The 264,943-nt window shown below is 44.0% G+C and overlaps 4 protein-coding genes across 10 annotated transcripts; 2 read left to right on the top strand and 2 right to left on the bottom strand.

Moving 5' to 3' along the window:
• Positions 1-4,852: 4,852 nt before the first annotated feature.
• On the bottom strand, positions 4,853-53,964 carry SFPQ (splicing factor proline and glutamine rich). Of its 3 annotated transcripts, none has more exons than XM_030220169.1 (12): positions 53,167-53,964; positions 50,783-50,971; positions 50,388-50,689; positions 50,094-50,189; positions 43,508-43,704; positions 35,462-35,546; positions 35,233-35,347; positions 24,155-24,194; positions 23,932-24,068; positions 9,646-15,696; positions 6,531-6,596; positions 4,853-4,942 (listed from the first exon to the last, which is right to left on the bottom strand). In XM_030220169.1, the coding sequence occupies exons 1-10, from the start codon at positions 53,833-53,835 to the stop codon at positions 15,535-15,537; spliced, it is 1,992 nt and encodes a 663-aa protein (XP_030076029.1). In that variant the 5' UTR covers positions 53,836-53,964; the 3' UTR covers positions 4,853-4,942; positions 6,531-6,596; positions 9,646-15,534. The 3 variants fall into 3 exon arrangements, with proteins under 3 accessions (XP_030076029.1, XP_030076031.1, XP_030076030.1); XM_030220171.1 differs by having other exon boundaries at positions 9,646-9,693; positions 53,167-53,963; XM_030220170.1 differs by lacking the exons at positions 4,853-4,942; positions 6,531-6,596; positions 9,646-15,696 and having other exon boundaries at positions 20,279-24,068.
• Positions 53,965-69,796: 15,832 nt separating this feature from the next.
• On the top strand, positions 69,797-199,289 carry LOC115480035 (zinc finger MYM-type protein 4-like). 2 transcript variants are annotated; one of them, XM_030218428.1, is made up of 28 exons: positions 69,797-70,201; positions 87,890-87,923; positions 94,259-94,750; positions 99,209-99,270; positions 108,318-108,488; positions 108,595-108,673; positions 111,846-112,107; positions 112,666-112,840; positions 114,773-114,985; positions 115,362-115,512; positions 119,416-119,531; positions 120,011-120,289; positions 120,667-120,817; positions 146,321-146,493; positions 149,132-149,282; positions 149,548-149,691; positions 150,343-150,380; positions 155,672-155,816; positions 161,053-161,180; positions 175,792-175,963; positions 182,232-182,411; positions 182,679-182,773; positions 182,861-183,032; positions 184,258-184,409; positions 189,518-189,629; positions 189,947-190,195; positions 196,672-196,801; positions 197,777-199,289. In XM_030218428.1, exons 1-28 carry the CDS (start codon positions 70,160-70,162, stop codon positions 197,982-197,984), a joined length of 4,476 nt encoding a protein of 1,491 aa, XP_030074288.1. In that variant the 5' UTR covers positions 69,797-70,159; the 3' UTR covers positions 197,985-199,289. The 2 variants fall into 2 exon arrangements, with proteins under 2 accessions (XP_030074288.1, XP_030074287.1); XM_030218427.1 differs by having other exon boundaries at positions 87,890-87,935.
• Positions 199,290-201,961: 2,672 nt separating this feature from the next.
• On the bottom strand, positions 201,962-264,548 carry LOC115480038 (interferon alpha-inducible protein 27-like protein 2A). 3 transcript variants are annotated; one of them, XM_030218440.1, is made up of 5 exons: positions 264,342-264,548; positions 219,478-219,579; positions 217,830-217,856; positions 212,475-212,636; positions 201,962-203,164 (listed from the first exon to the last, which is right to left on the bottom strand). In XM_030218440.1, the coding sequence occupies exons 1-5, from the start codon at positions 264,382-264,384 to the stop codon at positions 203,067-203,069; spliced, it is 432 nt and encodes a 143-aa protein (XP_030074300.1). In that variant the 5' UTR covers positions 264,385-264,548; the 3' UTR covers positions 201,962-203,066. The 3 variants fall into 3 exon arrangements, with proteins under 3 accessions (XP_030074300.1, XP_030074299.1, XP_030074298.1); XM_030218439.1 differs by lacking the exon at positions 264,342-264,548 and adding an exon at positions 221,008-221,179; XM_030218438.1 differs by lacking the exon at positions 264,342-264,548 and adding an exon at positions 220,575-220,671.
• On the top strand, positions 221,567-236,360 carry LOC115480039 (zinc finger protein 706-like). Of its 2 annotated transcripts, none has more exons than XM_030218441.1 (4): positions 221,567-221,682; positions 225,549-225,689; positions 233,584-233,704; positions 233,980-236,360. In XM_030218441.1, the coding sequence occupies exons 2-3, from the start codon at positions 225,558-225,560 to the stop codon at positions 233,677-233,679; spliced, it is 228 nt and encodes a 75-aa protein (XP_030074301.1). In that variant the 5' UTR covers positions 221,567-221,682; positions 225,549-225,557; the 3' UTR covers positions 233,680-233,704; positions 233,980-236,360. The 2 variants fall into 2 exon arrangements, with proteins under 2 accessions (XP_030074301.1, XP_030074302.1); XM_030218442.1 differs by having other exon boundaries at positions 221,572-221,668.
• Positions 264,549-264,943: the final 395 nt, after the last annotated feature.

Genomic DNA, 264,943 nt, shown 5'->3' with positions numbered 1-264,943 from the left:
GAGACTTGTAGGTTGTCCCTCTACCAGCAGGTGGAGATAGAACTTCAGAGGTTTACTATATGTGGTCATGTGCAGTCACTGTAACTTCAGTATTGTCAATACCAAAGCAGTGGAAGACAAAAGAGGAAGTCCTCTCCTACCTGCATAAAGCCTATGTAAGCTCCTCAACCGCTCCTGCGGGAGGGTAACAAAGTTTCATTTATGTTTTGATTTGTTTTGCCCTTTTTTTAAGCCAAAAATCAAATGAAAGAATCTGATTTAACTGAAGCAACTAGAAGAAACCACTCAACCAAGAACAAAGGGTGGGCCTCTGGATTGATCTGTTGGGATTAATGGAAAGAAAATTATCAGATAAGGACTAATTTTACCTTCCATAGCATCCCACAGATCAATCCAGAGACTTGTGGGATGTACCAAAGCAATCCTCAAGTGGGGCACAGTACTACAACCTCAGCAGACTGGAGCAATGCTCCACAGGCCACAGTTACATGCGCTGCCACATCAAATCTGGATTGCCTAGTATTGCCATGCCAAGCCTGCAAAGTCCAGTAAGGGAAGGACAGCAGATCAAATAGGCGATCTGCAAAAGCAATCCGTGGCAGGACAGAGGACCGACCAAGTGGCAAAACTGCAAAAGGCAGCCACGGAAGCCAGTCTGGACTCGGAAAAGGAAGTCAACAGCACTCTAGAAGAAAGCGCTGCCACCCTCAACGGGAGAGATTAGCCCATACAGAGGCCAGCTGGAAAAATTGCCTTTCGCAGTAAACGGCCACTGCGGCTCTTGAAGCCAGATCCCCTTTCTTGTGACCAGCCAGAGGACAGCACGAGGGTATGCCGGGAGGTATTTCTGCTCAGCAGGTCAGGAATCTGATGATCCTACTGCAGTGTGGGTGTTTCATAAGGGGTCGCCACCTTCCTAAATACCTAAGGCTCTCTAGTTTCTGAATATGTCCGCTTCTGATCCTGCCACTGCTGCATCTGCTAATCCTAAAATGGTGAGCACTAGAACTGCTACAGTCTTTAGCAGTGAATAAGGCTATCTAGGAAGTCACTTAGAGGCCTAGCTAGGTGGGGAGCAGAAATCCAGAGGATCTCAAACGGATGAAGTTGGGAGTTCAAACCTGCCTGGACTGGATTGCTAAAGAAAACTTGGAGTGGAGGAGTGGCCTAGTGGTCAGGGTGGTGGACTTTGGTCCTGGGGAACAGTTTGATTCCCACTTCAGGCACAGGCAGCTCCTTGTGACTCTGGGCAAGTCACTTAATTCTCCATTGCACTGAGCCTGCCATGAGAGGAAAAGCACGGGGTACAAATGGAACAAAAAAAAACAAAACTAGGCTGCCCTTGGTGACAAGTCCTGGTGTCGTAAAGACCGGAAAAAAAAACCCCTTGTAGATATGTCCTCAGGAAGACACTGAGTCTATAAGTCACCCAGATTTTCCACCAACTTCATGGAGTCCTCAAATAGGTGCCCTGAAAAGGGAGCTGAACCAGTCACCATTAGAAGATGCATTCACCACCCAGCAGCGCAACCACATGAAATGACAGGCTGTGACCAAAAATGTCTGCTTAGACAACTGAAACAAATCATAGAAGAAAACTGGCAACTAAGCCGGCCTTGACTCTACATTTGGCAAGTGAGGCAGTCGACTGTCTGCCTTCTGGAAGGAATACGGAATCTGTTGCCGCCAGCTATGGCACACCCTAGCCACCTCCATTGAGAGAACTTCTGAAATATCAGCAGAAAGCTGTGTTGAAATCACCCATTGAGACTAAGTTGGCTTGAAGGGAACCATAGAGATGGGGACCAAAGCAGAAAAGGAACCCCTGAAGTGGTCTGATACAGAATCAGGCCCAAGGGGGAATGTCCAAGAAAGAGAACCTTTTGTCTATAACTTGAACCTATTCCCAGATCCTGGACCTGGTAGGGGAAGTATAACCTGACTTGGGTTGGCACCTGTTGCTGATGAACAAAAGGAGGAAAGGATTTCCCAAGCCTATCTGAAACAGCACTCCCCGATAAGCCAAGATTTGTGCTGGAAACAACCGACTCTTGGCAACACTGATTACCAATCTGAAGGGCTGAAGACAAGTAGGTATCTTGGATGAAATTTGCAGTCTCTTGTCAGAGAGAGCCGCAAATCAGCCAGTTACAAGGTATGGATGAACCTGCAATCCATCCTCATGAAGGAAAGCTGCCATAACCCCCATGACCTTGCAAAAATGTCTTCGGCATAACATGGTCATAAATCACTAAGATCCCTCTGCAGCAAGGAGCACTGGGAATAAAAAAAAAAAAAAAAGAATGTTTCCTTGAGGTACAGGGAGGCTAGAAGCTCTCCCCACCAGGCAGAACTATTACACACTGCAAGGTTCCCATTGTGAAAAGTTGAACTGTAAACACCCTAGACTTGTGATGTCCAAACTCAGCTGGAAGCTACCTGGTTGGAACTACAAAGCAAAGGGAACAACTTCTCATTCCCCAATTGCAACTGGGGATAGACTTGACTGTGCTTGAAGGAAGAAACGTTAGCAAGGTGGCCCTACCCCACAGTGATTGAGCTTGGCATATGGACTCCCAAGAAAATTCTGTAGTGAAGTCCAGGTTGTAACCATGCAATAGAAAAACAGACATTTGAGCTGAGATAATCTTGGTCCACTCCTCCTGAAACCAGTACAGGAGTCCTGCCTGCAGAGTGAACTGAGACTCCATCATTGAAAGATGCAACAGGCATAGGTAGACCTGGAGTTGAAACAGAGCTCATTCTACCAGCAGACAGGTGGTTTGTTGTAGTGGAAGTGGATCCCATGAAAGTGGTTCTCCTGGCCCCACAAAACCTACGACAAAACCAAGAGGATTAAAAATCATCCTTAAACTTGGCCCTTGGCAATCTCAGATTTGGAAGTCCCTCAGGTCTTTACCAACTGTCCTAGATCTTCTCCAGTCCCAAGATTACTCCCAAAAGGCAGGCTGCCAAATGTGACTTGGAAGCAACATCAGTGGTCTGATGCCTAAGCCAGCACTAACTTCTTGCAGATAGGGACAAGAATTGGCTGGTGTGACTGTGCACTATAACTGCTACGCATTGGAGCTAACAAGTGCGGCTGAGAACCAGAGCCAGATGGCTTAGATATGGCTGTTGCACCATTGCGCACTACAGCTAGCAAGCTGCAGTGGGTAATGAAGCAGCACTCCTAGAGCTCTGTGCTTACTCTCAGCTGATTGCAACAACTATTAAGCTACCTCTACGCTTAAGTAGCTCCTGGACCACACTTCATGAAATTTAGGTACCCCATACCATGAAAAAATACCAAAGTACCATAGAAGCAATTAGAGGTACCGGGGTAGCTGAGGCTAGTATCAAGTGTGCAAAGTGAGAGAGAAGGGAAATCTTTAGTACAGTAGAGGCATCTCTACCAGAAGACTTTCAGATAGTCAGTACTTTCCAAGCTGCAGCTTAAGGCTCTCACTGCCACAGAACAGCTTCAGGGGTCTAATAGGTCTCTGACCTCACCCCTGGAAAGTTGCGGGAGACAAAGCTGTGGGAGAGCCGAGGGCTCCCACAGGAGTCTGCAAATGGCCCCAGGCCTCCTTTCTCAGAAGCCCTTAAAGACCAAGAAAATAGGAATGATCCACCCCAGTTTCCCAGTCACATCTCTGAAAAGCCTACATATAAAACTGACTGAATCGCAAGCAAATCAGGCTCCAGGGCTTCAGCATTACCATGTGGAGCGGCAAGAAAGATGGTGCCCTCAAGCGCACACCCAACAACTGCCCTGCGCCCACCAAAACGAGCTGGGAGGGAAGGGGCACACTGCTCCAGAGAGTTGGGCTGTACAGTGGATCTCCAGCACAGGAAACTGCAGCAGCCCAGTGGCTGTCACACTGGGAGCCGCTTTTGCTCTAGCCCACCGGCACAGATAAGATAATCACTATTCACCCCCTCGGGAACCGCTGTCGCATACCAAGTCGGTCCTCACACCATTCAGCCAGTACTACAAACCAGCATGAGCCTGCCACGCTGGACAAATCAGAGATTTTTTTTTTTTTTTTTTTTAACAGTGCTCAAACAGCTTCCCCCCCCCCCCCCTTTTTTTTTTTTTAAAGGCAGGAGAGGATGCCGGAGCGAAGAAGTCCCACAAATTCCAGTCAGGCAGAGAGGAGGTGTTGATGGGGAAGGGAGGGACCTGTCACCACCAGGAGGGCACCCAAGTCCCAGGACACCTCAGACCCCAGAAGCTCAAGTAGACCCAGGGGACCAGGCCAGGAGCCAATCAATCCAGAGCTGCACAGATATGACCATTCACCTGCTAGATAGAGAGAATACTGAAGTTACGGTGACTACACATGACCACATATAGCAAACCTCTGAAGTTCTATCTCCACCTACTGGTTGAGGGACATAACCCACAAGTCTCTGGATTGATCTGTGGGACGCTATGGAATTGGCAGTTGCAGCTTAAGCAAAAATTTTTAAAAGACCCACAAGTGGTACAAATGAAGTCCTTATCTAGACTTGACTAACTGAACTGATTTATGCCACTACATTAAAGACATATGTGCCATAAGTACACCCACAGCAGTGATCTCGAGGCTACAGTCCTGGTATTAGCTATTCAATTTCCATAAAGAAAGTAATAAACAGGGAAATTACCTATACTACACCAAGAGAATTGCAGTACTTTTAAAGCAACAGTGAGCTTTTATCTTTCTACTCCTAAAAATGACTTAGTGCTTAATCTACACCTTTTATTATTTTAAGCATACATATTCCACACACTGGGATTAGTAGTAGTACAAAGTGATAAAGGAGTTTTGTAATAGGAAATGTTATCTAAATAAATCACACCATGTCTAACAACAATTTTATTAAAATGCCTGCATTAACATTTTTATAAAAAATGTCTTCATTTCTTCCATATCAATACCACCACTTCTGGCTCCTGTTAACACAAGAAAGAACAAATTAGTCAAGGGAAGTTTACAGCCTGTGCCTGCCTGGTTTAACAAATACCTTGATAATGTATACAATTACATTTAACCTGCAGGAAAGCCAAGAAATTGAAATCACAATACTCCAATCTACTTTAATAGAAGCTCTTAAATATAAAAGTCAGAAACTGTTGCCATGTAATATTGCAGGACACCCCTGAGGCAAAACTGAAATTCTAACAAGCCTCCAAAGAATTCCTGTGGCACAGAATAAAGTACCAACTAGACAAAAAATTCAGACAAGTCAGAAAATAAAGAGAGACTAATGGGCTCACTTCCTACCTGCTGGGAGACTGAGAAAATACTGAGGCTAGGGTCACATGACCAGGGCTCCTATTGGCTCGCTAGAGTCAGAGTTTTTTTTCTCAGTCTCCAACCTGCTGGAAGGCGAGCACAACCCATCAGTCCAATCCTGGGCCGGTCTGGAGGGATGCTAAGGAAGGTGGTTTTGTCAACTTTAGAAATTAAGTATCCCTCCAAGTTTTTCCTACAAAGTTTCTATCCTTGGGCCCCCAAAATGAAACTATAAAAAAATGTTCCACAAGAGGAGGTATAAAGTGAAACATTTAAAAGGATTACATTTCTAACCAACAGCAATATTTATTAAAGCAGCAGGATGAAAACAACAGGGAAGACAAGGCATTGAAATTGCACCAGATGTGATATTACTTCACTTCTACCTTCATTCTCATGTGCTTACAGTAGGTTTAGTGCCTAATCTAGCAAAGCTCACTGCAAGCAGATTAACTCCAACTGTTTCTGTACCAAAATAAAATCTGAAAGTCAGGATGCTGCTTAACTTCAAATTACACTAACATCCAGATTAATCAAAACACAGACATACAGAGTTGGACATTTCAGCCAGGGTAAGGTATATGGGTGGGATCTCAACAGCACAGCTGCACGCCACCACTCACCACCTGTTCAGACTACTCCAAGCTCAGTGAGTGCATAGTTTGCTGAAGCAGGAATTTCACTGCTGCCAGTCAGTTGTTTGTAACAAGAGGACACTGCACCATTGCAGCTGGATGTGAACTTGTGTGATCAACTTATCCTGCCATCTACATAGATAATTCAGACTATAGAAAAGCAAGAAAGTGTGGGTAAGCTGACCAGAGTCAGCCAGTTAACTCCAAAGCTCAGGTCTGTATGAGAAGAGAGCTCATCAACTTGAAGGCAATTTTCTAGTTCACATCTGACCCGGGGACCTAGGAAAGCAAAGTCTGAGATTCAGTGCCATCAGATGATGTCATTCGAGTGGCCAAGATCCTTCATGTCTTTGGAAGAGACTCAGTTTAAAATTCCAGGGCTTCATTTTTCCACTCACCATACCAGCCATGGCTGGAGATGCTACAAGAGTCCCAGGCATTACTCAACTGTAATGACCACTGGTTGGACTCAGGCTCCAAATGTATCCAACACAAGGAAATCACTGGCTATAATCACTGCTGTAATGGTAGCACCACAGAAAGTTGTAAGACTAGGGAAAACATCAACAATCTGCAGGGTGAAATGTTAAATGCAGTTATGTTTACTCACTTTTGTAAAGAGGTCCAAAACATGCCATCCACATCAAAGTAGAGAGGAATCATTTACCCATTACAGCTGTAAAGAAATAAATTAGTAAAAATCATTGCAATAAAACAATGTACTTTGCATAGGGTGACAGACAAATTTGGCCTTGGAGCAGTAGGCCAACATGGATGTTCCCGCCAAGAAGTTTCTCATTGGATTCTAAAACTACCAGTGGTGGGGATGATAACCTCAACTTTGTAGCTGGATACATTTTTTTTTTTTTTTTTTTTACATGAAGCAGCTTCACTTAAGCCAAGAAGAGTAAAGGCTGACTAGCCTGCTCCTACTGCACACACACAATCTATACCCTGGAAAGCAGATTTGCTTACTTCTAGCTGGGGTTCTCCATAGACAGCAGGGGAATGAAGTCACATTCCATGGTGACATCACCAATGGACCTCTCCAACTTTTGGAATTCTGAGCTTGTACAGAGGTTTATATGCTGTCTCTTAACCCTTCCTCCAATCAACATAGTAATCCTTTGGAAATGTATTTATTTTTAAATTTTAAGGAGGGAATGGAGAGAGGGTCTGGCTACATTCTCCCACTGTCCCTGTTAGGAAGTAAGCAACTCCATTCGCTGCAGACAAGCAGGGGATAAAGACAAACTCCATGGCTATTCCACAGCCGAGAGCCACCCTATGTCTAATACTGAAATTGGTGACCCAAAAGTTAAAGGGGCCAAGTACTCATACTCAAACAAAACTGCTTGCAAAGGCTGCTTTGACTCAGAGTAGATGGATTCCTATCCATTCCAGAGTTTGAATTCCTGATGGAAGGTAGTCAGGTAAAAAGGGTAAGTTTGGAGACCAGTTTTGTAGGTAATGACAAGTTGACATGTTAGGTGTTTTGAACTTTTTTAAGGTCCTAGGCTGGCGTTAAGAGGAGGTTTTATATTCACGAGGCCTCTCATGGAACATGACTAGCAGGTTGGTGGTGATGATTTCCCCTGGACCTGATAAGTTGTGATGGCCACCAAGTGAATATGCACTGAAGACTTTTTGGGCCTCAGTGATAGGTGATAGTTAATATCTAACAGTTCTACTAAAAACTTTCCCATGGAATCTAAGATTTTATATTCTTTCCCTGAGTGGCCATACACTTCTTGGAAGTTTTGAACATCTTGGACCAGCTTCATCAGTACCTCAGTTCAAGAAGGATTTGAAAACTTTCCTTTATACTAGTGTTTATGATTGAGTTTATTACTGCAATACCTGCCGGATCCTTGTCTAACAAATGCTGCCCATCGCTTGTCATCCTCCCCCCACCTTTCAATTTCCTATCAGAAATATAGTTCTACCCTCTGTTCTCCTGACAACTCCCTCTTCTAATTTTTAGAACTGACTGGGCAGGAAATAAGTCACTGTAAAATAACTAATTTGATGGGGTTGGAGCAAAGCCACAGTCCCAATGTTACAGTCATGGACTCATATACAATCCCATTACAAGTAAACTACTTCCAGCATCACAGCTAAAGTAGATGGTCTCAGTTCTCCCTGGGGACACAGGCTCTATTGATAACATCCCCATGGAATGTGCCTGTATTCCCCCCCCCCCCCCCCCCCTGGTTGTCTGCAAAAGGCTGTTCTTGGCAGCAGTGAAGGACACTTGGCCCAGAAGAGCCTGTACCCTGGGAATCAGGCTGGAAGCACCACTTCAAACTTCAATCTTGCTACAAGACACATGCCACTGTCTGCTGGAAATTAATGCCACCTATGCACTTATAGGGGACGTAACTCTATAAGGCAGTGGTTCCCAAACCTGATCCTAGAGTCACCCTAGTCGGTCAGATTTTCAAGATACCCACAATGAATATTCATTGCAGATATCCTGAAAACCTGACTGGCCAGGGTGCTCCAGGTTTGGAAATCACTGCTATTAAGGAACTGCCTAGTCTTAGGCAGCAGTAACACACATGCATAAATACCTAGAAAACTGCCATTTAATGGCTTCTTATAGATCATTTATGAATAGTACTTTGCCAGTGCATATGTACAAGAGTGGAGAACACAAACGATAGTATTTCTGGCCAGCATCTAGGTAATGCTACTGAGAACTGCAGAACCTCAAGGCAGTCTGGGGAAGGAGTAGCAGATTATCTACATACTGGTCACAAATACCTGGCAAGGTCCCAAAAAAGTTCAATACATTTTATGCTGCTTATCCCAGAAATAAGCAGTGGATTTTCCCCAAGTCCATTTTAATAATGGTCCATGGACTTAATAGGAAGCCGTCCAGACCTTTTTTAAACCCCGCTAAGCTAACCGCCTTTACCACATTCTCTGGCAATGAATTCCAGAGTTTAATTACATGTTGAGTGAAAAAAAATGTTTTGTTTCATTTTAAATTTACTTTGTAACTTCATCGCATGCCCCCTTGTCCTAGTATTTTTGGAAACCGTAAAACTATTCATGTCAACCCATTCCACTCCACTCGTTTTATAGACCTCTATCATACCTCTCCTCAGCTGTCTTTTCTCCAAGCTGAAAAGCCCTAGTTGCTTCCTCTTAGGGAAGTCATCCCACCCCCTTTATCTTTTTCGTCGCCCTTCTCTGTACCTTTTCTAATTCCACTATATATTTTTTGAGATGCAGTGACCAGAATGAACACAATATTCGAGGTGCAGTCGCACCATGGACAGATACCTAACATTCTATTTGCTTTCTTAGTTGCTGCAGCACACTGGGTCAGACCAATGGTCCAGCTAGCCCAGTATTCTGTTTCCAACACTGGCCATGCAACATTCAATGCTACCAATCTCAGGGCATATACAGGTGCACTAAATAGCTTTCAGTCTCCCTCTGCTGTTAGGAGTACATATTACCCACTTGTCGGGAATGGTCTAGAGCAGACGATAAGGAAAGTCTTGACATTGCTGACATTCCTTTGGAGCTTTGTATCAGACTTCTACTTTTACAAATTTTACCATCAAAAACAGCTTGACTATATGAAGGTACTTCAAATATATTTCCATCATCTGTAATTCAGATACTTCAGTATATTAAGTTGTAACTTCTCCAAAACTGAGCAGGAATCACAAGCTGTGAGCAACATTTCACAGTACCACACGAATGCTTACCTTACATGGACAAACATTTGGCTTTCAACCAACACCCAGCCGCCTGACCTAAAGGATAACATTTTAAAATTAGTAAACTGCATAGAGGTAGTTATAATTGCTCTGTAAAAAGGCAATTCTTTTTTAAGAGCAGCTTAATATCACAATTTAATTATAGATTAATTAACGTGATGGGACTTGTTACAAATTTTAATTAAAAATAGGGGAGCAGATTTTAAGCTATTTGTGTAGAAAAATGCCAAGACTAATCACAATTAGACTTTAAATGAGGCAACATTATTCAAGTATTCATATTTGACTTGTGGCCAGACAGTATGCTAATGCAATGAACTATTCCTAAAAGAACTTGCACTGAAGTTGTACCTCAGTTAAGTTGGAAAAGGTTTTGACTATTCTATGACAAGATGAGCACTTCAACCCATGGAACATAATCCATGCTTTCTAAATGGATGAAGCTCATATGGATGGGGCAAATCCCCATTTGGACAACCTACTGTGGGAGTCCCACGGCATAGTCCATCTAACTGAACAATGCTCAAGGATTGCTTCTCCTGAAGAGCAGGGGCTTTAAGCTGTTTAACAACCCTCCCCCTACCGGCTTAGGTCAAGTGTAACTTCTAACTTTACCTCGGCAACCTAGCAAAAGCCAATATGTCCCCATCTATCCCACCTATATAAATTAAAAACAGGAGCTCATGGTGCAATTCTTTTAGTTGCATCGGTGCAACTGACATGCAGCTCCATTAACACAAAATATCACATCTTCGCATTATGGGAAAATCAACTGCAAAATAAAAATTCATTACAAAACTCCATGCTGGTCAATTACTTTAAGCAGCACCAGTATTCTGACTAGACTACACATTCTGGCATCACACTTCTGAATTGTTTTATGTATTAGCCAAAGTGTTCTATAAAAATTTAAGATTGCCAAAAATGGAACACAATGCAAGCACTTTAAAGTATTCTGGTTTCATATGCAGTTACTAGATAAGTTTGCTTTTCCAGGTTTTAACTTCAGTATTTCATATTGAGCACAGGTACCTTATTGATAAGGTATAAGATGAATCTAATTCCCATATGCCAACAGAACTGCTCCATAGTTTGTTACAATTCCCAACTACCTATTACACAGCACAACTAAAATTATATCTCTTGTGACAGCATGAACTGCTGGAGTTCAGGACTCTAGCAGACTAATGGTGACCCTACTCTATTACACTAAGCAGACGTACCCTACAGTACTGACTGTTCAAGTGTAATAGAACAAGTTCTTAGCAACCTGATGACAACACGTGATACCTGCAGAGCTGATCTAGAATTAGCTCAGAGGAACCCAGGGCAGGTTACCCTGTTTTCTTTTGTTAGAAGTACGATCACATTACAGCCCCATACCCAACCCCACTTGACTGTAAAAAGTAAGAAACATACCACTAAGTAACGATGAGTATGATCTCATACAGGTCTAAGACATGACATTCAACAAGCTGAAAGTGACTGCCATCTTCCCCCTTCCCATACATTCCCTTCCTTCACTAAATCAGGCAGCTTATGCATTAGCCAAGAGCCAGATCTAGTGTTGAAACTTATGAGCATCAGACAGTATAGCAGTAAGTCTGACAAGCAGCACGACGATACCAATCTCTAAACCTCAAGCCAGTTCATATTTGGATCCAGTTTAATACGCTCCTAACAAAATTCATTTTAGTACTCCTGTATCAAGCAGAAACTAGAAGTATAAGTGGAGGAACGTCATCAAGTAAAATGAACCATGCCAAATGGCTTTACTAATACTTGATGAGGTTATGTGCTGGTGAGCATCCCAACAGAGCAACCGTTGGTTGGTGCCAAGGTAGGGAATAAACTTGGGGAAGCAAGCCATACTTTGGTACAAATGTGTTCATAATCTCAGTAAAAAGTGCTATATTTGCAGACCCTTTTGTAAGTTCAGTATACATTGTTTCACCTCAAATTAAGACTTTACAAGTAGTAAATATTCTAGTCTATTGTATCACATGAAGGCAGTTTCCTATAGCAATGTTCAGGTGCAAAAAAGCACCCAAACTGCACTGTACAGCTTCCTCTAACCCTCCCCTTGCACGCCCATTGTACTAAAATATAAAGCCAAGCCCTCAATGTTACAATGGATGATATATTCAGTTTACATAAACTACCATCACACCTCATCCATAACGAGTACTGCATTGTAGTTCCATATTCAGAAGTGTGATGTCAGAATCACCACAGAATAAAATGACAATTCACCGAGTTATAGGATATTGCTTGGTACCTACCTGCATGCAGTCAGCACTGAGAATCTTGGAGCAAGCGGGATTACTACATCCGGGTCCTACTGTCCACTGCCATTTGTAGTACTACGTTCCTCACAGTTAAGCACTGTAGAATGCTGGCTAAAGTGCAGTTATGTAGCAGGCCTCTACATTTAGTGTGTAATTGCAGTCTCCTAGTGCTCCAGTAAAACAAATTTGCTGCCACAATTGGTTGCCAAGGATCTGAATGTTCTCTACCACAACATACCACAAGGAAAAGAGCAGCTCACAAAATGCATTACAATTTCTTCTGAATTGTAATAGTTACACTTCAAGGTACAAGATGCATCTAAAACATGGTATGGACATCACTGCAACCTTCTTCCTTGTAGAACAATTTATCAAGCAATCTAAAGGACTACAATTTTAACATTGTAGTACATTAAAACTCCCTACACCAGGAATGCAAACAGGGAGGGCCTGAAAAAAGCCAAAATGTCTCAAAATACTATTTGGCAATATTTATCAACAAAAGTGAGTCTCAGCAAGAGGCAATTTATATCTTCACTGCGTCACCTGTAAATATGCCATTTAAGAGGTCAAACGCTATTGATTACATTTCCTATTTCAGTTCCCTTTGTCAAAGTTTGCATTTCAAAAAGATATTGTACTAGTGCTGCCTCTTGACATCTAATTTGATCCAACTTTTCATGTAGACGTTTTGGTGCATAGGCATACTCCCTGGCAATTTAGAATTTCAGAAAAGCTGAAATTTAGGGCACATGCCGAGGACAGCTTAGTAAGGATTAGGCCATACAGCTCATGTTTATCCTAATACACAGCAAACTGACTTGCAGGTGGTCTTACTGGAGCAACAGCATTCTGCCCTTGTTGTGCTCTTCATTCACTGTTCTGATAAAAAGAAAAGTGGCCAGGAAATGCAATTCCCCAGACATTAACACATATGTACAGTGCCTGTCCTAAAAAGATTTCCCTATAGAGACGCAACAGGAAAAGCTTTGAGACAGAATGGCTAAGATGTTGGAAATCAAATCTCAACCCACAAATCCACCCCTTAAGAGATCTGCTCTGGGCAGTTTATTCCATGCATCTTTAACGGTTCAGTTATCAAGTAGGGTTTGACAATTTATGCAGTGCACCTTAACATACATGTGCTTAAATATGAAAGCTAGAGTCATTAAGGCTCAGGTTGCTGTTTATGGGTAAAAACATTATGGGACTGAATTATGTAAGTCAATGCTGCCCTCATCCCGAGCTAACCTAAAACCAGATACTTTTGCAAGATGCAGCCACCTACATTACTATTAATTCTGACAGAAGAACTAGTATCTGAGGCCCAGAATTTTAGTCAATGAGTAAACATGGGTTACACCACTCTCTAGTTTGCGTTTCAAATTACAATTGCATTCTAAAGCAGGTGGTTGAAGGAGACATGTATCTCCTGTTTAAACTGTCAATATGGCTATTTAAATCATGAAACGTTCTGCCACTCATTCAGAAGGAAACTGCCCAAGAAAAGCAGATTTAACTTTGTCTACGTATACATGGGTGTCTTATGTTTAATATTAAAACACTTGTTTGATCTGGAACTCTTCCCTTCCCCATATATTATATATTTAATTCTTTTGTAGACATGTATTTCTATATTCCTTGAGATCTGCTCTGTTCCCATTATAGATTAAACTGGCAGGTACATATTAACTGTTGAATCTGCAATATTCGGGGGGGGGGGGGGGGGGTTATTTTTAAGGCAGAAACCCATTTTTCACATTGAGACTCTGCAACAGTACGCTTAACATGCATGTGCAGAATCACCAAGTCTAGGGCCAAAGCTCACCCACCCCAAGGTCTAATTGTTATTGCCATTTCAGCAGAAATGAAGTACTTCTAAAGGCAAACATACAATGACTTAAGTTGATCTGATGAAAATGCACCATTATAAAATGTACAGTTTTGCCACTGTGTGCTTACCTTAACAGGTGTACTTAACATATCACGTGTGCCTCTTGGCCATCTTCCCATATTCATCTGCCCATTGTTTGAGAGGTCAGAGGAAAACTCCATTTTCACTTGCCAGTTTGGCAGTGAAATATGGGTCTAGTATGTTTTCTTGATACTAGAATTTTGTTCTCATTAACAAACTAAGGAGACTAACACCGTATTTGGAGGATAGACGACAGACCTACTAAAGTCCAATCAGTTGGTGTGGTAGGTCAAAGGTTTCCAAAGTGTGAACACAATCTGACCATACACAGTACTAACACCCCTACCTTTTCCCAGCACTTTAGGTGTCAGTGTTAAAAAAGCAACCTAAATCCCACTGCTGCAAAAGAGAAGAGGAGGAACATTTAAGGACACACATTACAAGTGCCAAGTTTCCTTCAACTTCACATAGAATTATGCAGTAGTGTTTCTCTGCCACAAAATGTCCTAAGTCTTAGCTGCCAGACTAATGTGAAACAGCTCGTTTACTGTAGAATACAAAACAGCTATATGATCATAAAATTTGACTGCTTGTATGATCAATTTTCACATCAATAGTCCTGCCAAAAATATTTAGTGAGGGGGAGAGTACCCAATCTCCAGACAAGGAGCACGCATTCTAGAAGAAATTAAATGTTTGGGTCCATTTGAATTATGTGAATATAATTTCACGCTTCTGAGGCCATATCAGGTTGCATGACTTGTTTTGCATTCTACAGAGAAGCAATTTCAACTGCCTTTATTCTGGGTATTCAAAAGCATAGACAGATTTGGACACTAAGGACTTCAGCAAAAATCAAGCAGCTTTGCTGAAGTAGGTCCAATTCAGATTAAAAAGAATCACTTTAGGAAACATATGGATTATCCAGCCCAACTAAGAAGACTTCCCCCAACACAGTTTCCACATTTAACAATCCTTTTATTTAGAAGTTGCTTAACTCATTACAGGGGGAATAGCATTAAAAGTGAATTAAAAGAAAATAGCTTCCACTTCAAAGGTCTGCAGATGCTCACATGTACAAAGAAAAGAAAGGAAACACCCAGCCTGAAATAGCTTGCAGTTTCTGTGGCCAGGTGGCTATGACATCCATATTTATTGAAAACTGCCACACGTTTCATACTGTAACGTTTGAATTACTTGCAAATGGCTTCCATTTGCTTCCTGCTGTACTTTCTATATCCTGTGCCTAACAAGTGGCTACAAGCAGCCAGTTTAGCAGTACAAGGTTGTATGCTCTAGAGGATGTCACCAATATTCAGCGACTGGACCTTGGCCTCAATGTAGAACTGATGCTAAGATTTGGATACTGTTTAAAAGGTGCTACTGCCTAACCTAATATTAGGATCATGACTGAAAAAAAAAAAAAAAAAAAAAACTAGCTTCTATTAAAGCTCAGCAATGTACACAATGTAATGGAGATTTCAATGGCACAAAGTACACTGCCAAAAGAGAATATACACAAAAAAACGGCTATAGCTTTGTAAGACTGCAGTACACAACCTAATGCTCCCAACAGACCACGTACAAATGTTAGGCTAAGTATCTAAACATCCATAAAAATGTAAGAATTAAAAAGGTGGCTGTTAAAAGGCTGGAATGAATTTAGAGGAATGTTTAAAATCTGGGCTTTTTGTTTGGACCTTCATATTCTTCTCTCCCTCTCCCATATCCTCCGCCTGCTCCCACACTTGCAGGACCAGGTCCTGATCCAATTCCCCTAGAACCTGGAGTAGTACTTGCAGGCCCTGCACTTCCCTGCCCAAAGCGTTCATTACGCTATTGGAACACAATCAGTTCGTTACAGGTAGTTGATGTCCGTGTGTGTAAAATATGTATTTTTTAGAAGGTTCCGCAGTCAACGTTCGTCGATACAACCACCATTGAGCCGATCCACAGGTACCAGGAACATAGAAAGGAAAAAAGGGTAATTTAATAATTAGTTTAGTATAATACATGCCTTTTGGTATGATCCCACTTCAGCTACTCATATCTGTTTCAAAGGACAGATTTTCCCTGTAATGCTATAATTAAAGCATTAGTTCAGATATTAACACCCTGTTACAAAACAGCATTTCTTGCCACTGACAACAGCTCTCGGCCTACTGTGTGTGCAGTCGATCAGATCTTAAAAATGTTTTAAAATCCCACAGGTGATTAACTGTCAAAACAGCTCTCATGCAATTTCTCAGACTCCAACCCTTATGCTGTATGGCAGCAAAAGCATATTCATAAGCAGTACTTCAACCAATGGGCTTAATCAAATATGTAATATAAAATGAACAACCGTATTGTTTCTAACACCCAAGCTATTAGAAACTGGGTTTTCTGAAGAGAGCTATTAACAGAGGCACCATCTCACCCCTTTTACTCTACCCCCCCCCCCCCTCAACATCTGATCTCTTCTTACCTCTCCTCCCAGTTATGGCGCTACCCTTTTGTTGAGCCTTAAGCATCTGCAAATGATCAAGGCCCCATACCAAACAAAAAAGGAGAGATCCAGTCATTGAAGGAGAGCAATGCCTGTTACTGCTAATTCCCGGGGGGGGGGGGGGGGGGGGGCGGGCCTATTATTTGAGTACTATTGGTTTTGCATTGTCATCCATACGAGAGTCCACCTTCTGTTACCTTGGCCACAAACTTTGGAGAACACCTATGGCCCTTCCTTTTTACCTTAGCTTTTGATTCCTCCTCCCAGTAGCTCCTTTTCCCTGTCTCCTTGCTCCCCCACCCCGCCCTCCCTCTGTCTTGATGCTCCTATTTTGCCCCGACACCAGCTGCTTTCGAGGTTTTTCATTTTGGGGGTTGTAAACCACTTAGCTGCCTGCATAGGCTTAATCTGCGGTACACCAAAACCCTGAAATCTAAATTTGGCTTGTAAGAATCAGTGGGGGTGGACCATTAGAAACAATACGGTACATTAGTAGTAGAAACTATATTGGATGAAAAAAAAAAGGGGGGATGGACAATTGAAGCAACTGCTGAACAACGCAAAGAATATAGCACTGGATGAATATGAAATGTCATGGTAATTTACAAATTATGGCACCATGTAAGGATTCATTCAATAGATAAAATTAGAATCTTCAGAAGATTAAAGACTGATGTGATATTTATCCTTGGATGTGACATTTTGATGCTATTAAAAGAAAATAACTTGTAAATTAGAAGGTATCAGATTAGTACAGAAAATTCAAGTGAGAGAACTATCCCTAACCCGAGAGATCTTTCTAAGGAAATCTGAGGGCTCACTAATGCATATTCATTGTGGATATCCTGAAAACATGACTGGCTGGGTGTGTCCCAAGGACTGGGTTGAGGAATGACTATCCTAAAATATCAGTAAGCTGTATGCTTCTAAAAGAAACTTCTCTCAACCACACTGCATCCACCAGGGGTCAGTGTTGGAACTTTTTTCCTAATTTGATGAACTCTGAATTGGAGGCTAGTCAAACCTTATATTTGAGACATGTCATATGTTGGTTAATTTACAGTACTGGATTGTTTTCTCTTTGGAAGAACTAGTGTAAGAATTTTCCCTCATACCAAAAATCAGCAATGTCATGATACTGCAACGGAGGCTTCTCTAGCCCCATCTGAAGATTTTTTATTTTTTTGGAAAAAACTGACTTTATATAAACACAAGAACACTAGGATGAAACATGCTCAATTCATCTGATGTCCATTTAAAATTTATCATGCACTGTCATGATGATATTTTTTGGATATCTTGATCACATTTTGCAAATATCACAAACCAGAAGAACAAAAATTTACTATTTAACAGCTTTCACCCACTGGAGAAATATCCCCACGACACTCACCTTTCCAGAGTATGAAAGTTACATTCATCTCTACCCAATTTTAAAAGCTCAAGCTATAGATTTGATAAGCAGATGTTTTAGTAAGAGGTTATCCAAGATATTTTATAGAGGGGGATTACAAAACAATCAAGATCAGCTCAGAATTGTTTCAATACAAAATTACCATAATTTATGGGCTCAAAAATATTGGTTAAATAGTAGTTAACCTAAAACTATATACAACTGGGTGAGAGTGTAGCACAGAACAGAATAAAACAGGCACAGGAGGGTGGAATTGGATTCTAGACTTCAAATACTGCAGAACAGCCTGTCCAAACAGACTATCACGTATCCTACTCAAGGCAGTAGTGTAATGTGAATAGGTGGACTGAAGACCGTGTTGCAGCCTTGCTAATTTCTTCAATGGAGGCCGATCTCGTGGGCTACCAACACTGCCATGGCTCCTACTTTGTGAGCCTTGACACGTCCCTCAAGAGTTGACCCAGCCTGTGCATAAGTGAATGAAATGTAATCTGCCAGCCAATTGGAGATTATGTTTCCGATGGCAACCCCCATCTTGTTGGGATCAAATGAAACAAAAAGCTGGGTGGTCTGTAAAGTCTGCTCCAAGAAAAAGGCCAATGCTTGCCTGCCGTCCAAAATGTGCAGTGCGCTCTCACCAGGATGGGCATGAGGTTTGGGAAAGAACGTTGGAACAATGATCAACTGGTTCAGTTGGAACTCAGACAACCTTAGGCAGGAATTTAATGTGCATGCAGAGAACTAGTAGTAACTAATATCATGAAATTTAGTATAAAGTGGATTCATCACTAGGGCCTGAAGCTCACTAACCCTGCAAACTGAACAGCCACCAAAAACAGGACCTTCCACGTCAAGTACTTCAGATGACATGAATCCAGCAGCTCAAAAGCTTTCATCAGATGGTTGAGGAGAATGTACCATGACACAGATACACTGGTTTGACAGGGGGCTTTGTCAGAAGCAAACCTCTCAAGCTGTCCAGAGATGGGCGAGCCTACCCTTTACACAGCAATAAACACTTGGGTGAATCCTTACAGAGTTGGTCTTGAGACCAGAATCAGAAAGGTGTAGAAGGTTTAACAGGGGGCTTTGTCAGAACTCTAGTGTTACTCAGATAACTTCCACTAGGCTCCCGAGGTTTGCCACCACTGGGCAGTTCTCATATGAAGACGTGCCATGGATGTGACATGGACGGTGGAAGCTATTGGCTTGACAACCTCAACATCTTCTGAGCTGTGACCTGCAGCTCAGACCTGAATGGCATGAGCAACAAGAGTATCCACCCTCGGCACAGGGAGAAAAGTCTGTGCCTGCTGCCTGTCTAGTAAGGCTCTATGAACTCCAATTGCTGAACGGGATGGAGATGGAACTTGGGTAAGTTAAAAAAAAAAAAAAAAAACCCCGATAGCACTAGCACCCGAAAAGTTCTCTGCATGGACTCCTGAGCCCCATCCTTCGACATGCTCTTCACCAGCCAATCGTCCAGATAGGGAACACATGGACTGCGTAGCAATGCTGCAACTACTGCAAGACACTTGGTGAAAATCCCAGGAGCCAACACAAAGCCAAAAGGCAACATGTGGTACTGGAAGTTATGCAAGTGTAAGCATCCTTCAAGCCCACAGAGCATAGCTCATCGGGTTCCTGAATGATGGGGAGAAGGGTGCCCAGGGAAGCCATTCTGAACTTTTATTTGACCAGGCATTTGTTCAGGGGCACATCCCCCCCCCCCTCTCCGTTTTCTTGGGCACATGGAAGTACCTGAAATAGAATCCCAAGCCCTTCTTCCCCTGATAGAGCAGGCTCAACCGCATGAATCTTCAAAACAGCGGAGAATTCCTCTGCAAAGAACCTGCTTGCACAGAGAGCTGAAGTGAGACACTCGTGCTGGGTAATTTGGTGAACAGACACCAACACAAGACATAACTGAGATGGACTATTTGGAGAACCCACCGGTTGAGGTTACAAGGGATCACCTTGCCTGGGGGGGAAAAAAAATTCGATCTCTCCCCCCCCCCCCCCCCCAACCGGCAGATCATCCAGGACACATCCCTCCATAAAAAAAGATCTTTTGTCATGTCTATTGGATTTATCAACAGAAGATGTGAGGACACTGCGCATGCTCAAAAAACAACAAAAAAAACCCAAACCTATTTTTAGCAGTTTAAGCTCCACATCGGGTGATGTGGATGACCATCCACATACAAGAATATGGCCTGCTTGTCCTCAGAAAAACTATATCTACCCAACTTACTTTATATATTTTTTTTTTAAAACACCATAAATTGGAACACAACTCTCCAAAGAATCATGTACCAAATGACTGCTGTGGAGGAAACAGCCAACTGAATAAAAGGGAACACATTTGGATTTTCTCATTAGGTTCTACACAATCTGGAAGACTGAATTTGGAAACAATGTCTGATATTAGTAAAGCTCGTTTTTAATTCCTCTAGATATGCTAGAACGATAGATGTCATTAACAAATGATTAATGCCATTTCTGTGTTTTTTTTAAATGAAAAATGGAGCACAGGTTGAGGACCTATTGACAGAGATGATTTTTCAGATATAAACTATTTGTCCCTGAAGCAGAGCTTGAAACATGAATTAAAGTTGGAGAATGTTACATATTTTGATATGGACTGTATTTATAGTTGGAATTTAAAGACCAATTATTTTGCCCATTGTTTTAAAGATAGTAAATATTCTCTATTATGAAGGTCCTAGATTAAATATAGATGTAACCATTCAGAATAAAGGACAGAGCCTAAGAAATTGGAAACGAGAGCTGTTTTGAAGGAGTCTGATCTAGGCATCAAAATTTGTTCGCCTATCTAAGCATAGCCATGTCTGAGTTGACTAAGCCCAACATCAGTCAACAGAATGTACAGCTGTACATATGGACTGAAGACCAGAATCACAGTACACTTGCCCACCTAAATGAGCTACAGTAGAGAAGACCTTTCTATAGCATTCTCACTGCCATTTTGTATACAACAGAGACTTCCACATTTATACCACATTACTGAACACCAGATTCTTTGAAGAATCTGTCTATTAGGAAAATTAAAGACTAAGGCTCTAAAGCTATAAGCCTTAGAGTACTAGTCAAAAACCTACCTTCAAATACAAACTGTACATTAAACAAACTTGTCTATCTGGTAAATGAAATGATGCATGTATAGAACAGATTGTAAAGAGAATGTATTCATAGGTCAACTATAAAGTTCTTCAGAATGAAATTCAATAGTTATTGTTAATATCTTAAATTCTCAGAGGCACAAAGTTTTGACACCTTTGAACTCGAGCCTCAATACTTCCCTTTGAATTCAGCAGATTATAAAAAATTCATTTTAGTAAAAGAATTCCATAGCTTGACTGATTCACTCCTATTCCAATAGGAAGAGATTATCTTGTTTCATCAGGCACTGGCTTCTCTAGAGATGCCCACAACCTGACTGCTGGAAACTCTCATCAGGAGGGCTCATCTCAGAGGCTATAAGTACTACCTTAGTAGCACCAACAATGAGATAAGTAGAGCTAGCTACAATTATACACTGACCCCCTCTGCTGTGAAAGTGATTCTACTGTAGGAGACAACCCTCAAATTGATAATTAGTGAAGCTATTCATGTTGAAAATCAAGCCCCAAACTAATTATCTCACTTTTCAGAGTATTTAGCTAGCATGTCAGAATGTGGACAGGCTATATAAGCCTGTCCCAAGATATATAGAACATGTGGCAAATGTAGATGTTATGTTATGAATACTGCTTTCCAGGGATAGGAAGCCAAATATCAGAAGTCTACCTTTAAGTACTATTACAACTTTCTGGCACCACCATATCCCAAATTATGGCAGTCTTTGCTATAAAAAAAAAAGAATCAACTCTATGGTATGTTTTCTTAACCTGTAAAACTCAATTTATTAGAAAAAAAAAAAATATGAGAGCCAATTCACTCGAGATACACATTAAGGAATCTTTTACTGGTCTACTTTGAGCAACATCCAGAATTTCAACACACACTGCTACGTACATGTAAACACACCTTGATGGCTTCTTGAAACGTTAATATACTGATTTATTGGTACTTCCAAAGGATCAACTATACTGATTTTTACACTGCTGAAGTAAAAAAGTACCATTTACTTATTTGGACACTTAAATACTCAAAATTCATAGGTTTACAATTTAGCACTTCAAAGATTTTTAGTGGCATATGACCCCCATCTTGTTGATAGCTGGTTTTCCAGATTTGAAATTACTCGACTACTACACAAATCAGTAAGGATCTGAGCTCAATTATTTAATTCAACTGTTAGACCCATCAGCCTTACCCCAATACATGAGGGAACTGCAAAAGAACCACATCAACACTGAAGTCCTGTTCCTGCAGCCACAGATAGCCCTATTCACAGAAGTCCACTTCTGGATTTCAGTATAGTCATATACCCTTCACAGCAGCTTGTGCTTTTGGGAAATACTATAAACAATTCTTTATAGTATCAAACAAGTCATCTTCCCTATTATTATATACATGTGTGAAATGAACAGTTTAAGGGGATAGTTAGGTAGCAAAAACATGTATCACTAAGGAACATCCAAAACTAGTAATTAGGATATGCACTTATATGGCCAATATATTTATTGAGGAAGATGCAGATTTAAAATCTGGCCCCGTGTTAGAATGCCTGAAACTCTTGAGTCTCGAGCGGTTCTCAATAGAACATTCTTTAAACAAAAGGTACTACAAAGTATTCCTACCATGTATGACCATTTTTATTCATTGTTTTCCATTTAGCTTTAAAAAAAAAAAAAAAGTGTACCTAGCAAAGCCTCAAGACCACAAGCATACCTGAATATCCTCTTAACTGGTACAATTCACACTTATAGCTCAAGATCAAGGCTTGGTGCATCCAAGGAAAGGTCAATATCTACTAATAAGGACAAGGATGCTCTCCAATACACAGAACAGACCAAGGAGCAACAGTTTGCTCAGCAGTCATCAAAAGGAACCTTAGCTTAGTGCAAGTCAATCTTCCACTAAACCAGTTTTGTTATATTTCTTTATGGAGAGCAAATACTTGAAACATTATGCTTTGAAAATATGAGCACCATTGAGCTTGTGATTTAAATGGCTGTGGAGTTCACATAAAACTATCAGAAAATAGAAGCAGATTTTCAAGTCCGAATGAAGGAAAATCCAGAAGGAATTCCCTTTTGGTCAGGATGGCATGTAAAAGAGCTAGATCCAAAGAGACATTGAAGCACTTATTCTCAAAGCCCTCTTCTGCCTTCTACATGTGGTGAAACCCTCCTTGTAGAGGTGGCTACCTGTGGGCAGACTTAAGCATGCAACACTTCTGATGATATCTGAATACGATATCTGGACTAAAATGCCAGAATTGCAATCTTTGGTGCATCCTTTATTAGAGTGCTATGAGGAAAGATGCTTTAAAGTATACCAGTGGTTTGCTATAGCATAAATATATGCTACACCATTCAAAAGCATCATGTAAATATCCATGTTCATATTGGTTTTCATGTTACCATTCAGTACTTCAATGCATAGTAGCAGCTTAGACCAGACAACCTCCATTTCAGATACAGACAAGAAAGCTTCCCAAAACAGGAAGTGATGCTATCTAGAAAGTTGGATAAACTAAGGCACAATGAGACTTAATTTGTCATGCAAACCCTCCAAGCATTAGCTCTAACCACCATACTTTTAGTTCTTATGCTATAGTAGCAGCTTCTGGACCCACCTCCCCCATGTAGAGTACAAAAGCATGACTGTCCAAACAAACCAAATACATACGAATAGAACTCAGGACTGAACTGACATTTAAGGATTCACATGCTAAACTATAGCTCAATCCCTCCAACAACCATATACTACATTACAGCAAGTTTGTGAAATGTACACAAAGAATATTCTAACAGCATAAGTTTCTGTAAAGCCTGGCTTAATCTTAAGAACTAAAAATTTATTTTCAGGTAGGAGTGTCCTTATACCTTAGTTTTTAAGGACAGGTCTCTGGAACCTGTTTGGGATCCCTGATTTATTACTCAACTCAGTAAAAACCAGATAGAATCCATCAGGTAGGGAGAACCATTCAAGAAAAATTCTGGGTGGGTGTAATCCAGATATCCTCTGGATACGTTACCATGTCACTCCCCATCATGGCTGCACCAATTGCTCCCTGCCCCACTCCAGGGCTGTTTTCATAGCTTATTCCACTTGCTGCTGTTGCTGTCCCTGCTCCCAGAGGTGGATATTTCTGGCTTCCAGTACTATAGGGATCTAGAAAGAGGGAGGCATAAAGTTTATGCACATGAAAGTTCCAATTTTTGGAAAACAAACATTTTAAGAGCTGCAAAATTTGTTACCTCCCATACTCATGGAACTGCCACCCATTCTCATGTCCCTCTGAAAATAAAGAATTCAGTTGTTACATGGCACATCCAAACCATCATATTCAATCGTATGTCACAAAGCTATCATATACTGAAACATTCTGTGATTTATATATATGCATGCACCCACAAAGCCCCATTGTAAATGCAGACAACCTGGCAATATCAAGTAGAAAAAGGTTTGCTGATAATTTCCTACATGCATTTCAGAAAAGGCTCTACGTGTTATGTGAGACGGGAGCACCAATTTAACAACAGTTAACATCAATGGAAGCAACAAAGTATCGGCACAAACACATCCAATGCCTTTACGAGAAAGTTTATATAGGACAAACTATACCCACCATAAAACAAACAGCACACCTGAGCTGCTTACATACTAGGAGAAAGCGAAGATACATACCTGTGGCAGGTATTCTCCGAGAAGCGTCCACGGCAGCCCAGGAAACGGCAAATTTTTTCAGAGCAAAAATAAAAAAATGTTTTGCCAGAGCCTTCTGGAGTGCAAACCGTGCATGCGCGGACGACTTCCCGCTCACTTTAATCAAAAAGCAAATAAACAACTCCAAAGGGGAGGTGGGCAGGTTTGTGAGGACAATCAGCCTGCTGTCCTCTGAGAATACCTGCTACAGGTATGTATCTTCGCTTTCTCCGAGGACAAGCAGGCTGCTTGTTCTCACATGTGGGGTATCCCTAGCAACCAGGCTCACTCAAAACAATGACATTGGTCAATTGGGCCTTGCAGCAGCGAGGACAGAACAGAGATTGACCTGAAACCATAAACAACTAACAGAATGCAGCCTGGAACAGAACAAAAATGGGTCTAGGTGGGTGGAGTTGGATTCTAAACCCCGGACAGATTCTGCAGCACCAACTGCCCAAACAGACTGTCGCGTCGGGTATCCTGCTGAAGGCAGTAGTGAGATGTGAACGTGTGGACTGAAGACCACGTTGCAGCCCTGCAAATCTCCTCACTGGAGGCTAAGTGAGCCACTGACGCAGCCACGGCTCTAACATTGTGAGCCGTGACATGGCCCTCCAGAGTCAGCCCATCTTGGGCGTAAGTGAAGGAAATGCAATCTGCTAGCCAATTCCAGTTGTGCGTTTTCCGATGGCGACTCCCCTCCTGTTGGGATCAAAAGAAAAACAACTGGGCAGACTGTCTAAAGGGCTTTGTCCGCTCCACGTAAAAGGCCAATGCTCTCTTGTAGCCCAAAGTGTGCAAACTGCTTTCGCCAGTTAAGATTTTATCTGTTACATTTGCATCCCACATTTCCCCACCTATTTGCAGGCTCAATGTGGCTTACATAGTAGCGTAGAGGCATTCGCCAGTCCAGTAAAGAAACAAATACAGGTGGTATTATGGTTGAATAAGGAACATATGTTTCAGTTACAATGGGAATCAAGGAGAGGAAAAATTATTTAGTGCCCAGTACAAGCTTTGGTTATGTTGTGTTGCAGAGAGCAGGCATTTATGTTGGGTCGTCGGAGTATGCCTTTTTGAACAGGTACCTGAAGTTTAGGTGGTCGTAGGTTGTCTTCACAACTTTTGGCAGTGCGTTCCAAAATTGTGTGCTTGTATAGAAGCTGGACGCATAAGTTTTGTACTTAATTTTTTTTTTTTTTGCAGTTTGGATAGTGGAGGTTTAGGTATGTTCAAGATGATCTGGTTATGTTTCTGAGTGGTTAGGTCTATAAGTTCTGTCATATATCCTGGGACTTGGCCATAGATAATTTTGTGGACCAGGGTGCAGATTTTGAAAGTAATATGTTCTTTGATTGATAGCCAATGCAGTTTTCCCACAGAGGGGCTTGGCACTGTCGAATCGCAATTTGCCAAATATTAGTCTGGCTGCTGTATTCTGAGCGGTCTGGAGTTTCTTTGTAAGTTGTTCTTTGCATCCAGTGCAAATTCCGTTGCAATAGTCTGCGAGACTTAGCACCATTGATTGTTTTAGGCTACGAAATATTTCTCTCAGGAAGAAAGGTTTTAAGCGTTTAAGTTACCACATTTTCTTTGTTGTGGAGTTCACTTGGCTCTCGAGAGTGAGGATGCGGTCGATTGTCATGCCGAGTATTTTCAGGCTGTTTGAAATAGGGAGGGTGTGTTCTGGGGTGATTAAGGTTGTTGGTTTGTATGTATTGTGTTGAGATGAGAGGATGAGAATGTGTTTTTTCGGTATTCAGTTTCAATTGAAAGGAGTTTGCCCATGAATCCATGGTATTCAAGCAGAGTTTAATTTCGTTGTTGATTTCTGTTAGATCATGTCTGAAGGGAAGGTAAATTGTGACATCTACGTAGATGAACGGGTTGCGGCCTTGCTTTGATAATGCCTTGGCTAGTGGATCATCATTATGTTGAAGAGTATTGGTGATAGTGGTGATCCTTGAGGTACTCCGCAGTCTGCTTTCCGTGGTGGTGATATGTTTGATTTTGATTTTACTTGGTATGTTCTGGTGGTTAGGAAACCATTGATCCAGTTGAGTATGTTTCCTCCGATTCCAAAATAGACTAGGAGTCTCAGTAGTATTTTGTGGTTTACCATGCCGAATGCGCGCAACATGTCAAATTGTAGGAGAAGTATACTTTTACCTATGGCTATTTCCCGCTTGAATATGGCCAGGAGTGACTAGTACAGATTCGGTGCTATGGAGGGGGCGGAAACCCTATTGTGATTCGTGGAGTATTGAGAACTTGTCCAAGTAGTCTGTAATCTGTTTGGTCACCATGCTCGCCATCAATTTAATTGCTAGTGGTATAGATGCAACTGGGCGGTAGTTGGTAATTTCGGTTGCTTTTTTCTTAGTATCTTTTGGGATTGGGGTGAGTAGGATGTTGCTGTGTTCCTCAGGGAAAAGACCTTGTTGGAGCATGTAGTTAAGGTGGGATGTGAGGTCATAAGTACATAAGTAATGCCATACTGGGAAAAGACCAAGGGTCCATCGAGCCCAGCATCTTGTCCACGACAGCGGCCAATCCAGGCCAAGGGCACCTGGCAAGCTTCCCAAACGAATAAACATTCTATACATGTTATTCCTTGGATTTTGGATTTTTCCAAGTCCGTTTAGTAGCAGTTTATGGACTTGTCCTTTAGGAAACCGTCCAACCCCTTTTTAAACTCTGCTAAGCTAACTGCCTTCACCACATTTTCCGGCAATGAATTCCAGAGTTTAATTACACGTTGGGTGAAGAAACATTTTCTCCGATTTGTTTTAAATTTACTACACTGTAGTTTAATCGCATGCCCCCTAGTCCTAGTATTTTTGGAAAGCGTGAACAGACGCTTCACATCCACCTGTTCCACTCCACTCATTATTTTATATACCTCTATCATGTCTCCCCTCAGCCGTCTCTTCTCCAAGCTGAATAGCCCTAGCCTCCTTAGTCTTTCTTCATAGGGAAGTCGTCCCACCCCCGCTATCATTTTAGTCGCCCTTCGCTGCACCTTTTCCAATTCTACTATATCTTTCTTGAGATGCGACGACCAGAATTGAACACAATACTCAAGGTGCGGTCGCACCATGGAGTGATACAACGGCATTATAACATCCTCACACCTGTTTTCCATACCTTTCCTAATACCCAACATTCTATTCGCTTTCCTAGCCGCAGCAGCACACTGAGCAGAAGGTTTCAGTGTGTTATCGACGAAGACACCCAGATCCCTTTCTTGGTCCGTAACTCCTAACGTGGATCCTTGCATGACGTACCTATAATTCGGGTTCTTTTTTCCCACATGCATCACCTTGCACTTGCTCACATTAAACGTCATCTGCCATTTAGCCGCCCAGTCTCCCAGTCTCGTAAGGTCCTCTTGTAATTTTTCACAATCCTGTCGCGAGTTAACGACTTTGAATAACTGTGTCATCAGCAAATTTAATTACCTCTCTAGTTACTCCCATCTCTAAATCATTTATAAATATATTAAAAAGCAGCAGTCCTAGCACAGACCCCTGAGGAACCCCACTAACTACCCTTCTCCATTGTGAATACTGCCCATTTAACACCACTCTCTGTTTCCTATCCTTCAACCAGTTTTTAATCCACAATAGGACATTTCCTCCTATCCCATGACCCTCCAATTTCCTCTGTAGCCTTTCATGAGGTACCTTGTCAAACGCCTTTTGAAAATCCAGATACACAATATCAACCGGCTCCCCTTTGTCCACGTTTGTTTACTCCTTCAAAGAATTGAAGTAAATTGGTCAGGCAAGATTTCCCCACACAAAAGCCGTGCTGACTCGGTCTCAGTAATCCATGTCCTCGGATGTGCTCTGTAATTTTGTTTTTAATAATAGCCTCTACCATTTTCCCCGGCACCAACGTCAGACTCACCGGTTCTATAATTTCCCGGATCTCCCCTGGAGCCTTTTTTAAAAATGGGCGTTACATTGGCCACCCTCCAATCTTCCGGTACCACGCTCGATTTTAAGGATAAGTTGCATATCACTAGCAGTAGCTCTGCAAGCTCATTTTTCAGTTCTATCAGTACTCTAGGATGAATACCATCCTGTCCAGATTTGCTACTCTTCAATTTGCCGAACTGCCCCATTACGTCCTCCAGGTTTACCGTGAAGTAAGTAAGTTTCTCCGACTCGTCCGCTTGAAATACCATTTCCGACACCGGTATCCCACCCAAATCTTCCTCGGTGAAGACCGAAGCAAAGAATTCAGTCTCTCCGCTACGTCTTTGTCTTCCTTGATCGCCCCTTTTACCCCTCGGTCATCCAGCGGCCCAACCGATTCTTTTGCCAGCTTCCTGCTTTTAATATACCGAAAAAATTTTTTACTATGTTTTTTTTGCCTCTAATGCTATCTTTTTTTCGTAATCCCTCTTGGCCTTCTTTATCTGCGCCTTGCATTTGCTTTGACACTCCTTATGCTGCTTCTTGTTATTTTCAGACAGTTCCTTCTTCCATTTTCTGAAGGCGTTTCTTTTAGCCCTAATAGCTTCCTTCACCTCACTTTTAGGTCTGTTGTGAAGCGGTCAGGGGCGGATTTTAGTAGGTAGCTGGGGCAGGTATTCAGTTTGCAATGGGTGATGGAGAACTTTTGATTGCCTGGGTTACTGTTTCGACGGTGAGGAGTGTGAAGTTTGACCAGGTTCGGTCGGTTGGGTATTCTCCAGGGTTTGGGTCCAGATTATTGATGAAGTTTTCGGTGTTAGTATTGTTCTGAGGTAGTGTTTTTCGTAGGTCGGTAATTTTTTCATTGTAGTAGTTAGCGAGTTTGTCAGCAGATGGAATGTAGTTCACAATTTGGTATAATTTCTTCATATCTTTGTAGTCCGGCCCTATTTTAGTTTTGTAGTATGTCCTTTTGGTTTGTCTTATTGCGTATTTGTATTTTCTGTGTATCTGTTTCCATGCATTGAGTGTGTGTTCATCTTTTAATTTTTTCCATGCTCGCTCGAGTTTCCTTGTTTGCTTTTAATTTTTTTCAGATCATCATTAAACCATGGTATGGTGTTATGCCTGCGTGAGGTTCTTGTTCATAAGGGCGCTATTTTGTCTAGTATGTTTCTGCATCTTTCATCCCATTCTGTGAGGTAGTGTGCAGAATCCATTTGTGCAGTCCATCCACCATTGTAAATCTGTAGCCAGAATATTTCCGGATCTATTTGGCCTCTGTTCCTGTAGGATGCTGTGTATGGTAAGAGCCTTCCGCCATTTTAGTGTTGGTTTAGTTTGTGGTGGTCGGACCATGGTGTTTGACCATTTTAATAACTGTTATTTTAAGGTTCTGGTCTGATGGTAGTTTGTATGAGATGAGGTCCAACGTGTGTCCTTTGACATGGGTTGGTTGTGTTTGTGGCCATGTGAGGTCCCATGAATGGAGGAAATTCTTACATTCTCGTGTGTTAGTGGAGTTTGGGTCTTCTAGGTGGTTGATGTCTCCTAGTATTAGTATGTTGGAGTTGGTCGCACATGTGTTTGAAATGAAGTCAGTGAAGGTAGTCTGGCACTCATTCCAGTTTCCTGGTGGTCTATAAAACAGGACGGAGTTGAGATGGTCGTGGAAGGTTTTGTTATGGATTCTAAGTGAGGCAATTTCAAGTTGGTTTCGACAGTGAACTGGGATTGGTAGATTAAATGCTATGCCTCCACCTCTCTTTTCCTTTCTGGTCCTGTGAACGATTTTATATCCTGGGGGGCAAAGATCTAAGATCATGGGGTCTTTATCATCATGGAGCCAGGTTTCATTGATGAAGAGTAAGTCGAGGTTGTCTGACATGATCCAGTCTTTTAGTAGTGTTTTGTTTACTACAGATCTGGCGTTGATGTAGCCGATTTGAATTTTTTGGAATGGGTCCGTTATGTTTGGTGTTATGTGGATTTTTGTCGTCATTCTTTTGTTATTGTGGATTTGTTGTGGGGGGTTCTTTCCCTTCTGCTGGGGTTGTCTGCGTATTGGTGGTCTTCCTTTGGTATGATTGTTAGTGGTCTGATGAGGTAGTGTGTCTGGTCGGTCATTTGGGGTGGTGTAATATGGGGATGATGTTGCTTCCTGCAAGTGGGGTAGTTAGTGTTAGGTGGTTTAGTGATAATGAGTAAATTACTAGGAACAGCTTGAAGATATTCATTTTGGTGGTGGATCAGTTTGGGCACCTAGTGACTGCGTGTTGTAGGCTACTTGATAGATGGAACTCCAATACCACCGTTGGCAGGAACTTAGGGTGCGTGCGGAGAACTACTTTGTTGTGATGAAACTTGATATAAGGTGCATGCACTACCAAGGCCTGAAGCTCACTGACTCTACGAGTTAAAGCAACAGCCACCAAGAAAACGACATTCCATGCCAAGTACTTCAAATGGCAGGAATTCACTGGCTCAAAAGGAGCTTTCATCAGCTGGGTAAGAACGACGTTGAGATCCCATGACACTGGTGGAGGTTTGACAGGGGGCTTTGACAAAAGCAAACCTCTCATGAAGCGAACTAAAGGCTGTCCAGAAATAGGCTTACCCTTTACATGGTGATAAGCACTAATTACACTGAGGTGAACCCATACGGAGTTAATCTTGAGACCAGACTCTGACAAGTGTAGAAGGTATTCAAGCAGGGTCTGCGTAGGCTTACCCTCTACACGGCGATAAGCATTACTCGCACTGAGGTGAGCCCTTACGAGTGTTCAACAGGGCTCCAATGAATTCCAATTTTTGGACTGTGATGAGATTGGACTTGGAATAATTTATGACGAACCCCAGTAACTCCAGCACCCGAATAGTCATTCGCACGGACTCCAGAGCACCCTCCTTCAAGGTGCTCTTCACCAGCTAATCGCTGAGATAAGGAAACACATGCACTTCCAGTCTGCGTAGCGACGCTGTGACTACAGCTAGGCATTTTGTAAACACTCTGGGCGCAGACGCAGGCCAAAAGGGAGTACACAGCCAAAAACGAAGATACTTCCTGTGAGCTGGGAGTATCGAGATGCGAGTGTAGGCATCCTTTAAGTCCAGACAGCATAATCATGTTCCTGAACCATGGAAGAAGGGTGCCCAAGGAAACCATCCTGAACTTTTCTTGGACAAGGGCCCTTAGGTCTAGGATGGGACGCACCCCCCCCCCCCCCCCCCCGTTTTCTTTTGCAAAAGGAAGTACCTGGAATACAATCCCAGCCCTTCTTCCCCTGGTGGAACGGGTTCGACCACTTGGGCCTGTAAAAAGGTGGCGAGTTCCTCTGCAAGTACCTGCCTGTGCTGGGAGCTGTAGGACTGAGCTCCCCGGTGGGCAATTTGGAGGTTTGGTTCCGGATTGAGGGTGTATCCTAACTGGACAATTTGAAGAACCCACTGGCCGGAGGTTATAAGAGGCCACCTTTGGTGAAAAAACATTAACCTCCAACCCAACCAGCAAGTCATCCGGTATGGACACGTTTACTGAGGCTATGCTGAACTGAAGCCAGTCAAAAGCCAGTCCCTTGCTTTTGCTGGGGAGCCGCAGTGGCCTTAGGCACACGCTGTTGACAAGAATGAGTGTGTGCTGGGACTGAGCCTGGGCAGGCTGACGAGAAGCATGCGTGTACCTACGCCTAGCATAGGAATAGGGAGCACCCCTCTTCCCTCCAAAAAACCTCCTAGATGAGGAGGTAGTAGCAGAAGATGCCCGACGGGAGACAGAATCCATAGCATCATTGTGCTTCTTGATCTGGTCAACTAGATCCTCTACTTTCTCACCAAAAAGGTTATCCCCCTGGCAAGGAACATCTGCCATCCGCTGCTGGACCAAATGATCCAGGTCAGAGACACGCAGCCATGAGAGTCTGCGCATCACTATACCTTGGGCAGCAATCCTGGATACTACATCAAAAGTGTCGAACGTACCCCTGGCCAGGAATTTTTGACACCTTCTGCTGCCTGACCACCTGGCGATAAGGCTCGGCCTGCTCCTGAGGAAGTGCTTCAACCAAGCAAGACCCGAGTTCCGCAAGTGGATGCTCGTAAAGAGCTGGTATGTTTGGATTTTGGCAGTGAGCATAGCGGCCTAATATGCCTTCCTCCCAAAAGAGTAAAAGGTTCTAAATTTTCTGTCTCCTTTCTAGTGGAGGGGAAGGTTCAGAAGGAATCCTCTTCCTCCCACGAACGCTCATCTTCAGTATCGGACAAGACATCCCTCAGAGCAGTCCGAAATCGAGCATGCCTTGACGCCGAACAACATCCTCAATAGCGGTGCAGAGAAGTCAACGCCTGCCTGGACTCCGGTGAAGCTTCCTCCAGACGTCGGAAAGTCGACCTAGGTGACAGCCGACACCGATGCCGCAGGAGGCACCGAGGTTGGGGATCTCACCACAGGCGAAGGGCCAGATGCCACTGCAGCAGACGGTACGGAAGGCACAAGCACCCCCGACACCAAAGCAGACAGGCACAGCAACCCTTCCAGAAACTCTGGAAGCAGGGCCCTGATGTGCTCGTCGAAAGCCGCCGGACAAGGCTGCGGGGTTGGTAAAAGAGCCAATGGCAGAATCTGTCGAGGATCAAGAGCAGGTACCGGGCTGCTAGACCGATGCATCAGCACCTCCTGAATAGAGGGGAGAACGATCCTCTTGGCGCCGATGCTTCTTCGGTGCCGAATCCCTCAACACCCTGGCGCTCCCGGCACCGTGTGTCAAAGGAGAAGAATGACTGTGCTTCTTTGCCTTCGCTCAACGCCCGTCATTGAAACTCCTCGGTACCGATGAGGAAGACGTGGAATTCTCACATCTTCTCTGGGCCGGGTCCGACAAGGGTCGGTCCCGAGGGAGGCCTGCATAACAGGAGGCCTCGAGAAAGGTGGAGACCCATTCGATGCCTCACTGCTCCAAGCACGAGTTGGTCGTTCCGCAGCCATTACACCTTCGCTCCCGATGTGTCACTCGGTACCGATGTCTAAGGACTGGACTGAGCCCCAAAAACCTTCTCTCGTTGGGCTTCTCGAGACGCTTGGGTCCGAAGACACACTGTAAGCAGCTGGGCTATGGTCAGGCCAAAGCCACTGGATACACCAAGTGTGGGTATCGGTAGCCAAGATGGTCCAGTTGCACTGAGTACGTCGTTTGAAGCCATTGGGTGTCTTCAATGGCATGGAAGAAAAAATGGCTTCGGCGAAATCAAAAGATACAATTTAAAAAGAAGAAAGGCACAAAAGAAAAAGGGGTAAGACCCGACCAACCAAGCGGCCTAAAGCACGGCCGCTTCGAACAAGAAAACTTATAAAAGAGGTCAAAACACTAAGAAAAAAAATACGGGATGGTAAATTTTTTTTTTTTTTAAAGAAATGACGCAAATCGAAAGACACTTCCTGGGCCAAAAAAAAGAGACGAACCGAAGTACGCTGTTTCTCCGCCACGGGACGTCATCCACACATGCGCGGTTCGTGTGCCAGAAGGCTCTGGCAAAATTAATTTTTGCTCTGAAAAAATTTGCCGTTCCCTGGGCCGCCGACCCACATGTGAACAAGCAGCCTGCTTGTCCTCAGAGAATGGAGGCTCCAATTGTAGAACACTAGCGCAAGACTGGCCATGGTTTCTATGAATGGAAGTTTGTGGTGCTTTTGCCAGGATCTAAACCCTTGAGGGAGTGATGTATCCACAATATATATTTTTGTATACACCATGATTCCAAAGGGGTCCCTGTTTGTTAGGTATTGGAAACATAGATCTGTTCTCTGGCCTATCAGTGGCTTGGAGTCATTGCTGATGTTTGTGTCGCCCTGACTATATACTGACGTCAGTTACACAAATACTCCACAGTGGAGTCTTTAAACAGCTGCTTACAGGTTCTGGTGAGTTGACCGTCTTAAATTGATTCTTTTTGAGGTTTTATTTAGTTTTTCTTTTGGTGATTTTGCTTGAGCGTCTAACTTAAACAAAGATGTACATTTCAATAGCAAATATACACACGTCCATATGCTCTCAAACAGACACAGCATTGAGAGGGGGAGGCGATGCACAAAACGAGCATTTATAAAACCTAAACTTGCCTGGAAACAGGTGTTAAATCCCAACGTTGGTCTTGATGCTCAGACATGAATTGCCCCTGGCTCTTTCTGAAACAGGGAATGCACTTGTATACTGTGGCCCCAGCCTAGCCACAGCCAAACACTACCACCTTGCAAGTCACAAATATGCATACGGCATTGCAGAATCTAATCAGGTTTTGCACATTTATTCAATATGCACACATTAACTAACTCTCTGGTTTGTGCTGTGTATTAAACAACCCAAGTACACTTAAAAATGTAACCTGCTTTAATTTAATTAAAAACCTTGTGAAAAAAATGGAAAAAAATATAAAAGCTCCAGCAGATCAGAGGAAAAGCCAATGTACATATCCAATACTAATTATATACCCAACTATTCAAGAGGGTGAGCATTTGATTTTATACGCCTAACAATTTTATATACACCACTTAAACTATGAAACATTTACATAAAAATCATGCAAGTGAACATTGCATTTACACATAAACCCCTTCTCTGCATACGCCTATAAACCAACTACAAGTAACTGAAAGATTCACCCATTTGGACTGGGTTTGGTTTTGCAGGCACAATAAGGAAGATGCTACTTACTGGATCCATGTAACCCATGCGATAGCTTTCTTCTCTTTGACGTCTCATCTGTTCTTCCATTTCACGTTGGCGGAGCAGCATTTCCTCCTCTCGTCTTCGGCGTTCTTCTTCCTGTCTGAGTTTACAAAAACATTTTGACATTTACATATAAAGGCTTACAGAATAAGTCTGAAAAATTCCACCTTATCTAAATTCAGATTTATGGTGGTAAAGTTTTTATATAACTTACCTCATCTGTATTTCCTTGCGTTTCTGCATTTCTTGGTTATGAAGCTCCTCCATGCGCCTCAATTCCTCTTGACGCCTCATCAGATCTATAGAAAAACAAAACAAAAATCACATTTGTACTTCTGAGCACATGCTGTCTTGGATTCTTAAGAATGTTAGAACATAAGTGGAGGAGTGGCCTAGTGGTTAGGGTGGTGGACTTTGGTCCTGAGGAACTGAGTTCAATTCCCACTTCAGGCACAGGCAGCTCCTTGTGACTCTGGGCAAGTCACTTAACCCTTCATTGCCCCATGTAACCGCATTGAGCCTGCCATGAGTGGGAAAGCGCAGGGTACAAAAGTAACAAAAATAAAATAGATACTATTGGAGATTCTACATGGAAAGTTGCTACTATTGGAGATTCTACATGGAATGTTGCTATTCCACTAGCAATATTCCATGTAGAAGGCTGCGCAGGCTTCTGTTTCTGTGAGTCTGACATCCTGCACGTACGTGTAGGACGTCAGACTCATAGAAGCAGAAGCCTGCGTGGCCACATTGGTGATCTGCAAGGGCCTGCCATGAGTGGGAAAGTGTGGGGTACAAATGTAACAAAAATAAAAGATACTTTTTTATACTGACCAAGAAATTTATGAATACCCTTCCATTTAAACTGTTCTTTGATAAACAAAATGGCTATTCCCAGTGTAAAATTACGATTTTCATGGGTTCCTACTGGACTAAAGAGTTCAATTGCTTACATTTAAAAATCTATAATTTCACATTTGGCTTCCCAAAATCAAAGGTTTAATTCAAAAACTTAAATGACAGAAATAGCTTGTTATAATTGAGACCTCAGAACACAATTGTCATCAAGAGCTAAAAAAGGGCTGATCTGGTTCTCCAGTCAGGGGAATGCAGGCACACCAAGACCGTTCTCAACCCAGCCCTCAGGACACATCTAGCCAGGTGGGATCCAGGATACCTTCAATGAATATGTACAAGATAGATTTGTATACAATAAGATAATGCATGCAAACCTCTCAGGCATAATCATTGAGGATAGACTGAAAATGTGTCCCGAGACTGAATTGAGAACCCCTTAGCTCAGAATTAGATTTCTCTGTGGATGTACAGGTATTCCTGTGAGGCATCTTGTGCCCTTCCCCCTTCCATTTTTTTCTCTCTGTAGACTGTTTGGCTGCTTCCCTTTTTCTGAACCTAAGGAGAAATTAGACCTTCCTTTCTAATTTGCTTTCCTTTTGCCCAAAAAGGAACTAATGTGCATGCAGGTGGAGACCGACTCGCAAGAGCGCTAATAAGAGCCCTGGCTAGCTAGAGTTAGATTCTGTATTATCCTAACAAAGCAGAAGTAAAAGAACAATTTTCTGTGCAACTATCCCATACTTTGTATTATTTGAATATTTTTACTGAATTGTCTATTGCTTATGTTTGATTTGTTCTTACCATACACCACCTTGAGTGAATTCCTTCAAGAAGAGGGTAAATAAATCCTAATAAAATAAACAAACCTCTTGTCAACCGTGCCCTTCCAAGGGCCAAGCCGTAAGAAAATAAATCAAGCCGGATCTGGAAGAACTACTGGACCCTGGATCAGGTGGCCAGGAGACTCTGGAAGCTTCAGCAGTGTCCACTAGAAGATGCACGACAGCGGCATACCAAGGTCTGTCGGGCCAATCCGGTGCTGCCAAGATTATGAGGCCCCCCTCCCTGTGTGCATCACTAGAAGAGGCCACTGAGGAAAAGCATAAAGTTCTGACAGCCAAAGCTGAAGAGTCATCTATGCTCTCCGATTTGTGATCCTTCCATGACCAGAAGCCCCCACTATCGATGATAGCTAGAAACGCTGTCGCACTGAGCATCCATTCTCCTGGGTCTAGAGTGTAGCAACTGACAAAGTCCACCTGAACATTCGCTGTTCCCACTACGAGACGCCAAGAAAGCTAAAAGGTAACGTTCTGCCCAATCCATGAGAACTGCAGATTCCTGTTCCAACAACTCCTCATCCCTCCTTGTCAACTGACATAAGCTACCACAACCACTATGGTTCTGTCCGAGAGAATGTGCACCGGATTTCCATTGAGAAGGGTCCAAAATGCCTCTAATGCCAACCGGATTGCTCTGGTTTCCAAGAGATTGATCAAGCAGTCCGACTCCTGCTGAGACCAAAGGCCCAGTGAGCTTCCCAGCACCCGAGGCTGGCATCAGTTGTGACTATTATCCACTGAAGTAGATCCAGAGGAACTCCATTGATCAGATTGGCTGTCCACAGCCACCAACGGAGGCTGCCGCTCACCAGAGCTCTGAGTGGTAATCTTACAGTCAGGGAATCCGTCTGTAGGGACCACTGGGACGAGTGACTTGAGGCTTCATATGTGCCCTGGAACAAGGTACCACTATCGCCGCTGCCATGGATCCCAGGAACCTGAATCTTTCACAAACACTACCTATTTCCACAGAAGTGTTCGAATTTGATCCTGAATCTTGAGAACTCTACTCTGGGGAAGTTAACATTCGACCCTGAAGCGTACTGAAAGACACCCTAAGATAGTACTAAGCAGCTCAAGAGAGTTGACTACCCAACTGAGGGGCTGAAGGAACTAAACTACCTGAGCAGTGACCTGCAGACTCTCCTGATACAACTTTGCTCTGATCAACCAATCATCCATCCAGGTAAGGATGCACTAAAATGCCCTCTTTCCTGAGAGCTGCCATCGCCACCACGATTTTCATGAAGGTACGAGGAGCTGTAGTGAGGACGGAAGGCTTGGACGAAATCTGAATGTGCAGACAGGCTTCTGTTAAGTCCAAAGCAGCCAAAACTCCCAGGTCTGCAAAGCTACTATGACCAAGTGAAGAGTTTTCATATGAAAGATGGTTACCTTAAGGACCCAATTGAATGCATTGAGGTCCAAAATTGGTTGGAAAGAACACTTTTTCTTCAGAACCACAAAGTAAATGGAATAACGACCTTGTCTGATCTCTGATGGAGGAACTGGACAAAATATGAAATTTGAGAAGCCTTTCCAGACTATCTCTGACTGTGCCTGCTTTGAGGTGAAAACGCCAGGGAGATTCCAGGAAAGTATCCAAAGATACTGTGCAAACTCTGTACCCTTAGCAAATAACATTGAGAACCCACTGACTGGAGGTCATCTGGGCCCACCTCCAACAGATCTGTGTTAAGCGAGCTCCCACAGGAATTAAGAGGTTGAACCCGGAAACCTTCCTTGGGACGGATGGGCTGGGGACTGGAAGGAGGATCCTGCATCACTGCCTCCACACCGGGCACCATGAAAGGACTGAAACCTCAAACAATAAACTGTTGAGCCAAAGAGCACTGGGCAGCGACTTCCACGTCTATAGAGACTAAATCATCTGAAGTCTGATCTAACACTCTCTCAGACCAGCGAAAACAAGCCCTGGCCACCAACTACAAATGGCTGCCTGAACTGCCAGAGCAGACCCATCAAAATTACTCGAGTCTCCATACAGCAATCTTGAACATCCTTAAGAACAATGCCTCCAACCATGGGTACAGTATCGGAGACAACCGCATCAACAACCGGAGGCCTGAGGAGAAATTTGTCCCAATCGGGAACCGGATAGAAATAGATCATGGACCCTGAGAGACTGAATGGAGAATCTGGCACATCCCACTGTGCCTGAATGGCATTCTCTAGATGTCCTGACGCATAGGAAAGGTCTTCTCAGGCTAATACCCTTCACCAGAAGATCCTTACAGCCCTCCACGACCATGGATTCTTCCTCAAAACTAAGATAAAAGAAACCAAAGAGATGAGCTCTTGCAAATTTTCCTTCCGAAAAATTCTTACCATTGAAGGGTTTCCCCATGGAGCAGGATCTCCGTGCCCTGGTCCACTGTACCGGTGCACTCAGAAAACGGTGAGCCTCCCATATAATCATCCTCTTGAAAAGACAGCATCTCTGGATCTGTGTCTGAAATATGGTCCTCCTCCAGATCCCAGGACAACTGTTGCTCTGACAACCCATAAGATGCAAAGACAAGGCCCAACTTATGCAAAAACAAAAACTTTATACATCTGCAGAAAAAATTGAGGGAGGGAGGGAAGGAATCCCGCCTCAGAAATTCCTGTATGCTCATTCACAGATCAGAAGGATCAGTCAAGCACAGAAGAGGAGAACTGGGCCCAGGCTCGAGATGGACTGTTCTAAAATGGCACAGTTTCCCGCCAAAACGGGAGCCTGCGACTTATGGACACCTGATTCCTGAGCAGATCGGACAAAACTGCAAACAATGGTGTTTCTGCAGTGGTGCAGTATACACACATACCCAGCTGCCGTGAGCCCCCAGCGCTGACATACAGTACAGCACTGTAGCTTTTTTATCATAGCGCTTTTATTTCCTCAAACGAGCATCCATTTAAAGCAGCAAAGATCACGATCCCTCCTTTTTGGGGACGACTAAATAAATGGAATAACGACCCTGCCTGATCTCCGCGGAGGGAAATGGACAAATAGCCTGCAAATTGAGAAACTTTTCTAAAGTATCCCAAATCGCACCCATCTCGAGCCAGGATTGGTATATATGTGGGAGTTCTCTCACCTGATGTCCCCCCTCTCTCAGTCTGTTCAGTTTTGTCATCTAGATGTTTAAATTGATGAACTGTAGAGGGGATGGAAAGTGGATATGTATGGTTCCATTCTATTTATGGGGAACCCCTGCTACAGGTAAGCAATTCTACTTTTTCCAGAGGCAAGCAGGGGAGATGGAAGCATTCTTACAGTCAATTTCCCACCTGCAGCAGTGTTTTCTCAGTCTCCCTCTGTTGGTAGGAGTACATAACTCACGCGTCTTGACCAGTCTGGAGGGTCGACGAGGAAAGCTCAAGTCAGCCTGCACCTGCCACTTGTGCTCTACACTAGTACCCTTTGGTTGACAACAGGCCATTTTGTCTTTTTTTTTTTTTTTTAAACCTCTTACATAAAGGTCACGAAACGCCTAGCCACTAGCCTGCTTAGAGGGTCTATCCCCAGAACAGGTCAGGTCCGCCTGCACCTGGCCGCTCATGACCTACACTAGCACCCTCCTCCCACCAACTGGGTCACAACTGTCTCTGGGCAAGTCTCCCGCTCTCCAATCATCCCCCAGTGATTTCTAGGTTACTGAAGCCACACTCCCAGTGGTCCCACAGTTTCCAGAAAAACACTCACAGACCCAATACACAAACCACCAGGATTCTTTATAGGTCCAGACAGGCAGAACAAACAATTGTGTTTATTCTCATAACTTGGGACAAAAATGTGTAATTGGCAAACAGGTAACTGACATATGGATCAATTATAAAAATAAACATCTATATATACTGTCTAAACAGTACCTGGGAAGATCAGAACATATAATTTACTGAGCCTCAGCAAAGAGATCAGTCTCTTTCTTCCTGGCTAAGACAGAACTCAAAACCAGTAAAATCCAAATGAGATCAGTTCCTGGGCCAATCAGAACCAATCAACAAGATTTCAAATGTATACTGCTTCTAACTTTCTGTTTGTGTTAAACAACAAAAAAAAAAAAAAAAACAACAACAAAAAGTATACACACACTCTGGTCTCTAACAGCTTTAAACATAAACATGCATCATCTGCTGGCCAAACAGGAGAAAAACTTCAGTTTACAAGCTTAAAACAGGTACCATGTCCCCTGAAGCTGGGTTAAGTCCCAAGCACTGGGTGATGTCTAGTCATAAGCACTGGAAGTTGGGCCTGAAGCTTCAATATCCTGGTCTGTTATATACTTTTCTCATAACAGTATCAAAAGCAAGCTCCTAGGTACGCCAAAAAAAAATAATGGAAAACTGATTTTCTTTTGGCACGTTGACCATCCAAGTCCATATGCAAGAGGAATTCCATCTTGGACAGAGGCACAATAGTCTTGCTGACTTTGCTCAGATTAGCAAGTTGTCCAGGTACAGACACATCAGGACCCCCTCCTGCATGACAACAGCTCCCAGAAAATCATAAGATATGTTTTCTCTTTAGGCCTTGGTCTTCATAAGAGCAAATGCACTGGAGCCCCATTCCCTCTGGTTGCTGAGGAAATCTTTGCAGGGCAGGAGAGAATGAGTTGCCAGAGGTCCATACAAGGAGTGCTCCCATTGATAAGCACACTACCTCAAGAATCATTAATGCACTTCCTATTGCCTATTAACATATGCTACGTCTGTAGTACTGTTTGATTGGCACAGCCAGGAGGCTCCTGGAGCCAAAGAATTCTGCAGGTGCCCTCATATACTAAAGACAATCTTTATTTGTAGCATTTGTATCCCACATTTTCCCACCAATTTGCAGGCTCAATGTGGCTTACATTTGCCGTAATGGCGGTTGCCATTTCCCGGTAACATAATTACAAGTGGTATTGCGTTAAGGTGCATACATACATTTGCCGTTATGGCGATTGTCATTTCCGGGTAACAGAGTTACAAATGGTATTGCGTTAAGGTGCATACATAGCATACATGGAACATAATGTATATGGAACAGATCATGGTGTATGTATATATACATACATATATACATACACCATGTGTATACATACATAGTAAAGAAGAATAATTTGGCATTGCATGAAGGTTCCTGAGTAATAAATTGGATTGTGACATACATTAGGTCGTCAACTATAGAGAGACCCTGTTCAACGTGAGGTTTAAAGTGGTATTGCTTGATCATTAATATCAAAGAGGTTGTTCAGTCATGGGATAAGAGTTCGGTTTTGTATAGATCGTGTATGGCATTATATCGTATTTAAGATGGATGTTTATGGTAAGCCTTCGTGAAAAGATCTGTTTTCAGTACCCTTCGGAAGACGGTTATGTCTTGCATTTTTTTTATGGCCTTCGGTAGTGCGTTCCATAGCTGCATGCTGATGTATGAGAAACTGGTCACATATGTGGATTTATATTTTAGCCCTTTACAGTTAGGATAATGGAGCTTGAGGAATGTGCGTGATGATCTTTTTGCGTTCCTAATAGGCAAGGTCTATATAAGGTCTGACAAATAGGCCAGAATTTCCCCGTGAATGATTTTGTGGACCGGGGTGCAAACTTTGAATATAATTCGTTCTTTTAGTGGGAGCCAGTGTATAAATGGCATTGCAGTAGTCTACCATTGATTGTACCAGGCTGCGTAATACTTCCCTTAGGAAAAAAGGTTTAATTCAAAGTTTCCACATTGAGTAGAACATTTTCTTTGCTGTATTTTTCGCATGGTCTTCGAATGTGAGATTTCGGTCAATTGTGACTCCCAGAATTTTCAGGCTGTCTGAGACCGAAAGGGTGTAGTCTGGGGTGTTTATGGTATTGGGTTTGTTTGTTGTATTGTGAGGACAAGATGAGACATTGTGTTTTTTCTGCGTTTAGCTTTAGTTGGAATGTGTCCACCCATGAGTTCATTATTTGGAGGCTGTGTGTGATTTCAGTAATGTCTTGTTTGAACGGGATGTATATCGTGGCATCGCCTGCATAGATGTTCGTGTTGAGTCCTTTAAAGTACATAAGAATGTAAGCATTGCTACACTGGGACAGACCGTAGGTCCATGAAGCTCAGCCTCGTTTCCAACAGTAGCCAATCCATGTTACCTGGCAAGATATTAAGTGTCACTGAAAAGCTGTGATCTCATCTCCATCTGCCTGCCAAGTAGCCCAAGCCCATACCATCCCTATTCTGCTACAGCAAATGGAGAAATTAGGTCTTGCCTGCTAATTTGCTTTCCTTTAGACCCTCTAGACTGGCACATAAGGGTTATGCAATAACTCCCCCCCACCACCACCACCAGAACTCTCCAAGGGAGCACCTACTGCTGAAGGCAGACCCCTTTAATTCAAGACTGCCTGCCCCAAGGCAGAAGAGGCCAACTGAGCTTAACACCAAAGGGCACACAGACTGAATTCCTACACAGCCCACATATACAGTGTCTTGCAGTTCACTGTGTTCTCAGTGCATAAGTTATCTGTGCCAGTCTAGAAGAACACTGGGGAAGTAATGTTTTAGAGCGTACGAAGTTCATTACCTTGACGCAAGAGATTTGCTTGATGTTCATGATATGCATCTTCCATTTCACTTTCAAGTTTATCTTTGGCCTCTTTCATGTTCTTTTCCACCTGATCTCTCTGCTGTTTTTCCATTTCATCCAATGACTTCCATCTTTTGGAATACTCAAATTCAAAAGTGCCATGCTGAGCAAAGCGTGGTGGATGTTCCCTCTCCCTAAAAATGGAAGAATTTAGTAGTAAGCTTGCAGAACATGCTCATTTGTGAAGAAATGGAATAAAAGTTGGAAAAACAATGTCTTACCTGATAAATTTTCTATCCTTCAGTCACAGCAGATGAATCTAGCAACTAGTGGGTTGTGTGTCTACCAAAGGGTGGAGGAGGAGATCACTGACAAACAGTGATATAGGACGGATAGATCCTCAGAAAACGTATGTCACCTACCAAAGCAGTGCTCCGAGACAGGACCCAACAGACCCCCCCTCCCCCAACGGGATGGGCTTGGTCGGTCTGAGCCATGCGGTAAGTCCTCTATTCCAGCCACACCACTTATGTCCTGGACTCAAACACCAAAGCTGAATGTGACAATTGTCCACTCAGTTGTCCAGTTTTCTGGTTTTGATATTTTTGTAGTACATAGTTGTCGACATACGTCCGCGCCCCCCCTCCCATGAGAAAGGGATGCTGTATTCGTCTGCTGTGACTAAAGGAAAGAAAATTATCAGGTAAGATACAGTTGTTCCTTCCTTAGCATTAGAAGCAGATAAATCCAGTAACTAATGGAATGTAGCAAAGCAGTCCCTATGTGTGGGTGTGTGTTTGGGTGCAGATCAGACACTGCAGAAAGCGCCACCACGCTGCTGCATTTGATAATGCTTTGAGAAAGAATGCAGAGGCCCAAGTGGCTACTTCACACTCTTGACAAAGAATGCAGAGTCCCAAATGACCACTTGAAAAAGCCCCCCCCCCCCCCATGGAGAAAAAAAAAAAACCTCAACTCTACCCAGGTGGTGACCATGGTGCATGTAGAATGTACCCACAATGCTCCTGAGACCTGACAACACCCAACAGCACATAAGCTGACAATTATGTCCTTGATCCATTGTGTCAGCCACCTTAGAAACCACAAAGCCCTTGCGGCACCCTATCAGCACAGATGATCTGACCTGCAAAAGTAATTTGTAACTTGGAGATACGGGAGAAGTACCCAACTATGCCCAAGCTGTGAAGGACAGAAGAAACAGTGGTTTACCGAGTTGAAATGCAAACAGCACCTTAGGAAGGAAAGGAAGGAACCAACCGTCCCGATCGTAACCTCTGAATCTGAAAACTGGAGAAAAGGATCCCAATAAGACAGTTTGCAAATCCAACACCTTACATGCTGAGGCCATAGCTACGAGAAACACTGCCTTCGAAGACGCTTTCCTCAAGGGCTCAAAAGGGAGCATGTTGCATGGTGTGGAGCACCAAATTAAGATGCCAATCCAGGTGCAACTAACCCCCTTCAAAACAATGCACTACATCCGGAAAAGCGGCTAGCAAGGAATGCTCCATGCGCACCCCATGCACCCTGAACAAGTCAGGGCTGCCACCTGCACACAGCGCAAATTAAAACGCCAGCTCTTTTGCAGTCCCTTCTGCAAAAACACCAGAATCCATGGCAAGATAGCTGTCACTGGCAACACGCTGTCTGGAGCACCATGCCTGCAGCAAGGAGATGATCACTCCCTCAGCATACCCTTTCATTCAAGCGCAACCGTTCCAACAGCCAGGCTGTAAGACCAGGAGGGCTCCTCCATGGACACTGAACCCTGACATCGGAGATCTGGAACCAGTGGCAGATGAAATGGGTCGGCAGACAGACAGACTACATTCACATACCAGCCACCTGGGACAGTCTGAAGCCATCAGAATCACCAGGACCTGATGTAGATATGTTCCTCCGCCAGCAAGGGCTGCAGCAGCACATCCAGCCCCTCGAACCTGGGCTCGTCCTGTGTTGAAAAACCGCAACACCTTGTTTCTGGCTTGAGTTACCATCAGATCTATCACCAACATGCCCCACCGTGCCGTGATGTAGTGGAACACTAGCTCCCATTCAGACATCATTCTGAGAAAGTCCGCTTGCATGTTGACGCCCCACGATGTGAGCTGCTGATATAAGCAGGAGACACTCCATTCATGCTCAAGGACGGTGCACCTCCACTGCCACAGCAGTGCTGCCCATGTCTCCGTCAACTGAGATACACTGTCGTGTTGTCAGAGAGCACCTGGATCGGCTTGCCATGAACCAGACCCCAGAACTCCTCCAACGCCCAGGCCACAGCCCAGAGCTCCAAGCAATTGGTGGGCACTGCACTCCCCAGCCTGCCAGTCTGACGTCCATCACCATCAGAATCCACTTCACAGATGCCAAAGCATCCCCTTCTCCAAATTGCTCTCCTGAAGCCACCATCGCATTCTGAGCTGGGTCTGCAGTGTCCAGAGCCTCACCCAATAATCCTGCAACATCTGCACCCTCACCAGGGTATATGTGCACCCTCACCAGGGTACATGTGCACCCTCACCAGGAAACTATGTCCATGGCCACCAGTATGGACCCCAGGACCTGCACAAAATCCCACATCCACGGACATGGCACCCTGAGCAGGGCCCAAACTTGACTCCGCAGCTTGTCCACCTGAGAAGTCAGCAAAAACACTCAGCCCTAGACCATACTGAACCTCACACTCCCAGATGGCTCTGGGTAAAAGTGACAACCCGAGAGACTGCAACAATTCTACCACTCTGGCGGTGGACTCCCGGCCTTCGCACTCCAAAGACGCCTGCATCACAGTCTAGATATGGGTGAACTCGAATTCCACCTTCAGGAGTAACACAGCTACTACCACAACTTCAGAAAATGTGCTGGTGAAGTCACCAGGCCGAAGGAGAGGGCCTGAAATTGATAGTGGCGGCACAGACCTGCAAACTGGAGAAAACATTGGTATGGGAATATGCAGATACACATCCTTGAGATCCAGGGCAGTTAAGAACTCTCCTGGCTGCACTGGCGCCAGGAAGGAGCACAAAGTTTCCGTGCAAAAATGCTGGACTTTGAGAAAATGGTCCAAAACCCGTCAGCAGGACCTTCTCTTTTTGGAAGCGCCTGGCACAGGAATTCTAAGGAAGAAAATCTCCTATGGGAGAGAATTCTCATTTCTACCCTTCTCTGATGTCAAGAACTCACTGTTTGAAGAACAGGACCAGCAGACACCTCTATATGCAGTGCCGAGCAGCAGACTGGCATCCCATCAATGGGCATACCTCACTGGGGACGAAGGCCAGGACACGGATCCTGAGCCCCGCTTGTCAATGCGTAAGGTTCCATAGCTGGAACCAGGACCTCAAAGCCTGAAGGAGCAGCCACTGCCACCCCCGGATGATATTTCCTGGCCTCATAAAAATGAGGAAACACTGTGCTCGTCCTGAACGTTAGCTTCCGCCGATCCTCAAGTAACCATTGTGTCTTGAATCCCCCAAATCCTTGACCCTGGAAAGTGACCTTGGTAAGCTGCTGCTTTGAAGTCAAGTATGTCACCCAATGCCAAAGCCACAAAAGTCACTAGGCCATAACTGCCAATGCAATCTGCTTAGCAAACGCACAAGGTTGTACAGCGAGCCTGCTTATTGACAGCTGATCGTCCCCTGATGCCTGTTGAGCCTAGGAGAGGCAAGTTCTTGCTGCATAGGAGTTGCAGATGCCAATCCAGAGAGTGCCAAGACCTTGAAGGTGTGTTTCAACAACGCCTCATGCTTCCTGTTCTGTACATTCTTTTCCACCAGATACAGGCAAGACACTGCCTTCACTACCTGCAGCTTGGCATCTGAGTGGGCCACTGCGCCAAGATAAGTTCCTCTATAGTCTTCATGCATGGAAAAGACCAGGCAGGTCTCCTAGTACTAGCCATCTCAGAATGAGTCACGGCCGGTGCTGGGGGTTTGCATTGCATGATCAAGGAGGGGTTGTCAGGCTCCAAGGCAAGGCGTATCCCCTCAAGTGCTCCTCCAGCAGAGACTTGGAAGGGTGGGGAGCACCCAGATGCCCCCTTTTCAGAAGCACAAGTTGGGAGGGAACCACCAGGGTGTCCAGCAACAAACCCCAAGACTGCTGCTGTCTCATCAGGTATGCCTGATAAAGTAAAAAGACAACATCGGGGGAAAACGAGCCCCCCCCCCCCCAGAAGATCCTGCCCCTCCCCCCTCCAAATGGGACCGATAAGATGGCCACAGGAACAGCCAGGTCGGACTGCAAATAAAGTGCGCGAATGGGAAGGTGCCATGTTGTCCGCCAACACTGAGGTGGAATCAGAGCAGCCCCCACTTCTACTGCTACTACTATTTAGCATTTTGATAGCGCTACAAAGCGTGCGCAGCGCTGCACAGAGATAAAATGCTGTCCGCTGCTTTCCATAGTATCTGCCGATAAGGCAAACACACTCAACTTTAAGTTGCACACCACAGCCCCTAGAAAAAGGCAACGCTGCGTGAAAACGGGATTCTGATTATCCTCTGCTCAACTCTCCCTAAGCTACTGCACACTGAAAACAAAACTGGGAAATACCAAAGATTCATGAAGCCCAGCATCTTGTTTCCAACAGTGGCCAATCCAGGTCACAAATACCTGGCAAGATCCCAAAAAAGTATAAAACATTCTATACTGCTTATCCCAGAAATAGTGGATTTTTCCCAAGTCCATTTAATAATGGTCTATGGACTTTTTCTTTAGGAAACCATCCAAACCTTTTTTAAACTCCTTTACCACATTCTCTGGCAAAGAATTCCAGGGTTTAATTACATGTTGAGTGAAGAAACTTTTTCTCTGATTTGTTTTAAATGTACTACATTGTAGATTCATCGCATGCCCCCTAGTCCTAGTACCATAGTAGATGACGGCAGAAAAAGACCTGCGCGGTCCATCCAGTCTGCCCAAGGTAAGTACTTTTGGAAAGCGTAAACAGACGCTTCACATCTACCAGTTCAACTCCACTCATTATTTTATAAACCTTTATCATATCTTCCCTCAGCCGCCTTTTCTCCAAGCTGAAGAGCCCTAGCTGCTTTAGCCTTTCCTCATAGGGAAGTCGTCCCATCCCCTTTATCATTTCGTTGCTCTTTTCTCTGTACCTCTTCTAATTCCACTAAATCTTTCAGATGGAGAATAATAAATCACAAGTGATGAAGTGTTTTATTATTCGCCATTATTGGTTTATCGTTCATTATTGTTTTTTCATCATTTTATTGTTGATATTTTGTCATTATTATGGTTCTTTTATTTATTTTCATTTTATATGGTTTATAATTTTTTAATTTTATTTTTTCACTAGTAAAAAAGCTGTTTGATGCAAATGAAACGGGAGCTAGCAAGGTTTTCTTCTGTGTGCATGTGGGAGTGTGTGTGTCCCTTCCCTCTCTATTTTGAGCTGCTCATGCTGATTTTTTATCCTTGTCCTGTTATGTTATTTGATAGTAAGTATCATATCTATTTGATTGGTATTTATTTTTTTTCTATTTAATTACCTTTTGAGCTCCCACTAGGTAAGTGTCCTGTATTTTTGGGTTTGTTCATTGATTTACATTTTTGATTTTCCAATGGTTTTATAACCCATTTTATGGACCATTTTTTTGATTGTGCCCTTCTTTTGCTGGTATTTTATTTCATTTTATAATTTCAGTGCAATATATATGGAATATATGTGATGTTATATTATAGTTCATATTGATGTTTTACATATTTTTTAGACATATTCACGATTCATGTCTGTTTCACATGTATATTATAATTTATATGGATGTCATATTTTATACATATATATACTTTTAAGAATTTTCATGTTTTATTATAGCCCCTGACGCAGCCCTATCGTTGGGCAAAACATGGCCTGTGTCGGGCATGTCTTATACACAGTATCGTCAATAAAGTTTTTTTTTGGATATTATACTGATCTGCTTGTTTGTTTTCCATGTTGGATTTTGCAGATCAGTTGCCTTACTGTTTTCTGGGACCACTCGAGAAGTAGCCACCTCGCTTTCCGTCCTGGATTTGGCCCGAATCAGCCAATCGTCCAGATACGGGTGCACCAAAATATAGCCAGACCACCCCATGCTCAAATGCCCAGGATACCTAAACTGGGAGCACCCATTACAGAGATCTGTCCTTAAGCCTGCAGGATATAGAAATATACTTCACTGAGGAGCTATCTGTCCCACATCACTGTGAACTCTATCTTCACATGACAGTAGATGGATACAACCCACTAGTTGCTAGATTCATCTGCTTGCAACGCTAAGGAGATTGCTGAATAGAATCCTAGCCTCCTCCATAAGAAATGAGACTCAATAATATTTGTTACCATTCTCCTGGTACCTCTTAGAAGTTTTGGGTGGACCCAATCCTTAAGGGGGTCCACAAATACTTTTTTAAGAAGTGGGATTACAACCCAGTAAAGCAGCTGTACACGTTTTTGTGGGTTGCACATATTTGTCTTGAAAACTACAGTACTTGAATCTAAAGACTATATAGACACACAGGAAAAAAACAGAGAGGAAAAACACCCAGCACTTACTTTTGATATAAGGGATGCTTCTGAGCAAGTTTTTCGGGCAGACCATCCTCATCATCAAACTGTTCAAGAGGCTCCACAATAACTGGTCTTGGAGTTCTTAAAAAGAGCCCACACACAAAATAGCAAATTTGAGTGTTATGCAGAATAATGCAGAACGTGATAATTAGCGTTGATCATTAAGTTCAGTAATCCCTTAACTATTAACAGTGTGTACTAGCCATGAAGTGCATAACATGCTGCAGGAGACCAGATATAAGTTTCCCCAATACAAATACATACAAAGGAACCACTTACGTTGTGAGCAGGAATACTCCTTCATTGCACCTTTCAAATGCTTTTCTGGCAGCTGGCTTAGATGCAAACTCAATAATTCCTTTTCCTATAGACCTTCCACGATCATCTACAATTACTATAGCTCTCTCAACTGGGCCAAACTGGCCAAATGCTTCGTCCAAAAGCTCATTTGATACAAAAGGAGAAAGATTGCGCACAGACAATGCGGCAGCATGCGTGGCAAATCGAACACGAAGTTGTCGACCTCTCATTGGGGTATCATCAAGCTCCGCCTTTGCAATTTCTGCCAAAGCTCTGGACTCCTACAAATTAAGAAAACAAATTGGGCATACAATATTAAGATTAAAACAGAAATGCCACAGAGTCAAGTTAACTAGTGCTGAGAATATATTTACCAATTTAATGAATCCAAAGCCTTTGCCTTTGTTGATGAAGACTTCACCCGGCTCTCCATATTTAGCAAACAAACTCTTGAACTCATCATCTGTAATATCAGCCGGAAGATTTCCTACGAAGAGACGGCACCTCTGGGTGTAGGTCTTCTCTCCTGGTTTCCTTAGGAGAGACAATTTAGCTTTCACACCCTGGAAAAAGAAATCAAGCTTGTATAAGGCAGTCATATTAAAAGACTATGTAAGCTTTACTTATTGCAATTGTATCCCACATTTACCGTATGGCAGGTTCAATGTGGCTTATATATTGCTAAAAAGGCGGTTACAAAATTTAGAAGTCTAGTTCATAATACAGAAGTACAATAAACGCTTAGGTTGATATATTAGCATATTAAGAGGTTAATATTATTGTTTTCCATTTCTGAACTTTTTGTGACGTATGGTTGTGTAAATATATTGGCCTGAGGGACGCTAAGGAAGCCGTGGTTTTAGCTTAATCTAAAACAAGTTTATTAGTGGATATCCACTAGGATAATGCAGAGAGATTTATTAAGAGGATGAATGTCAATAGCACAATGGGATGTAGGAAAGTACGTCAAAGGCATAAATGAAAAATTAAAATCTTGAATAATGAAGACAGTAATGAACCCTTGGGAATCCCACACGAAAGAAGATAATAGGAGCAAGAAAGGTGGGCTTTGACAGAAAAGGATTGGCCACTGAGATGAGCAAAACCAAGCCAGAAGAGTACTGATAAGCCCAGGGACTGCAGCGCAGAATCAAAGTGAGATTGTAACGCACTAACCAAAGCCACAACCAGTTTCTGTGCTGTGAATGGCCCTAAAACCTGTTTGATGGGGGTGGAGAATAGATTAAAAAAAAATTCCACTATTAGAAAAGGTGCAGAGAAAGGCGACGCAAATGATAAAGGGGATGAGGAAAGGCTAAAGTGGCTAACTTCTTATTCTTACCTATATGTTAACCCTCTGTGATCTCATGTGTAACTTTCTTTAGTCACTTCCTAATCTCTTACTATAAAGTTCCATCTTTGCGTATATCCTTCACTGTCAATTAAAATGTTTTATTACATATTGTATTAAGTAGTACACTATACCATACTTTGTATCTGAATATTTTTACTGCTGTAATAGTCTACTCATGTTTGATTTATTCCTACTGTTTGCACCACCTTTAGTGAATTCCTTCAAAAAGACAGTAAATAAATACAAACAAATGTTCCTATCAGTAGACCCTGGGGCATTGTCTTGGAACCCCCCTCTATTTGTTCCCTTAGTACTGACTGCCTCACATGGTGTTCAGTATCTTTATACTCAAGTCTCCTACATCAGCTCCTTCAGTCATAACACGCCAATGCCCTGGGTACAAACTTGTGATTGTGAGCCCACTAAGGACAGAATAATATCTGCTTAGAATATATATAAAACACATTGTTCACACCCACAGCAAAGCAGTATATCAAATCCATAACCTCCCTTTCTACATCAGAAATTTCACCAACAATTCAGGAACAAGTTTATATGAATGTCTAATTAAATTCCTCACACAGAATAAATCTATACTACTGAACATTTATTAAAGAGAGAAAAAATGAGACACACAGAATACCAATTGAAAAGAAATTAAACAAAAATCCGAAGAGTTAAACAGCAAAAAGTTTGATTAATCAAACCAACTACTAGATACTTTCACAACGGCTCTATTAAAAGTGTAGAAAAAAATCCAGTCTCGAGTCTTATGTCCAATAGCTGCAAAAGTCTGACTCAGAAGTTACAAAACTAAACAATAGTGACAAAAAAATCGATGGCAAATTTACGCTCCAGCATCAAACAAAGGCGATTCGGCCAAGCTGAACGACTACGTTCATAACAGCACTATTCAAGGTCGGAATAAACATTGTTATCCCAGACAACCTTTGCAAATGACAAAAAGCCACATTATGTGGGGAAAGCCCCCGCCGTCAAGACGCAGCGATGACGACAAATGAAAAGAAGCGTCACGAGCCCAAACCACCCCTGTCCCCCCCCCCCCCCCCCCCGGCTTCAAAACGTTACCTCCCTGTCATGGCGGACAACAGAGCACGAAAAAAAAAAAACTATAGATAAAAAAAAAAGAGAAAGAACAAAAAAAAGACATTTTAGAATGCGACACCGGAAACGCCGTCATCGTCACAGAACAAGCGCGAGGGGGCGCCACACACAGGGACCTCTCGTCCCCTCGCGCCAGCCACGTGTCCAAGAGAGGGTTCTCCCCCACCTCCTAACCAACCCCTTTAACGCACGCGCCGATTCAAACGCCCAACGGCCGCGGGAAATGACCCGCTCCTCCGGCCGCCATCTTAGCTCCCCCCTCCCCCCCCCCTCAAATACCTCGGACGGCTTCTCCTCCTCAGCGGTAGCAGGTTCCTCTTGCTGCATGGAACGCGACTGGTGCTGTGGATAGTGCTGCTTCCTCGATCCCTGCTGCTGCTGCTGTTGGTTGCCCGGCTTCGGCTTCTGCGAGGCCTGCGACAGGGGGCCCGATGAGGCCGGTTTGGCCGGCGGGGACTGTATCTTCCCCTGGCCGGCGTTAGGAGCTCCTTTGGACGGTAGCGCCTGGGACCCTCCGGTCCCCGACGTCTGCTGCTGAGGCTGCGAGGCCTGCTGTCCTTGCTGCTGTTGGGCTGCCCCGGCGGCGGCGGCCGATGCCGGTTGCTGTTGCCCCGCCCCGGCAGAGGCGTTGGTGCTGCTGCTGCTGGTACTGCTGCTGTTGGCGGACGAGGCGGGCGGCTGAGACGTTTTCGCCGCTTCCTGCGATTGCGGCGTTTTGGCCGGTTCGTCCCGTTGAGAAGACTGGAGCGGGCTGCTCCGGTTCGGAGTCTGGCTCATGTGCATCGGGCCTCGGAAGCTCGGGTTATGGCCGCCACCGCCTCGGCCGCCGATGCCGACGACGCCGCCGCCACCACCTATTCCGCCGCCTCTCCTGTGGAAGCCGCCGCCGCTACCGCCGAGGCCGCCGCGGCTGCGGAACCTGTCGCGGGACATACTTGGGTCGAACATTTTGGCGGTGGTTGACTTTAGGGCGTACGTGGGAGAGAGAGAGAGAGCGAGCTAGCGTACTTTCCCCGGGACAGTGCGCTGCTCGAAGCTTCTAAAATGGCGGACAAGAGAGAGAGCGCGAGGCTTTGTCCTTTTTGCTTAAACGCTGTGCGCAGAACGGTCCACCCCGGAAGGCGAGGGCGTTGATTGACGCTCCTCCCAACCAATGGCGGCGTAGTGAGTTAGAGAGAATGCTCCTCGTTCATTGGCCAAGAATATGCGCCGCTTTGCTACTATGGCTCCAGAGGAATGAAATGGGGCGGTGGGAGTGGTCGAAGGTGGGGTTGAATTGAATTGATGACTGTACTGGCCAATCGGATTCCGCAGCACTGTTCCTACTCGTGGATTGGTCGGGTTAAGGGATCACACAGTATATCTGCGATTCTGGGGACAAAACAATGGCAGTTTTGTTTGCAATATGTTGAATTTCCGTAATAAAGATATGCGAGAACATTGAAATTAAAAATCAGAATGTCCGATGAGGAGTGATTATAAGCACAATTGTACACTCGTAAAAAATCTGCCTAAAATTAGATACCCAAGGGCATTACATCACCTTCGTGTTTCAAAAAAAATACATGATTTATAGTAAGAAATTATCAAAGCAAAAATATATTGATCTCATGTTTTCTTATCAATAAAAAATGGTACATATAGTTCACATTTAAACAATGTAATTTTCAATATAATTTTTGCACTTAGAAATTATAAAGGATAGTTTTTAATACAAGAGTTTGTGAGGGGGTCTACAGAACACTACCCCCCCCCCCCCTTAAGAAAAGTCCCGCCAATAGCCTGCACCACCTTAACATCACAGAACCCGCCCCAGGAGGAGGTGAGCTGGGAGGGGTGGAGCCCATACCTGGGAGTACAGAAGACAGAGCCAGGGTAAGGTTAAGGAGGCCCAGAGAAGAAAGAATAGTAGCTCATGTTTAGATTCTGCCTAACTCTAGGCATTGTGACTTGCCAACATTGTGTTTTTGTTAAGGCTCCCAAGCTTTGCTGAGCTTTGGTTGGAGCTAGACCTGGATCTCTGAGGAAAAACAATAACTATAAGCACCCTAATATTCCACCAGTGTCGTTATGCTCATATTAGCCCTCTCCTCAAGTCACTTCACTGGCTTCCTATCCGTTTCCGCATACAGTTCAAACTCCTCTTATTGACCTATAAGTGCATTCACTCTGCAGCTCCTCAGTACCTCTCCACTCTCCGTTCACTGGGTAAATCTCTATTATCTGCACCCTTCTCTTCCACCGCTAACTCCAGACTCTGTTCCTTTTATCTTGCTGCACCATATGCCTGGAATAGACTTCCTGAGCTGGTACCTCAAGCTCCATCTCTGGCAGTCTTAAAATCTAAGCTAAAAGCCCACCCTTTTGATGCTGCTCTTAACTCCTAACCCTTATTCAGTTGTTTAGAACCCTTATTTTATCATCCTCACTTTAATATTCCCTTATCTCTTGTTTGTCCTGTTTGTCTGTCCTAATTAGATTGTAAGCTCTGTCAAGCAGGGACAGCTTAGAGTTTGCACAGCATCTTTGGATGCTTTCCTGGAGTCTCCCTGGCGTTTTCACCTCAAAGCAGGCACAGTCAGAGATAGTCTGGGAAGGCTTCTCAAATTTCATATTGTTTGTCCAATTCCTCTATCAGAGATCAGACAAGGTTGTTGGGAGGCGGGGCTAGTGCTGGGGAAGATTTCTACGGTCTGTGCCCTGAAAATGGCAGATACAAATCAAGGTAAGGTATACACAAGAAGTAGCACATATGAGTTTATCTTGTTGGGCAGACTAGATGGAGCGTGCAGGTCTTTTTCTGCCGTCATCTACTATGTTACTATATGTCTCTTCATGTTCAAATGTACAGCATTGCGTACATCTAGTAGCGCTATAGAAATGATAAGTAGTAGTAGTAGTATTTGGGGTGTAGTAACCCCAGCATTCACGTGTGTTAGGCCTGCCACTTTAACTGTATTTCTTAAACTGAAAAGGTTTACCCACACTACATCTCGGAACATGTGAAGGAAGTTCAGCACGGGAAGTTCTTATACTTATTTTATATTCCTCCCTATATTATTTCTCTGGCCCACTCCCAACCTTGCTCACGGTCTCATAGTGTTCCATGTTTCCTTCAAAAACTGCAATCCATACTACTTTTAACCATTCACTCTGAGTGGCTGCCTATATGTTTCTAGTGTTTTGCTATTACACACCTTGCTGACAAATAAAAGGACTGAACTAGGATTTGGCCCCATCCTAATAGTGCCATCTCTATTGCCATGGGAAATTGGGGGTTTATGATTTTTAATATAGCTGTGTGACCTGAGTTCTGAAAGATTTTAATGAATACACAGTCCCATCACATGTGATTAAAAGTTCCTTCACACTGACAACCTTTCTAAAATAAAGGGAATGATTCAGGTACTCCTTTATGAATAATTGGAGGTGCTATATGTGGAGGGGGCATTTTCGATATGATCTCTAAGTCCAATTTTGGACATTTTGTGAAAAACGTCCCAAATCCAAATAGGAAAGGAGGTCATTTTCGAAAGAGAAAAATGTCTATCTTTTGTTTTCGAAAATACAGTTGCGAACAACATTTTGGAAGTTATGTTTTTTTGGCCCATTAAAAAAAAAATCGTCCAAGTGCAAAACGCACCAAATCAAGCTATTGGGATGTGGGAGGAGCCATCATTTTTAGTAGACTGGTCCCCTGACATCCCAGAACAGCAATAGGGCACCCTAGGGGGCACTGCAGTGGACTTCATAAAATGCTCCCAGGTACACATCTCAGCATTGCTCCCTTACCTTGTGTGCTGAGCCCCCCAAAACCCACTACACTCACTGTACACCACTACCATATCCCTTACAGGTGAAGGGGGCACCTATATTTATTTTTTTTGTTATATTTGTACCCCGCGCTTTCCCACTCATGGCAGGCTCAATGCGGCTTACATGGGGCAATGGAGGGTTAAGTGACTTGCCCAGAGTCACAAGGAGCTGCCTGTGCCTGAAGTGGGAATTGAAGTCAGTTCCCCAGGACCAAAGTCCACCACCCTACCACTAGGCCACTCCTCCACTGTTGCTACTATTTGAGATTCTACATGGAATGTTGCTATTCCACTAGCAACATTCCATGTAAATAGCAGCATTCCATGTAGAAGTCGGCCCTTGCAGATCACCAATGTGGCCGCGCAGGCTTCTGACTTGCCCAGAGTCACAAGGAGCTGCCTGTGCCTGAAGTGGGAATTGAACTCAGTTCCTCAGTTCCCCAGGACCAAAGTCCACCACTCTAACCACTAGGCCACGGGTTTCTGGTGAGTTTTGGAGGGCTCACAGTTTCCTCCACAAGTCTAACAGGTAGGGGGAGGTAGAAGCCTGGGTCCACTTGTCTGCAGTGCACTGCACCCACCACTAGACTACTCCAGGGACCTGCATGTTCTAATGGACCTGGGTATAACATCTGAGGCTGGCAAATAATGTTTTTCATCACATTTTTTGGGGGGTGGGATGGGGTTAGTGATCACTGGGGGAATAAGGGGAGGTCATCCCTGATTCCCTCCAGTGGTCATCTGGTTATTTAGGTTTTGTACATTATTTGTTCTAAAAACAGGTCTCGCTCAAAACGTCTTAGTTTTAGTCCTGCACGTTTTTGTTTTGTTCCATTGTGGCTGAACGCCTATGTCCCCCGTCTGAACACGCCCCTGATACACCCCCTTGAGATTTGGACGTACTTCTGACTGACTCCATAGAAAAACATCTCTAAAATGGGTTTTGAAAATACTGATTTGGACGTGTTTTGTGAGAAAAACGTTCAAATGCTGCTTCATTATTATTTGTTAAATTTGTATCCCACATTTTCCCACCTTTTGCAGGCTCAATGTGGTTTACATATAACCGTTAACGATGTTAGCCGATTCCAGTTTGAACAAATACATAGTATGAATGAATACAAAGTGATATTGTGGTTTAATGAGGTATATGTATGGTAGGAAACAGTTGGGGGGCACTGTTTCTGTTTCAAAAATGAGACCGATAGTCACATTAAGATTTTTAGTTGAGAACTTTATTCTACTCAGTGATATAGAACATTTAAAAGAATATAGCCATATGTTTTCCCAGAAGGATTCAGCCATATTTCTGTTTATGCTCTTTTCCCATGTAAACATATAGGTATGCACTATGTTAGTGTGGAGTTTGTATAAAATATTGATATAATTTAGACATCAATTTCTTTTGGTGTAACTTCCCAAAAAGTAATGTATCCCAGTTAGCTGGAGATCTTAATGTTGTGTTTATTTGATTTGAGAGATGAAATTCTTCAGCTGAAAATACTGATGAAAGAAGAGGGAAGTACCAATGCTTTTTTTTTTCAATATCTTTTTGATTCAGTACAGTTAGAAAAACAATGTAGAGAATAGAAACATTTCTCTGATCTTAGCTGTTTTAATATATGTGGGAGGCCGCCTCTCTCCCATAGCGCACCGCAAGTTCGTGGGGAACCCGGTGCTAAATCATTCGTAGACGACCTGATTCTGGGTCAGGGTTTCGTAGGTCGTGGTCGCGCTCAGTGCCAAACAATAAAGAAAAGATCGGACCCCTGAAAAGCTAAGTAGTTTTCAAGCTAAACTCCTTATAGACTTATATTCCGCATGAGAAGCAAAAATTAAAATAGAAAAAAAGAAAAATTAAGTGCATGCAGGATATTGGACTGTTCAACAGCTCAGGGGTGTTTGCCAATGATGAAGCAGCCCAGCCCCCGTGAGCTCTGAATATATAGAGCCGGGGGCTTCTAGAGGCAACACCTCTTTAATTCAATGATTTATTCTGTGGTCAGGATGTATGCCAGTTGTGCGTTTTCATATCTCCTTCATATCTGAGTTTGTTATATTAATATACGTGGTCCCATTTCTCTGACAAATTCAGATATACCAAGAGGGGCATAATCGAACAGAAATGCCTATCTCCATGGGCGTTTATCTCCGAGAACGGGTCCGTGAAGGGGCGGACCGAAACGTATTTTCGAAAAAACATGGACGTTTATCTTTTTTTGAGCTGGGCGTTTTTGTTTTTCAGCGATAATGGAAACCGAAAACGCCCAGCTCAAAAACGAATAACTCCAAGACATTTATTCGTGGGAGGGGCCAGGATTCGTACTGCACCGGTCCACCTCACATGCCAGGACACCAACCGGGCACCCTAGGGGGCACTTTAAAAAAAAAAAAAAAAAAAAGGTAAAACAGCTCCCAGGTGCATAGCACCCTTCCCTTGGGTGTTGAGCCCCCAAAATCCCCCTCAAAACTGACTGCCCACAAGTCTACACCATTACTATAGCCCTAAGGGGTGAAGGGGGGCACCTACATGTGGGTACTGTGGGTTTGGGGGTGGTGTGGAGGGCTCCCATTTACCAGCACAAGTGTAACAGGTGGGAGGGGGGGGGGGGATGAGCCTGGGTCCACCTGCCTGAAGTCCACTGCTCCAGTGACCTGCATACTGCTGCCAGGGAGGTGGGTATCACATTTGAGGGTGAAAATAAAAAGTTGTGAAACGGCATATTTTGTGGTGGGAGGGGGTTCGTGAAATGGCATATTTTGTGGTGGGAGGGGGTTCGTGAAATGGCATATTTTGTGGTGGGAGGGGGTTCGTGAAATGGCATATTTTGTGGTGGGAGGGGGTTCGTGACCACTGGGGGAGTCAGGGGAGGTCATCCCCGACTCCCTCCAGTGGTCATCTGGTCATTTAGGGCACTTTTTGGGGCCTTATTCGTGGAAAAACAGGGTCCAGGAAAAGTGCCCTAAATTCTCGCTAAAAACGCATATTTTTTTTCCATTATCGGCGAAAGGCGCCCATCTCTGATCGGCAGATAACCACGCCCCAGTTCCGCCTTCACCACGCCTTCGACACGCCCCCATCAACGTTGTCCGCATCCGCGACGGAGTGCAGTTGAAAACGTCCAAATTCGGCTTTCGATTATACCGCTTTATTCGTTTTTGGGAGATAAACGTCCATCTCCCCATTTGGGTCACAATATAGGCGTTTTTCTCTTTCGATTATAAGCAGGCAAGTCACTCACATTTGGGCCCCTGTCCTGCAGCTGACATGTCAAAGCCCCCTCCTCTCACGCATTCAGGGAGGACAGAATTTTTTTTTCCAGCTGCACAGATACTCTATTTTTTTCCTGCAAAAGTCTCTGGCTTCCCCCAGAAAAAAAGCTCCCTCCCAAAAGTCTCCCACTGCCTACTCCTCCCCCAACCTACCCAAATTATGCCCTGGTGATAGGTCAGGGAACAACGATTCTGAATGTATATCTGCATACTGCAAAGCTGGAAGATTTGAAAATTTAAGCAAGATCAAATAAAAATGTTACAAACAATAAAGGATGACAACATAGAGCAGCTCATAGATTTGCTTGCTTTGTTTTGGGTGAACGGGGATGACCAACAGCTGCGCGGAAGAGAGGGAAAGGGAGACCAACCTAATTGGCTTCAGCTTTTTGATGCCTCCTGTTCCGGCTCCTTGCACCGCCGCCCTTCAATTTTCTGGGACACTCACTGGCAGCGTCAGTGAAGTATACATACCGTGTTCGGCATCACCGGAAGCTCTCCGTCTGTTGCAGCGTCCTGCCTAGACGGAACAGGAAATTGTAGCAGAAGGAAAGCTTCTGGGCTGCCAAAGGCAGTGTGTTTACCTCACTGATGCTGCCGTCGGTGCAAGGAGCGGTGAATGACAGCGGTGTAGGGAGTGGGAGGGCAGCCAGTAGTGCTTACTTTATTTTTTGTCTATTAGATTGTAAGCTCTTTGAGCAGGGACTGTCTTTCTTCTATGTTTGTGCAGCGCTGCATACGCCTTGTAGCGCTATAGAAATGCTAAATAGTAGTAGTAGTAGGCACTTGACCCATCAGGTTTGGGGAGCCTGGGCTCCCAAGGCCCCCCCCCCCCCCGTAGTTGCGCCATTGAGGTCTAGTATGGTGCCATCCTACATGGGTTCCATTCACCAACTGCTGGAACAGTTCTCCCTGTAAAAAATCCAGGATCTCCCTATTTCTCGATGACCCTGCAACAAGGATGCCCCAATCAATATCTGGCAGAACTCCCCTATGAGAAGAGGCTAGGGCTGTTCAGCATGAAGAAATGAAAACTGAGGGGAGATATAATAGAGATCTATAAAATCATGAGTGGAGTACAACACAGAGATGTGAATTGCTTGTTTACTCTTTCCAAAAGTACAAGGACTAGGGGGGGCATGCAATTAAAACTTAATTGCCAGAAAATGTAGTGAAAGTGGTTAGCATAGCAGAGTTTAAAAAAAGGGTTGGCTATGTTGCTAAAAGAAAAGTCTGGAAACCATTATTAAGGTGGACTTGGGGAAATCCACTGCTTATTCTTGGGTTAAGCAGCATGAAATCTATTTTACCCTTTTGTGAATGCCAGGTTCTCATGACCTAGATCGGCCACTGTTGGAAACAGAACACTGGGCTTGATGGACCTTTGCTTTGTCCCTGTTCAGCAATGCTTATGTACTTATATTGAAATCACCTATTTTTACAATACAATTAGATATTTCTAACCCACGATAGGTTCAATGCAGTTTACAATCGAGAGATTAGGCATACCTAGGAAAAATACATTATCAAAGGAAAAAGGCTATTAATTATCCAGTAACAAACTGCTGACAATAACACTTGCCTATAACAGGTACTCACAGTATACATTTATTTATTTATTTGTGATTGAGTCCCACAATTATCCAAAAAATAAGTTTTGGTTCAATATGGCTTACATTTAACAGTTGTTAGAGTTATTAGATTACATTGATGTTTTTTTAATTACAAGATTGTGTGGTACAGTGTTATTATAGCATGATTAATGAGATATTGATAGATATAATTCCACCAAGAAGTGGCTTGATATGAAAAATTTGCTGCAAATACTTGACCTTTTTGGGATGGAGGTAATGCAACATCATGTAAGACCTTACAGAAACCTCAGAATTTCTAGTTGGTAAATCAATAAGTTGAAACACATAACCTTGGGCTTGCCCTAATACTATTATATGAATCAATGAGCAAAGTTTGAAGATAATGTGAGCTCTGACTGGCAACCAATGAAGTTCTGGGAACATACCCTTTCAAATTTTGAGGATCTATACATCAAATGTACAGCTATTTTTGCAGTGTCTGTAATTTTTTCAGTAGTAGCTCAAGGTGAGTTACATTCAGGTATACTGAGACAATGGAGGGTTAAGTGACTTGCCCAAAATCAGAAGGAACAACAGCAGGATTTGAACTGGCCACCTCTAGATGTCAAGACTGGTGCTCTAACCACAAGGCCATTCCACTTGATTTGCTTCAATAAAGATTGAATTACAATAATCCAGGTGAGAAAACACTATGGCTTGCACTAATAATCTAAAGACATGTTGATCTAGATTTGCTCTAATTCTCCTTATTTTCCACATCAATCAGAAACCTTTAGTAGAAATTGCAGATATCTGTGGTTCCATTGTTTAGTTAGCAGAGGAATGGAGGCTATTGGGTGATAGTTACTAATAACATCCCGTTTCAACGCTGTTTATTTTGGTATGGGAGTTCAGATATTGCCCTGGAGCCTACCCAGACCGGAGTGTGAATATGGGAGGCAGGCACTCCCATGGTCTCCCTACTGGTGACATCACTTTGGGGCTTACAGTCCTACAAAAACTGAGCCTTCCCGTGGTATGTGGGCATGTGACTGAAGGGGTGTGACTAATGGGGCACAACATGCCCCTTCAGAGCAGGATCCATCTTTGTTGGCACGAGAAAGAAGATGAAGGGACAGGACACTAGTAGTGCACTGGGAACAACTGAATGTGGTCCTATGGATCAGCATGTAAAAGTGGATTTTGGCACTGGGAACAACTGGAACTGTGAGTACCTTTTCCCATAGGTGCCTTTTTTTCGTCCCCAGAGCGTACCCCTCCACTACAACCTGCTATCATTTTATCTGGCACTAGCACACCATTGGAAGGTGCAGCTAGTGCTACTTTTTAAATTCATGAAGGGGAAACTGGACTTTCAGGGTTAGAGGGGATCTCTAATACAGCCCCTGTCCCTTTTCAGCTTCCCTTGGAGTTTGGCCTAAATGGGGCAATTGATTACAATAAGTAAATTTCTTTGCATGATATTTAGCCAGCAGGTGGTGCATGTTTATGTTTAAAGCTGTTACAGAAAACTGATTGTTCCTTCTTTAGTTAACACAGATAAGAGTTAACCTGCAGTGATGTGGACAGCTACTTTTAAAACTTGTTGTTCTGGGTTCTAATTGGCCCAGGAGCTCAATTCATCTAGGATGTACTGGCTTTTTCTCCAGTCTTAGCCAGGAAGAAAAGAGAGAAGGATCTCTTTGCTGAGGCCCTGTGAACAGTTAATTTTGACAACCTTTGAGCAATTATATGTCCTAATCTCTCCAGGTACTATTTAGATAGTAAACACATTTTTAGATAGTATTATAATTGATCCATATTTCAGTTACCTATTATTATTTTGCTGATTGCACCTTTTCTGTTCTTTGTTCTAATTTTTCATGACAATAAACATTTTTAGTTTATTGCCTCTGCTTGTCTGGACTGATTAAGAAACCTAGTGGTTTGTGTGTTGGGTCTATGGGTGCTTTCTAGGAACTGTGGGACCACTGAGAGTGTGGCTCCAGTAAATTAGGAATCAATGTGGATAATTTGAGAGTGGGAGACTGACCCAGAGGTGGTTGGGACCCAGTTGGTGGGAGGAGGGTGCTAGTGTAGAGCACAAGCGGCAGGTGCAGGTGGACCTGAGCTATGCTGGGGTAGCCCAAGGCGGGTGGCTAGGTGTTTCGTGACATTGATAAGTTGTCATAAGGATTGAACACACTGTTCAAGGGACTATTTCTTCATTATGTAAATTTTCTCAGGAGTGGCATTATATGCTAAGAATAATATTTAATTGACAGAACTGCAGGACACATGGAGTATGGAAGAAGCACTATGGGTTAAACTGGATAGAGGGAAAGGAAAATGTATTTACATCGCAGTAATACACAGGTCCACCATCACAGCCAGAAGAATTGGACAGACATCCACAAGATAGGTAGGAAAAGAAAAGTACAACTTATTGGTCATTCTAATATGCTGGATGTCAATTGGGGCATCCCTGCTGTGGGGTTGCCCAGAAGCAAAGGGATCTTGGATTCCCTACAGGAAGAATTGTTTCAGCAGTGGGTAACAGAACCAAAGCAGGATGGAGCTATTCTGGACCTGGTGTTTACAAACGGAGAGAATGTTTCTGATGTCACGGTGGGAGACCATTTGGCATCTAGTGATCACCGAATGGTGTGGTTCAATATTAAGACAGAGGAAAGGGTTACTTTGAGATTTAAGGTCCTGGTTTTCAAAAGAACTAACTTTGCTGAAATGAGATGAGTTAGTAGAATGGGAAGTAGAACAGAGGTGGACAAGACTGAAAGGAGCTATTTTAAAGGTAACTAACCTTTATGTTAATAAATTACATAAAGGAAAGAGGAAAAGAAGGCCGCTCTGGTTCTCAAATGTACTAGCCGAAACGTTAAGGGAAAGGAGGATAGCTTTCATATGTTATAAGACGACTCAAGAAAGAAGAAGACACGCAAGAATACCTGGATAAGCTAAGAGAAGCTGGAAAAGCAGGAAACTGAAGAGGCAAATGGAAGAAAAGATAGCTAATATGGTAAAATTGGGTGATAAGACGTTTTTCAGATATGTAAGCGACAGGTGGAAGTGCCATAATAGCATTGTGAGGCTCAAAGCTGATGGGGAGGAATATGTGGAAGCTGATAAGGATAAAGCTGAACTGCTTAACAATTATTTCTGTTCTGTGTTCATGGATGAAAGGCCAAGAGTAGGACCGCAGAAAACAAATGCAAATGGGGATGGATGTATGGTAGACCAAGACCCATTCCCAGAGGACAGTGTTTGTGAGGAGCTAGCTAAAAGTAGATAAAGTGATGGGGCCTGATAGGATACATCTGAGGGTGCTCAAGGAACTAGGAGATGTTCTGGTGGCTCCGCTGACGGACCTCTTCAATGCCTCCTTAGAGTCCGGAGTGGTCCCGGAGGATTGGAGAAGGGTGGATGTGGTCCCTTTGCACAAGAGTGGGAGGAGGAGGTTGGGAATTACAGATCGGTCAGTTTGACCTTGGTGGTGAGTAAACTAATGGAAATGATTTGGAGGATTGTGAGGTTTCACAAATTGAATGAAGGACCCGAGGCAGCATGGCTTCACTAGAGGCAGATCGTGTTAGACGAATCTGATTGATTTCTTTCACTGGGTGACCAAACAGTTGAATTAGGGAAGGGCGCTAGATGTAGCAGCAAAGCCTTTGACACAGTTCCGCACAGGCGACTCATAAATAAACTGAGTACCCTTGGTATGGGACCTAAAGTAACTGATTGGGATAAAGATTGGTTGAATGGAAGGAGACAGAGGGTAGTGGTAAATGGAGCTTACTCTGAAGATAGGGATGTTATCGGTGGAGTACCGCAGGGATCGGTCCTGGGGCCGGCTCTTTTTAATATCTTTGTGAGTGATATTGCGGAAGGGATTACTGGTAAGGTTTGTCTCTTTGTGGATGATACCAACCTCTGCAACAGGGTGGACACCCCAGAAAGTGTGGATGGCTTGAGGAAGGACCTAGTGAAGCTTAAGGAATGGTCCAATATTTGGTAACTAAGATTTAATGCTTAAAAATACAGGGTCATGCACTTGGGTCACAAGAGAATGGTATGGTACAATATAGGGAGTGAGTGCTTCTGTGTACAAATGAAGAGCGGGACTTGGGGGTGATTGTGTCTGATGACCTTAAAGTTTCCAAACGGGTAGAAAAAGCAATGGTCATACACTGAAGGATGCTTGGGTGGATAAGGAGAGGGATGACCAGAAGGAACAAAGAGGTGATAGTGCCCTTGTATAAGTCTCTGGTGAGGCCCCATTTAGAGTACTGTGTGCAATTCTGGAGACCACATCTATGGTGGAGACCGCACCTTTCTAATTGCATACAGCTTGCCTACCTACCATCCCTAAACCATACTCCAATCCCAATAATCTCACAGCCCAATACTACAACTCCACATTTGACAACCTCAAACACCTCCTGTTTTGGCCTACACAACATTTCCAAGTTAGTCATCCCATTAAGCTGTCTAAAGGCTGATCAAGAAATCAAATATGGAAGATGCTGAAATAACTATGAAGTAGTTAAAACAAGAGTAGACTCTGAGGAACTAGGGGGGGGGGCATCTAAATGGCAGATAAAATTTAAAGGGTAAAAGTGGACAAATGTAAATTGATGTACATTAGGAAAGATAAGTCTAATTATCATCTCTATTAACAAAAGTGTGTTACCATTTTAACAAAGAAAACACATATTACTGAATAGGAAATAATTAGATTGGGTTTATTGATTTATTTTTTTTTTTACATACTGCATAAATACCTTAGGTGCTCATTTTCAAAGGAGAAAAATGTTTCTAAAGTGGCAGATGGACATTTTTCTTGTAAAAATTTCTTACGTTAACATTTTTGAAATTCAGAATTGGGATATTTAACTGCGCAGTTTGCCTAAATCACAAGGGGGGGGGGGTGTTAGAGGTATGTTTTGGGCGGGACTTGTAGATGGCCATAATCAACCAAGCACATATAGATGTTTTTCTGGTTCAATTATGGTTGTGAGCTAGACAGTTTTCTGAGATGTCTCAATTTGGATTTAAATGTCATATTAAAAATGACCCTCGTCATATCAAAGCAGAGCCCACAATAAATAAAACTTTATTATTAAAACTTGTAAATAAATAAAACTTTGTAAATAGGGGTGTATATTTTCATAATGTTGGGTTCCATGGTAGGAATTCCATTTAGGGAAAAAGAACACATTGAAATCCTTACTGAATAGTGATGTGCTCATCTTCAGCAGTGGGATTGGAACTAGGGTTCCCTGGTAATCAGCTCGGTGCTCTAACAACTAGGTTACTACTCTACTCCACATTAATGCCTTTTAGCTCCTTTTATATGGTGACCTTTAGAGTGAGGTATTGGGTTTTAGTGTATGTTATTTACAATATTGCATGCTCAAAAACAACTTTATGAAACAAAAGAAGGCAAAAAGAAATTAAACACATGGAAACAAAACTATTTTTCCTACAAACCCTATTTAATTATCCAAGAAAATAAAAGGAGAAGGATCAGACTGCTTAGTGGCTCACTCAAAATGTGTTTGATCCATTGCCATTTGGTCCCTTAAAGTTGCCCTCATTTGTCTAGTCACCCCTCCTCTGGGTTCATTGCTGGCCTGTCTACGGTGATAATGCCCAGTGGTCATCTTGTAATAGGTCCATTTCTTCATCAAACTTTAATAACTGACAATTACCATTATTGTTTGCCTACTGTGAGCCCTCCAAGGACAGGAAACTACCAGTACACCTGAATGTAACTCACCTTGAGCTACTACTGAAAAAGGTGTGAGCAACATCCAAATAAATAAAAATAATAAATAAAAGACTGTGTTCAATGCTGCTGACCATTTTTTTTTTTTACTTAACTTGTATTCACAATGAGTAAGCTTTAGGGAAGTCTTTTAGCAGTGTGTGCTCCTTCCAGGCCTCTGTTTTCTGGGGTGGGCACATAACCTTTTTCTTGCAGGAGCTTACCCTAACACAAGATACATCTGGAAGCTGAAACATATAACTTTGTTCTTACATGAGCTTACCCTAAACACAAGATACAGCTATAAGCTGAAACATAAAGTTGGTATACAAAGCTTTTCATCAGGGCCGGTCTTAGGCAGAGGTGACAGAGGCGACCGCATAGGGCCCCGCGCTCAAGGGGGCCCCGCGGCACTAGTCTCCCCTCCCCTTACCAACTCTCGGCGGCCATTTTGAAATCGCACATCACAGCAACAGGAGGATGCAGGGCAAGGGCATTGCTCCGGGGCAGGAAAGAGGGAGCTGTTTCTTGCCCCGAAGAGGTCACTTGACCACCAGGGCAGATGCAGGTAAGGGGAGGGGAGACTAGCACCGCGGGGAGCCCTGCAGACGTAGAGTAAGGTAAGGGGAGGGGGATTGACGGGGGGGGGGTTGATGGGGAGGGGGGTGACGGGGAAATATGTGACATGGGCGGGGCGAGGTGTGAAAGGGGCGGGGTGTGGGCGTGGCTAGGGCAGGGTATGGGCGTGACTATGGCATGGCAGGGCCCCACCAAATTGGTCTGCACAGGGCCCCGCACTTGCAGAGACCTGCCCTGCTTTTCATATTGTGGCAATTTACAAAATGAAGCCAGTAGTTTCTCCTACAAAATGTATAAACACCAACTGACCAGCAAGCAACTTTATTCTTTCTTACTTGAACCCCTTTAGACATCTTTGAGTGCCATCCAGTGATCATACAATCAATCACAGGCTTTAACTTATTGCTGTTGTATATCTGAGCAACTGCCACAGAGCAGCCATGGTTGTAAAACCAACATCAAGGAATAGGGAATGGCTGAATAGCTGCCTCACCAGTTTTGGTGACTGTTTGGATTATTACAATAGTGGTTCAGAAATGTGTATTAAATTTGGAGCTTTTATAAACCAAAAAATAGTTGGCATTCCTTTCCTTCTTTTGTAGTATGTAAGCTATTTTAATCTGCATGCCATGAAGATCGGTATATCAAGATCCAATAAATATAAACATTGGGAGCATTGTTAAGATTAAGAGGTATCTTAAAAGAAACAAGGCAAATGTAAGGTAGCTGATTTTGATAGGAAAAATGGGGGGAGGGTAAAAGGCATAGCCTGTGGGGAGCACTTGAGGATCCCTGCACTAAAAACAAAAATAAGCATGAGGCCTTCGATTCATTCATTCATATGCTCAAGGCCCTGCTGCATCACAGCCCTGTTGCTGTTTCTGAAATGCAGTAGAGGAGTGTGGTAGCCATGTTAGTCCACTCTTAAGGTTATCAATAGAAATCAAACAAAATAAAACATGGAAAAGAAAATAAGATGATACCTTTTTTATTGGACATAACTTAATACATTTCTTGATTAGCTTTCGAAGGTTGCCCTTCTTCGTCAGATCGGAAATAAGCATCAGGTAGTTTAAACAGCTGATGGCAGCTGTTAATTACTGGGGCAGAAGAGACACAGGCAAGGGGTACCACCAGCTGCACTTCTGCTATGGGCTGGGACTGAATCACCTGGCCTGAAAGCAGGAGGCCACTAGGGGGGTTAAGGGGGGGGGGAGAGAAGAACAGCTCAAATACTGTTCCTTGAGGGCTGCCAGTGCTAACAAAGTACAGTACTGCTAGGGTCAACAGGACAGGCCAACTGGGCCTCCTCTGCCTTTGTCTACTCCTACAGTAATGAATAAACTAGGCAGATAAGTGGGGAAGCAGTAAATCTGAGTACACTGATTAAAGCTACTGCTTTCTCTAGGATTGGTTGCCACAATTTGGGTTTCTGCCAGGAACTTGTGAGCTGGGTTTTGGCCACTTTTGGAAACAGGTTACTAGGGGGTTAGATGTACCCTTACTCTAAACCAGTATATGGCTATTCTTCTGTTCTTTTACCGAGGCCCCTCAGTCTATGCCTAGCACAACACATGTTGATCCATTACACCCTTCCATACTATAACCTGGAGGAGGAGGGAGGGAGGGGAGGGGGAGTAGTGCGCATGCTCCGCAAGATCGGGGCGTGGCAAACGGAACAGGAAAGCCGAACCGCGCCTGCTCTGTGGGGAAAGGAGGGAGGGACGTAGGGGGCGGGGAAAGGACGATAGAGAGAGAGAGAGACGGAGAGAGTGGGGCGCTGGGAAAAAAAAAAAAAAGAGGGGCACGCGGTCATCCGGGAGCCCCGCGCGCATGCGCGCTGCGAGTGAACGCGCGGGGGGAAAGGTTGGGGGGGCCGGGGTTGTCGTTGGTGCTTTAAGAAGCTCGCGCCTGTGTGTGGAGGTGTGAGAGAGAGAGAGAGGCGTGCGCGGGGGGGCGGGAAGGGGGCGCGCGGAATCCCTCGAGGACAGACCGAGGCGGCGCTCGCCCCCGCCATCCCGCCGCCCCACGCTTGTTATTGTGATTTTTTTTCCCTCCTTCCCCCACCCCTCCCCCTCCCCCTCCCCCCACACACACAGTCCAGGGACAACGCGGAGGCCTGGTCCGGCCTTTCTTCTCCCGCCGGCCTCCACCGTCCCTCCCTCCCCCCACCCCAGACGACAAGAGGCGGCGGCGGCGAGTGAAGCGCGCGGGGCCGCTGTGGACTCCGAGCCGGGGCCAATATGGCGGAGCTGAAGGAGCAGGAACCCCAGTGCCGTAAGCGGGTACGTGTGAGTGAGTGAGTGTGTGCTGGGGGGGGGAGGGGAAGGAGGCGGCCTGGACCCGGTTCTGGTTCTACCGCTAACTCGCCCGCTTTCTTTGTGAGGTGGGAGGGAGCCGCTGCAACAAAAACATTCATTCATTGTTAGCGCTTCTTCGCCATCTCCTCCCCATCCCCCCCCCGGGGTAAGGGGGCAAAGCCCTTCCAGGCCAGCTGGGAACAATGCAGTGTCCGGTGCAGACACGAGGTCCTGAGAGGCTCAGGAAGGAGTAAGAATGCTGCAGGCGGGATCCCCCAGGGCTTTTCATCCTTTTGCAGTTGTAGTGGATGCTGGTGTATTCGTGATCTAGTTCACTTTCTTAAGTGAAGTGAGGAAATATTGCCATGGAACTGGAGTGGTTACTGCTCATTGTGCTTGGGAAGTCCAAGCAATTTCCCTTAGCATAACAGTTTTTGTTTCCTATGTCTTTATACTTTTTGGCTTTCAAAGAAGTGCAGACTTTTATTTAGTAGATCTAATGGATCTGGAGTCCTAGTAAGTTGTGCTAACTTCATATTGGCCCCACATAAAATAAATATTGTAGTGTATCAGGTTTCATTTGTAATTATAATACATTTCACACATCCATTAAACTACATCCAGTCTGTCATAACCACCTCTACAAATTAAGATGGTAACTGTTTTAAAATATCATTTGATCACAATACATGCTATTTAAATATTTGGAAAAGATACTAAACTCTGTTGTAAATCATTTTCATCGCTGCTCTTGACAGCTGGAACAGGTCTGGTTTACAAGCTATTTGCATTTGAAAAGCATGTGGTTTAAGGAACAATTTAATTGCATAGTATGGTTTTCACAAAAATAAGAAAAGAGTTAAGACCCATTTTTGTCCTTCAAAGACCAGAGTTCAGAGCCTTGGATCTAGTCCATCAGAGACATTTTTTCTTCAGATGCCTGACAACGGTCCACTAAAAAAAATAACAAAATATATTTGTATGGCATTCTTTTTTGTAAACTGGGTAGTGGATTTCTCTTCAGACATGCTTGTTGAAGGAAGAGTGCCAACTTGTGTTGTCAACACTTGCTGTTAAGGGTGCTTTTATAAAATACTAAGGAGATGTTTTGGTTTTTCCGTCTATGAAGACTTTATATGTTCAAGAGCCAAATTACCTTCGCATTCGCTGTTTTCAGCTTTGAATTAACTTATACACAAGGGTTTTTCTTCCTTTAAGTTAGGCACAAAAATGGGTTGATTGTTAAAGACATGTTAACTGATCACAACTTAGTTGGTCAAGGCTTTAACTGTAATTTCTGTCCATTTCACAACTTTTCACATAAATAAGAAAAACATTGCAAATGAGAAAGCGGAGCTGCTTACTTGTAATGGAGGGTTCTCCGTTAGACAGCAAGAGAATGCAACCACATGGGCCCATTAGAAGATGTCACTTTACTCCCATGTTTTCTAAGGTAGCTCGGCTTAGTAAACGAGGGCAAGTGTGTTTGAGTCTCTCCTGCTTGTCTCCAAAGAATCTGTTTTACATTCATGAAACTCATGACCAGAATCAGAAAGTACAATACATTCTGCAAACTAAAGGAGTTTTTTTGGGAAATTTTAAGTAGCAGTAAGGATAATTGAGGGAGAATGGCTGTCCTTTTGACTTTATTTATGGAAATCTCATTTTTATTGGCCTATTATAATAAGGAATCATTCACAGCAATGTTGACACAACTACACAAACTCATCCCATAGCACCCTTCCACCCCACCCAATCCCACTTCTCTTGTACATCCCCCTCTTAGTACAGTAGTACTTCTGAATCCTCTACAGCCAAGCATTGTGGTAGTTTAAAAAAGGAATTAAAGTAAACTGAATAAACATGCATACTCATATTTAAATAAGGCAACCAGATAGTCAAAAAGTGCTTTTTTTTTTTTTTTAAAGTCCATTCTTTTCTACTGACATATGTTCCATTGTGAGGTGTTCGTGCATTTGATTACACCTTTGAAGTAACATTGGACGCTGGAAGAATACACTGAAGTAAAATGCAGCATTTTGCATGTGGGTTGCTTTTTTAAAAAGACTAGAGGCAGGGGTACCCTGCGCAATCATGGATGTATCATCCAGTGAACAAATTTACAGGGTAGGAACCCAGTCACATTGATAAATGCCATTTAGATGTCGCCATTGACTTTATTTAAAATATGTATTCTACTTTTCTTCTTTTTTATAATTCATGTAAGCCACATTGTGCCTGCATTTGTGGGAAAATGTGGGGTTGAAATGAAATAAATGTGGGATACAAATGCAATAAATAAATCCAGGGGTACTCAGCAGTTTACAAAAAAAACCAAGTAAATCATATCAGTATGTTCAAGGAACATATGTCATCATACAATCCGAACTAAACCAAAGTCTGCCAACCCTTAGGAAAAAGAAGCAAAACTTTCTATACTCCAAATGCCTGCCAAAACAGTAAAGTTTTTAACATTTTTTTTTAAACAGATCGACTTTTTTTTTATTGTTCACAGACTCTGTGGTAAATCGTTCCACAATTTAGGTCCATCAACTTTAAAAATAGAGGAACGATAGATACTCTTCTAACCTAACAACTCTAAAAGTGGGCTCTTCCAGTTGGCTAGTGAAGGAGGATCTCAAAGTTCTTCCTGGCTGATAGATACGCAGGATTAAACCAGACACAGGTGATACCAAATTATTCACATCTTTAAAAACCAATAATAAAATCTTATTTATCCTCTTAATTGGGAGCCAATGAAGCTTCTGCAAAACTGGAATAATATGATCCACTGCATTTTGTGCAATTTGGAGGACCATGAGTGCTGAAGCTAAAATCACAAAAGGTATAGCAGGAATTGGTGGAGTTACCATATGAATTTCAGAGCTTTCCTCATTCAGTTTAAGCTACTAGTGTTTAGTTTAATTGTGAAATACTTTTATGGTGCTCATAATTGAGAGGTGATCACAGCTTCAGGGGATCAGCTTTCCTGGTTCTATAAAGGTTATCTTTGGAGTGTATGGAAAATACCACCTAATGGTAACTTATAAGTGAACATATATTGGATGCTTAATGGACACAAATGGATTAAGGTAGCACAAATTTGAAACTTGTGAGCAGTCATAAATCTGTTGTTCATGTTCCTTTGCAGCCAAAGTGTCTTGAATGAATGGCATATAAGGTAGTATCGCTTTAGGTCATAGGTGCTAACATTTCAAAATTTTAAGGGGTGCCAAACTGATACAAATGACCTCTCTCTGGACAACAATGAAGGAAACTGCTCAATATTGGGGGAGCACAGCACCACTGGCTCCTATGCTTTAGGTTAGGGTTTGTTTGTTTTTTATTTTTTTTAATAGGATTATGAATTGTGCAAATGGACAGTAGTTACAGTTAAATCTTTGTTTTTACCAAATTGATCTGATTTTTGTCTGGTCCCAATTGTCTAATATATATTCATTTCTCCCCTGTCCTCTACCCTACATTCATACTGTTTCAATGAATACACAGAACTGCAGTATCTATGGGGTGGTTACCTTTACAGTTTAATATCACTGACATCCCAGTAGTCTTAGTAATTCCTCCCCCTTTTTTCCATTCACATTTTTTGCAGAGAAGGCAGTGCTGATCAGGTTACTGGTATAATTGTAAACTTCATGAAGAAATTTCCATTATTCTTGCTTTCAGATAAATTAACCCTTTTTTTTTTCTTCTTGTGTGGGAATATTAAGTATTTAAAGAATCTCATAAACATAAATGTACCAGTGAAAGGCAGGATGTAATTATATACAAGTACAGTATGTGTTCTCTCTGTCTCTAGTTGGATTGTCTATTTTGTAGCTGGGGCAAAGGAAGGTTAAGTAATTTGCCCAAAGTCACCAAGAGCCATGGTGGGAATCAAACCCAGTTCCCTTAGTTCCCAGACCATTAAGCAAACTATTGGGCTACTCATTACATTTTTAAACTTTGTTTTTTTTTTATACATTTTGATTTGTCATCTTGACAGAATTCAAGGTCAAAAATGATAAAAGTAGTATTTAGAACTTAGGGCCCTGTTTACTAAGTTGTGCTGTACATGTGCTAACATTTTTAATGCACGCTAATGCTAGACGCTCATGTATTCCCTTGGGTGTCTGTAGTGTTAGCGCGCGCTAAAAATATTAGTGCACCTAAACTGGGCCCATAGTGTTGTTCACTGTCAAATATCGCTTATTTCATCATCTTTTCTAGGTTCAAAGTGACCACCCTGCAGTGTAAAAAGTCCAGACAAATGGGCGAGTTTGTGACAAACAGTAATTCTTTATATACCTTCTGTGGCTCTCTAATATATACATATATTTTTTTTCAATTTCTGGAAGATATTTCCGTCGTTCTGTGTCTAATTGGCTAATTGTGACCATGTAGTTTTTACTTTGAAATGGAGGTAGAGTGGAGATTTTGAAAGGTGGAGTTGTTTTTCTTTTTTTAAGGGAATAGGAGCAGGCTAACTTGTTTATGTTATGGCTTGCCTCGTTATACAGCAAGATATGTTGGAGAGGTTCAACATGATCCATATAGAGGCTTGTAATATATGTCTGGCTGTTTACGGCACCCAAAGGGAAGGTGAAACAACTAGATTTCAAGATAGCTAGTAACATATGCATTCCAGTTTCTTTTGTAAAATGCGTATACATCCCTACAAATGCCTCTGCATTCGTAAATTCATATCCTCTTGTTGGCACATGAATTTGGTGTGCGATTTTATAAGAGCCCTTTCTGTTTGGCATTCTTTATAAAATTACCCCATGCTCGTGTCAAAATAGGACCTTCATAATCTGGCATGGTGATCCATTTAACTTAAGTTTGATATTCAATCTGATTACATCTGATTAGCTTTTTTTAAGCACAGTTCAAAAAGTACATGAAGTGCTTATCCCAATGTGGTCTGTCAAGGGATAGATTTCTTCACTTTCAAACATCTCCTTTCCTCTGTTAATCTGTGAACTAGACAATCAGGTGCTTTATAACACTTTTTAAAAAATTCAATTACACCCAGAAAAAACTCTGTGTCAAGAAGACTTCACATTGCAGTACAACATTATTGTTGCTATTACTCTCCCTTTCAGTGTTTTTTTTTTTTTAACATTCATATCAAGTGGGCTGTTGAGTAATTAAATGAAAAAGCTGTTCCCTCCTGTTTGTTAATTCCCAATTACGCCTTTTGAATGGTGGAATGTAATCTATAATCTAAAGCAGGGGCTTTCAATCCCATCTTCAACATACTTAACCAGTCATGTTTTCAGGATCTCCACAATGAGTAGTTATGAGATTGTATGCACTGGCTCTATTTTATGGAGATACTAGTAAAACAGGCCCGTTTCTGACACAAATGAAACAGGCGCTAGCAAGGTTTTTCTCGGAGTGTGTGTGTGAGAGAGAGTGAATGTGCAAGTGTGTGTGTGTGTGACAGAGAGAGTGAGACCGCTGGGTGCGAGTGTGTCTCCTCTGTTCCCTGCCCCCCCTCGTATCCACCCAACGATTCTCTTCTGTTGCCTGCTCCCCCTTCCAGCCACCCAGCGGTGCTCTTCTTCTCCCCTGCCCCCCCCTTCCAGCCACCCAGCGATTTTTCTCGTTCCCCTGTTTACCTCCGTCGAAGCGGCCGCGTCTTTGAAAGCCCTGCCAGTCTGTAACCTGCCCCCCCCCTCCAGCCACCCATCAATTCTCATTCCCCTGTTTACCTCCGTCGAAGCGGCCGCGTCTTTGAAAGCCCTGCCCGTCTGTAGCCTTCCCTTCAACTTTGTTCCCTCTGAGTCCTGCCTTCTGACGTAATTTCCTCTTTCCGCGAGGGCAGGACTCTGAGGGAATGAACTTGAAGGGAAGGCTATAGATATTGAGGTTGTGCCTCGTGCTGCTATCCTGTGGTTGGTCAGTTCTTTTTGTGATGAACCCGGAAGTACGTGACGTCAATTCAAGAGATGGATACAGCGTTAGAGCCAGCACGAACCCTTCAAACTTTCACTGCCATGGAGTCAGCTTCAGAACGTTGGAGGTGCTTTTTATTATATAGGATGAAGTCTTATGTATATTCATTGTGGAGATCCTGAAAACCTGATTGGCTGGGTGTGTCTCAAGGTCTGGGTTGAGAATTACTTTCTAAGGTAATTAAAATCATATTGCACCATTGGAGTCACCATTTGTTGAAAACTCTGTTGGCTTATGTATGCCTCATATTTAAGGTAAGAACATTAGATTGGTCATGAGCTTTTGGCATCAATGTATGCGTGTGTGTAATATAGTAATTACTTAAGTAGATATTTTTTGTTTTGTGAATATATTGATCCAAAGTATTCCACCTTTGGCCAGTTCACAGAAGAAACAATTATGAGTGACCCCATAACACAATGGCTTGATACAATTCCTTTTTCAGGCAATGTTAATCGTTTCTACAATTTTTGAGTGATGTTGAATAAGTGAACCATGTTTGACAAGTGTGGTGTGTTCTGCTTAATTGCTATTTTCTGATTTTAATAAATTGAGAATAAGATAAATGAAATTGTTTCATTAAGCTAGGAATGTACATAAGTACATAAGTAGTGCCATACTGGGAAAGACCAAAGGTCCATCTAGCCCAGCATCCTGTCACCGACAGTGGCCAATCCAGATCAAGGGCACCTGGCACGCTCCCCAAACGTAAAAACATTCCAGACAAGTTATACCTAAAAATGCGGAATTTTTCCAAGTCCATTTAATAGCGGTCTATGGACTTGTCCTTTAGGAATCTATCTAACCCCTTTTTAAACTCCGTCAAGCTAACCGCCCGTACCACGTTCTCCGGCAACGAATTCCAGAGTCTAATTACACGTTGGGTGAAGAAAAATTTTCTCCGATTCGTTTTAAATTTACCACACTGTAGCTTCAACTCATGCCCTCTAGTCCTATTTTTTTTGGATAGCGTGAACAGTCGCTTCACATCCACCCGATCCATTCCACTCATTAGCCTTTCAGCATGGGATTTTTTTTGTCTTTCAACAGCCATCAGCTTTCTAAACGTCTGTTTTGAATATTTTTGAAAATAAAGATAATCCCCTCTTAAAAAGCAGGGGAAAGGCTGTACTTCAGTTAACACCATTCCTGACAGTTCAACGGCAGTTACATAGAACTGTGAAGTTGAGGCAAGATCTGAAAAACCAGGAACAATCTTTACTAGAATATCCTGGAAACACTGTGGCAGAATGGGGGGGACGGGACAGGGTTTGTTGGCACTGTTTCGAAAAGCATGGCTGTGGTAGAGAAAGCAGAAGCAACTTTCATAGTATTTCTTTATATATATAAATGTGGCAACCCAGCTTTCCTGGCAAGAGGTAGGGTTTCTGTTTTTTTCCAGGAGTAGAATCATATGGTAAATATTTAGGCTAAGTGGAGGATGGTTCCCTTTTTTTGAGCAGGTTTAAAGAGAAATGGGGTATACCAAAGGGAAAGGGGATGGGATTTGATATACCATCTTTGTGGTTACAGTTACAAATGGAAATAGTATGGAGTTAAAGGAAACCCAATATAAGATTTACATAAAGCATATATCACCAAAGGAGGAGGAGCTAGGATGAAAATATGGGCAGATACATTGCCTACCTGTGTTAAGGTAAGAGTGGGAACTCTGCTCCATGTCTTCTTGATTGCCTGTGTAATATGGAAACAAGCTATTGCAGAGGTAGAAGAATTTTGTGGGGCTTGCTGTGGAGTGGTCCTGTGGGGCATTGCTTTTAAGTGACCTGGAAAACCTGACAAAGAAACATCTCCCTAGGGCAACCCCCCCATTTATCTAGTACAACTTCTGGTAAGGGAGTAACTAGTGAGGTAATTAAATTTGCTGATGACACAAAGTTATTCAAAGTCGTTAAATCGCGGGAGGATTGTGAAAAATTACAAGAGGACCTTACGAGACTAGGAGACTGGGCGGCTAAATGGCAGATGACGTTTAATGTGAGCAAGTGCAAAGTGATGCATGTGGGAAAGAGGAACCTGAATTATAGCTACATCATGCAAGGTTCCACGTTAGGAGTCACGGACCAAGAAAGGGATCTAGATGTCGCCGTTGATGATACGTTGAAACCTTTTGCTCAGTGTGCTTCTGCGGCTAAGAAAGCAAATAGAATGTTAGGTATTATTAGGAAAGGAATTGAAAACAAAAATGAGGATGTTATAATGCCTTTGTATCGCTCCATGGTGCGACCGCACCTTGAATATTGTGTTCAATTCTGGTCGCCATTTCTTAAAAAAGATATAGTGGAATTAGAAAAGGTGCAGAGAAGGGTGACTAAAATGATAAAAGGGATGGGACGACTTCCCTATGAGGAAAGGCTAAAGCGGCTAGGGCTCTTCAGCTTGGAGAAAAGGTGGCTGAGAGGAGATATGATAGAGGTCTATAAAATAATGAGTGGAGTTGAACGGGTAGATGTGAAGCGTCTGTTCATGCTTTCCAAAAATACTAGGACTAGGGGGCATGCGATGAAGCTACAATGTAGTAAATTTAAAACGAATCGGAGAAATTGTTTCTTCAGTCAACGTGTAATTAAACTCTGGAATTCATTGCCAGAGAATGTGGTAAAGACGGTTAGCTTAGCAGAGTTTAAAAAAGGTTTGGACGCCTTCCTAAAGGAAAAGTCCATAGACTGTTATTAAATGGACTTGGGGGGAAATCCAGTATTTCTGGGATAAGGCGTATAAAATGTTTTGTACATTTTTGGGATCTTGCCAGGTATTTGTGACCTGGATTGGCCACTGTTGGAAACAGGATGCTGGGCTCGATGGACCTTTGGTCTTTCCCAGTATGGTAATACTTATATACTTATGATATTCTGAAATGTTGGATCAAGAGGCACTGTTTCAGCGATGGAAGTAGTATATGAAGGATGTGACAAATTTCATTCTGTGTTATGAATGTTTTTTTTAAAATGTTTGTAAGCCACCTAGAATTGGAGGTAGTGTGGGGTATAGAGAGCTGATATATTGCCAAGCGTGGAAGCAGGTAGAGACTGAGAGGTCAAATGCAGGGTTAGTGTATGAAGGAAGTGACCAAATTGAGAATTAGAAAGTGTGTGGGGAAGGATCATAAGATAAAAGGATTGTTTGGGGGAGGTACAGGAAATGCAAGGACAGAATGAATGTGTGAATGGAAATGGGGGCGGGGGGGTGGAATACATACAAAGAAAAGAAACAAGGCGTTCATTACTTAATGGAAATGTTTTGTGACTGATTAGGAACTTCTAGAACATATCTCAATCTTCATCTTCCCAATTGCAAAGGCCTCAAATACAAAACATAACTACACATCCAACTTCTCTGTCATAGGCAGCCAACTCTGGAACGCCATACCTCGACACATCCGAAAAACCACTGAACACCTACCCTTCCGAAAACTGCTGAAGACTTACCTCTTCAAACAAGCCTACCCAAATGACCCATTCTAACTCTCAAACATATTTCCACACACAATTCCACAACACTAGTATTACTCACACTTCAACCCCTTTCCCACATCTCTTACTATTGTCTTACTCTATGTAACTGTCATCTCTACGACACTTTGTTCCATACTTTGTATCATCCCTGCGATACTTTGTACCATACTTTGTAAGCTGCACTGAACCTACTCTATATAATTATGTCATCTCGTTGATACATTGTTCCCAAACCTGTATTATCTCTGTGATACGTTGTACCACACTTTGTAACCGCACTGAACCTGCTATTGAGCGGAGTATAAATGCCATAAATAAATTAAATTATAGTGTCTTAATTTATTTATGGTATTTGTACCCCGCTCTTTCCCGCTCAATAGCAGGTTCAGTGTGGTTACAAAGTGTGGTACAACGTATCGCAGAGATAATACAGGTTTGGGAACAATGTATCAACGACATAATTCAAGTAGCAGTTGTATTCGGATTTACCTGGAGCCAACATAACAATCTTCAGGGAGCTCCAGATATCGAGCATTACAGTAATTTAAAGTAGGCAGAATGGATAATTGAACAAAAGATTTTTTTGATAGACATTGTATAGGCCAATACCCTTTTTACTGGGGGGGGGGGGGGGGGAGACAAGCAAACACTGAGCTAATGGTGTGTGTCACTTTAATGTCCCTGTAAAAGATTAGTCCCAATATCAACCCAAATATCTAACATCGGTAGCAATTCTATAACACATCCAACATTGGATGTTTCAAAATGCCTTTGATTTTTTTTTTTTAAGTTGCATCCTCTTCTGATGTATTGTTATAAATAGTGATGGGTGGAATTTAATTTCAGCTGTCTTATCTGTTTGCTGTATTATGCTTTAATTTGTTATAAAGCAACTTACGCATCTAGTTTTTCCTACATAAGCACACAACTATGGAACACATTACCAAAAGCCTTGAAAATGACGTACGACCACCTAAACTTCCGGAAATCACTAAAATCCAACCTATTTAAAAAGGCATACCCTACCAATCCAACTTAAATGCCTAATCTCTGCAACACAACCAAACTAAAGCACGTAATGGACATAACACAACTCTTCTGTTCTCCGATTCCCTAATGTGGCTGTGCCACGTGAACTTGATCTTACCACAACATCACCCTGTATTTGTTCACACCGGAGCCTGCAAAGGCCTCTCCGGTACTATGTAAGCCACATTGAGCCTACAAATAGGTGGGAAAATGTGGGATACAAATGTAACAAATAAAGCTCTTTAAAACTTATGTGATGTATAAGGTGGTATATCGCATTATTAAATCAAATCAAACTAAAATTCAGCTTCTCCATAAGCAATCGCTCATCTGTCTCAAGTACGGTTGCCAACTGAATTTGCCTGACAAGAGTTGATTCAGTTCTGGATTTACCCCGTTGCATGCAGGGACTTGCATTTCTGATTCCCCATTGCACTTCCTAATAAAAGCAAAACGAGTCTCTCAGTGTATTTATTTATTGCATTTGTATCCCACATTTTCCCACCTCTTTGCAGGCTCAATGTGGCTTACAATACATCATGGATAGTGGAAATAAGAAGAGAATAGACATTTGGTAATACAGAAGGATTTTGGGTTACATGGTAATGGAATACATGATAGCAGTTTAACAGAAGGCATTATTAAACGTTGCTGGATATATGTGGGCAGTTTCACATGTGTTGATCTTTGTGTAGTGGGGCAAACCCAGGACTGGATTAACTTTGGTGAATTTAGATCCGGTTGTTCAGATTTTTCTTCCTGGGAAGTGAGGTTGCCATCATATTGGCCGTCATTCTCTCACCCTTCATTCTCTGTGGTGAAATCTTTTCTATTGAAATAGTCATCTTCTAACTGTGTACTGGATTCCTGCCATAGTTTTCTATTAAAAGCTGTTCCTGACCTGTTTTACAGAATCCCTACGATCACATATCTCTCTTTTGCTATCCTTAGGTCATTTCCCTCAGAAAAAGAGTCTATAATGTTAACTCCATCCCTAAAATATCCTTGGATTTAAACTAATTACAGGCCACTGGCCTCTTATCCCTTTACTGGTAAAGGTGATTGAGGGCATGGTTGCTCACTAACTTATGGATTCTCCCTTTCCCTTCTTCACCATACACAATCTTGCTTCACACCCCAGTTTCAGCATGGAAATAGTCCTAACCACATTGATTGCTAACTTCAGGAAAGAAATTAGCCCAGGCAGAAAAATCATGCTTATGCAATTCGATATGTGAAGTGCGTTTGTTCTGGTAAGACCATAATTTTACTATTTGCACTAATGGACAACTTGGGTATAGGAGGATCTGTCCTAAATTGGTTCTAAGGATTTTTAAAATCTAGATTCTAGCAAGTAAACTCTCCTAATTCCATCTCCCCCCAATGGGCTCCAAACTGCAGAGTCCCATAGGGATCCCCCCCCCCCTTCACCCATCCTATTCAATATTATGATGTCCCCCTTAGGAAAGATGCTGGATGCCCATGGTTGTTATAATTTTATACAGATTACATAACCATCTATATCCCTTTGAAAGATTCTATTGAAGAAGTGCTATCATCAAATCTAGTCTAGACCTGATGGAGAATTGGGCCTCCACCTTTAATCTAAAATTGAATAGAGAGAAAACAAAAGTTCTGTTATCTGACCCTCACTGTGTCATAAACTGTCAAAACTTCACAACTGGTAATGTAACTTATCCATTGGAGTCCCAACTAAAGATACTTGGAGGCATATTTTCAAAGCACTTTGGGAGGCTAAGTTCCATAGGTTTCTATGGAACTTTGGGAGGCTAAGTGCTTTGAAAATATGCCTCTTGGTATAATAATTGATTTCTATATGTTAATCGATGTCCAAGTCGAATCTGTTATCACAAAGACCTTTAAAGCAATGTGGAAACTAAAAAGAATCGGACATCTCTTCCCTATGATATGTTTAGAACCTTAGTACAAACAGTATTATCACACTTCCTTAGCGTCTCTCCGGACCAGCCCAGAATGTGATCGATGGGATGTGCACTCTTTCTAGCAGGTGGAGACTGAGAATTTTGACTCTCATGAGAGCCAATAAGAGCCCTGGCTAGCTAGATCATAATTAATTTAAACCCCTAACAATTTCTCAGTTCCATTCTAATTGTTATACATGAATAATTATAAATTACCTTTGTACGTCTAGCATTCTTTTCCGTATTATATTGTAATAATCAATCCTCATTTACCTTATTACTACTTAATGTATACTATTCTGCATCACTTTTTGTACTGTTAATTACAGTGTTAGCCACATTGAACATGATCTATTGGGATAATATGGGATATAAATGAAATCTGTTTTGAAAGTTTGAATTTTGTAGGATTTCTTTTTTGTACTGTTAATTACAGTGCCACATTGAACATGATCTATTGGGATAATGTGGGATATAAATGAGCCACATTGAACATGATCTATTGGGATAATGTGGGATATAAATGAAATCTGTTTTGAAAGTTTGAATTTTGTAGGATTTCTCTATCAGAAACCCTAATGGTCAGGGAAATTTTAAACAAAAGGGGGAGGGGGGACAAACATGATCCCTGTGGCACTCCACATGGCAAAGATGCAAAAATGCTTCTGGCTCCAGACAGTACAACCTGGTGCACCAGTATGAAAGATCCCAACTAGCTTAAAGCTGTGTCTGTAATACCACACTCTCTCTGCAGCGTTGCAGTAACAAAGCCTGGTCAGCTACATCAAATGACTGTCGAGCCAGCAAAATTAGTAACCCATATCCTCCTTGATCTAAACACTTAAGACTTCATCTTGCAAAGCTTCCAGTACTATCTCAGTAATATAATAGTGTTGAAAACCAGACTGAATAAGTCTTCCTCATAGTTTCAAGCAGCTTACATTACAAATACAAAAGCCAGAAAAGAACTACAATTGTGTATACAGGAAAGTATGTGTGTACCTGCAGGCTCCCACTCTCCCCCCTCCCCCTATCAGCCAAACGGAACATTAACAGGTCAAACAGGGTAACATTTTAGAAATATGTTTTCAGAGCTGTCTTACCTCAAGCCAGTGACTGTTCTTTACAAGGTCCAATGGCAAGGCAGTCCATAACGATGGGGCTACCAATGAAAACATTTGAGGATGCTAAGCAGAGAAGACAAGGGAACAGCAAGATGTGCCTGTTGGGAAGAACAAAGCGTACAGGGGGATAATATAAAGAAAAGACGGCTTTCTGGATGAACACATTTTGTAGACCAGTAACAATATCTTAAATGAAATCCTAGATGATACCAGTATCCAATGTTCTTGCTTCATCGGGGGGGGGGGGGGGGGGGAAGAGGTCAAAGGTGAACATGATTCCTATGTGAAGATCCATATAGTAGCTTAATTCTGGAATATGCTGCCGAGACAGCTAAAGGAATTAGTCGACCATCAGCTGTTCAAAAAGTCTTTAAAAACATTCTTATTCGCCAGAGCTTATTCCACTGGCAACTCCTATGTTTAACCTCTCTCCCTTGCTGACTGTACATGGCTATCTGCTGGTTGCTTGCCCCTATCTTTCACCTCGTGTTGTCCCCTGTTCCTTTCCCAGCCTGTCACAGTCTGTAACTGAGGAGTCATCTTTGCATTGTATTGTTACCTCTTGACTTCATGTAAGCCACATTGTGCCTGCTCTTGTGGGACAATGTGGGGTAAAAATGCACTAAATAAATAAATAGCAGTGTTCTGGATCAATTCGGGGTGCCAGAAATGATATTCAAAGCTGAAGAGTCGGAGAAACTAAATGAATCTCTCTATAAACCTGGAAGATGTAATGGTGCAATTGACAAATTGAAGAGTAGCAAATCTCCTAACTGGATGGTATTCATCCCAGAGTACTGATAGAATTGAAAAATGAACTCGCAGAACTATTGTTAGTAATGTAATTTATCTTTAAAATCAAGCTTGGTACCGGAAGATTGGTGGGTGGCCAATGTAACGCTGATTTTTTAAAAAAGATTCCAGAGGTAATCTGGGAAATTATAGACCAGTGAGCCTGACTGTGCTGGGCGAAATACTAGTAACTATTATAAAGAATAAAATTATGGAACACTAGACAAACATGGTTTGATGGGACAGAGTCAGCATGGGTTCAGCCACGGGAACTCTTGCCTCACCAATTTATTTCATTTCTTTGAAAGTGTGAATAAACGTGGATAAAGGTGAGCCCATTGATTGTAGTTTATCTAGGTTTTCAGAAAGCTTTTGATAAAGTTTCTCATGAGAGACTCTGAGAAAATTAAAAAGTCATGAGATAGGAGTTAGTGTTCTGGTGTGCATCAGGAATTAGTTATTGGACAGAAAACAGAGGATAGGGTTAAATGGTCATTTCTCTCAATGGAGGAGGGTAAACAGTGGAGTGCTATATGGATTGGTACTGCGACCGGAGCTACTTAACATATTTATAAATGATATGGAAGTTGGAAAGACGAGTGAGGTGATTAAGTTTACAGATGATACAAAACTATTCAAAGTTGATAAATATGTGCGGACTTTAAAATATTATTGGAAGACTGGGCATCCAAATGGTAGATGAAATTTAATGTGGATAAATGCAAAGTGATGCACATTGGAAAGGATAATCCAAATCATAGTAGTTACCTGATGCTAGGGTCCACTTGGGGGTCAGCACTCAAGAAAAAGAGCTAAGTGTCGTCGTAGATAATACGCTGAAATCTTCCGCTCAGTGTGCGGCGGTGTCCAAAAAAAATAGGATGCTAATAATTATTAGGAAAGGGATGATGAATAAGACCAAAAATACTATAATACTTCTGTATCATTACATGGTGTGACCGCACCTTGAGTATTGCGTTCAGTTCTGGTTGCCATATCTCAAAAAATATATAGTGGAATTAGTAAAGGCTCAAAGAAGAGCGACCAAAATTATAGAGGATGGAAAGCCTCTCGTAGGAGGAAAGGCTAAAGAGGTTAGGACTCTTCAGCTTGGAAAAGAGATGGATGAGGGGAGATATGATTGAGGTTTACAAAATCCTGAGTGGTGTAGTATGAGTAGAAGGATTTTTTACTCATTCCAGAAGTACAAAAAACTAGGGGACACTCAAGGAAGTTACTTGGACATACTTTTAAAACAAATAGGAGGAAATATTTTTTCACTCAACGAATAGTTAAGCTCTAGAACCCATTGCCGGAGGATGTGGTAACAGTAGTTAGCGTATCTGAGTTAAAAAAAAAAAAAAAAAAAAAAAAAAGGTTTGGACAAATTCCTGGAGGGAGCAGTCCATGGTCTGCTATTAAGACAGAAGTGGAGAAGCAGCTGCTTGCCCTGGGATTTGTAGCATGGAATGTTGCCACAATTTGGATTTCTGCCATGTGCTTGTGACCTGACTTGGCCTCTGTTGGAAACAGTCTACTGAGCTAGATGGACCATTGGTCTGAACCAGTATGGCTACTCTTATGTTCTAAGTTGCCAATGGCTTGACAACATGTGCTGATTTGCATGTTAACTTCATGCTGTGTTATGAGGCGGGGTTAGGGTTAGGCAGGTCCTGGGTGGAGAATGGATTTGGACTGCCTATTGCAGTTAACACATACTTGAACCACACATGTATATTGCATGTTAACTACAGGGGACATTCTGGGTCTACCCCAACAGTTAAGTCACAGTCTTTGCACATAGCATGTGTTAATTTATGCTGTTAAAGTGCCTAATGCAGTTTAGTAAAAGGACCCCTTAATTTGGGGCAAGGGTAACACCTTGAAGTTGGTGTGATTACCAGACATTAACTGCTCTTTAGTTATAGATTGAATCTCTCTAAAAACTCAGATGTAAGAATTTATGAAATCACTGCAAATCAAAAACCAATTCCCACCAAATATCAACTGTATTTAAGTACTGTGTGGGATCCTCAGACTGAAGCGTGAAATTGACAGAGTTTTGATAAATAATTGCTTTTGCACAATCCATTGTATTCTTATGAAGTCCTCAATCACACCATGTGAATGTCCTTCAGTCTTCTATTCAATACAAATCATCATCAAAAGTCTAGGACCCAATCCTCTTGAACTATTGGAAGAACAAAATGTGCCTGGTCTTTTTAAAAGCTGTTGATACTCGAATACAGTTGACGTTTTGGAGAGGAATTTGGTTTTTGATTTGCAGTTAATTATGTAGACATAGAGAAAATGATAGAAGATAAAGACCATATGACCTATCCAGGTTTCCCATCATACCAACTGATAAGCTGAACAGTTCTTTCTTTTCCCTCAGAGATCCTTTCCTTGTCCCTTGTTTTCTTGAATTCAGATAGTCTTTGTATTTGCCACCTTAATTGCACCCACCACCCATTCCATAAAGGAAATATTTCCTTAGATTATGCTGGAGTCTATTCTCCTTTTCACCTTCATCCTCGGCCAGAAAAAAAAAAAATGCCAGTTTGCAGTTCTTTCACCACAAACGCACATCTCATCCAGTTCAGTAAAGTCAAGATGGGCATGCCATTTGGTGGTAATGTGTTTTAGTTTGCTGGCTAAGTCTTTTCAGTATGGTATTGACTAAAAAGAAGCGTTCCTCTAACATTTGATTTGTTTTCAACCTCAGGTTATCAATAGAAATCAAACAAAATAAAACATGGAAAAGAAAATAAGATACCTTTTTTATTGGACATAACTTAATACATTTCTTGATTAGCTTTCGAAGGTTGCCCTTCTTCCTCAGATCGGAAATAAGCAAATGTGCTCAGAAACCTGGGTTTATTTTATTTATAACATTTGTATCCCACATTTTCCCACCTATTTGCAGGCTCAATGTGGCTTACATAGTACGTTAAGAGGCTCATTTTCAAAGCACTTAGCCTCCCAAAGTTCCATAGAAACCTATGGAACTTAGCCTCCCAAAGTGCTTTGAAAATATGCCTCTAAGTATACTCCTCCATGCTTCGGTAGGTATATAAATTAGATGCATTTCAGATTTTTGTTTTACATATTTGTGAATGTTATGAGGGAACTGGGGTAATGGTACATTTATGATATAAGAGGAATGAGTGGTGCAGTATATGAGTTTTGGAGATCTCGCAGGCTTCGCGTTCAAATAATCTCCAAAACTACTTATGTATTGAAACTCTTTAAAGGAGCAACAGAAATGTTCTTACAACTTTAAACTGTAGTTTACACATTTACTATTAAGATAATTAAGACTCTCCCTTTTTTTTTTTGTTTTCACAGTTTGAAGAGAAACCTGGTGCAGTTTTTGATGGAGGTGCGGAGAACTGTAGGTGCCTCTTTATTTGTGTTAATGTGTCAAAATTAGTTAACTTTGTCTACCGACTTTGTCATTTATGTTGGTACACCAACTGTTCCCTTATGGGGACTTACGACTGACTGTGTCTATTCTGAATGAAATTTATTCAGTGATCTCCATAGTAGAATAGGTTTCTTATTTGCAGCAGTGGTTCTCCGTGGAGAGCAGCCTAAGCAATCCGCACAGAAAGTTATCTTGGTAACGCTTGGACAGAGTATAGCCAAGAAGTATACAAAATTCTTCCGAGTATATGCGAGACATCTTTGCAAGCCTGTGCTTCACATCTGTCCTGAACTTTTTCTAAAAGAGATCAGAACGTGGACTGTGGATGAGAAATTGATACTGCAGAAGTTTGTATACATTCTGCTCATTCCCTGGAGACCAAACCCTTATCATGTTGTCTATGAAGATCTCCCGTTACGAGAAGGAAACCTAGTTTTCTCCATGGACAGGCAGGAGAGAGTGATATACATAGATGACTGCAAAGCTGAGAATAGTGTGAGAAAGTATCAGTTTGGCATTTGACTGGTTGAAGGCTGAGCACAGCCCGTCATGTGGGGAGGATGAATTCTGGAGGAAACTTCAGGATGGCCTTTTCAAAATGTATGTTTGCATAATTATCTAGGTTAGAGATGAGTAACCACGGTTCTCAAGGGCCACAACCCAGTTGGATTTTAAAGATTTCCACAATGAATATATATGAGATTGGTTTGCACATACTGCATCCATTGTATTCAAATAGATCTTGTGCATATTCGTTGTGGAAATCTTGAAAACTCAAATGGATTGTGGCCCTCAAGCATTGTGGTTTCCTACCTCTGGTCTAGGTAGTAATGGGGATACAAATGCAGCAAATAAATACATGTGAAATGGAAGCGTTGATGATGGCCATATATCCATCCTACAAATTTTGTATAAAGAAGAGAGGGGCTCTTCTAAGGGGGTGGCTGTTGCTTATGAGTGGTGGGCATGTACAAGTTGCAGAATGTCTACTACTACTACTTAACATTTCTAGAGCGCTACTGTGAACTGTGGTAGCAGGAGATGATGCATTTAGCAGCCAAAGCAGAGAGTTCTATTGGTTACTGGTTGACCAGTTTGAGTCTTAGGAAAAATATCATTCTTGTATGTGTCCTGTCTCGGGGAAAAAGGCAGAATAGAAGCACCTGGTAATGGTCCAGCATGTGGCCGTAACTTTCTTTTTAGGGTGATATGCAATGGGGGGAAGAAGTAGAGAGAATGAGTGGATTAATGTGGAATTGCATGATGACCTTTGTCTGGAACTGGGTATATTGGGGGGGGGGGGAGGGGGGGCTTAAGTACACTAGAATGTGAAGCTCACTAATGTGTCATGCTCAAAGCAACAGCAGTGAGGGAGAGTTGAGATCACATGCTGGTAGTAGTCAATGGATGAGTGGCCAAAGGTTGAAAGCACCCTTGATGAACCTTGAGGAATTTGTCCTTTTTTTTTTTTTTGTCAGCAATTCCCACTCACCAATTACCTCCTGGACAATTCCCAACTAGGTCAATTTCCCCCTAATCCCCCCCCCCCCCCCCCCCCAATAACATTTATGTTGCCAAATATACTTCAAAGTGTATATGTAAAGAAAAAAAAAATTATGTGGTAAACCATTAGAAGGAAGAGGGGTAGGATAGTTATAAGGCTGAATTGGATGTATCTCTAGTTTTTCTTTTTAATTCTGATATTTAAAGTGGAACTCAATATTCAGTTTTAATTGTCTGCAGGTTGCGTTATAGGCCCATGGCAGTGAGTTTGCTACAGCACAGCCATTTTCCCAACTCTTCTAGACCCAAGCTTTTGTCTTCCACCCTCTTCCATTGCTTCTGTCTCTTCCCTAATGACTGTCATTGCTCTTACCGTGACATCTTTCTCCTTCTCACGCTAACACCAATGTTGTCATCTGTGCACAGCACATATCATTAAATGCCAGTCATCAGCAGGCTGGGGATAGATGCGCTGGTGACCACAGAGAGGGTTGGGAGGCGTGAAATGCCAGTAACTTTGGTGGGGCAGATCAAGGCGAGAGAGAGTGAAATGCCGGTAACTGCAGAGAAGGAGGAGGGAGAAAGACTCAAAGAGAAGACCAAGGAGTGAGTGAGCACTGACAAGGCAGACTGGGGGGGGGGGGGGGGGGGGGGGTGGAGGGAATTAACCAGTATAGGAAATATCCAGGTGGTAATTGGTGGGTGGGAATTGTCCGGAGGGAACTCACCCTTAATACAACTAGGTGTAGGTTAGTTTATATTCATATTCGGAATGAGAAATGCTCAATGCAGTAACTTCTGAAAACAAAAGCACTTGACATTTTGAGTTCTATATATCAACATGCTTCTTAAGTATGATACTGCAAGCATTAACTAGAGGACGGTGCACATAGTCACTATCAACCCCCTCCAGTACAATTTTAAAATTTACATATCTACTAAATTGTGGCACCATCTCTTAACCCCCTATTGGGGACCAACACAGTTCTGCAACTATCCCACTGCTATTCAACTGTGTTCCTGTACCTTAGATCTTTAAAAAGGAGGAGAGGCTAGCAGATATTTGATGTACACATCACCTAACAGACCCATCAATCTTGACTTAACATACCCTAAATCCCAATGTTAAGGCAGTCTGCCCAGAACAGGGGTTTTCAACCCAGTCCTTTGGGACACACCACATCAGTCAGGTTTTCAGAACACCCACAGTGAATATGCATGAGAGAGATTTGCATATGATGGAGGAAGTACATGCAAATTTATCTCATGCATATTCAGTGGGTATCCTGAAAACTCAACTAGCTAGGCATGTCCTGAGAACTGGATTAAGAGCCCCTGGTGTAGAAGAAACTATTTGTCCATTTTACATACTGCCTCTCCCAAAAAGGCTCCAAAGCACTTTACAACAGTGCCCCATGCACATAAAACAGTACAGTGAAACCTCGGATTTCGTCATTTTCGGTTATCGTCGATTTTTTTCGCGAAATTTTTGTCTCGGTTTTTGTCAGTCGCCTTGGAATTTGTCGGTAAATGCCATGTTAAATGTTCATTTATTGCTAGTGATTTGAGGGCGTGCGCAGGAGGTGGGTGTGTTTTACATCACGTGCGTTAATTGCATTGGTTGGCTGTTGGTGTGGAAGGCGTGGGATATTTCTAGTGCAACTCCCCCCTTCCCCTTGTTCCTGTTTGCATTTGTTTAGCGTTTTTGAAGGGCAGGAGCAGGAGGTGGGTGTGTTTAAGTGTGTGGGATCGTTAGAGAGGGGCTGGTGGAGGAGGTGTGTGTTGGAGATCTATGAGGGCGGGACGGGATAGCGATATGCGGATGTGGTGCGTTGTAAGTAGTTGCTGGTTGGGGACGTGCACTGGGGGGTAGGCGGAGGTAAGCGGGGCAGGGGAATCCAGAGTCCTCTTGATCGGGGCGCTGATTTGCTCTTAGTAGCTTGTTGGCGCTGTTACAGCCTGTTATGATATCTGAAGTGTTGTGTGACGTGCCGCATCATCATTTATATAGTAGGATTAGTCTTTTTATTCATTTAAAAGAATTTAAAATAAATTGCCTCGGTTTTCATCGATTATTTTTGGACGAATTATCGACGAAAACTGAGGTTTCACTGTATAATTATGCTAAACTATATTTGTGATAAGGCAAATGAAACAATACATAAGTACATACATAAGTACATAAGTAATGCCATACTGGGAAAAGACCAAGGGTCCATCGAGCCCAGCATCCTGTCCACGACAGCGGCCAATCCAGGCCAAGGGCACCTGGCAAGCTTCCCAAACGTACAAACATTCTATACATGTTATTCCTGGAATTTTGGATTTTTCCAAGTCCGTTTAGTAGCGGTTTATGGACTTGTCCTTTAGGAAACCGTCCAACCCCTTTTTAAACTCTGCTAAGCTAACCGCCTTCACCACTTTCTCCGGCAACGAATTCCAGAGTTTAATTACACGTTGGGTGAAGAAAAATTTTCTCCGATTTGTTTTAAATTTACTACACTGTAGTTTCATCGCATGCCCCCTAGTCCTAGTATTTTTGGAAAGCGTGAACAAACATTTCACACCCACCTGTTCCACTCCACTCATTATTTTATATACCTCTATCATGTCTCCCCTCAGCCGTCTCTTCTCCAAGCTGAAAAGCCCTAGCCTCCTTAGTCTTTCTTCATAGGGAAGTCGTCCCATCCCCGCTATCATTTTAGTCGCCCTTCGCTGCACCTTTTCCAATTCTACTATATCTTTCTTGAGATGCGGCGACCAGATTTGAACACAATACTCAGGTGCGGTCGCACCATGGAGCGATACAACGGCATTATAACATCCTCACACCTGTTTTCCATACCTTTCCTGATAATACCCAACATTCTATTCGCTTTCTTAGCCGCAGCAGCACACTGAGCAGAAGGTTTCAGTGTGTTATCGACGACGACACCCAGATCCCTTTCTTGGTCCGTAACTCCTAACGTGGAACCTTGCATGACGTAGCTATAATTCGGGTTCTTTTTTCCCACATGCATCACCTTGCACTTGCTCACATTAAACATCATCTGCCATTTAGCCGCCCAGTCTCCCAGTCTCGTAAGGTCCTCTTGTAATTTTTCACAATCCTGTCGCGATTTAATGACTTTGAATAACTTTGTGTCATCAGCAAATTTAATTACCTCGCTAGTTACTCCCATCTCTAAATCATTTATAAATGACTATAGCTATCATAGGACAGACTAGGCAGAGGTACTAAGCACTTTTATCCCCCATGCACACAATGAAGTGGAATAAGCCATTTATTTCATTAGCCCCCAAGACACTTACTATTAATTTAATTCCCTGCTGATCTGAAAGATTCATCAAGCTCAACATTCTATCTCAGAGTGGCCAATCTGGGTCAAAAAAAGTACCTGGCAGATCCTTCATGTTACTCACTCCCAGAAGAGATAGTAAGGTAGACTATAGGGGCTGCCAACTGTTTTAATGGACCTGTCCTCCAGAAATTCAAGTTTTGTTTTAAGGCCAGTTATTTAACTTTGCCCACATCTTCTGACAATGAATTCTATAATTGTGTATTGACTGAACTGAATATCATAAGCTTGCTTTAAACCTGCTACCGGTTAAGACTAGGAAACATGCCATGAAGACTATTTGAAAGGATAAACAATTCCCTATTAACCTACTCCACACCACTCATGATTTGATTTAAAATTCTTATATATTGCCTCCTAGTCTCAAAGAGGCCATTGAAGCAGTTTACATAATAAACACATTTAAGTACAACGTCTAATTATGCATTTCATAAACCTTTACCAAACCTCCATCTCATTTATCTCGTCTCTGAGCTGAGAAACCTAACTTTAGTCTTTCTTCATAATGAAGCTGTTACATTCCCTTCATACATTTGTAATTTATCTGATTATCTGCTTTAACCCACAGAATCCCAGCATGGCATAAAGTTTGTAAATCTTTAGGAGGGCATATGAGGCCTTGCTTGAATAGGGTATTTTGACTTGAACTATTAGTCATGGCAGATTACTCGATATTGCTGCTTTTTATTTTGCATCTATAGTAGTCTGCTGATTGTCTATTTTAGTGTTATGTATTTTATGATTGTGTGGTTCTTTTGTACATTTCCTTGAGCAAAGGTGGAATATAAAAAAATAAACCTATAGTTACATGTCTCTTCCCACTCAATATACTCCTTCACTTTCCAATCCACCAACAAAATTGTTACCCTTTTTGGACCTCGTGTTCAGTCATTATCCACATAAATGTGCTCAACCTGCAGTCTCTGGCACTCAACGCTTGACCGTTGAAACATTTCAACTTTTAGAATCCTAGTAATCTCCCAAATACGGGAATCTTGCTGCTGTTCTGATGCACCCCCACCTGCAAATCCTACAGCATCAAATGGGAATTTGTTACCCTGTGTTTGGCAGTCAGGAACCTTTCACTTGTCCAACTGACCTCCATCTGTAATACTTCCTAAAATGCTCCAATTCAGGTCTTCAGTTGTACTCTCTTAGGCTCCACCTGGTAGCCATCTCTGCTTTCCATTAGATGGAGTGGGAAATTCATGTTTTTGACACGTGTAGGGCCTGTGTCCATTGCAATATTTGTTTTGTGAGGCTGCAGTACATAGAGATGGGGGAGGTGAATCTTGGCATAAGTCTGGGTATGCACAAAATAGCAACAGTAAAATGTATTAGGTGGTTAGAATCTAAAAGACTGTCACATTGTCATGATTAATCAACTGTCTGCATTTGTTGACCTGATGGCATACCTTCTCTCCCCAGGTGATATACGTGTAGAAACTGATCACAGCCTTACACCTGCCATTGGGCCCATTTCATATAGTCTGCGAAATCAGACAGGGTCTGAAAATTCACTACTAGATGAAGAGGACTATTTTGTTAATTCTGGAGATCTTGCTGGAGTTCCTGTTGGAAGCGAAAACGAAGATGAGCAGGATTTTACTGCAAAAGAGAACCTTTCTTCTGTTCTCCATACTGAAAACATGATGGAGGAGGAGAGAACAGTGACGGAACATGAAACGGACAGTGAAAAGGAAATGAGCCTAAAGAACCTTAGACATTTGGACCTTGCTTCCCAACTGGGCCAGGACTCCATGTTGAAATCCATTCGGAAGGATTTTGCCTTAGCACGAGAGAACAGTAGAGAAACCTTTTCCTCAAAAGGCATGTCTTTTCAAGAACGTGATAGACGTTTGGAAAAGATCCCTAAAGAGCTGGATTCAAGACTGAAAAGCAATTTTCTTGATAAACAAGGTAATGTGACGTGCATGAAATCCTAAAAAAAAGTTTCATTGCACCCAGTGGTACTCTCCTTTGCACTTCTGTCGTTGTAGTAGTCAAGGGCAGGGTGTGGATACCTCATTATACAGGTAAGCTTTTATAAAAGGCATGTTCATTTGTTTGGATGTTAGAGAAAATACAGTTGAAATTAAAACCAAACTGTTGTAAGTGATTAAATACAGGATGCATGCAGCAGTAAAAATCCTGCTTTTTATTTTTTTTGTATGTATTTTAATACCATGCAATTTTCCCTCACATATATAAACAGTTGGTCAAAGAAATTAGTTACTCTAAAGGAACTCATCTACATGGCTTATATAAGACATAGTTGAAACCCGTTATATAAATGCATATCAGTTTTATATTGTGAATGCAGTCCTTAAAAATTAGAACGTCTGCTAAGCTCATTGTTGCTTTGACAATGAAGTGTTAACATCTTGTATGGAAGGTTGAACTTTCATATCAAGATTTGGCTAATGTGTAGAAAACCTGTCATAACTGAAACAAAATACTGTGATCTATGAGAAATAGGAAGGGTAATAATCTGAGTCATTAAGCATGTATTTCTTTTTAAGGTAGCTGCTAATGAGAAAAGGGGCTGAGATTTCTAGACCACGCATTCTTGTCTGATTCAGCCTGCTTAAGCCTTGGATATGCCCACTGCTAGCAGAATAGTACTCAGCATGTTTTAGTTTTTGACTTTTGGCCATACCCACTCCATTTGGTTGCTCTTCTGCCCTTTTCTATGCCAACTGGAAGCAAAAAGACCATCCGCAGAAATGTCAGTACAGCAGTTCTACCCTGGGGATTGAGGAAGGAAGGAAAGATAGACTTATGCAGAGACTATAAAAATTTGTGATTTTTGCCTTTTGTATTCTCTGCATAAGTCTACCATCTTTTGGTCCTCAGTCCCCAGGGCGCAGCTACTATACTGACATTTCTATGCAAGTCCTTTTTTCATCCCAAAGAAATGGAAGTCCATGTTCTTCTAGATGTGAACATTTCCAAGGCTTAACTAAATTCTATCCTAGACTAGAAACCAATGCAGTGTTATACACAGGAGGGTAACCCTATCCCATCTTTGTGCCCCCCCCCCCCCCCCCCCATAGTACATTCTGCAGTCATTCTGCATCAGTTGAGTGAGGTCAGAGTTTTGAGGCAAACTCAAGAAAACAATTTTGCAATAATCCAGATTGGATATAGGATTGCCACGTGCATGATCTTTTGTAAATCTACTTGACAAAAGTGCTGCTGGATTATTCTCAACAGCCTCATGTTTAGAAAGACATTTCTAACTACCACATTGACTTGATTTTTTTTTTTTTCATGTTGATAGCGAAATCAACGCCTAGACTATAAATTTTGGTAGATAAATGTACGATGCCATGAATAAACTTGGGGCCCAGCTCTGGAAAGTGTTTTCCTAGGTTATTCAGGATTAATCCTTAGAAAGTTAGTTGCCTTCTTGTGATTGATCATGATGATGCAATTGTCAGTCCTGCCCTGCAGTAGCAGAAGGAAGTAAGTCCACTTCCTGGTGGAAAAGTCCATAGTCTGCTATTGAGACAGATATGGGAAGCAGCTGCTTGCCCTGGGATTTGTAGTATGGAGTGTTGTCACAATTTGGGTTTCTGCCAGGTACTTGTGACCTGGCTTGGCCACTGTTTGGAAAACAGGATACTGGGCTAGATGGACCATTGGTCTGACCCAGGATGGGTACTCTTATAGCCTTATGTACTCAAAAATAAGTTGCTTCCTAGGTTACAGATGTCTCATAATTGATATTGGACTTCTACATAGCTTCTTCAGGATCCCTGATATTTCAGAGGCAAAAAGCAGTAAGTTTATTGCAAGGAAACCAAGCAAACATGTCCTCCCCCCCCCCCCTCCCCAATTTTCCCACATCAGCCAGAATGGACAACTGCCATTGCAGGGCAGAGAAATAGCATAGGTTTACATTAAGGAGGCCTTATAAGGGTCAGTAATTTGGATGTCAGCTCTCTCAAAATGATTCCTAGTGGAACCAGGTAAACAAAATCAGGGAAACCTTTGTGTTTCATGTAACAAAGAGATTGAAATGAGGGATCAGTAATACCTATTAACTTTAAATCTATTTAGCGATATAGTATAATCGCACACTTGAGTCACATTTTCAGTAAATGTGCAGGAATATATTTGAAAAATAAGGCAGTAAAAATACACATTACCACACCCTGATGCTGTTGCCTTATCCTTGTAAAATATAAATATCAAAACATAACAGCTGTCTAGTTTACACTTTTACCAGTCTGTCCAATTTTGGCCGCCTTCTCTGTTGCCAGTACTACTTTGCAAATCTCCTGGACTATCTCAGTAATTATATCCCCTTCTTTCTCAGGAACCCCTCAGATGTGCAAATTGCACCTATTGAGACAAGAAGTGTGATTGATTCTATCAAGGCTAAGAACATTAAAAATAGCCATACTGGTTAAGACCAATAGTCCATTTAGCCCAGTATCCTGCTTCCAGCAGTGGCCAATCAGGTCACAAGTACTGGCAGAGACCCAAGAGTACTATCTTTAACAGGAGTTCTCTATGTTGAGCAGGATAAATCAACCATGCAATCCTTCCTTCCATCTCCTTATGGTTAAAGCTATTTGCCGCTACACAGTACACTGAGGAATGGGACGGTTATACCACCTGGAGACTTCAGTCGGGGGTGGAACTCAATGCCCCGCGGCTCATCGCTCCGCCTGTTTAACTTTATAGATGGAAATGCAGACCTGTTTAGAGACTTGGGAGGGCCATCCTCTGGACTGTTTTGTGTTGGGGGGGGGGGAGTGAGGAAAGGGATAGGGTAGCAGCGCTACTGTTTAGCTTGTTCTATAGCTGTTAGAGTATTGATTGCTTGTTCTATCAAAAAATTTCAATTAAAACAAAAAAAAAAAGAGGAGAGAGAGGCGGGAGCATTCACACTTGCTCAGAAAGACGCCTAGGTTTTTCTGAGTTCTGGGGGAGCATTTCTGGTTTGGCACAGGTGAGTCCAATTTATCCCGCTGTCCATGGCGAACATCTTTTAGAGGTAAATAACCTTGCATTGTATTTTGCTTGTTAACTTTCCAGGAAAAAAATGTCAAACTCCATGAACATTGATGATCTTTTTGATTAAAAAAAAGGGCAACCTGTGCTGTTTTTTGGAACAAGTTCACGTTTCACTTCACTATATAATTAGCAAACTATTAGCCACAATTGTAATCCTCTGGCGTTTATGCCCTCCCGCGGGAGGTGGTGGAGAGGAAAACAGTAACGGAATTCAAGCATGCGTGGGACAGGCATAAAGGAATCCTGTGCAGAAGGAATGGATCCACAGAAGCTTAGCTGAAATTGGGTGGCGGGGGGAAGAGGGGTTGGAGGTTGAGAGGCTAGGATGGGGGAGGGCAGACTTATACGGGGTCTGTGCCGGAGCCGGTGATGGGAGGCGGGACTGGTGGTTGGGAGGCGGGAAATACTGCTGCACAGACTTATACGGTCTGTGCCCTGAAAAAGACAGGTACAAATCAAGGTAAGGTATACACATATGAGTTTATCGTGGGCAGACTAGATGGACCGTGCAGGTCTTTTTCTGCCGTCATCTACTATGTTACTATGTTACTATGTTTGTTCTTTTAGCATTAGTTTAGATGTATTTAGGATTTTAGGTTTTGTGGGTCTCTCATATCCTCTACCAGGGTGCATTTTGCATTTGCTGTACTTTCTTTCCATCAGATTGCTTTCTTGTGCGATCATAGTACACATGTTGGTGGAAGCTTTTCATCTTAACTTTGGGGCTCATTTTCAAAGCACTTATGTAACTGTAAGAGTGCTTTGAAAATGAGCCCCTTTTTCTCTTCAATTATTCTAGTCATAGGCATGTAAAGCCTTCTATAAGATTTACATATATTTACAAATCTATTTCAGGGCCATGGACAAAGCTTCAATGTATAAAATAGTGACGTGCATCCACAAATTTATACCTTCAGAGCAGGTGTAAATGTATGTGCTATCCAGGTAGTTTCTTGGTGCCTAAGTAGTCATACAAATGGTGCCCTTTTTGTTACTTTGACCTAGGAACCCTTTAAAAAAAATTAACCCATAAATGGTACATTGTGAATCTTAGAATGCAGTACCTTGTGGGCTCAGTAGCAGTATTCAGTTGTATAATTTTCCTTTTTTACATTTGATTCTCACTGAATGCTTTTATATGGTGTACACCTCAATTTTGTTCATTTTCCTGTTGGTTACTTTAAATCACATATTTATCTGTTTGCTTTTCTCCTACATCAAGGTCCAAAGTGTAGAAACTGCATAGAAATGGATAATTGAAGTAGTGTTCTGGTAAAGCATTTGGAGTGTTTTTGTGAGCTGAGTGGTTTGTATTGTCCTATTTAATACAATATCAAATCCAATTCACAGGTCAAATGGAAGAAGGTTCTCGGGCGCCGCTCGCAGCACGCGTCCCAGAAACAAATTTCAGGGTAAGGAACTTTTCAGCATCATTTAGAAGGTATGAGATGAGGGGAGATATGATAGAGGTTTATAAAATCAGTGGAGTGGAATGGGTAGATGTGAATCGCTTGTTTACTCTTTCCAAAAATACTAGGACTAGGGGGCACACAATGAAGCTACAAAGCACTAAATTTAAAACGAATCGGAGAAGTATTTTTTCACTCAACTTGTAATTAAACTCTGGAATTCATTGCCAGAGAATGTAGTAAAAGCAGTTAGTGGGGTTTAAAAAGGGTTTGTATAGCTTCCTAAAAGAAAAGTCCATAAACCATTATTAAAATGGACTTGGGGGAGAAATGCACTGCTTATCTCTAGGATAAGCAGCATAAAATGTATTGTAGTGTTTTGGGATCTTGCCAGGTACTTGTAACATGGATTGGCCGCTGTTGGAAACGGGATGCTGGGCTTGATGGACCTTCGGTCTGTCCCAGTATGGCAATACTTACATACATATATGTGTGTGTTCAGGAATAAAGACCTAATTAAAAAACAAAAAAAAAAGAAACCCTCTTTTCCTTTTCATAAAATTTAAGTTCAGTCAATTGTTCACAATATCTGCAGTTCTATCAGATACAGATGCGAATAGAAAATGTGTGACCATGATGATGCCAGCTAGTCCCATTATGCTTGGATGTCATCATGGCTATGACATTGCAGGGACTACTAACTGGAGTGCTCTGCTGCACCTGCTGCAGACCCCAGCTGAAAAGAACTGTTGAAGATGGTGGAGGCAGATGAGAATGCCCAGAGAAGCAGATGCTGCTTTACTTCTGGGGTGAGTCGTCCTGAAAGGACAGGGAATCATACCAAAGAAAGTAGTGCCATGGTATGAATCTACCAAAAAGAGGCGGCTAGCCCCCCTCCCTCCCAGTGCCACCAGTTTGTGCTGGAATTGAAATGTGTGAATGTAGGTGCTGTCACAACAAACGTTTGTAAACATGGGACATTTTGGACTGTTCAGTTGGACCAGCAATGAATTGGATCCTCTTCTATACTCCAGTCGAGTCTGTCGAAATGAAGGCACTTCCAACATGCATTCATCCTTTGAGCGGATGGTCCACAGGGGCGCACAAGCCTAATTTTTTTTACTTTTGAGAGGCTGCAGTCGAGGTACCCGACAGCATAATTTCTGTAGGAAACCAGTAAAGTCGGTCTATTTTCTGTCGTCCATCGTAATACCTCATCAAAGATATTCTGTAACCGAACAACTGCCCCTGGGATGGACATTGTTGCTGACACAAAGATTGGATATCATCTGTATGTCCTTAAAACCTGACACACAGGAGAGAAATATAAATTGAACAATATTCCTGACAAGGCTGATCCTTTCAGTAGTCCAGTAGACACTGATTGCAATGAAGAAAGAGGGTTATCTACCCAAATTTGTTTTCTATTAGCAAGACAAGATTTAAACCAGTCCAATACTGACTGTGCAATGCCACAATCACTCTATTTCTTCAACAAAATCTGATGATCAAGGTATCAAATGCAGCAGAGATATCAAGAAAGACTAGCAAATAACTAACACACTGATCTAACCCCTTCATATATCTCATCAATTATGGCTGCTATTAGTCCTTCAGTATTATCCGTTCGGAATCCATGCTGGAATGGATCCAAACATTTCACTTTAAGCTATTGAAAAACAAATTTCTCAACTTTTGTCAATACTGGAAGTGATGGTACAGGATGAAAATTGCTAAGCACACTGAGGGGTATTTTCAAAGCACTTAGACTTACAAAGTTCCATAGTATCCTATTCATAAGTGCTTTGAAGTGAGCCCCATTGTGTCCTAAGGCAAGATTTTTTTTTTTTTTTTTTTTTTTAACTTTAGGTCAAATCATGACCACTTTTGAATTCATCAGGAAAATACCTATGTTCCAGAATTTTGTTGACCATAATGGGGATCACCGGACTATCCATACATTTCAACAGATATGGACTGCAGACAACCACAACTGATCCTGTAGGACTGCAAGAGTTCAAATTAGCTCTCACCTCCCTCTCGCTCACAGGTAGTCACACAGGCCTCCACCTCCTGACTATTTGGGGAACAAAGTTGCCATATTGGAAATTTTTGAATAAAAATAATTTTGCAAAATCATTTGGGAAGCAAATGTACCAACTTCAGCAGTTTCACCGTCTGGGTCAATGAGCAAACTATCTAAAACAGTTCCTTAGGACAATTCAGAGACTCGCTGATCCAGTTCCGATAGTAACTTCCCCTTTCCATAACTAGAACTACTTTGTATTCCTGCAATTTAAGTAAATAGGTGAACTAATGGTCTTCTTCCTTATTCTTTTTTTCTCCACTCATGCCGTAATTGTTGCATCCCAGAGATAAACCAAGGTAAAGACTTGGCCATATTTTGATCTTAATCGTTTTCACAGGGGCAACTTGATCCAAAGCCTGAGTCTGAGTAGTTTTACAGTGTTCCACAGCAGCATTTACTGGTAGTCTGAGCACATCATCCAGTAACAGAGCCCAAGTATTCTTGACACAGGGTCAATTTTCCCTCTAACCAACTTGGTAGTCACAGCTCTCTGAATATTTGTCTTAAACTCAATCGATGGCAGTTGAAGCAATAGATAATGATCTGTCCACACTAGCGGCAACATATGTACTGCGGTTCGAGGGGGACCATTGGTTAGACATAAAAACAAGGTTCAACACAGGTCCTGCCACATGTGTGACTTGGGTCATAACCTGAGTTAAATTCAAAACAGATAAAAGCATCTAATAATAGATGTGAACACCCTACTCCAGGAATCGTGGGTAAATTAAAATCACCTAATATAAAACTTGATAAATCAGCAGGTAGTGTAATTAAAATGTTCAAAGCTGCAACTCAGTAGGAGGATAGTATATCACATATACAGACCATTGTGATTTCTTCACTAGCACATCAATCAGCCCTATAATATCTGCATATGGGTAAATCCTTTCTAAATATAGAGACTCACGATAGAGTAATACCCCTCTCGCTCGTTTGTGGTCTCTACAAATCCAGTACCAGACATACCTCTTTGGACAGCAACATTTAACCAGCTCTATACCAGATGACTCTAACCACAATTCTGTAGTAGCAAATACATCTAAAGTATGTTGAACAGTAGTATCCTAAATTAACATAGTCTTGTAACACACAGAACACGTTCAAATGTCCCATCTGCACAGATATGGGATCCTTCCCTTTTGACCAACATCAGCAATTTGCCGGGGTGGCGACATACCATACCATCCTTGGCCCATTATTACTGATACGGTCTTTGCCCTGAAAAGGACAGGTACAAATCAAGGTAAGGTATACATAAAAAGTAGCACATATTAGTTTATCTTGTAGGGCAGACTGGATGGACCATGCAGGTCTTTTTCTGCCGTCATTTACTATGTTACTATGATACCTTACATGTGCTGGCAAGAACACCAAAGACACACTGTCATGGCCCCCAAAGTGCCCAAAGGAGAGCCCTAAGGACCTCCTTAGAGCGCTTCTTTGTCGGCATGCTTCCTTTGACGTTGGCCTCCTGCTCTTCACTCCATGCATCCATTGATGTCACCAAGGATGGCGCCAGCAATGTCCCTGCAGGGAAGTTGGACTGTTAACACCAGCGAGGAAGAAGTGCAGCACAGATGGAATACAGCAGAACTTGGGGCACAGCACAAACACCACTCAACCTCCGGCTCTTCACTCTGTGCAGGAATGTTGCTTTTAATAAAAGACCTTATAAATTAAAAAATAAAAGGCTTTTCACCCTGTACATGCTACAGAAATGGCCTTTGCCAAAGTTCCAGTGACCTGCCAAAGTTCCAAGGTTCTTTACTTAATCCTCATCCTTCTTGAACTATCAGCTTCTTTCGACAGTGTTGATCACCACCTATTTCTTAATATGTCCTTGATTACTTTGCATTGTTTGATGGTTATTGTGCTGTTTACATTCCCTTATGTGTTACCATTTTGATATTTTCTTTTTTAGTTTTTCAGTGATCATTTTATTATTATAAACCACTTTGATATACTGCCTTTCAATCCAAAAATATACCAAATTTTATGAGATAAATACCCTGTCTTTACTTGGATTTTGGGGCTCTGTCCTGTCTCTTTTCATCTCTTCTATCGCACTTTTAGCTTATGCTTTTGTGGATCCTCGTTTGCTGATGTCCAGTTATATGTTCCTTTAAGCTGTGCTTGAAGAGATCAGTTAGAGAAATTGTCACGTTTGACTGTCATTAAGAGCTGGATGATTTTGAATAAATTTCAATTGAATACTTCCAAGACAAACTTTTTTTTTTTTTTTTTTGTGGATCAAGAGAAAATTGTCCCTTTATTTGTCCTGCTTTGATGTGGGACAGATCTACTCAGTGTGTTTCTTCTAGCAAAAAAGGTGCCAGTACTCAAATGCCAGGCCACCCTTCAAGGGGTGGGGTGATCACTAAGGGACCCACCCCACAATAGCCAGGCCCCCCTGCAACCAGTCACAGAATCTATGACAAGGCAGAATTGGTGTGTAGAGCCTGAGCTCATTCATTAAAACTTGGGGACCATGGGTCAATTTTAGTAGACAATGGGAAAGGTGCCGGTACTTAGTACCCCCACAAAAAAAGGCCCTGGATCTACTATTCTGGCTAAAGATCAAGTACGTAGTCCAGGGATTGAACTGAATACTGGACTTTTCTTTTGAAGCACATATTTCACAGCTTCATAGGATTCGCTCCTATTTTTCTACACCTGATGCTCAACTGTTTTATGCCATTGATTATTGCAATGCATTATTTGTGGGCCTACCAGCTAAAAGTCGAGACTTCAGCGGGTTCAAAAAGCTGCTGCTTTACTTTTGATAAATGCTAGTATGTTTTGTCTTCTTTGCAGTGGCTCCCTGTTGATAAGTGCTGTTCTTTTAAGCTGCTGGTTTTAGCATTTAAGATTTTCATAGGATGGTGCCTAAGTGTTTCTTTGAGGAAATTGACAGTTTATGCTCTCAAAGTGAGAGTCCTTTTTCTCTTCCTTCTGCTAGATCTTTTTGTCTTGAATGTGCCTGTATTCGTGCATACGCTTGCTCTTTGGCTTTTTTTATGGAATGGTGTTCCTTTGTCCCGCAAACATTGTGATTTATTGGAATTTTGTAAGAATACTAAACCCTTTTTATTCCCTTGATTCATATGAGGTGGCTTGGGATTTATGGTGTTCATAGTATTTTTTTTTTATGTATTAGTTTTGCTTGTTTGTATTTTATTATATTGTGTATATTATGCATATTTTTGTAACCCTTTCTGAGCATCAGCAGGAGAGTGGGCTAAATATTTGAATAAATAAGATAAAACACACAGTTCAGCGCAGTATGGTAAGGATCACTTTTATTCAAATGAGCCTGAAGTTGTGCCTGTATCAAGGGCAACAAAAATTGTCTACAAACAAATCAAATTTAAAATCTTCAATAACAGATACAGTATGCTTTTCTATAGGTTTTGTTTGTATTACACCTGAACCATATTGATTTAGTTATACATAAATATAAACAGTGCAATATAAAGTGCAATTAAAAAAATACAATTCTTGCATGCACCCTGTTGTCTTCAATTTATCTCCAAGTACTAAAATTACGTCTGGCAGACATGTTCCAATAATAATCCTAAACTTTTTTATTTATTTATTGCATTTGTATCCCACATTTTCCCACCTCTTTGCGGGCTCAGTGTGGCTTACAATAAGATATGAATAATGGAAATACATTTGTTACAACTTGGTTATAGGTTACATTGTACAAGTTTTGTGAAACCATCGAAGTATCATTAAGAATATGACAATGGGACATCAACATTGAAACGTTGGAAAGAGACAATGGGAAGCTTAAAGGGCAGTGTTAAGACACAGAGATATATGGTGTACATATTCCTGTGAGCAGATGTATGAGTGATATGGAATTACGGGGGATGAGGGTTAGGAGTGGATGTATGGAGCATTGATGATCAGTGAGTGTGGACTCTGTGTTTTGGCTCTTGCCATAAATTGTTTCAAACAGATGAGTCTTCAGTAATTTGCGGAAGGAGGCTTGTTCGTAAGTCATTCTTAAGTTGCGCGGCAGTGTATTCCAAAGTTGCGTGCTCGTGTGAGAAAAGGTTGACACGTGTAGCGTCTTGTATTTCACGCCCTTGCAATTAGGGAAGTGGAGGTTGAGGTATGTTCTGGATGATCTTTTTGCATTTCTGGTTGGAAGGTCTATCAACTCGGACATATAGGCAGGGGCTTCACCATGAATGATCTTGTGGACTAGTGTACATACCTTGAAAGTGACGCGTTCCTTAAGTGGAAGCCAGTGTAGTTTCTTTAGTAGTGGTGTTGCCCTTTCATATTTTGTTTTTCCGAAGATGAGTCTGGCTGCTGTGTTCTGGGCTGTTTGAAGTTTCCTCATCACTTGCTCTTTGCAGCCTGTGTATAGTGAGTTACAGTAATCCAGATGGCTTAGGACGAGGGATTGCACTAGGTTGCGGAAGACGAATCTTGGGAAGTGGAACATGCAGTGGAACATCTTCTTAGTTGTGTTATTTGCGTGAGTTTCGAGAGTTAGGTGGCGGTCGATAGTGACTCCAAGAATTTTTAGCGTTTCTGAGATTGGAAGGTTTTGGTTTGGTGTGTTTATCGCGTTGAATTCATTTGTATTGTATTGGGAGGTGAGTATCAGGCATTTAGTTTTTTCTGCATTTAGTTTCAGACGAAATGCATCTGCCCACGTGTTCATGATGTATAGACTTTGATTTCGTTGAATATTTCTTTGATGTCTTGTTTGAAAGGGATGTATATCGTCACATCATCGGCGTATATGTATGGGTTAAGGTTATGGTTTGATAGGAGTTTTGCTAGAGGGATCATCATAAGGTTGAAGATAGCTGGTGAGAGAGGTGATCCTTGTGGAACTCCACATTCAGGTGTCCATGCCTTGGACGTGGTTGAATTTGATGTGACTTGATACGAGCGCAATGTTAGGAACCCCTTGAACCAGTTCAGGACGTTTCCTCCAATGCCAAAGTATTCCAGTATGTGTAGTAGGATTCCGTGGTTGACCATGTCAAATGCGCTTGACATGTCAAATTGTAGGAGGAGTATATTGTTACCAGTTGCTATTATTTGTTTAAATTTAGTCATAAGGGTGACTAATACTGTTTCAGTGCTATGGTTCGACCGGAATCCTGATTGGGCATCGTGCAGTATTGAATGAATGAATAAGTATTCAATGAAACACCCATCCACTTACAAAAACAATGCAATTAAAATGCAGCAATACTAATAGTAGCTCATTGTATAAATTTATGGCAATCATGCCTTCTATGAACAACAAATTCCTAAAATCTTCATGTTACAAAAAATCTGCAGCAGGATAAATTGGAAACGCATATCCTCCTACCTTTCCACGGGATTAATTCCTGAACTAGATAAATGTACTGAAGGTCCCAGTAAGGTAATGGCTGCACAGAACGTCTGTGCATGCTTGGACACATCACTGTTTTGGTGTTCAGTATGCTAGTCCATACCAGATAATATCGCCCACTGGCATGTTTGATTTTTACCCTGCTGCTACAGAGAACTGCTTGCTGCGGGTAAGCAACTGCACTTTTTTCTTCTCTCACGTTATCCATTTATGTTGGTGTATATGAAATTTGTCCTAAATGTAGTGTCTGATCTGATAGCTTATATATACACTGCTCACCGCTCAAAAATTTTAATTGCATAAAATTTCTCTTCCCCCCCCCCCCTCACATTTTCACCTGTTTAGTGCAAAATATAGACTACAGATGTAAATTCTCAAAACTGAACATATTGTACTTCAGTTACTAAACCGAAAATAAAATAATTTCTCTTAACTTTGTTGTCCGGTGACTTTGTTTTTTAAATCATCTTATTCCCTGTCTGTGCTCTGAACTCTATATTTTCAGGACCTCCTCTCTCGTCACTTTCTTTTCTCTCCTCCTCTCTTCTTTACTTCTTCCCCTTTCACATATTTCACATTTTTCTTCCTCCTTATATCTTTCTTGTTTCTGTCCCTTCCTCTTCATCCATGGGCACCATCTTCTCTCTCCTTATGTCTGTCATCTCCTCCAGTCTCTCCTCCTATCCCGTGGGCATCATATCCTCTCTTCTCTCTTTCCCTTCCTCTCTATGGGCACCATTTTCTCTTCTCTTCCCTTCCCCTCTTAGTCCTTTCCACTGCAGCAATCTAATTCCCCCCCCCCGAGAAATCCTGCATTTTTTTTTTCTCTCCAGCTGCCCCACATTCTCTCCTACCCCCCCCCCCCCCCCCCCGCATACACACTGACAGCCTTTTTTGTTCTTTCCTACTACCACGTGACACACTCTTTCCCCCCCCCCCCCCGCATATATTTTTCTCTCCTACCTCTGTCCCCTTCCCTCCCCGATGTTCCTTTAGCTTGTTTACTGCTGTCCGCCATGCACCGAGAGCCTTTTCTCTGCTGCCACCATTCTCTCTGGCATCTCATCCCACCCCTGCCGCACATAGCCCTCCAAACCTGCCTTGTACACCTGGCGGCATTAATCATGTGCTGCTCTGCTCCTGTCTGTAACCGGAGCTCTCCCTCTCTAGCGTCTGACTCCTGCAGCAGGTAGCAGGAAGTTTCATCAGAGAAGACGGGAGGTCTCCGGTAACAGAGGAGGAGTGGAGCAGCATGTGTTTAATGTTGCCGTGTGTACAAGGCAGGTTGAGATGCCAGAGAGTAGGGTGGCAGGAGAGAAAAGACTGCAGCTGTACGGCGGTGGGTAGGAGAGAACAAGTTGCAGAAGCACCGGGGAGTGGGTAGGAGAGAACAAGTTGCAGAAGCACCGGGGAGGGAGGAGAGCAGCATGGCGCGATTAATTGTGTTAAAATTATTAGCGCATGTTAAAACTTTAAAACACTAGTGGCATTAAAATGTGTTAAATGAACAGCCTATATATATAATATACATACACACTTTCACGCATACAAATAAAATGTTATATAATCTAAAATTTTGTTCTCTGTTAGGAATCTAACTATTCCTTCAGCAATAAAACATCCACTGGTGAAAACCTGGGTAATTCCTATATGTCAAATGTCCGAATAAAGGAGGAACCTCTGGATGATGAATATGAAAAAGCTTTGGCACCACCACCGGGATTTTTAGATAAGATTAAAGATGAACCTGAGAACTCTGAGGTGAGAACTTTTTTGTATTTTTAGTTTTTTGTACTGTACATATGTAACTGACAGAACTGAGCTATGCAAAATAAGTTTCTATACTTTTTAAATACTATATTTACAGGAATATGGCCAACCATCCAAACCTCAAGAAGGGGAGCTGAAAATTAGTGCGGTATTTTCAGTTAGTGGGAGTCCTCTGGGTGAGTTTGAGAAAAGGTTTTTCATTTACTGTATAATACAATTATGCTCCTTAGCTGTCAAAATCGATGAGTGCTGCCTAATGTAGAAACTGAGAATTACTGTTTATCTGGCGGATCTGTTAAGCAAAATGGATAGAAGGCTGATAGTTGAGAACTGAAGTGAATGGGCTCTTGGACTCCCCCCCCCCCCCCATTTTGGTTAATGGAACTTTGGAACAAGGGATTGGTTGTGAAATGTTATGGCTAGATGGAGCCTTTACAGAGAAGTCTTCTGCATTTTGTGTCAAATGTTGACTGTCTCAGAAGATGCACTGTGAAAATGTGGTTATTTTGAAAGGTTATTTTGTTGGAATATGCAAAAAATATATATTTTAAATATATTTAAGATTGTAAAATGTTTTCCGTAGCAAAACAATTTTTTTTTCAAATATATTCTCTGTGGTGGCTGGTTGATTTAAAATTGGATTCTTTTTTTAAGCCTAATCTTAGCACCAGTATGAGATTGTTTCTAGCTCACCTTGGGCTTCTTGTGCAAAGCTGCGTTAGTGATCCCTGCGCAGCAAATGAGAGGCAGCCCGTAGGAATTGAATGGGCTTTCTCTCATCTGCTGCTGAGAATCGGTAGTGCAGCTTTGTAAAAGAAGCCCCTTATGAATAATGTCCACAATGGTTGCTAACAAGAAAAAAAAAAAAAAAAGGCAAATTTCAGCTTTATCATTAATGTTTTGTATTTCTGTTGACCTGAGAAAAATTAATTCTGCTAAAACTTCAGGAGTTTTGTTTTTTTATTACTTTGTCCTTTTTCTTGAAACTCATTTTTTTCCATTAGCATGTCACTGTCTAGAAAGACTCCTGTTCTCTCAAAGACTGATCCAGCAAAAAGGTTTATTTGCTTATTAGAGCCTTACTATAGGACTGAGTTTTATTGCGTACACTGAATATGAGGACTTGTTCCTCTCCTGTGTATTACTCTAAAGCTGTTCTGTGCTGAGAAAGCAAGAGTATTCAGTATCCTGATTTGCTGTGCTTTAGTTTTGTCAGAAAAAGCTGTTTTCATATAATTGTATTTTGCTGCCTTATGGCTGACTGAATTAACTTTAATGACCGAAAATGCACATGAAAGAACAAAATGGAGGCACGTAGTCAAGAAGAGGAATAAGCATTACATATTTTTAAAATAGTTACTCATTGAAATGGATAGTATCTCTGTAACATAAAGTTTTCTTACTTTTGCCTTGTTGAGATCACTGTTAGGGATGGAATCGGCTACACATGGATGACGATATTTTTGATGATGCCAGGTCAGACCTGCTCTCCAAGAGCTCAGAAGAGTCTAGAAAAACTCTGGGCATGCTTCAGTGCTCCTGCCTCTGCACCATTGCTGCTGCTCCTCAGTCTAGACACATGAGGCGGCCACTATGTTGTTTATAGGCTTGAGGATCTTTTGTGACTTCTTTGCTCAGTCATGTGCATTCTGTATTTCAGGTGGGGTCGTAGAGGAGTAGAGAAAATATTAGCTTTTGGTGATGCTTAGATTATATGATGCAGCTGTGCTAAGTATTATGGGAACAGTTTTTGTAATACAAGTTTCATTTTTTGTTTGTTTTTAATGTTACTGCTTTCACTATGTAGGTGTCTAAGTTTCAAGTTTTTGGTCCTCAGCTCCTTCATATCTGACTTCACTTATTACACTCCACAACCTTCCCTATTCATGATTTCCATTTGCCTGTTCCCTCTGCAGCAAGCCGTGGCCTTGAGTCCACTCTTCAAAGTGCTTCTTCACACACTGCCCCTTCCCTCTGAAACTTGCTTCCTTTAACTCTGTGCTTTCAGCAATCGTTTCCAAAATTTAAGGTGGCCCTTAAAACATTTCTCTTTACCAATTCTTTTGTTGGCAGTTAGTGTGGCTGACATGTGACCTGCAGCTCGCTGTGCTACAATCCCTTTCCCTTCTCCTCCCCCCCCCCCCCCCCCCCACTATCTTTTTCTTGTTCTCTATCCTATTATTTTATGGAGTTCTGATTTTATTATTGCTTGACAGCCTTGTTGGCTCGTATAGAAAGGCAGTATATCAAATAGTAACATAGTAGATGACGGCAGAAAAAGACCCGCACGGTCCATCTAGTCTGCCCAACAAGATAAACTCATATGTGTATACCTTACCTTGATTTGTACCTGTCTTTTTCAGGGCACAGACCGTATAAATCTGCCCAGCAGTATTCCCCACCTCCCAACCACCAGTCCCAACTCCCTTCTCCATCACAGACTGTATAAGTCTGCCCTTGATTTGTACCTGTCTTTTTCAGGGCATAGACCGTATAAGTCTGCCTTTGATTTGTACCTTACCTTGATTTGTACCTGTTTTATTTTTTTTCAGGGCACAGACCGTATAAGTCTGCCCAGCGGTATTCCCCGCCTCCCAACCACCGGTCCCGCCTCCCATCTCCATCTCAGACCGTATAATCTGCCCAGCAGTATTCCCTGCCTCCCAACCACCAGACCCGCCTCCCATCATTGGCTGTGGTACAGACCGTATAAGTCTGCCATCTACTATCCTCGCCTCCCAACCACCAACCCCTCTTCCCCCCACCTGCTCCTCAATCCAGTTTTGGCTAAGCTTCTGAGGATCTATTTCTTCTGCACAGGATTCCTTTATGTATATCCCACGCATGTTTGAATTCCGTTACCGTTTTCATCTCCACCACCTCCCGCGGGAGGGCATTCCAAGCATCCACCACTCTCTCCGTGAAAAAATACTTCCTGACATTTTTCTTGAGTCTGCCCCCCTTCAATCTCATTTCATGTCCTCTCGTTCTACCACCTTCCCATCTCCGGAATCAATAAACATAATTATACCTCACCTAGAATAGTGGCAGTATGGGATATAAATCTTTTAAATAAATAAGGTTTAACATTATTTAAATAGAGAGCAGAAAGGCCCCATCCGTCCGACTGAGTGGAAAGACTAATCTGAAGAAGAAGAGCAATGGTTGCGTAGGAGGGAGTGCAAGTGTAGAGGTTTTTTTTTTCTGGACTCTTCTGGGCTTGGGAGAGCAGATCTGATCCAGCGCCATCAAGGATGAAGTCATCCACGTGTGGCTGATTGCTGTTCATGGAGAACCCCTGTTACAGGTAAGTAACTTCACGCTCTCTCTCCTCTTCTTGTCTCCTAGCTCCTCAACTAGCAAGTAGCTTACAGCCCCCATTGCCATCACCTGCCGTGAATAAAACGCTACCGACTGGTCCCTCCATTCCTACTACAGCTGTGCGTGTTTCCTGTTCTGGCTGTAAGAAAATCCTGCAGAAAGGGCAGACAGCATACCAGAGGAAAGGGTCCACACAGCTCTTCTGCTCCACACTCTGCCTTACTGGATACACTGTTCCTGCTACCAGACCACTGACTCTCACCAAGAAAACCTGTTCCAGCTGTTCGAAGTATAGCCATGTTCTTACAATTTGGTTACATTTAAGGCTCTGCTAACCTTTTGTAGAAATCTATACACAGCTATGAAGTGGAAAAATCATGTTATCTGTTTTCTCTCCTGCTTTTGCTTTTTTGCTTTTCCTCCTGGCCACTCCTCCAGTGAGGAGTCTGTAGGTGCAGTATTTTGTATTGAAATGAATTAAAGGGAATAGCTTGGAATATGTTCCACGCTAGGCTAGACCTGTTCTTAATAACTTTTTAAAATTCTGATCAGAAGTAGATGGAATATTTGGTGCCTATCAGTGTTTACAAATAGCTTTTTTAATAGTAGAGGTATAGATGGGAATGGGCCACAAGTACACCTTATGTACTCTGCGGCATTCAGTTATATCCACAACTGTAGGTGCAAACAGATTTATCTGTGTAATGTCACTTTTCTCATTCAGTGTGAGAACATGTCTTCAGTTTGTGTGTTTTAATAAGTAGAGCACATGTTTTGGAAACCATGTTGGGATAAGAGAATAAAAATTTATATTTAATGTTTTTGGGGTTGTTTTTGTATTTTAAAGAGAGATTTTAAATCCAAAGGATGTCATCACTGCTCAGTTTGACAATACAAGCGTCAGCAAGGATTTCTGCAGCCAGTCATGTCTCTCCACCTATGAGTTAAAAAGAAAGCCAGTTGTTACTATCCATACGAACAGCATTTCCACAAAGTGCAGCATGTGCCAGAAGAATGCAGTGGTAAGTTAACTTTGCCTTTCACAATGGCCCAAAACCTTTTTAGCAGTGGAAAAGGATTTCTTAGCTTGTTTCTAATATACATTATGTTCAGATAATAAATCTTTTCTAGAAGCAAAGCTCTTTGAACACAGCCTTTTACTAGAAGGCTTCCATAGATCAGTAGCAATAGTGGCAATTGCTGATTGGAGATTGGGTTTGGGACTCATGGGTTCTAGTCCCAGGTCTTCCCTAACCTGATCTTCCCTGTTAAGTCATTTTTTTAGGACAAGCAGGATAAGAACATCAGGCAACTGGATGATATCCTCAATGGTGTTGGCATCTGAAGTGTTTCTGAAAGACTGAAGAAAAGTCTAGAGAGCATAATATTTCTATGTAATTACTCATAATTGTTCTTTTATATAATTCTGCCATCAGGTTAATTGCTCTGTCTACCAGCCCACATGTTGCATATAAGATTATTGTTATCACAGAACTACACTAGACTATAGTTCTCTCATTTATTATTCCATCATACATCACGCGTATCATCTCTCATACAAAACATTGAATACCTGTTTCAAAGTTCACTATTGGCATGTTAAGAGTCTTGTTGTTCTGTTTAATAAACTTATTCTATCAAGACACCTAACTCTTTCCACTAATGTTTTTGAATCCTTTATAATATCCCAGTGATACACACTCCGAGATATTATTCCTATAGGTCAACAACTAAATACCAAAATAATCACTCTGGATCACAGTGGTCCAAATATAATACCTCCTGCTAAGCCACATTATAAAAAAAAGTCTCTGACAATAAATGTCCCTATATAAAATCACAAGTAGTACTCCTAGCTACCTCTTCCTATAGGGTGTCAATGCTCATTCGGTTGTTTTATTAAAGACAGACAGGATACAACGGGTTCCGTTTCCCCTGGTGTTTGGGGTGTCGTCGTGAGGAAACGCTCAATGCATGACTGAATCGGCGAGGAGGTTGAGGTGGGCGGGGGAACCAGTCTCACCATCCCCTTACACTTAGCATGCGGCATATTTCTCAGCTCTGTTGTAACTTTCTGTTGCACTGGAAGTCTCCTTTAGTTGTTTGTTTCTCCGTCAGGGTTTCTGATGTCCACAGTCACTTCAGTGAGTTGTTTGTTTGTTTGTTTGTGTATGAAAGTCCTCAGCTGGCAATCATGTGGTTTTCTCTGTCATCTAGTCCCACCCTGTCTGGTCACTGTTTTGCTACATCCCAGTGGTCTGGACTGGTCTGGTATGGATGCAAAGGATTTCTTTACCAGTCCAGAAACCCACAGTATTTATATTTCCTTGCACAGTGGTTCAGAGTTCTTGCTTCTTATTTGCCGGACTTTTCAACATGTTTCGTATAACTTGCTTCTTCCTCTGTCTCCTGACTCAGTGAAGTCACTGTCAGTGGAGCATCTAACTGCAGAGTTGCTACAGTTATACTTGTAGTTGTTGCTTCTGCTCAACCATCCATGTATGGTGGGCGAGTAGTCATGAGCACCATTGCTTGGTTATTTGACATACTGAGCATTCATGGCTGTAGGATACCCTTAAGGGGCAACTCACTAGGAGCTACTTTCTTGGTCTCTATTTGCTAGTCAATGGACATAAGTATCCCAATGGTCTGGTATGACTAAAAGGAAATAAAATTATAAGATGACAACTTTTTTTTGTTTTTATCAACAGTCATTGGATAGAAGTGTGTTCTCTAAAAAGTACTTCTTTTGTATATAAACTGTTATCTAGGGTTATCTGTCTGAGAGGTAAAGATGTTCTTGTCAGTGTAAATGTTTTAATGAAAGTGACTTCCTGTATCTACTGATACAGCATTGCCACGCTCTTATGTGCTTCATCACTTGTTAGACAGCCTTCTATGAGCTTAATTGACGGACACTTCCCTAACTGCTGGTTTTCCCCCCTCTACTTTAGATCCGACATGAAGTAAACTACCAGAACGTGGTGCACAAGCTTTGTAGTGATGCCTGTTTCTCCAAGTTTCGATCTGCAAACAACTTGACCATGAATTGCTGTGAAAACTGCGGAGGTTACTGTTACAGTGGCTCTGGGCAGTGCCACATGCTTCAGATCGAGGGGCAGGTCAAGAAGTTCTGCAGTTCAACGTGTGTGACTGCATACAAGCAGGTATGTTCGCAGGGACTCTGAGGGATGGGATTCCTCGCTCCCCCCCAAACAAAAGCTTTTTCTTTTGGTGAGTGGTCATAAGGGAGTCAAATTTTGTTCTTTTTTTTTTTCAATTAATAGATCAAAGTACAAATAGCCTTTGTAATTTGTTACTGATCTGGAAAATGTATGTAAAAATCAGTGGCTTCCACTCTTGTAGGACTAGTTCTGTTTATATAAAAAAAAAAAAAGAAATTGTGATTTTCAAAGGCAATTCTACTGCACATGCATTTATAACCTTGGGGAATTTTCTTTAAGAATTGTATTTGTCTAATAATATATATTCCTTACATTTAAGTCCTGTGTCATCCTACAAATGTTGTTCTTTTGGTAATAGAAATCAGCAAAAATTACACCCTGTGCACTGTGTAAATCACTGCGGTCCTCTGCTGAGATGATTGAGAATACAAGCAATGTGGGGAAAACGGAGCTGTTCTGCTCTGTGAACTGTCTGTCTGCATACCGAGTTCAGATGGTTACTTCTTCAGGTAACTTCACTACTCAATTCATGATCAAAAAATGCTGGAGATGCACTTACATTTCTGTGTATAGTAGTATAGTCATTCAGTGTGCCAAATTATTCATGTTCAAGAATAATACTGTATCTCAGTGAGCTATATAATGTGTGGCTCCCTGTAGGATATCACTTTATCCAAGACAGGTTTTGTCATTTTTTTCCCTTTGTACTCAATCCCCCTGGGCAAAAGATTTTCTGCCCTCCCATTTCTGGCTGTTTTCATTTTCCACTTTGACATATTGACCAGTGTTAGTGGTAATTGTGATATTTTAGGTTGTATTTTTTAGACTTCAATTTTCATTTTATGTTTTGCCTTATTGTGCTGTGTTGATTTAAATTGTATAGAAATGTTGTTTTTAATATCTGCCTAGAATCATTCGTAGAGCAGACTACAAATCTTTTAATAAACCACAAAGAGAGGGGCATAATCGAAAGAGACGCCCATGTTTTGCCGAGGACATCCTCGCAAAACGTCCCGATGGAGGGGCGGGGAAACCCGTATTATCGAAACAAGATGGACGTCCATCTTTCGTTTCAATAATACGGTCGGGGATGCCCAAATCTTGATATTTAGGTCGTCCTTAGAGATGGTCGTCCCTAGACTTGGTCATTTCTGATTTTCAGCGATAATGGAAACCAAGGACTCCCTTCTCAGAAACGACCAAATGCAAGCCCTTTGGTTGTGGGAGGAGCCATCATTCGTAGTGCACTGGTCCCCCTGACATGCCAGGACATCAACCGGGCACCCCAGGGGGCACTGCAGTGGACTTCAGAAATTGCTTCCAGGAACATAGCTCCCTTACCTTGTATGCTGAGACCCCAAACCCACTACCCACAACTGTACACCACTACCATAGCCCTTACGGGTGAAGAGGGGCACCTAGATGTGGGTACAGTGGGTTTTGGAGGGTTCACATTTACCACCACAAGTGTAACAGGTAGGGGGGGGGGGGGGCCTGGGTCCGCCTGGCTGAAGTGCACTGCACCCACTAAAACTGCTCCTGCATACTGCTGCGATGGACCTGAGTATGACATTTGAGGCTGGCACAAAAGGATTTTAAAGATGTTTTTTGAGGGTGGGAGGGGGTTAGTGACCACTGGGGGGGGTAAGGGGACGTGATCCCTGATTCTCTCCGGTGGTCATCTGGTCAGTTTGGGCAGCTTTTTGTGCCTTGGTCGTAAGAAAAACAGGACCAGGAAAAGTTGTCCAATTGCTCGTCAGGGACGCCCCTTTTTTTTTTTTTTTTTATTATGGGTCGAGGACGTCCAAGTGTTAGGCACACCCAAGTCCCGCCTTCACTACGCCTCCGATACGCCCCCGTGAACTTTGGTCGTCCCCACGATGGAAAGCAGTTGGGGACACCCAAAATCGGCTTTCAATTATACCGATTTGGGCAACACTGTGAGAAGGACGCCCATCTTCCAATTTGTGTCGAAAGATGGGTGTCCTCCTCTTTCGAAAATGAGCCTGAAAGTCTCACAAGAATAGAAAATACGCAATCACTTTCCAAGTTGTGTTCGAGTACATGATTATTTTATTTTTTATTTGTTGTATTTGTATCCCACATTTTCCCACCTATTTGCAGGCTCAATGTGGCTTGCAATATTCCGTTATGGCATTCGCCATTCCAGAGTGAAAGAAACAATTGGTGTTCCATGAAATACATGGATGACAATATCAAATTAACTTACAGAGTGGCACTCGCCATTCTGGAGTGAGTGATACATTGGAGTTGCATGGAGTGCATGGATAACAATATAGAATTAAGCATACGGGTATAGCGAGAGAATGTAAAGAGTGTATTTGGAGTGGTATTGTGTTATTATTAAATTATTGCTAGTTGTGGTAAGCCTTGTTGAATAGATAGGTCTTCAGAGATTTACGGAAGTTGATTAATTCGTAATTTGTTTTTAAGTTAAGTGGTAATGCATTCCAGAGTTGCGTGCTCATTAGGAAAAGCTGGACGCGTGTATTAGTTTGTATTTTAGTCCTTTGCAGCTGGGGAAGTGTAGATTAAGGAATGTGCGGGCCGATCTTTTAGCATTCCTGGGTGGCAGGTCAACAAGGTCTATCATGTATGCTGGGGCATCTCCGTGATTTTATGAACTGGAGTGCAGACCTTGAACGTGATTCGTTCTTTAATTGGGAGCCAGTGTAGTTTTTCTCTTAGTTTTTTCGTATTTTGTTTTTCCAAATATGAGTCTGGCTGCAGTGTTCTGGGCTGTCTGAAGTTTTTTTGAGAGTATATTCTTTACAGCCAGCATAGAGTGCGTTGCAGTAGTCTAGGTGACTCCGCACCAATGACTGCACCAGGTTACAAAATAGCCCTTGGGAAGAAAGGTTTTACTCTTTTAAGTTCCCACATTGAACGGAACATTTTCTTAGTTGTATTCTTCACTTGATTTTCCAGTGTGAGATTGCGGTCAATGGTAACTCCAAGGATTTTCAAAGTGTCAGCAATGGGAAGGGAGAAGTTTGGTGTGGTTATGGTGGTGAATTTATTTGTGTTATGTTGTGAAGTAAGTATAAGGCATTGTGTTTTTTCTGCATTAAGTTTCAGCTGAAATGCATCTGCCCAAGAGTTCATGATTAGGAAGCTTTGGTTGATATCGTTGGTGATTTTTCTTTATATCATGTTTGAATGGGATGTAGAGTGTGACGTCACCTGCATATACGTATGGATTAAGGTTCTGATTGGATAGTAGCTTGGCTAATGGAGTCATCATTAGGTTGAAGAGGGTTGACGAGAGGGGAGATCCTTGAGGGACTGCACATTCAGGTATCCATGGGGTTGATGTGGTTGAGTTAACTGTTACTTGGTATGATCTTGTAGTCAGGAAGCCTTTGAACCAGTTAAGGACATTACCTCCAATTCCGAAGTATTCTAGGATGTGTAGTAGTATTCCATGGTTGACCATGTCGAAAGCACTTGACATGTCAAATTGTAAGAGAAGTATGTTGCCAGTTGCGATTGCTTGTTTAAATTTAGTCAGGAGAGTGACTAGTACTGTTTTGGTACTGTGGTTGGACCGGAATCCTGATTGCGACTCGTGCAAAATTTGAAAATTTATTTAAGTAGTTGGTGAGTTGCCTTCCATTAATTTGGTTATCAGCGGGATAGATGCTACTGGGTGGTAGTTGGTTACGTCACTCGTGCTTTTCTTTGCGTCTTTAGGTAAGGGGGTAAGTAAGATATTTCCCTTTTTTTTTTTTTTTTTTTGTGAAGAGTCCAATGTTTTTTGGGATTAGAATCTGGAGCCGAAATGTTGAGTGTTTCTGCTGTGGTTGTCATACTTTAACTACATGTAGTTGCTTGGTTGTATGAGTACATTATATATTTGATTACCTTCTATTTTTTTGTGATTGTTAGAATAGGTGGTGTCAAGTTCTTTCATAGTGCAAACAAATTAGATATCACTCTCTTTGAAATAGGTTCTAGCATCTGTCTGGTGTTTTTGTCACAGCAAATATCATTCTCCTTTCAGTTCATTTGAAACTAGGGCTTGGATCTGGTATCATAGACCTTCATTTTCAGCTACCTCACCCCTCCTTTTTTTAAATTATATATCTTTCCCTCCACCCCTAGCTTGTCTCATTCATCCCAGTGGATTCCCTGGCCACAAAACAGCTAAGCTATCTCATGATGGAGTTCAGACTCCTCAAAACTTGGCTAATCAGTGGTATATGGGAATTTCAAGGAAACATTTTGAAAACTTCCTAAATCTCTAAATGTAGTAACATGTTCAGTTGTCAGATGTTTGTAAAGACTATTTTAGTGTGGGCTTGGTTTTCTCTCTATGTTGCTGTTTCACCCCTCACTATGATTTCTTATTGTAATAACTTGTGTACTAGCTTCTGCTTTCTTCTCCCAAGGTATGCAAGTGCAGTGCAATAGCTGTAAGACTTCAGCAGTTCCTCAGTACCATTTAGCTATGTCCGATGGGAGCATCCGCAACTTTTGCAGCTATAGCTGTGTTGTCTCTTTCCAGGTAGGTAGTGAAAGCTATTACTCAGACATGTTGTAGGGTTGGGAGAGATTTAGATTAGAGAGCTGCACGGGAACGGGGTTTTCAGGAATCCCTTGGGGATCCCCTCCAACAGGTCTCCCGTGGGGATGGATACAGGTCCTGAGGGGTTTCTGTGGACGTGTAGTGCCAGGCCAGCCTACCTATCCTTTCCTTGTACCATGGCAATTATAATAGCACTAAAAAATGTAATGGATATGGTTGATAGCGTTGAAATCCCCATATGCACTGAGAGGGGAAGTTAACCTGGTCTACTGTTAAGCTGAGTTATATTGCCACAAGCTGGGTTATTTTAGCACAGAGGACGGGCGGGGTGGGTTAGATTCCAGCAGAGACAAGTGAAATTTCTGTCCCCATGCAACTCTCTCTAGATTAGAGCAAATACTTACGACCATTCCCTTTACTGAAAAGTTGTTCCTTTTCTCCACACTCTTTATCCACAGAACTTGTTCAGCAAGCCAACCGCATTAAATTCTTCAGTAGTGCCCCTTTCACAGGGCCAGGTGATTGTAAGCATTCCTGCTGCATCACAAGTAACGTCTGGAAGTAGCAGTACATCTTCAGTGGCAACCACCACGTCTGTGAGCAGCTCTGCAGCTGCTGGATTACAGAGACTAGCTGCACAATCTCAACAAGTTACTTTTGCCCGTACTGTTGTGAAACTGAAGTGCCAGCATTGTAACCGTCTGTTTGCAACCAAGCCGGAACTTCTTGACTACAAGGTAATATGGGGTTTCACGTATGCCGTCTTCTATTTATCTAGACTTATGATGACATTATTTCAGTATTAGTAAATGTATCTGCCATGTTTTTAAGAACTTTCTTAAGATATCCCTCTTTATTCTTGGTTCAGGAAGTTAGTTTTGGCAGAATGTCATTTTTGTGTTGTCCGTGTTCTTTTATACACTTCATGGCCTGGAATGCAGCTCTGCTTCTCTCCTGTATCTGGTTTGTCTGGATGAACTTCCTTCAGCTGTTCCAGTTAGGCTCTTCTCCAGCTAGTGAGGGCGATAGGTGTTTGGGTTGTATGCGGCAGTTCTTTATTTGTGTGGAAGTCTCATTCAGTATTTGGCTCATCTTGCCTCATTTCCTTTTACAGGGAAAGATGTACCAGTTTTGTGGAAAGACCTGTTGTGATGAGTATAAGAAAATAAACAATGTCATGGCCATGTGTGAATACTGCAAAATAGACAAGATTATAAAGGAGGCAGTAAAATTTTCAGGTGTGGACAAACCATTCTGTAGCGAAGGTAGGAAGCAAAAAGGATTTGTTTCTCAAATCACAAACGGACCTGGCTTTCATTGTAACACACATCTAAGTAATCTGTATGAAAATTAACTTAAAATTATTTGTTTATATTGAGAACTAAATCTGTTTTGAATATTGATCACTAAGACAGTAGTTAAACTTGGACCCCTTATGGTGCTACACTGGTCCAGATATATGGGGTTTATGCCACCATATGGAGTTGGAGGGCTACAGCTAGTGACATTACTGTAATTTAGGAGTGGTACAGACAAGGCACTTACCAGTATTTTTTGTCTCCCGCAGATTGTGACATGTGGTAGACTTAGTGCAGTGGGGATCCTTCTGGAATTTCTGAGAACATTGGTTTTCACAATGTTTTTCTATAGTAAGCAGAAGCCTTCAAGTTCCTAGGGCAAGGGTTTCCATTTATCTATCCCTGGTAGAGCAGACTTCCTGATCGGGTTCCCAGGGTTTGGCTCTGTCTGCATCTCTGGTAGAGCAGAGTTTGTCTCGTGGCCTGGTTGAGGTAGGGCAGGAGTTGGAGGTTTTGGTTTTAGGATTGATCACATTGGGTGCTGGGAGTTTGGCTGGCTGGATCAGTTCCTTCCTTGTCATCCATACCAGACCAGTCTAGACTATTGGGTTATGTCTGTCAAGTAGCAGAGAAGAAAGTAGCTCTTTGTGAGCTGCCCCTTAAGGGTATCACGGAGCTCTAGAACGTTCAGTATTTTCTCTGTCTCCAAGCAAATGGTTGATGGACTGTGCAGCTCCTCTTTGGTGCTGTCATCCGGCTCCTGACCTGACTGGTATCTGGGTTCAGTAGAGCAGGGATTTAGTGTTGGACAACTTTAGCTGGAGTTGGGTGACACCTGGTGGTGCCAGGTTCCCCCCCCCCCCCCCCCCCCCAGGCTGCTGTTAATGTAACATTTAAATGTCTTATGTAGTAATGTGGTATATGGTCATCTTTCTGGAAAGACTTAATTTTTCATTGTTACACTGTCATTCTGAACTAGCTCAGTAGTTAATTTCATTCACACTTCTCTGGGCTGGATTCTCTCTTGCACCTTTCACTCTCGTGGTTGACCGGGCAGCAGGAATTCTTCCCGCCTTGATTTCTGAATCTGTTCTGTAGTTGATTCCCACTGCCTTGGGGTATGCTATTTTCATCAGACCTTTCTGGCCCGTTGGTTTTGAGTTTAATTCACTCTTCCTTGTCTGGTATTGCTTATTGCTGAAACAGTATTGCAAGTTCTCTCCCATCCACTTGCTCTTGCTGGCAGCCTGTTGCACTTCAGGACTACTTATGACGGGTTTTGCGATTCTTGTTTCTCTTCAGCACCGTTCTGTTCCTCAGCAACCCTCCAGACCGGTCAAGACGCTTGGGTCAAGACGCTTGGGTTATGCATGCCTACCAGCAGAGGGAGACTGAGAAAACTAACTTCAAACTGAGTACATATAACCTGTGCTAGCCCTCTATCTCCAGTATTTTCTCAGTCTCAGCAGAGGGTAGACATGCAGCTGTGCAGCTTGTCCGGTCTGGCAGGATTTAGGTCCATTTTGTGAGACTAGTTTATTTTCAGTTGTTTCTAAGGAGAAGTTGGTGAAAGATCAGTTGATCCCTGTGCCTGGAACTCTGTGGTGTGCAAGGGGTTGGTAGGTCCGGTGGGGCCTACCATTGTCCCCTCTGGGGTGTCACACCCGGGTGGCCGGGTCCCTCCCCCGACTGGCTCTCCCGTTTTGGGCAGCTTTGTGCCTCGGCTGCAGTGTTAATCCTGCAGCCTTGAGTGCCATTCAGATTATAGCAGCAGGGCTCAAATAAAGTTAAAAAAAAAAAAAAAAAAAAAAAAAACACCTCGTGTGGAGAGCTGCAGCAGCTGCACTCCGGGGTTTCCGGAGTTGTTCAGCCGGTCTGGGAGAGCTGGGCCAGTGATTCAGCGCCGGTGAGTGTTATTTCTTGATTTTTACTTCGCCGGTAGTAATCAGCTGTTTAAGAGGCGCGAGTATGTCGGGGAAGTTTCTTCGTTGCCGGCTGTGCGCGCGTCGGGGTGTTGAAGCGGCTGGCGGTCCCTGCCGCTTTTGTGGAGAGCCCAAGGCCTCATCTCCCGCGCCTCCGGTGTTAGCAGCGGAGATTCCTTCTGCGGGAGCGCAGGAGGGTGGTGCGGCTCAGTTTGGCGCTTCAACGGCGGTCCCGATTTTGGCGGGAACCGCCGCCATCTTGGATTCGGGTCTTTTGGGTGCTGAGACGGTCGTGGGACCGCAGCCTTTCCCGATTTCGAGTCCCGCTGGGGGGGAAGCCTCGGGCAGCATGGGGTTCCCTCCAGAGTTTGTTTGGAGTTTGTTTCAGGCTTGGAAGGCGGGCCCATCGGGTGCGGAGTCCCTTAGTCCAAGGTTGGGGGGGGGCTACCGCTAAAAGACCGCGAGTGGAGTGCTCTGAAGATGTAGAGGTCTTTTCTCCTCCAGACTCGGAGGGTGATTTTAGCCCCCTGGAAGAGGAAGAGGGGTCGGTGGCAGGGCAGGATGGGGACCTGTCTTTGCCGGGGGAGGACCCCTCGGTGGTTAGAATTTTTCACAGGGATGAATTGTCGGAACTCATTGAGCAGGTGTCTGCCACTTTAAGGTTTGATTCTGCGGCAGCTCCCATTGGGGATGGGAAGCAGGTGGATCCTTTGGTTAAGGGGATCAGGCGGGTCTCTCGCTCCTTTCCTATGAATGCGGACTTGAGAGATATGATCTCGCAGGAGTGGCAGTCGCCGGAGGCTCAGTGTAAGGTAGCTCGGGCTATGGCCAAGCTCTATCCCCTTCCTCAGGAGGACAGAGAGTCTCTCAGGCCTCCGACGGTGGATGCCGTGGTTACGGCAGTGACTAAGGCTACTGCTATTCCAGTGGATGGGGGGGCCGCGTTGCGGGACCCTCAGGATAGGAAATTGGAGACCTTCCTAAAGCGGAGTTTTGATCTGTCTGCCTTGGCGCTGCAAGCGTCTGTTTGTGGAGGTCTGGTGGCGCGGGCTTGTTTTCGTTGGGCGGAGAGGCTCCTGGATGGCCCGCAGGCTGATAGGGCTTCTCTGGTTCAAGATCTGGCCAAGTTGGAGATGGGGTCGTCGTTCTTGGCGGATGCACTGTACGATTTGTTGAGGGCATCGGCTAAGAACATGACTTTTGCCGTGGCGGCTCGGCGGGCCCTGTGGTTGCGGGGCTGGGTGGCTGATGCCGCTTCCAAGACTAAACTTTGTTCCCTCCCCTTTAGAGGCTCTTTGCTTTTCGGGGAGGAATTGGATAAATTGGTGAAGGGTCTTGGTGATGCTAAGGCGCCTCGGCTTCCTGAGCTTCGTCCCAAGGTGTCTAAGGGGGCAGCAGGACGGGGGCGTTTTCAGGAGGCTCGGCGGTATCGACCCGGTAGGTCTTCTGGGGGGACTAGGGGTCGGTTTTTTCCAGAGAACCCAGTCCTTTCGAGGTGGCCGTCGCGGGGGGCGAGGCTCCTCTTCGGGAGCGTCCGGTACGTCCCGTGTGTCTCAATGATGGTTTGGGGACCCAGCCTCTGGTTCGCGTGGGGGCTCGCTTACGCTTGTTTTACCAGAGGTGGGTCCATATCACGTCAGACCAGTGGGTACTGCAGATAGTGCGAGACGGGTACGCCCTAGAATTCGACAGTCCCCTCTCCGACTTCTTTCTCGTGTCTCCCTGTCATTCAAGAGGCAAGGCGAGAGCAATAAGGGACACTCTGTCGCGTCTCATCGGTTTAGGGGCGGTGGTACCGGTCCCCAGGTTAGAAAGAGGTACGGGCTGTTACTCCATTTATTTCGTGGTGCCCAAGAAGGAAGAAGGTGCCTTCCGGCCCATTTTAGACCTCAAAAAGGTCAATGCGGCCCTAAAGGTTCCCTCCTTTCGGATGGAGACTTTGCGCTCAGTGATTGTAGCGGTGCAAGAAGGAGAGTTTCTGACGTCTCTGGACCTGACAGAGGCTTACTTACACATTCCCATCCTAGAGGCGCACCAGCGTTTTCTTCGCTTTGTGGTCTTAGGGAGGCATTTTCAGTTTTGTGCACTACCTTTCGGTCTGGCGACTGCGCCTCGCACCTTCTCCAAGGTGATGGTTGTGGTGGCGGCGGCGCTGCGCTTGCAGGGCATTTTGGTGCATCCATATCTGGACGACTGGTTGATTCGGGCCAAATCAAGGTCAGAGAGCGAGGAGGCCACCGGCCGTGTGGTGACCTTCTTGCAGTCGCTCGGTTGGGTGGTCAATCTGGCAAAGTGTCACCTGGTGCCTTCCCAGTCTCTGGAGTATCTGGGAGTTCGCTTCGACACGAAGAAGGGCCGGGTGTTTTTGACAGCTCCTCGCATCTCCAAGCTGCAGGGACAGATCAGGCGGCTCCGAGCACAGAGAGCGCCTTCGGCTCGGGCGTATCTTCAGGTGTTGGGTCTGATGGCAGCAACAATAGAGGTGGTTCCTTGGGCCAGGGCCCATATGAGAGAGTTACAGAGAGCCTTGTTGTCTCGTTGGTCCCCTCAGTCTCAGGACCTGGAGGAGAGGTTCCCTCTGTCGGGGGTTGCCCTTCGCAGCCTTCGCTGGTGGCTACACTCTCCGAATCTGGTGAAAGGAATGCCGCTGGACTCTCCCACTTGGACGGTTCTGACCACGGATGCGAGTCTCTCGGGCTGGGGAGCGCATTGCCTGGGGCAGGTAGCTCAAGGACTTTGGACGGTGGAGGAAGCATCGTGGTCCATCAATCGCCTGGAGACTCGAGCAATTCGGTTGGCTCTTCGGTCCTTTCACAGCCTGATAGAAGGCAAGGCAGTCAGGGTTCTTTCCGACAATGCCACGGCCGTCGCTTATGTAAATCGGCAGGGGGGAACGAAGAGCCAAGCGTTAGCTGTGGAGGCGGCGGAGTTAATGTTGTGGGCAGAAGCTCATCTGCAGAGCATCTCGGCGGGCCACGTGGCAGGGGTGGACAACGTGAGCGCGGATTTCCTAAGCAGACACACGTTAGACCCCGGAGAGTGGTCCCTCCATCCCTCAGGGTTCAATCGACTGGTGTTGGCATGGGGGCGGCCGGTGCTGGATCTCATGGCATCGGCCGACAACGCTCAGGCCCCTCGCTTCTTCAGTCGTCGAAGAGATCCTCGGGCCGAGGGCATCGACGCGTTAGTGCTCCCGTGGCCGACTCAGCAGTTGCTTTATGTATTTCCGCCATGGCCGCTGGTGGGCCGCGTGGTGCAGCGGATCGGGCACCATGCAGGTCTAGTGGTTCTGATTGCGCCCAATTGGCCTCGACGTCCGTGGTACGGAGACCTGGTTCGGTTATTGGTGCAGGATCCCATTCCGTTGGGCTCCAGGGTGAGATTGGTTCAGGGGCCGATCGAGATGGCCGACCCTGCTCCATTCTCGCTTACGGCCTGGCTCTTGAGAGGCTCAGATTAAGGAAGAAAGGTTTTTCAGCCAGGGTAATTGATACCATGCTGCGTTCTCGTAAGAGGTCTACTTCTTTGGCTTATGTGCGGGTGTGGCGCATTTTTGAGAACTGGTGTCAAGAGCGGCAGTATGTTCCTCTACGGGTTTCCATCGCGGAAGTTTTGGAGTTCCTGCAGGACGGTCTGGACAGGGGGCTCTCGCTCTCTTCCCTGAAAGTGCAGGTTTCAGCGTTGTCTTGTTTCCGTGGAAAGATTCAGGGGATTTCCTTGGCGGCTTCGCCGGACGTGGGGCGGTTCTTGAAAGCTGTCAAGTTGCTTCGTCCACCTCGTCGGCCGACGGTTCCGCCTTGGGATTTGAATTTGGTGTTGGAGGCTCTGGTGGGTCCTCCGTTTGAACCGTTGGCGTCCATCTCGTGTAAAGATCTTACGTTAAAGACAGTGTTTCTGGTGGCCATTGCTTCGGCGCGTAGAATTTCGGAGCTACAGGCTTTGTCTTGTAGAGAGCCTTTTCTCTCCTTGGCTAAGGAGAAAGTGACTTTGCGGACAGTTCCTTCGTTTGTTCCTAAGGTGGTATCCTCCTTTCATGTTAATCAGGTGATTTCGTTACCAGTGTTGGGGGATAGGTCGGGTGATCTCTCTCAACGCCGTTTGGCTAAGTTAGATGTTCGACGCATTTTGCGGTCGTATTTGAGCAGAACGCAGGACTTCCGAGCGTCGGATCGTTTGTTCATTTTGTATGGAGGTCCCAGAAAGGGGGAAGCGGCTTCCAAGGCCACTTTGGCTAGATGGTTAAAGGAGACTATTGCCTCGGCGTATTTGTTGAAACGTCGGGCAGTTCCCTCGGTACTGAAGGCACACTCTACTCGGGGGGTAGCCGCCTCTTGGGCGGAAAGTAGTTTTATTCCCCCTCAGGACATTTGTAAGGCGGCGGTGTGGTCGTCCATTCATTCTTTTGTAAAGCATTATAGAATTGATGTGCAGGCAAAAGAGGATGCTCGGTTTGGAGCGGCTGTGTTGTCTTCTGCTTTTCGTGGGTCCCACCCTTAATGTGTCTACTGCTTTGGTACTTCCCAAGCGTCTTGACCGGTCTGGAGGGTTGCTGAGGAAGGTGAAATTAGGCCTTACCTGCTAATTTTCTTTCCTCTAGACCCTCCAGACCGGTCAAGAGCCCACCCTGGTTCGTATCAGAAGTAATTCAGCAAAAGTAATTTTCAGCCGGGTCAGTTATCAGAAGTATTTTGAGCCGTGTTCTGCTATGTCTGTTCATTTGATATTCAGTATGGTCGGAGACATTTTCTTTGACTCTAATGTTCTGCAGAGTGGGACGCCTGAGCGTTTCATCTGTTTAAGCACACTGTTGGTGTTTACCTATTAGTTTTCCAGGTACAGGGGTTTTATTAGTTTCGGAGTTACTGTTACAGGGATGTGTTTCTCTGCTTTGCTAACTGTATACTGGAGATAGAGGGCTAGCACAGGTTATATGTACTCAGTTTGAAGTTAGTTTTCTCAGTCTCCCTCTGCTGGTAGGCATGCATAACCCAAGCGTCTTGACCCAAGCGTCTTGACCGGTCTGGAGGGTCTAGAGGAAAGAAAATTAGCAGGTAAGGCCTAATTTCACCTTACCTCTCTGCTTTCCCTCACACTTCTTGGGCATCTGGGTTACATGTTACAATAGGGTCAATGGTTTGTCTTTTCTCTACTTGTTCCTGTTCCCTCATGCAGTACTCTGCTAACAGAGCTTTTTGTGTCGGCTACTTTGCTTCTATGGCAGGTTTTTTTTGTTTTTTTTACATTGGGAGACAACTTCTAGTGGCCCTTGATGACACAAGATGCATTGTGCACATGACTCCCTCTTGTCCTCTGACAATTCTGTCTCAGCAGGTTGGCTGTGCTAAGCTAATCTCTTTCAGAGCCATGATACTCTCCAATTTTATTTATTTTGTTTTTTTAAAATTTTTACAGTGAACTTCATAGTTTGTTTAGATTTTCTTAAGATAATGTGTTAATACACCATCTCAGGTACAGCTTCAACTCAAGTGTAAACAACAGCCATCCAACCTTTACTAACGTATGTGGTTCTCTTCTGTATACTCTGATGAAGTCTGGAAGCATATTCAAATTTCAGTAGCATTACTTGTTTGGCCAACACAAGAGGTATAGACTCAGTTAGCTAAACATAAGAGACGCATCAGTTACTCTGATCAGTTCCATGAGGATAGTTGTTACACTCAGCATTTATGCCGAGGATAATACCCCAAGTATTGGGGTCCTGCACTAGTAATAGTGTTTTGTCTGTTGTGAAGAAGATTGTACACTGCCTAGTTTGTACTTCCTATGGGTGGGATAGAAAATTTTTAATAAACTTGAAAAACCACACTGAAGCATTCTCTCTGAGTACGCTGATTAATTTTTGTAATCCATTCGGAAAAGAGAGGGGGATGTGGGTCTTTCCACTACTGTTATAGCTAGTCTTGCCACTAGAACAAGGAAGCTAAACAAGTTGTTCCTATCCAATACTATGAGTTGAGGGTCCACTTGGACTGACGCTCTCCAATTTTACACTGGCGATCAGTAATTTTTAGTTTAAATGTGTTTATTAGAAGGTTAATACAAAATGGCAAGGATACAGTATTCCAGTCAATCATACAGAGTAACAGCATCAACTACATAGCTGGATGGCTGGTGGACATGAGGATCACCTGGTCACTTGCCTGCCTGAGTTGAAGGTGGCGGCCCTCACACGTCACCTAGATAGAATTTTACATAGTGCAGGGGAGGAGCCAGCTGTCTTGGTCCATGTGGGTACCAGTGACATAGGAAAATGTGAGAGGGAGGGAGGGGCCTTATGCTGAGAAGCAAGATGGCTGCCGGAAGGAAGCTTTGAGAAGCAGCTCTTGCATCAACCTGGTGCTTTTTTCCTGTTTATCATGTTACTACTTACTACTACTACTTAGCATTTCTAAAGCGCTGCCAGGGTTACGCAGCGCTGTACAAGTTTAACATGGGGAAGGACCGTCCCTGCTCAAAAGAGCTTACAATCTAAAGGTTACAAACTATGTAGTCAGTGTAGGTATCATGAGTGGGGAAGGTGGTTAAGCGCCAAAAGCAAGGGAGAAGAGATGGGTTTTGAGTAAGGACTTGAAGATGGGCAGGGAGGGCGCATGACGTATGGGCTCGGGAAGGCTGTTCCAGGCATATGGTGATGCGAGGCAGAATGGGCGGAGTCTGGGGTTAGCGGTGGTGGAGAAGGGTACAGATAGGAGTGATTTGTCCTGAGAGCGGAGGTTACGGGTGGGAACATACGGGGAGAGGAGGGTAGCGAGGTAATAGGGGGCTGCAGATTGAGTGCATTTGAAGGTTAAAAGGAGAAGCTTGAACTGTATACGGTAGCGGATCGGGAGCCAGTGAAGTGACTTGAGGAGAGGGGTGATATGAGAGTATCGGTTCACGCAGTAGATAAGATGTGCAGCAGAATTTTGGACAGATTGAAGGGGGGGATAGATGGTTAAGCGGGAGGCCAGTGAGAAGAAGGTTGCAATAGTCAAGACGAGAGGTGACGAGCGAGTGGACGAGGGTTCGGGTGGTCTGTTCAGAGAGGAATGGGCGAATTTTGCTAATATTATAGAGGAAGAAGCGACAGGTCTTAGCTGTCCGCTGGATATGGGCAGAGAAGGAGAGGGAGGAGTCGAAGATGACTCCGAGATTGCGGGCTGAAGCGACGGGGAGGATGAGGGCGTTGTCAACAGAGACGGACAGTGGGGGAAGAGGAGAAGAGGGTTTGGGTGGAAAGACAAGGAGCTCAGTCTTAGCCATGTTCAGTTTCAGATGCCAGTTGGACATCCAGGCAGCGATGTCTGAAAGGCAGGCCGAAACTTTGGCCTGAGTTTTGACCGTGATGTCGGGAGTGGAGAGAGAAAACTGGGTGTCATCAGCATAGAGATGGTACTGGAAACCATGTGATGAGATCAGCGAGCCCAGGGAAGGGGTGTAGATCAAGAAAAGAAGCGGTCCAAGGACAGAACCTTGAGGAACCCCAACAGAGAGCGGGATGGGGGTGGAAGAAGAGCCATTAGAATATACTCTGAAGGTGCGATGGGAAAGATACAAAGAGAACCAGGAGAGGACAGAGCCCTGGAACCCGTATGAGGATAGCGTGTCAAGAAGTAAATTATGATTGACGGTGTCAAAGGCGGCAGATAGGTCGATGAGGATGGAATAGTGACCTTTGGATTTGGCGAGGAACAAGTCATTACAGATTTTAGAGAGTGCTGTTTCTCTCGAGTGCAGTGGGCGAAAGCCGGATTGGAGCGGATCGAGGACGGCCTGAGAGGAGAGGAAATCAAGGCAGCGGCTGTGGACAGCGCGCGCGTTCAAGTAATTTGGAGAGGAAGGGTAGAAGAGAGATGGGGCGTAGTTGGAGGGACAGGTGGGTTCTAGTGATGGTTTTTTGATAAGTGGTGTGACTGCAGCGTGCTTGAAGGTGTCAGGGACAGTAGCAGTGGAGGGAGAGAGGTTGAGGATGTGACAGATTGAGGGGCTGACTGTAGGAGATGTTGTTAAGCAGATTGGTGGGAATGGGATCAGAGGGACAGGTGGTGCACTTAGAGGAAGAGAGAAGGCGAGCAGTTTCCTCTTCTGTGATCTCAGGGAAGGAGGAGGAGGCCAGGCTAGGTTGGTTGGGGGAGTGGGTTAAGAAGTCACAGGGAGGAGAAGGCTTGGAAGTGAATTCAAGGTTTATCTTCTGCACCTTATCGCGGAAGTAGTCAGCTAGTGTTTGAGGAGAGAGTGAGGGGGTGAGGTGGGAGTGGAGGGCACTTTAAGTAGGGAGTTGAGGGTGGCGAAGAGGCGACGAGGGTTGGAGCCGAGAGAATTAGTTAATTGAGAATAATATTCCTGTTTGGCAAGGAATAGGGAGGACTGGAAGGAGGATAGCATGAATTTGTAATGGGTGAAGTCTGACAGGGTGCGAGATTTCCTCCAGAGTCGTTCAGCAGATCGGGTGCAGGAGCGAAGGTAACGGATGCAAGGGGTTAACCAGGGCTGAGGATTAATGCGCTTGGTGGGTCGAGAGACAGATGGTGCTAGGGTATCCAGAGCAGTGGAGAGAATTTCATTGTAGGCAGAGACAGCTGTGTCGACAGATTCGGAAGACGAGATGGAAGGGAAGAGATTGGAGATGTGAGAGGATAGGGTAGGGGGGTCGACGGCCTGGAGATTCCTGAAGGCAGTGGCTATAGTTGGGCGAGGTTGAGGGGGAGGGTGAGGAAGTGTGAGGGTGATTAGGTGATGATCTGAGATAGGAAGGACTGAGGTGCAGAAATTGGAAGGTGAGCAGGAAGAGAAGAGAACGAGGTCAAGACAATGACCATTACGGTGAGTAGGGGTGGTAGAGCATAGTCGGAGGTTAAAGGAGGATGTCAGAGTGAGGAATTTAGAAGCGTAGGAGTTGGATGGGTTGTCAACGTGAATATTAAAATCACCAAGAATGAGGGATGGAGATGAGGGATCAAGAAAGACGGTGAGCCAAGCGTCGAAGTCAGTAAGGAAGGAAGAGAGGGGCTTATCAGGGGGGCGGTAGATGACTGCAACTCTGAGTGGTGTCGGGTAGAATAGCTGGATGGCATGAGTTTCGAAGGATGAGAAGCAGTGAGACTGTGGCAGAGGGAGGGGTTGGAAACTACAAGAGGGTGAGAGTGCGTCTGGGCGGGGAGTGTAGGAGAAAAGATATCCTCCATGGCATAGGGCTGCGATTGAGGCAGTGTCGTCAGGGGTTATCCAAGTTTCAGTTAAAGTGAGCAGTTGAAGGGAACGGGAGATGAACAAATCGTGGGTGAAGGAGAGTTTGTTGCATACTGAGTGGGCATTCCATAGGGCACACGAGAAGGGGAGGGAAGCGGGGGGGAGAAGGGGAATAGAGATGAGATTGGAGGCATTCTGGGACCGGTTAAGTGGATATTGAGAGGAGAGGTGGGGGGGGACCTGGATTGGGATTGATGTCACCTGCGGAAAGTAGGAGAAGGAATAAGAGAGTGCGGAGGAGGGTGGGGGAGGAGGGTCGACGAAGATGACGAAGACGGGATGAGTTAAGGAGGAATGGGGATGGGTTAATGGTGGGGAGAAAATGTAGAAGGTTGAGAGCTAGGAATGACGTGTGGGCAGGAGAGCTGGGGAGGTGGTGGGGGGTGGGGGGAGGTAGAGTAGGGGAGTAATGAGCAGGACGGGAGGGGACAAGGGTGGGCAGTGCGTTCCTGAGGTAGACAGTGGAAGGGGAGGGGGGAAGAGGTTAGGAAGGGACAGGGCGATGAAGAGAATGTGTATAGGGGCCATATATAGGGGCTAAGGTGGATGCGGGTAGATGTGAAGTGGCTAAGGTGATAGGAGTAGAGGAGGAAGGCAGGAAGGCTAGGACTGGGACAGCAGGCAGCAGCTAAGGCATAGGGAGTGATAGTGTTTAACGGAATTCAATCAGCAGTTAAAGTCAACAGTTAAAGTAGGTTTTCAGTATGCATCAGCAGTCAAGGTAACAACTTGAGGATTTAAACATTAGCATTAAAGCAGTTCAATCAACAATTAAAGTAGATTACAGTGAGGTGCAGCTAAGCCTAAATGCTAACAATATTGCAGATTGTAAGCGGCAATTAATAAAGCAAATAAATGAGGATTTGCAGTGAGGTGCAACTTAAGCCTCGCTGTCTACAATATTGCAGAATTAAGCCTCACTGTCTATAATATTGCAGAATTTAAAACAGCAATTAGGTAGAATTTCAGCATGATACAATATTGTAGAATTTAAAGCAGCAATTAGGTAGAATTTCAGTATGATACAGAGCAGTAGGATTTTAGGTAGCGACTTGAGACAATGAAACATATAGAATTAAGGAGATCAAACAGTCTAATATAAGTTCCCAGAATGCTACAGAGTAGCAGTAAAGGGTATAGCCTTGGTGGAATGGCGGCAGTAATATAAGCAGGTAGAGTTGGATCAAAACGTTGCAGGGGAGACTGGTAACAGCAAGAGTTAATGCCAGGCAGTTTCGACTCAGTGTGATAGAAACTGGGTTGCAGGGGACTCGTCAGTGGAGATTCCATGGTGCTAGGCACGTCACGGTCAGTGTTCCCTCCGATAAAGAAGGAGATATTCCACCTCCTTGACTGTGAGTGGACCAGTTCACGGATGAGGAGACTCTGCGCGGGCCACGGTGCGATCGGTGTATGGAACGCTGCTCCTTCTAGAGGAGGTGTTCCACTCTCAGGACACAGAAGGGGGCAACGGTCAACAGGCAAGCCTCCCAACGTGGCTTACCGTTTCGATGGCGTCTCAGTCACCGCTTCTTCCGGAGGAGGTATTCCACCTCCCCGTGAGTGGTGAGTGGATGTCGGTCGTCACTCTCAGGACACAGAAGGGGGGGCAACAGGCAGGCCTCCCATGCGGACTTCCAACAGGCTGCATGAACATTAAGCGGTGGAAAATATAGTAATAGCAGCAGCAAGTGTTAGGCAGTGATTAAATATAGTATCAGGCAGTGTGAGATTGAGATAGTATCCGCAGCAGGCTGCATGAACATTAAGGGTGGAAAATATAGTAATAGCAGCAACAAGCAGTATGAACATTATTTAAAAGAGTTACAAAGTGATCAAAGAGTTGGGAAGTGATCAAATACTTGCAGGCTGTAGCTAAGCCTGGATTGCCGTTTGGGTCGTCTGCAAGTTTCATATGTAGTGATAGTGGAGCAGAATCTTTGGTTGGGCTTTTCCTGGGCAGGTCCCTGCTGGATGGTACACGTTAGGAACGATGTTCGTGGGGTTTGCGCTCCTAGTGTTCTTCGGTGCGCCGTCCCGCGAGTGGGTCTGATCCTCCTCCGTCCCGCCTGATGGCCCGGTGCCTCTAGCGCAGTCACCACAGGATTTGTGTGTGGCTCAGGAGTCGCCGCCGCTCTGCCGCACCTCAAGCTGATCAGCTCCTCTCTGTTGGCGCTCCGACGCGTGGAGCAGTCTGGTGCGGGGTGCGCCCGCTTCCCTCAATCCTCTCGCGGCTTCCTGGGCAGCAGTCGGACGATTCAGGAGCGCGCCACATGGGGGATAGGCCGCTCCTGCTTTCCGCTCCTCAAGCCGACCAGCCCCTCCCGGTCGGCACTCCAACATGTGGAGCGGTCAAGGCGTGAGACAGGCCCGCTCGTTCCGCGGCCTTCCGGGCAACGAACCACTGCCTGGCCGACTCACCACCAGTCATGTGGTCGGCTGGATCGTCCCCGGTGCCGCGCTCACGGCTCCCCAAGCTCGCCGGGTAGCCACACGAAGTTGCAAGATGTGGTTGCGGCTCACCTCTGGGCTCTCCGTCTCCACACCGCGTGGCCAGGTTGCCTGCGGCGTTGCACCGTGGCGGGTCTCCGGGCCTGCTAGGGTGGGCGCACGAAGCCCGAAAATTTGGCCACGGCTCACCCTTTATCTCTCCCCGTCTTCGGATGCACGGGCCACCCTCTGGATCGCGGCCCAGGCGGCCAGGGCTGTCCAGGATCGGTCCTGTTGCGGGAGCTCAGCGATAGAGCATGCAAGATAGAGGATTGTTACCCTTGACTGTTTGATGCCGAGTGCCAGGGCAAGCAATGCACTTACCCAATAGTGCCTTACATAAGTATTGCCATGCTGGGACAGACCCATCGAGCCCAGCACCCTGTCACTGACCGCGGCCAAAAGAACAAGCAATTTGCCCCGCCCATCCTAGAAATACTGTATTATTCTCTCATCCATTCAATAGCATTCTATGGCTTTTTCCTCCAAGAAGCTGTCCAACCCTTTTTTGAAGTCCGCTAAGTTAACTGCCTTAACCACCTTTTCTGGCAGCGAATTCCAGAGTTTAACTACGCATTGAGTGAAGAAAACTTTCCTCCGATTCATTTTAAATTTACCACACTGCAGCTTCATCGCATGCCCCCTTGCCCTAGTATTTTTGGAAAGTGTAAACAGACGCTCCACATCGACCCGTTCCATTCCACTCATTCCATTCCACTATCATATCTCTCCTCAGCCGCCTTTTCTCCAAGCTGAAGAGCCCCAGCCTCTTCAGCCTATCCTGATAGGGAAGTCGTCCCATCCCCTGTATCATCTTTTGTCGCCCCTCTCTGCCCATTTTCCAATTCCACTATGTCTTTTTTGAGGTGCGGCGACCAAGATTGAACACAATACTCGAAGTGCGGTCGCACCATGGAGCGATACGATGGCAGAATAATATCCTTATTTTTGTTTTCAATCCCTTTCCTAATGATACCCAACATTCTATTTGCTTTCCTAGCCGCAGCAGCACATTGAGCAGAAGTTTTCAACATATCATCAGCGATGACACCTAGATCCCTTTCTCGGTCCGTGACTCCCAACGCTGAACCTTGTATGGCGTAGTTATAGTTTGGGTTCCTCTTTCCCACATGCATCACTTTGCACTTGTTCACATTAAATGTCATCTGCCAATTAGACGCTCAGTCTCCCAATCTCGCGATTTGACTACTTTGAATAACTTTGTGTCATTGGCAGATTTGATTACCTCACTAGTTACCCCCATCTCTAGGTCAGTCTGATGGATCGCTTCCTGGCATTAGGACAGGAATTGGGGGGGGGGGGGATATTGCTTCGCTGCTGGTTGGGGTGGCGTCTGCTTGAAGTGGATGTCATTTTTAGCCCTAAGCTACACTTACTGCCATTGATGCTGGCACAGAGAGAAGAGGTCAGTGGGTCCTTGACCTCTCCAGAAGTATTGGGGATGGTTCCTGTTTTGGGGGCTGACCGCAGAGGAAATCTGCAGTCAGGAGTCTTGCCATATGAGGCTCAGGGTGCTGATGGCATTTCAGTTGCTGGCCTTGAGGGAGGTCGTGACCTAGCACAGATGGACTGTGCAGTACAGGAAATGCTGATCAAGCTGGTCCTACCTACCAAACCTGCAAGTATCACAATGGGTTTGATTTGGAATGCTTTGAGATTGGACATTTTCTTCAAAATTTTCAGCTTTATCTTTTCAGATCAGTATTAACTCCAAAAAACACAGAACCATGGCATTTCTGTTCTTGAGGAAAGGCGGAGCAAGCTGATAAAGTTTATCAGACTTTATCAGGTAAACAGCTTTGTCTTATTAAGGATTGTGGTGAAACAGTGGGAGGCTATGAACTGTATTGTTTTGCTGATACATTTCTCCTGGTTGGCCAGCAGGTGTGCTTTTTTTTTTTCTTTATAGCTGCCCAACTGTGAGGTAATTTCAGTTTCATGCCCAGATGCACAAAACCTAATGAGCCAGCAACGTGGTTTTTATACCAGTTATAGCCAGTTTAGCGAGCAAGGAGTAAAACGAGACATGCACAAAGGGGTTCTCCGAGCTCTTTTCATATCACGGTAGCAGCTAATGAAAATGGAATGCAAAGCTATTATAATGAGCTAATTACTATACAAATGTGAATGGAAGGCGATGCATGGCCATTTTCCGACCTGATGCACAGAAGCAGTCCCTAGCTTTACCATGGAAAAATTAACAGGAGGTCTGGAGCTGTCGGTCCTGACAGATCCAGACCTCCCGTTAAATTAGGTAAAGATAACACTTGAAATTACTGTACATCTGCTGCCTTCAATTTGAATTCCAACATCGTAACCATCGGGAGCCATGCACATTATTTCAATATAAAGAAGGAACAGATGCAGTGACATTAATACGACCATATCAAATTCCTTCCCTGATGTTAAGCTTCGTTCAGCTTCTTGTTTCGACCAAAGCAATATGCTCAAACTGACTAAATATTCCATTTCTGGAACAGCAGTCCAGAGCTTTGTATAATAATTGATCGTATATTAATTTGTTGGGGTTCAGTTTAGACAAAGTTGCTCTCAGTGGAGCAATGAAGAATCCACAGAACATGCCGATGACACAGTTCCTTCTTACTAATGGCAAGGGTCTGGAAAGTAGAATGGTGCTGCTGTTAGCCAGAGACTAACTCCAGGCTGCTACTACTTGTTAATTTCTGTAGCGCTACTAGACATACGCAGCTCTGTACACTGGACATAAAAAGACTGTCCCTACTTGACTGAGCTTATAATCTAATTAGGACAGACAAACAGGACAAATAAGAGAGAAGGGAATTACTAAGGTGGGAATGATATAAAACATGGGTACTGGAACAAGTAAAGGTTAGGAGTTAAAAGCAGCATCAAAAAGGTGGGCTTTTAGCCAAGATTTGAAGATAGCTAGAGATGGAACTTGACATACCTGCTCAGGCAATCTATTCAGGCATATGATGCAGCAAGATAAAAGGAACGGAGTCAGCGGTGAAGGAGAAAGGGTGCAGATAGGAGGAGCATCAGCAAGTATTACATCAGACCCCCCCCCCCCCCCCCCAGCAAGAGAGTGCAGGCTCCTGTCTTGTTTATTGGTGGGGGGGGAATACTACACAAGCTGCGTGTATGACAGCCATCTGTAGCATGCGCAGAGCAACCATTCTTAGCGATGGGCTGCTCTGCGCATGCTCAGCTGGCCGATTGACTTCCCCCTATCACTTGCAAATGAGCTGGGTCGCAGAAGCAACAAGCAGCTCATTTGCATTAGATTCTTTGAGAATCCATCTGTATTTCCAAATCGGTAATTTATTACCAATTTGAAAACATGAATGGATTCTTAACGGGGATCTTAGTGCATCTGGGACTCAGTTTGGAAGTGGGGGAAAGACCTCCCTTCTTGAGACCCTGTGATCAGTTACGTTCTGTAACTGGTGAGCAGCCATATTTCCTTTACTTTCCAGCCACTATTCAGGTAGTGATAAAATGCTCCTTTAGGGCAAAGAGACTTTCTTCCTCCTCCTGGAGCTCTTTTGGTCCAATTTAGTGGTAGTATTGTTCGATTCCTTTTAGCACACGGTGTCTTGGACATGGAATTCATTTGGTGTCTGTGTAGTCGTAGAGATCTTTTGGCTAGAAGTATCTCTGACATCCTTAAACTCTCTTAAAAGCATTCATTTTCTCATTTGGGTTAGTCTGCTTCTTCTTCTTCGACACTGCTTTGCTGTGGTCTAGTACGGATGACGAGAAGAAATTGTTTTGCCTGATAATTATCTTTCCTATAGTCCTATCAGACCAGTCCAGAAACCCACTCTTGAGATACGGGTTTTCTTGATTCTGTTTTTCAGGTTTTCTCATTCTACTAAGTTTAACTGCTTGTCTAAATTAAAAATAATCGGTTAAAATGCTAACTTCTGTAGGAAGAGAATTCCAGATTGAAACCATACAGTATAGTGGTGAGGAACTAGCATGTTTTAGGGATTTAATGCCTTTTACAATAGGAAAGTGAAATTTTAATCTGATTTCAAACAGTGCTGCAGATTACTGTGTGACAGTGAAATAATACCAACCAAATAAGCAAGGGACCATGACATAAAGTATTTTTAAAACAATCACACAAACTTTGAATTTTACCTGGACCTTAATTCGAAGCCAGTGCAGCTGGCCATAAAAAGACACCCTATCAAATTTTTTGGCAGCAAAGATAAGCCTGACTGCCATGTTTTGAATAGTTTGTAACTTCTTATACGTTGTCTTAGAACAGCCTGTATGAACTTTACTGCTGTAATCTGATTGAGATAGCGGACAGGGCCAGCATTGTTAAAACAAACCTGGATAAATCAAGGTATTTCCTAATGGAGCGTAATTTCTTCATTAGAGGAAAGGATCTTTTGCTAGTTTATTGCCCTGATGTTCCTTTGACAATAGGCTATCAACTTGAACCCCAAAAATACGGGTTGTCGATTCCGATAGATTAATCTCTCTAACTGGAAAGTTTGGTTTATCCAAGGGTGACTGATAGGAGCAACCAATAGGAATTTTGTTTTTTTCCCTTTTTAATTTGTTTATGATCAATAATCCACTCAGTGGTCTCAATACAACATTTCATTTGTTTCAGGGTCTCATCCCAACCACAGGTAACTGGAATCATTACATTTAATACCATCCCGCATATATTAAGGATCTAAAACCTAATTTATCCAGTTGAAAGCCAAACGACCGCAATAAAACATTAAATAAAATGGGAGGGGGAAGACATCTGTGGAACCTCACAATTGGACTTCAGTCTTAGTACATTCTTCATTTTAACCTGATAAAATCTTGTTAAACTATAAAACAGGACAAAACAATACATATCGCCCCAATTTAGCTAAGAATGTTTAATAACATGTTGTGGTCCACCAGGTCGAAGGCACTTGAGGGATCAAATTGAAGAATTTCAATTGTCATCCTTGGCTCAATAATGATTTCCCGAAGGCCACAACAGAGCAAAGAACTGTTTCTGTGCTGTGTTCTCTCTGAAGACCCAACTAAGCTGTATATAAAGTGTTAAATTCATTCAAATATTTATCTAACTGAAATGCCACCCAACCATCTAGGACAAGCGGAGCAAATGTGATGAAGCATGAAAAATTAAGAGCGCAGCACAGAATCAGTTTGAGACTTAAGTGAGGAAGGTGTTGAAATAACACCAAGAATCTTAACAGAATCTTTTTAAAAGGGAGCGAGAGGTCATGAAGTGAAGGGGCATTGCAAATAGTTTTGGATTGCAATGAAGTTGCAAGGGTGTCGAGAGGAAGAATGGAGGGATCATACTCTGGGAATACAGTAGAGGACGGAGCAACAGAGTTAAGGATACGAAAAGGGATTGAGGGGTGATTAAGGGAACGTGATATCTGCCTACCAAGGAAATTTACTTTTGGTACGGCAGATGGCCGGACGGTGTTCTTTGTAGTGAGAATGGAAAAGAGCAAAGTTGTTAGGTGAGTGAGTGAAGTGAGGTGTCACGAGAGCATGGGAAGAGACTGGACTCACACTTGGAAGAGTAGATTGGTTTTAAGCTAGGAAGAAACAGTCATTTACACAGGTAAAGGAAGAGACATCAAACTTTTTGCAAAAGATTTGAATGTCATCCATGCAGCAGAATTGAATATGGGTATAGTCTTGAATGATGGTGAGCAAGGGTGCAAGAAACATATTAGAGGATGGAGCCTTGGGGTATGCCAGGTAGAAGTGCAGTTGAAACAGAGCTGGTAGGAACAGCTGGTATGAGGTAACTGGAGAACCGTACAGGAACAGTACCTGAAATCCCAATAGAACGAAGGCAGTGAAGAAAGGACAGATTGAGAGAGACCAATATAACGAAGCAGTGCTGATCGAGAGAGGTGTGAATGAGGTCGAATAGAGCCAGCAAGAGTTTTGGTGCTGTGATTGGGGTGAAAGCCTGATTAGTAGGGATGAAAGATGTTGCTGTATTCAATATGGTGGACTAATTGAGAATGCACTATCTTCTCCAAAGCTTTGGAGAAGAGTAGGTTTCAGAGAGAATGAAAACTAGATGGCAAGGACAAGTCTAGGTTTTTTTTGTTTGTTTTTTAAAGAAGAAGGCAGTCAAGAGTGTGTTTCCAAGTCATGGGACAATCAGACAGATGATAAAAGGGGAAGAAGATGAGGAACGATTTAATGAGGCCCTTAACCAAGAAGGCCGGCCACAGGTCTTCAGTTGAGGGAGAAGGATTGAGAGAGGTAACTGGGAAGGTTAAAGGAGGGGTAAGGGGAGCAGGGAGATAAGGGGACAAGGTCCAAAGGAGGAGGGAGAGGAGGCAAGGCCTGAAGGAAGGGGGCAAAGGGAGAGCTCAGAGGAAGGGATAGACTGGCTAAGGGAAGAAGAGGGTGGCAGAGGTAGGTGGGCTGAATGAAGTGAAGCAGTTTTTGAATTGCAATGAAGTTGCAAGGGTGTTGAGAGGAAGAATAGAGGGCTCATACTCAGGGAATACAGTAGAGGATGGAGCAACAGAGTTAAGGATACAAAAAAGGGATTGAGGGCGATTAAGGGAGCGTGATATCTGCCTACCAAGGAAATTACTTTTGGTATGGCAGATGGCCTGACGGTGTTTGTAGCGAGAATGGAAAAGAGCAGAGTTGTTAAGTGAGTGCAAGTTGTGCCATCTTCACTCAGCAGAGTGCAATAAGAGCAGAGAAGCCGGGGAACGGGGGAAAAACAGGGAGCAATACAGGGACAGGAGGGAGTTGCTTTGGAGAGAGGGGCAGAAGTTCAAGATTGGGCTCGTGTAGCAGACAAATCCTCAGGTCTCTAGCTGCGTTGCTTGTATAAGCTGCAGGCTTCAACTTAGGTTCAGAAAGGACATGGTTTGCTCCTCTCTCAGGGGACATGAAATGGTGCCCGATGTAGGTCATTATCAAACATATAAATGGCAAGTGACCGACTCACCTGCAAATGCGCAGTAGAGACTTCCCTCTCTGTCCCGCCCTCGCGTCAAGACGTGATGACGTCAGAGGGCGGAACAGAGGGAAACGGAGTCGGCCGCTGGAGCCTGGAAATGAACATCGCGTGCATCAACCTCCACCCTCCCCCCCACCATCCCCGTCGCCGCTCCTGCCCCCTCCACATTGGGCCCCCTGCACTGACCTGACAGCGCCTCTCACCTCCGTGTGGAAGCGCTGCAGTCAGGAGGGAGTTGCTTTGGAGAGGGGGGCATACTGGTCGAGAATGGAGGCCAACAAACTATCAAGCAAGGTGATACGATAGTCAATAGATGATGGGGGGGGGGGGGTGCCAAACAACCAAGGGACGAGGACATACGTAAAGTAGAAGTTTCATTGAGAGAACGGGAGGAAACCAGGAGAGGTGATGGGGTACTGGACGAGGGGGAGAGGGAATGTGGAAAGTAAGGAGATGATGATCCGACCAGGGGATGGGAAAAGTGTGAAGGGAATGGGGAGGGATATGGATAGGAGCAAAGGTGAGGATGAAGTCTAAGGTATTGCCAGCTTTGAGTGGGAATAGAGATGCGTTGTGTGACAATGGGGCTATGGACCAGAGAGAGAGGGGACAAACAGAGGTTAGAAAGGGGGAGATTGACGTCAACGAGTAAAAGGAGTGGTTGGAAAAGGGTGGAACATTCTGAAACGCCAAGAGTTCATCAGTGGAGAGAGTGAAGGGGAGTGATAAAGGATAGCAACATGGTAGTGTGAGGTAGAGAGAGGCGAAGGAGGAGAACCTCAGAAATGGAGAGAGGCTCAATGATGCAGGAGATCAGTGAAAGAAGCAGGTGACCCCGCTCCCACGGTGGGAGGGGTGCTGTAGATGGAGAAACAGGTAGTCTGGTGGGCAGCCGTCAAGCAAGACAGCCGTGTTACCAGGACAGAGCCAGGTTTCTGTAACCAAAAAGAGATCAAGTGCATGGCTGGAGATTAGATTGGACACAATTTGACCGTTGATATAAGGAAATATGATCATGGGATGCCACTTCTCAAAAATGCGCTCTGGCTGCCAATCATCACATAACCTACAAAATTCTGTTACTAGTCCACAAGACTTTAGCTTTTGGTGAACCATTGTACCGTTCATGATGTTTGATTCCATATAGCCCTTCAAGAACCCTTTGGTCTGTTCAGCAACTCATAGTCCCTACATATCACAAACACACCAGACACTCCATCTTTTCAGTCCAAGGACCTCATCTCTGGAACGCTCTTCCTGTACCTTTTTAAGAGTACAATCCTCTCTCTCAGTTTAAGGCTGACCTTAAAACCTACTTACTCGCTGATACCTTCTCTTAATAGCCCTGGCTTGGGCTCACTCCGTGATACTATCTGATCTTTGCAGAGCATCCCCTCTTCTTTCCTTCTGTGCTACCCCACCTTCTCCTATTCATTTGTGTAGTTCTACCTTTTTTTCCTCTTGTTTCTGTCTGTCATGCATGATTTATACCTTTTTTCCTGAGCCAACCCTCTATTATATATTTTAGATTGTAAACCGCCCTGAAGGCTAACTTAGGTCTAAGAGAATGGCCATTGAGAAAATCGACTTTTGGGGAGGGCATGGGGGGGGGATGACACTGGAAGGCATGGGCACAAGCAGTTGAGTGGATGGACGAGTGTGTATGGGTGGAGGAAGCTGAGGACGGAGAAGAACAGGGATCAAGGAGATGTGAGGGAGATGGAGTCCAGAGAAATGGGTAAGGTGTTGAAAAGGAAAAGTAGGACAAGCAGAGTAATGAGGCGGGAGGCGCTCCAAGGAGTGCACAAGGAGCACAACCTGCTCCTTCAGCACGTGCCTGCAATGTAAGCGCTTTGCATCAGATGAAATTAAATAGGTGAGGATATGTATCGTCACCTTATGGCATTCACGGTAGTAGAGCGGAGAGTATGGGCAGAGTGCAGTATAAAGTACAAAACCTGTTAACAGAGAGGAGCAGAAAGTAAACATAAGGAGACCAGAAATCAGCATCAAGTTGGAAATTCAGCCTGGGTTCTCTGTGCTGTTAATAGTTTGTGTGGAACAGTCAAGAGGCACAAAGTGCTGTGGTGCCTTCGATTTCAGAGGCCAGAGCACAACATTACATCTGTCACCACTGCATGTGGTAGGAGTACAAATTGTCTAGGCTGGCAACCTCGCCAGAAAAATGTTGAATCCTGGGAAGTAGGACCAGTTATAGGTCTGTCCTGTGTTGAATAATCCTCAGGCGTAGATTGGTGTTGGCATCGCTTTCTGGAAGGGAGTTTGATTCTGTTCGTTTGTTTCCTTCTTCCATAGGTGAAAATTCAGAGGAGGTAGACTATTTCCAGTTTAGTCAATGTTATTTATTTGCCAATTAGTTTAGTACCATTGCCAGTAACTTCAAAACAAGTGCTTTGTCTGTATCTCTTCTGCATTTCAGAGATGTCCATAAAAATTTTATGTCCTCTGTATCCATCTGCTGGCTGGTTGGCATAAACCCACATGTCTGGACTGGTCTAGTAGGATCAAGGCAAGGAAATGACCAAATAAGACTTGATTTCTCCTTAACCTAAATAGTAACATTTATTTATCTCTTAAATTATTAATCAAAACGTTGATTTTTTTAATACATGGAAATGTGTGTGTGTGGGGGGGGGGGGGGGAACACCATTGAAAGAACCCGAAACTAGTTGCAAGTTGAGCTTTCCCAATTTTGCAGACTGGATGATTATTGACCAGCTTGGGGAGCTCATGGACACATAAGGGAAGCAGCCACATAAATATTGTTCAGGCAGTTAACTGTTTAAAATGATAATCATTTAAACCATTAATTTACACTATTTTCCTCCTTTTAAAATGTAGTTTTCTATGACCAAAGCAAATGCAACTTATTTTTCTACTTGGGTGCAACTGACTTCATCCATGACGTTTGTTTTGTTCTATGGCAGCCCCATAATGCAGTTTACGCCCTTTTTTTTTGTCAACTTCAGTGGGTGCTGAAAGTCCCAACGGGTTCAGATGTTACCTCTTCTCTTATCGGATTACTCTGAATGACTGGATGTTTTAATCTTTCTGATGGTTGTGGTGGAGTAGCCTAATAGTTAGAGAAGCATGCAAAGAACCAGAGAATCTAGTTCAAATCCACTGCAGTTCCTTGTGATCTTGGGCAAGTCACTTAAACCTCCATTGCTTCAGGTACAAACTTAGATTGTGAGCCTTTCAGGGACAGAGAAATACCTACTGTACATGAATGTACACCAATTTGATAGCTTTCAGGCAGTATATAAGTTAGAAGATTACTCAAGTTCTTGCATTCCATCAGCCACAGTACCACTTGGTGTTGACTCACAATTGACTCTGGTCTCAACATGTAGAGATATGTAACAGATATTTCCTTCTCATCCCTCTAGACATGGGGTATATGTATCCTTACTAGCTTATGGAAACTGAGAAACACTGATCCTGCACAGCCCTTTACCAGCAAGTATTTCTCAGTCTCCAGCAGGTGGTAGGACAAGCTATTCTGGTAGGCCAAAGAGTCCTAGGTAGGCTTCATAGGGAATAGGTCGTCTTTGGGGCAGGGGGAGATCTAGAGGAAGGCTTGGACCACTTCACTTGCCCAGTTGTGTCCCAGGTCTTTCCACCCCTTCTCTACCCCTAATGGCTTCCTGTGGGGGGTTGCCTACCTCTGCCCTCCTTCCCTACTTTCTGGGAAGGGGTCCTTGAATGCCTGATTCTGAAGGACATTGCCTGACAAAGCAACTTTTTTCTTTTTTTTTTTGTAAGCGAGAGAGAAATCTGGCTAGAGATTGGAAGGAGCATTGCAACTAGAGAGCTGTTCAGTGCACTAACCTGAAGTGGCAGACAGTGATTGAATTCCCTGTAGTGAGGTGGAGGGAGTAATGCTTGGAAGGCAGATGTTATTTGTCATGCCTAGAGGCTTCTCTTTGGGGGACAGTTGGCACAAGACGCAGAGCTCCAGGCTGAAATGTACCATGACAACACAGAACAAACCCAGCACTGCCTGCAGTGTGAAAGCTGCTAGTTTATTAGCACCATTGTTTGTTTTTTATTTCTCGTTTGTTCACCAGCAAATATTTTCTTACTTATTTGGGGGGGGGGGGGCGGACACCAGAAACATTATATATGAGGAGAGCTAGTAAAGCCCTGCTAACGGCGGGGCAGATGAAATAGCTTCAGGGGATAGAAGCATGAAGGCAGGAAATCTCAGGCATTTTCAAAAAATCTAGGTTTTCCTGGGCTCTAGGAGAGCAGAAGTTCAAGATTGGGCTTGTTGATGCCACTCGTGTAGCAGACAAATCCTCAGGTCTCTAGCTGCGTTGCTTGTATAAGCTGCAGGCTTCAACTTAGGTTCAGAAAGGACATGGTTTGCTCCTCTCTCAGGGGACATGAAATGGTGCCCGATGTAGGTCATTATCAAACATATAAATGGCAAGTGACCAACTCACCTGCAAATGCGCAGTAGAGACTTCCCTCTCTGTCCCGCCCTCGCGTCAAGACGTGATGACGACAGAGGGCGGAACAGAGGGAAACGGAGTTGGCCGCTGGAGCCTGGAAACGAACATCGCGTGCATCAACCTCCACCCTGCCCCCTCCACATCGGGCCCCCTGCGCCTGCAGCGCTTTCACACGGAGGTGAGAGGCGTTGTCAGGTCAATGCAGGGGGCCCGGCACGGAGGGGAGAGGGAGTGGCGGCGAGGAGGGTAGCTGGAAATCTCGCCCGTTTTAACGGGCTTAATGGCTAGTGTATTATAAGACACACAAATTCCAAATATCAAGAACAAACTATATTTTTTTATTGCTTTTTAGGTTGCAAACTGCTATATAAACATGATTTGGCCAAACGCTGGGGAAACCACTGTAAGATGTGCAGTTACTGTCTGCAGACATCTCCCAAATTAGTGCAAAATCATTTTGGTGGGAAAATGGAAGAGTTTTGTGGTGAAGAATGTATGTCCAAGTTCACAGTCTTATTTTACCAGGTAACTTATTTTTATAAAGTCCTATTGCCTGTTTACATAAGAACGTAACCGTTGCCATTCAGACTGAAAGTCCATGAAGCCCAGTATCCTGTTTCCAGCAGTGGCCAATCCAGGTCACAAGTACCTGGCAAGATCCCAGAACAGTAAAACAGATTTTATGCTACTTATCCTAGAAATAAGCAGTAGATTTTCCCAAGTCCATCTTCACTCTATTTCTCAAGCTACTAGAGCTAGTAGCTTGAGAAATAGAGTATTTATGTGTAGTTTTGAGCCCTCTCCATCCCTGTTTGCGTTCCCCCCCCCCTCTTAGAACCAGTTTTTGAGCAGTGCTCCTTAGGCTCAGTGTGTAAAGTGTAATTAAAGCTCTGCTTGCCTGTACCACACATGGGAACCTGCTTGAGTTGTGCTGTACCTATTTTCATTTGGGGTCAATATCCAAAGATTTAGGAAACTAAAATTTAGCTTTAGCTGTGTAAATTGAGACAAGGTGGGTCATGGATTTGATAAACCACCTTTCTGTAGTACAACAAAAATGCTTTACATTTATTATATGTGAACTTTATTTATTTTATTTATTGCATTTGTATCCCACATTTTCCCACCTCTTTGCAGGCTCAATGTGGCTTACAATACATCATGAATGGTGGACATAAATTAGAAAATAGACATTTAATGATACAGAAGGATCTTGGGTAACATGATAATGATAAAACATGATAGTAGTATAACAAGCAACTATTATAAGACAGTTCTGAATAAGTGTGGAGGAGTTATGTGTATTCACATTGGTTGATCTTTGTTAAAGAGATGGGTCTTCAGTAGTTTGCGGAAGTTCCCCTCCTTTCTCCTTCCTGATGTGGCTAAAATGTGTGTGGCTGCCTTGGGTTGTACCTGTGGCAGGGTTTATTTGGTTTTTTTTTTTAATTACATTGCTTCCCACTATTCCAGAACCTATGGGATAGTTGAGTCCATCAACCAGCAGGTGGAGAAGAGAGAACTGAAAATTGATCTGAGACGCATCTCTCTTGGCATCCAGTCCAACTCCTTAGTATTTTCTATCTCTAGCAGGTGGATGGACACACTTTTCAGCCTCTGGCTTTGAGTGATTTGCTCTTGGTCCAGTTGCTCAACTGGTCCCCAATTGAGCTTTGCGGGTGACTTGTCTGCAGAGTCATATCTGGAGGTCTTTAGATCCCTTTCTGCAAATTTACTTCTTCCCTCCCTTTACCTTCCCCGTTTCCTGTGGAGCTCTCCTTTTTACTAGGAAAGAGGTTGCTGGAGAGCGTGGGACAGAGTATCAGTCCTGAGCCCTTCTCAGTCCCTTTCTTACTTATTTTGACTCCTGGCTTTCCTTTTTTCTTGAACCTCTCATTCTTGGGGATTTTAACATTTATGCTAATGATCCCTCTGACTCTTATCCCCCTCTTTCTCGCTTTAACATCCTCCTTCAGTCTTCAGCTGTGCTCCACTACCCCTACTCTCCAGAATGGCCACTGTCTCTTGATATTGTCTTCTCCAACTGCTCACTCTCTCCAGTTTCTGCACCTCAGTTCTTCCTCTCTCTGACCGTCATCTGATAACTTTCACACTTAAATACCCCCCCCCCCACCACAGTCTCGTTCAATCTCCCCTCTTCTCAACCAATATGTTATCCAAATCTGTCAATGAGGCTGTCTCTTCCTATAATACTATTTTCTTCTGTACTCTGGATGCTTTTACTCCTCCCATTCCCAGTTCTATAACACATACCAAACCCCGGCTGACCACTAGAATCCTTTACCTACGTCCCTGTGCCTGATCTGCTGAACGCTTTTTGCTGAAGTCTGTGCCCATGCTGACATTATACATTTTAAATTCTTGCTGACCTCTTTCCAGTCTGCTCTTTCATTTGCTAAACAGGACTACTACATCCACTTGACAGATTCTTGTGGCTCAAACTCCCAGACACACTGAACTCTCTCCTTAAAGTGGCTTCACCTCCAATGCACCCCCCTCTTCACTTTAGCCCCAGGCTATGGCTGAGTACTTTCATGACAAGGTTCACAAGATTAACCTTGAGTTCTCAACCAAGTCATCCCCACCTCTCCTTCCCCCAGTCCAATTTGTGAATCCTCTTTTCAACCCTTGCCTCCTTTTCTTCATTTTTCTGAAATCACTGAAGAAGAAACTGCACATTATCTTTCTTTCTCCAGACTGTGTTCCTTTGATCCTATTCCCACCCATCTTCTCAGCACTATCTCTCCTACTGTCAACCCTTCTGTCATATCCTCAATCTTTCCACTGCAATTGTTTTTAATGCCTTCAAACATGCTGTAGTTACACCACTCCTCAAAAAATCTTCATTAGATCCTACCTGCCCTTCCAACTATCTCCCCATCTCTCTCCTCCGTGCACCATAACGCCTGGAATAGACTTCCTGAGTCAGTACGTCAAGCTCCAACTCTGGCCTTCTTCAGATCTAGGCTAAAAGCCTAATTCGAGGTTGCTTTTAACTCCTATTCACTTGTTCAGTACCCATGTCTGTTTTATTATTCCCTTATCCCTTATTTGTTCTGTTTTTGGGTCTTGATTAGATTGTAAGTCCTGCTCTTGAGATGCGCTTGGGCATCCCACTTCTTTCTCTTATGTATTTTTATAGATGGCCAAGTGTGATGGCTGTAAGCGGCAGGGTAAGCTCAGCGAGTCTCTGAAATGGCGAGGGGAGATCAAGCATTTCTGTAACCTGCTTTGCATTTTAATGTTCTGCAATCAGCAGAGTACATCTGATTCCACACCTCAGAACAACACAGGTAAACTGGTATGATGCAGATCATGCTTCTTTTCTGTGACTAACTTTACAATATTTTTCACCTATGTTGCCTGCTTTCAAATTGAGACGGGGAGATGGAGACGGTAAACTGATGTACTAAGGTGCAGGTGTAGTATATATCCAACAGCCTGCTCACACATGCTGTGATACTACAAAGTGCCAAATCATTGGATGGGATTGTCAGGCATGCAGTGGATCCTGCAGGCAAAATTTATTTAAATCTTTTTTTTTTTCCCTCCCTTCAGCAAATGTATCGGTGGCTCAGACTGCTTCGACAGCATCATCGCCTTCTGTGAAGAAGGATTCGACTCCAGTGATAGCAAATGTGGTGTCACTGGCTAGTGCTCCTGCAGCACAGCCTACAGTTAATTCTAACAATGCATTACAAGGTATAGCAGCATCGTGTACTCGTAGTTGGGGTACAGTTGCCCCTTTAAAGAGGAAAAGTTGTATTCTTGTACATCTCCCCCCCCCCCCCCCCCCCCCCCAAATACTTTTGAAGCCTTTTTATAATACCATAGAAAATTGGCATTTTACTATATTGGGTCCAGATTTCTTGCTGTTTAAAACAAGAGGAAAAAAGGTGCATTTTGAAAATGTTTTTACTTAGAAATAAATTGCTTTGCGCTGCAATGTGTACACTGTGTGTTTTTGACATTTCAGCAGCCTGAGGTGGTGGCGGCCAGCGTTATGTTACATAGAAACTTGCTATACCGCCTTTGTTATAAACAAAAATTAGTATACACTTAGAGTTGTCTGTTCTTCACGTGACATACATTTACTTGAAAGGGTGAACAGGGTGAAAACACGTTAATCCCTCCCTCAGTCTTCTATCTAACTTGTAAAGGAAGCCAGTTGGCAGAAACCATTCAGTTTGCTGATCTGTGCCATGATCTGAGCAGAGTTGTGGGAAGTGTTTTCCTTAAGATGTGGTAGGAATAAAGGGATTTCAGGATCAAAATCCAGTGTGTTAACATGCAGTGTAATATATTGACTGGTGTAGATTCATGGTGTTAAGTTCTTTTCTTGTGTGTTAATAGGTGCAGTACCTACAGTGACAGCAAAGATCATTGGTGATGTAAGTGTGCATGTATTTTTTTTATACAGAGATATGACATTTTTTTAATTGGCTCCACCAAAGAAATGTGCAGACTTCTATTCTTAGAAAGTCCAAATTATTATCTGGGCATGACTTCTGAAAAACTGAGTATCTATGACAGAGGAGACAGGTAATGACTGGGCAGACTGAATGCTATTTTGATGCCATCTGTTTTGTTTCTGTGAACCCAAATCTACTATGACTAGGCGGACAACTGTGGAGCGGAGGAGTAGCCTAGTGGTTAGTGCAGCAGACTTTGATCCTGGGGGACTGGGTTCAGTTCCCACTGCAGCTCCTTGTGACCTCGGGCAATTCAGTTAACCCGCCATTGCCCCAGGTACAAATAAGTACTTGTGTATACTGTGTAGTTGCAAAAACCACAGACAGGCAGTATATCAAGTCCCAGTTCCCTTTCCCTTGTATTGAGACAGAGAACAGCAGAGACTATTTCTGCAAATGCCCTTAATCTGGCTGCCTTTTATTTATTTTTAAAGAGTGCACCATTCAGATTAAAATAATAAAATAAAAATATTTAGATGGTTGTATGTTATGTAGCTCATTCCTATTTTACTATTACAGATCTGAACATAATACAGAGAGAGGTGGCTAAATGTTGTTGGGGTGATAGGAAGTCAAAGATAAGAATATATGATAAATGGCAACAGGGTCAGCAGTGATCTGCTACCAATACAATATAATGTGTGCTTCTGCCCTGCAAAGTCCCATTTGAGTTCTATGCGGTTTACAGATCACAAGAAGCTGGGCAGACCCCAAGAAAATACAATTTATGTAAAAGATTTTGAATCCACATCATCTACTATGACAAAGTTACAATTCATTAAAAAAAAAAAAAGCTCTTAAAGATGAGTTTTAAGTGTCTTTCTAAATGAGAAATATCTGCCAAATCTTTAAAGAGAAAGTGAATGTATCAGATAAACTTTTAAACCAGTATTATTAGGAAAAGGGATGGAAGACAAACATGAGGATATTATAATGCCGTTGTATCGCTCCATGGTGAGACCTCACCTCGAGTATTGTGTTCAGTTCTGGTCGCCGCATCTCAAAAAAAAATATAAAGGAATTGGAGAAGGTGCAGAGAAGGGCGATGAAAATGGTAAAAGGGATGGGAGGACTTCCCTATGAGGAAAGGCTAAGACAGTTAGGGCTCTTCAGCTTGGAGAAGAGGCGGCTGAGGGGTGATATAATAGAAGTCTACAAGATAATGAGTGGAATGGAGCATTTGTTTACACTTCTAACAATAATAGAACCAGGGGACATAAGATGAAGCTAGAATGTGGTAGGTTTAAAATAAATAGGAGAGAGTTTTTCTTTACTCAGCGCGTAGTTAGACTCTGGAACTTGTTGCCGGAGAATGTAGTGATAGCAGTTGGCCTTGCTGAGTTTAAAGGGGGTTTGGACAGATTCCTGAAGGAGAAGTCCATTGAACATTATTAATTTAAATTTTTGTTTTGTTTTTGGGTTTTTGCCGAGTTCTTGAGGCCTGGATTGGCCACTGTCGGAGACAGGATGCTGGGCTTGATGGACCCTTGGTCTTTTCCCAGTATGGCGGTGCTTATGTACTTATGCTGTTGCATCTCTTATAGCATACGTTATTCCAAATACGGAGCCTGCTGGTATTATCAATCGTGCAAAACGCTTGTAATTTTCGATAATTTGTCGATATACAATGTATTCAATACTACTTTATAATTATACAAAATGAAAAAAAAAGCAACTACTTAGCTTGCAAAAGCAGTCACAGCGCTGTGTCCATGATCTAACACCCACTCTAGTGTATAAATTGCATTTCAGTCCCCCAGACTTGCTTCCAGGGTTTCTTCTTAGTCGCATAGTGGTATTTTAAGATTTTTGTATGATTATAAAGTAGTATTGAATACATTGTATATTGACAAATTAGCAAAAATTACAAGCATTTTGCACATGATTGATAACAGCAGGCAGATTTGGAATAGGGTATGCTATAAGAGATCCAATAGCCTGGTTTAAGTTTATCTGATGCATTTGCTTTACCTTGATTGGTTGCTTGAATAGTAGCCACATGTATTAGACTCTCCCATTTGCTTTGTATTATGACCCTGAGGAGTTGGTTTATATAGAATTCCCCTTATTTTTTGAGATATTTAAAGGGAGCAAATTCCAGCAATGGGGGGACTAATAAAACTCCACCAAAAAAAAAAAAAATACAGACACAGGGGAGTGTCAGGATTCAGCCCCATACCAGGCTTCTTGCATGTGGTTGGGGCTAGTGTATCCGGTTCCTCCTATTTGGCAGCAGCAGTGCAGTCAGCCTTGGTCAGGTGATCAAGGTGGCAAAATTGGATGGAGACTTTGATTTTCTTTTGGAGTGTTTTCTCTGTTTAGTCCTATGGGTCATCTGCTTTGCTAGGCGTAGACTGGTTTCCTGAGGACTGCACAACCCACTTATAGTCTCACTTGAAGCTCAGTGTGTTCTCAGTTTCTGTCTGCTTGTCGGAGTTCATAACCCATCTGTGCCGGTCTAGAGGGACTAAAGGAAAGCCAATTAAGTAAGATCTAATTGTTCCTTCCATTCAGCTTTTGATATTTATGGTTAACAACCCCCCCCCCCCCCCCAACATCCTGTCCCTCTGTCTGGGTCCTTGCTGACAGACTATATTACTACTACTATTATTACTATTTAGCATTTCTATAGCGCTACAAGGCATACGCAGCGCTGCACAAACATAGAAGAAAGACAGTCCCTGCTCAAAGAGCTTACAATCTATATGTCCTTATCTCTGCTTAGGTTGCCTTTCCCTTCTCTTTTCCCCCTGTTTTACCCCAAGTATTCGCTTATTCTTGTATGTTAGTTTGTTCTCCTTCCTATCTAATTTTGTAGTTCTTTTTCTTATTTCCCTGGGCACCCTTATCCCCATGATTCAGGAACAAAATTGGCTATGCCATCTGAACTTGAAGGATACTTGTACTCGTATCCCGATATGTCCAAGTCACAGGAAGTATCTTCAATTTTGACTGGGGACATACCGTTTTCAGTACCGTGGTTGAAGCATCTCTACACATACTGGGAGTCTGTGTTTCCCTGCCTGGACGATTGGTTGGTGAAGAGCACGTCGAAGGAGGGTGCTCAAGAGTCTGAGGAGAACTATTTGGGTGCTGGAGCTACTAGGGTCCGTTATCACCGGTTCAGCAATTGGAATTCATAGGAGCCCTGATAGATATGGATTCAAGCATGAGTCTTTCTCTCTCTGATACTGACAGACACTCTTGCTGTCATTGCTGAGCAGGTTTGCAGAAGCCAACAGGTCATGGCTTGCCAGATGCTGAGGTGGTTAGGCTACATGGCCTCCACGGTGCATGTCATCCCATGGCACGTCTCCCATATGAGATCTGATCAATGAACCCTAGCTTCCCAGTAGTCTCGGACCAATAGGAACCTAGCAGATGTTATCCGAATCATCCCAGAGCTGGCTCGATCCCTCCTCTGGTGGACCATTCAGTCTAGTTTGATCTTGGGACTACAATTCCAAATTCTTCACCCCAGAAGGTGTTGACAAAGGATGCATCCAACCTAGAGTGGGAGGCTTATTTAGGTGAGCTTCACATTCAAGGTCCTTGGTCAGCCTAGGAGAGGCAGCTGTAGATCAACTTCCTGGAGCTCCGGGCAATTTGGAATGCCGTAAAAGCTTTCAGAGATCAGTTGCTCAACCAAATTGTACTCATAACAAACGGACAATCAGGTTGCAATGTTATGTCAACCAAGCAGGGGGGTATAGGATCCTACCCTCTGTGTCTGGAGGCTGTAAGGATGTGGAACTGGGCTGTCCAGCGCAGGATAGTCCTCCAGTCATGTACCTGGTGGGAAAGTGCAACAGCCTGGTCGACGGATTGAGCAGAGTAATGCAACCATATGAGTGGTCTGTCTGCATGGGTGTTGCCTATGAGATTTCCCAAGTGGGGCACTCCCTTGGTGGATCTCTTTGCCTCTCATTACAATTGCAAGATCCTTCAGTACTGCTATAGGCTCAGATCGCATGAGACACTAGTGTCAGATTCCTTCCGCCTTCATTGGGGGACAGGTCTTCTATATGTGCGTTCTCTCATCCCTCAAGTGGGGAAGACTTTGCTGAAATTCAAGCAGGACAGGGGAACTTGATGCTGATCACCCCATATTGGCCCAGGCATATATGGTTTCCATTTCATCTGGAATTATCCTCCAAACATCCGTGGATATTGGACTGTTTTCTGACCCTCGTAACGCAGAACAAGGGATCTCTTCTGTATCTCATCCTCCAGTCTCTGGCTCTCACAGCCTGGATGTTGAGGGTGTAGAATTTGCTTTCTTGAATCTCCCAGAGGGTGTTTCCAAGGTTTTAGGAAATACTCTACTAATAGGTGTTTTGCTTTCAGATGGAGGAGGTTTGCTCTTTGGCATGAGAGCAAGGCCCTAGATCCTTTTTCTTCTCCTACACTGAACCTGCTTGAATACCTTCTACACCTCTCTGGGTTTGGTCTTGAGAGTCTGTGCAATTAGTGCTTATTGTGTAGAGGTTAAGCCCATCTCTGGATAGCCTCTGGTTGTTCAATTCATGTGATGTTTACTTTTAACAAAACCCCTGTTCAAACCTCTGCTGGTGTCATAGGACCTCAGTGTCATGCTTATGAAAGCTCCTTTTGAGCTACTGGATTCCTGTCCTCCATGTTGGTTAAAAGAGATTTTCAAAAACAAAACAAAGAAAAATGGAAATTCTTATTCTTTCTTGTAGAAAATGCTACTTTACTCCATTTTGCCACATGTAGGCAGCAGCGGTGTTGCTTGAGTATGCAGCACATAATTAAGCTGTGAAATTTTTTGTCTGGGAACATGGTTAAGTTGACTAGCCTAGCAGGTTTCAAAAGAGGTTTGGACAAAATCCTGGAGGAAATGTTATTTGAAATGAGCTGTGAGATCTACTTATGGTTGACTCAGATTGGCCACTATCAAGATGCTGGGCTTGATAGACCTTGGTCTGATTCTCTTATGTTTAAAATTCTTTAAATTCGGATATTATTTTAATTTGTTTTTATTAACAGTAAAACTAATAGTACTGAATTTTTTCATTAAGATGCCTTTATGAAGAGATTGTGTCCGGACAAAATGGCTACGAGAGGGTTTGGGGGGATTGTTTTTTATTTTGTATGGGAAGTGTTCTGTAAAATTCGTAGACCTAGTAAAACAACAGTTTAAGTGTGGTGATGTTTACTGTTTCATAATCTTGTCTTTTTTCTATCAGGCTAGCACCCAGACAGATGCTCTAAAGCTGCCCTCTTCACTACCTCCCAGACTTCTAAAGAATAAGGCACTGCTGTGCAAACCAATCACACAGACCAAGGCGACCTCCTGTAAACCTCATACGCAGAGCAAAGAGTGTCAGACAGGTATGTGGTGTGCTTTCAAAATGTATCCTGAAGGCCTCTTTTAATTTAGTTAACTAAATAGTGAAAAACATCTCTTGGTTAGGGAAATTAAGATAGCAGGGAAAGAAGATTGCAGAGGTTTAGGAGGGAAAGGGGAGAAAGATTGTATAGGAAGGAAAGTGGAGGAGGTGACAAATACAGCAAGGCAATTAGCTGGATTGAAGAGGTGGGGTATATGTTTAGATAGGAACACAAGCATTAAAATTATTGAAGGCACAATATACAGAAGATGGCAAAAGTGGAGAACTTGCTAGGCGCAAGGGTTAGAACTAAGATCAACAATGTTCTGGCAGCTTATTTTCTGACTTCTGAGAAGTCATCCAAAGATTGGTAGGAGGTAGGGAAAGACATGACATGAACAAGATAAGTGAAATGAGCTGAAGATTGTTTCACTGCTTTTTTTTGTCTTAATATTGAGTGATGTACAAGCCTACAACTTAAACTAAAAGCTGTTTCCATAGTGTCCCACAGATCAATCCAGTGACTTTTGGGTTGTATCCCTCTACCAGCAGATGGAGATAGAGAGAACTTCAGAGATAGCTATATGTGGTCATGTGCAGCTGTGCAGACAGCTTCTCTTCCGTATTCTATCTAGCAGGTGGAAGGTCATACCTGTGTAGCTGTGGATTGATCTGACTCGTAGCCCATCCCCCGGGTCTCTGTTGATCGGGGTTGAGGTCCTAGGTCTTGGGATATCTGGTGTATACCTGGTAGTACCAGGTCCCTACCACTAACGGCTCCTCTGTGTTCCAGGGCATCTGTGCCTTGATTTGTCTTGTCCCAGTTATTCTCTTTTGCCTCCTCGGGGGGGGGGGGGGGGGGGGGGGAGAGGGGGGGAGGGAGGGAGAAATAGGCCGTGGAGGTAAGCAGTTGCTGGGCCGTTTAAAAAAAGATGTTCAGCGCTGGAAGCTCTGCAAGAGAGGGTCCACAGCGTCCGCCCTGCAGGTCACCCGATGTTGGCACTGTCAGAAGTCACGAAACGCTGTTCTTGGTGTGGGAGAAGCCAATTCCAGTTTTGGCGGGAACCTCGGACCTGCCTATAGCGCTCCTTGCTGTGGACGCCATTTTTTCTGCACTTCTGTGTTCAGCACTGCCTCATTCTGAACAGCACGTGGCAGTGGGAAAGGTACAGACTGAGCAGAGTTCTGTCAGATCCCTGTCTGAGAGAACCAGCAGACTCTCTTGGGGGGGTAATGGCGCTCCAAAATGGGTAGGGGGTTCTCAGTGTCCGGACACCTCCCCCTCCCCTCCGGGATCACTTGCCTTACCACAACTGCTCTTGGCCAAGTGGCCCTGGGTTGAGGCCTTTGATTTGGATGCCACCTCCACTGCATCGGATGCAGATGATGCCCTCCTTTCCAGGGGACACCCCCCTGGACCCACTGACCCCCTAGAAGATGGGGAACTGCCGACAGAAGAGGGGGTTGACCCCACGGCGGCACGTTTATTTCGAAAAGAGGAACTTTGCGCACTGATTATCATGGCACGCGAGATTTTGAATATCTCCTCACCTGAGTCCACGGCCGGGCCAGTGCCTACCCTTCTCTGTCATGTCAGGGACCAAAAGCCCTGCAAAATCATTTCAGATCCATGAGGCTATGAAGATCCTCAGCACAATGGGATACTTGGCACTGAGGGTGGCGCGGGCTATGGCACACCTCTGCTCTCTTCCAGCGTCTGATTTGGAGTCCCTAAGACTTCCTACTGTAGACTCTTTGATCACAGGTCATGAAGAAGACAACTTTACCGGTTGGGGGTGGTACATCTCTTAAGGATCCTCAAGACCATAAGTTGGAGTCATCATTCAAACTTTCTTTTGAGGTGGCGGCATTAAGCCTTCAGGCGTCCGTGTGTGTCTCCTATGCAGTCCAAGCATGCCTCTCGTGGGTATAAAGGCCTCCTCTGCAGATGAGCCTCATTCAGGTTCTTCCGGCCTTGCAATCCGATCTGGCTTACTTGGCAGATCTGATTTATGATCTGCTGTGGGCGTCAGCCAAGGAGATTTCATTGGCAGTCACAGCACGTCGCTGGATTTGGTTGCGGCATTGGGCAGCAGATGTGATTTCTTAAGTTGCGACTGGCGAGGTTGCCCTTCAGAGGAAAACTTCTCTTCAGGGAGGATAAGGAAAAGATTGTTAAAGCACTGGTTGATTCTAAGGGTCAGCACTTACCTGAAGATAGATCAAAGGTGGGATCCTGCTCAGGTATGTCCTGATCTCTGTTCCGGGAGGCAAAGCGTTGCCATCCTGGACGCACAGGGGCCTTCCAGAGGCCTAATTTTCAGCAAAAATCGCAGTCCTTTTGTGGCGAGCGCCGACCCTGTGCCTCTAGGGCACAGCCCACAGCAAGAGGCCCGCAATGATGGGTCCATGGTCCATTCCCTACTGGTCATTGGGGGATGGCTGTCCCATTTTCTGGGGGAATGGGCCAGGGTATCTTCTGACAAATGGGTCTTTGAGGTCATCCGGGACAACTAGAAACTCAAGTTTGCCCAGCCCTTGTCAGACTTCTTCCTGGAGTCTCCCTGCAAAACAGCAGCCAAGGTGGCGGCGGTGAGGAAGACCCTGGCTGACTTGTTGCACCGCTGCGCAACCCGTACTCCCGGAAGAGTTTGGCCAAGGTTTTTACTCCATCTACTTTGTGGTGCCCAAAAAGGACGACTCTCCACCCTATGCTGGACCTCAAGTTTGTAAACAAGGCCCTATGGATTCGGCATTTCAGAATGGAAACCTTGTGCTCTGTCATTGCTGCGGTGCAACCATGGGAGTTCTTGACCGCTGTCAGCCTAAAAGAGGCCTATCTGCACATCCCCATTTGGCCCCCTCATCAGCGTTTTCTTCGGTTTGTGGTGCTTGGACAGCACTTATAGTTTCAGGCCATGCCCTTCGTGCTCGCTACCTCACTCGGGACCTTTTCGAAGATCATGATGTCATCCCAGCAGTACTTCGGAAGGAGGGAGTTCAAATGTACCCCTATCTGGATGATTGGCTCATTTGGGCGTCATCCTACGAGGAAAGCCTAAAGGCAACAGACAGAGTGGTCAGTCTTCTGCAGTCTCTAAGCTGGGTGATCAATTTTCCAAAATGGCACCTCTCTCTGTTGCAATCTCTGGAGTACTTGGGCATGATTTTCGACACCTGGGCTAGGCCAGTGTCTCTGCCGGCAGTGCGCAGCTTGCAGCTCTAGGGCCAACTGGAGGGTTTTCTGCGGAAGTCAGCACTCTGTGCATGAGATTACATGCAAGTGTTGGGATCCATGCTAGCCACGTTGGATGTGGTTTTGTGGGCCAGGAGTCCCATGCGGCCCCTTCAGTTATTCCTGCTCAGCCGGTGGTCACCTCTGTCAGAGGATTACCAGGTCAGGGTGCCGTGGTTGCCACAAGTCAGACCAGCGATGTGGTGCTGGCTGAATCCTTTCCATCATGGCCCATTGTGGGATGTATAGTGGTCCGTATTGCAAGGCATCCTGGGTGATCCTTGTGGCCCCGGATTGGCCTTTGCGCCCCTGGTACGCGGATCTCTTTCAGCTGATTGCCCGCTATGCTTGTCCGCTCTGGTCTTACAGCCTGGCCCTAGAGATGGCGCATCTGAGAAGGAAAGGTTACCCTGACAGTTATTTCTACTTCCACAGCGTACGCCAGGGTCTGGCACACGTTTGAAGCGTGGTGCTCTTCATCAGGCATCCCAGCAGCTCGGCCTCTGTGTCAGTTATTCTGGCTTTCTTGCAGGAAGGTCTTGAAGTTGTTTTCCTTGAACACCTTGAAGGTTCAGGTGGCAGCTTTGGCCTGCTTCAAGAAACTACCTTCAGGGCTCCTCGTTAGCTACACACCCGGATGTCATTCGCTTCCTCTGAGGGGGGGGGGGTGAACCATCTGTGCCTGCCTTGGTTGCCGGTGTTCCCAACTTGGAATCTGAACCTTGTTTTATGGGCAATGGCCTCCCTTTGAGCCTTTGGACTGCTCATCTTTGAAGGATCTCACTTTGAAAACGGTTTCCTTGTAGCTATCATCTTAGCGAGGCGTGTGTCAGAACTGCAAGCCTTGTCATGCAGGGACCCCTTTCTTCGTTTCACAGTATGTATTCAGATGGTGCCATCCTTTTTGCCCAAAGTGGTGTCACTTTTGTTTCACAGAAGCATGAGTATGTATTCAGATGGTACCATCCTTTTTGCCCAAGGTGGTGTCACTTTTTTCCATCTGAACCAGGCACTGGTATTTCTTGTGTTTCACCAGGAGGACTGTCCCTCTACGTTTCGGGTGCTATGGTGCCTGGATGTTTGACGCATCCTTATTTGTTACCTGGAGGTCACTAATGACTTCCACTGTTCTGATCATCATTTTGTCCTTTATGCTGGCCGCAAGAAAGGCGACAAGGCATCCAAGGCCACGGTGGCGCATTGGTTATGGAAGGCGATCGTTTTGGTTTACTTTGCCTTGGAGAAGATCCCCTCCCTTGCAGGGTTGGGTGCACTCTACAAGAGCACAAGTGGCTTTCCATGCTGAATTTCATTTAGTTTCATTGGAGGACATTTGCAGAGCCGCAATGTGGGCTTCGGTGCATTCCTTTACTAAGTATTACAGATTGGATGTGGTGGCCTGGTAGGGTACGGCATTCAGTGCTGGCGTGGATCTGTCCTGTCCTACTTGAGGATTGCTTTGATACATCCCACAAGTCTCTGGATTGATCTGTAGGACGTTGTGGAAGGAAAAAATAGTTATTTGATAATTTTCTTTCCATTAGTCCCAACAGATCAGTCCAGAGGCCCGCCCTTTCTAAGACAATTTTTCTGCGTTTTGTTCCCAGTACTGAATGGGTTCCTTCGTTATGTTTTTTTTTTCTTTTTTTAAAGAAACCAAAGACGACGACAGAAGAAAATTCAAAGAATAGAGGACATTGCAGTATCCGCTTCAGTGGTATACTTCTGCCTCCCGCCTGGGTGGTTGAGGTACCAAATTTGGTTCATGGAGGCAGGAGAGTGTTGGCTTGTTTAGATATCTGATTTTTCCATTGCTTTGGTACCGACCATACTGAAGAGAAGCTGGCTGCACATGACCACATATAGCTATCTCTGAAGTTCTCTCTCTCTCGCCATCTGCTGGTAGAGGGACATAACCCACAATTCTCTAGATTGATCTGTTGGGACTAATGGAGAGAGAATCAGGTAAGAACTAATTTTTCCTTTTTTTTTTTCCCCACAGAGGAAGAGGAGGTGACCCCAGTTGTGCCCCAGGTCTTAGTGATTCCTATCCCTGTGCCAGTGTTTGTGCCAGTTCCTCTCCACCTCTACTCCCAGTATGCACCAGTACCACTTGCAGTGCCAGTACCTGTAAGTTGTTTTTTTTTTTTTTTTTTTTAAATACTTGTAGCTAAAAAAGTAATATATTTAGAAGTGAGGCTGCATTCATAAGTAATGCTTATGCACAATTTTGTGCTTTTCTAAAATTAAAAACTTTATAATAGCATGTATTCTCCGAGGACAAGCAGGCTGCTTGTTCTCACTGATGGGTGACGTCCACGGCAGCCCCTCCAATCGGAAACTTCACTAGCAAAGTCCTTTGCTAGCCCTCGCGCGCCCGCGCGCACCGCGCATGCGCGGCCGTCTTCCCGCCCGAAACCGGCTCGAGCCGGCCAGTCTTCTTTTGTCCGCACTCGGTACGGTCGTGTTTTCGCCGTGTCGAGCCCCGGAAAGTCGACCTCGCGCGTCCAATTTGTTTGAACGTGTTTTTTTCCTTCGGGAAAGCTTTGTCCTAGTCGGGAAGTGCTCCGGAAACCCCCCGCCGGGTTTCGTGTAAATCCTCCCCGTACTTCCAGCTTTTTTGCCCCGGTAAGTTTTCTTTCGTCGTCGGGGTAGGCCTTTTTTCGGCCTCGGTCGAGATTTTTTCTCCCTCTAAATTTGGTGCTTCGAATTTCGCCATTTCGGCTTTTGATTTCGCCGGCGTGATTTTTCCGCCCATGACATCGAAGCCTTCCAGCGGCTTCAAGAAGTGCACCCAGTGCGCCCGGGTTATCTCGCTCACTGATCGACACTCGTCGTGTCTTCAGTGTCTGGGGGCCGAGCACCGCCCTCAGAACTGCAGTCTGTGTTCCCTGCTTCAAAGGCGGACTCAGGTAGCGAGACTAGCCCAGTGGAACGTGTTGTTCTCGGGCTCTTCGTCGGCATCGGCACCGGGATCTTCGAGTGCATCGACGTCGTCAGCGTCCAGACCATCTTCCTCGGCCGCCCCTGCATCGAGTGCATCGAGGCATCGGGCCTCTGCATCGGCGCCGAGACATCGGATAGCTGCATCGACGTCGGTGGTACCAGGACCTCGTCTGCTGATGTCGTCGGACGGTGGTGCATCGGGTGGAGTGCAGGTGAGGGCTGTCCATTCCCCTGCTGGTGGCGGTGAGCCCTCGGGTGGGTCTCCGCCTACCCTGAGGGCTCCTGCGGTACAGCCCCCCCGAGATCGACCTTCTTCAGTCTCGGCCCCGAGGAAGCGACGGGTGGATTCGACGTCCTCCTCGTCGGTGCCGGGGAGCTCCGGTGACATGCTTCGGAAGAAATCGAAGAAGCATCGACACCGGTCTCCTCCCCGTGTCGGCACCGAGAGCTCTGGGTCGCCGAGGGATTCGGCACCCAGCAGGCATCGGCACCGAGAGGACCGCTCACCCTCTGTTCAGGAGGTGTCGATGCGCTCCGCTCTGGACAGCCCGGAACAGCCTCCACGCCCGGAACAGGTACTGACGTCGACGCCTGCATCGACCTCTCAGCCTTTCTCTGCAGCCGCTCTAAACGAGAGCCTCCGGGCCGTTCTCCCAGAGATTCTGGGAGAGCTGTTGCGCCCTACCCCTCCGGTACCGGCGGTGCTTGCGCCACCGGTACCGTCGAGCGTGGCGCCGGCTGGCCCATCGCCCAGGTTGAGGTCCCCGACGTCGGTACCGCGTGCGGTACCGACCGCGGCCACCTCCCAGGAAGGCTCCCCGACTACGTCGGCGGAGGGAGCTTCGCCGATGCGGGCGAGGGAGTCTACCTCTCGACGCCCCCATCGTGGACAGGGTTCCACGGAGTCGAGCAGGGCGAGGTTGCAGACACAGGTCCGTGAACTTGTGTCTGACACCGAGGGTGAGGCCTCGTGGGAGGAAGAGGAAGATCCCAGATATTTCTCTGACGAGGAGTCTGGGGGTCTTCCGTCTGATCCCACTCCCTCTCCTGAGAGACAGCTTTCTCCTCCCGAGAGTCTGTCTTTTGCCTCCTTTGTCCGGGAGATGTCTACGGCCATCCCCTTCCCGGTGGTTGTGGAGGACGAGCCCAGGGCTGAAATGTTTGAGCTCCTGGACTATCCTTCTCCACCTAAGGAAGCGTCCACTGTTCCCTTGCACCATGTCCTGAAGAAGACATTGCTTGCGAACTGGACCAAACCATTAACTAATCCCCACATTCCCAAGAAGATCGAGTCCCAGTACCGGATCCATGGGGACCCAGAGCTGATGCGCACTCAGTTGCCTCATGACTCTGGAGTTGTGGATTTGGCCCTAAAGAAGGCTAAGAGTTCTAGGGAACATGCTTCGGCGCCCCCGGGCAAGGACGCTAGAACCTTAGACTCCTTTGGGAGGAAGGCCTACCATTCCTCTATGCTCGTGTCCAAGATCCAGTCTTACCAGCTCTACACGAGCATACACATGCGGAATAATGTGCGGCAGTTGGCGGGCTTGGTTGATGCTCTTCCCCCTGAGCAAGCCAAGCCTTTTCAGGAGGTGGTCAGGCAGCTGAAGGCGTGCAGAAAATTCCTGGCCAGAGGAGTTTATGACACTTTTGATGTTGCGTCCAGGGCCGCTGCTCAAGGTGTGGTGATGCGCAGGCTCTCATGGCTGCGTGCCGCCACCTGGAGAATAGAGTCCAGCAGCGGATTACGGACTTGCCTTGCCGTGCGGATAACATTTTTGGCGAAAAAGTCGAGCAGGTGGTAGAGTCTCTCCACCAGCGGGACACCGCATTCGACAAGTTCGCCCGCCGGCAGCCTTCAGCTTCTACCTCTACAGGTAGACGATTTTTCGGGGGAAGGAAGACTGTTCCCTATACTTCTGGCAAGCGTAGGTACAATCCTCCTTCCCGACAGCCTGCGGCCCAGGCTAAGCCCCAGCGCGCTCGCTCTCGTCAGCAGCGTGCGAATCAGCAAGGCCCCGCGGCTCCCCAGCAAAAGCAAGGGGCGAGCTTTTGACTGGCTCCAGCAGAGCATAGCCGACATCCAAGTGTCAGTGCCGGGCGACCTGCCTGTCGGAGGGAGGTTGAAAGCTTTTCACCAAAGGTGGCCTCTTATAACCTCCGATCAGTGGGTTCTCCAAATAGTCCGGCAAGGATACACCCTCAATTTGGCCTCTCAACCTCCAAATTGTCCACCGGGAGCTCAGTCCTACAGCTTCCAGCACAAGCAGGTACTTGCAGAGGAACTCTCCGCCCTTCTCAGCGCCAATGCGGTCGAGCCCGTGCCATCCGGGCAAGAAGGGCTGGGGTTCTATTCCAGGTACTTCCTTGTGGAAAAGAAAACAGGGGGGATGCGTCCCATCCTAGACCTAAGGGCCCTGAACAAATATCTCGTAAAAGAAAAGTTCAGGATGCTTTCCCTGGGCACCCTTCTCCCCATGATTCAGCAAAACGATTGGCTATGCTCTCTGGACTTGAAGGATGCCTACACACACATCCCGATACTGCCAGCTCACAGACAGTATCTGCGATTTCAGCTGGGCGCACGCCACTTCCAGTACTGTGTGCTACCCTTTGGGCTCGCCTCTGCGCCCAGGGTGTTCACAAAGTGCCTAGCTGTGGTAGCAGCGGCGCTTCGCAGGCTGGGGGTGCACGTGTTCCCATATCTCGACGATTGGCTGGTGAAGAACACATCCGAGGCAGGAGCCCTGCAGTCCATGCAGATGACTATTCGCCTCCTGGAGCTACTGGGGTTTGTGATAAATTACCCAAAGTCCCATCTTCTCCCAGTGCAGAAACTCGAATTCATCGGAGCCCTGCTGGATTCTCGGACGGCTCGCGCCTATCTCCCAGAGGCGAGGGCCAACAACTTGTTGTCCCTCGTCTCGCGGGTGCGAGCGTCCCAGCAGATCACAGCTCGGCAGATGTTGAGATTGCTGGGCCACATGGCCTCCACAGTTCATGTGACTCCCATGGCCCGCCTTCACATGAGATCTGCTCAATGGACCCTAGCCTCCCAGTGGTATCAGGCCGCCGGGGGTCTAGAGGACGTGATCCACCTGTCCACGAGTTTTCTCGAATCCCTGTATTGGTGGACGATTTGCTCCAATTTGACTCTGGGACGTCCCTTCCAAATTCCTCAGCCTCAAAAAGTGCTGACCACGGATGCGTCTCTCCTGGGATGGGGAGCTCATGTCGATGGGCTTCACACCCAAGGAAGGTGGTCCCTCCAAGAAAGCGATCTACAGATCAATCTTCTGGAGTTGCGAGCGATCTGGAACGCTCTGAAGGCTTTCAGAGATCGGCTGTCCCACCAAATTATCCAAATTCAGACAGACAATCAGGTTGCCATGTACTATGTCAACAAGCAGGGGGGCACCGGATCTCGCCCCCTGTGTCAGGAAGCCGTCAGCATGTGGCTCTGGGCTCGCCGTCAAGGCATGGTGCTCCAAGCCACATATCTGGCAGGCGTAAACAACAGTCTGGCCGACAGGTTGAGCAGGATTATGCAACCTCACGAGTGGTCGCTCAATTCCCGTGTGGTGCGACAGATCTTCCGGGCGTGGGGCACCCCCCTGGTAGATCTCTTCGCATCTCAAGTGAACCACAAGGTCCCTCAGTTCTGTTCCAGGCTTCAGGCCCACGGCAGACTGGCGTCGGATGCCTTCCTCCTGGATTGGGGGGAAGGTCTGCTGTATGCTTATCCTCCCATTCCTCTGGTGGGGAAGACTTTGTTGAAACTCAAGCAAGACCGAGGCACCATGATTCTGATTGCTCCCTCTTGGCCGCGTCAGATCTGGTTCCCTCTTCTTCTGGAGTTATCCTCCGAAGAACCGTGGAGATTGGAGTGTTTTCCGACCCTCATCACGCAGGACGAAGGGGCTCTGCTGCATCCCAACCTCCAGTCCCTGGCTCTCACGGCCTGGATGTTGAGGGCGTAGACTTTGCCTCTTTGGGTCTGCCAGAGGGTGTCTCCCGCATCTTGCTTGCTTCCAGGAAAGACTCCACTAAGAGAAGTTACTTCTTTCATTGGAGGAGGTTTGCCGTCTGGTGTGACAGCAAGGCCCTAGATCCTCGCTCTTGTCCTACACAGACCCTGCTTGAATACCTTCTCCACTTGTCTGAGTCTGGTCTGAAGACCAACTCCGTAAGGGTTCACCTTAGTGCAATCAGTGCATACCATTACCAAGTGGAAGGTAAGCCGATCTCAGGACAGCCTTTAGTTGTTCGCTTCATGAGAGGTTTGCTTTTGTCAAAGCCCCCTGTCAAGCCTCCTACAGTGTCATGGGATCTCAATGTCGTTCTCACCCAGCTGATGAAACCTCCTTTCGAGCCACTGAATTCCTGCCATCCGAAGTACTTGACCTGGAAGGTCATTTTCTTGGTGGCAGTTACCTCGGCTCGTAGAGTCAGTGAGCTTCAGGCCCTGGTAGCCCAGGCCCCTTACACCAAATTTCATCACAACAGAGTAGTCCTCCGCACTCACCCTAAGTTTCTGCCAAAGGTTGTGTCGGAGTTCCATCTGAACCAGTCAATTGTCTTGCCAACATTCTTTCCCCGTCCTCATTCCTGCCCTGCTGAACGTCAGCTGCACACATTGGACTGCAAGAGAGCATTGGCCTTCTATCTGGAGCGGACACAGCCCCACAGACAGTCCGCCCAATTGTTTGTTTCTTTTGATCCCAACAAGAGGGGAGTGGCTGTAGGGAAACGCACCATATCCAATTGGCTAGCAGATTGCATTTCCTTCACTTACGCCCAGGCTGGGCTGGCTCTTGAGGGTCATGTCACGGCTCATAATGTTAGAGCCATGGCAGCGTCGGTAGCCCACTTGAAGTCAGCCACCATGGAGGAAATTTGCAAAGCTGCGACGTGGTCATCTGTCCACACATTCACATCTCATTACTGTCTGCAGCAGGATACCCGACGTGACAGTCGGTTCGGGCAGTCAGTTCTTCAGAACCTGTTTGGGCTTTAGGATCCAACTCCACCCCCCGAGGGCCCTGTTTGTTCTGTTTGTTCTGTTCCAGGCTACACTCTCAGTTAGTTGGTAAATTTTTTAGGTCAATCTCAGTTATGTCCTCGCCGTTGCGAGGCCCAATTGACCAATGTTGTTGTTTTGAGTGAGCCTGGGGGCTAGGGATACCCCATCAGTGAGAACAAGCAGCCTGCTTGTCCTCGGAGAAAGCGAATGCTACATACCTGTAGAAGGTATTCTCCGAGGACAGCAGGCTGATTGTTCTCACAAACCCGCCCGCCTCCCCTTTGGAGTTGTGTCTTCCCTTGAAGTGTATTGTCTTGCTACATACTGGACTGGCCGGCTCGAGCCGGTTTCGGGCGGGAAGACGGCCGCGCATGCGCGGTGCGCGCGGGCGCGCGAGGGCTAGCAAAGGACTTTGCTAGTGAAGTTTCCGATTGGAGGGGCTGCCGTGGACGTCACCCATCAGTGAGAACAATCAGCCTGCTGTCCTCGGAGAATACCTTCTACAGGTATGTAGCATTCGCTTTACTGACTGGTCTCAGTGTTCACTACTACTACTTAGCATTTCTATAGCACTGCCAGGGTTACGCAGCGCTGTTCACATATGTACACATTCAGACAGTATCTTTCTACTGTTTGTTTGTTTGTTTGTTTGTTTTGGGGGGGGGGGGGGGGGATTTGTCTAAGTTTTGCTTCAAAAGAAAATACAGAGATAACCAGGGGGAAAATATAGTTGTAATGCATGTAGACAACTTTTCATCATTATTATTAAGTCTCATATCTGTTGACATGGGAAGGTTAACAAGAGAATGTAACATAAGAATAGCCACACTGGGACAGACCAGCAGTGGCCAATCCAGGCCACAAGTAACTGACAGACTCCCAAATAGTAGCAAGATTCATGCTACTGGTCCCAGGGACATGCTGTTGCTTTCCCCATGTCTATCTCAATAACAGACTATGAACTTTTCCTCCAGGAGCTTACCAAACGTTTTTTAATCCCAGGTACACTAACCGCTGATACCACATCCTCTGGCAATGAGTTCCAGAGCTTAACTATTAATTGAGTGAAAAAAAAATATTTCCTCTAGTTTGTTTTAAAAGAGATACCATGTAACTTCCTTGAGTGTCCCCATGTCTTTGTACTTTTTGAAAGAGTAAAACATCGATTTACATTTACCCATTCTACACCACTATTTTGGAGATCTCTATCGTATCCCCCCCATAGCCATCTCTTTTTCAAGCTGAAGAGTCATAACTTAAGCTTTTCGTCATATGAGAGGAGTTCCATTGTCTTTTATCATTTTGGTCACCCTTCATTTAGTTTCATTGGAGGACATTTGCAGAGCCGCAATGTGGGCTTCGGTGCATTCCTTTACTTACAGATTGGATGTGGTGGCCTGGTAGGGTACGGCATTCAGTGCTGGGGTGGATCTGTCCTGTCCTACTTGAGGATTGCTTTGATACATCCCACAAGTCTCTGGATTGATCTGTAGGACGTTGTGGAAGGAAAAAATAGTTATTTGATAATTTTCTTTCCATTAGTCCCAACAGATCAGTCCAGAGGCCCGCCCTTTCTAAGACAATTTTTCTGCGTTTTGTTCCCAGTACTGAATGGGTTCCTTCGTTATGTTTTTTTTTTCTTTTTTTAAAGAAACCAAAGACGACGACAGAAGAAAATTCAAAGAATAGAGGACATTGCAGTATCCGCTTCAGTGGTATACTTCTGCCTCCCGCCTGGGTGGTTGAGGTACCCATTCTACACCACTATTTTGGAGATCTCTATCGTATCCCCCCCATAGCCATCTCTTTTTCAAGCTGAAGAGTCATAACTTCTTAAGCTTTTCGTCATATGAGAGGAGTTCCATTGTCTTTTATCATTTTGGTCACCCTTCTTTGAACCTTTTCTAATCTTGCTATATATATATATATATATTTTTTTTATTTTTATTTTTTTAAGCTAACAGTGACCGGAATTGTACACAATAGTCAATGTGTGGTCGCACCATAGAGCGATTAGAGGCATCATAATATTCTTTATTTTCTATCCCTTTCCTAATAATTTCTATCATTCTGTCCAACTGTTTTGTCACCCAGTCAAAGAAATCAGATTTGTCTGACATGACCTGCCTCTAGTGAAACCATGCTTCCTCGGGTCCTGTAGTCCATTCGATTCGGGAAACCTCACAATTCTCTGCTTTAGAAGCGTTTCCATTAGTTTACTCCCACAGAGGTCAGACTGACAGGTCTGTAATTCCCAACCTTTTCCATGCTTCCACTGTTGTGCAGAGGGGACCACATCTGCCCTCCTTCAGTCCTCCAGGAGAGCTCAGACAGCAGAGCCACCAGAACTTCTCAAAGTCCCTTGAGTACCCTTGGATGTATCCCATCGTGCCCCCTTGCTTTGTCTACTTTTACTCATTGTCTTCTGAGAATCTGTTCTGGTCTACCATACATTCATCCCCATTAGCATTTGTTTTCTGTGGTCCTACGCCTGGCCTTTCATCTATGAACACAGAAAAGAAATAATTGTTAAGCAAGTTCAGCTTTATCCTTATCAGCTTCTACATATTCCTCAGTGCTATTTTGGCACTTCCTCCTGTCACTTTTATATATCTGAAAAATGTCTTGTCCCCCAATTTTACCATTTCAGCTATCTTTTCTTCCATCTGCTTCTTTACTTTCCTGACAGCTTTCCCAGCTTCTCTTAGCTTTTCTAGGTATTTTCGCCTGTCTTCCTTTTTCTAAGTCGTCTTCTTTCCCTTACCTTTTCAGCTATTACATTTAAGAACCAGAGCGGCCTTCTTTTCTTTTTTTTCTTTTATGTGATTTTCTAACATAAAGGTTTTTCACCTTTAAAATAGCTCCTTTCGGTTTTTCCTACTGATGTTCTACTTCCTTCAGCTGCTCCCATCCATCTTAACTCTTCCTTGAGAAATTCCACCGTCTTAGGACCTTCGGTCTTGAATAAGCCCTTTCCTCCTGTGTCTTAATATTGAACCACATCATTCGAAGATCAGTAGATGCCAGATGATCTCCCATTTGAACATCAGAAACATTCTCTCCGTTTATACGCACCAGGTCCAGAATAGCTCCATCCCACGTCAACTCCGTTACCCGCTGCTGAAACAATTCTTCCTGTAGGGAATCCAGATCCCTTTGCTTCTGGACGACTCCACAGCAGGGACGCCACAATTGATATCCGGCATATTAAAATTACCAATCAGTAGTACTTTCCCTTTCCTAGCTATCTTATGGATGTCTTCATTAAGTCTCTGTCCATTTCTTCTGACTGTGAAGGTGACCTGTATCTTAAACCAGTGTAAATACATTTTTCTTTTCCTCTTACCAGTTTAACCTACAGTGCTTTTTCCTTACCCCATATGTCCTGCAGTTAAGAACATAAGTTCTGTCACTTTAGTAGTAGTCTTAATATATAATTCCACTCCTCCACGTTTTTATCCTACCCTGGCCTTCCTGAATAGATTATAGCCAGGTATTAACTATATCCCTGTTATGGTTCTCCTTGAACACCACTAAATCTAAGACTGCTTCTGTCATTATAGCCTCTAGTTCTAGAACTCTGTTTCCCATACTACGAGCATGGATGTAACTTTTTTTTTTTTTCATTTTCTATAAAGGTATTCTGAGGGTTATTAGTGACTTTGGGGCTTTTTTCACCCATCTCAGCAAATTTAGTTTAAAGTCTTCCTTAGTACTTTAGCTAGTCTGTTACTGAAACATGGATACCATCATTGCTCAGAATCCAGAGCGCTCATGCTGACACCATCCATGCAGCCACACATTTAGCTCCAGGATGCGAGCTTCCCTCATTCAGCCTGTACCTTCAACAAGCACCTAGGTGCTTCACCTTCTGACCCAGAGCCATGAAGTCATGTTTGATATGTTCAGTAGGATACTTAGCAGTATCATTTGTGCCAGCATGGATGAGCAGCACAGGATAGTGATCAGTAGGCTTGATGAGTCTCGGCAGTCTTTCCACTTCATCTCGAATCTTGGCACCAGTCAGACTGCACACCTCCCTGGACATTATGTGTGGTCGGCAGATGGGCGCCCCAGTACCCCTCAGAAGAGAATCGCCAACCACCACTGCCTTTTGTTTTTTATTGGCCACCAATCCAGTGGCTTTCTGATTTTTTGTCGTTTCCTCCTGTTCTTGAGATGTTTTTACTCTTCTGCCTCAAAGTCTGTGAACCAGAAGATGGAGTTGGGAGGTTGATTTTGCAGGATCTGGCGACGTGTCCAGCTGACTTTTTTGCACAGGAACTTCTCTCACTTTGCTGGAGATCCCTTGTGGAGGAGTAGCCTAGTGGTTAGTGCAGTGGACTTTGATCCTGGGGAACTGAGTTCGATTCCCACTGCAGCTCCTTGTGACTCTGGGCAAGTCGTTTAACCCTCCATTGCCCATGATACAAAATAAGTACCTGAACATATGTAAACCACTTTGAATGTAGTTGCAAAAACCTCAGAAAGGTGGTATATCAAGTCCCTTTTCCCTTTCCCTTATGTTTCAATTTCAAGTTGTCGCAGATACTTAGTGATTTTAGTTGCCCTGAAATTAATTATAAATCATGGGAAGGATAATTCCTTACTAATGTGGTTTAGAAAATATGTACATGTTTTCAAAATTTAAATTCCCTGCTCATCATTTTGTTACGAAACGGAACAAACTGAATAAATATCTGCATATCAGTGGCTTTTGAATTTAATCTTGATCCGTAGCTGTATCATAGCTCATTTTTTTGTGTTTTACTATAGCTCATTAAGTTCAACTTTTTATTTTATTTTTTTTAAATTAGTATTAAAGTATCAAACCAGCTATACATGTAGGTAATGTCATTAGCTGATGGCATGAAGCTGGTTGCCTATCCCAGAGCTTGGAAGGTTTGAACCTGTGCTGCAGTTCTCTAAAACAGTACCTCAGAGTCCTTCAATGTTTTTTCAGCCACCAGAGAAGTCTCTTTGTCTACACAACATTATGAAATTACTTTTGGCATCAAAATTTAGTCTAACATTTTATTTTGTTCAGCACAGAGTAGAAACTGGAATTTGAGAGATGTCCAACTTTGTAAAAATAAGAAGTCAGTTAACACATCTGTATGTCCATTATTTGGGTCCATCTTATGATGATGATAAAAAAAAATGCCTAAATGTTACTGAGGGCTAGATAAAGAAGCCAAAAATTACAAGTGGGTTTTTTTTTTAAAAAAACACTCGGTAAGATTCTAAGGAGTCGGCAACTATCGAGAGAGCTCTAGTGGAGAATGATTAGGGATTCAGCTTGTTCAGACTTTATCAGCAGGTATCAAAATGCTCTAACTCACCCAAGTAAGCCTAATTACCAAGAGAAGTCCACCAAAAGATGCAGTGACTCAGCAATAATAGTAGTAACAGCTCTCCAGCCAGTACTGACAAGCCTTCACCTGAAGCCTCAGTGCTATTCAAGATGAGAGGAATCACCAGGCCAGCTCAGCTGCATATCAGAGACTGATCTTCCTTGGCCTTGAAGTCACACAGCCCCAGGGCTTCCCTTTTGAAGTACTCCTCCCTTGGTACCAATTAACAATGCCTCCCCCCCCCCCTGAAACGACACAGGAGGTCACAAGATTCCCTGAGACAAGTCACTGTGCCTAAAGTTGCTGCTGCTTGATTTCACCTCGGCTTTGCTTTGGGGCTTTCCCCAGAAGATGCTCCTTCTTTCTTCTCCTCCCCCCCCCCCCCCCCCCCCGAAGTGGTGCTATCTGTAAAGAGAGTCCCTGATGCTAAGAAAAGAATGTAGCCCCTCCATCCAGGGTTCAAGACTTGGTGAATTCACAACATCTAGGAAGCACCATAAGTCTCTCACCACCTCCCTTATCCTGACACTAGAGATCTGCAGACTTCATGGAGGACAACAAGATACCATCTGAACCACATCCAACTCTAGAGTTCCTGAAGGAGAAAATGGAACTGAGAAGTGAAGACCACAGTCTGCAAGAGTAGACCAATCTAAAGTATTGTAAGAGACCACATAAATATTACATCAGCAAATTCTGGGGGGGGGGGGGGGGGGGTTGTGTGAGTTTGTTTTTTGTTCATCCAGACCACTTCAGTTGCATGGGCTTGCTTCTACCAGCAGATGGAGAGTGAGAGCTACTGAACCAATAGCATCTCTCTGTTACAGGATTCCTTAAGATCCCTCTAGACCAGTCCAAATGCGTAGATTTATACACTCCTACTAAAAGATAGAGACTAGGAACTATTGGCTTCAGTGTGAGTTGTAAGAACCTTGTGCAGAGCCAGACTTGGAGGCAAGGATCAGTGTAGCCCACCAGGTGCCTAGGTTTGTCATACTCGATTCTCCGGGTCCTGCCCTCAACCCCTCCTGCTAGCACTGTGGGGTTCTTGTACCTTGGCTTCTTTCCCCCAGACTTTGTGGAGGAATTTTGGGTGCCCAGTTGGGACATTTAGTGGCAGAATGTGTGTGTGAGGGGGGGGAGGGGGTGATGAAGCAGGTGAAATAATTTTGAGCACCAATAATTTTGAGCACCACCTTGAACAAAGAAAGCAATTTATCTAGTGGTTAGTGCAGTGGACTTTGATCCTGGGGAACTGCCCACTGCAGCGCCTTGTGACTCTGGGCAAGTCACTTAACCCTCCATTGCCCCGGTACAAAATAAGTACCTGAATATATGTAAACCGCTTTGAATGTAGTTGCAAAAACCTCAGAAAGACGGTATATCAAATCCCATTACCCCTTTCCCTTTCCCCATTCCTCAGGTAAGGGAGGGGGGGAGAGTTCCGTTCCCAGTCGTGCCAGGTGTGTGGCAGTCACATGGGCTATTGAAGCCCTGGCATGGCAGAGAGGCCCGAGAAGCCTTGGCCCTGCCAAACCTACTGCCAGCAGGGCTTGTGGGTTCTGACCTCTGCAGAAGGGAAGCGAAGCCACAGTGACTGGAGCTGTATCTAGTGAGGAAAGCTGGACAAACCTGGAGACCCAGGTACTTGAAGCGGGCCTACTGGCTGAAATGACTGTCACCCTGACTTTGGTGGGAAATGTTGCCATTTTGGATGCTGTGTGTGATTGCACCGGAAGATACCCCCTACCTGAAACTGCTAGTGCTTGGAACGCAAGATACTTGAAATCTCCAAGAGAAATGGTGGCGTTGCCTGTTCATGAGGTCTTAACTGAGCAACGGGAAGAATCTGTCAAATGTCATTCTGTCATCCAGCATTGAAGATACTGGTTACACTTGCTTTTTGTCTGTAATCATGAGGCATAAGTAATTAGTTACCTCATTGTTTCATGATAGTGGAGTCAGCCTTGAGAAGGTGCAAGAGCTGAAGGAATCATTCTAAAACGCCACCAGAAAAGATCTAAGGTTTATTGATCTATTTTGGAAAATTAATTTTTCAAAACATGATGTTGAATGCAAGAATAGCAACTGATCTCTTTCAGATGACCCAATATTTGTACAGCCTTATTGAAAAAGGTGCAAGAGACTCTTCTTACCACTTCAAGGAAGAACCTGTCACTTTCACCAGCATGATATAGAGGAGGGCGCTATATTTATTAGGTGAGTTTATGGTGTCTAAGATAGGCATAGCTGAGATGTGCATGAACAGCAGATGCTCCTTGTAGAGGTGGAAATGTTTGAGAAGGTGCAAGAGAGTGATTAAGAATAATACTACATTCTCTAGTGGTAGCTATTGATCAGAGCAGGTCTTCTCATAGGCAGCAATTCCATAGATATAGGAAGCTCTACTGTCATTACAAATGATAGCAGCCATATAATTAATCCTGTTCAAGACCTAGATCACAAAGATTCCCACAGCAATACTGCCCTGCAATGGCAAAAGGAAGCAAGTGCTTCAATAAAAAAAAATAGGGACTTGCTTCCTTTTGCAAAGCAAAATACCAGCAGCCTCCGAGACCAGATCAACGGCAGCCTAAACCAGGCCCTAGTTTTTGACTGTGCTGAGGAATCAAAAATACCAGTAGGCGGACAAATTTTCACACCTTATCTGCTTGATAAAGAAAAGACATTAAGATGGTTTTATTTTACCCCTTTCAAACTGGGGAAGTGAAGAATGTGCTGCTGTTGAAGAAAATTTCTTCCATTAACAGATGGTACAATAACATATATGTAGAGAGGAGCCTTTCTATATGTAATATATTAATGATCGTCCCATATATGTTGGCCAATGCTTCAATTGGATGCCAATGAGACGCAACAAATAAAGGATTGACCCTATCATACTTAGAGGCTGAATAGAGCAGTCACACTACTGTATTTTGAGTATTTTGTCATTTTTTTAAATGATTCGACTGTTCATATACAGTGTATTGCAATAATCTAATATTGACAATATCGACTAAATCAGTAGCCAAAATTGTTGAAAGTCCAAGAATTTCTGAATACATCTAAGCTTTCTCAATATCCAAAAAGATTTCTTAATAAGAAATTAGACCTTCTCTTCAAATGTTAATGTATTGTCAAGTGTGAACCCTAATATCTTTAAATACAAATTGGTTGTCTCCAGTGTTAAGAAATTGACAAGTAGATAATTATACATTGATCCACATAACGGGAATTTTTGTTTCACCTTGTTCAGTTTAAAAAAATAATTAAGTACCCAATTTTCCACTAAATCAAAACACTCTTGTATTTCACCTCTGGCTTTTATAGATTCCTGTGTTTTGAATTATAAAATTGCATAAATAAAGCAGAAGCAGGCATCTCATATCACTTTCTTTACTGCATCTGGATTTAGCTGCCAGTTCCAATGTTGATTCCTACTACCCTCGACAACGCTGATAAGATTATTGAGACAATCCAGGACATCAAGGAGAAGATTCCTAGTGATCCCTTGGAGGCAGATCTCCTCCAAATGGCAGAAATGATTGCAGAAGATGAGGAGAAAGAGAAGACTCTGTCTCATGGAGGTTAGTGGAGAGTTGTTGTAAACTCTTATCTCCACTGGTAATATATAGTGGCAGCAAAAGAAGAAAGCCTTGTAAGAATCTTCAGCTCCTTTTTGTTTAGTCTTTTTGCCAGAAAGGCAAGAGGAGTCTCCAGCAGAAACTGATGTGCAACCATGGAGGTCTTCAGAAGGAGAGCAGTGAATTTCACCCATGGGGATTCTTGTGTACCTGCTTTATTGATACTTCCTTAGTGCTGCCAAGGTGGCCTGATCATTGAGAGGGAGATTTTAAGCTGTGCCCCACTCCGCCTAGCCATATCCCAGTTCCGCCCCACTCCATGCCCTCCAGACCCGCCACCTCCCTCTCAGGCAGCACGAGATGCCTCTATAAAATGTCATCTTCTGCTGCTGCGGGACCAAGCTCTGTCGATAAGAGCTGTGAAATGTTGCAGTTTTTATCATGAGACTGGTCCTGCAGTAACAGAAGATGACATCTTAAATGCATCTCTTGCTGCCTATGGAAGGGGAGGCTCCCTATCAGGAGTGTGAGAGATGACCCATAAAAGCAGGGGTCGCCTGTTGAGTGCGAGAGACTTGACAGGTCTGTTTCCTGTGGAACAGGATTGCTTCTCCATTATATAAAGTTTATTTTAGGAGAATATTTGGTGGAGAAATTTATTTTCTAAACTTGTCCTTTTGCTTTCTGGTACCAGTAATGATGAGGCCCTGAATACTATAGGAATACTGTGAGCAAAAGTTCCAGCAATCTGGGTCTCTTGACAGAAAGGAGAAATTAGACCATTGGGTATATGCCCTCCTACCAGCAGATGGGGAGACTGAGAACGACTAGTGATGTCACTCTATTAAACTCTGTGCAGTCCTGTGTCCCTCAATATTTCTATTGACAAAGTTAAGATGGTGCTAACAGAATAACAAACACCCCAAGGGGAAAAGAACAACCACCGTGAAAAGTGCCGCAGCGACATACTTGTCTGAAATTGGAACAGTAATGCCTCGTATCAAGACACACGTATTCCTGACATATCTCTTTTCTCATGTTTCTTTCGCTTGTTTTGTTTTTGATCATCAATTTCTCTCTAGTGTCTTATATTAAGGTGTAAACAGAGCCCTCCAGAGTTCAGAACTGCACCCCCGGCAAAACCAAAAAAGAAATGCAGATGAAACAGCAGGGGAGGGTTTGGAAATGGCCTGGAGAGACTAAAGGAAAGGAAAATTGGCAGGTAAGATCTAATTTCTCCTTCCTTAGCATCTGCTCCAGACCATCCCCAATGAGTGGGAAGTATCAGAGCAGTACCTAATGAGGGCAGGATACAGAAAAACCCTGAGCCAACACTGTAGCACTGAAGTTCACCTCTCTCCTGGCCTGAATATCCAATCTGTAATGCTTCACAAAGGAATACAGAGACGACCACATGGCTGCTGTACAGATATCCAGAATGGGAATGAAGGCCTGCAGGCAATTATGGCCTTAGAAGCTGCCTCACCCTTTCCTCTGGCCTGCAAACAAAACAAAGAGGTGATCTGATTTCTGAAAGTCGTTTTCCACAAATAACAAAGTGCCTTCCGTATGTCCAACCAAAAAAGAAGATCTGCTGAATCCTCCCTGCGAAACACCGGCAGAGTGGAAGACTGGTTCAGATGAAAGGAGGAAATGACCTTAGGCAAAAATGATGGAACTGGATGCAACACCACACACTCCTCAAGAAAGAATAGAAAGGGGTCCCTACAAGAGAGCCTGCAACTCCAAAACTCGAGTGCAAGTAATGGCCACCTTAAGGGAAAGATCTTTCAAGGTATCCAAGCTTAAGGGCTTAAAGGGTGCTTTTACTAAAGCCAACAACACGAGGTTCAGATCCCAAGGAGGAATGACCGAATGAAACAGAGACCTCAAATGCTTAGCAGGAAGCAAGACGACACAGGATCGAGTGCTATTGACTGGGCCATGAATGGTTGACTGTGCTGCCAAGTGCACCTGTAGAGACAAAATGGTCAAACCCCCAACCATCCTGAAGAAACAAGAAGATATCTGGAACCGAGAAACGAAGGAGTAACAACCTCTTGCCATCATACCAGTCTTCAAAAATTTTCCAGACCCTCAAATCTTGAGGAAATAGAATGCTTCCTTGAGCTGAACAAGATGAAGATCTCCGCCGCATAGTATTTCTTCAACAGCTGTGCCCGCTCAAGAGCTACTCCGTAAGTAAGAACTTAAGAATAGCCATACTGGATCAGACCAATGGGCCATCTAGCCCAGTATCCCACTTCCAGCAGTGATCAATTCAGGTCACGATTTGGGTTTCTGCCAGGTTACCTACTTGTGATCTGGCTTGGCCACTGTTTGGAAAACAGGATACTGGGCTAGATGGACCATTGGTCTGACCCAGTATGGCTACTCTTATGTAATCCCAAATAGTAGCAAGATTCATGCTACTGATCCCATGGACAAGAAGTGGCTTTCCCCATGTCTGTTTCAATAGCAGACGGGGGACTTTTTTTTCCAGGAACTTGTCCAAACCTTTTTTTTTTAAGCCCAGATACACTAACCGCAGATACCACATCATCTGGTAATGAGGTCCAGAGCTTAACTATTTGTTGAATGAAAAAATATTTCCTCCTCCTCGTTTTAAAAGTAGCACCATGTAACTTGAGTGTCCCTAAGTCTAGTACTTTCTGAAAGAAAAAACATCGATTTACATTTATTTGTTCTATACCACCAAGTATTTTGTAGTCCTATATCATATCCCCTCTCAGCTATCTCTTTTTCAAGCTGAAGTCCTTTCCTCACAGGAGGAGTTTCGTCGCCTTAATCTTTTTGGTTGCCCTTCTTTGAACCTTTTCCAATTCTGCTATATCTCTTTTAAGATAACGGTGACCAGAATTGCACACAATAGTCTAGTTAAGGTGTGGTCCGCACCATAGAGCGATTACAGATGTGGTATAATATTTTCTGTCCCTTTCCTAATAATTCCTAGCATTCTGTTTGCTTTTTTGGCTGCCACCACACACTGGGCAGAAGATTCAGTGTATTGTCTACGATGACACTTGGATCTCTTTCCTGAGTGCTGACATGGTGACCAGGCCCTTTTAGGAGAAGAGAAGTCTGCTTCAGCCAAAGGAACTCTCTGTCCACCAGCTGCACCAGATCGCCATACCATGGGCATTGGGGCCAATCCGGCCCATGAGTACAACCTGGCCTTGGTGGACTTTGATTCTTTGACTCTGCCAAGCAAGGGCCATTGTGGAAACACATGCAGCAGCTCTCAGCAGGGCCACCACTGAGCAATGCATCTATGTTCTCTAACATTGGCTTCTTCCTACGACTGAAAAATCATGACCAGAGACCCTGTGGACTGGAAGACCATCTCTGAAAGGGACCATTCCCCCGGATCCAAAATGTTCCTGTTGAGGTAGTCTGCTTCCACATTGGACGGTTCCTCGTCATGAATCAGTATCAACCCGCAAAGATTCTGCACAGCCCAGGACATCAACTCAGCTGTCTCCAGCACCAGAAGAGGTCTCTTCATCCCTCCCTGACAATTGACATAGACCTCAGCCATCACAGTGTCGGAAAGAATCCTGACCACCTTGTGGATGATGAGAGGTTGAAAGAGCACAAGAACAAACAATGGCTCTGGTTTACATGGCAATTGGACCATTGCATCTTCTTAGGAGACCACTGGTCCAGACAATGTGCCCCCCTCCCCAAACCAGCAAGACTGGCATCCGTTGTCACCAAGGTCAAATCTGGAGGCTCCAGGTCCATTCCTTTCAACAAATTGGCAGCATCCAGCCACCAAAGGAGACTGTCCTGCACTGGCTGCCTCAAGATCACAGGAATTAAGGTCATCCGACATCAGAGATCACAGAGACAACAGCACCTGTTGCAGAGGGCGTATATGTGCCCTCGCCATGGCACTATCTCATTTGTTGCGGCCATGGATCCCAACACTTGCAAGATCTCACAAGCCATTGTTTACATTCTGCACCTGCACTTGGATCTTTGAGATTTGGAGTTCTGGAAGAAAGACCTTGCCCATAAGGGTATTGAACTGAACCTCCAAGGACTGTGTGGCATGAGCCTTCTGTTGTCCGAGTTGACCACCCAGTCAAGATGCTGAAATAGACTGTCCACCTGAGAGGTAGCCCTCTTGCTGTCCTCAAAGGACTTGGCCCAAATCAATCAGTTTGGATGAACCAAAACACCCTCCTTCCTGAGATGGGCCGCTACCACGAGAAGGTCCTTGGTGCCATGGCAAAACCAAAATGGAGGGCCTTGAACTGAAAGTGGTACCCCAGAATTGCAAAGTGTAGAAACTTGCAATGATCTGGATGGATGGGAATGTGCTGATAAACTTTGGACAATCCAGAGAGGTGTAAAACTCCCCTTTGCGAACTACAACCACTATGACTGACCACAGGGTTTCCCTGTGAAAAGGAGGCACTTGGAGCACTGACACGCTGTTGAGGTCCAAGATTGTGTGAAAAGACCCTTCCTTCTTGGGCACCACAGTGTAGATGGAATATCTGCCAGAACCCTTTTCAGCCTCCATGTGATGATCCTGAGGGTCCTTGAGAGCCACGCTGCCCTCAACCTGGATGACCCTTTAGTCACTGCTGTAACCAATGCATCCACCTTAGGCAAACGACATCTGGCTTGCTCTTCTTGGAAGCTGAAAAAGGCGAGCCATAGCTCTTGCAAACCTGATGGGCGCATCTGGGTGCTGCCACTGTACTTTGACCAGCTTCTTAAGGTCCTCATTAAATGGAACCACCCTAGGCGGGTTGCAGGTATCATTCAGCAAAGGATCCCCCTTCCTTAGAGCCAAAGGCTTCTCTTCCTCCAGCTCCTAACAGCGTAAAACCAGGGAGTCAATAGGGGCAGCTCCTGCCTACGAAAAATCTAACCACAGATGGGTAGTCTTCCAGTGGAGGATCAGATCCATCCTCCGGAAGGTTCTAGGGCCAATTCTCTGCTTTGCCAAATCCCTCCTTAACGCAAAAACCTCCTGCTCATTCTGCTGTAACCCCATGATATGCAGGCGTTTGGCCCCAGAGGGCCCCAGTTGATCCCAGGACACCGAGGGTTCCTGAGCTGAGGAGCTAGGCAAACACTCTTTTAAGCAAAAGGCCTGGTGGAGAAGTAGAGGGAGGAGGATCCCCAGCATTCTGCCTGGTCAAAACAGGGTTGTTTTGACTGGGCCTGTGCAGAAGAGAGAGCCCAAGAGACTGGCCTTTCCTGCCAGAGACAAGTGTCAGAAGGACTGGGAGTCCAATGCACTCTGCACTGCTTCAGCCTCAGCCTCCCCCCCCCCCTTCAGTAACTACAGGGAAACTTGCCGACTCTTCAGACACCTCCTCAGATGGCACAAACTGCTGCTGCAAGACACCACGCTGCATACCGTGCAAGCCGCACTTTCCGCAAGGGAGCCGCCATCCGCCAAGCATGCACCTCAGAATGAAGACCCCTCATTCCTTTGGCCGATAGCATAGAGAAATACTCCTACCAAATAACAGGCAGGAATCAGACTGTGGAAGGAATCCAAGTAAGCTTTGCCTGTCGCAGCTATTTGTGGTGGGTTTTTGTTGCTAACTACCAGTTTCTCTGTTCCCTCGCAGGAGATCCTTAAGGAACCCCTTTCTAGGGCAAGGGAAACAGCGATGCCAGTGGTTGGAGGGAGGGGGGACCCGCAGCATGTAGTGTGCACCCCTGGAACCCTTGACCCAATATAACCCCAAGACAGGCAAGAGATCACTCAACACCCCCACGAAGGGTTTCTGTAGTTCTTTCTTTCTTTCCTTCCTTCCTTCCTTCCTTCTTTCCTTCCTTCCTTCCTTCTTTCTTAAGTGATCCAATCTCTTTTGTTTCCAGGAGTTATCAATATAACTTTATTTTTTAATTAGCCCAAAAGGCTCATCAGGATAGGGCTGCACAGACACCTACCTCACATCTGCTGAGGAGACTGAGAAATACTGAGGGACACAGGACTTCACAGAGCTTAATAGAATGATGTCACTAGTAGTTCTCAGTCTCTCCATCTGCTGGTAGGAGGCCATAAACTCACTTGTTGGGAATGGTCTGGAGCAGATGCGAAGGAAGGAATGTGTTAACTACCCTTTTCGGAAAATATGAACTTATCCAGTAAATACAGTTTGGCTCCCAATAAATATATATTTAACTATTCTTAATGCATCTTTACCTCTGGCAGTGTATGGTGGATATTCTCTTTTCCTCTGATAAGAATGTGAAGTCTTATTCCCTCGGTTCTCAGACCAAGGCAGCACGTACAGTGGCGATCTTGAGTCGGAAGCAGTGTCTACACCACACAGCTGGGAGGAAGAGCTCAACCACTACGCCCTGCGTTCAAATGCTGTTCATGAGGTAGAACCAGACCCGAGGCAGCTTGCCAGGGGAGAAACTGAGCAGGACCTGGAGGCAGATCTCCCAATAGGTTTGTGTAAACTTCAGCATCCATGCAGGCCATACTCTGATGCTAGTTGACCATATGCAGCTATTGCAGTTAATGTCTGCTAATCAGGGGTTCTGGGAATCTAAATTTATTACAGTTGTGTTCAAACTGAATCTCTGTACAGCTTCCAATCTTTGCAGTCATAGAGTGTTAGTTCCTGGCATAAAAGTAGGTAATTTAAGAATACATTGATTGCTTGTTGACATTATTTAACATGCAGAACCTTTCGTACTGTCTCTTCAAATCCAGAAGCTTTTGATCCTGTTAATAAAGGGCCAAATATTCTCTCGCGTGTCCGGTCGCGAAGGAGACATCGGGATGGCTTTCCGCAACCTAAAAGACGAGTAAGTTGAAGGTTTTACCAGTTAATGTGTGATTGTAGAGAAGAATTACAGATTTTTGTTTGACTGGATTTATGGACTCTCCTGCAGGGAAGAAAAAAATCTATTGTGAATGTGGAGCCCAGAAATCTTATACAGGGCTCATACCCTGGTTGCTCTGCTTTGGGAATGACGCTGAAATACATGTACGGGGTAAATGCTTGGAAAAACTGGGTGGCCTGGAAAAATGCACAGGAGGATCAGGAAGAGCTGAAATTTGGAGGTATGTGTCAGGTCAAAGGAAGGGAAGATGTAGAGAATGAGGCAGAAGCAGGAAAAGCAAGTAAAATTTGCTTAGGAAATTGGTTGTACCTTCCCAGTTTGTACTTTTAACTGGCTGATCCGTTAATGTAATTTCTTCAAGGTGTGAATCTAACTCTGTTCAGTGCATTTTGGGACTTTTAGTTTTTCTCTCTAGTATGTAAAAAGCAGGACTTAATGGATAAGGGCAAGTCTGAGGAAGTGAACGTAAGAAAAATTGTCCTTTTCTGAACAGAGAGGAGGTCAGCAAAGTCAGTTTCCTTTTTTTATCCTGATAGACCAGTCTAGACATGTGGGTGATGGAGACAGACAATCACAACTTTTCAGTGATCATTGTAATAAAGGAGTAGTGCAGAAGAGGCATTTAGCAATATCCTGTCTGCAGCAGATGGCATCACATGCTGAACTGGTGCCGTAAGAATTCTTTTGCTCCAATCCTACCAGTCTGCAGTCTGCTTCCGCTGGCCAAGCAGAATTCAAGGAAACTCCCAGGGCAGCAGTCTTGATTCCTCAGTGAAATGCCCAGGTCTTAGCCTTTCCCTTGTTGTATATGAGCTTTCAGGCTCTTAGTGACAGGGAAGTCATGCTATCATCTTTTTCAACCCCAATCCCGCCCCCTCCCCTGAACAGGATCCTGGTTGTATTTTCAAGGCTGCTGCCCAGTTAACCATACTGACTGGGCTGAGGGCAGATATTTAGCAGCAATGGAAATGCCTGTTTTGTTTCTTTTTGTTTTAATTCAGTGACAGCCTGATACCTGATAAATGGGGATGACCGTAGTGTCTGCAGTTAGCAATATGCATCTACTACTACTACTACTACTTAACATTTCTAGAGCGCTACTAGGGTTACGCAGCGCTGTACAATTTAACAAAGAGAGACAGTCCCTGCTCAAAGAGCTTACAATCTAATAGACAAGTGAACGGTCGGTCAGATAGGGGCAGATTTCTCATGATTCTCATGCTTCTTTCTGCAAAATTTACCAATTCTGATTGCTTTTTGAAGCAGAAGGAAGCCTGTGCAAGTGCTGGGTGTGAGAAACAGCAGCCCTACGTGAAAACACACATTGGCATCTGTTTCCTGCATCTAAATTTAAAGCGTCCATGCTAAAAGAAAGCACAAATTGGCGTCTGTTTCCTGCGTCCAAATATAAGCATCTAAGTATGTTTTGTATGTTCTCTCTGCAGTTCGCCCCATGAAGCTAAAGGAAGATCTCCTTTCATGCACCTTCGCTGAGCTGAACTACGGTTTATGTCATTTTATCCTAGAAGTGCGGAGACCAAATGGAGATAAATATGATGCTGACAGTATCTTGTATCTGTGCCTTGGAATTCAACAGGTATCTGTTTGAGCCATGTATTTGATAGCTAGCTTCTGTACCTGATTTCCCACACTTAGAAACGGATGCACTAAAGGTTGCCTTCCAAATTTGGAGGCCAATTTTCATTTCTCTGCAGTCTTTCTGCTCCTATGGGCTTGCAGGCTCATTTTCAAAGGGAAACTCCTTGAAGTTTCTCTTTTGGAAAATGCAGCCAGCATGCACAATGGAAGTAGAGATTTCACTCCCCTTACCTTTATTAATGCAGGTAAGATTCTGCTTACTGTCAAACAGTGCATGTGGAGGGAGGAGCTTGAAAAATGTGTGTTTATACAGGTGAACGTTCATTTACTTGCCTAAAAGCCTTCGATTACTGCCCTTTTACTGTCCAGGCTAAATTATTTTTTACTGCAGCATGCACATAATATAAGAGACTTTCAAAGATTTTTCTCCTGGGGTAATGAACTGTGGACCCAGATTCTCATTGATCAATGGCACAGTAACATTTACCTTGGGGAAACGGGTAACCCTCCCTTTGTGGACTAACAAGGCCCAGGGTGTCGAGGTGGAGGAAGCAAAAAGCTGTTTGCACAACTTGGTACATTGGGTCATGAATCTTTAGGCAGGCATGGTGTATTTATTAATATAAATATATCCTTTTTTATATCTGAGGGCGCTGGCTTTGAAAATACCCAATTTATTGGCATGAGCTCAATACTTTGGAGAAGCAGTACTTTTAAACTGTTCTGTTATGCTCAGAACCCCAATAATAAAGCTCTCTTTATACCTTCCCCTTTTACACTAATTTTTATGGATGTGTTGGCATCAGGGGCGTAGCCAGCCTTCCGTGGGTGAGGGGTCCAGAGCCCGGGGGGAGGGTGCACATTTTAGCCCTCCCCCCGGCGCCGCCCCCCCACCGACGAAATTGCCGCCCCCCTCCCACCGCGACCCCGCCGCCGCTGCAGCCTACCTTTACTTTTGCTGGCGGGGGATCCCACTCCCCGCCAGCCGACGTCTTCTTCTTAGTCGCTTCCCGCTCTTCAATTTGTTTGCTGACGTCCTGCACGTTGTATGTGCAGGACGTCAGCAAACAAATTGAAGAGCAGGAAGGACTGAGAAGACGTCGGCTGGCGGGGAGTGGGATCCCCCGCCAGCAAAAGTAAAGGTAGGCGGCGGCGGGGGCGGGTTTGCCGGGAGGGGGGGTCCTGTGGTGAATCTGCGGGGGCCCCGGCCCCCTCAGGCCCCACGTAGCTACGCCACTGGTTGGCATTTTTATAAAACATACACTCTTTGATGGATAACATTTACTGAGCTGCTTTGAGACACTAAAGAAGTCATTCTTATGTTAGGGCAAGACCCAGAGTTGAACATTCTTTATTCCATGGTAAAGTACAGCATTCTTGCAAGAAAAGGTCTGCTCTAGATAAGAGTGCTCCCTGAAAATGTACTTCATTATCCTGCTAGATCAGCTCAGATGTGTGGGTTTATGCCACCCTGTCAGCAGATAGAGGACTACAACTTTTATGATAGTTTTATAACCCGCCAACTCCCAGTTCAAAGCAGGTTACAATATTATGACAGAAACCATATAATCATAATATCAAGACTAAACTAAAATGTTTGAAAAAGGTAAGTCTTCAGCCTTTTGCGAAAAGACCAATATGTACAAATTGTTGTAAGACTGCAGTTCTTAACCAGTGTGTCCCCAAGAGGTGGGAGGTATGTCACAAAAAGTTTGGGGTAGACATCAAGCCCATGTTTCCTTTATAACCATCAGTGCCTGCAAACTGCGAAGACTAGCGGGCTTTGATCCTGGCAACCTGGGTTCGATTCCCACTGCAGCTGCTTGTGTGACTTTGGGCAAGTTACTTAGGGGGAGTTACTGCCCGACTGTCGCGTGGCTGTTGCAGCAATTTCATTTTTGGCATGCATCCGATACACGCGTCTGAAAAATATATTTTTTTTATTTTTGGGTGCGTAGCAGATGCGCGTAGGTAATTCCCGCCCAAATTCTTTAATGCTAGGTTTATGGTTGGCGGTAAGGTCTCAGATCCAAAATGGACACGTAGCAATTTTGATTTTGTCGCACGTCAATTTTCTGCAAAAAAGGGCCTTTTTTACAGGTGCACTGAAAAATGATTCTGCATGCACCCAAAACCCATGCCTACACTACCGCAGGCCATTTTTCAGCGCACCTTTGTAAAAGGACCCCTTAACCCTCCATTGCCCCAGGTACACAAACTTAGATTGTGAGCCCTTTAGGGGCAAAGAAAGTACCTGCATATATAATGTGTACAGCTCTGCATATGTTTAACAGTGCTATAGAAATGATTATTAGTAGTAGGTTCTTATTTCTGCTTCACCATGCCGCCTCCTCCCTCCCCCCCCCCCCCCCCCCCAAAAAAAAAAAAAAAAAAAACTTCTGCTACCAGCCCCAACTGAAAATATTGCAGGTCTGCTATCCAAGTTTTGTTCACCATATAGTTTGAGTAGCATATTTACAGGTTTTTGTGTTGCTTCACAGTAACTGGGTGTAGGGATTTTGTGTTGCTGTTACTGTGGTAATACCAGAATTTGAATACATATTTATTTTGTTTGTGTGACAAGTGAGAAATCTGGGACTGATGTGTTGCATACAGTTTTTTGATATGGAATAGGCAAATTCATACTAAACTTGCAGGTAAATAATGAAATATTTAGATATGCTTTGTTGAGCTGTGAATTATAGTGTTCAGTGTGTCACATACATGAGCGTTGACTGCCAGGTGTGTCACAACAGAAGAAAGGTTGAGAACCACTGTAATAAGAGAAGTAGGTAAAGACACCACTTTTTTTTGTTTTGTTTTTTTTTAATTTTGAGAAGTTTTTATTAAAGTTCCAAGCACAATGAACAGAAAACTAAAGGCACAATAAGAAACACAAAGCCAATGCCCAACGCAGTATAGCAAAAGCAAAGGAACAAAAAACACAGGAATCCAAAACCAGGAACAGCCCAGTACTACACCAGTAAGTACTTTTTACATTTTTAAAACCAACTCCTCCCACTACACCCCACCCCCTACCCCAGTGTTCCATAGAACAGGTCCAAGTCCAGACCACCAATAACAAAAGTCCCACAGCTGCAAACCACCCCTCCAATTTCCCCTTCAAGAAACCGCAAAACCTCCCCATTAGAACAGTTGAGTCGGAAATGGTTCCTAAATGGATTCCCACTTAGCAAGATTATGATTCTGAACAGCCACCAAACGCTCCATATCATAAATGTATCACAGTTTGGTCAACCAGTGCATGAGCGATGGCACCTTAGGTTGTTTCCAAAGAGATACCAAAGTCACATAGGCCGGTATCATTGCATGGCGGACCCATAAAGATTGAGAGGTAGTAAGTGCAGGCAGCCATGGGATTGGGTGAGCCAACCAGCCACACAGCCGATGTTGAATAGCTCTCCAACAGGCTTGGGCTCTAATAAATACAGGTCCACCAAAGATGCCCCATAGTACCACGTTCCTCACAACCTCTCCAACACAGAGGGGTGGTCCAATCTGTTAATGCTTAATGCAGCTAAGACAAAATTACTATATTTTTTGCAATGTGTCTTTGGTACCCTGTAATTGCTTCGGGAGAACAGTTGTTTGAAAAATCCTCTGAGGTTGTGGGGATTGTATTAGACACCCAACTAATGATGGAATCTCAAATAAATTACTTGACTCGAGTTTTTTTTTTTTTTAATAGTGACAATTGAAAACAATTGGATCTGTCGTTTTACAGAACACTTTTTGTATGCTGGTACAGGCTATTGTATCTCAATTGGACTATTGCAGTGTCCTGTATATTGGATTAAATTTAAGACTTGTTAACAAATTGCAGTTACTGCAAAATACTGCAGCTAAAATGATTTATGGTTATTGCCAATATGATCATGTGACACTTTTACTCAAAAGCCTGCAGTGACTACCGAGAGAGTGCATACAAATGTATATCCATTGGGAAAATCCTGAAAACGTGACTCGGTTGCGGCCCCAGAAGTTGCCCACCCCTGGTGTAGGAAGTGAAGTACTTCTGTACACAAAAGAAGAAAAGGACTTGGGTGTGATCATACCTGATGATCTTAAAATGGCCAAACAGGCAGAAAAGATGATGGCCAAAACCAGAAGGATGCTTAGGTGCAAAAGGAGAGGAATGGTGCTCTTAGTGGTTGTGCTTAATGGTATCCAGGCTGTTGTTTTCTTCGCGTGACTTCTCAATTAAGTTAATAAAGTTCTTAAGATGTTACTTTTGGCTTGTACACATTGACTGAGGAATGGAGAACACTCAATCTAGCTCTCCGGTCACATCTTCATTCTACCACAGCCCTATAAAAGGCTGTAAAGGATAGTTGCATTCCTATCTATTGGATGTTGCCACTGATGTGTGGCTTACTTACCTTGCTGTCCACCGAGAACCCTGTTACAGATAGTGACCTTGCTTTCAAATTGGAGAAGTGGCCTAGTAGTTAAAGCAATGGGCTGACAACCATGGAAACGAGAGTTTAAATTTCTCTCTACCATTAACATTCCTCCTTACGCCATGTCATGATCTCCTATTACCACAGACACCCACTTGGTTTGTAAGCTCTTTGACTTGAGAACATATTGTACCTGAATATTTTGATCACTGTACAGTACTATTAAAAAAAAAAAAAACACATGTTCACAAGTTTCAGGGGAACTTAGGGGAATTGACACATTTTAAAAATGTTTTATTGTGCATTTTTTTTCTGTTTTGACATTTTAATGGTTGCTCTTTATAAAATAGGTAAAAATGTATCAAAACACAAATTAATTTTTTTTAATCTTTCTAATTTCTCAGTGGACTTTCTATTAATTTCCTTGCCCCACTTCTATATAATGGTAATGTCACTAAAAGGTTGAGATCATTGTCTCCATCAGCTGGCACAGTAGCATAAATCTGTGTATCTAGACTGGTCTAGCAGGGTTCAAGGAAAGGAAATTAACTGAAGACTAAATTTCTTATTTTTCTCCTCAGTGACAAGAAAATGGGGTTGAGGACAAGGGAAATACGTATCATATGTAACCTATTGAGCCATTTCACTGAAACAATAACGACTGGTTTTGTCTCTGTTCCTATAGTTCCTGTTTGAGAATGGTAGAATAGATAATATCTTCACAGAACCCTATTCCAGGTTTATGGTGGAGCTCACAAAACTGCTGAAAAGCTGGCAACCAACAGTACTTTCAAACGGTAGGACACAGGCTTCCTAGCTAGAGTGATTTTGTTTAGTTGGCTTGTTTTCAGTAGTGGTTGTTAGAGGAATATGTCGCTATGATTTTAAAGGCGCCACCAGGGCAAACTCCCATAACAATGCTTCAGGCCTGTTGCCTTTTTGGTTTTACAATAAGGTTCATATATGGGGCTCTTTGGATCTATGCATTTGTTTTCTGTTGCCCTGACAATGTTTGTTTGGTTAGCATCTTAAGGGATAAAGCCAGTTATCCTTTGGTTGTTGCTGTGCATCTCTCCTGAGTTTATCATTTTGTGGTTCCATGGCTTCCCATCAGGTATCATGTTCTCAAGGATTGAAGAGGAACACCTCTGGGAATGTAAACAGCTGGGTGCATATTCTCCTATTGTTCTACTGAACACACTGCTTTTCTTCACCACCAAATACTTCCAGCTAAAGACAGTTGGTGAACATCAGAAGCTTTCCTTTGCCTTTGTGATGCGGCGTACCAAAACTCTGAAGTACAACACCAAGACAACATGCTTGCGCTTCCTCCCTCCTCCTCAAAAGCCAGAGACAGAATCAGGTATGCAGTTTTTGTAGCTACTATCAATAGCAAAAATATTTGCTAGAGTGGAACCAAAGAAATGAAAATATGCTATGCAGAACACTGGTAGAAGACTGTGGGGGAGTTGCATGTGGAAAAACTGGGGAGGAGATCCTGTTTTGTTGTACTAGTGTCAGAATCCCATATGATTAATCACTTGGAGTATTAGAGAGCCAAATAAGAAAATATAAAAGCCATATATATATATACAATGCTGATACAGCAGGGTGATGCTTCCAAAGATGATGAGAACACCTCTATGTGAAGTCCAAAGGAAACGAAGGAGTAGAGAGTGTGACACAAGCTTCAACACAGGGAAGGTCTATCACAGAGTTCTTTATTGCACCAAACAAAGACCCAACACGGGGCCGTGTTTCGGTGGTGGAACCGCCTACCTCAGGGGTCAAGAATACAATATTTGCTGTTAAATGAATTACAGATCGATGGTGCCAGGTATTAATGCAGATATGTAAACTGTAATCGCACATATCCGAGATGAACCCTCAAAAAACGCCTGTGTTGAAACTTGTCACACACTCTCCTGCTTCCAAAGATCAATCATGGTCAGCCAACATAAAGAGCATATAACGGAAAGACACCATGAAAACCATCCTTCGTGGTGCAATACCATATACAAGGGAGGTCCCTAAACATTCTTTGAAGGGCCACAGTGAACATTTAAAAAAGAGAGGGAAGTTTCCATGCATGGGGGGAGGGGGGAAACAGTGTTAGGAACTTATTAGGAACGGAATAGAGAATAGAACAAAGAATATCATAATGCCCTCTATATTCTATAGTGAGGCCACACATTTTGAGTATTGATTGCAATTCTGATTGCCACATCTTAAAAAAGAGCAGAATTAGAATTGGTACAGAGAAGGACAACCAAAATGATTAAGAAGGATGAAAGGACTTTCATATAAGAAAAGGCTAAAGAGGTTACAGTTTTTTTAAGCTTGGAAAAGAGATGTCTAAGGAGAGATATGATAGAGATCTATAAAATCCTGAATGGAGCGGAATAGGTAAATATGAATTCAGTGTTTACTTTTTCAAAAAGTACAAAGACTAGGAGGCACTCAAGTTTCACAGTAGCACATTTAAAACAAAAACAAATGGTTTTCACTCAACATAAGCTCTGGAACTCATTGCCAAAGCAAATGGTAAAAGCAGTTAATGTAGCTGGGTTAAAAAAAAAATGTTTGGACAGATTCTCAGAGGAAAAATCCCTAAGCCACTGCATATCCCCGGGGTTAAGTAGCATGGAACCTTGATACTTTTGGGACTCTCTCTCTACCAGGTACTTGTGACCTGGACTGGCCACTATTGAAACAGGATACTGTGCTAGATGGACCCTTGGTTGTAAATTGTTAAAAGCTTGGCTGTTTTCACATAGTTTTAATTAATGTGTTCTGATTTGTTATTTTATTGAATTGTATGTTTATTGTATTCAATGTTAATTTGTGAACCACAACCCAGCAGGGACAACTCTTATTTCTTGTGACTTTCATGACGACAAAAGAGTACCTATGACTGTGTTCAGAATAAGCTCTTTTGCAACCTTGCCCTCTCAAGAGCCAAGATGTAAGACAGAATCAGATATGTCTGGCATCCAGTTTGGACCCAGCAGCTCCAGGGGATCCTCTACATTACAGGCCTCCAATGGCCCTCTAGACTCTGAATGACTCGGCCCAACAGTGACTACAGAAAAATATGTAGAACAATTTCTTGCAGCCATACATGAAGTATCACATCTATACCTGCAGAGTGACGCTCATTTCTTCACCTGAAAAAATAAGGAATTTTTTTTCTTGCTATCGCCATAAGATCATCACTATTGTTCCCCAGCATTTGACAAGGCTGTCAAACGTCTTCCACCAGTCGCCAGGATCCAGAGTATTCCTGCTCTATTGATCCACTTAAACATTGCTAATCCTGACCACTTGCTTTGCCAACAAAGCTAGTGTTTGCTGTCCACCCATTAGATTAGCCCTCAATCTCATCTGCTACTCCTTGATATTGTCTGATAACAGCCACACTGCCTTGGCAGTAGATGGTTGAAAGTCTTCAGGGCCAAATGCATCATCCTCGCCTCTAAACAGTTGATGGGCCACAAAGCTTACAGCTCTGACCACCGTCTCTGGGCCACCTGACTTTGATAAAGCTCGCCCCAACATCCAGACCATCTCTGGGCCACCTGACTTTGATAAAGCTCGCCCCAACATCCAGACCATCTCTGGGCCACCTGACTTTGAAAAAGCTCGCCCCAGCATCTAGACCATGGTCTCTAAATCTATTCCTTACCTCCGCCTCAACCCCTGAAGCCACCATGCTAAATTCATCTGGTTTTATTCTGCAGAGAAAGCCAAGCAACCAAATTGACTGTTAAAGGACCAGCGAGAAAGTAGGGCTTTCTGTACGGGAACATATGAAATCTGACCCCACAGCATTAGCTCCACTTGCTGCCATTGATCCCAAGGTCTCAGATTGTGCATTGTGAGTTGGTTCCTGACTTGACCTTGCAATTTATTTATTTATTTTCTGCATTTATATCCCACATATTCCCACCTCTTTGCAGGCTCAATGTGGCTTACAAATACCAAATTCTTCTTTCCTTAGTCAAAAACACCATCCCTCCTCAGGTGTCAGAGGGCTCCTAAATATTCTATCATCTGAGATGGCAGCAATCTTGCCCTTGCCTGCATTGATCGCCCAGTCTAATCTTGCAAACATTTGGATTGTTCAAGTGGCGACTGCCTTGCTCTTCTGATAGAATTTTGTCCTGATCAGCTAATCATCCATATAGGAATGAGCCAGTACTTAATACTTGTCACAAAGCCACCACTGCTACAACCACCATCATCTTTGGGAAGGTTCTCAAGGGTTGTAGTAAGAGTGAAAAGACTGTACAAAAAATTTAAAATGGCAACCTAGAAACATGATGGCAGATAAAGGCCAAATGGCCCATCCAGTCTGTCCATCCACAGCCTCTTGTTCTCCCTAAGCGATCCCAAGTGCCAGTCCCATGCTTTCTTGAATTCAGATAGTCTTTTTAACTCCACCAGGAGGCTATTCCATGTATCCATCATCCTTTCCATAAGAAAGTATTTCCTTAGATTATTCCTGAGCCTGTAATCTCGTAACTTCATTTTATGCCCTCTCATTCCAGAGTTTTCTTTCACTTGAAAAAGGATCACCTGCTGTACATTAATGCCATGGAGATATTTAAACGCCTCTATCATATCCCCTCTCTCCCTTCTTTCAGACTATACGTGTTGAGGTCTATAAGTCTGTCCCCATATGCTTTGTGACAAGACCACTGACCAATTTTGTAGTTGCTATCTGGATCAACTCCATTCTGTTTATATCTTTTTGAAAATGCGGTCTCCAAAATTGCACAAAGTATTCTAAATGGGGCCTCCCCAAGATCCTCTCCAAATAGTAACATCTTAAAGGGTAACTTACTAAGTCGCCCCAAGAGGTTACATCTGTTGACCTGAACCACAAAAAATAGCGCACTGCTACCAAAAGGCCTATGCTCTTGACAGAGACACAAATCAAATCAGAGCATCTGCTAGGTAAGTGACAGCCATCTCTAATCAAGCTGCTCCTGAGATTTCCCCCAGATCTCCTTCCAAAGAGTCCTCGGGCATCTACTTAGCCCAGAATAAGCTGCTGTCACCACTAGCTGTCTACTAACCATTTGAGCAAGGCCTCCATAGGCCTTGTGGATCCTTGAGGGCTATACCTCCTTCCACTGAAATAGTGGACTTTTCAGTGACTGCTGAGACAAAAGCATCCTCCTTTGGGAGACACAAGGTCTTTCTGTCAGCCACCAGGATTGGCTATAATCTAGCCGTTGATATTGCTACCATCGGACATCCTTCATGAATTTATGTACCAGAAAAGCCTATTTTGGTTTCTTTATTCCCTCTAAGTAATGGGTCTGTTCACTTGGTGCCAGCTGCAATGCCAAGAGCAAAAGTGCTATTTAAGAGGGCATCTCATGCCTGTGGAAAATTCTGACAACCATGGAATCTTCTGGAGGAACCACTTCTTCCAGCAAGTTCGCCTGCTCCCCATTTCAGGGAGCTGTCCACTCAGGTCTACAGACTGCACCAAAGTCAGCAAGCCTCCATCCAGGCAGTCTTCATCCAACATAAACAAGGCTTCTTTGTTCCTGATGGCCCCTCATAACCGAACCCTGCCCTCTGAGAGGCCCCACTGATCTCAGCTATCGAGTACTGTATGCAAAATGCCTTATGCATGAGCTCGAGGGGGGGACCCTGACATGTGTTTTTGCACAAGCAAAGGGCTCTTCTCTATTAAATTATTTCTTTCTGTTGCCTGAAAATTCTTCACCCTGAGTAACACAGGAGTGCTCTCCTCCCTAACTAGACAAGAAATGGTGGCATTTCCTATCAAAATCAGGTCTCGTTCAGCAACCAGCCTTTCCCTTGTGCTCTGGTCCATCTAGCAGCGTCACACCCTTGCTGTAGCTGGCGGGAGGATCCTTTGAAGGCGCCCAGAACTTCCTTCTGCCTAGCTCGGTAGTCAGTGGCAGCATTCCTGAGCCACCAGCACTGGCACCTCACACTTGCTCTGCTGTCATGTATGAGCTGTGTATACACAAAAACTGAGTATATGTTGGTGCTGGTGGCTCAGGAATGCTGCCACCCAATGCCAAGGTTGGCATAATGGTGTACCGGGTGTCTTTGGAGGTCTTCAGCTAGTGTGGCTTGGAGATCACCACCAGCTAAGGTTTTTATATTTAAAGTTGAGTTGGAGAGGGTGGAGGGCAGAGAGGAAATCTTGTGCCTGCCCATTTTGCCAGCCATCCATAATTTGCCATTTGGTTATGCTACTGTATCCAGTTAATGTCTATTTTACCTTTTTGCATTGAGTATTGTGTTGGTATTAGGTAAATTCTGAAATCAGACACCCTATGACTTATATTTATGATGGACCTGTTCTCTAGCATCATCATAGTAATATAAGTGACGGCAGATAAAGACTTGAACAGTCCATCCAGTCTGACCCACAGTCATACTCATTATCAATTCATGATTAAATCAGACTTGATCATGGTCTTTTTCTTTGGTATTTCTGGGATGTAGAAGTTCACCTGGCTCTGTCGTTATGTTCCATCTTTTGCACATTATTTCCTGACCCGAGGAAGAAGGTTTAGTTCTCTAAAACTATTCAACAATGTATCAAGCTAGTTAGTCTGAAAATGCCTTTTTTACTATTTTCTTTTATTTTTGTGGGGTCACTAGTTGGTTAGCCCTGGGTCTTACTAAACTGTAAGTTAATTGTGAAGTTATAACCAGCAACCAAGGACAAGAAAAGGGTAATGTACAATAAATGTGGCATATCTTGACTGCTGGATATTCCCAGAAGTGGGGCAGGGTCCGACACAGGTCCTCAATAGCAAACTGGGGGTTATTTTCCCTCTAGAGCTGAATAACTGTGAAAAACAGGGAGCCCTAGGTTTTTGGCCAGTAACCATTCAGAGTATCACAATACAATTCCTGAAGGCTATTAAATTACCATTCCTCAGCAACCCTCCAGACCTTTAAAGACGCTTGGGTTACGCACTCCTACCAGCAGAGGGAGACTACTAAAACTTCTTATACAAGTAGCCTGTGCAGACCTTCTGCTACCCAGTATTTTCTCAGAGAGAAGATGTGTGCAGCCTGTGCAGTGTACTCAGTCTGGTAGACCCCTTTGGGGTTTCTAGGTTGGGTTGTAAATGTTAGAGAACCCACACTTGGATCTCTATTACAGGGTGTAAGTCCTAAGGGGCTTCTTATTCCCTGTGGGGTGGCACACCCAGGTGGCCGGGTCCCTCCCTCTATGCTCTTCCTCTGGAGGACTGCTTGACCTCGGCTACAGACCTCGTTCTGTACCCTTGAGGCGTTGGTTTAACGATGGTAAAGGTAACTGTAGTTTTGTTTCAGGGCACATGAAAACCCTCTTCAACCACACACTTGTTTTGTTTAAAGCTTCTCGAAGAATCTGAAGCAAGTTATATGGTCATTTTTTTTTTAATACCAGGCTTTTATAGATGATAAAATGTTTTATTGAAATTCTTTGAAACTGAAGAATTGCATAGTAGTCCTTCACATAGTGCTTGTAACATGGGCAGTTGCATTTGAGTTCAGTATGTGAGCAAGCCTGAGTAGCTGTGGTATAAAAATCTGGGTAAGGGGCTTCTAGTTAGAACAGAGGATTGAGAACCAAGGAGTACCGCTTTTCCCATTGGCGATGTTGATGACTTTGGCCAAATCCTATCACGCTCCATTGTTTCAGGTAGAAAACTTAGATTGTAAGCCCTGTAGGGCAGGAAAACACTTGCTGTACCTGAGTGTAACGTGTCTTGAGTTCAGATTTGGAAAAGTGAGTCATCTAAAATAGAATCCCAAATCAGACTAGTGACAGTGTCTTCCTGGCTACAGATAAATTATCCTTGGGTAAAAGGAAGCGAAACGAGGATGAGGAGGGGCAGTTTATGATGGAAATGGCAGAGAACACAGACAATCCCTTGAGATGTCCAGTCAGACTATACGAGTTTTATCTATCAAAATGGTAAGTGTGACAATTTTAAAATGTTCTTAAATGCCTTGGTGTGATTGACAAAAGGTGGTATAGGAAGTTTTTTAATAAACTAAATTTGGGCAAAACTAAAACATCTAGGAAAAGTGTGTCTCTGTTAAAGGCAGGAGAAAAATTTCAAACTCCTTGTCCTTTGACCTTTAACATTACCCTATTTGGTTATGAATTTTGATGGCTATATCCTGCACCAAAGTTAGTGCATTTTACTGTCTATTGAGTTTAGGCAGGAGCAATGTGCATGTTAGTGGAGAGAATTTAATTAGGTGACGTGATCCTGCCTAAGAGCTTATACAATGTGGATTAACAGGCAAGAGGGTGACTTGTTTCACTTATGATGAGAATATGGGATGTTAGATTTTCTACTCTCTGCTGTATAACTTGGTGCTTACAGTGTGGCAGTCAAACATTTGCATGACCCAAGTTTCTTCACAACTGTTATCTGAATGTTCCCTTTATTATTCCCCCTGTGTTTGACAATCTTAGCTATGGCAGGAGTCACCTAACTTGGAAGAATCTGGTTCCGTCACACACATGCGATGATAAATATGTAGAGCTGCAAACTGTGTGGATACTTTTTACACATGGACTTTGCATCAATTTTAAAACAAAAGTGGGCACCTACTTTAGCAACTTTCAAAGGAAAACATATTTACAGACACTTTGCGTGTTCTCCTTCATCTTCTAATTAAAATACATACATATGAAAATATAAAAGTGTGAAATTGCAATCCCTTGCTTAAATGCTAGGTTCAACTGTGAATTGTGAAACTATGTATTCCTTTAACTGTGCACAGGGAGGGCAGTTTTGAAATAGCCCATTTCTGAGGTTAAATTGACTTTCCTATAACTAGAAACTTGTTTCTTGCTGCTGGTGTTAATATAGGTACTGTCTGTCCATCATATTGATGTTGGTTTTTTTTTTTTTCTCCGTTTGCCTTCATATCTCAGTTCTGAAAGCGTGAAGCAGAGGAGCGATGTGTTTTATCTTCAGCCTGAACGCTCTTGTGTACCTAACAGTCCCATGTGGTATTCCACATTACCTATAGACCCTGGGACCTTGGACAGCATGTTAACTCGGATCCTCATGGTGAGAGAGGTACACGAAGAACTTGCCAAAGCTAAAACAGAGGACTCAGAAGCCGAATTATCCGATTAACTTCAGTGGGCTAGTTATTTTTGCCTATCCTCCCTTATATCCCTCCCTCCCCGATACACATGAGCAGAAACTGTGAACATATCAGGGCTTCAGGAAAAAAAAAGTTGCTACACCCATGATCTTTGCAAATAATACATTTGAACCACAGTGGTTGTGCAAGCCAAAATCTTTTTAAAAAGGAACTGACAGAGGAAGGCAGTCCTAAATATTTAAACACCAAACGGTTGGGATTACCCTGTGTGCTGTATCATTGTATTTTGTTGAGGGGGAGTGGGGGTGCAGACAAGGTGGGGAAATAAGAAATGTATTCTGTAAACTCTTGTATAGTAAGCAGGTGTCTGTGAATAGCTGATGGGATAAGGTGATGTAGTACAGGTTTCTAGCCTTCTCAGGAGAGGCTGAATTTGGACAGTACCATGCTGCAGAACCCTATATCTGTGTGGATGGCTGCACTTTGACCATGTAGCCCATTCATCCGTCTATATTGTTGCTATAACATAAGCAACTCCTGTGGTGCTCAACATCGTGCTTGGTAAATGGCCGCATTTCCCCAGTTTCTTTTCTGCTCCCTGGACCATTCATGAGCTAGAATGAGTGGGGGAGGGAGCTGTCCCTTCACTGTCACGCATAATGGAATCTTAGTGAAGAGCTTCTCCACAGCAGTCGTCTGAGCCCTGTGGTGCCAAGATGCAGTATTACATTGGCAGCAGAACTGTGATTAGAAATGAAGTCTGTGTATGTTCAGATTCTTGTGTAGCACACTTGTAGACATTCACATCTGAAGACAATTTCCAGCTGGTGATGCTGCATCTCAAGAGTGGAGATACCCTTGCAGATTAACTACAAATTTTTTTTCTTCCTATGAAACAGGCCCCAAATAAAATACACACACGAGTTACAGGTAACAAATGGACACCGGTGCATCATGCGTGGAACATAGTTTTTTTTTTTAAAGAACTTTTATTTTTGTGGGCTTTTTGGTTTGTTTTTATCAGTCATTAATGAACTATCCCACACTATCTGTAGCAAGTGCTTTACCCAACAAGAATAAAAATTCCTGGACTTCACTTGGATATATTAGAAGCCGTAAGTCAAATGTTATGTTACCCTGTTTGTTTTTTGTTGTTTTCTTTTAGCAGTAACTAAAGGTTATTTTAACTACCTTGAATATCAGGAGATGGTCCTTTTTTTTTTTTGACATCTGTGTATCTGGTAGTTCTATCCCTGCGTGTAAAATATTTCACAGATATGTTTTTAATGCACAGAGCTGTGTGGATGAAGTAAACCTTCCCCAGATTCTTTATACTAGATGTCCATCTGTGTTCATTTCTGATCTGAAAGTCTGTGGATTTGACATTGAGTGTTTTTTTTCTCCCTTGTTACTTCCTGAAAGAAAAGTTACAATGGCTGGAGTTTGTTGTCCTGAGGAAACCTGGGCTGGGCTGCAGTATTTCCTTTTCTCATTCTCTGCCCCCTAACTACAGCATAAGAACTGGCCAAAAATAATGGATGCGAACTTTGCAGACCATGTGGCTGTTTGCATCAGCTGTGCTTCTGGAATATAGTAGCAAAGGCTAAGGGAAAGCTGTTTTATATTTGGGATAAGTTCTTGTTACTGGGTAGTCTGCTTATAGTAGCAGAAGCTCACATCTAGGCCATCAAGTGCCAGACAAGGCAAACAGAGTGTACTAGGGGTTTGGGGGGTTGTCGTCCCCCCCCTCCCCCAAGCTGTATTGTACCAACATTATAAGTAATAGACCCACTACTTTCCTTTTCATTTTAAATATAGCGGATGGCAAAGCAATGACATTTTATAAGTTTCCTCCCCCTCCCCCCCCCCCCCCCCCCCCCATATCTTATTTTGTTTCTGAGGGGAAATGTAACCAAGGTTTTAAAACATTCAGCCAGTGTAACCCTTTTCTGGTCACAACTAATGTGGAAGGAGTTGTCATGAGACATTTCTGCTCCCAGTACTTTGGCACTTTGAGCAAGGGTGTGAATTTAAATAAAAAGTATATCTTAATGCCTCAGCTTTCTTACCCCGGCAGTATTTATCTCGTAGTAGCACATATGAACTCTGCTACATTCCAACTTGTAATTCACAGCAGTGAGAACTGAATTCAAGCAGGAATAAAAAGATTACCTCCTTGTAATTTAACAAAAAAAAAAAAACACCAACCTGGAATCTGTTTTGTGCCTAGAAAGGTCTTGGAAGGTGTGCTAGGATACGTGTCCCTAGATATTTTTTTATTTGACATAGCTCTGACAATTCTACCCTGTCAACTGGGAGGGCAGGAAAAAACAAATGGTACTGGTGATATTGTAATTAGAACTTTTCTGCAGAGAAATTAATGTCTTATGACTAGTGTGGTTGTTAGTCCACCTGTCTGTAAAGAAGCAAGTTTGAGCTGACACCTTTGTTTTTAGTAGACTAACGTAATACAGCTGTGCCTAATCTTATCTTCTCTTTATCAAGTCAGTGAGAAAGCAGTGTAGTTACCCTGGGTTCAGATTGATATGGCTCAGTGTTGGCAGGAATTTTAACAGATGCATCTACTTTTCCCACTTGTTGCATCGCTTTCCAGCCCCACAAAGCTCTGTAGATTCCTTCCTTCCCTACCTTAAAATTGCCTCCATTTTTTGCCCAGCACTTGGAGGCTGCCATCACTAGGGCTGTCTTGGAACCGTCCTGCCCTTCAGAGGGAGAGGTGGGATGGTTCAGAGAGAGACCCCTGCACCCAGCCTATGAGTGCCACCACCTGGGCCAAAGACTGGCAGTGATTTTAAGGAACCGGTGGGGGTGGGGCGGTAGAATTGTAGATCTTTGCTAGGCCAGGAAGAATGGGACTGACTGTGTAGGCAGTACACACACCTTGCTTGGATAGACCCTGGGCTTAGGTTATTTATATGTGTTATTCTCTACAGCTAGAAGAAATCAAACAATACTTCTCACTCCCTGGCAAGTTAACAGACGTCTGTGTAGCCTATTTTGGATAGACTGGTGTGGTCTGAGAAGGGGTAGAAAGATGGAAATTCCCCTATATGCTCAGTAAAACATTTTCTGAAATTTAAGAGGAAAATGGCTGTGCCAGCACTGTTGGGACGTCACCACTGGGAAAAGGGCATATCTTCTTCTAGCCTCCGCTGTAGCCAGAACTTCTGTGACAGGTAAGTAATGTTGCTTTCTCCCTTCATTTTTAAATTTGCAGTGGGGTGAGAATGGTAAAGCTGCTTTGTTACCACCAGGCTAAACCTATGGATTTATGTCATGCTGCATCAGATGGAGAAATATCTTTTACCAGTGACTTCATCACAGTAGTGGAGTGGGGAAGAGAAGGTACTTGCTGGTGGTTTTAAGGCTCCTTAGCCACTGGATATATATACTTGCTGTGGAAATTGAGCTCTTCTGTGCTTAGAGGAATGATGTCAGACTGTTTTCCCTTGCAGGTAGACATCTCGTCTCTTCTGGTGGTTCTGCAGTGGGATTGAATAAAGTGCTGGTCCTTAAGTCGGCTATGGGTTCAAGAGCTAGCTCTTAGTGTTACACGTCAAGTCCAGGGGCACTCTGGTGGATTGCTAGCTTTTCTCTGGCATCTTTTAAACTGGTTCTTCGTATCCTAACAGTTGTACCCTTAAGCTATACCACTGTAAAAAGACCTTTCCTTCAAGACTTGTTTTTCTGGTGGTTATCTCTTTGGCTTAAGATTTCAGTTGCAGGGGTGACTTTCAGGGATCCCTTGCTTTTGGATAAGTTCATCTTTCTAGGCTAAATCAACCTTCCAATGTTTTCTAAGGAGAAATATGGTGGGAAACACAAGGGCTTCCCTTGTGATAAATGTTGAAAGTGCCTACCCATTCAGAAAAGCAGAGCAGGGGGACACTCTATACCTACAGCACATAAACAAATCCATGAACCATTCCCCGGTCAACAGAATTTATATTTTATTCATGACAGGTAAACACAACAAGTAAGATTATAAGAAAGATTTAAGTGAATAAGGGATTCTTGAAGGACGGAGTGCATTAGGTATGGGTTCAGACTTCTGAGCAATTAGGCCAGGGTGCTTATTTAGCCATCTATATATTTTGTTTGTCAAGCGTTACAAAGATTCTGTTTTTGAAGGAGGGTTGGTGAGAAAAGATTAATAAAGGCCCTTAAGTGCTTTGACAATATGCCTCTTTGTCTACTAATGGTGGTAGTATGGGGAAATAAGGTTCTGCATCTACAGGCACTGATGGAAGACACTGCGTTGGGATTGAGAGGTGGCCAAAGTCGAGTGCTTCCCAAACCTGCTCCTGGAGGCACCCCAACCAGTCAGGTCTGCAGGATAGCCACAATAAATATGCACATAAGAGATTTAACATGTAGTGCCTTCACTGCCTGCAAATCTCATGCATCTTCATTGTGCGTATCCTGAAAATCTAGCACCAGGTTTGGAAACTACTACTGTAAGCCTGAGCATCTGCACAAAGTGGAGGAAGGATTGGTCCCTACCTGAGAGCAAGAGAGAGTCCAAGGAGTAGGGTAGATAGACTCTTTCAAAAAAACATGGAAGACTAGTTCAAAAGGGTAATCTTTATTAAAATGACTTGACACAGCAGCTGTGTTTTGGCATCAAAACACCTGCTTCAATAGTCTTGTGATGTTCATTGTGCAGAGGTAAGTAATGTTTCCAAGATCATATACAACTTTAATTGAAACAAGGTAGGTCTGAAGTCTGTGGAAAACAAGCATAGATTGTCAGCTAAATGCCAAAAGAATCTTACTCTCTGCACAAGGAAACTGTTCTTGTCCAAGCCACATCAGTCTTACTGCAGATTAGATATGATCGTTGTAGAATCTTTGATGAAAGGTGGAATAGGTTTTAGAACCAGTGACTTAATAATTTAAAATAAAACCATATGCTCAGGCTGACAAAGAGGGAATTATCTTACAAAACAAACCAAAATTAAGCACTTTTTTTTTTCATTTTGCCCCCAACTACCTTCAAGTCTCTAAAAGGAAGCAGCTGCCCCAAGCCTTATGTCTTCATTCTGCAGACAGCTACCCAATCTGCAACATGTATATTGCTCATGGCTCCTTCAGAACAGCTTCTTCAGTGCAGCTCCCAAAGTGGCACCAGCCCCAGCACCTATGGTACCTAAGGTAGCCTTAGCAGCCACGGAAAAGCCTGCAGCACCTGTGAGAAGCAAAATTAGCAAGATGTTATTCTCTAGAGAGAAGCATGGGAAATGCAGGCACACTTAAGAACAAACAGCAACCATACTGGGTCAGACCCATTCCTTAGCATCCCTCCGGACCGGACCAGGATTGGACTGTTGGGTTGTGCCCGCCTACCAGCAGGTGGAGACTGAGAAAAAACTCTGACTCTAGAGAGCCAATAGGAGCCCTGGCCATGTGACCTTAGCCCCAGTATTTTCGCAGTCTCCCAGCAGGTAGGAAGTGAGCCCATTAGTCTCTCTCTCTCTCTCTTTTTCTCTATAAGATATTACAGATATATTTATAATACTTCTTCTGTGCCTGGAATCTTAATTAGAGGCTTGACAGGGTTTCTTTTCTTTCTTTGACAGCCTCTGGGGTGTTAAACTCGGGTGTCTCGAGTCCACCCCCCTTACTCCCCATCTCCCTGGCTTAGCAGGGAAGGGCCGTCCCTTTCTCTGAGAGGCAGCCACTTTTAATAGGCAGCTGTTTTTAAAGAATTAAATCAAGTAAAAGAAAATTTAAAAAATTAATTCAAATGAAAGGAATTTAAAGGAAGTAGTTTTTGCTTTCCCCAGTCTTATAACGAGCAGGTAGCTCTTCTGTCTTATTCTGTTTGAAGAGTCTTTATTTTCTTTTCTGGCGGAGCTATTTAAAAAAAAAAAAAAAAAAGTGAAAACTCAGCGTCTGTGACTTTAATCGGTGGTTTTTTGTTATCTTCATTATTTTTCCTCTGCTATCCGGCGTTGTTAGCGGCGGTAGTTGTAAAAAAATAAAAGAGAGGCGCGAACTGTTAAGCGCGTGCTCGCTCTTGGACAGGTCTGTATAGCTTGGGAGCTGTATTGACGGTTCCTGTCGGGCCAGAGGCTAAACCATGTTTTGTGCGGCATCGGAGGTTATCTGTTTTTCAGCGGCACGGATTTCCTGCTTCTTCGTCAGTCTGGTCAGTGGTTTTCTCCCCCAAACTTTATTCTTCTCATTTTGGCGTGCTTGGCCGCCATTGTTTTGCCTGCAGCTGCAATTTCCCTTGATGCGGCAGCGTTTTTCTGCTTTTACTGTGTTTGGCTGTTTGTGCAATGGAAAGGAGATATTGTTTCTCCGGTAGTTGGGGCAATTGGTAGTATATTTTCCCCGCAATTAATTTTTACATGTATTTTTCAAGCTATTAAAAAAAAAAAAAAAAACGAAATGTTACGATGCGAATGGCGCTCATTTTGTTTTTCCCTCTGTTTTTTCTCCGCCGGGGACTTTTTGGTTGCTAGCAATGTTGTGAATTAAAGTGCAGCTCAGTTGGCGATTTCTTTGTTCTTGGCAAGACTCCGATTCAAAGTGCAGCTCAGTCGGGAATTCTCTGTTTTAGACATTGGGGCGAATTAAATTATATCTCAGCTCCAAAATAACCATTTTCCTATTCCTTTCCCTTGTGTGTGATGTTTGGAGGAAAGGTCTTTGCTATTGTCTAGCGCAGTTTTTATGGAGGTCCAGTGTGTGTCACTCTGTGTCTTCCTCATTTCCTGGTGAATAGGACTACATTGTCTAATAGTCAATTGATTAGTACTTTACAAATCTGGCCATAATATCTTAGTTCCTTTCAAGCATTTCCCTTCATGGCTATGATGTTATACAGTGTTTTAAGAACTTAACAAACATTTTCTATGGCATAGGCTAACTGGTTCAGGTGCCATTGTTTGGTACTTTACAATGCTGGACATAAGATCTTAATTCCTTTCAGGAAATTTTCCTCCGTGGCTATGTTCTTATACAGTGTTTTAAGATCTTAAACGTTCTCTAGAGCGTAGGCTATATGGTTCAGATGCCATGTGCAATGAAATACATTGTCTGATACTCAATTGTTGTGTACTTTGCAATTCTGGACATAAGGTCTTACTTCCTTTCAGCAATTTTCTTTCATGGCTATGCGTTCTCTTTGGCATAGCAGATGACAGCTGCATAGGCTACATGGTTCAGATGGTTCTCATATTCTAGGAGACTCAGTCCTGTCTACCGAGCACCCAGTTTTCTCAGATGCTTTAGAAGGCATGTTTTATTCACATCTTCTCTACTTTCCAACTGTCTTGGAGTTTCTCATGTGTTATCTTAGTTTTCTTCTAGGACTTACAAGATATATGTCCACTTAGGGAGTAAAGTTATCAGGTCAATTTGCATTTTCTCCCACTTAAGGATAGTGGGAGGTCCTCATGCCATCTACTTGTATTTTTGTTCCTCTATCTATTCAGCCTGGGCACATGGTAAACATTCTGGTTTTGTCCAGTATGACCATCCATAACATCTGCTATCCCTTTCTCTTCCTTACAGATTTTAGGGTCTTGTTTCAAGCTTTCTTGACGTCAGGTACAGTCTTGTCTCCTGTGGCACAAATTCACCACCTTTTCCGTAATAGGTATTTTCCAAGTCTATTCCTTTCATTTTATTCTTCCTCTCTCCAGAGTTTTTTTCTCTTGGAAGGAGATTCACTCATTTTCTGTGCATTTTTTGCCATAAGGCCATAAGTGTTGCCATAATGGGAAAGGCCAAGAGTCCCCATCCTGTTTGCAGATGGGGTCAATCCAGATTGCAAATACCACATTCATATCTCGTGAGTGTGCGTCTGTTCATCTCTGTACATCTCAGTGAGGAAGGAGGCATGACATGATACGAGGTTTGGGGAGATCCGGTAAAATGAAAGGCCAGTGTGTCTCAGTCCACGCTCAACATATGGTGATCCTTTCATTTTCATTCTATATGTTCTCATTCCAGACCTTCCTTTCAATTGGAAGGGGATTCTTTCACTTCCTGTGCATTTTTGCTATTAGTATATGAGTATGGTCATACGGGGAAAGTCTAAGAGTCCATTAAGCCCAGCATCCTGTTCTCAGTTGTGGTCAATCCAGGTTGCAAGTACCACATTCATTTCTTATGGATGTGGGTCGGTACATCTTAGTACATCTCAGTATAGGAGGAGTAATGTCCGTGATACGAGGATGATAAGGTCCTCATTACCATTTTTCTTGCCCTGCTCTTCGGTCTTGCGTCGGCTCCGCGCACTTTTTTCTTAAGTTATGGTCGTAGTAGCAGCGGCGCTCATGAAACTACGTCTCCTCGTTTCATCATTTCCTAGATGTCTGGTTCATTACAGACAGTCTTATTGGCAGAGTTGTCAGGTCAAGCAATGGGTGGTGCATTTCGGGCACACCCTAGGTTATGGGGTGCATGTAGCCAGGTCTCTCATTTGAGCTCTCTTTTGAGCTCTCGTGTGATCTCATTAGATTTCATAGCATGTTTCTATTTTTTCTCTCTTTGTTTAGTCAAGTTGGCGCAGACTGTTTTTGTCTTCTCTACAAGCGTCCCACTTTCTGTTTTCTCTGGCTGTTCTTGGGCCTTCGGCCATTACCTTGCTCTATTTTGCAGAGTAAAATTTTACTCTCTAGCTCCCAAGAAGGAATTTTTCTTCATTCGCTTTGGAGTCTCGGTAGTCTTTTTTGGGCAGCTTTTCACTCTGTCAATTTCGTGACCATTGAAAAAAAAAAAAAAAAAGAGTTCTCAGTGGATAGTACCTTAAGGGGAGGTCCCAGTTCTACAACTATTTCTTTTCACTCTGACCTTCCATGTGCCTCGCTTACTCTCTTGCTAAAAAGACTTGTCAGCGGCAGAGATAGATGCCCTCTCGTATCCAGATATTTATCTCTGATGGAATCCCTCCGCTCAGTTGGCCTCTGTATTCTCACTAGTGGTCTGGTGGTTGAGATTGAGCATTCTTCCTGCAGGTATGCCGGGAGCATATACACAGTGAACAGTTTTTTGATGGCTGCATCTGTGAAAATATATATGTATATTTATAGTTCTACTACATAAGTACATATGTAATTCCACACTGGGAAAAGCTCAAAGGTCCTATTGAGCCCACCTTTCTGTCCACGGCCAATCCAGACCATGAGCACCTGGCTAGATTCCTAAATGTACAAACATTCTATACATGTTGTTCCTGGAACTGTGTAGTGTTTTATGGACTTCTATATGTTTCTAACAGATGAAAGGTACTAACAAGTGTCTACTGTTGATTTATTCCCGTTTTCACTAATTGGGGTCTACGACAAGAGTCTCAGGTGATTGGCTTGCAGAGGCAACAGCTACAGATGATTCTTTCTCTCTCAGTTGAATTGCGCTCTGAGATATGTTTTTTTTTTTTTTTCATGTTGGGTAACTGCAGCGGCTGTCAGTTTATTTGGACTTTCAGTCTAGTTTGCAGCAAGGATTTAGGTACCTTCTTCTTCTGCATAGTATTTAACTGCATTCTTGTTTTTACCTATTTAGCTTCTAGTGATCAGGTACTTTCTCACTGACAGGCTTTACATACTTCCAATCTGTTGCTAGGTCAGCAATAGTCTACAATATCTGGAGTATTGTACTTCAGGATTTCGGTTTCCACTTTCTCAGCTGAGGTAGATTCATTGCAGTTTTTTGTTGCCAGGCGGCTCTGCTTCTACCTTTGTCATCCTTCTTTCAGTCGTTTTTTCTCGAGTCTCTCTGTCCTTTGCGCTGCACTGATGCGGTAGGGGACAATATATAGCGGTCACTTGGTAGGGGACAATGTTCAGCGTCGCTTGGACTTTTCAGCTTCAGCTTTTTTGCTTTGTAGTCATTCTATTTAGTTTATTGGCGGTTCTTGGATCGTCAAGCTTTGGCTTCGTATTCATCCTAGTTTGGGTGTCTTCAGGGATTCTACCACATTCTCAATGTCTGTCCCTCCCGTAAGATTACTGCTTTGGTACTTCCCAACAGTCCAATCCTGGTCCGGTCCGGAGGGATGCTAAGGAAGGAGAAATTAGATCTTACCTGCTAATTTGCTTTCCTTTAGTCCCTCCGGACCAGGCCCCTCCCATGTTCTATCAACTCTTTAGATTCTTTTATTAAGTTTGGAAGTGTATTCGTTCCTTTACCACACGTGGGAATGTTTAAAAAAAAAAAAAAAAAGACTTTGCGTGGTCCATACCACTTCTCTGGTGGTTGCTGGTGAGCTCGGTTGCTGGAATATATATAAAACCTTAATGGGTCATACCACTTCTCTGGTGAGAGTTGCTGGTGAGTTCAGTTGCTGGAATATATATAAAGCCTTAAATATGTCATACCACTTCTCTGGTGAGAGTTGCTGGTGAGCTCTAATATGAATGGGTCATGCCACTTCTCTGGTGAGAGTTGCTGGTGAGCTCTAATATGAATGGGCCATGCCACTTCTCTGGTGAGAGTTGCGGGCGAGCTCTAATACGAATGGGCCATGCCACTTCTCTGGTTAGAGTTGCTGGCGAGCTCTAGTACTCGGTTTTGCCGAGGAATTTGTGGCTGCTAGGATTCCATACGGCACAGAAGTTCTTTCTTTCTTTTCTGCTTTGTTATTCAAATACTGAGGCTAAGGTCACATGGCCAGGGCTCCTATTGGCTCTCTAGAGTCAGAGTTTTTTCTCAGTCTCCACCTGCTGGTAGGCGGGCACAACCCAACAGTCCAATCCTGGTCCGGTCCGGAGGGACTAAAGGAAAGCAAATTAGCAGGTAAGATCTAATTTCTCCTTGTCCGTGTAGCCTAGTATGTTGCTTCCTGCAGTGGCCAATGCAGGTCACAGGTACCTGACAAAAACCCAAATAGCAGCAACATTCCATGCTACCAAACCTAGGACAAGCAGAAGCTTCCCCCATGTCCATCTCAATAACAGATTATGCACTTTTTTTTATCCAAACTCTTTTTTAAACCCAGATAGGCTAACCACTGTTACACATCCTCCAGCAACGAGTGCCAGAGCTGAACTATTGTTTGAGTGAAAAATATTTCCATGCAATTTCATTGAGTGTTCCCTGGTCTTTGTACTTTTTTTGAATAAGTGAAAAATCGAGTCACCTCCATGATTTTGTAGACCTCCTTCATGTACCCCAACTCATCCATCTTTTCTGAGGTGAAGTGCCCTAACCTCTAGCCTTTCCTTATTTGGGAGCAGTTCCAACCCCTCTTGGTCACTCTTCTTTGAACCTTTTCTAATTCTGCTGTATCTTTTTTTTTAGATACAGCAACCAGAATTGAACATCATACTCAAGGCGAGGTTGCACCATGGAGTGATACAGAGGCATTATAATAGTTTTGGTCTTAGTGTGTATCCCTCTCCTAATGATTCCTAGCATTCCGTTTGGTTTTTTGGCCATCACCACACATGACATGGGGCAAAAGATTTCAGCGTATTGTCTTCAATGACACCTAGGTCTTTTTCCTGAGTGCTGACTCCTAAAGTGGACCCCTAGCTTAGGATTCGGATTATTCCTCCCAATGTGCATCACTTTGCATTTGTACACATTAAATTTCGTATGCCATTTGGATGCCCAGTCTTCCACTAACTTTTCACAATCCGCATGCATTTGACAACTTAATAGTTTGATGTCATCTGCAAATTTAATCATCTCACTTGGTCCGATTGCCAGATCATTTATAAATATGTTAACTAGCGCCGGTCCCAGTACAGATCCCTGCGGCACTCTACTTCCTTTGAGAAAAATGACCATTTAACCGTACCCTTTGTTTTTCTGTTCAATAACCGCTTCTTAATCCATACGAGGACATTGCCTCCTATCCGGTGACTCCTTCATTTTCTCAGTCTCTCATGAGGTACTTTGTCAAAAGCTTTCTGAAAATCTAGCTACTCTACATTAACCAGTTCACCTTTATCAACATGTTTATTAATACTTTCAAAGACATGAAGTGAGACCTCCCTTAACTGAATCCATGCTCACTCTGTCCCATTAAACCATGTTTGTCTACGTGTTCTGTAATTTTATTCTTTAAAAGGAGTTTTCACCATTTTCCCCAGGACAAAATCAGACTTATTGGTCGTGAAGTCCTCAGACTGATGCTGTGGGTCAGTGCTGTCCCCTGGCTATAGAGGAGATCCCCGACGCTGGCATACAGCGCGTCTCAGCTTCTCGGACATGACGGTAACGCGCGTACCCGATTCGCGCCAAAATCTCTTTTTTTTTTTTTTTTTAAGCCCTGCTCCGCCGAACAAACCGCTAAGGGAAGAACACAAACGGCAGTGCTAAATAAAATACAGCTCAACTCAAAGAGGGCTGAAAACAAAATGCTGCCGCTTACTCTTTTTTTTTTACACAGCTGACTCACAGCATTCCCATGCAATCAAACGGAGCTGTCTGCTCATTCAGTCAGTGGGGACAAGTTGTCTTTAATTTTTGTTTTTTTTTTTTTACACCTAAACTCCTCCAAATTACTGCTGCCTCTTTTTTTTTTTTTTTTTTAACCAGCTAGATAATATAGACACCTAAAACAGCAACCAGAGCTGCCTGCTCGTTAAAGCAATGGGGAAAACTCCGCTGAAGAGTAATAGAACAACACATAGCTGTCTGCTCGTTAGAAGCCGGGGGATGTAGCTTGCTCCTTAAAATGCTTATAAGATTTAACTTTCTATAGTGGCTGCCTCTCCCAAAGACATACACCTTTCTAAACAAAGGGTAGTCCTTCCCAGCTATGTATGGGAGATGGGGAGGAAGGGGGGAGGGACCCGGAGACATCCGAGTTTGACACCCCCAGAGGCTGTAAAAGAAAGGAAAAGAAGTCCCTACCTGACCAGCATCTAACAGAGAATTCCTAGGCACAGAAGAAGAGGTAGCAATGTTGTTCTTATTGTAAACCTCTAAAAGAGAAAGAGAGAGACTAATGGGCTCGCTTCCTACCTGCTGGGAGACTGAGAAAATACTGAGGCTAAGGTCACATGGCCAGGGCTCCTATTGGCTCTCTAGAGTCAGAGTTTTTCTCAGTCTCCACCTGCTGGTAGGCGAGCACAACCCATCAGTCCAATCCTGGTCCGGTCCGGAGGGACTAAAGGAAAGCAAATTAGCAGGTAAGATCTAATTTCTCCTTTGAGTTGTATTTGACAGTATAGGATGTGCTGCTGTGAGATGCTGACAGTAGTAACGGCACCCAACCAGCATATTCCTGCATAGAGGACCTGAAGTGCTCACACCTGAACATCTAGTTTTAAATTGTTTTCAAATTTCAAAATTGGCTTATAAAAGAAAAATGGCTAAGTGGCAGACAGTTGTTAAATGGGGCTTAGGTTGGCATCTTATATAAGCACTGAAAGGTAGTGTTAGTTCATCTCATCCCTTTCCTTGTACAGTCTTACCAGTTCTGTACACTTATTGTTCATAGTGATAAGACAGACAGGTGTCTAACAACCTGCTGAGGAAGTATGTGGGCTCATTTTCAAAGCACTTAAGACTTAAAGTTCTACTGGTTACGATGTAGCTTTACATGTCTAAGTGCTCTGAAAACATGCCTCTAATTGTAATGGAATATCAGGTCAGCTCTAGCGAATATACTGCCTTTCTGTGGTTACAGTCAAAGTGGTTAACATATATTACAGGTACTTATTTTGTAGCTGGGGCAGTAAAACGTTAAGTGACTTGTGCAGAGGCATAAGGAGTGGCAGTGGGAATTGAACCCAGTTCCTCTGGCTCTCAGACCACTGCACTAACCACTAGGCTACTCCTAGCGCTGAAAGAGTTGGTTAGTGGTCTCTGTGTAACTAGGAACCTAGGTAACAGAGTAGATGACGGCAGAAAAAGACCTGCATGGTCCATCCAGTCTGCCCAACAAGACAACTCATATGTGCTTTTTGTGTATACCCTACTTTGATTTGTACCTGTGCTCTTCAGGGCACAGACTGTATAAGTCTGCCTAGCACTATCCCCGCCTCCCACCACCGGCTCTGGCACAGACCGTATAAGTCTGCCCAGCACTAGGTGGAAATGAAAACGGTATTCAAACATGCGTGGGATAAGCATAAAGGAATCCTGTGCAGAAGGAATGGATCCTCAGGAGCTTAGTCGAGATCAGGAGGCAGGGCAGACTTATATGGTCTGTGCCAGAGCTGGTGGTGGGAGGCGGGTGTGTTGGTTGGGAGGCAGGGATAGTGCTGGGCAGACTTATACGGTCTGTGCCCTGAAGAGCACAGGTACAAATCAAAGTAGGGTATACACAAAAAGCACATATGAGTTGTCTTGTTGGGCAGACTGGATGGACCATGCAGGTCTTTTTCTGCCGTCATCTACTATGTTACTATTTTGGTGGCACAGTATCCATGAACTTCCTTAGGAGTAGATTTTTTTTTGGTGTTTGAAGCAAGTTTAATAATGGTATGGGCATTTCATTCTGGTTCACCAATATAAGTCTAAAAAGAGGGTGGTTGGGTTTTGTTTTTAAACTCTGCATATTCTATAGTTGAAGAGGCCATTCTTACCAATGGATTGAAGTACAGCTACTGTCCCTCCAGCTGCCACACCACCACCGTTGGCCAATGCAGCAGCAGACATCATTTTCGCAGCTAATGAACCAGCTGCAATCCCTGCTGATGTAAAGCCTACCATCCCAATAACAACTGGAGTTCCTACAACAGCGGTCACTAAGACAAAAGAACAATAGCCTTTTATATTCACTCAAAAAAAAAATCAAAAAAGTACAACTTGCTACTTTACTGTTTTTAATACATAACGATAGAAGTTGCAGCAAAAATTAGGTTCTGTTACTGGGGTTCTCCAATCCTGTAATCGTATACAACTACTCTCATACATTCACATGGTGGTCAAGGATTTGTTGTCTCGGGCCAATGCTGAGGATATAATATCTATTAAAACCCATGTATGTACAGAAGATTTCAGGAGTGTTATCCAGGCTATGATTTTTGTCAAAAATTGACTACTTGTGGTCGAGCACAGAATGCAGCTGCTAGGTTAGTTTTTGGTGTTTCCATATTTGAATATATAACCCCAATTTTGAAACAACTTCACTGGTTACCTGTGTTGCTTTTTTATTTTTTGTACCCCGCGCTTTCCCACACATGGCAGGCTCAATGCGGTTTACATGGGGCAATGGAGGGTTAAGTGACTTGCCCAGAGTCACAAGGAGCTGCCTGTGCCTGAAATGGGAATTGAACTCAGTTCCTCAGGACTAAAATCCACCACCCTAACCACTAGGCCACTCCTCCACTGTTGCTACTATTTGAGGTTCTACATGGAATGTTGCTACTATTGGAGATTCTACATGGAATGTTGCTATTCCACTAGCAACATTCCATGTAGAAGTCGGCCCTTGCAGATCAGCAATGTGGCCGCGCAGGCTTCTGCTTGACTCACAGAAACAGAAGCCTGCACAGCCTTCTACATGGAATGTTGCTAGTGGAATAGCAACATTCCATGTAGAATCTCCAATAGTAGCAACATTCCATGTAGAATCTCCAATAGTATCTATTTTATTTTTGTTACATTTGTACCCTGCGCTTTCCCACTCATGGCAGGCTCAATGCGGCTTACATGGGGCAATGGAGGGTTAAGTGACTTGCCCAGAGTCACAAGGAGCTGCCTGTGCCGGGAATCAAACTCAGTTCCTCAGGACCAAAGTCCACCACCCTAACCACTAGGCCACGCCTCCACTGTTGCTACTATTTGAGATTCTACATGGAATGTTGCTATTCCACTAGCAACATTCCATGTAGAAGTCGGCCCTTGCAGATCACCAATGTGGCTGCCGTGCAGGCTTCTGCTTCTGTGAGTCTGACGTCCTGCACGTACGTGCAGGACGTCAGACTCACAGAAACAGAAGCCTGCGCAGCCTTCTACATGGAATGTTGCTAGTGGAATAGCAACATTCCATGTAGAATCTCCAATAGTAGCAACATTCCATGTAGAATCTCCAATAGTATCTATTTTATTTTTGTTACATTTGTACCCTGCGCTTTCCCACTCATGGCAGGCTCAATGTGGCTTACATGGGGCAATGGAGGGTTGAGTGACTTGCCCAGAGTCACAAGGAGCTGCCTGTGCCTGAAGTGGGAATCCAACTCAGTTCCTCAGTTCCCCGGGACCAAAGTCCACTACCCTAACCACTAGGCCGCTCCTCCACTGTTGCTACTATTTGAGATTCTACATGGAATGCTGCTATTCCACTAGCAACATTCCATGTAGAAGTCGGCCCTTGCAGATCACCAATGTGGCTGCCGTGCAGGCTTCTGCTTCTGTGAGTCTGACGTCCTGCACGTACGTGCAGGACGTCAGACTCACAGAAACAGAAGCCTGCGCAGCCTTCTACATGGAATGTTGCTAGTGGAATAGCAACATTCCATGTAGAATCTCCAATAGTAGCAACATTCCATGTAGAATCTCCAATAGTATCTATTTTATTTTTGTTACATTTGTACCCCGCGCTTTCCCACTCATGGCAGGCTCAATGCGGCTTACATGGGGCAATGGAGGGTTGAGTGACTTGCCCAGAGTCACAAGGAGCTGCCTGTGCCTGAAGTGGGAATCCAACTCAGTTCCCCAGGACCAAAGTCCACCACCCTAACCACTAGGCCACTCCTCCACTAGTTATTTTCACCTGAGGCAGTTTTATGAAACTCAGTAGAGGAAACAAATGTATGATATTTATAAAAGAAGCAGTATTATGGACACATGGTGATGGATCTGGACTGAGTGATTTTTTTTTTTGACTGCTCCACATCATATTATTTGCATACCAGTTAATCATCACATTACCTCAGTTGGAGGTTGTTTCAAAAATAAACACAGTGACTTGCCTTAAAAGATATTGCAATCCATTAACATATGAAGTATTTCCCGTGCTTTGGAGATATATGTAGCTATAGTTTATAGCAATATGAAGGCAGCTGGTTATGCAGAGGTTTAACACTGCGATGTGCAAGATAGATTTGACTGGCTGTATGCAGAATAAAAAGAACAGGGGCAGTGCAATGACGGTTCTTGACTCAGCCAGTGGTAATAACATTATCAGACTGATATGTGAACTGAGCTCCATTTAAAAATCTTTCTTCCAAAAAGCAATATTTATTTTGGATGCATGTGAACGTACAAGAGAGGAGTAGTATATGATTACAAGATTGTTATATATTTATATACCTTAATGTTTAGTGAATAAATTGTTCTTGCTAGCCTGTTTTATATATCCACTAGTAGAAAAGGCCCGTTTCAGACACAAATTAAACGGGCATTAGCAAGGTTTTCCTCGGAGTGTGTATGTTTGAGAGAGTGGGTGGGTGTAAGATGACTATGTGAGAGAGAGTGAATTTGCGAGTGTGTGTGCGTGACAGAGTAATAACCCCCCCCCCCCCCCCACCACAAAGATTCAAACTTGATCACGTCATTCGTCCACGCCGCGCAGCCAAGGACTTCTGCTGGCAGGGGTATGCGATGGCGGCGGGGAAGGGTGGGCTCGAGAAGGTCGCAGCAAGGGGGTCCAGGGGTCTGGAAAGCGGAGGGGGGTCTTTGCAAATCAGAGGAAAGGAGGGAGTTGGGGTCTTGAACTGGCAGCTGCAGGTAGCGAGGGGGCTGATGTGCCGCGCTTGTCGTGTTGCAGGGAGCAGCGCACTCACAGCTGATTCCCAGGCAGGGGGAGGAGTAGGGAAACGTGGAGCGTGTTTCCCTACTCCTCCCCTTGCCTGGGAATCAGTTGGGAGTGACGCCAGCTTGGCTAGGGAGCCTACCTCAGGAGCAACGGACACAGGCAGCTACTTTAAAAATGTTGATGGTGAGAATTATTATATTGGAAATGTGGAACAGCCATATGTCCTCTGTTCAAAGTAGTTTTCCCTTCAATCTTTCAATGATCCAAAATAAATATCCATGAGAGAGATTTGCATGAAGCAGAGGCAGTGCATGCAAATACGTCTCATGAATATTCATTGTGGATATCCTGAAAACCTGACCGGCTGAGGTGCCTCCAGGTTTGGGAACCACTGAGCTAAGGGAATGGAGGCACCCTCCAGGCGATGTCCCCTGATCACTGCTCTAGCTCGGAAAAATCGAACTGTGACATTCCTGAGCATTATATTAGCTGTCAGAAGTTCCATTAAGAGAATCTAGCATACAGTCATGGCAGTATACTGATTCAGTGCTACTCATTTAATGCTCATTATGCTTTTAAGTATACTAGAGCTTATTTAGGAACAAGTTAAACATAGTAGATGACGGCAGAAAAAGACCTGCATGGTCCATCCAGTCTGCCCAACAAGATAAACTCATGTGTATACCTTACCTTGATTTGTACCTGCCTTTTTCAAGGCACAGACCATACAAGTCTGCCCAGCAGTATTTCCCGCCTCCCATCACTGGCTCTGGCACAGACCGTATAAGTCTGCACTCCACTATCCTCGCCTCCCAACCCCTCTTCCCCCACCTGCAACTCTATCAGGATGCTATTGAAATGAATGCAGCATCTGAACCTTAGGTGTGATGAGCTATCTCTGGGCAGTGGGAGTTCACAGAGAGGCAATGAATGAATCAAGCACGGCTTGGTTCGTCCCACCCTAAAGCAGCTCAATTTAAGTCACCAGACATCACAGTTTTTACATGATGGCCCCTTTTACTTAGGATTCCCTTCCCTTACGTATCTGTGTGAAACTTTAAAGCAACTGTAAAACTGGATTTTTCAGAAAGCCTTCCAGGCTACCTGCGGCTGCCAGCTATAAACAGTTACCACCCTGACCCTCTCCTTCCTTATACCCTCCTCTCCTCTTACACTTATATGACAATTCTTAGTTATGTTTGCTTGTTGGATTGTATGCCCTTAATCTTTATCAAAATTCTCTAGTTCTTTTCTGACTTTTTGATAACTTTGTAATTTAGTTTATACACTGCTTTAGTCCAGGCGGTATAGAAAAGTGCTAATCTAATTATATAAATGAGAAGTGACTGACTCACCCGCAAATGCGCAGTAGAGAGCAGTTGTCCTGCGCGGCACGTCACAGGTCTCTCCCGACATCAGCTGATCATAACCGCAACACCTACTACTAATTTCTAAAGCACTATACTAAATGTACGCAGCGCTGTACAGCGACCCTCCTCTCTCTCCCCTGCCCCCCCTCCAGCCATCCATGTCCAGCGACCCTCCTCTCTCTCCCCTGCCCCCCCTCCAGCCACCCATGTCCAGCGACTCTCCTCTCTCCCCTGCCCCCCCTCCAGCCACCCAGCAGAAGTCTCGACGGCCATTTTGAAGAGCGATCCGACAGCGGGGGGAGGGTTAGCACCGGCAGCGGGCAGGCAAGACTGGGGATCTTTCCTGCCTGCCCCGAAGAATTCGCTGGACAACGTGGGTGGCTGGAGGAAAGGGGGCAGGGAAGAGAGGAGGGCCGTAGTATATAAAAGTGTACAGTAGACATCCACTCTCATTTCTTGCTTTGGCTATTTCATTACATTTTTCACAACAAAAATGTTGCCTGTCGCCCGTTTTAATGGGCTTTATGGCTTGTAAAACCATAAACAATGAGCGGTTCATAGTTTCTCACCATGCAGCAGTGGAGAACATATTGCTTCTCAAGATCAGCAAACCAAGTTAGTTTCCAGGACATCCCCAGTTAATATACAGGAAGTGTAGTTGCACTGCATCAACTGTAAGCAAGTCTCATGCACTCACTGGGGCTATCCTGGAAACTGCCCCCGACAAGCAGAGTTCACCACCAGTGCGGGGAGAGAAACTGAATTGCTCTTGTTTCTTCACTGTTGTAGGTCATTCATTCAATGCCCCTCTGTGAAAGGAAACAGACAATACAAAATCAGAATAAGATTGTTTTTATGAAGGGCCTTACCTGCTCCAGCGATCCCCAAAATTGAAACTGAAAGGGAAGAAAATTTTAGTTTAAGAAAGGTGGTCTAGCTGGACCTCTGTTTCTTAGCCCTCTCCTGGAACCACAGTTGATCAGTTACATTTACAAGATTATGTCAATTAAGAATGGTACATTTATATTTATGGGAAACCAACTGCATGGAAGTCTACAGTATGTGCATTTACAATGAGGCGTGAAGGACACAAACCAACTCACTGAAAAACATAAGAATGTAGCCAGGATGCTACCAATCAGTGTTGGAGGAAAAAGCCTCAGAATTCTTAATAGAGTATAAAAGTGTACTTCACTGGTTCCATCATCAGCATGTTCAATTTCAGATCTTACAAAATATAAAAAAAGTGTCTAAAAAAGGCAATGCAACTGTCGGTGAAGGTTTTTTTTGCTGGTGATGGAACGTGAAGTATGTTTTTCTACTCTATTGAGAATTCTGAGGCTTTTTCGTCTAACACAGATTGGTAGCATTCTGGCTGTATTCTTATGTTTTTCAGTTTGTAATCATGAAAAACTGAGTGGCCTGGTGCGACTCTAGGAGAAGGTTGATTAGTCCTGATCAATAACAAGTATTTCCCTCCCCAGCATCCATGTCTGATTTATGGACTTTGCCAGATCGCAGAGGACAATTTCTCCCCTCTGGCAATCCCATGCCTGATTAGCACAGCCTGCCCATTCTGATGCCTTTAAGCAACCACATCTTAACAAATGCGTTCCTGCTGTCAAGGGTCCATCTGTATGCATTTGAGGAGGTAACGGGATGGTTGTGGCCTGTGCGACTTTCAATGAAAAGACTGAAGCCCACAGGCATGAGATCTGTTTGCATACAATGGAAGCAATAAATGCAAATCAATCTCATGCATATTCATTGTGGAAATCTTGAAAACCTGATTGGGTTATGGCCGGACTGTGATTGCTGTGTGTGTATGTTTTTTTTTTTTTTGGGGGGGGGGGGGGGGGGGGGCTGCCTACTGAGAAAACATGTGCCAAAAATTGGAGCAATGCAATGAGGAGCCTGCTCCTTGCCTGCCAAATTGATGAAAGCCACAGCTTAGGGAGCTCAGGCGCTGCTTCCCAAGGAAAGAAGAGAAAAGCAACAAGCCGGGATACAGGAAAAGGTGCAATGCCTAAGGCACAACTGAAAATCTAAGATTTGTCTGGTAAAATGAAAAGTACTAACCTGGACATTGGGGAGGCGGGGGGGGGGGGGGGGGGAAATCAAGATGACAGCTAGGGAATGTTTGGGAAAAGAAGTGGCTTGATGGTGGAGAAAAGGAAGACAAAGGCAATCACCTTAGACAATGCAAGGAGAAAAGTATACCACATCCCCCCACTCATACATCATCCACCTGACTCTCATCATCCTGAAATGTATCAGGTTGCACATCATTCAGACTCCCCAGTTCTCATCCCATATGGAGAAAAGAGAACCCTGTCCATCCAGATTCCAAATGCAGCATTACATAACCACAATATACACCATTATATGGGAAGGCCACAAGGCAGTAATTCTATTTAGTATAGATTCATTAAGCCTTGTTTGCAATATTAACTGCTCTTCCCAAAAGTAAAATAAAGTGTACGTATTTATCAACGCTACATAGCACAGGATACATACCAGTTTTCATGGTGGTTTTGAATGCCTCCAACTCCAATTCCTTTCCTGCTGTCTCGTTTAGGGTCTGGTCTTTGTCTTTAGGATTGACAACGCTGATTGTATCTGTTAAGTTTAATTAAATGATATCAGTAGTGGTCCCAATTTAACCGTAGCCTTCGCCCCTGCATTTCTCTTGTTGGGGTACGAGCATTGTCGTAGCCTGTTACAGAGGCAGGATTGTAAGCCAGCAGGGTTTTCCCTTCTTCGTGCAGATTTCGTTTCTAAATGCCAACCCAGCTGGAGAAGAAGGCGGCTGAGAATTGCACCCACAGTAGTGCATACTAGAGAGTGACACAGCGAATTTGTCCCCATGTTACTCTCTAAAATCTTGAGACTAGCCTTAAACAGGCTGTTCCAACTAGGATGGAACAGAATCTATAAAATGCTAGTATCAATATGTTAAAACTTAACCACATCTTAAGACAACTTGCAACAGAATTCAATGATAAACTGCAGAAGCTGCTTCTGGATTTAAATGAAGCACTGTTAAATGACATCATTTGTGTCTTGTCTGCTGATCAGACTCCTTCAATCCACAAAGTCCTTCCATCATTTTTTGTTACATTTGTACCCCGCACTTTCCCACTCATGGCAGGCTCAATGCGGCTTACATATTGTATACAGGTACTTATTTGTACTTGGGGCAATGGAGGGTTAAGTGAGTTGCCCAGAGCTGCCTATGCCGGAAGTGGGAATCAAACTCAGTTCTGCACCCAGCTGCTCAAGCATTTTACTGTTACTGCAACAGATTCATCCATTGTTGCTGACATCAAGGAGTATTTCTAACACTTAATTAACAATTATTTTCCTGTTCATCCACCACACTGTGTTGGTTCTCTTCTACACCCACATCAGGACAACAACCCAATTATCTTCCCAGATGTAAAACCACAGGTAACCAAATCTTTGAGAAGGATGTACCAAAAACCAGATCAAAATTGAAAGCTCAAGTCCAAACTCAATCCTCTACATTCCCAGAAAGTAGCACATCTGTGGAAGAGCCACCCTCCTCCTCCAAAAGAATCAAAATGGATGTTAGCAGTTTTATGATCAGTTACCGATGATCTCTGTCCGACTTCTTACGTCCTCCATGTCGCCATAGGAGCCGGCTTTGTGGGTGCTTGAGCACCCCCAATATTGAGAGAATTCCTTGTATGTGTCAAGGGAGGGATTATTTCCATTAGCACCCCCAATAATTCTGAAAAGTTGGGTCCTATGCATGTAGCCCCGAGCAGGACATGCATGCTGGGCGTAAGGAGTCAGAAAGACATCATCATCCAAGGCATCGACTGGAGCTGAAGAAGATTCTTCGGCTGGCGAGGGTTGAGGGTGGTAAACAGTGCCCCCCCACCCCCACCTCTGGACCCCCCTCCCACCGAGGTCTGGCTACGCCCTGCATACGTTTTAACTTTTAAGCATACGATTATTTGTAGAACAGGCTGCGAATCGACACAAAAAGCAAATAACACTATTGCATTACTTGACAATTACCGCTTTGGTGGCGACTGTGGAACAGGAAGTCTTGGCTTTTCAAAGCATTCAACGCAACCACTATTGCTCTCTCGCGGGCTGATGCAGCGATATTCATACTGGGTCTGCAGTATCAATACATCCATTCCACGCCACCACGGGGGCGGGCCAGCGACATCAGACGTCATCACGGGATCATGCGTGGCTGCGCCCAGGAGGTCAGTGGAGCCACGTGACACGTCCGCGTGCAGCGAGCTGGCTGCACCAGAAGTCAGTCACTCGTACAACGCATGCGCCAGATCGCGTGGCCTCTGGCTCTCTGACGCGTTAGTGTATCAACTCGACAGAGAGCAAGTGCGGCTGCGCTGAAGTATTGAAGGGAGGAGGAGGAGGAGGAAGAGGCGGGACCTGCACGTGTTGGGAGTTAGTGCCCCACCCAGGCTGGGTAGGCAGGTTTTTGGTCGCTGAGGAGGGGCTTATACAGTCCCACGGGAACCCCGCAGGCCTCGCTCCCCTGCGCGTGCTCTTTAAGGGCGCCTGCGCCAGGCCTTTCAGCTTTCCGTCTCCGGCGGCGCCCCGCCCTCCTCTGACGCAACTTCCTGTTTCCGGCAAGGAGGAGAGAGACTACTGGACAGACGTTGTGTCATATAGGAGAGAACGAAGGAAAGCTGCGGGAGTGTTGTTGGGCGACCTGTGGTATGAATTTGACGGTTTGGGCGTGGGAGGGGGGGGAGTTTGAGAGACAATTGCCAGATCGCCGATAGGGGGGGAGGGGAGAGCGTTCCCCCCGGTTCCGGTGTGTGTGTGTCACGTGCGAGTGATCCGTAGAAAGAACAGGACTTTGTCTTAGAGGCCAACCGGATAAAAAAAAAAAGCCCAACAAACTGACCTGCAACGGGTGAGTTCAGGTTTCTGCCGGAAGTACATGTAGCCCCGCCCGCCAGGCCACCCCCTCCCCCCCCCCCCCCCCCCGCAGAGACGCCCTCCCCTGCCCCAAAGACAACACTAGACCACAAGGCCCCACCACACACTGTCCTCATTTGGGTTCCAGGGCTCTGTCCTCTCCTGGTTCTCCTCCTGTCTCTCCCACCGCACCTTCAGAGTTCACTCTCATGGCTCTTCCTCCACCCCCATCCCACTCTCTGTTGGCGTTCCCCAGGGATCGGTCCTTGGACCCCTTCTCTTCTCAATCTACACCTCTTCCCTGGGCTCCCTGATCTCATCTCATGGTTTCCAGTATCATCTCTATGCTGATGACACCCAACTGTATCTCTCCACACCAGACATCACCGCGGAGACCCAGGCAAAGGTATCAGCCTGCTTATCCGACATTGCTGCCTGGATGTCCAACCGCCACCTGAAACTGAACATGTCCAAGACCGAGCTCATCGTCTTTCCACCAAAACCCACTTCTCCTCTTTCTCCACTTTCTATCTCTGTTGATAACACCCTCATCCTCCCCGTCTCATCTGCCCGCAACCTCGGAGTCATCTTTGACTCCTCTCTCTCCTTCTCTGCGCATATCCAGCAGATACCCAACAGCTGTCGCTTCTTCCTCTTTAACATCAGCAAAATTCGCCCTTTCCTCTCTGAACACACCACCCGAACTCTCGTCCACGCTCTCATTACCTCTCGCCTGGACTACTGCAACTTACTCCTCACCGGCCTCCCACTTAGCCATCTATCCCCCCTTCAATCTGTTCAGAACTCTGCTGCAAGTCTTATATTCCGCCAGAACTGATATACTCATATCACCCCTCAGGTCACTTCACTGGCTTCCAATCAGATACCGCATTCAATTCAAGCTTCTCCTTCTTACCTACAAATGCACTCAGTCTGCTGCCCCTCACTATCTTTCTACCCTCATCTCCCTTTACGTTCCCGCCCATAACCTCCGTTCAGAGGATAAATCCCTCCTCTCAGTACCCTTCTCCACTACCGCCAACTCCAGGCTCCGCTCATTCTGCCTCACCTCACCCTATGCTTGGAACAACCTTCCTGAGCCCTTACGCCAAGCCCCCTCCCTGCCTGTCTTCAAGTCTTTGCTTAAAACCCACCTCTTCAATGCTCCGTTCGGCACCTAACCCTTACCGTTCAGTGAATCCAGACTGCCCCTATCGGACCGACCGTTCACTTGTCTATTAGATTGTAAGCTCTTTGAGCAGGGACTGTCTCTCTTTGTTAAATTGTACAGCGCTGCGTAACTCTAGTAGCACTCTAGAAATGTTAAGTAGTAGTAGTTCGAGGAGGGCAGCCTGTGAGGACATGTCTTCGGTCAGGGGGGTGAAGGAAAGCTGGCCGGTGGGAGTGGGGTTATGGTTGAAACTGTGCCATGGATTTTGGTGGCGGATTTGGTCGCAGTCTGAATGAGAACCGCTGGTTTCAGTTGGCCTCAAACACCCCCCCCCTTTTCCCTCCCATCCCAGAAATCTTCATCTTGTATAGAGACAACATCCTTCAATCCTGACCCTATATAGAGAGAAAGCAACACCAATCCTGCACCCATATAGAGTGAGCAGCACCACATCCTCCACCCCAAACCTGAGCCTGTTAGGGAGAAAGCACCCCCCTGTCCTGTTCCCTTATAGAGAAAAAGAGATACTGCATACAGTTCAAGCTTCTCCTTCTTACCTACAAATGCACTAAGTCTGCAGCCCCTCATTACCTCTCTACCCTCATCTCCCCCTTCCGTTCCCGCCTGAAACCTCCGCTCACAGGACACATCCCTCCTCTCAGTACCCTTCTCCACCACTGCCAACTCCAGACTCCGCCCATTCTGCCTCGCCTCACCCTATGCTTGGAATAAACTTCCTGAGCCCCTACGCCAAGCCCCCTCCCTACCCATCTTCAAATCGTTGCTCAAAGCCCACCTCTTCAATATTGCATTCGGCACCTAACCTTTATACCTTTCAGGAAATCTAGACTGCCCCAGTTTGACTGCCCCTACTTGACTGATTGACTGACTACATTTGTGCATTAGATTGTAAGCTCTTTGAGCACGGACTGTCCTTCTATGTTAAATTGTACAGCGCTGCATAACCCTAGTAGCGCTTTAGAAATGTCAAATAGTAGTAGTAGTAGTAATGTAAAGCAGTATCCTCTGGACTTGAGGTGGTGAATCTGGCAGATACGGGTTTTACCCAGTTCCCCCCGCTATGCCTTTTGATTGTACCTGGAGCTCTGTTCTGCACTCTTTCTAGCCACCTTGCTGGACCCTGCTGGTGTTTATCAACCCTGTGTACAGTGAGCTGGTTACTGCATTAACTGAGCTTCCCTCTCATCACTCCGTCTCTCCAGTCCCGCCTTATTAAGTACGCGCCCTCTCGCCTCGCTGTTTTACCTGTCCCGCGCTTTTTCCGCAACTCTCGCAAGAGCCACACAGCTGCTGACCAGCTGTGCCCCGCCCACCCCGTGCGCCTCACCCTATGCTTGGAATAAACTTCCTGAGCCCTTACGCCAAGCCCCCTCCCTGCCCATCTTCAAATCCTTGCTCAAAGCCCACCTCTTCAATGTTGCTTTCGGCACCTAACCTTTATACCTTTCAGGAAATATAGACTGCCCCAATCTAACTACCCCTACTTGACTGTTTGTACATTTGTCCATTAGATTGTAAGCTGTTTGAGCAGGGACTGTCCTTCTATGTTAAATTGTACAGCGCTGTGTAACCCTAGTAGCGCTTTAGAAATGTCAAATAGTAGTAGTAGAAAGCACCCCCGTCCTGTTCCCATATAGAGAAAACAGCACCTCCCCACCCCCCAATCCTGATACTGTATAGAGAGAGAAGTACCTTATCGTGATCCCATGTAGAGAACACATCCCTCCCACTCCTGATCTCATATTGAGGGAAGAGCAGCTCCCCCCACCCATCCTTATCCCATAAAAGAGGGAGCAGAGAGCAAGACCCTTCTCCATTTTGATTCCTTAATTATTATTATTAGCATTTGAATAGCGCTACCAGACGCACGCAGCGCTGAGCACCTGATACAAAGAGACAGTCCCTGCCCAAAAGAGCTTACAATCTAAATGATACAGACAGACATGACAGTTACAGGTGAGGGAAGTAATGGGTGAGAAGGGACAAGGGGAGGGCAATTGTGGCTAGGAGCCAAAAGCAGTAGTGAAAAGGTGGGTTTTCAGCATAGATTAATGTGTGGAGAGCAGCAGCCCACCCCCCTTCTGTTTCCATTTTGATCTGTACGGAAGGAATGGAGAGTTTTTGAGTTTTCTGCAGTTTTGCCTGACTGGTCTCTGTGCACTGGTTGTACGGTAAGACCTTGAAGTTTTTCTGTTGCTGGCCCTTGTGAACTAAACATGTGTTGATCTCTACCATTTTATGTCTGGGCTATCGATTATGTAATTAATTCTGAGCCTGCCCTTGTTTAATTCTACTGGCCGTGTTAAGGAACTTTTATTATCACTCTTGTGTTCCAGATGTTCTGTTAGCTTCACGTTTTGCAGCTAAGTATCTTTTACAGATGTTTTAGAATTCATTGTCTAGAAGATTCTGAAACACCTAGTCTTTAAGACAGAAGTTAACTTTAGGCTTCTGGCTCTCTTGTAAGTGTTCCACCATGGCCCGTGGACAGCAGAAGATTCAGTCCCAGCAGAAGAATGCCAAGAAACAGGCCGAGAAGAAGAAGCATGGGTCGGACCAGAAGACAGCAGCCAAGGCAGCACTGGTCTTCACCTGTCCTGTCTGCAGGGTATTAATACCTCCTTACACCTTTTTATACTCTAAGCGTTACTTTTACAAGCTACAGGAAAGGTTGGCATTAGCACGCTCTTATATGGGGTTTTTCCAAGCACTAAGTGTATTTTTCTCACAGCTGGCTGTGTGCTAATATTGTCATTAGTGGGTGGCCATTAACATTAATTAGTGCGTGAGCTCTTTCCACCACCTATTTAGCACTGTGCTGATTAGTGCAGACCCCCCCCCCCCCCCCCCCCCCCCCCCCCCCCCACAGCAAGTAATGTAAAAAAACTCTTTTGCATGTGAGGTGCACACATTAATGTCATCCTTACTATAGGATGCCTGAATGTGCCCTCTTGAGCTGCATTAGTTGTGCATTAGCGCCTAACGCAGCTTAATAAAAGGGCCCTTAAGTTTGGAATTTAAGCATGTGATGCCCTATAACTAATTAATTTAGCTGTTGATCTCCTACTGTCAGCTGACCTGTTGGCACAATTGTCTTAAATCATCAGTGATTAGATGCTGTTAGAATGTTCTAAAAACTCAGAACCGATTTGGGAAGCCCTGAGGTAGGTTAAGGATTGATTCCCTGTGTGATTGAGCCTGATATTTATTTGGATTTAGCTCGCACATTTTCATTGGTAACTTGATGCCACTTACATTTAGATACTGCAGGTATTTACTTGCCCTGGGGAGGGGGGGCTCACAGTCTGAGTTTTTATGCTTGAGGCAGTGAAAGGTGATGTGATTTGCGCAAGAACCTGGCTTCCCTGCCACTTGCTCTGACATCTTTTGAGTACTCTTTCAGAAAGCACATTATTCAGAGCTCAAAGTTGTAAGTAAAGGTTAAGAAATTAAATAGTACAGTGTTTACTCTCCAGAAAAATGCGATTTGCCATGAAGTTTTGCCTTCATTTATTTACGAGGGGAGAGTCATCTGCTTTTTACAAGAAAAGTCCTTCAAATGAAAACAAGAAAAATGTATGCACAAAATGTATTACATGAAATATTTGTATGGATGTAGTAATTCTATACTCCTGACCTGTCATTCTAGAATAGATGGTCTTCTTTCATTTACTTTAAAAACAAAACCTATGGCTTCAGGTGCTCTGCATGTGCGTTTTCTCATTCCTGCTTAGAGATGAACACTGTATCATTGTTTCCTATAATTAACTTTGCACACTTCATGACAGGATGAATGTTGGACATTCTCTTCTTTGTCAGATTTATTGCTAGTGATTGTCTTAATACTGACATTGTTCCAAAGAGCGCCTCCTTCTGGAGTTCATAAGATGTAATATATACAGGCAACATGTCAAGATGTACTTGGAATTTTAAAATTTTTTTATTTTAGTCAGACTAGTGGCGTCCAACGTTCAAAGCAATTGAAATGGCCTGGAGAGGCTCCTGCCTGTTTAAATTGCTTGGCCAGGGCTAGCTGAATATTCAGCGGCACTTAACCGGTTAGTGCCTAACTTGTGGGCGTTCCAGGGGCGGAGTCGGCATTTATGTGGTTAAGGGCCGACATTCAGCCCTTAACCACATAAATTGGGCTGCATAAAAAACTGTCCTGTCTTATGTGGTAAGAGTTTTGAATATTGTGCTTAACCACATAAGTTTTAGCGGCCAATGTACAACCAGATATTCAATGCCGATGCTCAGAGACATGGCCTGGCATTAAATATCTGGGAATACAGCTGGCAGCAGACATAAAAATGTTGACCGCCAACAGCTGAACATCTGCCAGAAATATTTTATTTTTCTTTGTCTCTGATTTCATTTGTTGGTATTCACCGTTGTTTTCTTTTTCTAGTACTTGACACTGACAGGTCTGTTAGTACAGCTGCTGATGTGTTTTTACCACCGTATCTAGGTTCTTTGCATCAGGCTTCTATAATGGAATTCAAAATTCTCAGTTTTTACTGAGGTTTTGTGAGCACCTCAATGATGCAAGCTGAAAGTTGACTTGTACTGCCTTTAGGACACCTGCTTTAAATTGCTCAGCAAGAGAGGGTGGTCTAGTTAATGTGTTTATAAGCATTCAGAAAGTTGAAGGGAAGGAAATTTTTAAGTAAGGGATGCGTGTAAAACTGATTACAAATCTGTGTCACTGTTTCCAGTTACCTATATATTTTGAAGGTATTTATGCAATAATTCACAGAAAAAAGTCACTTCAGTGAATCTGACACACATTTATTTAATCAATTATGAATTAAGTTGTACATTTGAAGATAAATTTGCAGTGAAATCAGCCACATCAAATGCCATGATGTTCCACAAGTTCAAATTAAGGAGTGGAGGCATAGAGGGGCGTAATCGAACGCGAACGCCCATCTCCATGGGCGTCTATCTCCGAGGACGGGTACGCGAAGAGGCGGGACAGACCTTATTTTCGAAAAAGATGGGCGTCCATCTTTTGTTTCGATAATACAGTTTGTACCAGGCAAATGCATCACATTTGAGCTGGGCGGTATCGGTTTTCAGCGATAATGGAAACCGAAGGCGCCCAGCTCAAAAATGAACAAATTGAAGGCATTTGGTCGTGGGAGGGGCCAGGATTCTTAGTGCACTGGGCCCCCTGACATGCCAGGACACCAACAGGGCGCCCTAGGGGGCACTTGTAAAAAGTTAAAAAAAAAAAAAAAAATTTAAAATACCTCCCAGGTGCATAGCTGCCTTCCCTTGGGTGCTGAGCCCCCCAAAACCCACTGCCCACAACTCTACACCATTACCATAGCACTTATGGCTGAAGGGGGGCACCTAGATGTGGGTACCGTGGGTTTTGGGGGCGGTTTGGAGCGCTCCCATTTAGCAGTACAAGTGTAACAGGTGTGGGGGGGGGGGGGGGGGATGGGCCTGGTTCCACCTGCCTGAAGTCCACTGCACCCACTAACAACTGCTCCAGGGACCTGCAAAACTGCTGTGATGGAGCTGGGTATGGGGCATACGGACTGGGGGAAAAAGTTTATTTTTAAAGTTCTTTTTTTTTTTTTTTTTTTTTTTGTGGGAGGGGGTTAGTGACCACTGGGGGGAGTCGGAGGTCATCCCCGATACCCTCCGGTGGTCATCTGGGCAGTTGGGGCACTTTTTGGGGACTTGTTTGTGGCAAAAAAGGGTCCAAAACAAGTGACCCAAATTCTCGCTTCTGGCACCCTTTTTTTTTTTTTTCCCCCATTATCGGCCGAGCACGCCCATCTCTCCTTGGCCGATAAACACGCCCCAGTCCTGCCTTCACCACGCCTCCGACACGCCCCCCCCCCCCCCCCATCAAATTTGTTCGCTCACGCGACAGAGTGCAATTGGAGGCGCCCAGATTCGGCTTTCGATTTATAACGATTTGGGCGCCCATGAGAGAAAGGCGCCTATCTCCCGATTTGGGTCGCAATATGGGCGTCTTTCTCTTTCGAAAATAAGCTGGATAGTGTAGTGGTTAGAGCACTGGGCTTGACACCCAGGAGCTCCTTGTGATCTTGGGCAAGTCATTTAACCCTCCATTGCCCCAGGTACAAAGTAAATCTAGATTGTGAGCCCACTAGGGACATAGAAAGTACCTTTGTGTGTGTGTATGTGTATGTATGTATATATATATATATATAATACTGCTTTGGTTGTACCCACAAATCCCATGACCCTCTGCCCCTTCTGGTGTGAATTGAATGACCCAACTGATCACAGCTTCTTCATTCTGCACAGTTCTGTCAGGGTCATGATCGCAGGGTTTTCCTGGCCTAGCAGTGTTACATAATTAGTTTTCAGTGGATGACCAGGTTTGTTTGTTTTTTTTTTTTGGGGGGGGGGGGGGGAGGGTCTGTGCTGGCTGGGAACTTTGACCATAATCCACTCTCTTGTGCTGCAGTTGTCAAATCTCTCATCATTAGATTTAGATTCATCTCTCTAACCGTGTAAATCTACCTGTAGTTTCCAAAGAAACAATAAGGGAAAAAATTGAGAGCAGGCCCAGTAACAAAGAGCAGAAAAGTTTATTAGAGGACAAGATAAAATCAGACCTCATTTAAATTATATATATACAGTGGGGGAAATAAGTATTTGATCCCTTGCTGATTTTGTAAGTTTGCCCACTGACAAAGACATGAGCAGCCCATAATTGAAGGGTAGGTTATTGGTAACAGTGAGAGATAGCACATCACAAATTAAATCCGGAAAATCACATTGTGGAAAGTATATGAATTTATTTGCATTCTGCAGAGGGAAATAAGTATTTAATCCCTCTGGCAAACAAGACCTAATACTTGGTGGCAAAACCCTTGTTGGCAAGCACAGCGGTCAGACGTCTTCTGTAGTTGATGATGAGGTTTGCACACATGTCAGGAGGAATTTTGGTCCACTCCTCTTTGCAGATCATCTCTAAATCATTAAGAGTTCTGGGCTGTCGCTTGGCAACTCGCAGCTTCAGCTCCCTCCATAAGTTTTCAATGGGATTAAGGTCTGGTGACTGGCTAGGCCACTCCATGACCCTAATGTGCTTCTTCCTGAGCCACTCCTTTGTTGCCTTGGCTGTATGTTTTGGGTCATTGTCGTGCTGGAAGACCCAGCCACGACCCATTTTTAAGGCCCTGGCGGAGGGAAGGAGGTTGTCACTCAGAATTGTACGGTACATGGCCCCATCCATTCTCCCATTGATGCGGTGAAGTAGTCCTGTGCCCTTAGCAGAGAAACACCCCCAAAACATAACATTTCCACCTCCATGCTTGACAGTGGGGACGGTGTTCTTTGGGTCATAGGCAGCATTTCTCTTCCTCCAAACACGGCGAGTTGAGTTCATGCCAAAGAGCTCAATTTTTGTCTCATCTGACCACAGCACCTTCTCCCAATCACTCTCGGCATCATCCAGGTGTTCACTGGCAAACTTCAGACGGGCCGTCACATGTGCCTTCCGGAGCAGGGGGACCTTGCGGGCACTGCAGGATTGCAATCCGTTATGTCGTAATGTGTTACCAATGGTTTTCGTGGTGACAGTGGTCCCAGCTGCCTTGAGATCATTGACAAGTTCCCCCCTTGTAGTTGTAGGCTGATTTCTAACCTTCCTCATGATCAAGGATACCCCACGAGGTGAGATTTTGCGTGGAGCCCCAGATCTTTGTCGATTGACAGTCATTTTGTACTTCTTCCATTTTCTTACTATGGCACCAACAGTTGTCTCCTTCTCGCCCAGCATCTTACTGATGGTTTGTAGCCCATTCCAGCCTTGTGCAGGTGTATGATCTTGTCCCTGACATCCTTAGACAGCTCCTTGCTCTTGGCCATTTTGTAGAGGTTAGAGTCTGACTGATTCACTGAGTCTGTGGACAGGTGTCTTTCATACAGGTGACCATTGCCGACAGCTGTCTGTCATGCAGGTAACGAGTTGATTTGGAGCATCTACCTGGTCTGTAGGGGCCAGATCTCTTACTGGTTGGTGGGGGATCAAATACTTATTTCCCTCTGCAGAATGCAAATAAATTCATATACTTTCCACAATGTGATTTTCCGGATTTAATTTGTGATGTGCTATCTCTCACTGTTACCAATAACCTACCCTTCAATTATGGGCTGCTCATGTCTTTGTCAGTGGGCAAACTTACAAAATCAGCAAGGGATCAAATACTTATTTCCCCCACTGTATATATATATATATATATATATATAGTGACATGTATATTAAAAAACTATGCATGTGAAGGACTCAAGAGAAGTGTATATTTAGACTTCACCACTAGGTATTAAATACAACAATCAAAAATTAAGTTAAAAGCACATTTAGTACTTTATGAATTCATTGTTTAACTTTTTAATTATTTGTTTTGATTGTCCTGATGCGTGTGGTGTGTGATTTTATCTTGTTCACTAATTCATTTTTCTGCTCTTCTCTATTGGGTCTGTTCTCACAATTTTTTTCAATATTGGAGATCATAGTCTGCTTTCTTGCTCTTTTAGTTTCCGAAGAAACTGCATTTCCCACTGTATTTAGCTTTAGTGGTGCTGGCCATGATGAGTTAGTGATGTTAACAGGTCAGCCTTTGCTTTGCACATGTGGGTTTGAGGCACAGGACAGAGACCTTGTGAGAAACAGTCTATCAAACCACAGGGCATGTCTTTGAATAGCTGTTTTAAGTGGCTTTGTAGAGGTTTCTTGAATGTTAGCATCTGTGCCCAGTGTTCAGTCACTTCTGGGGGAGGGGCAGAGTGTAATATCTGTCTTTGATAGCTGTGCTGTTTACCATCCCTTTAAAAGTCTTGTATTGAGAACTTTATGTATAGTAGACGGATGTAATTATGAAACCTAATTATGGTCCGATGCAGAGATCAGAAAGTAGTTGGGAGGACCTGCAGGTGAATATATTAGATTTTATAAACCATCTTAATGATTATCATCATTCAAAGTGGTTTACAAATAACAGTAAAAACAATAATTGAAACAGAAGTCATAGCAGGAAGTCAGACGAGATCTGTAGTGTACGATATCATGAAAGTATGAACTGACATTTTAACTGTCAATCTTCTGATCAACTAATGAAAAATAACCACAGCATCGTGAAAAGTTCACCAAGTTAAACATATTGGATGAATGTTGAGCCTGTGGTGGTCAGTGTTTCTTAATTAGACTTAGATATTTGGAGCTGGTTCTGAATATCCAGAAATTTGATAGCATCCACTTAGGATGGCCTTTTTGCTGTCCTAATTTAACTAGCTAGTTATCTGGCTCCCACTGCTGCATATCGGCTAGTGACTGTCCAGGACTAACCGTATAGCAAGGTGGTGGTCAGAGAGTGCTAGTTAATATCCTGTCTGGTTATGCGCCACTGGCTATCTTGTGAGGACCTGGTCGGTGCTAGTTAACCGGGTAGGACAGACTCTCCTTCCAGTTAACCAGCACTGACTAATATCAAACAGCTGGAATTATCTTGTGTTTTGTCGTCATCTTGGGATAATCTGTTGCTGTAGACTCTGAGGCACAGACATCTTTATACCATGTGAAAGCACTTTTCTGAAGCAGAGTGGTGGGACATGTAGATATTAGGAATTCAGCCTTTTAACAGGGGATTTCTGCCTTTCTTTTCCTGGACACAAGATTGCCCAGACAACTGAAGGAAAGCTGTCCCGAATGAGAATTTCAGCTCCATCTTGGTCACTATTTTTTATTTTCTTTTTTTTTTAAGTTGAAACTGAGTGCTGCTTTATTCATGTTATTTGTGGATCACATCCTTCCTCCTTTCCCCACACACACACACTGTAGGTAGGTCAGGTGGTAAATGCACTGCCATTGCAAGCAGAAAGTTCCCGGCTTCATTTCTACATTAGGACATCCCTAATGTAGTAATTGAACCAGGAACCTTCTGTTGTCATTCGCAGTGCACATATCACCTGAGCTACCCAGTCATTGCTTCCTCTGTCTTCACCCCCTTCTTTCTGGGTGAGCTTATCGCTGTTTGACATCATGAATCGCAGATAGTAAGGAGGTACGCTGTCTGGTCGCTGCTGAAAATGTTTGCTTTTACTGTCCTCAGTACCGATCTCTTTGACATTGTTTTTGTAGCCAATTGCTGGTAACTGCCAGCAATCAAATATTCAATAATCTTGGGTGGGGGGGTTTCGCTTTGTCTTAGTTTTTCACCTGTGTTGCTTCTTTGTGACTTCTCACAACTGGAAACCTACGTACTTCTCACTAACACTGCAAGGAGCGTGACGATCAAAGTGCTTTATTTTAAGGAGCTGAAATAATTGGTCTTCATTTCCTAATAATTATCTTACAGGCACTGTTACCAATCAGATCCTGAAATAAAGCAGCAATGCAGAATGGGCTTCAGCACCATGGTTGTGTTGGAGGCCTACATTAGGTCAAGGTCCAGGTCAGAGTGCATAATTCTGCCTTAGCACATGGTAAGAGCCTGACCGAGTCTCTCTCTCAGACGCAGATGCCAGACCCCAAGACCTTCAAGCAGCATTTTGAGAGCAAACACCCTAAGTCGCCCATGCCTCCAGAGCTGGCTGATGTGCAGGCGTAGAAAGAAGGATGTCAGCGTGGAGCTGGTGAGTTCCTGGCTCTGTATGAGGTATAGTTGGATGCTACTCGTGCAGCCGCCTCTGAAGTGCATGCTAGGAAAGACAAAGCACTGTTAATGTTGCATCCACATGGTAATTGCAGTCAGTGGAAAGGACTCTCAACCCCCAGCCTTCCCCCCCCCCCCCACCCCCAAAGTAACACCTTGGATCTGGAAGGGATCACTTCTAGTATGTTAGGTAATGGGGTCACTGTGGTTTGGGGTCCATGGGCCCCAATACTCACTGGTTTGCTTTTATTCCAGGTGATGCCACTTTGCTGCCACAATACACTGAAGCAAGGAGAATGACACCGATGAACCATAAACGCTCGACCTTCCTCTCTTTGTCCTTTTTATTTTTTTTTCTCCTTTTGTATGTAAACAGTTGCCAGACTACTAAAGTAGAGGTGATTTGGGACTGACCACCTACAGCTGCTGCTTCTTCTCTTAGCGCCGAGTGTAGACCCAGAACTCCTGGGGAAAGAATAGATCCTTTTTGCTTTTCCCTGCTCCACCTCCCTTTTGAAAACTAAGTTCAGTAGACTCTTGTGTGGCCTCATTAAATGCTTTGGTTTGGAAGCTGTTGATGTGATCTTGAAACAGTGTTTGGGTGCATCTGAGTTATTTCTTCCTGGACTTTAGGGATGAGACCTCCCCTGACAGGCTGAAGGCAATGATGATTTTTAGTGGGATTGGAGCCTTTTGTTGCATAAAGGTCACAGAGACATTACAGGCATACAGTTTGCAACAAGTGCACCTGTCTCGGCCTGCTGTGGGTGGAAATCTTTTTCCCCTAATGCACCCTGCCTCCCCTGAAAAGAAACCTTCTGAGCCTGTGTCTACCTCGGTGCAGAGGGATGGAGAGAGAAGGGTGGTACCCATTTCTTCCTATTTCAGCAGCCTTTTTACTTATGGGGATCATTAATAAATTGGTTACTTTATGAAAACTACCTGCAGCCCAATATCTGGCCCTTTTTCTTGGCCTAAGACCCTCCTTTCGTAATTTAGTTGAAACATATTTTCTGAGTAAGTCTTTGCATCCTGGGTGCAGATATAGCTGGGGGTTCCTGGTATGAACAAGCCAGCTGTGCTGTTATTGGACAGTAGAACGGCCTCCATCCATTCAGGTAATACTTAGCCCCGTTCTGGGACGGAGCCACTTTCAGTGCCAAATTCTGCATTTTCTCATGGGGCTTCTTTAGTCTGTGCTATGCCCTGATTCTGCAGGAGGTTGTCCTGTTCCAGTAGTGTGGAATATATATATATATATATATTTTAAATAAGGGGCACTACAAGTTTATGTATTTCTTTTTAAGAGATTTATAATGATTAAGGTGTGTTTTAATAAGGTGAGTACAACACTGGAAGCTTAAGATTAGAGGAAAAATAACTTTAGGAACTTTTGTACACAAATGCTAGAAAGGTATGACGGGCAGTGTAGGAAATGGTAAAAGGAGCCTCTGTTCTTGGATCCAGTGCCCACGCATGGCTCCTCCTAAAATCCCTGCCGTACCTTTTCCCACTAAAATTCCTTCATGCTAAAACAGCTGAAACCCGTCAGGGCCTGATCTAAGCTATTTGTGAAGACAAAGCCTGTGTGGAATGAAAAGATCTGTAGAGAACGCCTGGATCATTGTGCACAGGGAACATGGCCCTGGAAACATGAGTTAATTTCCACCTCTGATCAGCTGGAACTGAAGGTGCTGCAGAGGGGGCACTCACAGCCCCTAGGGACAAGGAAGGATGGCATGTGGCCAGCTTTTGAACCCAGGGGTCTTGAAGGATCTTTGGGTGTGGCTGCTGGCAAAGGTCTGTTCCTGGAGTATCTGTACTAAAGACCCCTCCAGCTGCTTACCGATGAAGGCTCGTGGGATGAGGTCCCAGCCTTGGTTCTGCTTGAGCTGGAATCTGAAGGAACAGAAAGAGAACATCTTTCCTCTGCCTCCTCTTAAATTTGATCCCACTTGCACGTAGTGCATCGATTTCTGCAAGCACAGCACCAGGCTGCTCCTTGAGGATGGAATTTTATTTAGCTATTTTTGGCAGTGCCCATGTTTTAAATAAAAAGGGGATATTTTTATTTTTTAAAATGTCAAATATTAACATCTGCAGGAAACAAATGAGTATGAGAGAAATGATTCTAGTCTCCCCTTGCCTCCATTTTACTGCTCTTCTGGTTGTGCAGTCTCCAATGCGAGATGCACTCAGCATATTTGGGATGAAATGTGTGTGTTCTGCTCGCTTCTCTTTTCTTTCAACTTACCTGAAAATCCCTGCAGATGGGAGTTTAAAAATATTACCTGCTAATGTGAGCAGTGAAGAGTTCAGAAAAAGCAGCATGACTGGTAAATGGTGATGATTTTAACCATAATGTGAACTGGAGATAGAAACGCTTGCTCATAATGAAATAATAGCAATTAGCAGTTTAAACACTGAAACGAGTTGTCCTGGGTGAACACCATTGCTGCCTGTGTCCTGACACCGCTGATTTGGGACTGTAACAGGACTTCACATCAAGCAATAGCTTACGTTTTAATTTACAATATGTACAGATCTGACTCCTAATTAACACACACATACAGGTACAGTATTTTGTGTAAGAAGACAATTTAATCTCACTTTATTAAAGTTTCATTTGGAAATTACTCTTTTTTGTTTTATTTCTGTAATCAATTTTTGTGTTATTTTTGGTTGCCATCCTGCTGAATCTTACATCCCTTACAGCAATGACTAGGCCTGACGCTTTCTCTCATGAAACCAGTGATTGGCCTTTGTTTAAAAACTGGAATCAACAAGGATCTAGAAAAGCCTCATGTGTTTGCCTGTCCACTAGGCTTCTGACACCTCTTAAGTGTATTGCATTTTTTTTTAGTTATGATTAAGAAACAATAGCCACTGCCAAACTTTAGTTGTCATTTGGCTATCTACTGCTATGAACTGCTGACTAGGTCAGATTTTGGCTACTGTATTTCTGCTATTCTGTCTCTGAAGGTTGGTGGTCTTGTGGCATATGGGACTTGTGTGTGTCCCAGTGATCACGGGATCAGTAGAATTCGTGAGCTTAAGCTTCAGTCTCTGGATAATAAACTAATTCTACTACATATTAATCCCCACCCCCCTGGCTTCATATAGTTTTCCTGGTACTTTCTAAGGAAGACCCTTTTCCTATCAGTGGTCTCACTGCAGCAATGGTCTGAATTGCTGTGGGGAAAAAATGAGCCTGGGATGCAGCGGGAGATAATTACAACTGAAAAAAAAAAACAAAGTAGCTGAAAAGTCCAAACAATATGTATTCTAGCCAAAACTCTGCGAAACCTGGTGGGCATTTAACAAAAATGGCAGTTGGGCAGGAACACAGTGACAGTATGTTTTCAGTGTACAGTTGCTGATAGGTTGGCTTGAGAAACCCAGAATGACTCGAGAAGGGCATATAATGAGCTAATATTAGCTGAGCATGAACATTTACATATGTTACATGAATCCTTGCACTATTGCACAGATATAAGCATGTATATATACATATGTACCAACCTTGCACAGTATATATTTGCAAAGGAGTGCAGTTGTACGCTAGAGGCTGACCGAGCTTCAGCCTGAAAACCAGGTTTGAGCATGCATCGATTTCAACCCCCCCCCCCCCCCCCGCCACCACCACTTTCTGCCTGCTCTGCCCACCCCACCTCACTACACTCACCAACCCAAAGGTCTTCCTTGGGCCTACCTTTAGACTCCCTAGTGGGTTAGAGGCTCTTCAGGGTAGGAATGAACCTGAGTCGCTCCTGGCTATGTTGTCAAGAGAGCCACTAGACAACTGAAAGATAGGCCTGGTGAATGCCTGGTCAGCTTGCTTTCTGGGATGGAGTCAGGTGGACTTGCTCTCAGGTGGGACAAACAGTTTCAGCTTCGGTTTTGGCTGAAACCAAGTGGCAACTTTTTTACACATTTCATTTTGGTCGCTCTCTAATATACATGTGTCCCTGCCCCACTTGGGTGCTGATCAATGCAGCTGCCTGGATGGTAGGGACACTGATACTGGGTTATGTCGGCATCTGTACTGGAACCTAAGTGCCTTCATTCTGTTAGAAAATAGATTCCTATTGCATGGCCTTGGGTTACCCAGTTAATAGAATCAATATTATGAGATGTCTTTACCAGATGAAAACAGTTCACCCATCCCATTTTTTTTTCTTTAGAACCACTTAGAAGCCATTATATGGGTGAGCTAGAAATGAAATTCTTTGATGTTTCCTTTAACTTTAACTGCATTGTGTAGTTATCATGTAAAAACTGCTTCAGGATTTGCCAACAATATTACACGCAGGCAGTGACTGTAGATCTGATGCATAGCTGCTGCTGGTTGAAGGGGACCAAATCCAGTTTAGAGTTGATCTGGTTCCTTTTTACCAGCTCCAGCAAAAAGCAGTTGTTTGGCCAGTCCTTGCCCTCCCCTAGTTGTAGTGAGTCATAGGTGCTCTTCTCACCTGCTGTGAAAGCATGCAAAACATTTCTGCCAGTGATGCCCATTCGTTTTCAGTACAGCCAAACCACTACTCATTGCCTTCACCACAGCAAGCTTTGGGAAAACAAGGCAGCTGCTAAGAGCTGGCTTTGGACCTGCACTGCACACTCACATTCTGTATGTAAACCACCCTGGTCTGAAACATGGCAGTCCGCAGAATTCCAGGCAATTATGGAACAGAAAGGTGTGCTGGTTAGCTATTGTGCCTTTACACTGCCAGGATCATTAGTTGGGAAGCATTCAGCCTTTCCTGAGCTTAGGAGAAGGTCCTGTGGTGCCTCCAGCCCAAAAATACATACTTCTTAACATTCCATAACCAAAGAGCAGAACCTATGGGCATATAAAGAAGTATGTGCTCTTAGGGTGGACATTCTTCATCCTCTGCCTGCAGCAGTCCAACGACCTCTCCTCCCCTAGGAGCTGCATCATAGGTGGAGTTTGCCTGCTTACTTTGGGGAGGGGGCAGTAAAGGGTAGCTCATATCTGCAGTGAAGGAAGGGGGATCCATTCAGTTGTAGCACTCAACGCGGGGGAGGAGGTGCCTATGAGTGCATGGAGCTTGGTCCTCAGTTGATTCTGACATGTTACTAGATTATTCCTCCCTCATGTGTGTCCCCCCCCCCCCCCCATATGTGCACACATATTTAACTATGGAAAATTTCCCACATAGGTGCTATACAGTATCATTGTATGGAATTACATCCCAGCTCTTCTCTGGGTTGATGTCATCGGTATCAGTGTTCTTTTGACTAAGTCATCTTATGGTCCCCTAAAACTAACTTTATACCACATATACGGTTTCTATTTAATTTCCTCATGTAAGATATATAGTCGTTGACAATGCTGAAACATTAGCCAGCCTGGTCAGTTTTCCAAATGTGCACCTGTGTTACCACAACACAGGACAGAATTTGACATTAGAAGGCTCCAGGGCTTTACCCTCTTCCCTTTTTTTTTTGGGAAACCTTCTTAGAGAAATTTAAGGCTGAACTTAAAACCAGTCTTTTTAAAGATGCATTTGGCTGGCTGTCTGTCTAATCTCTCAAGATGTTTAGGATGAGATACTCATTACTAACTTCCAGATGCATGAGATGTTCCCAGTGCACAGCCCCCCTCCCCCACTTCTTTTGCCTGCCTCTTTCCTATCAATTATTGTAGTTCTATTTCACCATTCCTGTGCCTCCTCTTTGTTCTATGCTTTTTTTTTTTTTTTTAGATTATACCGCTCAGGTGACCTTTGATGGGTGGTATATCAATAAATTTGAAGCGTGATGTGGCCAATCAAACAGCTTGAATAGGTTTCCCTCTCCCTTCCTGCCTTTTTTATTAGGAAGGAAGGACGAGTGCTGGGATAAGCCCATGCAAGACAATTTGCACTTCTTCAAAATAAATACATTTCTCTGCTCAGACTGTTTTTCTGGCTTCACATATGTTTTCAGTTTGCAAGCTGCCAACCTCTGATATGGACCCAGGCTGCTTACAACACAGCAGCCATCAAAATATAAAAAATACAACAGCAATTTATCAGCACAAACAAAACCGTAACGGTCTCTTCCCTTCACCATTTTACAAGGGGGTGGGGACAAGGAAATCCACATTCCTACCCCATCAATTCTAAAAAGTACTAACCCTAAAAGTGAGATTGATTGTAGCTGATCAATGAATTAACTCTTGACAGTAACTAGAGCCCATTTCAGAGAGAGGATGCAGTGCAGGTAAGACTAACTGGTAAAATCTGACCAGCCAATGTAGGGTTTTCCCGTTCCAGTGAATTGTTCCCATACAAGAGATGGGTAGCCAGCAGGGATCAGGTTACAAGTGATTTCAGGTTACACATTTGCCTCCAAAACAATAGTATCAGATAGAGACCATAACAGAAAGTTAAATTTGCATCAACAGAAAAAGAATTTCTGGTAGTTAGAGAAGAATACAAATGAATGAATGTCATTTTGCAAAGCCTCTATACCCAATAGCTGTAAATCTCTTACCGAGAAGCAGGGACCGCTACACCTGGACAAGGTGGGCCGATAGCGCATAGTATGCTCAGTGGTCTAGGGTACAGTATGAGATACCATTCATTCCGCATTAAAAGGTCTGCAGGCCAGCTCGTTCGCTTGTAGCCAGAGCTGCTGGTGTCAAAAGCATTCCCTTAACATTAATATAAAAACTAAGCTCAAGGATGGAGTCTTACTTTAGAAAGTATATCCCATGTTATCCAGGACATGGACAGATCTTACCCACGGCCAGTTCTCTTCTTGGACAGCTGGACCACCAGCTGAGCTTCACACAGAACAACTCCAGTATCTGCGTCCTCATGGCAGCAGAACACCGCTGGAAAAGTACACGAAAGCAACAAGTGACCGGGAGCAGCACTCATCCCACCTTCCTTCAACATGATTCAACAGCCAAAGGCCTTTGACCTTGAAGTAGCTTCTGGCAGGATAACTGTTTTACACCAATGTCCTTTCTTTGTAACAGTACAGTTATAAAATAGATCACGTTTCAAGTTTGCTGTTAAAAAGAAGGAAAGAGTTTATATGTCACTGAGGGGTCCTTTTACAAAAGCACACTAGCATTTTTAGTGTATGCTAAAAATAAGCATGCACTAAATACTAGAGACGCCCATACATTCCCAATGGGTGTCTTTAGTGTTTAGCGCGAGCTAATCGTTAGCATGTGCTAAAAACGCTAGTGCGCCATGTTAAATACTGTGAGTCCTGTTATTATTTCAGCATCACAAATCCTCGGCAGGCACGCGGGGGTCTCGGCTGCCTATGTTATTGGGGAAGACAGATGCACCACCAATTCAGAGCAGTGGCATAGCTGTTAATGTGAATGCAGTTAACTTAGCATTGATCAGTTTACACCTCAAGAGGCAATCTGCTGGCTTAGCAGTTAGTAGATGTTAATGACACCTGCATTAACTGCAAGGTGCCCTCCCTGCCCCTAACATGAATTTACACATTGGGTGATTAACATGACAATGAATGTGTGCTAAACCCCACATTACACATCTAACACATCATAGCCAATAGGGGCCGATTCTCAGAGCTTCATAAGTACATAAGTATTGCCATACTGGGAAAGACCAAAGGTCCATCGAGCCCAACATCCTGTTTCCAACAGTGGCCAATCCAGGCCACAAATACCTGACAAGATCCCCAAAAAGTACAAAACATTCTATACTGCTAATCCCAGAAATAGTGGATTCTCCCCAAGTCCATGTAATAATGATCTATGGACTTTTTCTTACACGTTGAGTGAAGAAATATTTTCTCCAGTTCATTTTAAATTTACTACATTGTTGCTTCATCGCATGTCCCCTAGTCCTAGTATTTTTGGAAAGCGTAAACAGACGCTTCACATCTACCCATTCAACTCCACTCATTATTTTACAGACCTCTATCATATCTCCCCTCAGCCGCCTTTTCTCCATGCTGAAGAGCCCTAGCTGCTTTAGCCTTTCCTCATAGGGAAGTCGTCCCATCCCCTTTATCATTTTCATCGCCCTTCTCTGCACCTTTTCTAATTCCACTATATCTTTTTTGAGATGCGGTGACCAGAATTGAACACAATATTCGAGGTACCGTCGCACCATAGAGCAATACAAAGGCATTATAACGTCCTCATTTTTGTACAGAGCAGCACTGGGAAATACCGCAAGAACAGCACAGAATGCAAATTAAATGTGTGCTATTAGCATTGAGCATTAGAAAGTGAAGGGGGAGGCATGTGCCTGGTGCATACCTGAGACTGCATGGATGGTTTGGGTGAGTGCATTGGGTTAGTCTTTTTAGAGCTGTGTATCATTCAAAAAAACAATGTAGGAAGCAAAGTATTAAATTAACACAAAAAGACCACAAAATTGCACACAAATAATGAAAAGAACATAATCTTAATCAATAAACACAAGCACAGGGTAGAGCTAGGGTGGGGGTGGAGCTAGGGTGGGCGGGGCTAGGGTGGGGCCCCACCAAATTGGTCTGCATAGGGCCCTGCACTTGCTAAGACCGGCCCTGATTGCAAATGCAATAAGAAAGCACTTGGGCAGCCAGCTAAAGAGAAATTATTGATTAAGACGATCCAAGACACAAACTACAAACTTGTTCAGAAAAAGAGAGTTTAACTTCTGGACTAAACACTGGAGTAGCGATGTCCATGCTTAAAAACAGAATTAATTTTTGCAGCAGAATAGCATTGCGATATGTCTTTGACAACAAGCAGGACCTCTCTTTTCCTGGAAGACCTTTTGCTATTAATGAGATTGTTCTAACCCAATTCCAGACTGAATGCAGGCCCTCTGTGCACGGAGTTCAGTCTCCATCAGAGCCCAACTCAAGTTTATTACAAAGACCAGAGCTGTGCTGGGGAACCAAAATTTTCAACTGCTGCCACAAAGGCATTGTTATAAAAGGGTCTGCTGAAAAGAACAATCAGTGCATTATATGAAGACATTAAATAAACAAGTAACTGGGCAGCAGGCCAAAGATTCCTCCTGGCTCTCTGCAGTACAAACCTAACCACCTTATCCAAGACAACTTCTTGTCTTCCCTCTTTGGCTCTGGTCCCTTTACAAGTTTTCACACCTAAGCCAATACGCAGACCCCTCCCCTTCTCATTTCTTGTTTTTTGCTTTTGTTTTTTTTGTAATTTGGGAGTCGATATTCAGGTGTTATTCCCAGATATTCAAAGCTGGGATGTGTCCGGGATTCAGCTTTGAATAACTGGTTATTTTTAAGCCGGCTGACACGTAGCCACTTAACTCGATATTAAGCGCTTAAGTGGTCGTGGGTTATCACGTAAATATAGGACAGGCTTTTATGCGTCCCGTTTATGCGCTAAACCTGGCCGCTTAAGCCAGCTTTGAGTTTGACATTAACCACAATATTTAGTGGCATGTAGCTGGTTAACTGTCACTGATTATTAGCCGCTAGCCCGATCAGCAGCCAGCTAAATCGCTTTGAATATCAGGCCCTTGGTCTTTATTCTATTGTAAAATATTGAACTGTCTTGTAAACTGTCTATGTCTAGTACTCATGGTTTTGATGGTATATAAGAACTTTTGTTATCATTATAATTATTGTCATACTCAGCCTCTTTTTGCTCCTAAACGCCCTTAAATTCAGGGACCATCAGGCCTCTTAGTAAAAAAGCACTTCCTCTAAGCCTTCTTCATTATGACAACACACTATTCATAGAATAATTACTATTTTTAAAATCGTTCAGTATTTTCCAAATAATTCTATATTACACCAAGGAGTAGCTAGTTTGGTCAAGGTGCAAAGAAAGGCACCATGCTAATGTGTTTCTGATTGGTTTATTTATTTATTTATTTGTAGCATTTATACCCCGCTCTTTTCCGCTCAAAAGTAGGTTCAGTGCAGCTTACAATGTAAGGGTAGAAAGTGTCATAGAGATAACACAATGTGTGGTAACAAAGTATCATAGAGATAACACAATGTATGGGTACAGATTATCACAGAGATAACACAATTGTGTAGAGAAGGACAAGAGGGGATAACACAATTGTATAGAGAAGGACAAGAGGGAGAGATGTGGGGGAAGGATTGAGGTGTGTTAATGTTAGGTTCATAAATTAAGTTGGGTCGTTTGGGTAGGCTTGTTTGAAGAGGTATGTTTTCAGCATGTACTGCGTATGCAATGATGATGTCACTGTGACACTCTTTTGCCAGGTCATCTAGATGTTGATCAGAACATTCTTGTCCAGGCTGGGAACATCCATCCCAAGGAATCCCAAGAACCCTGCACGATAAATCCCTTAGCAACAGACAAGAGCGAAAAATTCCGAAATACTCAAGACAAAAGAGGGCCACCTTTGACTTGAATTACCCCAGATTGGGAAGGATTATTCTACAAGTCTTGGGGGGGAAACTAGACTTTTTTTCATCAGCTTGGAGAAAGACCCAGGTTTTGACGTTCGTTTTCAGTAGTCCAGATCGAGAAGGTGGCCTGTCACTGAAACAATATCAACCACTTCAGTGATGAAGAGGTAAAGCGCTGAGGCTGCAAAAGGGAATTTTCCTCCAGGGGATGCATTGGGCAAGATCCGCTTTGGAAGTGAGGTTGCTGCTCACTATTTAGAGGCTTTCCATTCTTAGTCTGCAAATTTCTTTAACTGGATGCAAGATCCTTTTCAGATTTTTCATCAAGGGAGAGGATGACAGTATTAGAGGCCAGTGATGTGCAACCATTTATTACAAGCCTGAAAATGTACCTAGATCCTCAATTGTCAACATCTTCAGTACAAAAACTCATAACACAGTTCTGCCAATGCACCTCACTCCTGCCCTGAAGCACCACCTGCTTTTCCAGTACTAAACATTAAAGTCAATGTACGTATTACCTCCATGACACAAACAGGACACCACAGAGGTGGAGGGATGTCCTTTAGGTCTACATCCAATGCTTCTTACTGTAATCAATATCAATCTCATCATGGGTGAATTGCTTGCAGAATTCAAGAAGACGTTTTATTCGTCTGATGCTTAGGACAATTTCTCTGGATCCTTCATCTCCTTCAAACTATTGTCTGGTTTGAAACATCTCTGATTTCTAAACTTGTTGAAAGGACAGTATTTAGATCTTTTTTTTTTTTTTTAATCGAAATCTAGTGCATTGCGTCCATGACCTTTAGGGTTTAGAGAAAAACACAGCACCAAGACGAACCTTCATGCTTTCTGTAATGAAGTGAGGTCGTTTCTTGACAATGGACAGGTTGCGCTCATTTTCTCTTTAGATCTAGCTTCAGCTTTTGGCCTAATAGAGCACCAGCTTCTTCTTCAACGTCTAGTGGAGGTAGGCCTCTAGGCTGGTTCAAAAGATTTCACTGACAGAACTTGTCTGATTCCCCGCTGTATCCTTTAAATTTCGGAAAACCACAAGGTTCTATTTTTATCTTCCACCCTCTCCGTTAGCAAATTTAATTCAGTCCTAGGTATTTAACTGATTTGATGGTGCTGATGACCTTCAGTTCATTGTACATCCTTCATCCATGTCATCAGACCTAACATTTCCCAACTGCTGTTTAACAGAGGTTACAGGGTGGCTGGAGAGTTTTTGCCTGAAACTTTACTCTTCAAAGTTTCTTACCATATGGATCAGTGGTGGGGCTGTTGCCTCTACTTGTGTTCTTCTACTTCATTATAAACCACATTGCTTTACTCAAATGTCGTCTACATACTTAGCTAACTTTGATAACCACATTTCTTCAGTGGTTAAGGCCAGATTTTTTTTTATTTTTTTTTTGCCATAAGATTGTCAGAGCAATCAGGTCATTTTGGATAAGGCTACCCTAGTAACATGATCCATGCCCTACTCATGAACTGACTGGATTATTGCAACACATCGAGTTATCACAGCATGAAACATTTCCAACTTGTACAAAATACAGCAGTGGCGCACTTGTTTTCTAGGCAAAGTCACTCATTATTTATGAACGAACACTGGCTCTCTGTTATATATAGGGTAAAATTCAAGGTTCTCTTCAGTTATCCAACATGCCAGATCACTTTGCTGCCAGGCAGATAATTTGTTCCTTGATACCAGTACCCAGAAGTGCTAAGCTTGAAGATACTCGGCAGTTCACGTTCTCCTTTTATTATGGAACTCCTTAAACATTGCGTCCATCTCTCACCTTCCTTACCCAAGTTCAAAACAGCTTTGAAGACTCAGAAGCTCACGAAGGTGGGGCTGGGCTGGGATTTTTGGCACTGGGCAGACGTTACAGGTAAATGCTGCTCACTTGAATTTCTCTTTTTCTCGTAGGGGTCCTTTAACTAAGGTGCACCGAAAAATGGGCTGCGCTAGTGTAGGCGTGTGTTTTGGGCGTGCGATCCATTTTTCAGCACAAATGAAAAAAAAAATGCCTTTTTAAAATTTTTGCCGAAAATGGACATGCAGCTAAATAAAAATTGGCGCGTGCGTCCGTTTTGTCTCTGAGACCTTACTGCCAGCCATTGACTTAGCAGTAAGGTCTCTCGCGTTAACCATGTGATCATCGTCTATGCCGTAGAATGACAATTACCGCCTGGTTTTTGCCGCACACCAGAAAATAAAAATTCTTTTCCAGTGGGCGTAGCGGATGCACGTGAAAAATGAAATTACCACAAGGGCCACGCGGTAACTGGGTGGTAACTCCAAATTGACGCAGATTGGGTGTGCATAGGCACCTACGTGACTTTTTAAAAGGGCCCCATAGTGTCTTTCTAGGTCAGGGCATCTCCTCAGCTTCCATTATGTTATTGTCATTTTAAAAATTTTCTTCCTTTCTCAAATAAATTTATATCATAAACCATTCTGATGCCTTGCTGTATAGAAAGAAATAAACATTATTATTATTATTAGCATTTGTATAACGCTACCAGACGCTCACAGCGCTGAACACCTGAAACAAATAATACAGACAGACAAGACAGTTACGGGTGAGGGAATTAATGGGTGAGAAGGAAGGAATGGACAAGGGGAGAGCAATTGAGTAATGGTAGGAGCCAAAAGCAGCAGTGAAAAGGTGGGTTTTCAGCATAGATTTGAAAACAGGTAGAGATGTAGCTAGACGTACAGGCTCAGGAAGTTTATTCCAGGCATGAGGTGCCACGAGAGAAAAGGAGCGAAGCCTGGAGTTAGCAGTGGAGGAGAAGGGGGACGACAAGAGAGATTTGTCCAGTGAGCGGAGTTCACGGGGAGGAATGTAGGGAGAAATGAGAGTGGAGAGGTAATGGGGGGCTGTAGAATGGATGCATTTAAAGGTCAGTACGAGAAGTTTAAACTGAATGCGGAAGCGGACAGGGAGCCAGTGAAGTGACTTGAGGAGTGGGCTAGTGTGGGTATAACAGTTCTGGCAGAAAATAAGTCGTGCTGCAGAATTTTGAACAGATTGGAGAGGAGAGAGATGGCTGAGTGGAAGACCAGTGAGAAGTAAATTGCAATAGTCCATAAGCAGGTATTCAGGAAACAAAGCTGGATATTTAGAAGTCTGATGTCTAATTATGTATTTTTTGCAGGATTGTTCCGGGAGGGGTGATGGTAAGGTGACATGATTGCTTAGTTTAATTATCAAACTCTCAAGGGAGGGGGGGGGGGGGGGAACAAGGCTGAAGTTTCACCTAAGATCTAGAATATCCTTAATGCCAGTTCTGTTTCCTCCTTCTGTCCTGAAAGTGATATTATAATCCATCTCTCCATTCCCAGAGCTGCCTGTGCAGCTGAAGTCTCTATTTATGGCCTGTCAATTTCATGCTCCAGCTGAGTCACTGCTGCAGAGATTCCATCAGAGGGTCGGTGCTGGAGAAGGCAGGAACCTCCTTAGGCTGTGATTTCTTTTAATGGCCCATAAAAAGCTGGCACTGTACAGGAAACTGCACCAGCCCCTTCTTCTGAATCCAAAGCTTGGATCAGATGAACTAGGATCTGCCTAGAGTGGCACAGTTTTGAGGGTGGTGCGAGTGCAGGAGTTCAGCTGCACTGAAAGAGGAGTTTCAGCATATGTGCATGCTCAAGGTCTGCCATGACCCACTTTCTCTGAAACAGGAAGTGTGCATTGGATGGAGATGGGATTGGCAGGCCTTAAACACATGCATATGATCATAAGTACATAAGTATTGCCATACTGGGAAAGACCAAAGGTCCATCAAGCCCAGCATCCTGTTTCCAACAGTGGCCAATCCAGGTCACAAATACCTTGCAAGATCCCAAAAAAGCACAAAACATTTTATACTGCTTATCCCAGAAATACTGGATTTTCCCCAAGTCCATTTAATAATGGTCTATGGACTTTTCATTTAGGAAGCCGTACAAACCTTTTTAAACTCCGCTAAACTAACCGCCTTTACCACATTCTCTGGCAAACAATTCCAGAGTTTAATTACACATTGAGTGAAGAAACATTTTCTCCAATTCATTTTAAATTTACTACTTTGTAGCTTCATCACATGCCCCCTAGTCCTAGTATTTTTGGAACGCGTAAACAGACGCTTCACATCTACCCGTTCAACTCCACTCATTATTTTATAGACCTCTATCATATCTCCCCTCAGCCGCCTCTTCTCCAAGCTGAAGAGCCCTAGCCGCTTTAGCCTTTCCTCATAGGGAAGTCGTCCCATCCCCTTTATCATTTTCGTCGCCCTTCTCTGCACCTTTTCTAATTCCACTATATCTTTTTTGAGATGCGGCGACCAGAATTGAACACAATATTCGAGGTGTGGTCGCACCATGGAGCAATACAAAGGCATTATAACATCATCATTTTTGTTTTCCATTCCTTTCCTAATAATACCTAACATTCTATTTGCTTTCTTAGCCACAGCAGCACACTGAGCAGAAGGTTTCAACGTATCATCAACGACAACACCTAGATCCCTTTCATGGTCCGTAACTCCTAATGTGGAATCTTGCATGACGTAGCTATAATTCGGGTTCCTCTTTGTGCATCACTTTGCACTTGCTCACATTAAACGTCATCTGCCATTTAGACGCCCAGTCTCCCAGTCTCGTAAGGTCCTCTTGTAATTTTTCACAATCCTCCCGCGATTTAACGACTTTAAATTTGCTGATGACACAAAAGTTATTCAATTACCTCATTAGTTACTCCCATCTCCAGGTCATTTATAAATATGTTAAAAAGCAGCGGTCCCAGCACAGACCCCTGGGGAACCCCACTAACTACCCTTCTCCATTGAGAATACTGACCCCTACTCTGCGTTGCGCTGCGTATGTCTAGTAGCGCTTTAGAAATGATAAGTAGTAGTAGTACTCTCTGTTTTCTATCTTTTAACCAGTTTTTAATCCACAGTAGAACACTACCTCCTATCTCATGACTCTCCAATTTCCTCTGGAGTCTTTCATGAGGTACTTTGCCAAACACCTTCTGAAAATCCAGATACACAATATCAACTGGCTCACCTTTATCCACATGTTTGTTCACCCCTTCAAAGAAATGTAGTAGATTGGTGAGGCAAGATTTCCCTTCACTAAATCCATGTTGACTTTTAGGCATATTTTCAAAGCACTTAGCCTTCCAAAGTTCCATAGAAACCTATGGAACTTTGGAAGGCTAAGTGCTTTGAAAATATGCCTATATGTCTCATTAATCCATGCTTTTGAATATGCTTTGCAATTTTGTTCTTAATAATAGTCTCCCTCATTTTGCCCGGCACCAATATCAGACTCACCGGTCTATAATTTCCCGTATCTCCTCTGGAACCTTTTTTAAATATTGGCATTACATTGGCCACCCTCCAATCTTCCGGTACCACACTCGATTTTAAGGATAAATTACATATTTCTAATAATAGCTCTGCAAGCTCATTTTTCAGTTTTATCAATACTCTGGGATGAATACCATCTGTTCCTGGAGATTTGCTACTCTTCGGTTTGTAGAACTGCCCCATTACATCCTCCAGGTTTACAGAGAATTCATTGTTTCTCCGACTCATCAGGTTCGAATACCTTTTCCGGCACCGGTATCCCACCCAAATCTTCCTCGGTGAAGACAGAAGCAAAGAACTCATTAAGTTTTTCTGCTATTTCTTTGTCTAAACTAGATCCTGCAGTGCCTGCTAGATTCTATCTGTTAATGCTGTGGTACAAAATTTTTAAAACTAAGTGGAAAAGACTATGGAGATTAGTTGATAACATTTCTTTTTATATTTTTATTTTGACTAACACTAATCTACAATTCCTCCTTTAAACCCCAATCTTTACGTTCCCAAAGCACAAAGCAAAATAGCATTCACTTACCAGAGAAATGTCCTCTTCTCTTGGAACTTCTCAAAAACCTCACACTGAGAATATTGTAGTGCTGCAGGCCTGGAAGATGTAACATTGTGGTGGCAGCAAAAAGAGAAAGGTTGAAGCATAGGGAAGGGGGTAGAGGCTGGAGATGAGAATGTAAGAGAAGGAGCGATACTGGACATGGGGCAGGAGAAGATGGAAAGAGATACTGGACATGGGGCAGGAGAAGATGGAAAGAGATACTGGACACGGGGCAGGAGAAGATGGAAAGAGATACTGGACATGGAGCAGGAGAAGATGGAAAGAGATACTGGACACGGGGCAGGAGAAGATGGAAAGAGATACTGGACACGGGGCAGGAGAAGATGGAAAGAGATACTGGACATGGAGCAGGAGAAGATGGAAAGAGATACTGGACATGGGGCAGGAGAAGATGGAAAGAGATACTGGACACGGGGCAGGAGAAGATGGAAAGAGATACTGGACATGGAGCAGGGGAGATAGAGAGAGCGGGGATGCTGACGCTTGGCAATGGGTAAGATAGAGAGAAGGGGGAGTTAGGAAAATGTGGTTAATAGGAGGAAGGAGAGAGAGAGAGATGGAAATGGGTGAGGGAGATGGAAAGCTATAGACAGATGCACTAAAAAAAAGAGGGATATTGAGGACTAAAGGGTTAGAAGGTGGGGTAAAATCCAAGTGGACACGGAAGCAGAAAAGTACATGGAAAAAAAGCTGAAAACTGAAAGATCAGTGTCACAGATGGGTGTAGAAAGGAACTGGAGAGAAGATAAATGGCAAACAGACGACTGGAGGCTCTGGAAAAAGACAAGAGGAAAGCAGAAATCATAGACTGGGACAGAGGCAATTAGGAAAATAAAATGGTTAGACAGCAAGGGTAGAAAAAAGAAATGTATGGCAAGATATTCGTTTTTAGGGTTAACATCTGTTGTCATACACAGTACAAGAGGAAATGCTTCCCTGTTTCTGTTTCTCTGGTGTTGCACTGCATTCAGCATGTAGATTGTTGGGGTTTCAGTTTAATGCTTTCTACGTATTTCTATTTGTAGTTTATGGTTATTTATTCTGTGATTGGTGAGGGTCGATCTGTGTCTAGCATGTGTAATTCTGTTAGAATTAGGTTTCTCTGTAGGGATCTGTAGTGATCCAGCTTGGTCAGTCTTCCCAGTAAGTGTATTCATGTCCTACAGCAGAGGTTCTTAACCTTTTTCGGTTCCTGCACCCCTTTAACTGATCAATGAAACCCTCGAACCCACTAACAATGCTAACTGCCCACAGGTTACTAAAATTACAGTAGTACCCAGTTATTTATACTATTAAAGAAGTCACATCTAAAGCTACGTACATTGACCGTTTACAGGAGATACTCTCTAGATTTGAAGATCTTCTCCACACCCTGTTTGACCCAGACCACTGGCTAAGAACCCCTGTTCTAGAGCCCCACTGCAACATTTAACATTAGAGCCTCCAGCCTCTACCCCCTTCCCTTTGCCCATTCTGAGTAGGCTCCTTGTGCTGTGACTTCCAGTCCCGAGTGACCGACCTTCAGTAGCAAATAATTGATGTTATACCTTTTTCTGTATTAAGAGGCGATTGAGACTATCAACTGGCTTATTTTGAGCAATATTGGATTTATACTTTGAATGCGTTGCAGCCCGTGTGCTTGAACGATGGACTTAAATGGCTCCCTTTTCTTTGAATGACAACGGTTTGAGTGCTCTTAATTGATTTCAGTTAGGAGCTGTTTTGTTTGAAAGTTTGTATGTAAACCAGCCGCCATTTTTAAGGATATAAGGTCATCACTTTAAATGTGTTGGACCAGAGCTGACATGTGTAGCTTAAAGTTATTTGGATTTTTGAAGAAGATTGATTATAATTTACTTACATTTATTTTATCTTTTTCAGTAATAAGCCCTGATGCAGAGCAGTTGGACTGTTCAAAACATGATTGCATCGGCGTGTGAGCTAAGTTGTGGCTTTTCTGTCAAGTAGATTAAGTAGGAGCAGTCTCTGCTGTGGATTGCATATCAGATCCTTATTGATAGAAGTTAAGTTATTCTTTGGTTCCCAGACCTGATCCTGGAGGCACCCTGCATCCTTTCTGCTTCTGGGAAACTCTTTCAAAGTGAATGTGAATTTTAGGTGAAGAGGGGGGTATCCACAGGCTCCAGATCAGGCTGATTTGCTGCCGTTTCTATTAAGTATTACCTCATTGGGTTCTAGGTTCTAGAATCCTGGGTTTGACTCTAGAATCCTGGGTTTCTTGGGGACTAAGGGGGCTGCAGAACTCAGTCTGCACAGAGGCCTAGTCCTGTTCTGGAGGTTTGAAGGGATGGGTAACTCTGCTTCTTTGATCTTTAAGCAGTGACAAAGTTTGCTTGGAGGCTAAACAATGATAATCTTTCAAGTAGGAGCAAGTTACTCGAGCTGAGACCTATTGCAGCCAGATGAAATGCAGCTGAGAGAATGCCCAGGATGAGCTGAAGCTGAGGATTTTTAACCTTTTTCTGTTGCCTTTGATGGACTTTGTCACCTCTGTCCATTGCTGAGTAGGGCAAGAATCTCTTTTCACCTGAAGGAGATGCTTCCTCAGGGCAAACTGTTTAATCAGTGGAAGCCTCCAGGTATGATTCATACCTTGGTCTCAAATGGCACAGCACATTCAGGGCTGCATTAATACTTTATTGGGCTGTGGGCAAACCTATATTTATGGTCCCTGTACCATGGGCATTCATTTACTTCTTTTACACACATAGAGTCACATCTATTCTTTCTCTGCCTCCCTCACTCCCAAATCTTCATTCATGATCTTTCTTCTACATTTAATCTCTCCAGAAGTTACAGAAGGAAAACTGCAGGGCCTGATGTAGATGTGATGGCAGTAGTAGGTTGTGACTGTGAGAGTCTGTGTTTCAGATGGCATGGCCTCCACTGCATGCAAATCTCTCTCATGGATATTCATTGTGGATATCCTGAAAACCTGAATGGGTGGGGTGCCTCCAGGACCAAGTTTGGGAACTACTAAACTAGATCTTGGGAGATTGCGACAGAAAGGAAAGATGTGGATGATTATGAGCAGTAGCCCTCACATTCAGTTCTCCTGTTGAAGCATCTTTTCCACTGGTGCATTTCACTCAACTTCCTGCCCAGAGGAAAATAAATCAATGGGTTCTCAATAATTAAACAACCTGAAAGACTGACACTGTTCATCCTTCATTCTCCTCCCATCAAGTGACTCATCGTGGCTTGAAAGATGCATAAAGACAGACTATCTTTAATAAGAGAGGAATTCTGACAGAGAATGACCTAAGGACAATGGCGATTTTCTGGACAGGTTAGATCCAGCAGGAAGGGGGGGGGGGGTGTGGAAAGGAGAGTCCACCCCTTCCATTCCAGGTGCAATGGGCAAACGAAGCAAGTTCAAAAAGATTCTAGGTCCGTGACCTGATGGTAGAAATTTACCATTAACTGAGGATATCAGAAAGTTTGAAGTGAGTTTGAAGTTCAGCAGGTTACAGGCAGCAGAGTTCCAGGTCTGCTGGAAATGGTCCTCACCCTTGGGGAAAGGGAATCCCCTCATGAGGTGTGGGCTTTCATACTTTACAAAGGGTTTCTATAACGGTAACACTATACATCCTTCTCTGCGCATATCCAGCAGATAACCAAGACCTGTCGCTTCTTCCTCTACAACATTAGCAAAATTCACCCTTTCCTTTCTGAGCACACCACCCGAACTCTCATCCGCTCTCTCATTACCTCTCGCCTTGACTACTGCAACCTACTCCTCACTGGCCTCCCACTTAGCCATCTATCCCCCCTTCAGTCCGTTCAGAACTCTGCTGCACGTCTTATCTTCCGCCTTGACCGATATAGTGATATCACCCCTCTCCTCAAGTCACTTCATTGGCTTCCGATTAGGTACCGCATAGAGTTCAAGCTTCTCCTACTAACCTACAAATGCACTCGATCTGCAGCCCCTCCCTACCTCTCTACCCTCATCTCCCCCTACGTTCCTACCCGTAACCTCCGCTCTCAAGACAAATCCCTCCTTTCAGTACCCTTCTCCACCACTGCCAACTCCAGGCTCCGCCCTTTCTGCCTCGCCTCACCCCATGCTTGGAATAAACTCCCTGAGCCCATACGCCAGGCCCCCTTCCTGCCCATCTTCAAATCCTTGCTCAAAGCCCACCTCTTCAATGTCGCCTTCGGCACCTAACCACTATTCAGGAAATCTAGACTGCCCCAACTTGACATGTCGTCCTTTAGATTGTAAGCTCCTTTGAGCAGGGACTGTCCTTCTTTGTTAAACTGTACAGCGCTGCATAACCCTAGTAGCGCTCTAGAAATGTTAAGTAGTAGTAGTACATCAATTTAAAATGAACCTCAGGAGAACGTCTTCTACAGGTTCTCTGAACCATGAAAGCCCCCATCTTGGTAACAGCTTTCTGCACTGTCAGTGTCAGGATGTTTCATACACTGATCGGAGAATGTGATTTTTTAAAAATTACACTCCATCCCACCAATGATGGCTGAAGATTTAGGTGCCCCATTACTAGGAAGTCTTCAGTCAACAGCTAATGCCCACTTCCTCCAAAGCTGCTAAATTCACACGATCCACTGTGTTTCAGATTCTAGGATATCACAATTACAGACTGGGTCTTCATGGACACTGGACAACAGTGTCACATATTCCATCCCAGAATGGGCAGCAAACCACGCAAGAGAGAGTTCTCCTGTGGACAAAGGAATATATGGACCACATGCACACACCTGCCAATACAAACTCCATACAACTACATAGACACCTGCACACACACAATGCACACAAACAGACTAATGCACACCGTGACAGTGTGCACATGCATGCACAAAACACATCACGGTTTCTAAGAGCTGTTTGCATTGTGTATGAGTGTTTTGGGTTTTTTAAATTATGCATTTGATTATGGATGTTATTATTGTATTCCGCCATGTTAAAGGTGGAATAGAAATAAAGTTTAACCTCAAAGGGGTGGGGGGGAAGTTAATGAGATGTACTGGAATATGAAAGTGCGATTGGCACTTGTGTCCCTAACATCGGGACTGTGTTTTCTCATTTCAGCTGAATCTGTCCCAGTGACCACTAACAAAACTAGCTAAAAGCTGCTGTACAGGGACAGTTCTTTCCTTACAGGAGTGACAGATGACACACCCGAATAACTTCTCCCAAAACGCTCTCTTTTAATTAGTATAAACCTTGAACTTCTGAACTGTGGTCAAATTCTTAAAGAACTTGAAATTATATATTTAGACAAATGGAGCCTCATGAGTTTAGGGTGCCTAAACCCTTCAACAAACTCATCATCGTACCCCAGCCGAAACCCACCACTGTAGCAAAAAAAACGGAGGGCCTTGAATAACTGCAATTTCCAGGAAATAACAGAAGGGATTTGCATGCCTAAAGTAGGACCATTGCGATCGCTGTCTGAGGCGACCCATCCACAGGACATGAGAGGAGATCAGGGGTGCCAAAACCAGACCTTTCAAGCCCAGATCTCCGCTACAAAGAGTTACGCTACTGTTTTTGCAGCTCGCTAAAGGATCCTCGGATGGAAAATTTCCCTCTGCCATTGGCTCTATTTATTCTGTGAACCCTAACTGTGTATATAACAGATTCTTCTGACAGTGCCTCAAGCCAGAAAACATTATTCTTAAACAAGAATTACTTTCATAGGGAGGAGCAGGCTGTGAAAAGATGTTCTTATAAGGGGAAATGCTTTTATAACAGGAATCACTTCCACAAGAAGGGACATGTAGAGGCAGTGAAAGGATGTTCTTATAAGGGGATGCTCTTATAGACACAAAGTGTATAATCTCTCTCTCTCTCTCTCACACACACACACACACACACATACATACATACGCTTATGCGATTTAAGATGGCACAGTGTGCAAAATGTCTTTGCACAAAACAGACTCATATGGATGAGTTGGCGGGCAATGAGTTTCATCTCTTTGTCCTGCTGTAATCTTATCAGGGTTCTCAGCATAAACAGCTCTCAGCATCCCCTGAGCTGCAGATCTTACAGCACATGCCAGAGAAGCCCCATCCATCTCAGGCAGGCTATAAAAGGAAGCAGTCTGTGAAGCTTTGCTGTCCCTGCCATTGTTTTATGACAATGCACCATGACAATACATAGTCACTGCAGCAACAAAATCCACAGGCCTGCAGGATACAAACTGAATCCCATGCACAATGTGCAGCCTTGCCAGGAACCTGCAAAGCTCAAGGTGATAAGTGATTATTCTGTGCATTGTGTGAGGAAAGCCAGAAGGATACTTGGGGTACAAGGGGGAAAGAAATGTCCAGGGGGGGAAAGGAGGTGATAATGCCTCTGTATAAGTCTCTGCTGAGACCTCATGTAGAGTACTCTGTGCAATTCTGGAGACCGCAAAAAGATATAAGCAGGATGGAGTTGGTCCAGAGGGCGGTCGCTGAAATGGTCAATACTCTTCGTCATAAACCAAAAACCATAAACAAAAAGAGTTTGCATCAGCTCCAACTAATTCAGAATGCTGCAGTCTGACTGACAGAAGGCTCCAAGCAGCGAGACCACATCACACTCATCTTGTAAAAAGTACACAGTACCACACAGGCTGCATTTAAAACTCTTTGATTTCAATGTCCTCAGACAAAATGGACCAGAGTACTTAAAGACTAAAAGTTAGCCCTTTACACACCTTTGAGATATATAAGGTCCTCTCATAAATCATCATTATCTGTCTCCTCATCACAAGAAACTGCATGATCTGATACCCACCAGCAAGCCTTCTCAGGAGTAGCCCCCACACTCTGGAATTTACTCCCAGAGGGGCTGTGTATAACTCCAGATTACCTCTACTTCAGGAAGCAGGTGAAAGCCTGGCTCCTCTCCCAAGCCTTTAATACATAGGGTGACTGACTAATTCTACACCTGGACTAACTGCTACACACCCTGAAAGTTAGACCAGTTCCTCATACCTTGTTTAAATGTACAAAGATTTTGCCTCGGAGTTTAGCCACCGATCTATTTATCCCAGTTGACTCTGTACTACCCATCTTGACCCCATCTATATTTTTTATTATTTTGATTACATTTGTACCCCGCGCTTTCCCTCTCATGGCAGGCTCAATGTGGCTTACATGGGGCAATGGAGGGTTAAGTGACTTGCCCAGAGTCACAAGGAGCTGACTGTGCCGGGAATCGAACTCAGTTCCTCAGTTCCCCAGGACCAAAGTCCACCACCCTAACCACTAGGCCACTCCTCCACTGTTGCTACTATTTGAGATTCTACATGGAATGTTGCTATTCCACTAGCAACATTCCATGTAGAAGTCGGCCCTTGCAGGATCACCAATGTGGCCGCGCAGGCTTCTGTGAGTCTGACATACGTGCAGGACGTCAGACTCACAGAAACAGAAGCCTGCACAGCCTTCTACATGGAAAGTGGAATAGCAACATTCCATGTAGAATCTCCAATAGTAGCAACATTCCATGTAGAATCTCCAATAGTATCTATTTTATTTTTGTTACATTTGTACCCTGCGCTTTCCCGCTCATGGCAGGCTCAATGCGGCTTACATGGGGCAATGGAGGGTTAAGTGACTTGCCCAGAGTCACAAGGAGCTGCCTGTGCTGGGAATCGAACTCAGTTCCTCAGGACCAAAGTCCACCACCCTAACCACTAGGCCACTCCTCCACTGTTGCTACTATTTGAGATTCTACATGGAATGTTGCTATTCCACTAGCAACATTCCATGTAGAAGTTGGCCCTTGCAGATCACCAATGTGGCCGCACAGGCTTCTGCTTCTGTACGTGCAGGACGTCAGCCTCACAGAAACAGAAGCCTGCGCAGCCTTCTACATGGAATGTTGCTAGTGGAATAGCAACATTCCATGTAGAATCTCCAATAGTAGCAACAGAATCTCAAATAGTGGCAACATTCCATGTAGAATCTCCAATAGTGGCAACATTCCATGTAGAATCTCCAATACTAGCAACATTCCATGTAGAATCTCCAACAGTATCTATTTTATTTTTGTTACATTTGTACCCCGCACTTTCCCACTCATGGCAGGCTCAATGCGGCTTACATGGGGCAATGGAGGGTTAAGTGACTTGCCCAGAGTCACAAGGAGCTGCCTGTGCCTGAAGTGGGAATCAAACTCAGTTCCTCAGTTCCCCCCCCAGGACCAAAGTCCACCACCCTAACCACTAGGCCACTCATCCACATATATCTGCACTTGTCCCCTCAGTTACATAGGAAAGCATTAAATTATATTTGAATGTTTTCATGTGTTGCTTATTTTGTGTTTCATTGGTATTATGCTGTCATCGTATTAGATCTATATTTGAATATTTGACTATTATGGTATTTTTTTGTATTGTATTGACATCATATTTCCAAGTTTTCCTCATTTATTGTATTTATGTTAATATTTGTCCATTTTACTATTGTTACGAAGTTAACAAAATTGTTAATTTTATGTTAAATTGGACCTACTGAGTGAATCTGTTCATCAAGGAGGTTAATACAGCCCAATAGATAAATAAATAAAGCTTATGGGGTCTGACTTAAAGATCTCAATATCTTTGAAGAAAGGCAGGAGAGGGGACATGTGATAGAGACATTTAAGTACTTATGTGGCATAAATGCACAGGAGGTTGAGTCTCCTTCAACTGAAAGGAAGTTCTGGAATGAAGGCCATAGGATGAAAGTCAGGGCCAGTCAAACCCGGTAAGCGGGGTAAACGCCACAGGGGGGCGCCTGCCTTCAAAGGCGCCGCTGCGCTGCCATACCGCGCTGCCCTTGGTGCTTTAAATCTTTAATTTACCTCAGTTCCAGCAGCCGCATCATTTGAAAGCCCTGCCCCGTCTCTAGCCTTCCCTCCCTTCGTGAGTTCATTCTGCAGTCCCACCTTCTGACGTCATTTCCTCGAGGGCGCGACTGCAGAACGAACTCACGAAGGGAGGGAGGAAAGGCTAGAGACGGGGCAAGGCCTTCAAATGACGCAGCTGCTGGAACGGAGGTAAATTAAAGATTTAAAGCACCAAGGGCGGCGGGGGATGGGGCGAAGGAGAATCGCTGGACAGGGGCAGGGTGGGAGAAGAGAGAAAGGAGATGCTGGGGGGGGGCGGGTGCCGGAGGGGGGGGGCGTGCGGGCCCTAGAACCGGCCCTGATGAAAGTGAAAGGGACAGACTCAGAAGTAACCCGAGGAAACACTTCTTCATGGAAAGGGTGGTGAATTCATGGAACGGCCTTCTGGTGGAAGTGGTGGAGATGGAAACAGTACCTGAATTCAAGAGAGCTTGGGAAAAGTGCACAGGATCTCTAAGGGAGTGATGGGGAGAGTAGATGGCTGGATAGGCCAGACGGTCTTTATCTCCGTTTTTCTCTGTTTCTATAAAATGGACTTGGGGAAAATCCACTGCTTATTTCTAGGATAAGCAGCATAAAATGTATTGGACTGTATTGGGATCTTGCCAGGTACTTGTGACCTGGATTGGCCACTGTTGGAAACAGGATACTGGGCTTGATGGATCTTTGGTCTGTCCCAAATATGGCAATACTTATGTACTTGGGATTTTGAATGGAATCCTGCTATTCTTTAGAATTCTAGAATCTTGCTACTCTTTGGGGTTCTACATGGAATGTTGCTATTCTTTGTTTTTCTGCATGGAATCTTGTTATTCTTTAGAATTCTAGAATCTTGCTACTCTTTGAGGTTCTACTTGGAATGTTGCTACTCTTTGGGTTTCTGCCAGGTACTTGTGACCTGGATTGGCCACTGTTGGAAACAGGATACTAGGCTTGATGGACCTTCGATCTGTCCCAGTATTGCAATACTTATGTACTTTTTTCTTCAAGTATCAGACAGAAACCAAGAAAATGTGGTAGAAAGAGAAATATTTCCCATCATACTGGGTGCCAAAAATCTGATTAAACACAATTTTTAAGCATTGCCTATACATCTTATATTCTATCAACTTCAGAAGGAGCTCAGTGCAAGTGCGTAAATGAAAGAGACTTAGATCATATTCCATGTTCCTTGATTTAGGAATGTGGGTCACTGCCCTTCATGCTGGGCTCTAAACTATAATCAATTTGGAGACACTGCTCCTGTGAGAATTCACAACCCTGTGATGGACCTGTAGGAAACACAATGCATCTCATACAGAGTCCATGACCTGCCACAGGCCTTCAGACAATCCATCCCCGCAGAACCCTAAGCCTACAGGAAGCAGAGTCCATTCCACACAGTCCCCAACCCCACCACGGATCTGCAGAAAGTACAATTCATGCCACATAGAGTCCAGAGCAAGAGGGATGAAGGTGGGCAGGGAAAAGTGAGATGCCTGATTCAATGAAATTTTAAATACTTCTTATATACCACAAGCTAATTTTGAGGGTGAAGGATATGGACTAGAATTATTACCAAGAAGAAAGGGAGGTGGGACCTAAACATTTAGATAAATGATAGCCTATGGCCCTTCCACCTGGTACAACCACATGGAGGGGCATAATCGAACAGAAACGCCTATCTCCATGGGCGTTTATCTCCGAGAACGGGTCCGTGAAGGGGCGGACCCAAGCGTATTTTCGAAACAATTAGACGTCCATGTTTTATTCGCCAAGTTGTGAGCTGGGCGTTTTTGCTTTTCAGCGATAATGGACAATGAAATCGCCCAGCTCAAAAACGAATAAATCCAAGGCATTTGTTCGTGGGAGGGGCCAGGAGTCGTAGTGCACTGGTCCCCCTAACATGCCAGGACACCAACCAGGCACCCTAGGGGGCACTTTTACAAAAACAGAACAAAAGGTAAAAGAGCTCCCAGGTGCATAGCACCCTTCCCTTGTGTGTAGAGCCCCCCAAATCCCCCTCAAAACCCACTGCCCACAAGTCTACACCATTACTATAGCCCTAAGGAGTGAAGGGGGCACCTACATGTGGGTACAGTGGGTTCGGGGGGGGTTGGACGACTAAGCATTAAGCAGCACAATTGTAACAGGTAGGGGGGGATGGGCCTGGGTCCACCTGCCTGAAGTCCACTGCACCCCCTAACAACTGCTCCAGGGACCTGCATACTGCTGCCAGGGAGGTGGGTATGACATTTGAGGGTCAAAATAAAAAGTTGTGAAACATCATTTTTTGTGGTGGGAGGGGGTTTATGACCACTGGGGGAGTCAGGGGAGGTCATCCCCGATTCCCTCCAGTGGTCATCTGGTCATTTAGGGCACTTTTTGGGGCCTTATTCGTGAAAAAACAGGGTCCAGGAAAAGTGCCCTAAATTCTAGCTAAAAACGCATACTTTTGTCCCATTATCTGTGAAATGCGCCCATCTCTGTTCGGCAGATAACCACGCCCCAGTTCCGCCTTCGCCACACCTCAACTTTGTCCGCATCCGCGACGGAGTGCAGTTGAAAACGTCCAAAATCGGCTTTCGATTATACCGCTTTAATCGTTTTTGTGAGATAAACGCCCATCTCCCGATTTACGTCGGAACTTGGGCGTTTTTCTCGTTCGATTATAAGCTGGATAGTCAGCAGAGGACCTTTTAGAAGAGCCGCCAGAGAATAGGAAAAAATTAAAAACTAAGGGAAGAAAGCTGTATCCCACAAATACAGAGACACTCCAACACAGAGGAACAGAGATTATATTTAACAGTGCTGACTGGTAACCTTAAACCATTCTCTCTCACAAGTGTAAACATGCCCAGGGGAAGGCTGAGTGTGCAGTTCTGCGCCCTTCCTAAAATCGAAAGGTCTTATCACCAGCATGCTTAAGTGCATAGCAATGACTCCTGAAGCCAAACATGGGCTGACTGAAGACTCACATCTCTTCCGTCACTTGCTCTTCTGGAGAAGAGCAACCAAATAATCCCAGAGATAAACTCTCATCTTCACTCAGTAGTGGAAATGTCTGGTCACCACGGAAGGAGACAGTCACTTCCAGAGACAATCCTGCTGCTGCCTTTGACTCTGGGGATTAGAATCTTTGCTGCTCATTAATTCTTCCTCTGGGTCAAGATTGTCCTCTGCTGACCAGACCCATAGTCCAATTTTGGATTCAGTCTAGTACACATCTAATATAAATGCAAATATGTCCATGACATCTTAAATTAAGGTTAGCAGAGCCCCCACTAGTGTGATCCATTTTCTCCTAACATTAATCAGCTGCCTATTTTGACACAAAAGAATCAGATCTTGAAATCTGATGACATCCAGTGTCTTGCGGACTGTGAAATATTGCAGGAAGACCTTAGGGAATTGGAAGACTGGGCATCCAAATGGCAGATGAAATTTAATGTGGACAAATTCAAGGTGATGCGCATTGGAAAGAATAATCCGAATCATTGTTACCTGATGCTAGGGTCCACCTTGGAGGTCAGCACTCAAGAAAAAGGTCTAGGTGTTGTTGTAGATAATACGATGAAATATTCTGGTCAGTGTGCGGCGGCAGCCAAAAAAAGGAAACAAGATGCTAAGAATTATTAGGAAAGGGATGGTAAATAAGACCGAAAATACTTTAATGCCTTTGTATTGCTCCATGGTGCATCCGCACCTTGAGTATTGTGTTCAGTTCTGATCGCCGTATCTCAAAAAAGATATAACGGAATTAGAAAAGGTTCAAAGAAGAGCAACCAAAATGATAGAGGGGATGGAACTCCTCTCGTACGAGGAAAGGCTAAAGAGGTTAGGGCTCTTCACCTTGGAAAAGAGATGGATGAGGGGAGATATGATTGAGGTCTACAAAATCCTGAGTGGTGTAGAACAAGTAGAAGTAAATCGATTTTTTTACTGGTTCCAAAAGTACAAAAACTAGGGGACACTGGAGGAAGTTACATGGAAATACTTCTAAAACAAATAGGAGGAAATATTTTTTCACTGAACCAATAGTTAAGCTCTGGAACTCTTTGCCAGAGGATGTGGTAACAGTGGTTGGCGTATCTGGGTTTAAAAAAAGTTTGCACAAATTCCTGGAGGAAAAGTCCATAGTCTGCTATTGAGACAGACATGGGAAGCAACTGCTTATGTTTCTCCAAATACATCCAAACAAACCATGTGAGATCAGTTTCTGGAGGAGCTGGTGCTGTTTTTGGAAATGTTACTCTTGCTATGTCAGCTTCAGGCTTTATCTTCTCGCATTTCATCTAAAAATCCTACAAGGCTTTCCTCCCTATGCCTTGTGGGGTCCGCGATCAGCGCTACCCTCAGGCTGTATCAAGGACATCCTGGGACTCAACAGCGTTGCAGAGCTGAAGGTTAACCGAGTCGTCCTCGTCCCAAGATGGGCCTCAGAATCTACTGATTATCCACAAGAAGAATAATGGCAAAACGAAAGGATCCCCTTCCCAGAACCCCAGCTGTTGTGCTCCACACTGCACATCTGCAAATGCAGTAGCAGTTCAAGTCTGACTTTGGCTGCAGCGGACTCCCGGGCCCGGCGCCTTGCTCCCGGTTCTCAATTCATGGAGGGGAGAGGAAGGATCTACAGCCCATAGCTCTACCGCGGGGTCTTTCTCCTCAATCCTTTACAACTTCTTCTACACTTACTGCCTCTATGCCCCCCCCCCCACCCCTCCCACATGAATACACAGACACTGTCCAGCTCTCCGTAAGAACAGGAGCAGCAAAAGAAGGGGGGGGGGAGGGGGGAGCAAGAGAGAAAACGAGCTCCATACAGGTCTGTGCTAATGAAATGTTCTGTACTGGGTAAATACTGTCACCGCTTTGCAAATGAAAGCAACCCCCCCCTCCCCTTTTCACGAGTTGCTGAGAGAATCCCGAGTCCTGGGCCCTGCAGTGCAACGACTTGGTATCAGCCCTGGGCTCTATAGGGAGCTGCACCTGCCCCCCCCCCCCCCCCCCCAGTTTTCTCTAGCAATCTCTTGCCAAATGTAAAGTCGAACACCTGAAATGGGCGGGGGGGGGGGATGCTAGGGTGTCATCTTGCAAGACCTTTGCATCTGAAACTTATCAGAGAGGGAGGGGGGGGGGGGTTAGTAGAGAGACAGCCTTGCACCACAGAGCTTAGATCAGAGAGACAGTGCAGAAAGTCTGATGGGGTCTTGTCAGTTGAATATTTCTCTGCCTTTCCAGCAAAGAGAGTGTGTGCCGGGGGGGGGGGGGGAGGTGGGAATGGTGCAGTGAAAGTCTGAGAAGCAGAGGAAATGTGAATGTGGGCTGTTGGAGCTCCCGTGCTGAATGCATAAGCAGGTGTCTTCCTGTGCTAGGGTATATGGCCCAGCCCCCCCCCCCCCCCCCACCACCACCACCACCAAGGAAGCAGGGGGACGTGGAGCAGAAAGGCGCCTTACCTCTCCATGCTGCAGCCTGCAGGATCCGGCTGAAGGGCAGCATTGTTCCTGGGGATGCGCCGGAGATCGGATGGATGAGCCCGAGCAGCAGACAGGACAGGGGACAGGTGAGAAAAGGGGAAGGGAAGGGGATTTGGGAGCGATGGGATGGACAGGGGTGGAGAGGCTTTTTTTTGTTTTAATGCATCAGAATGTCCTGGTTTCTGGCAAGGACACAGGCTGCCACCCCACTCCTCTCACACTCGGTGTTTGTCTGCTATTTCTGGCAGCCTCCAATGAAGTTCTCCCAGGCTATTAATAATGGGAGTGAGAAACCCATGTGGGATCTGCTATATAAGGTAAAGCAGACGGTATAGGAAGCTAAATATACTTGAGGGTACAGGAGAAGAGCAGAAAGTTTGGCAGGCAGGAGTGGAAAGAGATTGTTTTAACAATGGAAAGAGAGAATCAGTTACTTAACATCACAGGCTCCTGGGGAAGGAGTGAAAGAGCTGAACCATTGGCTCCAATGTGCTCAAAAACATGGCAGGCAGGATGACAAGCTGAGTCAGACAGGTCTTGGAGGAGAATCCAGAGGCCCCAGAGTCCCAGAACTCAGTAAT

Source organism: Microcaecilia unicolor, chromosome 11 (genome assembly GCF_901765095.1).
Source record: "Microcaecilia unicolor chromosome 11, aMicUni1.1, whole genome shotgun sequence".
Lineage (NCBI taxonomy): Eukaryota > Metazoa > Chordata > Amphibia > Gymnophiona > Siphonopidae > Microcaecilia > Microcaecilia unicolor.
Note: the sequence above shows the minus strand (reverse complement) of the source record. Positions and strands in the feature narration are given on the sequence as shown.

Bases quoted from the DNA above. Each gene is read 5' to 3' on its own strand.
- SFPQ (XM_030220169.1), bottom strand. From the start codon at position 53,835: ATGTTCGACCCAAGTATGTCCCGCGACAGGTTCCGCAGCCGCGGCGGC. The intron at 50,690-50,782 runs GTAAATATATTC...CTTAATTTGTAG, and splicing joins GCTTTGGATTCATTAAATTG to GAGTCCAGAGCTTTGGCAGA. The intron at 35,348-35,461 runs GTAAGTTATATA...TTGTAAACTCAG, and splicing joins CGCAAGGAAATACAGATGAG to ACAGGAAGAAGAACGCCGAA.
- LOC115480035 (XM_030218427.1), top strand. From the start codon at position 70,160: ATGGCGGAGCTGAAGGAGCAGGAACCCCAGTGCCGTAAGCGG. The intron at 94,751-99,208 runs GTAATGTGACGT...TCCAATTCACAG, and splicing joins CAATTTTCTTGATAAACAAG to GTCAAATGGAAGAAGGTTCT. The intron at 184,410-189,517 runs GTATCTGTTTGA...CTGTTCCTATAG, and splicing joins TGTGCCTTGGAATTCAACAG to TTCCTGTTTGAGAATGGTAG.
- LOC115480038 (XM_030218439.1), bottom strand. From the start codon at position 221,104: ATGAATATCGCTGCATCAGCCCGCGAGAGAGCAATAGTGGTTGCGTTG. The intron at 219,580-221,007 runs GTAATTGTCAAG...TAAACTTAACAG, and splicing joins CCACAGTCGCCACCAAAGCG to ATACAATCAGCGTTGTCAAT. The intron at 212,637-217,829 runs GTAAGGCCCTTC...CTTTTGTCTTAG, and splicing joins TTTGGGGATCGCTGGAGCAG to TGACCGCTGTTGTAGGAACT.
- LOC115480039 (XM_030218441.1), top strand. From the start codon at position 225,558: ATGGCCCGTGGACAGCAGAAGATTCAGTCCCAGCAGAAGAATGCCAAG. The intron at 225,690-233,583 runs GTATTAATACCT...TCTCTCTCTCAG, and splicing joins TCACCTGTCCTGTCTGCAGG to ACGCAGATGCCAGACCCCAA.